At 49.3% G+C, this 240627-nt stretch overlaps 4 protein-coding genes, 1 non-coding gene and 3 pseudogenes across 35 annotated transcripts, besides 33 other annotated features; 2 read left to right on the top strand and 6 right to left on the bottom strand.

Moving 5' to 3' along the window:
• Positions 5164 to 5663: an enhancer, noted in NCBI's record as "H3K4me1 hESC enhancer chr17:18955069-18955568 (GRCh37/hg19 assembly coordinates)". NCBI's record gives its function as "activates a minimal SCP1, AML or CMV promoter by ChIP-STARR-seq in naive H9 embryonic stem cells {active_cell/tissue: H9 hESC(naive)}" and the evidence as "EXISTENCE:reporter gene assay evidence [ECO:0000049][PMID:30033119]".
• Positions 5664 to 6165: an enhancer, noted in NCBI's record as "H3K4me1 hESC enhancer chr17:18954567-18955068 (GRCh37/hg19 assembly coordinates)". NCBI's record gives its function as "activates a minimal SCP1, AML or CMV promoter by ChIP-STARR-seq in naive H9 embryonic stem cells {active_cell/tissue: H9 hESC(naive)}" and the evidence as "EXISTENCE:reporter gene assay evidence [ECO:0000049][PMID:30033119]".
• On the top strand, positions 6046 to 36763 carry GRAP (GRB2 related adaptor protein). 5 transcript variants are annotated; one of them, XM_047435154.1, is made up of 6 exons: positions 6046 to 6166; positions 10361 to 10570; positions 15515 to 15612; positions 21339 to 21461; positions 33036 to 33204; positions 35275 to 36763. In XM_047435154.1, exons 2-6 carry the CDS (start codon positions 10493 to 10495, stop codon positions 35458 to 35460), a joined length of 654 nt encoding a protein of 217 aa, XP_047291110.1. In that variant the 5' UTR covers positions 6046 to 6166; positions 10361 to 10492; the 3' UTR covers positions 35461 to 36763. The 5 variants fall into 5 exon arrangements, with proteins under 5 accessions (XP_047291110.1, XP_047291111.1, XP_047291112.1 ...); XM_047435155.1 differs by lacking the exon at positions 33036 to 33204 and having other exon boundaries at positions 6047 to 6166; XM_047435156.1 differs by lacking the exons at positions 33036 to 33204; positions 35275 to 36763 and adding an exon at positions 32926 to 33029 and having other exon boundaries at positions 6047 to 6166.
• Positions 23514 to 24263: an enhancer, noted in NCBI's record as "H3K4me1 hESC enhancer chr17:18936469-18937218 (GRCh37/hg19 assembly coordinates)". NCBI's record gives its function as "activates a minimal SCP1, AML or CMV promoter by ChIP-STARR-seq in naive H9 embryonic stem cells {active_cell/tissue: H9 hESC(naive)}" and the evidence as "EXISTENCE:reporter gene assay evidence [ECO:0000049][PMID:30033119]".
• Positions 24264 to 25014: an enhancer, noted in NCBI's record as "H3K4me1 hESC enhancer chr17:18935718-18936468 (GRCh37/hg19 assembly coordinates)". NCBI's record gives its function as "activates a minimal SCP1, AML or CMV promoter by ChIP-STARR-seq in naive H9 embryonic stem cells {active_cell/tissue: H9 hESC(naive)}" and the evidence as "EXISTENCE:reporter gene assay evidence [ECO:0000049][PMID:30033119]".
• Positions 25849 to 26646: an enhancer, noted in NCBI's record as "H3K27ac-H3K4me1 hESC enhancer chr17:18934086-18934883 (GRCh37/hg19 assembly coordinates)". NCBI's record gives its function as "activates a minimal SCP1, AML or CMV promoter by ChIP-STARR-seq in primed H9 embryonic stem cells {active_cell/tissue: H9 hESC(primed)}" and the evidence as "EXISTENCE:reporter gene assay evidence [ECO:0000049][PMID:30033119]".
• On the bottom strand, positions 34854 to 106743 carry SLC5A10 (solute carrier family 5 member 10). Of its 6 annotated transcripts, XM_017024191.3 has the most exons (16): positions 105103 to 105254; positions 98666 to 98737; positions 98180 to 98284; positions 97756 to 97815; positions 96767 to 96871; positions 88262 to 88367; positions 87997 to 88077; positions 86201 to 86406; positions 80430 to 80565; positions 43902 to 44057; positions 42220 to 42370; positions 40025 to 40135; positions 37828 to 37996; positions 37491 to 37706; positions 37207 to 37264; positions 34854 to 37094 (listed from the first exon to the last, which is right to left on the bottom strand). In XM_017024191.3, exons 1-16 carry the CDS (start codon positions 105211 to 105213, stop codon positions 36988 to 36990), a joined length of 1950 nt encoding a protein of 649 aa, XP_016879680.2. In that variant the 5' UTR covers positions 105214 to 105254; the 3' UTR covers positions 34854 to 36987. The 6 variants fall into 6 exon arrangements, with proteins under 6 accessions (XP_016879680.2, NP_689564.3, NP_001035915.1 ...); NM_152351.6 differs by lacking the exon at positions 40025 to 40135; NM_001042450.4 differs by lacking the exon at positions 40025 to 40135 and having other exon boundaries at positions 43902 to 44009.
• Positions 35789 to 35938: an enhancer, noted in NCBI's record as "active region_11848". NCBI's record gives its function as "activates an Ori minimal core promoter by ATAC-STARR-seq in GM12878 lymphoblastoid cells {active_cell/tissue: GM12878}" and the evidence as "EXISTENCE:reporter gene assay evidence [ECO:0000049][PMID:35858748]".
• Positions 42346 to 43335: an enhancer, noted in NCBI's record as "H3K4me1 hESC enhancer chr17:18917397-18918386 (GRCh37/hg19 assembly coordinates)". NCBI's record gives its function as "activates a minimal SCP1, AML or CMV promoter by ChIP-STARR-seq in primed H9 embryonic stem cells {active_cell/tissue: H9 hESC(primed)}" and the evidence as "EXISTENCE:reporter gene assay evidence [ECO:0000049][PMID:30033119]".
• Positions 45870 to 46039: an enhancer, noted in NCBI's record as "experimental_47104 CRE fragment used in MPRA reporter constructs". NCBI's record gives its function as "activates a minimal promoter by MPRAs in K562 erythroleukemia cells, with activity observed for both the introgressed and non-introgressed 17:18914778 variant alleles {active_cell/tissue: K562}" and the evidence as "EXISTENCE:reporter gene assay evidence [ECO:0000049][PMID:34662402]".
• Positions 50669 to 50963: a silencer, noted in NCBI's record as "tiled region #2479; K562 Repressive non-DNase unmatched - State 23:Low". NCBI's record gives its function as "represses a minimal TATA promoter and a strong SV40 promoter by Sharpr-MPRA in K562 cells {active_cell/tissue: K562}" and the evidence as "EXISTENCE:reporter gene assay evidence [ECO:0000049][PMID:27701403]".
• FAM83G (family with sequence similarity 83 member G) lies at positions 51303 to 88630 on the top strand. 2 transcript variants are annotated; one of them, XM_017024953.3, is made up of 6 exons: positions 51303 to 51397; positions 53250 to 53899; positions 69005 to 69172; positions 77746 to 77870; positions 78569 to 79835; positions 85671 to 88630. In XM_017024953.3, the coding sequence occupies exons 2-6, from the start codon at positions 53378 to 53380 to the stop codon at positions 86058 to 86060; spliced, it is 2472 nt and encodes an 823-aa protein (XP_016880442.1). In that variant the 5' UTR covers positions 51303 to 51397; positions 53250 to 53377; the 3' UTR covers positions 86061 to 88630. The 2 variants fall into 2 exon arrangements, with proteins under 2 accessions (XP_016880442.1, NP_001035088.2); NM_001039999.3 differs by lacking the exon at positions 51303 to 51397 and adding an exon at positions 52655 to 52710.
• Positions 52484 to 52783: a silencer, noted in NCBI's record as "silent region_8282". NCBI's record gives its function as "represses an Ori minimal core promoter by ATAC-STARR-seq in GM12878 lymphoblastoid cells {active_cell/tissue: GM12878}" and the evidence as "EXISTENCE:reporter gene assay evidence [ECO:0000049][PMID:35858748]".
• Positions 74023 to 74977: an enhancer, noted in NCBI's record as "H3K4me1 hESC enhancer chr17:18885755-18886709 (GRCh37/hg19 assembly coordinates)". NCBI's record gives its function as "activates a minimal SCP1, AML or CMV promoter by ChIP-STARR-seq in naive and primed H9 embryonic stem cells {active_cell/tissue: H9 hESC(naive and primed)}" and the evidence as "EXISTENCE:reporter gene assay evidence [ECO:0000049][PMID:30033119]".
• Positions 74978 to 75932: an enhancer, noted in NCBI's record as "H3K4me1 hESC enhancer chr17:18884800-18885754 (GRCh37/hg19 assembly coordinates)". NCBI's record gives its function as "activates a minimal SCP1, AML or CMV promoter by ChIP-STARR-seq in primed H9 embryonic stem cells {active_cell/tissue: H9 hESC(primed)}" and the evidence as "EXISTENCE:reporter gene assay evidence [ECO:0000049][PMID:30033119]".
• Positions 75933 to 76888: an enhancer, noted in NCBI's record as "H3K4me1 hESC enhancer chr17:18883844-18884799 (GRCh37/hg19 assembly coordinates)". NCBI's record gives its function as "activates a minimal SCP1, AML or CMV promoter by ChIP-STARR-seq in primed H9 embryonic stem cells {active_cell/tissue: H9 hESC(primed)}" and the evidence as "EXISTENCE:reporter gene assay evidence [ECO:0000049][PMID:30033119]".
• Positions 85714 to 86655: an enhancer, noted in NCBI's record as "H3K4me1 hESC enhancer chr17:18874077-18875018 (GRCh37/hg19 assembly coordinates)". NCBI's record gives its function as "activates a minimal SCP1, AML or CMV promoter by ChIP-STARR-seq in naive H9 embryonic stem cells {active_cell/tissue: H9 hESC(naive)}" and the evidence as "EXISTENCE:reporter gene assay evidence [ECO:0000049][PMID:30033119]".
• Positions 88542 to 89485: an enhancer, noted in NCBI's record as "H3K27ac-H3K4me1 hESC enhancer chr17:18871247-18872190 (GRCh37/hg19 assembly coordinates)". NCBI's record gives its function as "activates a minimal SCP1, AML or CMV promoter by ChIP-STARR-seq in primed H9 embryonic stem cells {active_cell/tissue: H9 hESC(primed)}" and the evidence as "EXISTENCE:reporter gene assay evidence [ECO:0000049][PMID:30033119]".
• Positions 93225 to 93758: an enhancer, noted in NCBI's record as "H3K4me1 hESC enhancer chr17:18866974-18867507 (GRCh37/hg19 assembly coordinates)". NCBI's record gives its function as "activates a minimal SCP1, AML or CMV promoter by ChIP-STARR-seq in naive H9 embryonic stem cells {active_cell/tissue: H9 hESC(naive)}" and the evidence as "EXISTENCE:reporter gene assay evidence [ECO:0000049][PMID:30033119]".
• Positions 93759 to 94293: an enhancer, noted in NCBI's record as "H3K4me1 hESC enhancer chr17:18866439-18866973 (GRCh37/hg19 assembly coordinates)". NCBI's record gives its function as "activates a minimal SCP1, AML or CMV promoter by ChIP-STARR-seq in naive H9 embryonic stem cells {active_cell/tissue: H9 hESC(naive)}" and the evidence as "EXISTENCE:reporter gene assay evidence [ECO:0000049][PMID:30033119]".
• Positions 95342 to 96339: an enhancer, noted in NCBI's record as "H3K4me1 hESC enhancer chr17:18864393-18865390 (GRCh37/hg19 assembly coordinates)". NCBI's record gives its function as "activates a minimal SCP1, AML or CMV promoter by ChIP-STARR-seq in naive H9 embryonic stem cells {active_cell/tissue: H9 hESC(naive)}" and the evidence as "EXISTENCE:reporter gene assay evidence [ECO:0000049][PMID:30033119]".
• Positions 95406 to 95625: an enhancer, noted in NCBI's record as "active region_11847". NCBI's record gives its function as "activates an Ori minimal core promoter by ATAC-STARR-seq in GM12878 lymphoblastoid cells {active_cell/tissue: GM12878}" and the evidence as "EXISTENCE:reporter gene assay evidence [ECO:0000049][PMID:35858748]".
• Positions 96339 to 96498: a silencer, noted in NCBI's record as "silent region_8281". NCBI's record gives its function as "represses an Ori minimal core promoter by ATAC-STARR-seq in GM12878 lymphoblastoid cells {active_cell/tissue: GM12878}" and the evidence as "EXISTENCE:reporter gene assay evidence [ECO:0000049][PMID:35858748]".
• Positions 108944 to 109557: an enhancer, noted in NCBI's record as "H3K4me1 hESC enhancer chr17:18851175-18851788 (GRCh37/hg19 assembly coordinates)". NCBI's record gives its function as "activates a minimal SCP1, AML or CMV promoter by ChIP-STARR-seq in primed H9 embryonic stem cells {active_cell/tissue: H9 hESC(primed)}" and the evidence as "EXISTENCE:reporter gene assay evidence [ECO:0000049][PMID:30033119]".
• Positions 109558 to 110171: an enhancer, noted in NCBI's record as "H3K27ac-H3K4me1 hESC enhancer chr17:18850561-18851174 (GRCh37/hg19 assembly coordinates)". NCBI's record gives its function as "activates a minimal SCP1, AML or CMV promoter by ChIP-STARR-seq in primed H9 embryonic stem cells {active_cell/tissue: H9 hESC(primed)}" and the evidence as "EXISTENCE:reporter gene assay evidence [ECO:0000049][PMID:30033119]".
• LOC124904114 (small nucleolar RNA MBII-202) lies at positions 113346 to 113420 on the bottom strand. The gene has a single exon (XR_007065990.1). It is a non-coding gene; the product is annotated as a small nucleolar RNA MBII-202 (small nucleolar RNA).
• Positions 123655 to 123854: an enhancer, noted in NCBI's record as "active region_11846". NCBI's record gives its function as "activates an Ori minimal core promoter by ATAC-STARR-seq in GM12878 lymphoblastoid cells {active_cell/tissue: GM12878}" and the evidence as "EXISTENCE:reporter gene assay evidence [ECO:0000049][PMID:35858748]".
• PRPSAP2 (phosphoribosyl pyrophosphate synthetase associated protein 2) lies at positions 126132 to 201120 on the bottom strand. Of its 20 annotated transcripts, none has more exons than XM_047436415.1 (12): positions 200943 to 201078; positions 199566 to 199635; positions 191467 to 191617; positions 190085 to 190137; positions 184770 to 184836; positions 179549 to 179721; positions 174736 to 174851; positions 167542 to 167597; positions 146168 to 146316; positions 133435 to 133505; positions 128462 to 128608; positions 126132 to 126879 (listed from the first exon to the last, which is right to left on the bottom strand). In XM_047436415.1, the coding sequence occupies exons 1-12, from the start codon at positions 200985 to 200987 to the stop codon at positions 126721 to 126723; spliced, it is 1257 nt and encodes a 418-aa protein (XP_047292371.1). In that variant the 5' UTR covers positions 200988 to 201078; the 3' UTR covers positions 126132 to 126720. The 20 variants fall into 20 exon arrangements, with proteins under 20 accessions (XP_047292371.1, NP_001340035.1, NP_001340027.1 ...); NM_001353106.2 differs by lacking the exon at positions 199566 to 199635 and adding an exon at positions 191855 to 191950; NM_001353098.2 differs by having other exon boundaries at positions 200990 to 201078.
• Positions 128413 to 128562: an enhancer, noted in NCBI's record as "active region_11845". NCBI's record gives its function as "activates an Ori minimal core promoter by ATAC-STARR-seq in GM12878 lymphoblastoid cells {active_cell/tissue: GM12878}" and the evidence as "EXISTENCE:reporter gene assay evidence [ECO:0000049][PMID:35858748]".
• Positions 135144 to 135223: an enhancer, noted in NCBI's record as "active region_11844". NCBI's record gives its function as "activates an Ori minimal core promoter by ATAC-STARR-seq in GM12878 lymphoblastoid cells {active_cell/tissue: GM12878}" and the evidence as "EXISTENCE:reporter gene assay evidence [ECO:0000049][PMID:35858748]".
• On the bottom strand, positions 148420 to 149246 carry LOC100419620 (RAN binding protein 1 pseudogene; annotated as a pseudogene).
• Positions 156687 to 156736: an enhancer, noted in NCBI's record as "active region_11843". NCBI's record gives its function as "activates an Ori minimal core promoter by ATAC-STARR-seq in GM12878 lymphoblastoid cells {active_cell/tissue: GM12878}" and the evidence as "EXISTENCE:reporter gene assay evidence [ECO:0000049][PMID:35858748]".
• Positions 198831 to 199190: a silencer, noted in NCBI's record as "silent region_8280". NCBI's record gives its function as "represses an Ori minimal core promoter by ATAC-STARR-seq in GM12878 lymphoblastoid cells {active_cell/tissue: GM12878}" and the evidence as "EXISTENCE:reporter gene assay evidence [ECO:0000049][PMID:35858748]".
• Positions 198831 to 199509: a biological region, named in NCBI's record as "NANOG-H3K27ac-H3K4me1 hESC enhancer GRCh37_chr17:18761223-18761795".
• Positions 198937 to 199509: an enhancer, noted in NCBI's record as "NANOG-H3K27ac-H3K4me1 hESC enhancer chr17:18761223-18761795 (GRCh37/hg19 assembly coordinates)". NCBI's record gives its function as "activates a minimal SCP1, AML or CMV promoter by ChIP-STARR-seq in primed H9 embryonic stem cells {active_cell/tissue: H9 hESC(primed)}" and the evidence as "EXISTENCE:reporter gene assay evidence [ECO:0000049][PMID:30033119]".
• Positions 200937 to 201437: an enhancer, noted in NCBI's record as "H3K27ac hESC enhancer chr17:18759295-18759795 (GRCh37/hg19 assembly coordinates)". NCBI's record gives its function as "activates a minimal SCP1, AML or CMV promoter by ChIP-STARR-seq in naive H9 embryonic stem cells {active_cell/tissue: H9 hESC(naive)}" and the evidence as "EXISTENCE:reporter gene assay evidence [ECO:0000049][PMID:30033119]".
• Positions 201289 to 201348: an enhancer, noted in NCBI's record as "active region_11842". NCBI's record gives its function as "activates an Ori minimal core promoter by ATAC-STARR-seq in GM12878 lymphoblastoid cells {active_cell/tissue: GM12878}" and the evidence as "EXISTENCE:reporter gene assay evidence [ECO:0000049][PMID:35858748]".
• Positions 201369 to 201418: an enhancer, noted in NCBI's record as "active region_11841". NCBI's record gives its function as "activates an Ori minimal core promoter by ATAC-STARR-seq in GM12878 lymphoblastoid cells {active_cell/tissue: GM12878}" and the evidence as "EXISTENCE:reporter gene assay evidence [ECO:0000049][PMID:35858748]".
• Positions 207213 to 207272: an enhancer, noted in NCBI's record as "active region_11840". NCBI's record gives its function as "activates an Ori minimal core promoter by ATAC-STARR-seq in GM12878 lymphoblastoid cells {active_cell/tissue: GM12878}" and the evidence as "EXISTENCE:reporter gene assay evidence [ECO:0000049][PMID:35858748]".
• On the bottom strand, positions 215051 to 221755 carry LOC101929141 (coiled-coil domain-containing protein 144A-like; annotated as a pseudogene). Its single transcript, NR_164151.1, has 4 exons — positions 221464 to 221755; positions 219314 to 219387; positions 217225 to 218064; positions 215051 to 215191 (listed from the first exon to the last, which is right to left on the bottom strand). The product of NR_164151.1 is annotated as a coiled-coil domain-containing protein 144A-like (transcript).
• Positions 216499 to 216797, bottom strand: RN7SL627P (RNA, 7SL, cytoplasmic 627, pseudogene; annotated as a pseudogene).
• Positions 221756 to 240627: the final 18872 nt, after the last annotated feature.

Below are 240627 nucleotides of genomic sequence, written 5' to 3'. Positions count from 1 at the left end.
ATCCCTGCACTCCAGCCTGGTTCGCAGAGACCTTGTCTGAAAAACAAAAAGAAAAGAAAAGAGAGTCATCCGGGATAAGGACAGGGCATTACATAATGATTAAGGAGTCAATGCTCAAAGAAGACATAACAGTCCTTAACATGTATGATCCTAACAAGAGAACATCAAAATATGTGAGGGAAAAAGCGACAGCACCGCAAGGAGAAACTATTATAGTTGGCGACTTCAATGTCCCTCTATCAGAAACGGACAGATCCAGCAGGCAGAAAATCCGTAACTCAGTAACACCCTCTATAACTGGATATAATGGAAACCTATGGACTATTTCATACAATGACAGCAGAAAAAAAAGAAAAGAAAAACGCTTTGGTTTTTCCCGTATCTTAGGCTGGAGAGCAGTGGCACGATCACAGCTCACTGCAGCCTTGAACTCCTGGGCTCAGGAGATCCTCCCGCCTCAGCATCCTGTCTAGTTGGGACTACAGGTGTGCACTAACACACGTGGCCAATTTTCTTTCTTTCTTTCTTTCTTTCTTTCTTTCTTTTTTTTTTTTTTGTGACGGAGTCTTGCTCTGTCGCCCAGGCTGGAGTACAATGGCACAATCTCGGCTCACTGCAAGCTCCGAGAATGGAGAATGGTTCACGCCATTCTCCTGCCTCAGCCTCCTGAGTAGCTGGGACTGCAGGCACCCACCAGCATGCCCAGCTAATTTTTTGTATTTTTAGTAGAGATGGGGTTTCACCGCGTTAGCCAGGATGGTCTTGATCTCCTGACCTCATGATCCGCCCACCTCGACCTCCCAAAGTGCTGGGATTACAGGCGTGAGCCACCGCGCCCGGCCCTTCTTTCTTTCTTTTTAAATTTTTTTCATCATGCAGCTCAAAATGTCATAATTTTTAAAAATTTACTTTTCTGTAGAGATGGGATCTTGCTATGTTGCCCAGGCTAGTCTTGAACTCCTGGCCTCAAGCAATCCTCCTACCTCGGCCTCCCAAAGTTCTAGGATTACAGGTGTAAGCCTGAGTCACCATGCCTAACCACAAATATATATTTTTATTTTTTGAGACGGAGTTTCACTCTTCTTGCTCAGGCTGGAGTGTAATGGCATGATCTCAGCTCACCGCAACCTCCACCTCCCGGGTTCAAGCAATTCTCCTGCCTCAGCCTCCCGAGTAGCTGGGATTACAGGCATGTGCCACCATGCCTGGCTAATTTTGTATTTTTAGTAGAGATGGGGTTTCTCCATGTTGGTGAGGCTGGTCTCCAACTCCCGACCTCAGGTGATCCGCCCGCCTTGGCCTCCCAAAGTGCTGGGATTACAGGCGTGAGCCACCAAGCCTGGCCCAAATAAAATGTGGTGTTTTGTTTGTTTTTTTAGATGGAGTCTTGCTACGTAGCCCAGGCTGGAGTGCAGTGGCACGATCTCGGTTCACTGCAACCTCCGCCTCCTGGGTTCAAGCGATTCTCCTGCCTCAGCCTCCCAAGTAGCTGGGACCACAGGTGCGTGCCAACATGCCCGGCTAACTTTTTGTATTTTTAGTAGAGACGGGGTTTTACCATGTTAGCCAGGATAGTCTCGATCTCCTGACCTCGTGATCTGCCCACCTTGGCCTCCCAAAGTGCGGGGATTACAGGCGTGAGCCACCATGCCCAGCCTATAGATACTTTAAAAAAACATTTTATTTGTCACGGGTGCCGGGTGAGCGACCACGCCCGGCAATGATGAGTTTTATCTGGGCTGTTATACATCTGAGAAACGTCCAGGGGATGGCGCCCAAGAGGCATTTGGAGCTCAGAGAAGAGGTCAAAGGTGGACTTGGTGGGGTTAGGGAGGCTCTTGGGGCTGTGGGAGTGGTTCCTGAACTGTGATCCGCACTGTCCCCCAACTTACATACCCAGAACAGCCAGGCTTGGGTAATAGTGGGATCTCTCACCCTCAAAGGGCCAAACTGGGTAGAACTCAGGGCTTCCTTTTTTTTTTTTTTTTTGAGATGGAGTCTTGCTCTGTCGCCCAGGCTGGAGTGCAGTGGCACAGTCTCGGCTCACCGCAACCTCCGCCTCCCGGGTTCAAGTGAGTCTCCCGCCTCAGCCTCCCAAGTAGCTGAGATTACAGGTTCATGCCACCATGCCTGGCTAATTTTTTGTATTTTTTTTTAGTAGAAATGGGATTTCATCATGTTAGCCAGGCTGGTCTCAAACTCCTGACCTCAGGTGATCCTCCTGCCTCGGCCTCCCAAAGTGCTGGGATTACAGGCGTGAGCCACCACGCCCAGCCAGGGCTTCCTTTTTAGGATCCAAAGTTAGGGAGAAGCTGAGGCCACCCTGGCTGGTCTCTTAGCCCTGGAAGGATCTGACTGACCGTGATTAATGAGTCTTTTCACTCTAGCGGCACCAAGATATTCCAGGTCCCAGCTTGGTAGTGCCGGGAGCCAGCAATGAGTCCGCTCCAATGGAGCTCAGGCACCAGCAAGGACAGGGGGGCAGACAGGGGCAGGGGTCATCAAGACAGCAGGCATGGCTTAATAGCCATCCTAGGGATGTGAAGGGTGTGTCATTGTGGGTTCGACTTGCATTTCCCTAATGACAAATGAGGTTGAGCATCTTTCAGGAGCTGTGAGCCATTTGTATACCTTATTTGAGGAAAAGTCTTTTAGGATCCTTTGCCCATTTTTAAATTGTGTTTTAAATTGTTGTTTGTGTTCTAGTATTGAATTCTATGAGTTCTTGTGTATTCTGGATATGAAACTTTCACCAGATTTGTTATTTACAAATATTTTCTTCCATTCTGTAGGTTATCTTTTCACTTTCTTGAAAGTGTCCTTTGATGAGCAAAAGTTTTAATTTTGATAAAATACAATTTATCATTTCATTGCTTGTATTTTGAGTATCATATCAAAGGTTCCATTGACAAATACAAGGCATGAAAACGTACCCCTGCGTTTTTTATTTTTATTTAATTATTGTTATTTGTTTGTTGGTTGTTTCTGGTTTTTATTCTTTGAGACAAGGTCTTGCTCTGTGGCCCAGCCTGGAGTGTAGTGATGCGATCTCTGCTCACTGCAGACTTGACTTCTTGGGCTCCAGTGATTCTCCTGCCTGGGCTTTCCAAAGTGCTGGGATTACAGGCGCGAGCCGCCACACTCAGCCATTTTTTTTTTTCTTTATCAAGATTTTTTTGGCCGTTGTAGATCATTTGCAATTCCATATGAATTTCAAAATTAGCTGGTGAATCCCTTTAATGAATGTTTTATTTCAGTTACTATACTTTTCTTTTCTTTCTTTTCTTTTTTTTTATTTTTTTGAGACAGAGTTTCACTCTTGTCGCCCAGGCTGGAGTGCAGTGGCGTGATCTTGGCTCACTGTAACCTCTGCCTCCCGGGTTCAAGCGATTCTCCTGCCTCAGCCTCCCGAGTAGCTGGGATTACAGGTGCCCGCCACCATGCCTGGCTAATTTTGTATTTTTAGTAGAGATGGGGTTTCACCATCTCTGGCCTCCAAAAGTGCTGGGATTACAGGGGTGAGCCACTGCACCCGGCTATTTTAGTTACTATACTTTTCAACTTCATAATTTCCATTTGTTTTTTTTTTTTATAATTTTCGATTTTTTTTTTTTTAATTCGGAGTCTTGCCCTGTCACCCAGGTTGGAGTGCAATGGTGCAATCTCAGCTCACCGCAACCTCTACCTCCCAGGTTCAAGGGATTCTCCTGTCTCAGCCTCCCGAGTAGCTGGGATTATAGGTATGCACCACCATACCCAGTTAATTTTTTTTTTTTTTAATCTTTAGTAGAGACAGGGTTTCACCATGTTGGCCAGGCTGGTCTCAAACTCCTGACCTCGTGATCCACCCGCCTCGGCCTCCCAAAGTGCTGGGATTACAGGCGTGAACCACCGTGCCTGGCAATTTCTATCTTTTTATCGGTATTCTCTATTTGATGAAACGCCATCATCATACATTCCTTTATTTATTTAGTCACAGTTTCCTTTGGTTTTATGAACGTGTGTATAATGGCTACTTTAAAGTCTTTTTCTGATAAATCAACATGTGCCCTCTCACAGGCAGTTTCCTTTGCCTGCATTTCCCCCTATCTATGGGTCATGCTTTCCTGTTTATTAAATTTTTTGCAGGCTTCATATTTTTTTTTTTTTTTTTTGGAAACAGGACATTTAAATAATACATTGTAGCAATTCTGGGTATGAGTCTCCCCTGACCTGGGCTTGTTATTATTTTCTTGTTTATTTGTTTAGTGACTGGCTGGATTGTTTTAGTGAAGTCTATTTCTTCCGTACGATGTTCAGCTTCTATGGTCGTTCTCAGGGGGCCCAGCTTTGAGTATGCCTGCAGTTACTCTGGGATGACAGTGGTTTTGGAAGGCTCTCTTCCTCTTTCCCTGACCATATCCAGCTGTTAAGCTATGCAAATTTTCTTTTCTTTTTTCTTTCTTTCTTTCTTCTCTTTTTTTTTTTTTTTTTGAGATGGAGTCTCGCTCTGTCGCCCAGGCTGGAGTGCAGTGGCACAATCTCGGCTCACTGCAACCTCCGCCTCCCGGGTTCAAGCAATCCTCTGACTCAGCCTCCCAAGTAGTTGGGATTACAGGCACCTGCCACCACGCCCGGCTAATTATTGTATTTTTTGTTTTTTAGTAGAGACGGGGTTTGACCGTCTTGGCCAGGCTGGTCTTGAACTCCTGACCTAGTGATCCACCCACCTCAGCCTCCCAAAGTGTTGGGATTTTAGGCATGAGCCACTGCACCCAGCCCTTCTTTTTCTAATCCTTGCTTGGTTGAAATAAGCTCTGCAAGTTGCCAATGGATTGCTTTATAATTTCCTATAATGCCCTGCACTACACACTGATCCTATCAAGTTTGGCTCCTTGGAAGAAATAGTGTGTGAGGTCAATGTCTGCTATTTGTTCTGACCTCAGGAGGGCTCCCTCTACTGGTGCTATTCCCTGTTCTCTCCTGTAAACGAGCAGCCTAGAGTTCAGCTTGTGTCTTGAATCTTCTCCTAATTATCTCTCACCATAATCTCTACTATTCTCAAAAGCACCTTTTGGGCCGGGTGCGGTGGCTCACGCCTGTAATCCCAGCACTTTGGGAGGCTGAGGTGGGCGGATCACCTGAGGTCGGGAGTTCGAGACCAGCCTGGTCAACATGGTGCAAACCCCGTCTCTACTTAAAAAAAAAAAATTAGCTGGGTGTGGTGGTAGGCACCTGTAATCCCAGCTACTCGGGAGGCCGAGGCAGGAGAATCGCTTGAACCCAGGAGGCGGAGGTTGCAGTGAGCGGAGATCGCATCACTGCACTCTCAAACAAACCTAACCAAAATCAAAACAAAAGCAACTTTTGCCTTGAATTCCTTCGTTCTCTGTAGCAAATGAGGTCAGTTGCTTTGGGAAGAGATTAGGAAGTCTCTTTTTTATGGCCTGTTTCTTCATTAGACAAAAATCTCTCTGAGCCAGGGCCCTGGAGCTGGGGGTGGAGACTTTGGAAAGCTTCTCTCTGAGTGACACCCTGCGCTAGGGGCTGAGGACTTGGTGGGAGTGGGGACAATGGCCGAGGTCCTCAAAGTTTGCCTCTCCTGTTGTCGAGCTACTTCCACATGAGCCAGGGCCGGAGTGATCAGGACCCCAGCACTCGCAGCACACTGCACCCAAGGCAGAGCCTCTGTTCCTTGAGTGGGGCTGGGTGCAAGAAGGGGGCCCCCAACTCTTGGCTACACTCATCCAGGACTTAGTCTCAGCAACAGGTGGCTGGGGGTAGAATAGGAAATGGATGTCCTGTTCTTCGTGGGAGGCAAGCCCTCCCACTGGGAGCTGGGGGCAGAGGGAGCCCTGTTTCCCTGGTCTGGAGGCAGCAGGGGACCCCATGTTCTTGGCTGCAGCTGTCCAGAGTGGAGTCTCAGCCTCACTGAGCTGAGAGGAAGGGCAAGAGGGGCCATGATCTCAGTGCAAACACCATGGCCTCACCTTTTTAAACCAAATATTCATAGATGTTCATGAATCCATGTTTCTTCATTTGCATTTTCTTTTTTTTTTTCCAGACAAAGTCTCGCTCTGTCCTCAGAGGCAGGAGTACAATGGTGTGATCATAGCTCACTATCACCTTGAAATCCAGGACCGAAACGATCCTCCCACCTCAGCCTCCTGAGTAGCTGGGATTACAGGTGAGAGCCACCATGCCTGGCCTATTTTTGTTGTTGTTTATTTTTGTAGAGATGGGTTCTCACTATGTTGTCCAGGCTGGTCTTGAACTCCTGGGTTCAAGCATTCCTCCTGCTCCAGCTTCCCAAAGTGCTGGGATTACAGGTGTGAGCCACCATGCCTGGCCTGTTTCTTCATTTTCTTTTCTTTCTTTCTTTCTTTTTTTTTTTTTTTTCTGAGACAGAGTCTCCCTCTGTCACCCAGGCTGGAGTGCAGTGGCACGATCTCTGCTCACTGCAATCTCCACCTCCCAGGTTCAAGTGATTCTATTTCCAAGTAGCTGGGACTACAGGCGTGCGCCACCATGCCTGGCCAATTTTTGTATTTCAAGTAGACACAGGGAGGCGGAGGTTGCAGTGAGCTGAGATCATGCCACTGCACTCTAGTTCAGGCAACAAAAGCAAAACTCTGTCTCAAAAAAATTTTTTTTCAGGGAGTTCTCTCAGGTGTTTCAGCCAATCTCTGATGATAAAAAGTTCCCCAATCAGCCTGTTTGGAGTGTTCCAGGGTCCAGTAGTCTAGCCCAGTCTACTAATTACAGAACTCAAACTGCATTGAAATTGCAGTTTCCATCCAATCTCACGACCCTTAACATAATCGCACCGGCAAAGTCCCTCTTGTCATATAAGGGAACGTTCCAAGTTCTTGAGATCAGGACCTGGATGTCTTCGGGGCTGTTACTCAGCTGATCACAGGGGGTTAGGGTTTCAGCACTGAGACAGTGGCTGGGTCTGCCCTGGCCTGGTGTGGCCTGTGGCCAGTGATGAGTTTTCCTCCTGTGAGCAGCTTTTGAGGGACCTCCATAAACCAAAACCAAAATCCTAAGCCCCTTAACCATCCAAATGGACTCCTTCTCTCGGCAAGGGCATTCCAAAGTTAACCTGAAAATGAGTTCAGGATATGATGGGAAGGGGGAGCTGGACATGCCTTGTTATAACCTCCTCGCTTTTGGAATTACTGTTAGAACGGACTCTTTCAGTCTGATAAGAAACATTTACACTATATTCTCTCTGAAGCCAGCTACCTGGAGGCTTCATCTGCATAATAAAACCTTGGTTTCCAAAACTCCTTATTTTGTTGTTTTTTTGTTTTTTTTTTTTTTTGAGATAGGGTTTCTCTTTTGTTGCCCAGGCTGGAGTATAATGGGGTGATCTCGGCTCACTGCAACCTCCGCCTCCTGGGTTCAAGCAATTCTCCTGCCTCAGCTTCCCAAGTAGCTGGGATTACAGGCGTGCGCCACCACTCCCGGCTAATTTTGTATATACATTTTTTGAGATGGAGTTTCACTCTTGTCGCCCAGGCTGGAGTGCAGTGGCATGATCTTGGCTCACTGCAACTTCCGTCTCCTGGGTTCAAGTGATTCTCCTGCCTCAGCCTCCCAAATAGCTGGGATTATAGGCACTCGCCACCACGCCTAGCTAATTTTTTATTTTTAGTAGAGACGGGGTTTCACTATGTTGGCCAGGCTGGTCTCAAACTCCTAACCTCAGGTGATCCACCTGCCTCGGCCTCCCAAAGTGCTGGGATTGCAGATGTGAGCCACCGTGCCCAGCCTAATTTTGTATTTTTGGTAGAGACAGGGTTTCACCATGTTGGTCAGGCTGGTCTCGAACTCCTGGCCTCAAGTGATCTGCCTGCCTTGACCTCCCAAAGTGCTGGGATTACAGGCATGAGCCACCGCGCCTGGCCCAAGCCTCCAGTTTCCGATGGCCCCTCGTTCCAGGCCCCAGCGTCTGCCTCATTTGGGGTGCTGCATTCTTCAAGGGTCCTCTCAGTCAAGTCCCATTTGTGGGGTCCTCTCTGGTCTCCCGGAATCAGGGCAGATTTACCCTCCAACAAAGCTTTGCTGCTTACCTCACTGCACTCCTTGAGCTCACTGTACAGTAGGCAGCCCAGGCTCCCAGCTCTGGCCCGAGCCACCTTGGGCAGGAATCCTTCGGGTTGAGGCCATGCGGCGAAGGAGTTGTAGGCATGGTTTGGCCCTCAGGCCTGCCTGGGTTTGAACCCCAGCCCTGCCACCTACCAACTATTGGTCACTTACCTCTTTGTAAAGGACTTGGCAGAGAATAAATACTTCTAAAACACATAAAAATAAACCCGGCATCTGTCCCACCGCCCCAGGGGACACCCATTCAGCTTCATAAGGGGAAGTCCTCCTCCCCTCATATGGCTAGAAGCACCTCAGAACTGAGGCGGGGGCCGATCCCAACCCCTCCATTGCATCATTCTGAGGCTTTGAAACCTCAGCTGCAACAGAGCCGGAAAGAGGGGCCTTATAACATCCTGTCACCCTTGGGGTCGGGGGCAGCCAGAAGGCAGGGGTCTTTGAGTAGAGGGCAGCGTGGAGAAGCCCTGGAATGGAGCTGGGTGAGGCCAGGGCCAGCTCCATCCTGCCTGGTTGGCTCAGGGACTCCAGAGTGGGCGGCGGGCAGCTGTCATCTTCTCTTCTTCCCTCTCAACTATTTTTTTTTTTTTTTTTGAGATGGAGTCTTGATGTGTCACCCAGGCTAGAGTGCAATGGTGCGATCTCGGCTCACTGCAACTTCCATCTCCCAGGTTCAAGCGATTCTTCTATTATTGGCCAGAAGGTCAGGGTGTGTTCATAGAATGATGGGTCCATGTCAAAAGGATAAGGAGACAGCTTGAAGGAGACCCCACTGGCCTAATCAGGGGCATTTTAAGCATCAAAATAAATGTAATAGTAATGGATTATAATCCACTGGCTAAAATATGAAACCATGAGCCTATATTAATATAAATGAAGGAAGAAAAACTTCTTTACAGAAAAAAAACAATGTGACTTCACACTGATTCATCCAGTGTCCATGCAACACCACAGGGCTCTGCCTGGTTTTCCTTCCACGTCTGTGTCTCCCTTCTTTCCCAGGGAGAACCCTGGTTCCAAACAATACAGCTGTGCTTGTCCATTTGTGCGCTATCCTGCAACACTTGCAAAACAGTTTCAGAATTGCTACACCGATAACACTGCTCATAACAAACCCACTAAGGAAAGGTAGAGATTTATTTACAATTCTCTTTTTTTTTTTTTTTTTTTTGAGAAGGAGACTCGCTCTGTCACCCAGGCTGGAGTGCAATGGCGCAATCTCAGGCAGGAGGATCGCTTGAGTCCAGGAATTCAAGACCAGCCTTGGTAACATGGTGAAAACCCATCTCTACTAAAAATACAAATAATTAGCCAGACATGGTGGTGGGCACCTGTAGTCCGAGCTACTCTGGAGGCTGAGGTGGGAGGATTGCTTGGAGCCTGGATGGATCCTTGGCTCACTGCAGCCTCTGCCTCCCGGGTTCAAGCGATTCTTGTGCCTCAGCCTTCCCAGTAGCTGGGATTACAGGCACATGCCACCATGCCAGGCTAATTTTTTGTATTTTTATTAGAGATGAGGCTTCACCATGTTGGCCAGGCTGATCTCGAACTCCTGACCTCCAGTGATCCGCCCATCTTGGCCTCTCAAAGTGCTGGGATTATAGGCATGAGCCATCGCGCCCGACCTACAAGTCTTGTTGACCTTAGGATTTAAGTCCCACCTAAGGTGCCCAGTGTCTAAACCAGAAGAGGTACCTTCTGAGCTGGTCTTTGATGGATGAATAGGAGTCTCCTGGGAGCAGAAAGAGGAGAACACCAGGCAGAGGAACCACGTGTGCAAAAGTCTGGGGTTGAAATGAGAGTTTGGTGTGGCCCCTTGCTGTGGCTGAAGCCCTGGGTTTGTTTAGAGTGAAGGGGATGACAAAGGATGAGAATGGGGGCTGTTTGTAGGGGCAGGTGGAGGTGGTGGATTGCAAGGGCCTTGAATGCCAGGTGAGGAGCTTGGGATTGAAGGAGCAGGAGGCAGGGCATCACAAGAGGCATCAGGGTTTAGGAAAAGATGGAGAGTCATTGGCAGATTGGTGAAGGGAGGCCAGCATCTGGTGCCATGAGACTCAGTGCCTGAGCCAGCAGGACAGCTTTGGCACTTCTCCTCCAGGCACCTCACTTTTACGGATGATAAAACATGGGCACAAGGGGGCCCCACTCCCAGAGCTTCAGGGAGACTCCCCAAGGGCCATTCCTGGCACCTGGGGTCTGAGGTAGGGACAGAGCTGGCTCACAAGCCCTCCCTGCTCTGTGACATGTCTGTTTCCTGTTTCTCCCCCATCAGGAGCAGTTTCAGTCTCAACTTCAAAAGAACAAACGCGCACTCAAAACAAAGGAAGACCGTCCTCGACTGCAGAGGAAGCAGGAAGCTGTCGGCCCAGCTCTGAGCCCAGCTGCTGGAGCCCCGAGCAGCGGCATGGAGTCCGTGGCCCTGTACAGCTTTCAGGCTACAGAGAGCGACGAGCTGGCCTTCAACAAGGGAGACACACTCAAGGTAGGGGGGCTGGAGCCTGCTGAGTTGGCCCCACACGGGGTGGGGGTGGATTTAGGAACCAGGGACCTGGGACTGTCCCAAGCAGACTGTGGCCCCTGGAAGACAGGCCCAGCCTCTCCAGTTATTGGCTGTGTGACTCTGGACAAGCCACCTTTTCCCTCGGAGCCTCAGATTCTCCATCTAGGAAATGGGGAGATAACTAATGACCCTCCTTTGGGGCTGTTGTGAGGATTCGATGAGATATTACCACAGTGTCTGGCAGGAGTTAGTTCAACCCCCAGTTTTCCAGGAAAAAGTTTGAAAAGAAAATTGTTGAGAGAGGGAGAGAATGAGAGCTAGAGAGAGAGACAGAGTATGGGAATGGAGAACAGAGCGAGAAAGAGGGAGAGAGAGAAGGTCTTAGGAAAGAAATAAGTACACATGCTAACCTAGTAGGGCTAAAATAGCTAAGATGAAAGTGTCAAGGATGAGCTTCCCAGTAGTGTGGAGAAAAGGGAAAATAGAGTCATACCACCGTTCATTTCTCCTTGTCTGGGCCGCTTTTGACAGATGTTGCAGCCTTCCAAGACGGTCTAGACAGTTGGGCCTGTGGAATGTGTCTCTGGAAATGTCCTTGCTTAAAAGTTTGCATATGAAAGCCATGCCCAGGATTCTGGGAGTGGCCATGCCAAGACGTGTGCACTGGAACTGCCAGTAAACCACACTAGGGAAGTGACTGCCCTTCCCTGGGCCTCAGTTTCCCCACTGGAGCAATGGGTGTTAGACTGGATGCTCCTCTGCGCTGAGCCCTGGGCGCTGCCCTTGGCCACAAGCTTCAAGCACAAGACGGGAGAGCTCCCTGTGCCATCACCCTGCTATAGCCAGGCCCCGAACTCAGCAGCACACCTCATGTACCATTTAAGCAATGGGGACTGGCACCCCCATTTCACAGGTGACTAAACTGAGGCACAGGGAGGCAACATGACCTGCTCGGTATGGAGTCAGTTTTGAACCCGTGTCCCTTTGGCTGTGGAACTTGCGCTTGGTCTGAACAGGCTGGGCTGGGGGTTGGGGTCCAGAGGAGGAGGAGCAATTCCTTCTTCTCTATGCTGGGGTGCTGGTGCTGGCACCTGGGGTCACTGCAGTGCTGGCTGTCGGCCTCGTGGACATGTGGCCAGATGGGGACAGGGCCAGGCTGAGCACTGGGGCTGTGAGCCCAAGGCATGACCCTCTGCGGGGATCCAAGTCTTGGTTTCTCATCTGAGAGCACTTCGAGGTCTCTAGACCCAAGTGTGGTGTTGGGAGGGAGTGGGGCAGTGATGAAATAGGAATGGGGTGCGCGGGAGGCGTTGAGCCAGGCTTGGAGGGATCAAGTGGCTGGGGTGGAAGCTGAGCTCCGCGACCATCCTGTCCTCTCGTCTAGCAAGTATTTTCCAGTGCTCCCTGTGGGCCAGCCCCTGCCATGGCACTGCCTGCCTACAGATTGAGTCCAGCCTGGGAGAGTGGGCGATGAAGCCCGTTCTTGAAATCTGAACTTTGGTCTTGGATGAAAACTCTGGCTCATGGACTCACCCTGGACAAATGGCCCCAAACATCACCTCCCTGGGACAAAGCCTCCCTCCCTGATAGGCCAGGCGTTTCTGGGTGCACGCACCCCCATGCTGTTGCCAGCTGGAGGGGCATGTGGTTAGTGGCTTCACTCCCATCTCTGCACGAGCAGCCTGGATGATGAGACCCAGACTCAGGAAGCCCATGTCACCTTGACATCTCCATGGGAAAGGGCGACGGTCCAGACCCAACACAGCCAGCCCTGGGCTCCCTGAACCTACTTTCTGCTGCCTGTCATTGTCTTGTCGGCAACTCTGGCAAAACCTACCCGAAGCCCCTCCTCCAGCCCAGGCCTCCATTGTCACTTACCTGGGCTTGCGTGGTGGCTCCCAAGGCCTCCCCGCAACAATCCCTGCTCCCCAGCCCAGTCTCCATGCAGTGGCCATGACTCAGAGCCTGGTCCTCCCCCGTACATCTTATGACATCTGCTCCTCCCTCCCTCAGCTCCAGACACCCTGGCCTCCTTTCTGTTTCAGGGACAGAGCTTGGCCCCACCTCAGAGCCTTGGCACTGGCTGTTCCGTCCGTCTTGGACACTGTTCCCCACATTTTCTTACCGCTGGTTCCTTCTTGTAATTCGGGTCTCAGCTTCCATGTCACTTCTTCAGAGAGGCCTTTCTGGACCACCCCACCTGTCCCGTGTTGACAATCTCCCTGCTCCCACCCAACCAGACATTCTCCATCTGTCACCTGATGTCCATTTTTCACAGCGCTTACTGCTCCATTAAACTACCTTGCTTATTTGTTTCTTCCCTTGTTTATGGTCTGTCTCTGCCTACTAGAATGTGAGCTTCTTGTTCCCTGCTCTGTCGTGGGGTGCCTGGCACACAGTAGGTGCTCAGTAAACAACTATCAAGCAGCAACTGCATCGGGCTGGGATGGTAAAGTGGGGCGGCAGCCTGGGTGGAGGGCACCATGTGGGCAAAGGCTCAGGGGCAGGCCAAGTTCTGCCTCTCACCTTGAGCAGTGATACTCCTCCAGGGAGGAGTTGGCCTCTCTCCCTTGTGAGAATTCCCGGGTCTCAGAGGGTCTGGGGCTTTCAAACAATGTTCACAGTAAGAAATCAGTTAACGTGAGGTCAAGAGATCGAGACCAGCCTGGCCAACATGGTGAAACCCCATCTCTACTAAAAATACAAAAATTTAGCTGGGCGTGGTGGCACACACCTGTAGTCCCAGCTACTCGGGAGGCTGAGGCAGGAGAATCGCTTGAACCCAGGAGGCAGAGGTTGCAGTGAGCTGAGATTGCGCCACTGCACTCCAGCCTGGTGACAGAGTGAGACTCCATCTCAAAAAGAAAAAAAAAAAGAAAAAAGAAAAAGAAATTAGCTAATGTAACCAATGGGACATTCCTGAGTCCTCTGAGTGCAGATGACAAGGAGACAAAACGAAGCAGGGACTGCATGAGACGTATTCCACCCAGTGTCCGCACTGCTGCATGCAGGGCAGGCCATAAATGCACCCATTGGACAGACGAGGGAGGACACTGAGGCCAAGGCCACAGAGAGAGTCAGAAGCAGACAGAATGTTCTGGAGCCCCAGGCTTCAGGGCATCCTCCTGGAATCCATGGCTGTGGTATGTGGCCTACAGGCCCTCATTTTCTCCTTAGGTTGGGGGAGTTGTTTTGTTTTTTTGAGACGGAGTCTCACTCTGTTGCCCAGGCTGGAGTGCAATGGCGCGATCTCGGCTCACTGCAGCCTCCAGCTCCCGGGTTCAAGTGATTCTCCTGCCTCAGCCTCCTGAGAAAGTTGGGGATTATGAGAGTGTGCCACCATACTTGGCTAATTTTTTTGTATTTTTAGTAGAGACGGGGTTTCGCCATGTTGGCCAGGCTAGTCTTGAACTCCTGACCTCAGGTGGTCCACCCTCTTCAGCCTCCCAAAGTGCTGGGATTACAGGCGTGAACCACTGCGCCCGGCCTGTTTTGTTTTGTGTTGAGCGAAAGTTTTCCTGAGTCAGCCACCTGCTTCCGTTCACCCCTGGGTCTGCTGACCTGGCCCAGGCTGCAGGGGCAGGAAGGAAGAGGCTCAGCCAGCCTGGCCTGGTGGACAAAGCGGGGGTGGAGATGGGGGTGCAGAGGCCACCTGTGAGGGTGGGGCCTCAGGCCTGGGCCCTAGGAGGCCAATCCCAGCTACTCTTGGCAAAATATCACTGCTGGAGTTGATGCCCCTGTATTGGCCCGCCCTGGGCCTTTGGTACCCCGTGCCCAATTTTTTCTCTCAAGTACCCCTGAAGGATTGAGCTGACATTGGAACCTGCTCCAGGACTGACAGGAGAGATGTCCCCTCACAGGAGAGATGTCCCCTCAAGCTGGAGTCCAGTGACAAAGAGGACTGGAGGCAAAAATTGGTGGGCCAGGACCCCCTTGACCAGTGAGCCAAAAACTCCAGGCCTCAGAGTCCTGACTGACCAAACAGGCTCTGCCTCTCCCCTGCTGCGTGGCCTTGGCCAAGTCACTTCCCCTGTGGGCCTCAGTTTTGTTATTTGTAAAATAGCATTTGGTGATGTTGACCTTGGGGGCTATATGAGAATCAGGGGGACAGACGGAAGGCGTGCCCAGGGAATGGAGGCAGGACCCCCGGCCTCATGCTGTGCCCCTCCCAGGCCCGGCCCCGCCCCCCGCCTTGGTCGCTTGGTTGCTCCCCCTCAGGGACTCCCACCCCGGCTCTGGCTATTTCAGTTCCTCCGGGCCCACCTGTGGTGTGATGGGGGCCTCACAGGCTCGGAAGAGGAGCCCGTGTGACCGAGCAGGCCATGCCAGGGCTGAGAACCAGTCTGTCTCAGACCAAAGGCCCCCTTATCTGCTCCCCAGAGCCTGACGTCCCCCCACTGAATTGTCACCCCTGAGCTGTCTAAATGCGAGGGACCCTAGGTGACCACTGGTGGCTGTGCTCAGGCCGGGTCCCCCGACCTTCACCCCAAGGCTCAGTGCGTGGCATGTAAGTGCTGTGGGCCCCCCAAACTCGGGGGCACAACCCAGGAAGGAACTCAGGTCCCCAGTTCTGCTCCTGCAAACCCCATGGTCCGCAGGGCTCCTGGTGTCGGAGCCTGAGAATCCAGCTCCAGCCACCCCAAGCCTCCTACGAGTCCCCGACTGTGCCTCCCTTGGAGTCTGTGAATCACCTGAGGATGGGCTGTCCTGGGGCCAGGGGATGGGCAGCACTGAGGAACGAGGGCTTCTAATTCAGCCCTTGGGACCGTGGGCAAGTCCTGTCCCAGGCCCCCAGCCCTGCTCTGTGAGTAGGCACAGAAGCTGGTGCAGGCGAGGCCCACCTGGGGCCTGGCGTGCAGTGGGGCCTCCGGGGGTGACAGTTGTTCCTTCTCGGTGACTGAGTGGCTTTGTGTCTCCTGCCCACAGATCCTGAACATGGAGGATGACCAGAACTGGTACAAGGCCGAGCTCCGGGGTGTCGAGGGATTTATTCCCAAGAACTACATCCGCGTCAAGCCCCATCCGTGAGTGGACAGCCCCATCCCATCCCCGTGGCTCTATCTCTCCTGGCCATGGGACCCCCTCACTCCTGGGCCTCTGTCCATCTGTCTGGGGCCCCCAGGCTCCACAGAGGCCACCAGCCTGGGCAGGCATAGGAGACTGAGTTCTGAGGACTTCCCCAGAGTGGGGACAGAGTCAGGGCAAGCCCAGGCTTCCACACTGAGGACGTGAGCCACTGGAGAATGTCCAGGAGGTCCCCGAGAGAGGACAAGGCCCTGGGCTTTCAGCTGGCTGCGCCACTGGCTGCTGTGTGGCCTCAGGCAGGTCCCTGCCCTCTGTTCCTCAGTTTTCCTATCTATAACTCAAGGAGGGCAGATGCTCCAATCTGTTCAGGGTGGAGGGTTCTAGAGCTCTTGCTGAGAGCTGGCCCGGCCCTGGGTGGTGGCTGGGAGAGGGCTGGGCGGGAAGCAGACCCTGTAGGCCCTGCCTTTGGAGTCTGGGGGGGAGTTGGACATTGGCAGAGCAGAGTCTGGTACCAGGGTGGAGCAAGAACTGGGCCTGGGGCCCAGCTATCCTGGGGCCTGGGACCTACCAGCCTAGGGATGTCCCAGGTTGGGCTCTGGGCAGGTGGCAGCCAACACTGCTGCCCTGAGAATGACTGGGGCAGGGCCCAGCCTCAGAACAGGCATGGGGCCCAAGAAATCTATGCAAACCAACTGGATATGCTTTAAATGGCAGCTGAGGCAGCCCCAAGATACAGCCACTTAGTCATTCACTAAACACTGGCCACAATTCCAGGGGGTCCAGCCCGGGTGATGCTGGAGACACAAGGGGTCAGAGCAGCTGTGTTCTGGGGGAGAAAGAGGACATGAAGGACATACTACATGGGAAGACAGTGAGCATTAAGGTGATTTCTCAGGGAAGGCTTCTCAGAAGAGGTGGCAATGAGTGAGATTTTGAAGGATGTGTAGGAGTTGGTTAAGTAGAAAAAGAGAAAGGCATCCCTGGGAGAGGGTCAGGATGAGCAAAGGGAGAGCAATGAGAGAGAACTTGTGGCATGTGGGACTGGCAGGAGGCCCCCAAATGCCAAGCCATGTGGGGAGCCATGGAGGTGTTATGGTAGGACTCAGTCAGATATGGAGACAGGTGACAGGGCCAAGCAGGCTGGCGGGACAGTTTGGGAGCTGAGATGTGTGTGTGGCTGTGCGGTGGGAAGGGAAGGAGGTGCAGGGCCAGGGTGGGGCATGAGAGGTATTTCCTCTTTATCTCTCTTTAAGTTAGTTCCAAAGCTGCCACCACCTCCAGCTTCCTGTGCTGGGCGAGGCCCCCTCCGACCCAGGTCCTCAGCCACCTGCCCGGGCTGCAGGCACTCCCAGCCTCCCCCACAGAGGCTGCAGCTTCCAGTCGGCATCTGGGGCGGCAGCCTGGGTTCCAGGCCCCACTATGTCCCGCGTGGTTGTGTGACATTGGGCAGGTTTCTGTGATCTTTCTGTCAATTAAGGGGGAGAGGGAGGGGGGTGTGCGAAGAGGGAGAGAGACGAGAGAATCCGACCCAGGGCCACAAGCTGGAGCCAGTGCCCCAGGCCCCTGTAAGCCAATGGGACCATCCAGACATGCCAGAGGGCATGAACGGGAGCAATCCCCCTGGGCCAAGCTGTCAGGGAGGGGCCTTCAGGTGGAGGAAATGGCCTGGCAATGGCTGGAAGGCTGGCTGGCCTACAGCTGCTGAGAGGGTCGCATTTGCTCAGGCAGGGGAGAAAAGATGACAAAAGACCGCAGTGCCGGGCCAGGCCTGTCGAGGGGATGCCAGTGGTCGAGGCAAGACTCTAGCAGGGCAGTTGGGAGCCATGGAGGGTTTCAGCCTCCCATGCCTCTGGGGTCATCTCTGGCCATTTGTGTCTGGGACACAGCAGGGATGGGGTCAAGCCCCCGAGTAACCTGCCTGAAGTGATGCCCAGGTGTGTCCTCGACTAACCTCAGCACCTGCCTTGCTCCCCAAAATAACTATGGGGAAACTCCAGCTCCATACCTGACTTAGCCCATAAAGGCCTCAGGTGTGGGGTCAGAGGGAGGGCTGGGGCCTCAGAAATTCAGAGGTAGGCCTCGTGCCTATGCCAGGCCCACTCCTTCCCTGGGCACCCCCTCTCACCCCTGCCAACCCCAGGAGCCCCCGGGGGAGGCACAATGTACGCCAAGTGCTCCAGAGCCAGCCCCATCAGCAGGGGCCACAGCGGCAAGTGACCCAGCCTCACGGCCCATGGGAGTCAGGGATGGCTTCCTAGAGGAAGGGTGTGGCCCGCTGGGCCTGGAAGTTCAAGTAGATGTCTGCCAGGGAAGGCAGAGACAAGCCTGGCAGGGGGATGTGTGGGGGGAGCAGCAAACACCCGCGTACGAGCAGCTCATGCATCCTCCCAAGGCCCTGAGAGCTGAGCACCACCATCGCCATCTTTGAGATTAGCAGACAGAGGCACAGAGAGGTTGAGTGCCCCCCCAGGATCTCACAGCTGGCACGAGGTGGAGCGGGACTGCAGCCGTGTGGCATGGCCCTGGGCTGGGACACCCTGGAGGACAGCGGGGAAGCTCATAAGAACAGCTGTGGGACTGGGAGAGTCCCAGGCCATGCACTTGCTATGCAATCTGGTGGGGTGTGGGGGCGTCTCTGCCCCTATCTGGGCCTCGGTTTCCACATCAGTAAAACAGGAATGATGCGAGATGGCCACAAATGGAGTGACACTGGTGTGGGGGAAGGAGCCGGGCCCTGGAGTTTCAGGAAGTGCTTTCTTCTTGCCTCCATCCGTCAAGCCATGGTGGGGGCAGGGCTGGCAGGGGACGTGGGAACTCCTGGGAGGGTGTGATTGCGATGCTCTCTGAGGGCAACAGCCACCCACACACTGATGCCGCCTGAGGAGTTTTGTGGGTTCTTCGAAGAAACCTGCCCCCTCAGGAAACTCCCGCCCTGGGCCACGCTGGGCACTGTTGCGGGACGGAGCTGGGGGCTTCCTGGTGGAGAAGCTCTCTGCAGCTCCCCTGCCTGGTAACCCCAACCCTGGGCCCCCTACGCTCCCCTCCTGCTGCAGCCTGTGGCATTCACCTCTGGCCTTGAGACACCCAGGCTGGCTGGGCACCTGCCTTCAGGTCTCCAAACCCCAGAAGACCCAGGCTGAGCTCTCCGGATGGTTGCCCTGAGCCCTATACCCAGCGGCTACCTTCCCCACGTCCCCTCCCAGAAGGAAACTCGCTGGGACAGGGGCCGAGGGGCCCCCATTCGTTTGGGGGCAGCAGTGGTCTAGAATCTCATGTCTAGGAGTTCGGGTTTCTCCGGAAGCCGTCCCTGAGACACGAGCCTGATAACAAGGAATTTATATAACAGTGGAGAAGAGGACAGGGAAGTGGGGGAGCCAGTGGGGCAAACTGTTGGCGTCATCGCTGCTGGGGGTAACCGGAGCTCCATCTGGCTGGGGACCAGGGCCAGCTGGAGACAGTACAGAATGCGCACCTAGGAGTCATGCCTCCGGAAGGCCAGGCGCTGGGGCGTCTACCCCTCTGCTCCATCAGTCACCACTGGGAGTCAGACTGTTCCTGGGAGCCTCAGCCTGCCCTGAACCCAGGCCAAATATGTCAATCACCAGAAAAAAGGCCCCGAGGTCTGTACTGAGCAGCCTTCATCCTGCCAAGGCCGGCGCCGGGACATGGCCAGGACACTAGCGGCATGTGCAGCACCGCACGCCTTCTGCACTCAGCCCCGAGGGCTCATCAACATCCGAAACAACAGGAAAAGCCCCGCCTGGCTTCCACCACCTGTGCCGAGCTCAGTCTGACTCAGGGAGAGGAGCATTTATGGAAGGAGTGAAGGGGAACATTCTGTCATGGTGCCACCACGAGACCTGTGGCTGCTCTGGGCCTCAGTTTCCCCATCCGAACAATAAAGGGGTCAGAGCCAAAGCTGGGCTAAAACACTGGAGTTAGGAAAGCCAGTCAGAGACCACACAGCCCCTCCGATGGTGGGTGTTCTAGTCCTGCAGGCTGCTGTCACGGAATGCCATCCACTGGGTAGCTTATGAACAACAGACATTTGTTGCTCACTGTTCTGGAGTCTGAAGTTCAAGATCAAGGTGCCGGCAAATTCACGTCTGATGAGGCTACTTCCTGGTTCACAGACGGCTGTGTCTTTTAGCTGTGTCCTCACATGGCAGAGAGACAAGTGAGCTCTCTGGGGTCTCTTTCATAAGGGCACCAATCCCATTCAGGGGGACTGCTAATCACCTCCCAATGACCCCACCTTTTACTGCTGTCACATGGGGGATTAGGTTTCAATATTTGAATTTTGGGGGACAGAAAGTCAGCCTATAGCAGTGGCAAATTCCTGAAGAGGCCGGGGGCTACCAGGAGCTACCAGGAGCCACACAGCAAGATAAGCAGGACTGGAAAAGGAGTTTCACTCCCAGACCCTGGGGATCTTGCAAGAGTCTAAGCATTTACCAGGCAACTTCTGCATACCCAGTTCTGTTTGGTCAGCAGCAAAAGGAACTTGTGCCTGTGAAAAAAATTCAGGTGGCCTGAGACTGTGGAATGGATATTTCCTCACCATATCAAAGCTACTATTATTTTTGTCATGTTTTTATATTTTCGACTTAAGAAGTTTTTTTTTTTTTGCCGGGTGCGGTGGCTCACGCCTGTAATCCCAGTACTTTGGGAGGCTGCGGTGGGCGGATCACGAGGTCAGGAGATCAAAACCATCCTGGCTAACATGGTGAAACCCTGTCTCTACTAAAAATACAAAAAAATATGTATATATGTATATTAGCCGGGGCGGTGGCACACACCTGTAGTCCCAGCTACTCGGGAGGCTGAGACAGGAGAATCACTTGAACCCAGGAGGCGGAGGTTGCAGTGAGCTGAGATCATGCCACCGCACTCCAACCTGGACGGCAGAACAAGACTCTATTTTTTAAAAAAAGTGTTTGTTTGTTTGTTTTTGAGACGGAGTCTTGCTCTGTCACCCAGGCTGGAGGACAGTGGTGCGATCTCGGCTCACTGCAAGCACCGCCTCCTGGGTTCATGCCATTCTCCTGCCTCAGCCTCCCCAGCAGCTGGGACTACAGGTGCATGCCGCCACGCTCGGCTAATTTTTTTGTATTTTTAGTAGAGATGGGGTTTCACCGTGTTAGCCAGGATGGTCTTGATCTTCTGACCTCGTGATCCTCCCGCCTCGGCCTCCTAAAGTGCTGGGATTACAGGCGGGAGCCACCGCACCCGGCCAGAAGTATTTTTTTAAGGAATGGGGGTGGGAGGTTCTCTATTCCCCAGGCTGGTCTCAAAGTCTTGGCCTCAAGTGATCCTCCCATCTCAGCCTCCCGAGTAGCTGAACTACGGTCACGCACCACCGAGCCTGATTTATTTTTTGACTTTAAAGAATCTACCATCTCAAAGGGAAAGTTAGACTGAGGTTGGCTGGGGTGTGGCTCACTGGAGTGTGACTTTTCTGTTTCCATAAGGGTATGTGTTTGCTGGCATGGTAGGAGAGGCTGGCCTCAGGAGCTAAAATGCTGGGATTGTGTTCCAGCTCCTGCCTGCCTCTGCTGTGTGATTGTGGGTGTATTGCTTCACCTCTCTGTGCCTCAGTTTTCCCATCTGTAAAATGGGTGCAATCACATCTCCCTTGTCTCAGACCTTGAACACCTGGCACGGGGTGGGAGGCTGGCTGAGAGCCTGGTCTCACACTGCCTTCACCGGCTCCCTCTCTCCGCAGGTGGTACTCGGGCAGGATTTCCCGGCAGCTGGCCGAAGAGATTCTGATGAAGCGGAACCATCTGGGAGCCTTCCTGATCCGGGAGAGTGAGAGCTCCCCAGGGGAGTTCTCTGTGTCTGTGAAGTGAGCTCTGGCCCTTGGGGGTGTGTGCAGAGGAGGGTGGGCGGGGTTGGGCAGCATTTGAGCTGAGCCTTGGGGCCCGGGACGGGCTCACGGAGTGAGGGTGGAGGAATGGCATCCCTGCAGAGGGAGCAGTCCGGGCAGAGGCCTTCCGGACACAGGCGGTGGTCTGGGCACCCCAGGGTGCAGCCCAGAGCAGTGGGGTGTGTTGGGAAAGCAGGATCAGGCCAGCTGTGCAAGGCCTCAATGCCAGGCTGAAGGTCCAGGCTTCTACGAGTATAGGAGCCATCATAGGTTCTTCATCAGGAGAGGGCGATGTCCAGGGTGGTGATGTGGCAAGAGATTGAGGGCAGGAGAGTGCTGAAACGCCCAGGGCGGGTGTCCAGGATGTGCTCCGCACAGGGTCCCACTCTATGTGATATAGTTGGGAAGATGCACCCTGAGGCCAGGCTGCCTGGGCTCAAATGCTAGTTCTGCCACTTCCTGGCTGTGTGAGCTTGGGCAAGTCACTTACCTTCTCTGTGCCTGTTTCTTCACATGTAAAATAGGCTATTGCACGGAAGAAACAAGTTGGTATATTTAAAGCAATTAGAATAGTCCCTGGCATGGAGGCAGGGTGGCCGTGCTGGGGAACATCTGGCATTGTATTAGGGCGGCCCTCAGCTGTGGTGTGGCAGCCTCTGGGCAGCACAGAATCCAATCCTAAAGGGCCACCCTGGAGTGATTGAGGAATCCAGGCTGGAAAGTAGCAGCAGGAATGGGGGTGGGGGTAGACAGGGTCAGGCTCCTAGTTAGTCTCTGTCCTTCCTACTCTTAGGCCTTGGTAGAATCTAGATGCATTAATTCAAGGAATATTTATTGATTAGGTGCCATGTGCCAGGATGCTCTAGGGGCTGGGGAAACCAAATGGGAAAAAAAACAAAGTTGCTGCTGTCGTGGGTTTCAGTCTTTGTGAGTGAACAAGAAAACATGTTAATACAGAATGAACCAAGGTGGTCAGGAAAGGGCTCTCTGAGGAGGTGGCCTTGCAGCAAAGATCTGAACTAGGAGGTGGAGGCTTCCCAGGTGCCCAGGAATGAGGAGGACCTGGGAAGAGAGGCTTCTAGGCAGAGGGAATAGCATTTGCAAAGACCCTGAGGTGGGAATGTGATTGGGGCATGTAGGAGCCCGGAGGAGGTGACGTGGCTGGAGCAGAGTGAGCGAAGGGCAGGGGCTGGAGTTCCACCCACATCCAGTGATCACAGAGGGCCTGAAAGGAGGTCGGGTTTTCTCTCAGAGCAATAGGGAGCCATGGAGGGTCTTGAGCAGGGGAGAGATGTAATTGGACTCCATTTTTAGCAGATGACTCTGAGTGCTGTGAGGAGAAAGAACTGTTGGGGGAGAGCGTGGTGGCAGGGAGGCCCGTGGGGAGTCAGGAGGGAGATGATGGCCTCTGGGACTGTACGGGTAGGGGCTGATGAGGGGACACAGAGAAATGGTTGGGCCCAGGCATGGAGGTGTGCGGGGGGACCACCAGCAGTACCAGCTCTCAGGGCTGCTGTGGGCACAGAGCCCGGAATGGAGGAGGCGCTTACCATGCCAGCTCTTACTGCCACCAGCGGAGCTAGCACTGGGGTGGTAAAGAGTCCAGCCGGGAGGAAGGGATGAAGGAAGGGGTGGCCCCAGAGGAGGGCAGAGTGGCCTCTCATGATCTCCTAAAGGATGAAGGCCAGGTGTGGTGGCTCACGCCTGTAATCCCAGCAGTTCGGGAGGCCAAGGCGGGTGGATCACTTGAGGTCAGGAGTTTGAGACCAGCCTGGCCAACATGCTGAAACCCCGTCTCTACTAAAAATACAAAAATCAGCCAGGCATGGTGGCGCACGCCTGTAATCTCAGCTACTCGGGAGGTTGAGACATGAGAATCATTTGAACCCGGGAGGCAGAGGCTGCAGTGAGCCGAGATTGTGCCACTGCACTCCAGCCTGGGTGATGGAGTAAGACTCTGTCTCAAAAAATAAAAATAAAAATAAAAATAAAGGACAAAGAAATACAGGCCTGGGTCGATAGCTAACACTGGGGCTGGGTGTGGAGATGCAAGCTTGATGGGGCTTGGAGTCAGGGGGTCCCAAAGAAGCAGACAAAGGCAGACTCAGACAGGCTGGGCCAGGAGCCCATGAGGGCTCCTGCTGGGGGAAAAGCATTCCCACCCACCTGATGCCTTCCAGGCTCTGCCGGGTCCCTGTGACTCCCATGTGTTCAGCCGGCCTGTTTTGAAACAAGCTCAAGCTGTTCACTGTGTGGGATCAGCACGTCTGCTGCTAGCCCTGCAGGGTGGCGAGCTCCCCTGAGCCTGGAGGCACCCGCAAGGAATAGGAGCCTATGGTCAGGAAGGCGGCTCTAGGGGTGTGTTCGTCCATTTAGTGTTGTGATAAAGGAACACGTGAGGCTGGGTAATTTATAAAGAAAAGGCGTTTATTTGACTTGGTGTTCTACAGGCTGTGTAGGAAGCATGGCACCGGCATGTGCCTCTGGTGAGGCCTCAGGAAGCTTTTACGCATGGTAAACGGGGAAGGGGATCCGGCGCATCACATGGCGAGACGGGGGCAAGTCGGGGAGGGAGGTGCCAGGCTCTTTTCAACAACCAGACCTCAGTCATTACTGCAAAGAGCCACTGATGAGGGTCTGTCCCATGACCCAAACACCCCCCACCAGGCCCCACTTCTAACACTGGGAGTCACGTTTCAGTGAGAGATTCGGAGAGGACAAACATCCAAACCATACCAGGGAGGCAGATCCAACGTCTCAGGGGTCACAGCCCCCCACATTCACCCTGAGCCCGGGCGCCCAGTTGGTGGAACCAGCCATCAGCCTTGTTCCCTTCCCTTTTCTCCTGGGGGCAGGCTGGTGATCCTGAGGGGCAGGAACGCGCATGCCCCCTCTGAGCCTCTATTTCCCCATCTTAAAAATGCGAGTGCTGTCAGCATGTGCGTGTGTGCGCTTGTGTGTACTGGGGGTTTACTGTGCGTTCTTGGCCCTGACTGCCCACCCCCGGGATGGTGTGGGCACCTGGAGCCTGGAGTCCCCGCGGGCTCACCCCCCACCCCCCCAGCCCAGCCACCACTTCCCTGCAGCCCCGGGGAGCTGCGGCTCCTGCGGAGGCAGGACGTGGCAGTCTTCCAAGTGTCGGCTGTCCAGGGCCTGGTCATCTCCTGGGAATGGCGTCCGCCAGGCGGGCTGGCCTGGCTGAGTGGCTCCTGGAACCAACCCCAAAGCCCAAGGTCACCCAGCAAAGTGGGGGCACAGGGGACTCAAACTACGTCTGGAGCCCGAGTTGAGGGGGAGGGGCTGGCCCTCCCTCCGCCCTCCGGCTTCCTCCTCTAACAAATCACGCGGCCTCACTCTCCAAGTTAGCGCCCCAGTGTGCTGCCCTCTTCAGGCGTCTCTCTGTAAGTGCAGCCACCTGCGCACACGCACATGATCAGACCTGAACACCCCAGCCTTGTGAGTTTGCTCAGCACGCATTTATTGAGCATCAGCTGTGTGAAAACCACAAGGCAGGACTGAAACAGGAGACAAACCAGAGGCATGTGAAGGGGAAATGGTCACAGCCTGGCCCAGGGGTCTCTATGATGAGCAAATGAATAAATGAAATTCAATGACAGTGGATACATTCCACATAGTGAAGGCACCAGGGAGGAAGTGACATCTGAGTTGGGCTCTAAAGCATGAGTAGGATTTTGGCGCACAAGGAGAGTAGATGATATGCCAGGCACAGGAAACAGCATGAGTAGAGATCTAGAGGTGGGGAAGCGAGGGGTGTGTTTGGATAACAACGTGTTTTCTGACCAGGAGGGAAGATGGACAGTCTTAGGGAGCAGTTCTTGAGCAGGCGAGCCAGCACCGGTGTTTCCTGGGAAGGGATCTGGAAGCGACCCTCAGAGAAATCCTGGCCTGTGCCCCCGAACCTTTTGTCCAAGGCATACTGGCCAAGTGTGCCCAGGTCAAAACTGTCAGGAGCTTCCTGGGCTTGGCTGGCTGTGGGTTGTACACAGCACCAGCAGGTGGAGCCCTTGACCCTTGGCTTCTTCCTGCCTGGGCCCAGGCTCCTGGGTCCTGCTCCCATTCTGTCCATCATCTGTCATGGGGCCTCTCAGTGGTCCTTGGACAACCACCAAGCAGGGGTCAGAGTTGGAAGCTGAGACTCAAATGGGGCATGTGGCTAAGAGCATGGTATTTTGAGCAACAGTCAGCTCTGACACCTGCTAGCTGCTCGCTGTATAATCCTGGGCAAGTTACCCCTCTGAGCCTCAGTTTCCTCATTTATAAAATGGACAGCTATGTAACGTGTTTTTTATGATGACTGGCACATGATAAGTGCCAGTTATCATAATTATATTAAGGCTCCAAGGACTGCACACCAAGCTGGGGAGGAATTAGGGAGCCCCTCCTGGCCTGGAAGGCTGCCCCCCACCCCCGGCCCATGAATCCAACACTCTTAGAGAAGAGGCAGCAGCACAGGGAGTCAGGGAACCCAGATGCTGGGAAGCCGGGTGACCTGATGGCCACCTCGGAAAATGACAGCCTGGCAGATTTGTGTGTAAGAGCTCTTCCACCCTTGCTGGTTGGTACTTGGGAACTCTGATGGCACTATGCATGGCATCTCTGGCATACTCACACCAAGCCCTGTAAAGCTGTCAGAGGTGGGGTTTATGGGCCTCATGCTGCCTCCTAGAGCAACTGTGGCCATAGCTAGCTGCCCTTTATGAGTTTACAAAGGGCTGTCCCCCTCCTCCTCCAGGGAGCATGTCTGAGCTGGCGGGCAGCGGGCCAGGGGCCAAGGCTGGCGTGCAATGTCTGGGCTGCCTAACTTTTGCCCCACACTCCTATCCAAGCTACTGTGGACTCTTCTGCCATAAATGACAGTTTGTCTCCAAGTGACATATTTGCCTCCTTTCTAGCCAGAGGTACCCTGGAGTCAATGCACATGTGTTTGCCCTGCCCATCTGGTCACTGAACCCCTGCTGTGTGCCAGCCCTGTCCCAGGGCCTGGGGATTCAGCCAGCAACAAAATAGGGCAAAGCTCTCTGTCCCTCAAGTGCCCATGTGCTACTGGGTGACAGACAATAAGTGATTAGGAAATTGTATAAAATCTTACACAATGACCAAGGCTTTGGAGAAAATGAAGCAGGGAAGTGGTGGAGGGGGGGTGCAATTTTAGGAGGAAGGGACTGGCTGCAGGCAAGGACAGGGAGGAAGTGAGGAGACCTGCCTGATCCCCAGAAGCCCAGCTTGCAGGTAAGGAAACTGAAGCCTGGAGAGGTGCAGCAACTTCCCCAAGGTCACACAGCGAGGAACTTAGAGCTGGTGCCCACCGACCTCTGTGCCCTGACAGACCTGGTCTGTCCTCCACCCACCCTCCCTGAGCTCCAAAGACCCAGCAGGAGTCTGTCTGCACCAGTGTCCTGCCCCTCCCAAGCTCAGCTTGACTCTGGTTCCTGTCTGCTGCCGAACAGGTTGTTCCACCCCTCCTTTTCACAGATGGGCAAACTGAGGCCAGAGAGGGGCCATGCCTGATGGAGATCGCCCAGCGGGCAGTTAGCACCCAGGTGGGTCCACACGTCCACAAGCCCTGGTTGGGGTGGTGGAGGGGGTGTCCTAGGGCTCCTGCCCCCACCCCAGCCTTGTTTTTCCTCTCTGGGCTGACACTGTTACCTTTGCTGCTGCTGCTGCTGCTGCTGCTGCTGCTGCTGCCGCCACCAGGCCAGAAAAACTCGCTGGGCAGGACTGGCTGCTGCCAGCATTAGGCCTGACTTGGTCCTTGGGGCTTTTCTGACAGCCCAGGGGTCAGCCTAGCCCCTTGTTCCCCTGGGTAGGTGGATGTAGGGGTCACACAGAGAGACAAAGATACTCATGATTGCTCAGTGAGAGACTCACACATAACAGTCACTCCACACAGTGGGAGACACACACAGACACACACACACAAGCATCCCAGGAATGCACACTCAGACACAATGGAGACGCTCTCACACCCCCGGCACTGCCCACTGAAGTGAATGGCTCCAGCAGCCTCTCCTCTCACCAACTCAGGCCCACAATCCCAGTGCCCCCTCCCTCCTCTGGCTCTGGGAGGCTCATGCAGCAGAGCCGGCTGCACTGGATCCAGCCCTCCCGGTTCCGGGGCCATCTGGACTCAGATTCAGTTCCTCCTGCAAGCCCTGAAGTTCCCACAGGCCTTGGGAAGGGGAGTGGAGATGAGGTCTGGAGAGGCCCCAGAGGGTAGCCCCAGTCTGGGGGATTCTCAAATGCTTTGAGGCTCCACCTGGGCCTTGAAGGATGGCTAAGGTCAAGACTAGACAGAGAAAAGGGAAAAGGCATTATTTCTGGTGAGGGCCATGAGCAAGAGCCCAGCCAGGCTAGGGAAAAGGGCCAGGCTGGGAGAGGGAGTGACAGCTGGGATGCTGGGCTGTGAGATGACAGAGACAGCACCGCTTGGCCTCAGGCAGGGGCTGGCTCAGCAGGAGGGGCTGCACCCAAGCCTCACTGTCCTCTGCTGTAAAGCAGGACATTTGGACCAGGTGGGAGAAGGGGCAAGATTTGCCATTTACTGAGCACCTAGTATGTGCCACACACAGACTAGGTAGGGGCTGGCACATGCACGTTTCCCAGATTTGAGAATTCTCCAGTTCCCAGGTTGGAAAGCCCTAGAATCCCTGGGTCCCTGGCTCCCTTTCCCTTATCTCCTGTTCTCCACTCCCTGACTCTACTATATGATCAAAGAACTGCTCCAGATAACGTTCTATCTGCTCTAGATAACTTTCCAAGTATCTAAAGATGAACTTCAAATACCATAAAATTCAAAGTTGTGGTCGTTTGGGTTTGAAATCATTTTCAAACCCACCACACCCTTTCTGTCCCCTCACCCAGAGGAGTGGGGCCACCTGTATGCAGGCCCCTCCTCGGGGCCAACAGGGAGTCAGGGCCTTCTGCCTGGGTACCCGGTGCCCCAGAGGTGGAGCCACTGGGATCCCTGTCTCCAGGCTTCTCGCCTGCCCAGCTGTGGGTCACCGTCACTCCACTGCTTGAAGCAGTGCTCCTCCCCAGGCACCACGGCCAAAGTTCAGTAAACCCTGGGCTGGTTAGCACGTGGCACTAGGGAGTCATGGGGCTCAGAGGCTGCCTCTCGGAAGCCTCTGGGAGGCTTCGGAAGGCCAGACAGGGCAGGAGACACACATCTGCCTGCACACCCACCTCCGCGTCACGAGCACATGAACTAGCTCTCTTTCTGGCTGTGTGACCCTGAGGGCTGGATGCATCTTAGAGCAATGGGTTGGCCACCGGAGCCTGGGTTCAGGGTCAGAACACCTGGTGGGCTGCAATCCCAGTTCAGAACCAACAGAAGTGGGTTTCAAGAACAAAGCATCGCAATGAGGACCTAAGACCTGGAAAGTGATGCTCTGTTTGCTGAGTCCCAGCTAGACTGGACCTTCAGGGCCCACTCCTGCCTCCCTGCCTTTTTAGTGTCTCATATGCAAGTCATTTTGAGTAGCAAGTTACAAGAAGGCTATGAGAGGGGCTGAGGGATCCAAGAAGGCCCTGACTGCGTGATGGGGTCTGATGCAGCTCTCACAGGATGCGCCATTTTACCTGGGCCTTGAGGCATGAGTAGGAGTTCAAGAAAAATTCCTTCCAGTTGGAGGAAATACTGTGTGCAAATGCCTGGAGGTGTATTTAGAAGTGGTTTGGGGCTGGGCGCCGTTGCTCACACCTGTAATCCCAGCACTTTGGGAGGCCGAGGTGGGCAGATCACCCAAGGTCAGGAGTTTGAGACCAGCCAGGCCAACATGGTGAAACCCTGTCTCTACTAAAAATACAAAAATTAGCTAGGCGTTGTGGCAGGTGCCTGTAATCCCAGCTACTAAAAATACAAAAATTAGCTAGGCGTTGTGGCAGGTGCCTGTAATCCCAGCTACTCGGAAGGCTTAGATGAGATAATCGCTTGAACCCAGGAGGCGGAGGCTGCAGTGAACCGAGATCGCACCATTGCACTCCAGCCTGGGTGACAGGGCGAGACTCCGTCTCAAAAAAAAAAAAAAGGGAGAAGTGGTTTGGACCCCTTGACTGTAATGGAGTAGGGGGAATCCCATTTTGCCCTACGCCTCATACAGACCAGAGGGTGGGAAACTTGAACACATCTTTATCTTAAATCTTTCATCTTAAAACATCAATAAGGAAGGAAGCCACCCCAGGGATGACTGGTGGAGAAACTCAACCACAGGCAGGGATAGGACAGATGGAGCAGCAGATCTGGGCAGCTGGGGTGACAGACACCACCCTCTTGTTCAGGAGAACCATAGACCTGAAGGAACTCAGGCTGTGGGTGAACCCAAGCTTGCAAATGTATTGCGACCAAATTGTTTAACCAGATTTCAATTTACAACCCAGGAGAGGTAGGGGTGTGTGTGTGTGTGTGTGTGTGTGTGTGTGTGTGTGTGTGCGCGCGCGCGCGCGCATGTGTCCCATCAAGGCATCAAGTGCTTTGGACTGGTGGTTGGATCTCATTTAGCCCAAATGTGAACAAAAAGATCCCTAGCCTGTGGCTCAGGAGGCTGAGGGGCTATCTACCTCCCAGTGGCCATCCTGTGCCCCTACCCTGCCTCACCCGGCTCACAGGGCCCCAGGCTTTCCCAGCTATTAGCTCCGCCAGCCACCTGAACAGGTGCCCTCCCTCGGGGTCCTAAACTGTCTTCTTTCTGGTTGGGAGCTGGGACTGTTCTGTGTTCTCCCCACAGCCCCTAGCCCAGCCAGGTGGGCCTAGGGTGGCTCTGTTGGCAGCACCCACACAGCCCCCAGGGTCCCAGGCCTCTCAGCTCCCTTGCAAGGAGTGCACTATCGCCCACATTTGGCAGGCCAGGACGCAGAGGCCCAGAGAGGTGGGCTGGGGTCTAAGTCCAGGCAGGCTGGCTATAGAGCTGGGAAGGGTAGCTAAGGTTTGGCCAGGCAGAGAGGATGAGGCAGGGAGGGAGGGCCTCCTGGGGGGCACAGCCCAGGTAGCAACATGGCAAAGTAGAAATGGACTTGGAATGATGAGCTCTGGAACAATAGTAATAGCATAATTGGAATAATTATTATTGCTATTGTTATGTGATAATAACCAATCAGGAGGGCATTAGGCAACGTTTTACATGTATGAGCTCAAATGTGGCCCCAGCTCTGACCTTTCTTGCTGTTGTGGCTCTGGGCAGGTCGCGGCTGCACTCGGGGCCTCAGTTTCCCCACTGGGGCATGAGGATTTCAAGAAAAATTCCCTCTAGCTGGAGGACACTCTGTGTGCAAATGCCTGGAGGTGTGTTTAGAAGTGGTTTGGACCCCTTGACTGGAATGGAGTAGGGGGAATCCTGTTTTGCCCTATGCCTCATACAGATCAGAGGGTGGGAACCTTGAACACATCTTTTTTTTTTTTTTAGAGACAGAGTCTTGCTCTGTCGCCCAGGCTGGAGTGCAGTGGCGCGATTTTGGCTCACTGCAACCTCCACCTCCTGGGTTCATGCCATTCTCCCGCCTCAGCCTCTGGAGTAGCTGGGACTACAGGCACCCGCCACCACGTCTGGCTAATTTTTTTTTGTTTTTTAGTAGAGATGGGGTTTAGCCAGGATGGTCTCGATCTCCTGACCTCTTGATCCGCCCGCCTCGGCCTCCCAAAGTGCTGGAATTACAGGCATGAGCCACCGCGCCCGGCCTTGAACACATCTTTATCTGAAATCTTTCATCTTAAAACATCAATAAAGCAGCAAGCTGCCCCAGGGATGACTGGTGGAGAAACTGAAACATAGGGCCCAATTTGCTCCTCCTGGGCCGTGAGGCAGGCCAGCCACCCCCGAAGCACAGCGGGGCAGCGCTGCAGTCATGTCTGCCATGATCTTGACCCACAGCTGCACCGCCTCCAGTCCCAGCCCCACAAGGCCTGTCCTGGGTGGACACGCCGAGTGTGAGAGGTTCCAGTTAGTTCCTCTGCCCAGTCCCAGCCAGGACAGGCTCTGCCTCTGGCCAGTTTGAAAGAGCAGGCTCGGCTGGGTGCGGTGGCTCACGCCTGTAATCCCAGCACTTTGGGAGGCTGAGGCGGGTGGATCACGAGGTCAGGAGTTCGAGACCATCCTGGCTAACACGGTGAAACCCCGTCTCTACTAAAAATACAAAAAAAATTAGCCGGGCGCGGTGGTGGGCGCCTGTAGTCCCAGCTACTCGGGAGGCTGAGGCAGGAGAATGGCGTGAACCTGGGAGGCGGAGCTTGCAGTGAGCCGAGATAGCGCCATTGCACTCTAGCCTGGGTGACAGAGCGAGACTACGCCTCAAAAAAAAAAAAAAAAGAAAAGAAAAAAGAAAGAGCAGGCTCTCTCCTCCGCTGGGCTAGAAGGTACTTGGGGCGATTTGGCGATAGTGGGCTGGCTGGAAGGCTGGGCACAGACGGGAAATGAGAGAGAAAAATCCGTGGCTGGGCGCAGTGGCTCACGCCTATAATCCCAGCACTTTGGGAGGCCGAGGAGGGTGGATCACAAGGTCAGGAGTTTGAGACCATCCTGGCCAAGATGGTGAAACCCCGTCTCTACTAAAAATACCAAAAAATTAGCCGGGCGTGGTGGCGGGCACCTGTAATCCCAGCTACTCAGGAGGCTGAGGCAGGAGAATGGCATGAACCTGGGAGGCGGAGCTTGCAGTGAGCCGAGATAGCGCCATTGCACTCTAGCCTGGGTGACAGAGCGAGACTCCGCCTCAAAAAAAAAAAAAAAGAAAAGAAAAGAAAAAAGAAAGAGCAGGCTCTCTCCTCCGCTGGGCTAGAAGGTACTCGGGGCGATTTGGCGGTAGTGGGCTGGCTGGAAGGCAGGGCACAGACGGGAAATGAGAGAAAGGGGCCTGCTTGCTTCATCGGAGAGGATATAAAGTAAATGAAGCTGGACATGTAAGTGGAGCCAGATCTTGAGTCTGAAGTGTTAAGAGTTTACCCTGAGGCCAAGGGAGAAGCCACGGAAGGTTCATGGGAGGGGGAGGACGTGAGACATTCAACAGGTCTGAGCTCCTCTCATAGCAGTAGGCTTTGGTCTGAGTCAGGATGAGTCTAGGACTTGCTCCCCAAGGGACTCTGGGGCATGGGAGGAGCAGGGGAGCAGGGAGTAGGTCCAAGCTGAGGGGAACAACAAAGAGATGTGAAGGAGATGCTCTCTGATCACGACACACTCAGAGGTACCCATTTCACGTTGCCAATATGCCAGTCACTGTGCACTTATCCATAACGGAGATGTTATCATTATGAGAAAACTGAGGTTCAGAGAAGTTGAGAGACTTGCATGAGGTCACACAGTGAGAAAGTGGCCTGGTTCAGAGCCCACACCCTTAAATTAACCCCATATTCCACTGCCAGATGGGACTCCCCAGACCCCATGTGGAGCTGGGTCAGTGGGGCCTCTCCCACTTGCACCTTATCTGACTCCAGGTCCCACCGTGAGACAGGCTGGTTCCAGGTGGTAGTGAGACGGGAGCCCCTGGGACCATGCCAGGCTGGGACGGCCACCACCTGAGGTGGCCCCGGGTCCTTTCCCCTAGCTATGGAGACCAGGTGCAGCACTTCAAGGTGCTGCGTGAGGCCTCGGGGAAGTACTTCCTGTGGGAGGAGAAGTTCAACTCCCTCAACGAGCTGGTCGACTTCTACCGCACCACCACCATCGCCAAGAAGCGGCAGATCTTCCTGCGCGACGAGGAGCCCTTGCTCAAGGTAGGGGCGGGTGGGGGCTGGCCTGTGGGAGCCTCTCTGCACCTCCTGCCATCTGCAGCAGGGGAGATGCTGACACTGAGGCCAAGCACGGGCCTGGTCTCACTTCCCCAGCAGCCTGGTATTGCAAGAGGCGTCCAGCCCAGGCTTCGAAGTTATATCCTGGTGGCGGCTATGGTGAGACTTGCAAGGGTGGGAAAGGAGAAGAGGGAAAGAAAAGCAAAGGACAGAAGGAAAATCCCATGGGGACAAACTGTCTAGCTTGTTCTCAGCTCCTAGAATAGCATGTGGCACACAGTAGGTGCTCAATAAATGTTCATTGAGTGAAGGAAGGTACAGACCCCCACTGAGCATACTGGGTACCATGCACTGAACTGGTCTCTGTACTCTGGGAGCCTCATCATGCCCATTATACAGATGAGGAAACCGAGGCTCAGAGAGTGCAGTGACTCATCCAAGGACACTTACCTGGTAGGCTCAGTCCTGGTTTCTGCTCGCGGAAGAGTTGACCTTGGGTGTGGGGCAGCATGAGTGCTGGTGGGCGAGATCCTGGCAAGCCGCGGGGTGGGGGGTGGGGGGTGGGGGGTCGGGGTCATCCACCCCTTGACCTTGCAATAACAGCAATTTGCCAGCCAGCCCTTTCATCAAGGAGCCCCAAGGGCCAGCTCTGAAGCTGATTGGGATGCCAACAATAGCCACTGGGGTTATTAGCCCCAACAGGCTGTTTTCTTCAGGAGCGGGGATGCTGGCAAGGCCTGGGGCTGGAGGTCAAGACCCTGGGACACTTGAGCTTGGGCTCTGCAGAGGAGATGGGGAGTGTGGCCAAGGCCTGGGGAGAGGCTGATAACCGCTGAAGAGAAGCTCCAGCCAAATCTTGTTCCTAGCACCTCCCCACCACCTTTCCATGTGATCAGAGGCCAGTTCATCCCCTCAGTGTTCCCTCTGTTCAGTAGGATGAGCCCTGGGGTCTGATATGCCAGGGGAGTCAAACAGTGCCTTGAGAGACCCCCACTAGTTTCTCCTCTGTTGGCCTTCCCTGCCTGACCCTGAGTGCCCAGGTCACTGTGAGCTCCCAGCCTCAGGGCACTTTTCTCTCCAGCTGGGCTCCTGTCTGCCAGATCTCCATCCTCCTCCCTGTTCACCACCTGGGCCAGCTCTGCCTTGGAAGAGTGTGAGGAAGCCAGGATGGAGCTAGGGCAGGGGCAACTGAGAGCTCCCCTACACCCAACACCTCGCTCTGGCCCGGGCCGTGGGGTCACCCACCCTGTGGCTCGACTCCAGAGCTGCCTCAGTCCCCTGGGACCTATGACGCCTCCTCCTTCCTGGGCAGAGAGCTGCTAATTACAGCTTCTCTGCTGATCCTATCACCCATCCTGGATGAGATTCTGCAGATTCAGAGCTGAGATCTTGGTGGGCAGGCAGGGCCAGGGTGCTGGGTGCAATAGTCACGGTGCCAGGCAGATGTGCTGCAGAGAGCTCCTGTCCTGCTGCCATTCACAGGTGGGGAAACTGAGTTCCACAAAGGGCAGGGACCTACCCAACATCACACATGGGGCATAGATAGGAGTGGAGCCCAGGCCTGAGAGCTCAAAGTGACAATTCTCTCCCTCAACGGCTGACCAAGGGCAAGAGCAATAAACACGACTCTTAGCTGCACGTCACTTTACAGTTTATAAGGCCCATTCTCATGGCTTTGTGGCCTGGAGTCAAAAGCTACCATGGCTGCTGCAGAGTCGGGTAAATAAGATCCCAAGAGAAGCAGGGACCTAACCAAAATCCCACCCTAAGGACCAGGACTCAGGTCCCCTGACCCACCAGCCCTATTGTCCCAGCTGGGCGGCTGGGAAAGCCGTGTTCTATGTAGATGCAGCATCTGCACAGCAGACAGGCAGGGGTGTGGGCAGCAGGAGGCCCAGTGGTGGCACTACCATTGATCTGGACTTAAAGTTCAACTCCGGTGCTGCCCGAGACCCCTCCTCACCTGTGGCAAATCACTTCTCTTGGGTGCCTCTGAGGGAGGGTGGGTTGCAGGGCTTCTGAAGGCACCCTACTAACCACCTCCTCTTCTTGCAGTCACCTGGGGCCTGCTTTGCCCAGGCCCAGTTTGACTTCTCAGCCCAGGACCCCTCGCAGCTCAGCTTCCGCCGTGGCGACATCATTGAGGTCCTGGAGCGCCCAGACCCCCACTGGTGGCGGGGCCGGTCCTGCGGGCGCGTTGGCTTCTTCCCACGGAGTTACGTGCAGCCCGTGCACCTGTGAGCAGCCCGGCGGCCGATCTGGCCAACGGGCCTTTTTACAGGAACTGAGGTCCAGAGAGGACATGGACACCCCCAGCTCTGTCAGAGTCACACGGGGCTCAGTGGACGGCCTTGGACTGAACGTGGGCTCCTAACTGCCTCCGGCCGCTCTGCACAAACTGGGATGGCCCAGGTCCCCCAGCAAGGGTACCCAGCAAGGGTAGCTCCGGGGCTTCCTGGCTGGTTGCTTTCCATTGGCTGCCAGCTGTGTGACACCACAGGGCGGAGTCTGTGGAGGCCCCGCCCACCTCCTCTTGTCAATGGCCCCATCTGCCAGGAAGGTTGAGGACTCCCAGGTTTCACCCACTGGAGGCTCAACCTAAGGAACCCTGGCCATGGTGGGTGGGTTCACCTTGGGCTGACCACCCACTGGGCCTGCCTGCCCCTCCCTCAAAAGGCCCCTGGAGTTGTTCAGGCTGTTGGGAGGTGGCTCAGCCTCGAAGGACAGACTGCACACCTGTTGACCTAAACTCACTGGACAGACTCCAGGTGGACACCAACTCCTCAACAGCCCCATGACTTCAGCTCCACCTGGGGCACCCAGCACCCCACCACAGGGCTAGAGGCCCTAAGACCCTGAAAAAGGGGCGGGCAGTAGGGAAGGTGGAGGCACACTCCTCTTCTGTTGGACAGGTGAGCTCTGAGGGCAAGCCCTGGGCCCAGCCACGCAGAGACCCTGGCTGCCCTGGCTCTTGTTTGTTTAGGCCCAGGTTCTGCCCAGACCGGGGCCCAGCAGAGCTCTCAGGAGGCTGAGAAACCTCCAGGGCAGACAGAAAGTTGGGGCCAGAGCTAGGTTTTAGAGATCCTACAGGATCCCACATGGGACGGCTACCTAGGTGGGGCACGGCCCCTACCCGAGAACAGGAGGGTCCTCCAGAGAATGTGCCATGATCAGGGATATGAGCAGGGCCTGCCCAGAGCCTGGGCACCTTTGGGAGAGGGAAAAGTGAGGTGGGACTTGGAAAGGCTTTGAACGCCAGGCTGATGGTTGAGGGATGGTGGGCAGGGAGGGAGGGCGAAGAGGCTCCCTCTGGCATTTGGGAGCCGGTGGGTGGAGGGAGGAGCCCTTGGAGGTGGCTGCAGTCCCTTAATGGGGGGCCTTGCTCTGGGCATGTGGGGCTCTTCCTCCATCCAGAGCTGGCCCAAGACCCTTAGAACCCTGAGTGCTGGCAAATCTCACTGCTCCTGACCCAGCCTGTGTATTCAAAACGAAAACAGTAAAACCAACATCAGGATGTCCGTCAGAAATCTAATTTTCCTTCCAATGCTGACTGCTTTGGTGCTGTTTTTGAAATGTCACATTATTTTCTCCCATTTCCCCCCTAATTTTTCAGGGCTCCCGCTTTGCTGGCTTGGCCAGTTCTTGGGCACCGAGCTGCTGTGCAGCTGTGAGGGGAATCTGCCCCTCTTGGGGCCTCGGGATCCCCATGAGGGAAATGGGTGGACCTGAGGACTCAGAGCTCCTGCCTTTCTGTCCAGGATGGCAGTGTCAGGCGAAGTAGGCATAAAAGAATATGTTGACACACATGAGGAGGATGGCATTGAAGCCACAGACACGGGCCCAGAAGGCGTGTTTCTGGGGTGTTTGGCCATCACCTGGAGGGGGTTGCAGAAGGAGAGGGACAGATGAAGGACACAAGGTTACACCTGGTGCCCTTGCCTCCAGGCCAGGGTCAAGGTGGAGGAGTGCCTAGGGTCATCCACTTACCTGCTTTAGTTCCCAAGGGCACATCCTGAGCCAGGGTCCACCAGGTAAGGTTCTCAATCTGTAAGAAATGAGTGAGGATAGGGTTGGGGGTGGGGGATGGCAGGGTGGGGGTGACCCAGACAGGATCAAAGGTTGGGGATGGCAAGATGGCAGCTGAGTTCAAAAAGGGACGGGGCTAGGTAGTCCAGGGCTAGAAAATTCTGAGTCAGAGTGGGTCGGGGATGAGAATGGGACCAGAGTAAGAAATTGTTAGGGGTCAGGGTCAGGGGTCAGGGCTGGCTCACCTGGACACTCTGTGGGGGTGGGGTCAGCAGGCTTCCAGCCACCACAACAGCACCACTGAGTGCAAAGAGGGCGACAGCGAAGTGCAGGTAGTGGATGCTCCCCAGGACGGCTGGCCGCGTGTCTGGCTCTCCGCACGGTGGGGCTGGGTTCAGGAATTCCAGGACCAGCCTCGTGGCCCCCACCACCAGCCCTGCTATCAGGCCCCAGAAGGCCCCCTGGGGAGGAGGGAGGCAGGGCATGTGGGGCTACGGGAGGAGGACCAAGGCTCCCCCCACAGGCAGCAGGGAAGAGCAAATTGTGGCACGTCCCCAGGGAGAGCAGACCGCCGACGCCCACCTGCTCGTTGGCACGTCGCCAGAAGACGCCCAGGACAAAGACTGCAGTCACTGGTGGGGCCAGGGAGCTGGTCACTGACTGCATGTAGATGAAGAGTTGCCCGCTGTTGGAGTCCTGCAGGACGGGGATCCAGGCCACACTCACGCCGATGAGTGCCACTATGACCAGCCTGCAGGCGAGTGGAAGGCAGGCAGCGGTCGTCGTGGGAGGCTCTTCAGCTCTCTCCCACCTCCCCTGGTCACTAAGACTTGCTCTCTAATCTTTCCCCTGCTACCCCAGCTCCAGCCTCCTCCCTGGACTCTGGTCCACACCACCAGTGACCTGGCCAGTCCTGCCCTGCTCCAAACCCTTTGGTGGCTCCCTGGATCCTGCAGGTGCAGCTCCTGACTCTAAGTGCTGTCTGCTCCTTCCCTGCCCTGGGGTCTCTGCGGAGCCAGCCCTTGGAGCTCCGCCATGGAGCTCCCTCTTGTCTCTCCTTCAAAGCACCTGTCCCAGTCACTACATGCACATTTACCTGGGTGTCTACTTGTTTACTGCCTGTCTTCCCCTCCCAATGGAAGCACCAGGAGAGCAGGAGCCTCATCTCTTTAGTTCATTGCTGTGTCTCCCAGCATATAGTAGGTGCTTACTAAGCATTTGGTGAGTGCATGAATGACCACTGCCCCCCGATCTGGGCCAGACTGACTTCCTGGTGGTTATTTGAAGACACTAGGATTTTTCACACTGGCCGGCATTTGTGGGAGCTGGGACCTCTGGCTGGCACATCCCCACCCCGACAGCCCTGTGCTGCACATCCTTCACAGGGCAACCTGCTTACTAAGGATGCAAAGTTTGGAGCCAGAGGTGTGGGTTGGGGTTAGAGCCCATACTCCCCAGCTGTGAAGCCGGAGCCCTGCTGGGCCAGCATGAGCCCGTCCCCTCCTGTCCCCTGCGTGTCAGCTCCTGCCTGCCTCTCCCTTAGGCCAAGAGCCCCTCTACAACAGGCACATGCTACACTTGTTCATCCAACAAACCACTGGTGAGGTGCTCACCTGCGTAGGACACTACCCTAGGATCCCCAACTCGGCGATGAGTGGGACCTGGTGCCTGCCCAGCACTCAGAGTCCAGCAAAGAAAACAGATGAGCCTCTTACCTACACTCGGACTGGGCTGGAGCAGCTCAGAGGAAACATCAATCTAGGAGGGCTTTCAGGAGGAGGCACCCCCTCCCCGAGCCTTGAGGGGCATGGGACCCAGCTAAGGGGATGAAGCTGGGGCATGGCATCCATCCGCTCCTCCCTGGCTGAGCACCTCACCCCTGTGTCCTGGGTCAGTTGGCATTCCTCACCCCCAAGGTGGGTGGTGGGTGACCCGCTGGAACCCTGGCTGTGGTGGCAGGGGTGACAGAGGCTATGTGTTCAGCTAGGGTGGGTCCTCTCAGCGCCTGTCCGCCTTCCTCCCTCCCTTTCTTCCCTTCTAGGCCTGAGGGAGAGGGTGGAGGAAGGAGGTGCCACCTTGATTAAGGCTAATTAACCCCTAGCCAGGCAGGCAGGCGGGCGCTGCCCTCATCAAAGGCCCAGGCGGGCCTCCATTAACGCCTGCCCACCCCGCCCTCTGCACACAGCTCTCCCGCCCAACACCAGACTCTGCATCTCTGTGCCAGGGCTGGGGCCACTCCAGCCAGGCCCTCGCTTTCTTACCCAGCCTTCTTACCTGGCTGCCAGAGGACCCCCAAACCCAGAGGCTGCTCCTTCTGCCTGGAATGCCACTCCCTCCCATGCCACCATCAGGGTGGATAGTGCCCTCCAGCATCTCCCTGGGCTGCAGCCACAGTTACTGTGGAACATCTCAAGGAGGGGTGTCTGAGATCTCTCCGAGTCCTGCACAGGGTTTCCAGGAGGCTGTGGGCCCCATTTACGGACTGAACAGCCGGGAACACAGACAGGGGAGAGTGGGGCAGGGGGGCAGTGGCGGAACAGTGGACTGAGGTGTGGGGGCTTGGGGCAGGCATACGGGAGTGGGGGCGGGTCATCGCTCTCCCCCAGCCTGTGACGGCTCCTCCAGCCTCTGCTCAGCTGGACAGAGCCATCAGGGTCACCGGCATGGTACTGCACCCGGCCCTGCGATGGCCTCCTCTCCAGGCCTCTGGGCTGTTGGTCTTCTCTCTGTAAGCCTCGCCTCTCCCTGACAGAGACTGTTGTCAGGCCATTCACCCTACCAGAGATCCATGACCACGAGGCCTAGGAGATACCGCTCCAATGGTGGTGTTTCGGGCAGGAGGAAGCTGAGACGGCTTTGAGGGGCTGGGGGTGTTGAGGGTATCCCAGTGCTGTAAGAGGGACGGGAAGTTGAGCTGGCCAGCCTGACACCTGGCACGGGGCCCTTTCTGCTCTATCCAGCTGGCAGCTGAGAGAACTGGGGCCCAGAGAGGGTGAGCAACCTGCCCTGCACCACGCAGCCTTGTGCCTTGCTCCTCAGGGAGGCCGACTGCCAGGCTTGCAGGGCTAGGGGCGGGGGTTGACTTGGCAGAAGAGGTGGGAAGGAGGGTCAAGGGCACGGGCAGCTGGGTGAGCTGGCGCAGCAGGAGGCCAGGTCAAGACTTTTGGTTGCAGGTGGGAGTCTGGGTGAGGAGGCCAGGAAGTAGTGGGCAGGGGACATGAGGGCCACTGGGCAGGTACAGGGGCTACCAGTGTCACACACTGGGTGGCAGGAGGGCATCCAGTTCCCAGGGCCCAGGATGCTGGAGCATGGAGGGGCTTAGAGCAAGGTCTGGCCTCAGAGGAGACACATGGTCAGAGAGGGGCAGGGTCTTCCCCAGGCCACACAGCTTCTGAGGAGAGGCAGGGGAGCCAGAGGGGGAGAAGTGGTCAAGGGGCCAAGTGCCCAGGACACAGGGACATGGAAGTGTCCTGCCCAGTGAGAGGTGGGAGGCTCCTTGTTTTGGAGAATCCTGTGAGCCCGTGGATGAGCTCACTCGCACCCGCCTCTGGCGTGTCCCAACAGGGCCCTTCCAACAGAAGCCTGACTATTTTGCATCCCTGGGACAGCTGCCTGGAGCTCTGGAGGAGACCCCACCCCCAGGATGGGTGCCCTGGGCTCCTGGCCAGGGGGTGCTCTGTTGTGCCAGAAGGCTGGACCCCCGAGCAGCAGAGTGTGAGCCACACTGCTCAGAGGACAACAAGAGGGTGGGACTGGAGGGCCAGGGAGGGCGCAAATAGACACGTGCACATGGGAGCTAACCTCTGAGGATGTAAAGGCATAAGAGTGATAGGATGGGCTGGGCACACTGGCTCATACCTGTAATCCCAGCCCGCTGAGGTGGATGAATAACCTGAGGTCAGGAGTTCGAGACCAGCCTGGCCAACATGGTGAGACCCTGTCTCTACTAAAAATACAAAAAGTAGCCAGGCGTGGTGGTGCGCTCCTGCAATCCCAGCTACTCAAGAGGCTGAGACACGAGAATCTCTTGAACCCGGGAGGTGGAGGTCGCAGGGAGCCAAGATCATACCACTGCACTCCAGCCTGGGTGACAAAACGAGACTGTCTCAAAAAAAAAAAAAAGAATGATACAATGGACTTTGAGGACTCAGGGGAAACGCTGGGAGGGTGTGAGGGATAAAAGACTACACATTGGGTACAGTGTATACCACTCGGGTGATGGATACACCAAAATCTGAGAAATCGCCACTAAAGAACTTATTCATGTAACCAAACACCACCTGTTCTCCAGACACAGCCCCGGTCCTCATGAAGCGCCCAGATATTTGGAGAAGGGTGTCGGGGAGGTCTCTTGGCCTGTAATGGCCACATGTGCTGTGGGAAGAATCTGGCAAGCGTCCCTGGGGTATGAAGGGGAGAGAGGCTCATTCCTTGGTTGAGGGTCTCAGGGAGGACTGCACGGAGGAGGGGACACAGGCAGAGTCCAGAAAGATCAGCATGAGTCATCGAGGTGAAAAAGGAGGGGACAAGCTGGGCTGGGAGGAAACAAGCTGGAGCTCAGTAGGGCCAGGGCCATGGAGGCTGAGGGACGTGGCAGCCCAAGTGTGGCCAGTCCTGAGTGCTGGCCCGGGGGCCCTCTGTGGCGCAGCTGGGAACCATCAGGAGGAATGGGGGCCCAGGTTTTCGGGGAGATAGAGAGATCTGTGGCATGGTTGGGGAGGGAGGGCTGGCCCCTGCAGAAGGAATCCAGCTCAAGGGTGGAGATGCATCCCAGATGAGGGCTGTGATCACACAGAGGTGGACAGGAGAGCAATGTGAGAGGTGGTATGGATGGGGTACACTGGCCCTTCTCTTCCCTCCTTCCTGGCATCCACCTTTCTCTAAGTGGCAAACTCCGGCTCATCCCTCAAAGTCAGTGCGGGCGCCCACCCTTGTAGTGTTCCCCCACCCCCGTACTGGCCCCCACCCCCGTACCGTCCCACCAGCAGGAGCTCCCGCTCGCCGGAGCGGGGACGCAGCCGCCTCCAGATGTCCATAGTGAAGAGGGTGCTGCTGCTGTTGAAGATGGAGGTCAGCGACGACATGAGCGCCGCCAGCATCACTGCGATCATCAGCCCCCGCAGACCTGGGGTGGGACGGGGGATGTGTGACCCTGTCCGGCCTTGAGACAGCCCCGGGAACCCCTCCCGCCTGGGCTCTAATGCCTGAGGCCCGCCCGCCATTTGCATGCTCCTCCAAGGCAGAGGGCGGGGAGGGAGAGAAGCTGAGGAGGTTTGAGGTGAGCAAGACCCAGAATGAGGAGACTGGGGAGGCCAAGGACAAACCGTGGGGACTTCGGAGCTGGCTGCTTGAGCCCTAGGCTTGCTGGCAACCCTAGGCCCGACCATAATTACTCATAATGCTGAGGCTGCGATCAGGCCTGTCCTTTCTGCAGAGCCTGGCGTTGACAAAGCACTTTCACACCCATGCCTTCGTCCGAGGAAAGCATGATTAACCCGCTTGACAGATGAGGAAATGGAAGCTCAGAGAAGTGAAGAGATTGCCCAGGGATTCACAGCAGGCCAGCGGCAGGACTTTGGGGTGCGGTGGGGTTGGTGAGGAAGGCTTGGGCGGGGCCTCTGCTTGAAGGCCACACCCTGGGCAAGATGCACACCTCACCCCAGCATGCAGTGCCCCAGTCTCTGGAATTTTCCGCCACTTCCTGTGCATGGCAGGACCCAGCAGGCATAGTGGATCCCCTCTCTCCTTGGCTCTGTGGTTTTCCAGAGTGGGAGTGAGGGCTCCCCTAGGAGGTGCGGGTAGCATTGCTGTGAAAGGCCTTCTGGGAGTTGTGGGCTCAAGAGGGCCTGAGGGTGAGGAGCCCTAAGGAAGGTGGAAGGATGCTCAACTGCCCACTCTGTGCTGTGTGGCTTCAGGCTGGTCGCCTCCCCTCTCTGGGGATGAGTTCAAGTCTGTCTACAAGAACTCCTGCAATTTTAAGCACCTCCTTTACCTCTACAAACTCTTGCCCGTCTGTCCTAGGATAAGCCTGACATAGGCCCCCCTGCCCGGAAGGCACAGCCATTTATTGCCTGGCTGGGTTGTCTGGCCTCGGTTCTGTGTCTGATTGGCTGTGTGACTTCCAGGTGTCTCTGGGCTCTCTGTTCACTTGTCAGAAGCTGGTTGGGATGGAGCCCAAAGGAAAGTGAGTCAAATCACAGTTTTCCCCAAAACATTTCTCCACCCACTCCCTTGTCTTGCTCATGGAGATGGATGAACTTGGAGCTTATTCCATCCATTTCTTAGAGAGGGAACTCAAGACCTAGAGAGGGACTGTGGCCCAACAATGGCTCGGTGTCAGCCCTGGAGGGCTTAGCGAGTCCCCTTGCCCAGAACAGAAGAGAAAAGCGAAGGCCCAAGGTGGGAACTACAGCATGGCCAAGCCTGCACCCAGCATTTTCCCTGTGTCATTATGTTTAATCCCAGCAACAACGCTGAGGGGTGGGTAGATGCCATTATCTCCAATTTACAAATGAGGACACCCAGGCTCCAAGCAGGGAAGTGACATGCCCCAAATTTCTTGGCCAGTGAGTGGCAGCCTCCACAGTCCCCATACTCATTGGGCCCCAAGTCCAACCCCACGCCCTCCACCCAGACCCCCACCCACACAGCCTCACCGATGGGCATCAGTTCCATGACCAGCTTGGGGTAGGCGATGTTGGAGCAGCCGACCTCGGCCCCGCAGGCCCGCAGGCACTCGGACGGCACCACGCAGCCCACATCATCTGTTCGAGAGACGGACACTTGGTGTCTCTCCTCATAGACATGAGCACCTGGGGTGGGCAAGATAGGGCTGGGGGCAGGAGCCTGGCCCAGACCTGCTCCATCAATGCCTCTGACCTGTTACCATTTGGCCTTGGGCCTCAGTTTCACAATCTGAGCCACAGGGAGGGCATGGCCTCTGAAAATCCTTTTCCCTGCTGTTCTCCATCATAACTCTTCTTCCTGATCCTACTTCTTGGCCAGGGGGCTCACCTGCCGTTGGCTCTGCTGTGTGAGGTCCGCCATTAGAGTCTACCTGGGGCCTGAGCCTCCCTTGCCCCCCTCGTCCCCAGCCATTCTCCCCAAAGGGGGAAATGGAGGCTAGAGAAGAGAGAGGCCTGCAGGATGGGCCCTGCCCCAGGCCCTCAACCTGTTCCCTGGGCTTTGTGTTCACTCAGCGACAAGTCAACAAGTCGCGTCTGTCCATGGGCAGCCGGCTTGAGTGTGCTGTCACACAGCTGCAGCTCATGCAGCAGGGCTGTGGTGAAAGCTCAGGGGCTGGCGAGGCCTGCCTGCTCCAACTTCCTGGCTTAGGACGTGGGGTCAGAGCCCATCCACACCCCTGTCTCCAACCCTGGGGTCCAAGCTTTACGCCAGGCTATTTCCTGCTGCAGAGAGCTGAGCTGATGCCCAGGACTCTCCAGCCACTCAGCCTCTCAACAGTCTACAAGACCCTGGGTGATCCAGACCCTTGGCCCCTCCCCACAAGTCCCTCCTCGCTCCCACCTGAGGCCTGCCCCAGGCCTCGCCTGAGGACTGCCTCCTTCCCGAATTCCGGTCTGTCCTTCCCACCCCATTCTCCGTCTGTCCCCTTGCCCCACATCGCTTTCCCTCATCCCTTGTCATCCCTGGGAGGACTTGGACATGTTTATTTGGTTCTTGCCACTTCCCTGTGGCAGGTGAGTCCTGAGAGGACGGGGTTTGCCTCGTGCTATCTCCCCCATGGCTGGGGTGGTACACACGGCTCATCTGTTGAATGAAAGGACTCACGAATTTCCCAGGCTCAGGCCAGATCCCGACTGAACCCTAAATCCAGGCATCCCTCGGCCTCCTGCCCTGTGTGGGGGCAGAACCCCGGCCTACCTCCATAGCCCTGAGGTGTGGGGCTCTCCTCACTGCTCTGCTCAGTGAGATTTGCTGGTGTTAGCAGTCGTGGGGCTGACTTTGGCCTAGTGATACGTAGGGATGAAGAGAGTTGACCCACATTCTCTTTTTCCTCCCATAAAAGACTTTCTAGAAAGCTTTGGCCCCTGCTTCTGGGGTTTTCAGGAGGGCCCAGAGTGCAGAGCTAACCAGAAGATGATGATTACGGGGGAGTTCAGAAACAAGCTGACTGACAGCACTGCAGTGGCTGGTTAGGGGCAGGCAGAGTTGCAACACAGCAGCAGCAGGGGCGGCTGGCATTGACACTTCTGTGACTTGGTGCTCCCTCTGTAGACTGCCCCCTCCAAAGCCCCCTTCTGATACGTCCCTTCTTAGATGCCCAGCCCATGGGGAAGGGCGGGTCTCACACCCCTTCCCCCAGGCCAGCTGGCCTGGGGCAGTGTCCCCTACCCTGGCAGTCCCCCCTACCCTGGCAGTGTCCCCTACCCTGGCACCCTTGAACATGTCCCAGTCTCCAGCCCAGCCTGTTTGAGCTCCAGGCTTCCCGGACGCCAGGTTCCTGTCATCCCCCAGGCACCTCCCTGGCTCCTCCCATTAGCCCCCCAGGCTCATAGCTTCTTCCCCCTCCCGTCTGGGGCCCACCCTGCCCAATCCCATGCTCCTCCCCAGCCTCCTGTCCATCCTCTCCACACTTTGGAGTCACAGCTCTCAGCCTATTACTTATTTCTCAGGACCCTCCTCCCTACCCCCACCTCTCAGCCCATGGCATCCTGGGGGAAAAAAGTATCCTTTCTATGGCATTCGAGGCCCTTGACAGTTGGTCCCAGAACCTCCCATCCCAGCACCGTGCACGAGCCACCCTGACCTGCTTGTATTTTCTCACACACACCCAGCACTTGGACGCCTCCATGCCTTTGCAGACGTAGTCCCTCCTCCCAGGGCACCACTGTCCGTCTAACACCCACCCACACCCTTGTTTACCTCCTGCTTCAAGGCCCATTGCAAAGGGCTTGTGCTCTGAGGCCTTCCCTGACTCTCCCAACCCCCAAGGCAGTAGCAGCTTCCTCCCAAGGGCTCCTAAGGCCAAAGATTGAATCACAGTTGTTTGTTTACATAGTCTACCTTCCCCACCAGGACGGAGGCTCCCCAAGGGCAGACACTGGGTTTGAATCATCTCCAAGTCCCAGGTATCGCCTGGTCCAGGGCCGGGCCCAGAAGAGACTTTCTGGGAACACTGATTGAATGAATGAATAAGTGACTGCATGGTGGGGAGGAGGGAGGAAAGGCACAGGAGGAGAGGAGGAGTGGGAGAAGGGATCCCAGAAAGAGCCATGAGGAGTTCAGGCACTGTTTGATCCAGCTGCCCTACCCTACCACCTCTACCCCCATTAGTTTTTCAGGACCAGAAAGGACATAACTTGCCTGGGGGACACAGTCGGATCCAAGACAGAGCCGGGGGCCCCATGGCAGAACTCTGAGGACACTGGGGTCCAGGATTCAGAGGACAGGTGATGAGCCACTGCTGATGGGCTCTGAACCTAGGCAGGCTGACTGGCACTCGGAGGACCCAGCCCTCCTGGGAGGGACAGGTGAGGCGTTGCAGCCATATATGTTTCAGAAAGCCCGAGTCAGGAGATTCTTTGTGAGTTTCTTCAGCCCATTCCAGGCTCTCGGCATGGGAAACCGCCCCGAGTCCCACTGGTTTGACCAAGTGTTTGTGCTGAGCAGCAAGAAAGAACTTCTTTATGAGAACCGTGGCAGTGGTGTCACCATTGAAACACAGTCCCCCAGGACTCCAGAGTAAGCAGCCCCGGGGAGGCAGAGCTGGGGGCAGTGAGAACTGGGGAGCTGGCAGGGGTCTATGGGTTTGCCAGGGTACTGGCTTCTGCAGGCCTAGGAGCTCCCCACTGGGCCCCACTTTTGCATCAGCTCCCCGTCCAGCCAAGGCCCACACCAGAAGCCAGGGGTTGCCCCTCCTCGTCCCCTTGTCTTCCCTCCCCATGGCCAATGCCCAGTCCTGTTTGATTATTAGGCGAACTGCACTACCTCCTTGCTGTGCCTCCTAATCCACTCCCCCTGCAAGCAAGCAAAGGGAACTTCGAAACCCACCAATCCGCCCACGCTCTTCCCTGCTCAAACCCGCTCCGTGCCTCTCCAGCCGCTGCCGGGGTATCACAGGCTCCAATTAAGGCCCTCCCACACCCCTTGCTATGGCCACCTCGCTCGGCCACCCTCTCCTTGACTAATTTCACCCAGACTTCTGGCACCCCAGGCTCTCCTGGACACCTCTAGGTCTCTGTGTTTGCTGTTCCTTCTCCCTGGAACACCCTTCCCACCTTCTGCCCTTCCCTGGATTTATCCCAGGGAACTTATACTCATTCCTCTCAATTCATTATGGACATCTGAGCCCTTCAGGCTTTGGGGCTATATCCTCCACAGCACCAATAACTCTATGACCTCTGACTGTCCTGTCTCCCACCCAGACTATGACTATGGGGCCTCAGGGAAAAGTCTGGGTCTCAACAGTGCTTAGCACAAGCAACCATATGGTAGCTTCTGCCAGTGTCTGTTGACTGAGTGAATGATTCCCTCCCAAGGAGGTCACTGGACACAGTCCCTTGAGGAGTAATCAAGGTGCTCTCTACTCCCTAACCAGGCCCGGCACATTCTCGGGAGCCAGTCCAGACACTGCCATTGCAGGAGGGAGCAGGAGAAAGGCTCCCAGACCTGAGTACAAATCCAGTTCTCAGTCAGGCAGAGTGGCTTACATCTGTAATCCCAACACTTTGGGAGGCCGAGGCAGGAGGATTGTTTGAGGCCAGGAGTTCAAGACCAACCTGACCAATATAGGGAGACCCCATCTCAATTAAACAACAAAGCCTGGCGAAAGCATGTCTCTACCAAAAACATTAAAATTAGCGTGGTGGTTCGTGCCTGTAGTCTCAGCTATTCGGGAGGCTGAGGTGGGAGGATTGTTTGAGTATGGGAGGTGCAGGCTGCAGTGAACCGTGATTGCACCGCTGCACTCCAGCCTTGAGGTGACAGAGCAAGACCCTGTCTCAAACAAACAAACAAACAACAACAACAACAAAACAAACTCAGCTCTCCCAATCCCTTGCTGTAAGATCTTGAGTGATTATTAAGATCTCTGAGACTGGCCAGGAACGGTGGCTCATGCCTGTAATCCTAGCACTTTGGGAGGCTGAGGTGGATGAATCACTTGAGGCCAGGAGTTTGAGACCAGCCTGGGCAAGATGGTGAAGCCCTGTCTCTACCAAAAAATACAAATATTAGCAAGGTGCAGTGGCACGCACCTGTAGTCCCAGCTACTTGGGAGGCTACGGCACGAGAATCGCTGAACCTGGGAGATGGAGGTTGCAGTGAGCCGAGATCAGGCCATTGCACTCCAGCCTGGGAGACACAGCAAGACGCTATCTCAAAAAAAAAAAAAAAAATAATAATAATAATAATGCCAGGCACGGTGGCTCACGCCTGTAATCCCAGCACTTTGGGAGGCTGAGGCGGGCAGATCACGAGGTCAGGAGATCGATACCATCCTGGCTAACACGGTGAAACCCCGTCTCTATTAAAACTACAAAAAATTAGCAGGGCGTGGTGGCAGGCGCCTGTAGTCCCAGCTACTCCGGAGGCTGAGGCAGGAGAATGGTGTGAACCCAGGAGGCGGAGCTTGCAGTGAGCTGAGATCGTGACACTGCACGCCAGCCTGGGCAACAGTGCAAGACCCCGTATCAAAAAAAAAAAAAAAATCTGTGAGGCTGTCTCCTCCTCTGTAAAAACTCAGAATTCTGAGAACATCTATAGGCCAAAAACCTACCCTCAATCTAAACTTCACACCTTATACAAAAATTAACTCAAAATAGATCACAGATTTAAATGTAAAATGTTAAAAAAAACTATCAAACTTTTGGGGAAAATAATAGGAGAAAATCTTTAGGACCTAAGGCTAGGCTGTAAAAGTTGATCATACACATTGGATCATTCTTGTCTACAAAACTAAAATAGAGTTAAGAGGACAGTGGGGGAAAGCACCCAGGGTACATAACATTATTCCAAAAATGCAATTCCCTATGAGCCTGGCTGGTGAAAGAAACTCCCTTTTACAACCTGCAACCAGTTTTATCTATAGCTGCTGAGATAACTTGCTACAGATCTAGGACTAATTTTGCTTACCACCATCACTTACCAGTCAGAACTCTTCAGCTCCCCAAACCCTTACCAGTGCCAAGGAACTTTCTCAAAGAGCACTAAGTAACATTTCTGCTTTCAAGAAAACCTCTAACCTTCTTTGTGTTCTCCAGACACATCAAAGACCACCCAGTCTTTGTGCATGCCCTGAATTGCAATTTTTCTTCCCAAATAAAACGTTAAATATAGAGATTCATCTCTACATTTTCATTTTGACTTCAACAAAGTGAATAGTTCTTAGACTTGATGCCAAAAGCATGATGCATAAAAGGAAAAATTGATAAACTGGACCTCATCAACATTTAAAACTTTAGCTCTGTGTAAGACACCTCGAAGAGGATGAAAAAGCAAGCTACTGACTGGGAGAAAATATTTGCAGAGCACACACCCAACAAAGGTCCTGTAGCTAGAATATATAAAGAACTTTTGAAATTCAACAGTATAAGCCTGGGCAACATAGCAAGACCATGATTCTACTAAAAATAAAAAACAATTAGCCAGGCATGGTGGTGCACATCTGTAGTCCCAGCTACTCAGGAGGCTGAAGTGGGAGGACGGCTTGAGTCCAGGAATTTGAGGTTGCAGTGAGCTATCATTAAGCCACTGCACTTCAGCCTGGATAACAGAGCAAGAGCCTATCTCTAATAAAACAAAAAAGTAAAAAAGTTAAAACTCAAGAGTTAAAAAATAGACAATCCATTTAGAAAATGGGCAAAAGACATGAACAAATGTTTCAAAGGAAAAGACAAACAGATGGCATATAAGCCCATGAAAAGAGATTCAATGACATTAGCCATCAGGAAAGCACAAATTTAAGCCACAATAAGATATGATCTACCTATCAGAATGGCCAAAAAAAAAAAAAAAAATAGCGGTAACACCACATGTTGGCAAGGATGTGGAGAAACTGGATCACTCATACATTGTTGGTGAGAATGTGAAATGGTACAGCCACTCTGGAAAAAGTTTGGCAGTGTTTGAACATGCAACTACCAGGACCCAGGAATAACACTCTTGGGCACTTATGCCAGAGAAATGAAACCTGATGTTTATATACATATGTGTATGAATGCTCATAACAAGGTTATTTGTAATAATCAAAAGCTGGAAACCCCACATATCCTTCAATCACTGAAATGGTTAAGCAAACTGTGGTATATCCATACCATGGAATACTAGTCAGCAATGAAAAGCACAAACCATTGATCCATGAAACAACCTGGATGACTTGCTGGAGAATTATGCTAAGTGGGAAAAAAGGCCAATCCCAAAAGTTTATATACTATATCTTCCATTTATATAGCATTCTTGAAACAGCAAAATTGTTGAATTGTAGAATAGATTAGTGGTTGCCAGAAGTTAGGAATGGTGGTCGGGGGAGGTGTGGGGATGGCTACAGAGAAGGAGATCTTTGTAGTGACAGAACAGTTCTGTATCTTGACTGTAATGGTGGTTACACAAATCTATACACATAATAAGGTTGTATAACACACATAAATGAGTGCATGTAAAACTGGTGAAATCTGGCCAGTGCAGTGGCTCACGCCTATAATCCCAGAACTTCGGGAGGCCAAGGTGGGAGAATCACTTGAGGCCAGGAGTTTGAGACCAGTCTGAGCAACATAGTGAGGCCTTGTCTCTACAAAAAAAAAAAAAAAAGAAAAAAGAAAAAAGAAAAAAAATTAGCTGGGCATGGTGTCTCTGGTCCCAGCTACTCAGGAGGCTGAGGCTTGAGCCCAGGAGTTCAAGGCTGCATTGAGCAATGATTGTACATACCACTGCACTCCAGCCTAGGTGACAGAGCAAGACCCTGTCCCAAAACAAACAAAAAACTGGTGAAATCTAAATAAGCTTTGTGGATTGCACCAGTGTCAATTTTCTGGCTGTGATATTATTGTATTATAGTTATGCAAAACGTCGCTACTGGGGAAAACTGGGTGCATACAACCTTCCTGCTCATCAACTGCAGAAGTGTTGGGGTGGTGGAGGTGGGAGTGAGGCCTTGGACTCCCTTCCTGAACTCTCCAGCCTCTGTGCATTGGTAAGAACACAGGGAGAAGCTGAGGCGGCTCAGAGAAGGTCTTACAGGGGATCCACAGTAGCAGAGGGGCTATAAATGGGTCTTCAGGACCCTCAAGGCAGGGCTCCCCCGCTGGGATCACCTCCCCTCTCTGGCCCTGGGGCAGGAGGAGGATGCAAATATGTGTGCCTGTTCCCCAGGGGCCACTATGTTCAGTAGCATAAAGCCCTTGGGGGGCTATATGGCAGAGTGTAGGACTTCATGCTTGAGGGGTCAGTGATGGGGACCACAAGGATGCTGGGCCTAGGAGGCTAGTCATTGCCCAGGGCAGTGGACTCAGAGGCAAGGAGTCCTGATGGGCCATGAATGGTGGAGAAGGCCTTGGAGGGGGGGGGTTTGAGGGCACAAGGCCTAGAGATGTCACCAGCCTACGGAAGCAGCATCCTTACGGGACCCAAACCAGCCCCATCCAGATCCAGAGCAAGTATGGGGGATGGGAGGAAGGGCTGGGCCTGGTGCCGGGCAGACTGGCTGCGGCACGCGATGGGGTGGGGGCTGTTTGTTGGGCCAGATTTAATGGGCTTTGCTGTCCCACCCTCAAAGCCTGCCTTCAGATGTGGTCTCCACGCTCCCCATAACCAGGGTCCCAACCCCAGGGGACGCTCAGCAGAGAGCTGGGCCTGACCCCAGCCCACAGCGGCCCTCTTGGCCCCTCCCTGCCCTAGGGTTCAGGTCGGGTGCTGCCCGCCACGCAGAAGCAGTCCGGGGACCCCTCCCAGAGGGGATCAGGGCTTAGGACTGAGAACTGGGTATCTGCTCAGGAAAGCCCTGAGTTTGGGTCAGTCAGTGCCCTATCCCTGCCTGGGGGCTCCCAGCCCAGTACCCTAGACCTGTTTCCACAACTGGACAGCTGGGTATCTATACAGCCGCACGGACTTCCCGCCACGCCGGCGAAACTGGGCACAGCCAGGGTTGATCCAGGATCACCAACAGACCCTGGGGGCACAGGGGGGTGCCAAGGCTGTTGACCCGCTGTGTGACCTCAGGGAGAACACTGTCCCTCTCTGGGATGGGTGTTCCAGGAGCTCTTGGGCTTAGGCCTCTGATATTTTCGGAATTCGGGCACCAGGGGACCGTGGGCAGTGCGTCCGCCCCAGGTCTGTCTGTCTGTCGAGGGGTGAATCAGCTTCCGGCCCCGCCCCGGGCGGCACGTGACCGCAGGTGGCGGCGGCGGGGTAAGCGGGGCGGCCCTGAGTCACCGGCGCGCCCCCGCCCAGCCTCGCGCCGCCGCCGCAGCCGCCGCGTGTGCGCCCCGCTCCGCCAGCGCCCGCTCGGTAAGCAAGTCCCGGCCGCGCCCCCCGGATCCCGGGTCTCGCGGGGCGTCGCCGCCCCGCAACCGCGTTTCTGGGTCTCCTGGACCCCTCCCAGAGCCCCAGCCTCCTCCGGGCAGGCCTCCTGGGTTGCCGGCACCCGGAAATTTTAAGACCCCTCCCTTACCCGGAAGCCCTCGGTTTGCGGGGCGCCTCTGTGCCGGGGCCGCCTCCCACTCTAAGAAGCTACTGGGAAGTTCCCCGGCTGCCCTAGTTTCCCTCAGAAGTTGCGAGGACTTCAGGCAGCTCCGGAAATCTGGGATATGGGTTCCCTGCACGTAGAGGCACGCTGAGCCCTGGGACGTGGCCCACCGCTCCCTCACCGCTGTTCCGATCCCTTACTTTCTTCCCATCCCAGTCCAGTGCCCCCACCTCATCTTCCCAGCCCCAGCCCCAGCCCCGTCCTTCCCACGCCCACCTGAGTTCCCGGCCCCGCCCCCGCCGCCCCTCCCCGCGCGGCCCGCCCTCCCCGCCGAGCCGGGCTCATCAGGTCTTTCCCGCAGATTGCTCATGGGCAGAGAAGCAGAGGCCGCGGAGAGGCCCCCGAGCGCGCGGTGCCCCAGCTGGGCCGGAGCTAGGAGCTGGACCTTGCCCACCCACCCCCGGCAGCAGTGCCCGGGCAGGCGGCGCCATGGCCTTCTCTCAGGTGCAGTGTCTGGACGACAACCATGTGAACTGGCGCTCCAGCGAGTCCAAGCCTGAGTTCTTCTACAGCGAGGAGCAGCGGCTGGCGCTGGAGGCCCTGGTGGCCCGCGGCCGGGACGCCTTCTACGAGGTGCTCAAGCGGGAGAACATCCGAGACTTCCTCTCGGAGCTGGAGCTCAAGCGCATCCTGGAGACCATCGAGGTGTACGACCCGGGCTCTGAGGACCCTCGGGGCACGGGCCCCTCTCAGGGGCCCGAGGACAATGGGGTCGGCGACGGCGAGGAAGCCAGCGGGGCGGATGGGGTCCCCATCGAGGCCGAGCCGCTGCCCTCCCTGGAGTACTGGCCCCAGAAGTCGGACCGCTCCATCCCGCAGCTGGACCTGGGCTGGCCCGACACCATCGCCTACCGCGGCGTGACCCGGGCTAGCGTCTACATGCAGCCCCCCATAGACGGGCAGGCCCACATCAAAGAGGTGGTGCGGAAGATGATCAGCCAGGCACAGAAGGTGAGGCAGCGCGGGGACTCCTGGAGCCATGGCCCAACCAGCCACCGGACCCCTCTCAATACAGGCTCACTCAGAGCCCAAAACGGGAGCCCAACATGGGCTTCTAGGGATCTCTGCTGTTTTCCCTGGCTGCCTCTTGGGTGGAGGTTTCCTCCCCACCTTCGTGGGGATCCGCAGTTTCTTTGCAGGGTAGGGTTCCCAGGTCCTAGCAGGTGACAGTGGGCTGCCCCGTCTCAAAGGGCCTCTTTATTGTTGGAGGGTGTTTCTGGTTCCCCAGAAGAAGGCACCGAGATAGGGTGGAGTGGGGAGGGGAGGAACCCCAGGGCTTCCTCTCACTCTCCCTTAGAGTGGCTCTGATTCACTGTAAAGGCGCGCACACACCATGAGCTCTCTGGTGGGGAGAGCTTTTGTTGTGGGGTGAGGGAATAGGCATGGTCCAAGTCCATCTGAGACTGGCCTGGAGGTCCTTGTTCAACACTGCCTGTTTCCTAGCTGTGCTGAGCAACTGGGAGCAGATTGCACACCCTCTCTGAGCCTCTTTGTGAGCTTTGCAATGGTGGAAACTTTCCAGGCCAGGATGCTTGGGTGAGGGAGGTGTGGTCCTCATCTGTGGAAGTGGAGTGAGTCCACCTGAGCATTGTCCACCTGAATTTTGCCACCGGAAGGGACCTCAAGCCTTCTCTGGCCCTCCCCTTCTCCACCCCTGTTGGGCTATGCAGTGCCCTAGCTGTGGGGGGCCATTCTTGGCTGACACACCGTCACACATTCTGAGAAGGGGTGCTTGCCATTTGCAGAGACAGCTAGGCCACTGCTGGACAGTTGTGACCATGAGCAGGTGCTAATGCCTGCTGCACGTAAGTACCTTCTCATCGTTTCCAAGCACATCTTAATTTGATAGATAAAGCTTACCTAGTGAGCTGTGTTGAGAAGGATTCTGAAGCCAGGTCTGGGCCTCAGGTTGTGGGATGAGGTGTTCCTAGCTGGGTCTAATCCCTTTATACTTCCAGTCCCAGAGCAGGGCAGCCAATTGCAGAAGACCAGAATGCTGGCTTCGGGGACCATCCTGGCTAACTGACAGGGCCTTGGGGAAGTTCGTGGGCAGAGAAACCAGACGTGGGTCAAGAACTGGTGAGGTGGCCCCTGGCCCTGGCCCCAGTTTCCAGGAAGGTGGAGTCCCTGCCCAACAAGGGGACCAGTTGGGTCAGCTAGCTGGGTGGGGGCGCCTGGCCCCTGGCCTGGCTGCTCTCAATTCACTGACTGACCCTGGGCAGCTTTGAGGCTTCGGGTTTCTGATCTATAAGATGGAGGTGGTGTGGATAAAAGCTGCATCTTTGGCTATTGTGAAGATGGAATATCGGGTGACAAAAGTAAGGAAGGAGTTAGAGGAAGAGGAGGAGGAGGGGGAGGAGGAAGGGACCTTCATAGTTTGCAGACTGAGAGACCCGCCCCACACCTGCTGTGGTGTGGAGGAAGTGCTGCTGATGTCTGTGCCTGATGGGGATGACTGGCTGGAGGCTAGAGAACCCAGTCCCCACAGAGAGCCTGCTGGGATCCCATTACCCAGCCTCCACTTCCATCTTGAAAATAGGGAAACTGAGGCCATGGGTAGGGGGACCTGCTGTGCCAAGGTTCCCACTCCTCTGTGCCTCCCCTCCTTGTCAGCGACAGGAAGGAGGCAGATGGGAACAGCCAGAGGGTCTGCAGACAGACAGATCCCCCGCCCAGCGATGGGCCAGATAGGGGCTCCCAGGGCCAGGACTTCACCTGCTGACCCCAGGTTCCTCCCTGAGTCTCTGGCTACAGCTGTGACCCAGCCACTCCGTACAGTCCCATGAGCCACCTGGAGCTTCCTTTGCTTCCCACAAAAGTCCCACAAGGTTATTAGTGTCACCTAAGGTGACATTGCCTTCCTTTGCTTCCCACAAGGTGATTGCTGTCACCTGTCTAAGGTGACATAGCCAGGAAGAAGCTGGTCTCCAGTTTGGGTGCCAGTCTGTCTACATGGCCCCATAGTGAGTGATGTCCTCCAGCCTCGGACAGGTGGGCCCTGCTTTCTGCTTTTCCAGCCCTCAGGATGGGGCACTCACTGCTGAAACTGCTCCCTACTCTCAGACCTCAGGGAGTCCTCAAGGGTCCCACAGTGGGGGCCTCAGAGGCAGTAGAGACTAAGCTCCTCATCTGACAGACAAGGATACTGAGGCACAGAGAAGGACAGGGATTTGTTCATGACTCCACAGCATTGTGGTGAGCCAAGCCCCTGCTTTCTGCCCTGGGCACTTCCTTCCCTGCCACATCTGTCCTGGGACCTGTGGCCCAGGCTTGTGTGGCATGTGTGGGCAGGGATAATAACAATAGCAAGTGTTGACTGAGTGCGAGGCGCTTTATAATCTCAGCTAGTGTTATCTGTCTCATTTTTCAGATGTAGAAACTGGTTAGTCGCTGCCCAAGGTCACCTAGCTAGTTCTCGGGTAGAGGGGTGGGGACCAGGCCTGTGTTTCCCTCAAACTCTAGGCTATCCCTTGTGCCCTGGCCCTGGCAGGACAGAGTGACAGGCAGGGGCTGGGAGGGGCAGCTCATCCAGGCCACTGCAGTCCTCCAGCTGTCCTGCCCCAGCTGCTTCCCAGGCTCACAGGGGCAGGGCCCGGACACTGACGGATGCTGACGGGGCGCTTTGTCTGCCTGCTTCCTGGGAGCGCTCCCTGCCTTATCTCTCCCCATGAATCACCTCTCGTGCCCATGCTTCCACCTCCCCTTCTCACTCTGGTATTGTGTAGGGAGAACTCTGCCTGCCCCCTGCCTAGGATGGGGATCCCTCTGCCTGGGCCGCCTTGCCGCACACTGGCCCCTTCCCACCGGGGGCTTTAGGCTGGGGCTGCTGGGGCTGAGTCAGGACAGCCCAGCCTTCCGCCTCCTCACTCACCTTACCTGTCGTCAGCACAACAGGCAGACCCTGGGGCAGGGAAGTGACGCAGCACTTAGGGGAGCGGCTGTGTTCCTGTCAGGACTGCTGTCAGTCCCCCCTGTTCCCAAATGACTAGAATGGAACTAGTGGACAGCAGGACCAGGAGCCAAGAGTCCGTGCTCTGCCTCTGCCTGACTGTGGGACCTGGAACAAGCCCCAGCTCCTCTCCAAGCCCCGGTCATCCCATCTGTAAAATGGGAACAGGTATTGAAGACTGTTAGGGGCCCCTTCAGCCCTGACACCTTGCTGCCCTGTGATCCTAGACTCCCCTGGGACAAGAGGCGGGTGGGTCCCAGGTCTCACTCTCAGCAGCTTGTGCCCTCCAGCCTCCCTCCAGCCCTAGTGGGCTCCTACTCCAAGATGGAAGGTCAACTGCCTGCCCCTCCCCTAGCCCCAGGAGCCATGATTTATCTGGGAAAAAACCTGCTGTGGGGTTCCAACTACATACCAGAGGACGGGCTTGTAAGATCACGCCTGGGAGGGGCGAGCCCCGGCCTCACTTGGCTGCAGCCTGAGAAGGCGTGAGGCTGGGCTGGGTTGGGGCTTCCTCAGCCAGAGCTGGATGTAGATGTTCTAGCTGGTTGCTCCTCCAGCAGATGCTGAGCCCCCCTCAACAGGACACAGCAGGGGGGCCTTAGCAGGATCCCTCACCAGCCCCAGGGTGAGGCCCCAGGGCAGGGACAGATCACACCTTCCTTATTTCACAGTTGAGGAAACTGAGGGCAGGTGAGGCGCCGGTGGCCAGGGCCAGAACACTGATCTCTGCATGCCAGGCCAGGGCTTGGGAACAGACCCAGAGAAATAAAGTCGAACCCAGGTTTCACGAAGCCTGATTCACCCCACATTTTTTCTGTCAGGCCCCCGCCTTCACACACTGAAGTCCTGGCCCACAGCTTGGCTCTGAGAGAATAGAAGCAGCTTAATGAGGTGCTTACTAAATGCCAGCCCCGCGCCAGGTGCTGAGCGGGCACTTTACCATGCTGTGTAATCCTCCCCACAACTCTGGAAAGTAGGTGTTGTCTCCATTGTGCAGATGAGGAAACTGAGGCTTGGTGGGGCTCGGAGATGGCAAATAACTGGCCTGAGGTCACAGAACTGATATCTGGAGGGACTGGGCCGAGACCCCCAGTCTGCAGGCCCTGAGCACCCTCCCATTCCCTGGAGAAGCAGTGGCACTGTTCCTTCTGAGCCCTACCCCTGCATGGGAGCACCAGAGCCTCACTGCTGGATCCTGTTGACTCAGGACAGTAAAAGCATTTTCTTTTTTTTTTTTTCTTCTTGAGACAAAGTCTTGCTCTGTCGCCCAGGCTGGAGTGCAGTGGCACGATCTCTGCTCACCGCAACCTCCGCCTCCAGGGTTCAAGCGATTCTCCTGCCTCAGCCTCCTGAGTAGCTGGAATTACAGGTGTGCGCCACCACGCCCAGCTAATTTTTGTATTTTTAATAGAAACGGGGTTTCACCGTATTGGTCAGGTGGGTCTCGAACTCCTGACCTTGTGATCCACCCGCCTCTGCCTCCCAAAGTGCTGGGATTACAGGCATGAGCCACCGTGCCTGGCAGTAAAAGCGTTTTCATGAGGCTCCTTGGCAGCTAAATACTGGGCTCTCTGGAGGAGGGCTGGGACGGGGACTCACAAGAACAGGGTGAGCTCTGTGGCCTGGGGACCAGGAGGAAGGCCACTCATTGCATCCTTTAGCTGGGCAGTGCCAGGACAGCTCCCCACACTGCCAGAGGCCACAGGTGGCCCAGTTGACACCTTGTGGGGCGCACAGCTGGCCCAGGCTCCCACCACAGGTCAGAGAGTGGGTGGGGAACCATCTGATAAAGTAATCCCAGGTGTTAACTCCTGTGCGCTCCAAAGGCTCCCTTCCCTTAATTAAGAGTTTCGAGGAGAGCCGGGAGCAGCCCTTCGAGGAAGGAGCTCTAAGGAGAGAGTGCCTGCCCGTCTGGGCACTCCAGTGGGACAGGCAGCTGCTCAGCCACTGGGCTGGCCTCCTTCCCACAACCCCAAGAGCCAGGGCCTGCCGTCATGTTCATATCACAGCTGGGGAAACTGAGGCTCAGAGTCGGCTGGGGCCTTCATAAGGTTACACCAAGGGTCTTAGGTGTGGCTGGACCTGGATTGGGTCTCCCTGGCTGGAGAGGGTCTCCCTGCAGCTGAGGGTCCTGGCCCCTGGGCCAGCAGAGAGTGCTGGTCCCACTTAGCCACTTGCATGCTGCAGGACCCTCGGCCTCAGTTTCTTCACTTGTAAAATGGGGATCAGGCCTTGTCTTGACGCAGTGATAGACAGGAGCATCCAAAAGCACTGAGCTACCCTCTGCCTTGAGAGCAGCTGGGGAGGAAGATGGGGTCCCACCCTGTGCCCTGGCCCACGTTGGCCCCAGCCTGGCAGGCCCTGGCCTGGTTGGGCTGTCCTAGTCCCCTTTAAGGGTCTGAATGACCCCTGGGCTCGAGTACCTTGCCAGGTTAAATGCCATGTGGGGTGGTGGGAAGACAGGCTTCCGTATCACTGGGACCCAGGCATGAGCCCCAGCTCTGGTGTTATCTTTAGTGGCTGCTTGGAGATAGTTGCTTGGCCTCTCTGACCTTCTGTTCCTTCCTCCTCAGTGTCATGGTAGTGCTAACAGCTAACACCTGCCTCATAAAGTCAGTGAGATTTAAATGGGAAAAAGTGTGGTGTGTAAAACACTCTGTGTCTGGCATGGAGCTGGCATCGGTAGATGCCAGATCTCTCCCCTCGCCTCCTCCACCTTCACTCCTCACTCCTGTCCTGAGAGCTTCTCTCTGTGAGTAGTCTGGGGTGGAAGTGGTGAGCTCCCTGTCCTGGGAGAAGTTCAAGCAGGGGCTCACTGGAACGCAGCAGAGAGCATGTGGGCACCAGGTGGCCTAGAAGCCTCAGCCCTGCCCTGGTGTGCTTTGTGACCTTGGGCAAGTCCTTTCCAAGCCAGGCTTTCTGGGGCATTAGGATGCTTGATGGCCCCAATGTCTGTCGCTCTTGGACCCTGGAGAAGCTGAGGTTTTAAAGGCTTTTGAATCTATAGTTTTGAGATTTTCCTGTTTGAAAATTCTCAGCTGGTGCCGTTTGCTGCCCACATGGGATGGTCTGGTTGGCTGGATCCTGCGCCTGCAAGCCTGGAAGCTCTGAGGATTCTGAAGCTCCTTGCGGCCAGCGGGAAAGGATCTTGCCCTCTTGCCTCATCCACAGGGAACAGCCTTGGTCACCTCATGGCCTTTCCCCAAGCTCTGCCAGCCCCTTGTCTTTGCAGTATTCCTGAGCCATGACCAGGAAGCTGATGTCCGTCTGGGGGAGGTAGGAGACTCAGGGTAGTGCCTTCATGCCACTGGGCTAGGCTGAGCCTCCTGGTCAGAGCGCTCTGGGCATGATTAGCCTGGGCTTCTTGACCCCAACCCACTGCAGCCATTTGGTGCTCAGAAGGCCTGATCTTCCTTTAATTGGCCTTAATGAGGCTTCAGCCTTAATAGTCAGAGGGTGGGGAAGGTGTTCACAGAGCTGATGAATGTCAAGGGGAACGGGACCTCAGAGTTCATCCAGTTTCACTCCCCATGTTACCAAGAAGAGAAGCTGAGGCTTAGAGTGGGAAGTGACCCGCCATGGGCCACCCAGGGAAGGCATGGCAGAGCCAGGGAGGCCCAGGCATTAACCTTCCAGACAGTGCTGATGGTCAGGTATTTCTTTCAAGAGCTGAGGTGGCCTCTGGGAGGCTGTGGGTGGGTTCAGAGGTTGGAATGGACACAGGGTCCCCCATTAGGAGAAAAGCCTAGGAACAGGAGACCTCTGCCACTAGTTGACAGGGTGGCCCTGGGACAGTGACACCCCCTCTGGAAAATGGGAGTGGCCATCACCACCCCTCCCTGTCTCCAGAAAAGGGACACCTGTATGCGTGCCAGCTGGTTGGCCTAATTATCCTTGCTCTGGCTGGGGTCAGCATTTGTTACCAAGTACACAGACTCCCTTTACCCTGGGAGGCAAGATGAGACTGTTAGCTAAACTAGTCCTCTCGGTGACAGACTTTCAGAGACATTATATGGGCAAACTGGTTTGGAGATTGCCAGGAGGTGGCAGGGAGCACCACCCAGGGATCCTAGGAGAACTTCCTAACCCAGAGAACCTTCTTGGGCCTCTTCAGATGGCATGTCACTAATTCTGCCAGCCCCCTGGAGGGGAGGAGGAGGGGAGGGGGAGTGGGACCATGTCATGATAGAAAAACTGAGGTGCTGCAGCCACGTCTGTCCCAACCGTGCTGCTGGAGGAGGGGGTTGCAGCTGGAGGAGGGAGTGCGGGTCTGCTGGTAATGAATTCTCTCAGCTTTTTTATATTTGAAAAAGTCTTTAGTTTGCCTTTTGTTTTGAAATGTATTTTTACTGGGTATAAAATTCTAAGTTGATTTTTTTTTTTTTCCATTTAGTACTTTAAAGATATTGCCTGTTGTCTTGTGGCTTGCAGTGATTCTGATGAGAAGTCCACTTACTTTGTTCCTTGACATGCAGTTGTCTTTTCTCTTCTGGTTGTTTTTAACGCTCTCTTTGTTACTGACTTTAAGTGATTTGTTTATGATGTGCGTTGGTATAGTTTTTTCATGTCTCTTCTGAGACCTGTGGATTTAGTCTTTTTTTTTTTTTTTTAATTGAGACAGAGTCTTACTCTGTTGCCCAGGCTGGAGTGCAGTGGCGCAATCTTGGCTCACTGCAAACTCCACCTCCTGGGTTCAAGCAATTCTCCTGCCTCAGCCTCCCAAGTAGCTGGGATTATAGGCACATGCCACTATGCCCTGCTAATTTTTGTATTTTTAGTAGAGACAGGGTTTTGCCATGTTGGCCAGGCTGGTCTCCAACTTCTGACCTCAAGTGATCCACCCGCCTCTGCCTCCCAAAGTGCTGGGATTATAGGCATGAGCCACTGCACCTTGCCTTGGATTTAGTCTTTAATCAAATGGTAGAAGTGTTTTGGCCATTTTTTTCTTATTTATTTATTTTTTTAGTCTCTCGCTCACTCCCAACCCTTCCACCTTCTGAGACTGCAATTACACATATATTGGATGGCTTGAAGTTGACCCACAGTTTGCTGATGCTGTGTTCATGTTCTTTCAGTCTTTCTGTGTGTCATTTTGGACAGTTTCTACTTACATGTCTTCAAGTTCACTAATTTTCTCTTCTATAGTGTTTAATCTGTTAATTCCACCTAGTATATTTTTCGTCTTAAATGTTGCATTTTCACCTCTTGAATTTCGATTTGTTGGCTAAAAAAAAGCTTCCACATCTCTACCTAACTTTTTGAACACATGGAACACAGTTATAACTGTTTTTATGTCTTTATCTGCCAGTTCTAACATCTGTGTCGGTTTTTGGTTGATTTTGATGGATTTTTTTTTCTCATGTGCATCATGTTTTCTTGTTTCTTTGTGTGTCTGGTAATTTTTAATTGGATACCGGGCATGTTGGATTTTAGTTTGTAGTTTTTGTTTGTTTTGTTTTCTCCTTTAAATATTTTGGAGCCTTGTTCTGGGATGCAGTTAGGTTACTTGGAAACGATTTAATGCTTTTGTGGCTTCCTGTCAAGCTTTATTAGGCAGGACCAGAGCAGACTTCACTCCAGGGTAGGAGTTGCAAATTATGGACCCCAGGCCAAAGGAAGCCTCTTGCCAGCTTTTATAAACAATAGAACATAGATATTTATTTATATACTTTGTTTGGCTGCTTTTGTGTTACACCAGCAGATTTGAGTAGTTGTGACAGAGAACATATGGCCCTTAAAGCCTCACATGTCTACACTCTGGTTCTTCAGGAAGTTTGCTTATGCCTGGTCTAGGACTTATTTGTCAACTGCTGAGGCAGTATCCTTCTGAGGACACCCCCTGCAGGACCTGTGTGTTAGGAGGGGTTTCTGTTCTGGCTGGGGGCACATACACTATTCCCGGTCCTGCGTGAGCACCAGCAATTGTTCCAGCCACCCCTTTCCGGTGGTTCTCTGCTCAGCCTCCCCTTTCCAGTGGTTCCCTGCTCAGCCTCAGTAGTTTCCTCACGTTCGTGTGCTGCTCGGCTATCAGCTGAAGACTCCAGGGGACCCTCTGCAGGTCTCTGGAGTTCACTCTGTGCAGCTCTCTCCCCTGCGGCACTCCGTCCTGCAAATCCTAGCTGCTACACTCAGAGTGAACCCTGTCTCCTCAACTCAGGGAGACCACAAGACTCCACGGGGGCGCCCCTCCCTGTGCTGCAGCCTGGAAATAGTGGGGTGATCCTAGGGCTCAGCTGGTTTGTTCCTCTTCTCTCAGGAATCGCTGTGCTGATTGAAGCCTGTTGTCCATGGCTTCATAGATTTTATCCGGGTTTTTTATTGCTAAGGCAGGGGGTGAATTCCGTCTCTGTTATTCCATCATGGCTGTAAGTGGAAGTTGAATCCAAGGTCATGATGGCCACTGCCTCAACCTTTAAGACAGTCTGCAGCATTCCTGTGAGCAGCCCTGATGCGTCACTTACAGCCTTCCAGCTGGCCCGGAGGGTAGTGAGACGCTGCTGGCCTGTTCACCCCAGAGGGAGCTGTGGGTCTGGTGGGATGGGACTTGGGTTGGTGGGAGGACGAGGAGGGTCCGTGCAGCTGCCGTTTGTGGATCCCCTGCTAGGGCTTCACCTGCATGAATTCATTTTAATTTCCAACAACCTTGTGGGTGGGGATTGTTATTATCCCCATGAGGAAATGAAGGTACTTGCCCAAGGTCATGCAGCTTCCCAGGAGGAGCTGAGATCGGAGCCAGCGGGTGCAGAGCCCACACTGCCACTGTCTGGGCATCTGCCATCAGACCTGGAGAATAACGAACCCCAAGATGAGAGACTCTGTCCACCCCCGGCACTTCTCAGGTGGGAAAGTGAGGCCCAGAGAGGCCTAGGGACTTGTCTGCAGTGTGTGCAGTGTCTGTGGCTGCTTCAGGGCTCCAGGTTCTGGGGCAGGCTTGAGGGTATCTGTCCTCCACCTGCCTGGAGCATAGTGAGGAGAGAGAATATGGCCGCCTCTCTCCTCTCTCTGAGCCGCCTCTAGGGATCTCTGAGGCCTAGGAGGGTGAGGTGAGTGTAAGGCTTGTCACGTGCAGGTTGGAAACTGTCCCCTCTTACCCGAGTCTTGCGACTCAGTCCTTGGGAGACTCCATTGCTGTGCCTGAGAAGAAATACGCAAGTGATACACGCTCAACCCAGACAGGCCAGAGTGACGACAGGGGAGGCTGGGGCTGCACTGGAGTTGGGATTTGAAAAAAGGTAGTTGTCCGAGCAGATGCAAAATGGGCAGGTGGCAAGGAGAACAACATGTAGGAGACACAGTGGCTTGAGGCAGGACGCGTCGGGGAGAGGGATCAGGAAGCGTCGGGGAGAGGGGTCAGGATGCGTTGGTTTAGGGCCCCCCTGAAGAGGTGCTGCTGCAGAGGCTGGGCCTGTGCACCCGTGGTTTCCCACCATGCTCGGAACCAGGCCAGCCCGTCTCGCCCCACCCCTCCTCCCCAGGCACCTCTGTGGAGACCTGTTCTACCTACTCGTCCTGCGAGGGCACTTCTGCTTCAAGAGTGGTTCTGTGGTCACAGGAAGGCTAGGAAACAGCTGTTGTGGGTGTCAGGAGCCACAGGCTGTTGTTGGCACCTGTGAGGCAGGAGCTGTGTGGGGAGGCAGGGAGAGGGCGGCCACCAGCACTTCCTCTCCCAGACCTGTGGGCGCAATGAGATGTGTTAGCCGCCCAGACAGGCCCTGCCCGGCACCAGGCAGGGAACAGGAGTTGGGGTCCCTCGGCAGGGACATCAGAGACGAAGGGCCTTGGACATCTTGTCCACCTTCTCCTTTGACAGGTGAAGAAACTGAGACCTGGAACGCAGGTGTGGCTCACCCAAAGCCCAGCCTAGAGCTTGGGCGCCGGTGCTGGACCGACTCCGCCCGCTCCACCCTTGCTCAGGGGGCTCTGGCTGGGGCTGAGGGAGATTGAGGAGGCCCACGCCTGTGCTCCCTGCCTCTGTGACCTAAAGCCCTGTCCCACCCCCAACGCCAGCAGCCAGTGTTACGTGGCTTCAGGCCGTGTCTGCTGGGGGGCAGTGGCCACAGGTGGGGTTCTCCTTTGTGTGAGATGCTGTCACCCCTGCATCCCAGCTCAAGCTGCTCCGGTCACTGCCCAGGTGTTGGAGGTGCTCCTGGCAGGGCACTGGGGATCCCCATGCAGCACCACCTTGGACCAGTGCCCTCCCCTCTCCCAGCTGCAGTTTCTGCATCTCTCACATGGAGGCGGATGTCCCCCTGTCCCAAGGACACAGAGGGAGGTGGGGGATTCGAGACACAGGCAGAAGGCAGGGTGGAGAAGGCCGGCGGATCCACTGGGCAGGGAGGGTACAGCATGGGAGGAGGTGCTCATCGGGCGGGGCGCTGGAGGGCTTGTGCATATGGACACCCCTGGACAGACATGCCGGAGGTGTTTGGGCACCAGGAGCCCCCAGGGAGAGGCCTGGGCTGGGGCAGGCGCAGGCTCGCTGTTGGCTCACTGGAGGAGTGCCCACATCCCTGCTGGTGTTTCCCTCCAGTGCAGCCTGCCTGCCTCTGCCCCCCAGGCATGGCCATCCTCCCACACCCTGCCATCTTGGGCCATCCTCCCACACCCTGGCAGGAGTCAGATGGTTGTCTTGGGCATTGGGCCTCCTGGGTTCTGCAGCTGCATCTTCGAGGCCTCAAGGCCGCCCAGCAGAGGCCTGTCCATCAGTAAGATGCACAGGGACCACTGGGCTCCCTCCTTCACTTGGGAGCTGGGCTGTGTGGCCTGCGCAGATTCCAGGCTGCTGGGCTGGGAGCTGCCCGTCGGCTTTGACAACGGTACCTGGGGTGCAGGACACACACGTGCCCGCCTGCCATGCCTGCCCCTGTGCCAGCTGCTCACATGGACATGGCTGGTTCCTGCCTCAGGAGCGGAACAAGCTCAGTGATGGGACCCAGGCCACCCGCCTCCTGCCCAGTGTGGCCCCTGACATAACAGCAGGTAGAGCTGGTCTTTGGAGTCAGCCTCCCCTCTCATTTCCACAGCCCTTGCCCTGCCCAGGACCTCTGAGAGGACGTGTGGGCTTGGGGCTACGTGAAGCATCTGGTACTTTTCTTGACTTGGGCCAGCTCTGACAATGTGTGAACTGGATAGAACCACAGGGGCAAGCCAGGCCCACACCCCCATTTGACAGATGGGGAAGCCAAGGGCCCAGGAGGGGCTGTGGTCCCAGATGCCCTGATTCCTGCAGTCATTCCCAGACCAAGCCAGTTGGTCTTGTTCTCAGTTGATAAAAGCTCCCCAGGACCTTCCTTAAACCAGGCCCCGTCCTGGGCTCAGACAAGGGCTCTGCTCTTGCTGAGCTCATGGTGTCACAAGTGAGCTGGGCCTCCCAACAGAATTAGGCAAGGTGGCGAATGCCTCTGTGCTTCAGTTTCTTTATCTGCAAAATGGGAAAAAGAACCACTGCCTCCCGGTGTGCTTGTGAGGCCTGAACAAGGTAACAGCTGTAAAGGCTCCTTATAAACCATCAAGCAGCTCAAGGGCCCAGGACTGATGCCCAGTCTCTTGTGCAGAAGGTGCTCTGGGTGGGACAGGGCCCTGGGTTCTAGCCTCAGTCATGGACTGTGATCCCAGCTTTCCTGTCTATAAAATGGGAAAGGGCATGACAGGACTCAAGGGCCCCCAAGAAACCTTTGTGGCTCCATGGACAGGCCAGGCTGTTGGGGGTTGCCTGGGGGAGCACCAGGCTCCCCCTCCCCATCCCCAGCATAAGCTCGTGCCTGTTACAAACCCATCTCTGACCACCCTAGGCACTGAACCCAATGCCTGGGGAGAGCCAGGACTGTGGGGGGATCCATTTTGGAGTGCAGGCTCCAACATATCCAACCTGACAGCAGATGGTCCCTGGATCAGGCACCCTGCCTGGCTGAGGGCAATGTGGGGAGTGGCGCACATGGTGCGGGTCCTGCTGGGGCACGTCCCCCAGCCCAAGCCCAGGGCAAGTCCCCATCTGCCACGGTAGGCAGGGCCTGGTGCCCTCCAGGGAGAAGCATGCCTACTGCGCCCTCATTAGGCTCCTTTCCAGGGTGGCACGTGAGGCTGTTTGCCTGCTCAGAAGTGGCTTAACTAAGGAGATTCTGGGGCTGGAGAGGCTTTGGGTCTGGGAGATCCCAGGCAGGGAGGACCCTGCTACCACCACACACCCCTGCCCAGTGTCTCAACACCACTGCCTCCAGGGTCATGGTGACCTGCCTGCATCGTGTCTTCTCTGCCCTATCATCTACCCCCGCTCCAAGCAGTCTCTGGCCTTCCTTGAACATCTCCTAGGTCAGGGAGTGAGCTCCCTCTTAAGATCCCTGTTTAACCTTGGGCAGCCCTGGGGGCAGCAAGTGCTTCCCCATCTGGTGCCAACATCTGCCTCCCCTGCGAGTCGTAGACCCTGCATCAACCAGCTACTCCCTCTGCCCCAAAACAGCCCTTCAGAAACAGAGAGATAGGGAGCAGTCATCTCCCCAGAGAACAGAGAGAACCCTAGGCCTTGGAGTTCTGGGAGTCCCAGCTGGTCCCACACCTCCGCTGTCCGCTCTGGGGGGACCACTCTCTCCCAGGCTCTCCGAGACTAAACGTCCAAGAGAAGGTACTGGAGACCAACCCTGACCTGACTCGGAGGTAGGTCCAGGCCCTGGCCCAACTTGCTTTGCGACATCCAACAAGCCTTACAACCTCATTGAGCCTCAGTTTACCTGGCTGCATGCTGGGCTGTCACCACCATGGTGCCTGTGAGAGGCTGCAGGAGTCAGGCTGACAAGACCCCCTGTAAATGGGAACGTGCGGGGTGACTGTGGGAGAAAGGCAGCAAACGGGCATCACCGAGCCCCCGCCCCAGCCCCCCGTCGGGCTCTTTGCAGGTGCTGCGGTATTCAGGTGTGCTCCATTCTCCTGAGAGATGGAGCATGCTATACTGATGAGAAAACTGGGTCCAGAGAAGCCAGGTGTTTTGCTCAGGGTCACACAGTGAGTTTGAGGCAGGGCAGGTATGGAGCCCTCCCCTCTGCTGGAGTTTGGGCTTTGGTGCCAGGTGAACGATGGGGGCCTGAGGCCCAGGAGGAGCCCAGATGGGCCTGCAGGGGCCAGCCTGGTGAGCTCACTTTGGGGCGTGCAGACACATCCCCAGCAGGCTCCAGGCCGCCTCCACCACCCTGAATCTCCGCATCCCAGCAAGGCTGGGGTGCTCTCTGACAAGTCAGGGTAGTCTGTAGCCTGACTCTGTCCCCAGCTTGCTGTGTGGCCTAGGGCAGGTCCCTGGCCTCTTCTCCAGGTGGTCCTCAGACCTGGGACAGGGATGGTGGTGCCAGGCTCGGAGGGTGGGAGGGGTGGGGCTGCCCAAAAGTGGGACATGTGTCTGCATCAGCAGTGTAGGCGGCTGTGCCCAGGCACAGGCCCTGTCCTGACTCCCTCCCCTTGCTGCCAAGGGACAGGGAGGGGACTAGGTGTGAGAGAAGCCTGACAGTCACTGAGCCCCACTGGGGCCGGGCCCATACCACCTCATCCTGTCCTTCTGCATGTTCCACCTTGCACCTTCACTCAGCCAGGCCCCCTGCCCTGTTGGTGGTGCTTGGCTGGGCTGGGGGAAGGCCCTGACCACTGGGGCCCCACCCTGAGCCAGGTCCAGCAGGAGGTCACCTGCTATGGGGACAGATGTTGTCAGCTGACAGGAAGAGATCTGGGTTTAGACACTGGCCAAAGTCCACACCAGCCCAGGAATGTAGGGGATGCCCCAGCGAGCCGCCACGCCAGCTGCTGCCCTTCCGGTCATTGACACATCAGGTTCATCTCAGCATTCCCAGGTGTTACAAGGAGGGCAGAGCGTAGCCGGCCCTGGCCTGGGAATGCACCAACACAGGGCCCCTGGGCTGAGCCCAGAGCTGGGACTGCAACTAGAACTTCAGGGCAAGAGAGGCCCCTGGCCCCTCACTTCCTGGTCCCGGGCCTGAGGCTCCAGGAGTAGGGCCAGAGTGGGCACCTGTGAGAGGCTGGTGGCATGGGAGGGCTGTGCGCTCTGCCAGGGCACCCTGTCCCCACTGCTGCACTGTCTGACAGGCCCTAGTCTCTCTTCTTGCTCCCAGGTGATAGCTGTGGTCATGGACATGTTCACCGACGTGGACATCTTCAAGGACCTGCTGGACGCCGGCTTCAAGAGGAAAGTGGCCGTGTACATCATCGTGGATGAGAGTAACGTCAAGTACTTCCTGCACATGTGTGAGCGGGCCTGCATGCACCTGGGGCACCTCAAGGTGAGCAGGCTCCTCACTTGCCTGGGTGGCTGGAGGGCAGGGGTCATTCAGTCTGTCAACAAACACTTCGAGTACCTGCCTGCTCTGGACGGAGTCCTGTGCCAGGCACTCAGAGTCCAGTAATCCTAGAGCCTCCTGCCAAGCAGTCACATAGCCACTGCTTGAATTCCCTGAGGGGCAGGATACTCACTACCTCCAACGTGGCAGAGATAAAATAAACACTGATTAGGTGCTTGCTGACCAGGTGCTGGAGCTCATGCCAAGTGCTGCATCATGTTATTTCAGAGCAGCCCATGCCACATCGGTTATCTGTTTGCTTGCATACCTCTGGTGATAGTGTGCTCACTGCCTCCTCAGGTAGCTCGTGGCCTTTCTGGAGAGCTTCAACTCCCAGGAAGTCCTTTCTTGGGTTAAGCCCAAATCTGTCTCCTTAGAATTCCATTTACTGGTTTTAGATTCTGGCTCAGACAGAGGAAGCTCCCTCAGGCTGGGGCCAGGGAAGGCTTCTGCGATGGCTGCACAGTTGAAGTGAATTTAAGGCACAAGAGCAGAGGAGAAAGAACCTTTGGGGTGGGGGAAACCATGGAACAGAAGTGGATCAGAGAAGGCTGCCGATGGGGTCAGGGTGGGCTGTGGTTCTCAGCACTGTTTTGCTGTGTGTCCTTGGGCATGTCACCTCCCTTCTCTGGGCTACAGGATCTCATTGGTCCAACGCTCTTCTGCCCAGACACCCTGGCATTTGGTGTCTGGAGCCCTCCTTCTGCCAGCCATCGCTTGGCACCTGCTGCGTGCAGAGCATTTCCCTGAGAGCAGATGAGCGTGCGTGATGACGGCGAATACTTCTCTTGCATTGGCCGTGCGCCAGGCCCTGTCACAGGCACTTTGCATTGGTTAATTTAATCCTCACAACAGCCTAGTGGGATAGGGAGTTGTTCCCATTTTGCAGATGAGGGAATGGAGCCACATACCCCATGTCACTGCTAGCAAGTTAAAGATAGTGGGGTAGAGGCCTGCTCCAGACCCTTGGGCTCAGCACCAGTGTCTGACAGGTCAAAATTCTGCAGGTTTCAGGCTTGTGGTCCTAGGAGAAGGGGCACCGCCAGTCTGGTTAACAAGGGGCCGGGCTCCACGCCTGTAATTTGTCAGCATTTGTCAGGCGCGCCCACCCCCTCCAACCCCAACGCCTCCGGTTGAGTCCTTTCAAGTGGTTGTGAGCACTCCGTGGTGAGTCTCTAGCTCTTGGGACATTTTTAATGTGGTCTCCCTGGTGGGTTGGCCCCAAGCCCCACACCCACCTCACTCCCCGCCGCGTAATTAGTGCTGGGAATCGATTCCAGTGGCAGATAGCTCATGCCTGAGAGAGCCAGTGTGGAAAGGCCACTTTGGAAACCTGACTGCAGAAGGCCTGGCCCTGCCCGATGCCCAGGAAGAGACCCCAGTGGGGCCCCACCAGCACCGTACCCCTGCCCCAGGCCCAGCGAGTGCTTTGCACTTCCCCCAGCGTGCAGACGCAAGCAGGGAGCAAGCCTGTCGGTTTGGAGCAGGGACCCTAACCTGGGGCCAGCCACTCCAGAGGCCTCGCCTTCCACCCAGGCCCCTTCTCAGCAGAGAAGCCCTGGCTGCTCCGCTGCTTGCAGAGTTCTGAGTTTCCAGGAAGCCGGAGGCAATGGGGCAGGTGGGGGGCCTGGAGTGCCTGGGCCTGAAGGGGCCTTGAGGTCATTCAGATGAGGCTCCCACAAGACAGATGGAGAAACTGAGATCCGAGGGAGGCCATGCCTTGCCCAAAGCAATTCCGACCAATTTAGGGGTGGCGCCTAAAAGCCAATAGTGACAAATCAGCTCTGACAAGGAGGCTGCAGATCCCTGGTACTCAAGCAGCAAATAATAAACAACTACAAATAATAACACAGAGCATCAAAGGATGAACTTGATCCCTTATATTAATTTCTCTTATCCTTTTTATTGGCTCAACCAATCTTCTAGCACTCCCACCCTACTCATTCACACCAACTACTCAACTATCAATAAACCTAGGAATGGCCATCCCACTATGGGCAGGGGAAGTAGTCACTGGCTTCCATTATAAAACCAAAACCAAAGCCAACCTGCCAGCACAGGCTGCCCTGGTGCTGCCCACACGGCTCACTGGCCGCTGACCTGCTGTGGGTCCTGGGTGTGTGGTTCCACCTCTCTGGGCCTCGAGTGCCCCATGGCCATAGTGATGCCTCACGGGGTTGTGTGAAGGTGAAATTAAAGGAGACGGTGGTTGTAAAGTGCTGTGTGTGCTGAGGAAAGTTATACAGCTACTGGCAAGAACCACACATTCTAAATCCCAGGCCCTGGGCTGGGGTAGGGGCTTGGGTATGAGGCCTGCCCTGTTCCACCCCCAGCCCTTCCACTGGCTGTGACCAGCTGGAAGGCAGCTGGCACTGCAGGTCCCTGGCCCCGCCTGCCCTGCTCAGCCGCCTCGCTTCCCCAGGGAAGGTGGCAGAGTCTGTAGGGTGACATATCCAGGAGCTAGACGCCTCCATGGGAAAGTGTGACCTGGCTTCCTCATTCTCGCCTCTGAGCTTGCCCTTCTACAGCCCTGGGCGGGTGGCCAGAGGCCCTGAGAGCCCAGCCCCAGCCAAGTGTCACCCCCTGTCGAGGGCCTGCCTTCCCTGCCTACCTCCCTCACCTTGAGCTAGCTGGGCCCAGACCTGTCCCGGGAGCACTTCCTTTGCCGATAATCCCTGGGCCTGCCCTCAGCCACTGCCACCCCTGCCCAGCTCTGCACCAACCTGCCCCAGCTCCTTTGGGCCCAGGCAGGGTACAGGTTTTCTGGTAGGGTCATCCTTTTGACCTTGGGGTGTCAGGTGCCAGTTTGGGGGTGATACCAGGAGCCAGTCCTGAGCCCCAGCTGTGCCACCTGCATGGTAACCTTGGGCAGAGTCACTGAATCCTTCTAGGCCTCCATTGTCTTGTCTACAAAATGGGGACATGGTCATTTATCTGTCAGGGGTGCTGTGAAGAGTGAAGGAGGCCGTTTGTGCGGTGGGCCTTCGGTCACGAGCTCCCTTCCCATCCTGGCTTTGGCTAGGGACAGGCACAGCCCCGCCATGAGACGCAGCTCTGGTCTGAGTGCTGAGCGGCTTTCTTTCCCTCTGCGCCAGGGTCTGGCTGTGGTTCACCCTCACTCGGCTCCTTCCTCCTGAGCTTGGAGCCCACACCAACACACTCTCGAAACGCTGCCCTGTTGCTTGGGCCAAGCCCACTCCTGGTCCCCAGGTGAGGTGGGAGCAGCGTGCACCAGTGTCTCCCCAAATGTGGGGCTCCCAGCCATTCCTAAGCACCTCAGCCGGTTGCCCTGGCCGGCCCCAGTGGCCCTCCATGTGGGAGTATGGGAATGACCACCCCAAATGACAAATAGGGAGCAGGCCTTGGGAAGAGGGCCAGAACTTTCACTGACACCCTCTAGGGTCACAGGGCCAGGCCGCATGACTTGGCTGCTTTTGGGGGTGATACTGGGTGTGGAGGGATGCTCCCAGGCCAACCAGAGACAGGCTGGGCCTGAGGCTTCCAGCTTAGGACAGACAAGAGCCATGAGATGCCTGGGCCATCTGAAAAGCCAGTTGACTTCGTGCAGCCAAACTGGAAATACCAGCAGCCCCTGGGCAAAGGCCAGACCCGTTTCCCGTTTCTGATGAACAAAGAAGCATCAGCTGGGATGGCCATGGGAAGGCACACGGTGAGGAAGTGAGGATCGCTGCCGCTCAGGCCTCACGCTGGACAGGCACGACCCAGCCCTTCCGCTGCCCAGGTTCCCCCGTTCCCCGGGGATGCCTGGGTGTTGCTTGCTGTCTCTACCTGGGCCTGGGTCTGTGGTGGATTCAGGGTATAAGGCAGGGTTCTCTTTTTTTTTTTTTTTTTTTTTTGAGAGGGAGTCTTGCTCTGTCGCCCAGGCTGGACTGCAGTGGCGTGAACTGCAAGCTCTGCCTCCCGGGTTCGTGCCATTATCCTGCTTCAGCCTCCCCAGTAGCTGGGACTACAGGGGCCCGCCACCACGCCCGGCTAATTTTTTGTATTTTTAGTAGAGATGGGGTTTCACCGTGTTAGCCAGGATGGTCTCGATCTGCTGACCTCGTGATCCGCCCGCCTCGGCCTCCCAAAGTGCGGGGATTACAGGCGTGAGCCACCGCGCCCGGCCAAGGCAGGGGTTCTCAAACGGGGGGGATTCACTCTGCTGAGGGACATTTGGCATTGTTAACTGTCCACCTTGGGGGTACTACCAGCATTGAGTGGCCAAGGATGTTGTTAAACATCCTACACTGCCGGGGACAGGTCCCACACAAAAGGGGACATGTATCAGTTGTGCAGAGGCTGAGCAGCCTTGGCCTAGGGGAGAGAGGAGCCCCTCAGACCAGGGCCTTGGAGCTAGGCTGGCCCTGCCCCTACATGCCGTCACATACTTTGGGCCAAATGTGGTTCACAAAGGGCCCACCACCCCAACTTCACAACAGCCTGGAGAAGTCCAGGGTGAGTGTTGACCACCCCTCTCCACCCTCCACAGAGAGCGAGACAGGCCCTGTAGAGGAGAGTAGAGGCTGCTGGAGGCCTGCACCTCAGGCAGCCAGGCTCCTGCTGCTATGTTGGGCTCTGTTCCTTGCATTCCTCACACTAGGCCTGGCCTCACTGTTCCCAGCTCAGACCTGGTCAAGGATGCATCTCTGGACCTCCCCACTGCTCTACCGGGCCTCTACTCATTCACACTAACTACTCAACTATCAATAAACCTAGGAATGGCCATCCCACTATGGGCAGGGGAAGTAATCACTGGCTTCCATTATAAAACCAAAACCAAAGCTAACCTGCCAGCACAGGCTGTCCTGGTGCTGCCTACATGGCTCACTGGCTGTTGACCTGCTGTGGGACCTGGGCGTGTGGTTCCACCTCTCTGGGCCTCGAGCGCCCCATGGCCATAGTGATGCCTCACGGGGTTGTGTGAGGGTGAAATTAAAGGAGACGGTGTTTGGCCAGCAGGGCCCTGAGGAGGTGGGTGATGAAAGAGCCCTGTCCTCAGTCCCGGCCCAGCCCAGGGCTACTGGGAGACAGTGGGCAGGTCACTTTCCCTACCTGAGCCCACCAACCACCCACCCAGTACGGCTGACAGTCCTGGCCTCCCTGGGCAGTCCATCCCTCCTGGATGTTTTGTGGTCCTCTGTGTTGGTCCCCCACAGCCCACTGCGCCACTTCCAGTTCATGGGGCACCCACTGGGAGCTGGACACCTTCCCTGGGAGGGCCCCACCTGTACTGTGGCTCTATTCAGTCCTCACAGCAGCCTTGCAGCACAAGGATGAGTAGACCCTTTCATAGATGAGAAAACTGAGGCGTGGAAAGAAAGGCCTTGGTTGGCGTCCATTTGGTGCTAGGATTGGAGCCTGTTTGACTGGAGCTCAGGAATGCCTAGACCCTAGACCCACTCCAGGGGCTCCTGGGCTCAGCCCCCTCTGCCTCGCACCAGCGGGCTTGGCACAGTTGGATCACATGTCCTTTAAGCACATGTGGCCTGGAGGCCTGGGGGGATTGGGGGCAGGTTGCTGTAGTTTGCCCCAGCCCTGGAGCCCCCACCTTGCCTTGCCACCCGCTGAGAGCAGATGAAGCACCACCCGGCCGTCCTCCCCTGCCCTGACTCGCCCTTGACGTCCTCTCTTACTTATGAGGAAACTGAGGTCCCAGAGGGTCCAAAGACTTTTCCAGGGCACCCCTCTTGGGCCAGCCCCGGCATCCCTCCACCCATCTGCTGTCCTGTGCCGGGGGTGTCCCAGGAGCTCAGAGACAATGCAGCTTTGTGGGATCCTCCACCTCTGCGCACACGAGCCCAGAGTCTTGAGACGTTACCTCATCCAGGCCAGGCCCCGTGGGGTGGGGCCCATCCAGGCACAAGCTGGGGAGCAGGCCATGAGGCAAGAGGTGGGGGGCCCTGCTGCAGGCCCCCACCTGCTGCTGAGCCCCAGGTAGAACAGGCCTAAGAGTTGGAGGCCCGCCCTGCTGTGTGCTAAGGGAGACTAAGGCCCAGCAAGGGCCCGGGACTTGCTTCGAGTCACAGCGAGTCAGCGGCCCAGCCGAGGCCTGCGGCTCACACGGAGGCTGAGTCACTCTGAGATGGAAGTGGTGACTTTCCGAGCCCTCATCAGGACAAGGTTTGGGATGGGTGGGGACAGACACTGTCCAGAAGGGTCCTGATGCTGGCGGCCGATTTTCCAGGCTAAGGAGGGGTCTGTGGCCGGGCCAGGAGCCTGCAGGAGGCGGTGGAGCTGGGCTCGGTTGGGCTCAGTGACAGGGAAGGCCTCGTACCACCTCCAGGATCTTTGTCCGACTTCTCAACCCCGAGCGTGCTCCATGTTGGGTACAAAGTCACGAGCGCTAATTGTCCTGGGCCGTGGCCAGCTTCCTGCTGAGCTGGCTGTGTGCAAACCTGCAGCCTGCGGGGTGGGGGGCCGGCGAGGGCGGCCCTGGGAGCAGAGGCTTATCTGCCTTCTGCACTGGGCCCTATGAAAAGGCTATGGTTTATCCCACAGGTGGGCATCAGATGGGGACTCACCCACGGCCCACACCTGCCTGCCTCTGTGGTTGCTTGCCTGGGGCCACCCCAGCCACAGGGGTCTGGGACACGGAAAGGACTGGCAGGGCAGGAGGCTGGATGGCATGGCGGGCAGCTCTGCTCTCTCAGGCTCCCCTCCTCTCCCATAGCATTCACCTCACACACCCACTGCCTGATGCCAGCACTGCTCCTGAGATACACACCCAACCCCATCGCTCTTGCTGTAAATCCTCCCATGGCTCCCTACTGGCCCCAGGGCCAAGCTCAGGCTCTTAAGCCGGTGCAGGGTCTTTTACCAGGAGCCCGCCCCTGCTCGCTCTGCAGGCTCCATCACCCACCCCTCCTCCCCTGAGGTGCTCTTGTACAAAGGCCTCTCATGCCTGGTCTTTGAGTCCCTTCCCTGGAATGCTTCCCCACCTCCCCCTGTGACCTATGTCATCCTCTCCCGGGAGCCTCCCGGCCAGCCCTTCACACTTCAGGCTACTCCTCTGCGATCCTGGGCATTCAGCTTGTTTTCGTTTACCCCCTCAGCCTCCCCTTCACCTCCCAGGTGGGATCCTCATCACAGGCATCTCTGCAGCTGGAGGCCTCGGCAGGGGTTGATGACTATGTGAATGAGTGGGGTGAATAAGCTGGGGCCAGTGAGTGGGTGAGGGGACAGACCAGTACGTCACAGCTCAGCCTGACTAAGAACACGTCATAGCCGAGAGCCAGAAGCCGGCACAGAGCCCCTCGGGAGGGAGTGAGACTCCCATCACAGGAGGCATGCAGGCAGACCAGTCAGGAATCCCTGGAGTGGGTGTTAAAACTGAGATTCCCTGCCTGACCTCAGGCCTCCTGAGTCAGACCCTCAGGGCACCCAGGAGCATTTCTTACACACTGCCCTAGACAGGGGCCAGATGAGCCCCAGGTCCCCTTTACACCTGTGATTCTACTTCGGGATGCCCTTGGCCATCCTCGACACTTGGGTTCCAGCCAGGCTCGCCCTGTCCTTCCTGGGGTCTGCCGTGCCCAGCACCAGCCTTTACCATCTGCTCCTCCCTCACAGCAGGTCCTGCTACCTGGGGGAGGGAAGTCAGCACCTGGAGCTCATAACACACAGGCCCTTGGCAGCTCCAGAGACTCCACACTGGGACAGAGGGCCCTTATGTGTTCAGGGTCCAGGAAAAGGCCGGTGACGACCTGGCCTTGGAGCTGAGGCAGTTGAGGGGCCCGCTGTGCTCCTCATGCCCAAGGAGCCCTCTTCTCCTTGGGTCTCAGCTCCCTTGGCCACAGTCTCTGAGGGCCTTCCTGGCCTGCTCCTGGGCCAAACAGTGTAAGCCGGCACAGAATTGAATCTCTGACCATTTACAGGACCTGGCCTGGGTGCTGGGTGGTGTCCTGGCCATGGGGAAGGAGAAAGGTTTGCTGTGAGTCCTGTCCTCGGAGCAGAGCCCAGCAGAGACAGGGGTGTTGAGAAGCACAGGGGAGAGGCCGGGTAGGGCCACGCACCCTGGAGGGCCACAGACTTATCGGAGTATAAGGCACAGATTCTGCAGGGCAGGCCCCCTTCCTGCCCTCCTCTGGCTGCATCACCCCCTAGCCATCCACGAGACACTTCTAAAACGTGTGCACATCACCCTCCCGCTCAGGACCCCACCATAGCATCCACCACCCACGGCAGCATTTCCCAAGCTGGCTGGCTGTGTAAGCCTTTTCCTGCCTGATGCTGCTCTTCAGACACCTTTAGGGCCAAAGCCCAGACCATCTTATGCCAACCCCTTTGTACCAGTGCCTGCCCGCTCTGTAGCTTCACGGCTCAGCAGCTCCCTCCTTACCCTGAGCCCTGCAGTCCCAGACACACCAGCCCCTTTCTCCAGGCCTTACAGCCTCTTTCTTCCCCTCCTGACTACTCCAGAGTCCCCTCTGAGCCCTGGGCAGCTGCCGTCCTCCCCTCGCCCTGTGTGGTCAGGGTTGCAGTCGTGTAATTCTGTCTCTTGGTTCCCAAAACAGAATCTCAGAGTGCGGAGCAGCGGGGGAACTGAGTTCTTCACGCGGTCGGCAACCAAGTTCAAGGGTGCCCTGGCCCAGAAGTTCATGTTTGTGGATGGAGACCGGGCTGTGTGCGGCTCCTACAGGTGACTCTCCAGCTTTCAGGGAAGTTGTGCGAGAGGTACCTCTGGCTCCCAACTGGCTTCTGCCCTTAATCCTAACCCTGGTTATTCCGGTTCATTGGTCCCAAGGCTGCTGAGGTGTGCGCAGGGCTGGAGCACATCTGCCCGCCTGTCTGTCTCTGGAGGCAGGCAGAGAAGGGCTTTGTCTGAGGACGCTGTTGTTCCAGCTTGGAGATGTCACCGGCCTGGAGGTGGGGTGTGGCCAGGCCGTGCCTTCGCAAGCCTATGGGGGTCACTCTGAGAGCCGTCCTTAGGGATGGGGCCAGCTCTGTGGGCACCACCACATGGGGCATGGGGTGGGCGCTGCCCATGGTTACATGGGGGTTGGTGGCAGCATAGACGCATGGCAGCAGCGGCCACCACATGCAGAACCCCCCACAGTGTCCAGGGCCTTCCTGAGCTGCTTAGTGAATCCTGTACCAGCCTGAGAGGAGCACAGTGCCCTGTCATTTGCAGAGGTGGGAATGGGCTTGGTGCAACCAACTTGCTTGACATCCGACTCAGTCTGACCCCACAGTATGCACCTGCTCTCTGCCCCCATTCACTTCTTGATCCCAGGGCCCTGTGGCCACAGTCTGAGGCCCAGCGGCTATGGGTGCACGGGGGCTGGGCGGAGGAAGCAGGGTCATGTGCCTGACCAGCGCCCCCTCCCTCTGTTGCAGCTTCACGTGGTCGGCCGCGCGGACGGACCGGAATGTGATCTCTGTGCTGTCTGGCCAGGTGGTGGAGATGTTTGACCGGCAGTTCCAGGAGCTGTACCTCATGTCACACAGTGTGAGCCTCAAGGGCATCCCTATGGAGAAGGAACCGGAGCCGGAGCCTATTGTGCTGCCCTCTGTGGTCCCCCTGGTGCCCGCGGGCACTGTGGCCAAGAAGCTCGTCAACCCCAAGTACGCACTTGTCAAGGCCAAGAGCGTCGACGAGATTGCCAAGATCTCCTCTGAGAAGCAGGAGGCCAAGAAGCCCCTGGGGCTGAAAGGCCCAGCGCTGGCTGAGCATCCAGGGGAACTCCCCGAGCTGCTGCCACCCATCCACCCAGGACTGCTTCACCTGGAGAGGGCCAACATGTTTGAGTACCTGCCCACGTGGGTGGAGCCAGACCCGGAGCCTGGCAGCGACATCCTGGGCTACATCAATATCATCGACCCCAACATCTGGAACCCCCAGCCCAGCCAGATGAACCGCATCAAGATCCGTGACACCTCCCAGGCCAGCGCCCAGCACCAGCTGTGGAAGCAGAGCCAGGACAGCAGGCCCCGTCCAGAGCCTTGCCCTCCCCCAGAGCCCAGTGCCCCCCAGGACGGTGTCCCAGCTGAGAACGGCCTCCCCCAGGGGGACCCTGAGCCATTGCCCCCCGTGCCCAAGCCCCGGACAGTCCCTGTGGCAGATGTACTAGCCCGGGACAGCAGTGATATTGGCTGGGTCCTGGAGCTCCCCAAAGAGGAAGCTCCCCAGAATGGGACAGACCATAGGCTACCCAGGATGGCAGGCCCAGGCCACGCCCCACTCCAGCGGCAGCTATCTGTGACCCAGGATGACCCCGAGAGCCTCGGGGTGGGGCTCCCCAATGGGCTGGATGGGGTGGAAGAAGAAGATGATGACGACTACGTAACCCTCAGTGACCAGGACAGCCACTCAGGCAGCTCCGGCCGTGGCCCTGGCCCCCGACGGCCCTCAGTGGCTTCCTCTGTGTCAGAGGAGTACTTCGAGGTGAGAGAGCACTCAGTCCCTCTCCGGAGGCGCCACTCAGAGCAAGTGGCCAACGGGCCAACCCCACCACCGCGCCGGCAGCTGAGTGCCCCCCATATAACCCGAGGGACCTTTGTTGGACCCCAGGGTGGCTCCCCATGGGCCCAGAGTCGGGGAAGAGAAGAAGCAGATGCGTTGAAGAGGATGCAGGCCCAGCGCTCCACAGACAAGGAGGCACAGGTGGGTCAGGGTCCCTGCACACCAGGGGTCACGAGTCCCTCCCTGCCAGCCACCCAAGAGCTCGAGCTGTTGTCTTCTGGGCTACCATGTCCCTGACTCTGATGACTTCAATTCCCTTGTTACAGATGGGGAAACTTGATGAACAGGCAGGGGTGGGAACCGGCCAGGGCCATATGGAAGGCCATCATTAATGCTGGGGACTCTTGGTCCCAGCATCCTGAAAAGGCAACCTAAGAAAATGCACGTTTCCCCACCTAGAGGTCTCCAAAGCCTGTGGTTAGAGGATCTTGATGGCACCTGCCAGATGGGTGGCACAGTCCCTAGTTTGCAGATGAGGAAAAGGCGGGGCACAGGGACGTTCATTTACAGCCTTGAGGTCACACAGCAGTAAGTGATACCTGTCCAGACCTTGTGCCAAGCCACATCCATGTTAATCCCTTTGATTGTGGCCCTGAGGACCACTCTCCCCACTCCCCAGGTTGGGGAACAGTTCACATCTATCCTTTGCCTCTTCTTCTGGTGACGTTTGCAGGACAAGGTCCCAGAACCCTGGGTGCCCTGCAGCCTGGGTTCAGTGCCCGGAGCCCGTCCTACCTGGGAACAATGCGCGGCTGATCATGCCCGGCATGATGATCAGGCCCATGGGGAGCATCTTGAGGTAGCTGGCCAGGATGGAGCCCGCCTTGGCATGGTTCAGGTCCCGGGCTGACAGTGATCGCTGCACGATGACCTGGGGGTGGAGTGCGAGACGGGGTGAGTCCAAGCCTGAGGGACACTTGTGTCAGGATTGGTCCTTGGTGGGCCTCAGGGAATGGGCATGAGGCACGATGATGTCCCATTAGCCTCTGACCTGCCCAAAACAGCCACACTCAAAGCCCCAATACTGTCAGGGTCCCACCAGGAGAGCTCACTTCAGCAGGCCAAGCAGCGAGAGCCGAGGTACACTCATTCCCAGGGACTCAGTCCCCTGACCTGTCAATAGGGGAGGTGTGGATCCTGCCCAGCCCACCACCCCTGGCAATTGTCAGGGCTGGAGGAGACCCTGGGTGGGGTGGTATGGGGACATACACCCCTACCCTCATCTCCTGGACCCTCATGACAGCAGCTGGCACATTTATAGTGCCAGGAGCAGACACTGGCGCCAACTGTGTTTGCATGGCTGGCAGAGTTCAGGTGCTTTAAGACCTGGGGTTTTGAAAGCTTGCAGTTCAGTAGCAGAGGGAGGCTAGAAGCTATCTGAGGACACCGGCCCTTCTGGGAGCCTTCAGCAAATCCTAACCAGGCCTTTCCAGATTTGCAGAATGGGAGGAGGGAGCGGTAATTTGGACCCATAATGTCTGAGATCTCTCCCAGCACTGATATTACGATTCTACTTCAAAAGAGTTACTTTTTTTTTGAGTCGGAGTCTTGCTCTGTCGCCCAGGCTGGAGTGCAGTGGTGCGATCTCGGCTCACTGCAAGCTCCGCCTCCGGGTTCACGCCATTCTCCTGCCTCAGCCTCCCAAGTAGCTGGGACAACAGGCGCCTGCCACCACGCCCGGCTAATTTTTTGTATTTTTAAAATAGAGACGAGGTTTCACCTTGTTAGCCAGGATGGTCTTGATCTCCTGACCTCGTGATCGCCCGCCTCGACCTCCCAAAGTGCTGGGATTACAAGCGTGAGCCACCGTGCCCAGCCCAAAAGAGTTACTTTTTAAACAGCTTTATTGAGATATTCACAGACCATATAATTCACCCAAAGTGTACACTGTTCCCATGGTTTTTAGTACGTTCACAAAGTTGTACGACCTATGACTCTGAAACGTAACTAGTTTTCCTTTGCGGTTCCACAGTTTAAGTCACCAGCTGCAACTCAGGAGCAGGAAGCCTCTATGATTTTTTTTTTCTTTGAGATGGAGTTTCACTCTTGTTGCCCAGGCTGGAGTGCAATGGCGCAATCTCGGGTCACCGCAACCTCTGCCTTCCAGGGTTCAAGGGATTCTCCTGCCTCAGCCTCCCAAGTAGCTGGGATTACAGGCATGAGCCACCACGCCCGGCTAATTTTTTTTTGTATTTTTAGTAGAGATGGGGTTTTACCATGTTGGTCAGGCTGGTCTTGAACTCCCGACTTCAGGTGATCTGCCCGCCTCGGCCTCCCAAAGTGCTGGGATTACAGGTGTGAGCCACCGCATCCGGCTGCCTCCGTGATTTTAACTTACTTTCCAAGCTTGCTAGTTTAACGGACGGCTCCCAGCATTTACCCCTAAGCTGTGGATGTCACGGAAACATTAATTACAGAGGCTAGGAATGCCTGCGGGCTGCAGCCTCCGAACGCAGGGCAAGCTGCTGTCCTTCCTGCTTCTCTGCCAGCTTGCTGTGACTTGGGAGAAGCCCTTGCCTCAGTTTGGGCCTCAGTTGCCCCATCTGGACAATGAGAGAGTTAGACGGTGGTTCTGTCTAGGTGCTTGGGAGAGAAGCATTTCCCTAAGACCCTGAATGTCTTTTTGCCATTGGTGGGATATTTGCCTCTATATTCCAATCTGTGCTCATGTCAGCTGGCCCTGGGACAGGTGCTGTCACCCCAAGTAGAGAAGCTGAGGCTCAGAGTTTCCATGAGCTGTGAGGCCTGCCAGTCCCCCTGAATAGGGCAGGGGCTTTCCCCACCCCTGACTGTCAGATAGCAAGGCTGGGCCCCCAACTCAGATGTCAGCAGGCCACTGCTCACCCCCACCTCCCAGCACTGGTGTCTAGTCCCAGCCAGGCGCTCTTCCCTGAGGAAGCCGGCACTCACTCCCTGAGTGGCCATTTCACCTTGGGCTCCTCATCTGCAAAATGAGGAGAGTTGTTGCAACGACTTAAGTGAGGCTGCTAGTGTAGCCGGCCAAGCCTGTCCCTGGCTCCTCAAGGGCCTCCGGTGAATGTGAGTTCTCTTTCTCAGGGAAGATGATGAGTGAGTTTTGGGGTGTGGCCATTGGAGTCAGCACGCTGCCCACGAAAGCTGTGGTTGCTGTTATGACTGAGGTGGCTGCTACTGACTAAGGGAGGGCACCCGGCCTGGAGCTGCGGCATCAGCAGGTGACAGAGCTGGCAGGACCCTGGGAGGCCTTCTGGTCTGTGCACTGCCCTGTTTCACAGACAGGGACACCAAGGCCCAGGGAGGGGCAGGGGCATAGCCCAGACGGGAGCCCAGACCAGGGCTCTGTCCACTGGACCCTTTGCCTCTTTGTTACTGGTTTTGTTTCTGGTTAGAAAAATGCCACCTACTTGTCATGGATGAGCCAGAAGATAGTGAACGGTCCATGCCTGTATCCCAGCACTTTGGGAGGCCAAGATGGGTGGATTACTTGAGGTCAGGAGTTCAAGACCAGCCTGGCCAACATGGTGAAACCCCATTTCTACTAAAAATACAAAAATTGGCTGGGCATGGTGGCTCATGCCTGTAATCCCAGCACTTTGGGAGGCCTAGGTGGGCGGATCACGAGGTCAGGAGTTCGAGACCAGCCTTGCCAACATGGTGAAACCCCGTCTCTATTAAAAATACAAAAATTAGCCGGGCATGATGGTACACGCTTGTAATCCCAACTACTTAGGAGGCTGAGGCAGGAGAATTGCTCAAACCCAGGAGGCGGAGGTTGCAGTGAGCTGAGATCACACCACTGCACTCCAGCCTGGGTGACAGAACAAGACTATGTCTCTGGGAAAAAAAAAAAAAAAAAAAAAACTTAAAAAAAAATACAAAAATTAGCCGAGTGTGGTGGCACATGCCTGTAGTCCCAGCTACCTGGGTGGCTGAGACAGGAGAATCACTTGAACCCAGGAGGCGGAGGTTGCAGTGAGCCGAGATGGTGCCACTGCACTCCAGCCTGAGCAACAGAGCAAGACTCCATCTTAAAAAAAAGCAAAACACCCCTATGGTCTCAACACACAGAACTGCTACCTCCCTTCTGACTAGACTGTGGCTATCTTTGAGGGCTACCCTGGCCACAGAGCAAAGTGGAGTCAGACCTCTAGGTGCCCCTAAAAGTCCCCAGTGTCAGTGAGAGCCACACAGAGACCAGGAACCTCAAGTAGGACTAGTGCCTGGGTTTCTGGACCGAGGCCCCGCATCCACCAGGCAGACCCAGCCCAAGGGGTAGAGGATGGGGAGGTAGGGCAGAGGCCAGGCTACAGCTCCAATGCTGGTTGGTGTCCTGAACCACCTGGGGTCAGCAGTGTTCCTCCTCCACCTCCCTGTGTGATCCTCTCTGGGCCTCGGGCTCCTTATCTGTGCAGTGGGGCCTGCCCAACCCTGACCCCAAGGCCAGGACATGTGCAGATTCGTTTGGCCTTGATGGGAAAATCTCCTGACTGATGTTCCACCCAGAGAAGACCGTGCCATGCCAAGCCCATGCTGCATTGGGAGGAGGTGGGAGGTGGCGGGTGTAAAGGGGCTCAGCCTGGCAGGGTACCACTTGCCTACTGTGCCCTCCACGGCCAACCTTTCACCAGCCCCTTGCCCACTGGGGCTGGCCCTCAGCCCTCCCAGGAGAACTGGGCAGACGCCTGCTGTGAGCCCACATGTTCCCTGGAAAGCCCTCCCATGAGGCATGGCGGATGTGGGCAGCTTGTGAGCACAGCATGCCGGAGCATGAGGGGCCCTGCTTGAGGACCACGTGTTACAGATGGGGAAACTGAGGCCCAGCCTTCCAGAGCTTCTGATAGCTCCTAGTTGGGGTCTGTTCTTTTTTTTTTTTTTTTTAGACGGAGTCTCGCTCTGTCCCCCAGGCTGGAGTGCAGTGGCACAATCTCGGCTCACTGCTCACTGTCAACTCCACCTCCTGGGCTCACGCCATTCTCCTGCCTCAGCCTCCCGAGTAGCTGGGACTACAGGCGCCTGCCACCGTGCCCAGCTAATTTTTTGTATTTTTAGTAGAGACGGGGTTTCACTGTGTTAGCCAGGATGGTCTCGATCTCCTGACCTCGTGATCCGCCCATGTCAGCCTCCCAAAGTGCTGGGATTACAGGCTTGAGCCACCGCCCCCGGCCAGGTCCGTTCTTACTGTTGGAACCCAGGGAGGGTCTCTGGGCAGATACTGATGGAGCCCGTGCTGCTTGGGAGAGGAAGAGCAGAGTCGGGAACCACGGAAAAGTCACTCCACTCTGGGTTCGGATCCAGCTCTGTCTCTGGCCTCAGTGCTCTGGCCTATGAATGGAGCTGGTCGGGCCTACTCCCAGGGTAGGCCACGTGGGAAAGGCTTGTGTGAGCGCTGTGATCGTTCATTCCACAGAGGCTGGCTGTGGCTGCCTTGTCCTATGGTGGACCCCTGGGGCTGGGTCCAGAGGCATGGACAATTGTGGGGCCTGTGCCCACTGCTTCACAGGCCTTTTCCCACCCCCATGCTCCCTGGAGCTGCCCACGGCCTTTGGGACAAGCAAAGCAAGGGCACCATCTGCTTCTGCCCAGAGACAGGAAGCAGCTCATCTGAGGTCACCTGGAGGGCTGGTGACAGGGTCTTGAGGGCAGGGCCAGAGTCACCCCCTGCACTCAACAGAAACTCCTGCATTGCCTCCAACAACCCCATTCAGCCCATTTCCAACCACGTCCCAGGCCTGTGTCGGAATAGAGGAGGCTGCGGGGGTGAGCTGGGAGGAAGCTGCCTTGCTACACCCACAAAGGGCAGGATTATTCCCATATTACAGACAGGGGAACTGAGGCATCGAGTGACTAAACCAACTGGTCTAGGCCCACTCCCTGGTGAATGGCAGAGCCAGGAGGCGAACCCGGGCCTGCCGGCTCCTGTGTGCCTGAGCAGGGTCCTGTGCTGGGGCGGGGTTGGCCCTTCTTGCTCAGCCTCACTCTCTGCTCTCTCTCTCCCAGGGCCAGCAGTTTCATCATCACAGGGTCCCTGCCTCAGGGACTAGGGATAAAGACGGCTTCCCAGGACCCCCTAGGTACCGCTCTGCTGCTGACAGCGTCCAGAGCTCTACCAGAAACGCTGGCCCAGCCATGGCTGGCCCCCACCACTGGCAGGCCAAGGGAGGTCAGGTACCCCGCCTGCTTCCGGATCCCGGCAGCCCAAGACTGGCCCAAAATGCCCGCCCCATGACCGATGGCAGGGCCACCGAGGAGCATCCGAGTCCCTTCGGAATCCCATACTCCAAACTGTCTCAGTCGAAGCACCTAAAGGCCAGGACGGGCGGTAGCCAGTGGGCCTCATCGGATTCTAAACGGAGGGCTCAAGCCCCCCGGGACCGCAAAGACCCCTAGCAGCATGTCCCAGCCTGGAGCCACACCTTCTGAGGCCCCAGCCCAGACTCATGACGCGGAGGGCAGACAGGCCGCCTGGGCCTACCAGAGCCCACTGGGACGGCAGGAAGGTGGGATGGGCGGGAGACGTTGGCACTCACCTGGTCGGTGCACCAGTACCAGGTGGCCATGATGGTCAGGCCAAAGGTCATCCCGGTCCACGGCAGGTCCCCTGTGTGGGGGTCTCGAAACATGTGCATGGCGTCTGTACGTGGCAGGTGGCAGGTGGTGTTGGCAATGGTCCTGGAGGGAATGGCCTGGGCGTAGGCTGCCTCCAGCTGCCCGTAACCACCGATCTGGTCAAAAGCTGGAGGGGTCAGGGTGGAACAGGGACAGTTTGGTGGTTGCGGGGCCCTGACTCCCTGGGCTCCCCCCTGCCTTCATCTCACAAGAAACTTCCTGATGCATCAAACTTGAGTTTTTTCCACCTCATCTTTCCCAGTGTTTGGAAAGGTGTGAGGGTAGAGGGTTGTTTTTTTTTTTAAGGTGTATTTGAATGACTATTTTATTCGTATTTAAAATAATACTATTAAGTAAGCATTTTGCACATGGGCACCCCAGTGTCCCGCTGGCCCAGCAGGAGTCACTGTTGGCCTCTGGACACTCATCGGCCTTGGGCAAGTGGTTCTCAGCCAGGTTTCCGATTGTCGATTCAAGGAAGCAAAAGTAATTTTTCTTGACATTTGAGGACCTTCCTGAGGCTTCTAAAGTGTTCATCCTGATCACCTGAAGGGTGTGATTTTAGCAGAGCTGAGAGTGGCTGGTGGTGATGTGGCCCCACCCCCTGAGGCACAGAGAAGAGGGAGACAGGTCCAGAGAGGGATGGGGCCTCCACCAAGACCATATAGACCATCTGGCGGGCTCAAGCCGGGGCTTTTTCCTCTCCAGTCCAAAACACCTCACTGTTCCTGTCTACCTCGGGGTCAGGGCCCGGCATGGCCAAGCCCTGGCCCATCTGTGTCTGTGTCACTCCCCTCCCTTCCAGACTGGGCCTGGCTGCTGGGATCCCTCTCATGCGGTGGGTCCCAGGGACACTAGAGCCCCTGGTCTGAGAGGGAGAAGCCTGGATGTAGGAAAACCCGTTTCCACCCCAGGCCCTACTCCCTAGCCTTTTCCAAGTGGGACATGGAAGAGGCAGCCTGCTGCCTGGATGCTGGTCTCCCCAGCATCACTGTTCCCATGGAGCTCAGGTCAGGCTCTGTATTCAGACCGAGGGTTTGTGTGAGGCTCAGAGCAAATGAACAAGTGCCATTCAAGGGTTAGAAACTGCTCAGCCACAGGGTCCCAGTGTCTGAGTCTGGAAGAGTCTTTAGAGATTTGTTCACTCTCTGAGGGATCCTCCTGGCTCTGCTTACATACTTCCAGGGACGGTGAGCTCACGCTCTCTCCGGGCAGCCCTGTGAGTTTCCTATCTGTTCCAGACTAGTATCGCCAATCTCTCCCAGCTCTCTTCTTTCCTCCCTGGCCTTTGTCCTGCAGGAGGTAGCATCACCTCTTGGCATTTTGTACATGCTTTTAAACAATTGGAGGAGCTGCCCAGGCAGTTTTATGGCCTCCTGGTTGTGTGCCTTCACACCCGCCTACAGCCCCACCTCACCATCAAGCGCTGAGCCAATGCGGGTGTGGCTGGCCCTGAGTTCCTGAGTCAGCTCCTTGCCAGGGCCAGAGCTGGTAACAGCGGGGCAGCAGGGTGGGTAGCCTCTACCAGCCAGGGCAGTCCCTGAGGGGCCAGCAGGGGGGCTGACTGCCTAGTGGCTCAACCTCCTGAACCCACCCACTCCCAGCGATGCTACCCAGAACCCCAACGGCATGAATCCTGCACAGTGCCGGGCAGTGCCAGACTCCAAAGGGCTCGCTGTGGGGACAGCCCCGCCATGGCCACAGACTCTGTCCTCACCTTTGATTGTCAGGATGACAGCCCCCACCACCATGATGAGCGTCTGCAGGGCGTCCGTGTAGATTACAGCAGCCAGGCCCCCTGCCAGTGGAAGCAAGGTTGCTGGAGGGGGCCCTGGCCCCAGGGAGGAGGGACACGGGGAGGAACTTCTGGGGCTCCTGCTGGGGCCACTTCCTGGGCTGCTCCCTCGGGCCTGTAGGGGGAGGTGGCCTTCTGACCCCTTTACACGTCCCCTGGGTGGACCTCCCTGCTGCAGGCACCATACCTGCGATGGTGTACAGGGCTGTGATGCCGAGCGTGAGGATGGTGGAGAGGTAGAAGTTCCAGCCCAGGCAGATGTGCACAAACAGAGCCCCCGCGTACAGGTCCAGCTGCGGAGGGAGAGAGCCTTGTGTGGGACTGTTATTCCCAGGGCTCCAGCAAGCCACTCCCTGGGTGACCTCGGGCAAGGCCCTCTCTGGGCCTCGGTGGCCTGTGGATAAGGAGGGGAGACCCCCACTCGCCTGCCTGCCTGCATCACGGGGCCATTGTGAGGTTGGGGGAAGACCTGGCCGTGGAGCTACAAGCTTGTGCGGATGTCAGGGGACATTACTGTTGCTAATAAAGTCCAAAGTGGCCAATGCCTTTCCCAAAAGCAGTGTTGTTATTGAATCTGGCCCCTTCCCGAGGGGATAAAAGGCAGAGCCCTGTCCCCTCGGTTCCCAGGGGCACCTTGATGAGTTTGTGAGGAGTCTGTGAAGACCAGTAGGCCTCAGGAAAAGTGTGTGCTGGGCGGACCAGTAGGCCTCAGGAAAAGTGTGTGCTGGGCGGACCAGGAAACAGAGGGGCAGCCTTGCTTCCTGCCCCCACCCCCCAGTGGGTTTGGAACTGAAGCCAATAGTGGCTCAGAGGCTGGGTCTCAGGCTGAAGCTGGTCTCCACACTGACTGGACACAGCCCCTGCCCTCCCAGAACCTGTGGCTGCTCCTCCTAAAGGCAGGAGCGCTAGCCTGGAGGCCAACCTCTGCCTGGCATGGGCCTCAAAGACCAGAATCCCACCCTCCACCTGGCAGTAGGGGCCCAGTGAGAGGAAGGGCAGGACCCTGTTCTCTGGGACATGGGCTAGTAACAGGCTTCACCTTGCCCCACCCCTGAGTTCCTAAACCTACCATTCTGCTTTGACTCAGGAGATGCGAGATGACCCAACACACAGCCTCAGGGGCCAGGAGCTTCCTGAGAAGGCTGGGGCCCTGTGCTTCCTAGTGTGGGGACACATCTGCACGAGGCCCAGGAAGTGCAGGCCCCAGGCCCCTTTGAGCTCCCCCAGGCAGGGATCCCTGCCTCCTGGGGTCTGACACAGGGCCCAGGCAGGATGGGATCTGGCTCCAAAGCCTGTGCTTCCTGTACCTCTCCCTCCAGGCGCCTCTCTCAACCTGTCTTAGAGAGACCAGCCAGTTTGGAAACTAGCCAGGGGCTTTCAGGAGAACCCCGGCTCTGGTCCTTATCTTTGGCTGTGTGTGTGTGTGTATAGGAAGGGCAGGTAGTTCAGGGGAAGGTGTGGTGGGGGGTGGGGGCGGGATCTGCCTCCAGCCCAAGTAGAGAAGCGCAGAGGTGCTGAATATCAGAGCAGGATGGACTCTTCAAGTCCTGCCCCATCAGACTAGAGGATAAACTGAGGCCCCAGGAAGGGAAAGGACTTCCCCAAAGTCAGCCCCTGGTAGGTATCAGAGATTGGAGTTACCAGGAGAGGGAAGGCCGAGAGGGAGCAGGAGGCTTCTAGAAGGCCCACCACAGGCAGCCTGCAAGCTTCTGTCCTACAGTCACTGCTCCAGACTCCTGCTGGACCCTGGCTGTCTCTGGACAGAACCTGGGTCTGTGTGCCCGGTCTTTGGCTCTGGCCACGCCAGACACATGGCCCTTCATCCCATGCCCAGCACTTAGCTGCCTCTGAGTCTTTGCTCACCGGCTCACCAGATTCCCTCTGCCCTGGAACATCCCAGCCTCTGCTTCTCATGTTTCAAAACACAGCCGTGCCAGCCCCTCTGCTCCTCGAGTACATTGTTCATTCGCCCTCCCTCCTGCCTCCCTCCTTCCTGCCCTTCCTTCCACGGTGGCAGGCCCCAAAGACTGAATAGAAGTCCCGCAGGTGCAGGAACGGCAGGAGCAAGGGTGTGGGGTGGGCCTTTCACTGCTGTCTCCCCTATAGACTGGACACTACATGGCATCCAGTGAACGTTTGCTGCTGTTGCTAGAGGCCCAGTAGGTGTGCGGTTGCCTGCAACTCCCGAGCAGCCCCCGGGTGAGGAATTCAGACATCACTTAGCCCTATCCGACCCTTCCTGCAGCCCGAGCACTCCTCTGTGGGCCGGGGCAGCTTCAGCCTGACAGATGCCAAGAGCCACACAGCCCTGGCTCTGTGCCCCTGGTCTGCCATGTCCCAGCCACATGGCTTTGAGCAGGCCACTTCATCCCCTGAACCTCAGTGCCCCTGATCTGTGCCATGGGGAAGTGGGTGTGGAGCACACAAAGCCAGCCACCCAGCCCCTCCACCCTGCCGGCACCCTGCAGCCCCTCTACCCCCTCACCCTGGCACGGGATGCTCCGTGGGACTGTCTGAGATAGCCAGCTCTCCTCTGTGCCTCCCTCCCCAGTGACCCAGGAGCAACCGCAGAGTGTTGTTTTTTTTTTTTTTTTTGAGACGGAGTCTTGCTCTGTCACCCAGGCTGGAGTGCAGTGGTGCGATCTCGGCTCACTGCAACTTCCACCTCCCGGGTTCAAGTGATTCTCCTGCCTCAGCCTCCTGAGTAGCTGGGATTACAGGTGTGTGCCATCAAGCCCGGCTAATTTTGTACATGGTTTCACCATGTTGGCCAGGCTGGTCTCAAACTCCTGACCTCAGGTGATCCACCCACCTCGGCCTCCCAAAGTGTTGGGATTACAGGCGTGAGCCACCGCACCCGGCCCAGAGTCTATTCCAACTCCTAGAAGGCACAGATGGGGAGGTCAAGGCCCAAATTGCAGAGGAACTTGCCCATGGAGGCAAAACTCTGGGAACAAAATCAACAAGACTGCACCAGGGAACAGCATCCCCGAGGAAGGGCCACTCCCAGGGCACAGGCTGAACCAGGACCTCACTCCAGGCTGCCACCCATGGGGCCGGAGCAACTGGTCCACCCCCAGCTCAGCAGCCTGATCCAGGCTGCTGTCCAGAGGTGCCTGCCTGCTCCTGTGATGTGGCCCCACATTCACCCTGCACAAACTGTCCTTTCCACTACCCTGCTCCTTCCTCCCCATGCAGGACCCCCACGATTCCTCCCTTCATCTTGTACCCAGAAACCCTGCCAGTGCTTCACGGCCCTGGTTGTCCTCCAGGACTCCCTGCTGACTTGCCACTTTTGACAGGTGACAAATGTGCGTGTGTGCCACACGGCGCCCTGATGTCTTTCAGGTCTCCCCCAGTGCTGCTCATAGCATCCTACCAGGTGGGTGTGGTAATCCACTCCACTCCACAGTGGGGGGCACCTGGGCATGGAGAAGTGAAATGACTTTGTCAAAGTCCCACCGTCCTAAGAGGTGGGCCCCAAGGACGTGCCCTTCCTGCTGGCTGACCCTGGGGCCTGTGAGGTCCTGGGGAGGAAACTCATGGCAGGGGACCTCCCAGAGAGCACACACTGTTGGCAGCAAGCCACTCCTCTCCTGGCACCATGTAGCCACCACTGGGGGCTTGCAAGGGCGGGAGCCCAGTACACAGGGAGGGAGCAAGGCTGAGAGAGGACGTGTGGGCCCTGTGGTGCAGCGTGGGACTGATCTGGCGGGCTCTGCACAGCTTAGACCCCCAAGCTCCCCACGTATATGAAGGAGCCTCACTCCATCTCCCAGCCGATGGAAACCATTCACTCCAGGGCGTGTCTGAGGCTGAAGGAGGCTGGGAACCGGCCCTGGTACTCTGGCTGCCCGGCCTGGGCCCTTGCCCTGCCCGCTCTCAGCCACCTTCCCACATGGAACTTATATCTCCCATCCTTCGTGGGACAGCAGAGAAGCTGGGTGGGCTCTGCACTGACACTAGGAGTTGACTGTGATTTCTCCCAAATCTTTTTGGTGTCCTCTGCCCCTGAGCCTTGCCCATTTCCATGGAGGCCATCACCGTCCTCCGGGGCTCCCCTTTGCCACACTCCCCGCCTCTGACCCACCGGCCACTGCTATGGATTCCGTCTCCAAAACACACACCCACTCCCCAAAACCTCTGCTGCCCCCACCCTGGGCCCGATCCCCTTGCAAGCCCCTCACTGGTCCCTCCTGCATTTGGCTTGTGCAAGGAAGATCTGGGGCTCTGCATTTCCTCTTTTTTTTTTTTTTTAAAAAAACCTCTGCCTCCTGGGTTCAAGCGATTTTCCTGCCTCAGCCTTCCGAGTAGCTGGGATTACAGGTGTGTGTCACCACGCCTGGCTAATTTTTTGTATTTTTAGTAGAAACAGGGTTTAACCATGTTGGCCAGGCTGGTCTCGAACTCCTGACCTCAGGTGATCCACCCGCCTCGGCCTCCCAAATTGCTGGGATTACAGGTGTGAGCCACTGCACCCGGTCAGGTTCTGCATTTCTACCATTCCAGGAATAAGGTGCACCCCCGCCCGGCAGAGGCCCTGCCCAGAGGCTCTGCGTGGTCCCCACTGCCTCTCCGCTCTTGGTCATTGCTGCCCCTCCATATCCCTAGACACCCCCAGCCCCATGAGCTTCCCACTCCTGGACTTGCCAAGCTCTTGCCCTGTGGCTGCAAGGCTGGCATTTCCACCCCAGACTGCCCTGTCTCCAGTGAGCCCACTCCCTGCTCCTGTCTCCCCATTTCTGTCCCCCCTTCACCGTGTTTGCTTCTTTTGTCACACTTTTACCATTTCTTATGATTTCCTTGGTCTGTTTCCTTACCCCCTGTCTAGAAAGCATCTATGGGTGTGGGGGGCTCACCCAGGGCCTGGCACACAGTAGGTGCACAGTAAGTAGGTGATTTCCATAGGGCAGGGAGTGGCAGCCCAGAACCCACAGGCCAGGCCCAGTCATGCCTTATGGTATTGTCTGCAGGCACTTTCGGGCCCCAGGGGCAGAGTTGAGGAGTGAGGACAGAGACTGGGTGGCCTGTGAAGCTGAAAATATTTACTCTCAGGCCTTTCGCAGAAAAAACGAGCTGACCCCTGGCATAGATTCTCTCACCTAGACCCACGAGGCATGTGGGCAGCCCTGGGGATGCGGCCAGTGAGCAAGGGAACCAACGGAGCACACAGCCAGCAGGCGTTCCGAGTCCATGGGGGTAGAGAGAGGAAGGGGGCTGGCCTGCGGGGATGGGGGTGAAGATGGAGAGAGTGGAAAGGCTTGAGGGACATGAGGGAGCCACGTGGATATCCAGGCAGAAGGTTCCAGGCAGAGGCCACAGCAAATGCAAAGGCCCTGAGGCAGGACCATGCCTGGTGTGTTCATGGAAGCGCAGAGGCCAGTGTGGCTGGAGCGGGTGGGGGCAACAGGGCGAGGGAGGGGTGAGGTCAGTGAGGGCGCAAAGCGACCCCCGTGGAGGACCTTTACTGCAAGTGGCATGGGGCATCGTGCCCAGTTCCAGAGGTTAAATGACTGGCTAGAGCCCCACAATGATGGAGCTGGGCTTGGGCCCATTCGTCTGAGGGTCAGGGTGGTGATTCTCCAGGCCCTGCCATCGCCGGTCCTCCTGTGGGCCAGTGCCCCTGCCTGAGGGATGGCAGCAGGCACCCTAAGATCTCTGTCCACACGGGCAGTGGCTGGGACGGGTGCTGGATGCGCAGACATGTGAGGCATTCCCGGGGCACAGCCCAGTGAGGTCAGGGCCTCTGGGGACCGCCTGGGCGCGTGCACTTCAAACAGCCAGGGTAGCCCCAGTCCTCTCGCAGCCAAGCCCAGCAATTAGCATTCCTCAAGCTTCGCCCTCTGCTTCATCCAGGCAGCCCCAGCGTTGGTTCTGAAGCCCAGCCTTGATGTGAGTGGGTGCTCCCTGTTTTATAGTTGGGTAAACTGAATCACCCCCATCACAAAGTGGAGTTTGAAAGGCCACGTCCTGGCTGCTTCAGGGCAGCAGGGCTGAGGTTGGGCCTCTTGTGGTGGGAGGCACAGACCTGGGTTCTAACAGTAGTCCCTGCCTGACTCGCTGTGACCTGGACCTCAGTGTGTCATCTGTAAACTCGGAGAGCTGGACAAGATTGTTTCTAAGGTCCTCCCACTTCACTGAACTCTTCCCTCTGCCTTTTGTTCTTTTTATTTTTGGAGAGTCAGCTCACTGTAACCTCCATCTCCCCAGTTCAAGTAATTCTCCTGCCTCAGCCTCCTGAGTAGCTACAGGCGCATGCCACCACATTTGGCTAATTTTTTTGTATTTTAGTAGAGATGGAGTTTCACCGTGTTGCCTAGGCTGGTTTTGAACTCCTGAGCTCAGGCAATCCGCCTGCCTCAGCCTCCCAAATTGCTAGGATTATAGGCGTGAGCCACCACGCCGGCCCCCTCTGCCTTTCTAGAAGTTCCGCCCAAGCCATCCACTTTCAGGACTCTCCGAGTGTGAGGTATAAGCTCTACTGCAGAGAAGCCAGCAGGGTGAAACAGGGGGCAGAGAACCCTGTGCCCATGGCTCAGTCTCCCTCCCTCACCAGACCTACCTGGGGCCTCCTCACAAGCCTGGCCTCCTCTTGTCTCTCTCACCTCCAGTCCACCCTCTGGAAGATTCCAGAGAGCACAAAGTACAAACACGACCATGTCACTCTCCCACTTAAACACCACCCCGGCTCCTAAACACCACCCCCGCTCCACCTGGGCACCTTGGGCACTTCAACCTCTTACAATCAGACCTCCCTTGCCTCATCTCTCACTGCAGGCCAGACCCTGAAAACTGGCAGCCGAGAGGCAAATGTGGCACACGGGCCTGTTGTGTGTCAATCCTGGGGCACGTTCTCTGGTTTGCCTTTGTCCCCACCACTGCCTATTACTCACTCCCAGCTTCTCTCCACGCTGTTCTTTATCTGGCCCCAGAAGTGTCTGACTTAGTGACTCCTAGAGTCTAAGCCTCCAGCCCCGACCACCCCCAGACACATCCTGCCTCTTCCCACCTCTCTCTTTGTCATTTGCTCCCATCCCCCATCAGTATCCCTGTCTCCATCAGAGCCCAACTCAAATGCCACCCCCAGCAAGCCCCGCTGTGTCCTCTTCTGAGTTTCATGCCTGTCCCATGCATCCATCTATTTCTCACCACAGTGCGAGCCCCTGGCAGACCAGGGCCAGGTCTTGTTTATTTCTGTATCCCTGGTTTCCAGGGAGGTGGCTGGCATGGGGGTGGCTGGCATGGGGGTGGGGTGGAGATCAAGAAATGTGGGAGAGGAAGGAAGAGTATGAGTGGAAAGCTCTAAACTCAGCCTTAAGGGCAGGCCAAGGCCAAGTCCCTCCGGACTCTAAAGGGCTCCCAGAGAAAGCAAACCTCCTACAGTACGCCAAGGGCATCTGGCGAAGACTGCGGTACGGGGTTTGCTGCTGGCCACTCCTGAGACCTGCCCACACGAAGGATGAGACACTCTGGGAATCCCCTCAGAGTCACCTAGCAACACCAGTGCAGATAGAGGCCAGGCTGAGGCTGCCGAGGGGATGCCCCAGGAGAGGAGAGGGCGGGTCAGATGCTGCATGAGACCCCCACCGGGGCCCCGTGGGGGCTCTGGATGGACCCTTTAGGGCCCTCTTCCCAGGTAGCCCTGCCCACAGCTCCTGGCTGACCAGCGAGGCCTCTACCTCTCCGGCCTCTGCACCTCCATTCCCTTCACTAAATCGACGCCTCTTCTGGGCTTTCCTAGTCCCAGGACTGAATGAAGAGGGCCCAGGAGGCCATTTGCCTCTGAGGGAAAGCTGGGCCTCACAGAGCACTTCCCGCAGACACAGCAGCCCTCACACGGTGGTCCTGCCCATTGCTACCACCAACTCACAGGAGCCCTAGGAGACAAGGTCTGCCGCCCCTCCTTACAAGGGAGGAGCCCCAGGCACAGGGAGGCTCGGAGGTCGCAGGGGCTAGTGTCAGCTCTCTCAGCCAGAATCAGGCAGCCCCAGGACTCAAGCCCCTTCAGAAGCCTGGGGCTGGATGAAGCTAGCTGCCCCCAGGGACTTGGAGTGAGAGCAGAAGGCCTAGTGTTGCCATGAGGTCACCGGGAGGGTTAGGACAAGCTCTTTCCCTTCTCTGGGCCTTAGTTTCCCTCTCTGTAAAGTCAGGGGCTTGGACAAGATGAGCTCTATGCTTCTCCTGACCCTGACATTCGAGGTGTGCTCCTGCTCTTAATATGCCCGTGGGGGCAGGGCCAGGCCCCCAAGGATGGGTGTCAGTGATGGAGCCCACCAGCCTTGGGGTGAGAGGCAGGTCAGCTCAGTGCAGACCAGATGTGGCTAAGACCACGTGGGCTTTTGGCGCCCCCTAGTGGGAGATCGTGGCTCACCCCGGTGCCGGCCCCAGAACTGACCTCAGACCGAGAACCGTCCTAACACCCTGTGTCTAGAACCTGAGGCAAAGCAGAGGTCACCAGGTTGTGTTCTGTCCCTGACTAGGGCTGGCTGCTGAGCCTACACCCCGGGGGCCCTGGACTACCTGTCCAGACTCGCTGCGTGACCCTGGGCAAGTCATTGCCCCTCTCTGGGCCTCAATTTGCCCAGCTGTTAAACAAGGCAGAGATGAATGAGAAGATGTCAGGTCCTCTTGAGGGGCCCACAGATTGGCGATGTTTCCAGGCTATGCCAGCAGGGAGCCGGGGGCAGCTCACCGATATCTTGGTGAAGACAGACAGTAGCAGGGACAGGACAGACAGGTACATGCGGATCCGCTGGCCCCCGTAGCGCTTCTGAATGTACTCAGGTAAGGTGACGATCTGGGAAGGCACATGGGTAGGGGCTAAGCATCCTCCAGATGATGCCCAGGGCTCCAGGCAGGGCCTGTCTCAATCACTCTGCCTCTCCCCCCGCCACAAAGCAGCTGCGAGCCTCTCAAGGGCAAGGCCCAGGCACTGACCCCTTACAGCCCCAGCACCCGGCCTGGAATCCCGGGCTGCTCCGGCTGCGCCCCGAGGGTGTCAGGCAGGGGAGTGGCAGGCTGAGATCCCTAGACTGGCTCTTTAGGGCTGAGACGAGGAATGGATTGGAGGGGCCGTGGCTGGGACAGAGGGACAAGTTTAGAGGCTGTTATGACAAATCCAGGTGCACTATGATGAGGCTGGATGAGGGAGGTGGCTGTGAGGGGCAGAGCTGGGGACAGGCTGAGAGACATCCAGGAAGTGGAGTTGACTGGACTTAGTGGCTGCATGGCTGGGGCTGAAGGAGTGGGCAGAGTCGACGATGGTGCAGCCAATTGTGCGGCCCAGGTGTGCCATTCAGGTACGCAGCCCAGGGGTACAGCCCAGGTATGCTACCCAGGTGTGTGGGCCAGGTGTGCAAACCAGGTGCATGGCCCAGTTGTACAGCCTATGTGCCCAGCTGGATGGGACATTATTCCTGAGATGCAGCACTCAGGGCAGTGGAAACCAGCCAACACGGCACCCAGGCTGAGGTCTGAGGGGATCCACCTTAGCAGGTTGATAGAAATATTAGTCGGGATCCACCTTAGCAGGTTGATAGAAATATTAGTCGGGCTAATAGCAAACCCAGCCCTAAGAGTTTACCAACTCCTGATGTGAGGCCACGGTGGTCCTGCCCATTACTACCACCAACTTGGACCAAGGCCCAGCCCCCCAGCTGGAGGCCCCATGAGTAGACTCACCTCTGAGGAGATGTAGATGGGCACGAACACCCATGCCAGTGCCAGCAGCACGTACGTGGCCTATGGGGACAGAGACAGGTGAGGACTGCAGGTGCAGCTCCCACAGCTCTGCTCCAGAGACAAAGCAGACATGGCTGGGATGAGCCATCCGGAGGCCTGGCTTCCCCCAGCCCCTCCTGACTTGCCATGAGATCCTGGGTGGCTCCTTCCCCTCTCTAGGTCTGGGCAAGGCCCACAGCTCCCTGCCAGTCGTGCCATCCAGCACCTTGGTATTCTGAAGACACGATTTGGCCCAGGAACAGCACTGCACAGAGCCCACCTGGACATCGGCTGACACCAGCCACTGGGAGCTGTCCCCCTCCAGTGCTGCGACCACATCCTGTGCCCTGGCCCTCCCACAGGCCGCCAGTCCTCCAGGACTCACATTCCACTCGAAGCCTGCCACGGCCAGACCTCCTGCCGCGCCTGAGCCCGCCAGTCCAATGAAGAGGCCAGAGCCCTCGCTGCTGGCGAAGAGGGAGGCTCCAATCTGGAGGAGAGAAAGGGAAACGCATCAGCAGCAGGCTCCCTGCGCCGGCCCCATCCTGGGCCTAATAGCTTCTCCCTCATCCTCACAAACCTAAGCGGGGTCCTAGCCCCACCTCACGGATGAGGAGCCCAGGGTGTGTGTTCTACCCATGACTAGCTGCACAGCTAAGGAGCGGATGTAAGTTTCAGACTCCATAGCCCCTGCCCCTTACACAATTTCTAGCAGCTCAGCCCTATGCCCCTCACTTGGGGACCTCCTGCCAGCCTCCGGCCTGCTCCACTGAATTGGACTGGCTCAAAGATACAGATGCCAGGTGACCTAGAGATCAGACACAGCCCCACGGACAAAGTGGGGGTGTGTGAGAAGTCAGGGTGCACTCACCGGCCACCACGTCATGTCCCGGCCTGCCAGGAAGTAGCCATTCACCGTGTTCCTACTGGCCCGACAAGAGGACTGCAAGAGGAGAAAAGGGACAGGAGTTGGAAGCCCGCACACTGCTGCTGGGAAGTCGAATGGGAAACGGCTTGGCAGCTCCTCAAAAGGTTACGCATAGAATCACCATATGACCCAGAAGTTCCACTCCTAGGTATATGTCCAAAAGAATTGAAAACACACATCCACTCAGAAACTTGTACACGAATGTTCATAGCAGCATTATTCATAATAGCCAAAAGTGAAAACAACCCACATTTCTGTCGACTGATGAGTAAATAAACAAAATGTGGTATATCCTATATAAAGAAATATTATTCAGTCTTCAAAAGGAATGAAGTTCTATTGGGTGCAGTAGCTCATGCCTGTAATCCCAGCACATTGGGAGGCGGAGGTAAGCGGATCACTTGAGCCTAGCAGTTTGAGACCAGACTGGCAACATAGTGAGACCCCAGGTCTACAAAAAATGCAGGGTTTGGTGGCACACACCTGTGGCCCCCGCTACTTAGGACACTGAGGTGGGAGCATCTCTTGAGCCCAGGAGGTGGATGCTGCAGTGAGCGGTGATTGTGCCACTGCACTGCAGCCTGGGCAACAGAGTGAAATCCTGTCTGGAAAAAAACAACAAATATCTTGGGAATGAAGCTCTGATGCATGCCCAACTTGGATGGACCTTGACAACATGATGCTTCATGAACACAGACAGACACAAAAGGCCACGAATTGTATGATTCCATTTATATGAAAAGTCCAGAACAGGCAAATTTATAGAGACAGAAAGCAGATGAGTTGTTGCCAGGGGCTGGGAGGCAGGAAGAACGGTGCTTGACTTTGATGGGGACAGGATGAAAATGTTTTGGAGCTAGCTACAGGTAATGGTTGCGCAGCATTGCAAATGTACTAAATGCCATGAATTGCACACTTTAAAATGGTTAAAATGGGCTGGCGCGGTGGCTCACGCCTGTAATCCCAGCACTTTGGGAGGCCGAGGTGGGTGGATCACGAGGTCAAGAGAACGAGTCCATCCTGGCCAACATGGTGAAACCCTGTCTCTACTAAAAATACAAAAATTAGCTGGGCGTGGTGGCAGGCGCCTGTAGTCCCAGCTACTCGGGAGGCTGAGGCAGAATTGCTTGAACCCGGGAGGTGGAGGTTGCAGTGAGCCGAGATCGTGCCACTGCACTCCAGCCTGGTGACAGAGCAAGGCTCCGTCTCAAAATAAATAAATAAAATAAAATAAAATAAAATGGTTAAAATGATGAATTGTATATTATGTAAATTTTATCTCAACTTTTATAAAAAGAACAGAAGCAGTCAGCTCCTTACCTACGTATTCCCACATGCCTTTGGTTTACGGGGAGTATAGAATTTTGTCCTCCATGTAAGTGGAATAAAAATTCTGGAGTCGGAACGTCTGAGAGTAAAATCCTGTCTTCCCTGCTTCCTGGCCGTGTTACCTGGGGCAAGTTACTGAACGCGTATGCCTTGGTTTCTTCCTCTGTAATGTGGTCCTAAGAAGTTCTTCCTTCATGAATTTTGTTTTGTTTTGTTTTTTGAGACAGAATCTCACTCCGTCACCCTGGCTGGAATGCAGTGACAGATCTTGGCTCACGGCAACCTTCACCTCCCGGGTTCGAGCGGTTCTCCTGCCTCAGCCTCCCGAGTAGCTGGGATTACAGGTGCGCACCACCACACCTGGCTAATTTTTTGTGTTTTTAGTAGGAGGGGGTTTCACTATGTTGGCCAGGCTGGTCTCAAATTCCTGACCTCATGTGATCTGCCTGCCTTGGCTTCCTAACCCTCACAGGGTTTTTATGAGCTTTAGTGGGTTAGTACACGTAGCATGCTGAGATAAGGGTCAGTGAGTACATGGATTTTTCAAGCCTGTCTTTAGTGCTATTTGGATGGGAGAAATTTAAGTTAAATCATCCAGGCGTGGTGGCTCATGCCTGTAATCCCAACACTTTGGGAGGCCAAGGAAGGAGGGTTACTCAAGCCAGGGATTCAAGACCAGCCTGGGCAACATAGTGGAACTCTGTCTCTATAAAAAGTTTTAAAATTAGCTGGGCGTGGTGGTGCATGCTTGTAATCCCAGCTACTCTAGAGTCTGAGGTGGGAGGATCACTTGAGACCAGGAAGTCAAGGCTGCAGTGAGCCAAGATGGCGCCACTGCCCTCCAGCCTGGGCTGCAGAGCAAGACTCTGTCTCAAAACAGAAAAAAAAAAAAAAAAAAAAAACAGAAAGAAAAAAGAAAAAACAGAAGAATTTGAAAAGAGGGACACAGGACAGGTATTTAGATACAAATTTTGTATTTCTTTTCAGAACATACATAAGGCTGGATCACAAAATATATCCATCAATATGCAGGTCTCTTTCTTCCTGACTTTAATTGCCCTGCCCTATACTCAGGATGATTAGGCTTCATTGTATGTACTCACCATTCAAAGCTTTATCTATTTGTTATTTATTTATTTATTTATTTATTTATTTATTTATTTATTTATTTTTGAGACAGAGTTTCGCTCTTGTTGCCCAGGATGGAGTGCAATGGCACGATCTTGGCTCACCGCAACCTCTGCCTCCCGGGTTCAAGCGATTCTCCTGCCTCAGCCTCCCTAGTAGCTGGGATTACAGGCATGTGCCACCATGCCCGGCTAATTTTGTATTTTTAGTAGAGATGGGGTTCCTCCATGTTGGTCAGGCTGGTCTTGGACTCCCGACCTCAGGTGATCTGCCCACCTCGGCCTCCCAAAGTGCTGGGATTACAGGCATGAGCCACCGCGCCCGGCCTATTTATTTTTATTTTTAAGACAGGGTCTCATTATGTTGCCCAGGCAGGTCTTGAACTCCTGGGCTCACGTGATCTCCCCATCTCAGCTTCCTGAGTAGCAGGAACCACGTGGACACCACCACACCCAGTTCAGAACTTTTGATGTGGCTCCTGCCTCTCTCCAGCTCCAACTCCCACCACTTTCTCTTTGTGTGCCGTGATCTTGCTGTACTAAAGGCAGCATAGTCTGAAGGCTCACAGTCTTGGCCAGGATGGCCATATCCAGATGTGTACGCTGTGCACTGCACAACTCCAAAGCATCTATGTTTACAGCCCATGCTTTTTCCTAACCCTTCTCATCTTTCAAGCCTATAGTGGGCATTGCCAGTTGCCTTCTTATATCTGGGGCTCTGGGGGCTGCTGGCAGTTGCTGGGGGCCACATGTACCCATTTAAGGTTCCCCGAAGGCCCCCATGCCAGAGTTGGCTTCAACTTCTTGATCTGTGTGGAGTTCTTAGTCCTCGCAACAGCTCTATGAAGCAGGTGCCATGTTACCAATGAGGAAACTGATGGTCTCAGAGATGAAAACACACCCATCTAGCAAGTGGTGCAGCCTGGATTTCAACTCAGGCTCAATCGCAGGGCTGGTCATTTCACATCAGGACACGAGGGGAGCTGGGCTTAGGACAGAGCTACACATGGATGGAGGCTGAGAGAACCAAAGTGAGGTGTAGCTGTATCCTTAATAATGCTGTGAATCCCTGGATCATACTGCACCTGAAGCCCTTTCTATTGCTGGACACAATTACATTTCCTGAATTCTTTTTTTTTTTTTTTTTTTTTTTTTGATACAGTGTTTCACTCTTTTGCCCATGCTGGAGTGCAGTGGCGTGATCTCAGCTCATTGCGACCTCCGCCTTCCGGTTTCAAGCAATTCTCCTGCCTCAGCCTCCTGAGTAGCTGGGATTACAGGCGCCTGGCACCACGCCTGGCTAATTTTTGTATTATCACAAAATAATACAAAAGTAGAGACGGGCTTTCACCATGCTGGCCAGGCTGGTCTCAAACTCCTGACCTCGTGATCCACCCGCCTAGGCCTCCCAAAGTGCTGGGATTACAGGCATGAGCCACTGCGCCCGGCCTACATTTCCTATATTCTTAGAGCTCATTTGAAAGCAGTTTTCAGTCACTTGTTAACAGATACTTTAATGAATGCAAAGGCTCAGCTCAAAGTCCCCTCCTCCAGGAACATCTCTTCCTTAAAGGCCTCCCCCCGGCCCCCGCCAGACTCTCCCAGGCCCACCATCTAAACATCTTTGCAGGGCTGCACCTGCCTGGCTTGCTCTGTCTGCTTCTCCCTGTGGGATGCATCTCCAGCATCCTCCCTGTCTGGTTCTGATCTTTTCTGGATGTGCTCACTGCTCTCTTGCCAGCCGCTCCCAGCTGGGCCAGCCTAGCCTGCTAGGAGGGACAGGGCAGAACTCCTACAGCCCTACTTCCAGGGGCACCAGCCTGCAAACAGCAAGCTGACTCACTAGGAGAGGTGGGTCATGGGCAACAAGGGCTGGTGGCCCAAGTCACTGGGCTACAAAGGGTCTGGCCTCAGGTGCCCAGAACATCTTTCTTAGACGTGCTAGCCAGGACAGCCTTGTCTCCCCTCCTCTTTCCCTCTTCAGATCTTGCCTGGCCCTTACCTCCCCTCATCCAGAAACCCTCCACTGTCTGTTCTGCCCCACGTGGGCACCTCCTCCTCTGAATTCTAGCCACCAACTGTCACAGGAATATAGCACGTTACAGTTTGCAACAGATTTTCACTTCCATTGGACCCTTGCTCCTTGGAACAGCCCTGAGATGTGGGCTGCACAGAAACCCGCATTGCGTGTTTGAGGAAACTGAAGCCCACAGAGATTAAGTGACTTAAGTACACAGAGCAGAGCCGAGACTTGAACTCGGCTTTGCCGATGGCCAGCACTGGGCTACTTGTGAGTTAATATTTAATCACATACAGGTTGAGGAGCCGTTATCCGAAATATTTGAAACCAGAAAAGTTTTGGATTTCGGACTCTTTCAGATTTGGAGATACTTACAGAATACCTGCCAGTTGAACATCCCCAACCCAAAACTCTAAAATCTGAGATGCTCCAATGAGCATTTGCTTTGAGCATCATGTTGGTGTTCAAAATGTTCCAGATTTTGGGTTTCAGATTTTTGAAATCCAACCTGTGATAATTAATTTTAATGACTGCGGCTGCTACTCTTATAATCACCACTGCTACAACTGCCACCACCACCACCACTGCTACCACTGTAGAACCAATGGCAGCAGCAAGGTCTGGTCCTGTGTGGGCCCCTTGATAGCAGACCTCACCCCAGGTAGGTGGTGTCTCCATATAACAGATCAGAACACTGAGGCCCAGGAAGCTGAGGGGACGTGACCAGTCTCCTGTTTGCCAGGCCTTCGTGCTTAGGCCAGGGGTTATGGAAGATAAGAACGGGTACTCGGCCGGGCGCGGTGGCTCACGCCTGTAATTCTAGCACTTTGGGAGGCCGAGGCGGGCAAATCATGAGGTCAGGAGTTCGAGACTAGCCTGGCCAACACGGTAAAACTCTGTCTCTACTAAAAATACAAAACATTACCTGGGTGTGGTAGTGGACGCCTGTAATCCCAGCTACTCAGGAGGCTGAGGCAGAATTGTTTGAACCCAGGAGGTGGAGGTTGCAGTGAGCCGAGATAGTGCCACTGCACTCCAGCCCAGGTGACAGTGCTAGACTCCGTCTCAGTTAAAAAAAAAAAAAAAAAAAAAGAAGGGGTACTCATTCTCCCCAGGAGACTGTCAGGGCTCAGGGATGCCAGGCTGGGGACCTCTGGGGCTTAAGAAGTGGAGCCCAACATCCCCAGGCGCTAAGCGTGGAGCAGGTGACCTGAACCAGGCTGTGTCCACCTTCCCTCAGGAAGGCCTCCACGATAGACCAGAGGAGCCCTTCCCTTGCTGCAGGGCCAGAGCCTCGGTTTCTCCATCTGCACATGAAACAGCCTGTCCCCAGGGGCCCCGCTGCCCCTGGAATCTGTGTGTGGGGTCAGATCTCTGCTCATTTCTCACTGTTATGAAGGGAGAAAGAACCGGCTTATGATCTAGGGCTAGGCCACAGGACATAAATCCCCAGGGAGCTTGTTCAAAATAAAGACCCCCAGTTCCCAGGGCCCTCCCTGCCTCCGGATTCTGATCCAGCAGCTCTGGGGTGCAGCCAGGGAATCCCGGGGAGCCTGTTGTTCAAGCAGACAGGAGTCACTGACACCATGGAGACTGGGACCAGGAGGCTGATGGGCCACACCCAAGGACTCCAGCTGGGCAGCAGCACAAAAGCCCAGTTACCTGTTAGAGAGAATTTCCTCCTCCTCACTTTGCAGATGGAGACGCCATTACCCAAAGAGAGAAACGGGCTTGGTCAAGGTCTCCAAGCAAGTCTACCCCAGGCTGGGAGGAGGACCACAAGGATCACTAGGCCACCAGCTGGGACCAATGCTGACACCACAGGGACATGCTGGACCCCGGTTCCCACCCCAAGCACCAACCCTGAGAGCCCACTTGGCCAACACCACCACAGGTCCCCTTACCCATATGCCCACGGCCACATTCAGAGCAAAATACACAGTGATGACGATGATGTCAGCCACGCTCAGCTGCGTCCCGGGAGTGTGGAGGTCGCTGGTGGAGTTGGCGGCCATGGCTGTCCTGCCGCAGGCACTAGGTATGAGCCCGAGGGACTGAGGGGCAAACCAGGTCAGAAAGGGTTTCCTGGCAGGGAGCTCATTGATCATTAAACCAAGCGGACAGTGGCATCTCCAGCCCATGATGTGGCTGCATGCAGGGCAGCTGCCTCACCATGCAGTTCAGCTTCCTCACCCCATGGTGGGGTGCAGATCCCAGAGCGCAGGAGTCAGGGAGCCTGGGAGAAGCAAGTGGGAGGAGGAAAGGAAGGAGCCTCCTTGAACTCGGAGGGGGCTTGGGGAAAATGAACCGCATTTAGTGGACCCGGAGGCAGCCCAAATAGTCCCAGAAAGGCTGGGTTGCTTAATGGGTGGCTTCACCTATATCTAATTTGTATAAGAAGCATAGAGCGTAGGGACAACCGCCTCACCTCTGAAGATACTGCCGTGGCGGGCAGCCATGTCCTCCCTTGGCCATCGGGCTGTGAGTGGACTGAGCAGGGCTTGGGAGGGGGACACCTGCATTATGGCTCACGTCCAGCCAACACAGCCCAGGCTCAGAGGCAGCCCCATGTCGGACAATAAAGTCCTGCTTCCAGCGTTTCTGCTTTCTTTTTCTAGACCCGTGAAACAGTCCCAGGCCCCTCAACTTGACCATGCATTCGGCCCCCACCCCGGGCAATGTCTGCCTGGGACCACAGAGGGACCCAATATCTGTCACACACCAAGGACCATGCGTGGCTGTTCTGCACATGATCCCATTTCACGGACCATGCGTGGCTGTTCCGCACATGATCCCATTTCACGCTCACAGCAGCCACGCAGAGTAGGCAATGTCTCATCCTAGTCAAGGAAATGGCCATCCGCCATTACGCAGCCATTGAAGGCGCAGAGTAGGATTCAGTGCAGATGTGGCCCCACCGTCTCCACCGCAGTGACAGTGACGAGTTCCATCTGGATTCCATCAGAGTGGGACGCTCGCTCACTAATTCTATCAGTGTACACAGCAGGGCTGGCCGGCAGTCTCACGCCTCTGCTCAGTGACATGACTCGTGACTTTGCAAAGCATTTGCAGTTTAACCAGACATGCAGCACTTCCAGAAGTGTTAATGAGTGAGCGGCTGCCACCAGGAACACGCTGGCCTGCAAACCCAGCCAGCCTGTTACTCAATAACCCTGAGGTGCGGGTAAAAATTAATCCCCTCGGCCAGGAGCAGTGGCTCATGCCCTTGGGAGGCTCATGCCTTTGGGAGGCCAAGGCGGGTGGATCACCTGAGATCAGGAGTTTGAGACCAGCCTGGCCAACATGGCAAAACCTCGTCTCTACTAAAAATACAAAAATTAGCCAGACATGGTGGTACGCACCTGTAATCCCAGCTACTTGGGAGGCTGAGGCAGGAGAATTGCTTGAACTCAGGAGGTAGAGATTGCAGTGAGCCAAGACTGCGCCATTGCAGTCCAGCCTGGGCAACAGAGGGAGACTCCATCTCACAAAACAAACAACAACAACAACAAAAAACAATTAATAGTCCTCACATACAGGACTAGGCAGAAGAAGGAAGGGAAAAAGGAAGTCACTGCTGAGAGAACCCTCAGGCAGGCTCAACTGCCTGCCGTCTCCCCTTGCCTCTGGCCAGCGAGCCTCAGATGGTGTTTACTTCCCAAGCCATTGCTTGCAATGTGTTTTAAAACAAAAGGCTGCTTTGCACTGATCAGGAGGACCCAGCTGGGAGGATCCAGACTTACCAAAACTATCCCATTAATAGAGTAGTTGTACCAGCAGCATTGGCTCTGAGACCGTTGGCTAGGTCTTAGAAGGAAATAAACCACTTAGTGATAACTGCCGCCTTTGGATCAAAAGTCCTTGGGATTTTTGCCACTGAGTTTAAATGGAAAAAAATGAAAAAAGAGAAAAAAAATCCTAGGGAAAGAAAGCACCAGTAAAGGTGCTCTTAAGGGGCTGAGACTGATTTGCTGGTTCTGTCCTGAAGGACGGGGACAGGAGGAGGGTGGCAGCGGAGGACATGGAGGGAGAAGTACCAAACAAGCCCAGCCATGTCTGCGGGAGAAGAAACGCCACCCGAAGCCCAGTCACACCCACATTCCCACCCCACCTGACCCAACGGGATCACCTATTCACTCACCCCAAGAAACATGAAGACCGTCCTAGCTGAGAAGTCATCCGTACCACACCCCTTGAAGCCTCTTCCATCCCCGGAAGAAGTCCCTCAGACTCATGAGAACCAGGAACGGGATGTGGAGGGGTCAGCAGAGCCTAAGCAGGACGACTGGAGCCATTTGTATCTTGTGTGTGGGGCATCTATGAGCTTATGAGTTTCTTTCTTAAGTGCTTCAGAATTGTGACCAAGGCATGACCAACCATGTGATGAGCTGGGCAGCACTGGAACGGACTGCACATGAGTGAAGGGAGCCCATGAAGGGAGCCCACGGTCATCTGCGGCAGCTTGCAGCGAATCCCTCCAGGGCCTCTCTCTGCCTGCCTGCCAAGTCTAGTTCCAGCTTATCTGTTGCTCCTGCTTTTGCAATAAGCACAAGACTGATCATTTATTCCTGCTAAGTATTGTCTGCTTGTCTGTCCTGATGGAGAAACTCCCCAAGAGTCCTAAGCTACAAGGGCAAGCGTGCTCAGGGCAGCCAAAAAGTTTAGAAATTTCCTACATAACCACCCAGAGAAGGTGGTGAGTGAATTATGAGACCTCCAAACCATGGAACACCATGACCATTAAAAAGATGAGGTGGCTTTATATAATGGCATGGAAGGATGATACACTTGTAAGTGAAAAAAGCAAGCTAGAGAATATAGACCCATATCCATGTTTATCCTCTCATTATATATAATGTAAGGGGCTGAACAGCCACAGTGTTTTGAAGGACACACACCAAACTGCTAAGGAGAGGAGAAAGGAGAATTATCACTTTATTTTATTTTATTTTTTTGAGACAATGTCTGGCTCTATTGCCCAGGCTGGAGTGCAGTGGTACAATCACAGCTCACTGCAGTCTCAGCCTCCTGGGCTCAAGGGATCCTCCTACCTCAGCCTCCTGAGTAGCTGGGACTACAGGCATGCACCACCATAGCCAGCAAAGTTTTGTGGGTATTTTTTTATAGCGACAGGGTCTCACCATGTTGCCCAGGCTGTTGTCAAACTCCTGGGCTCAAGCAGCCTTCCAAAGTGCTGGGATTACAGGCGTAAGCCACTGTGTCCGGCCCAAGTTATCACTTTTTATGCTTTGGTGTGGGCTGGGCTTTTTTGTAAGACCTCTGGCCTTGGCCTTGGTTTAGACCAGCAAGCTGGCCCCTAGGGGTGCCCCCGACCCTGCCTGGGCTCCCCTCACCAGCCAGGTCAAGCAGTTTCCTTCCACTGATACAGAGGCTCAAGGAGAGTGTTGCCAGGTGCTTTGTGAAGGGTGGTGGGTCCCAGACAACCATTTCCTGAATGCTCACCTGCCCACCTGTGCTGGGTACCTGCATCTGCATTGGTTGGTCACCTCCCCGCAGCCCTTCCAGGCGGCCTTCACTTCCCTCCACTCCGCTGCTCTGCTGGCCGAGCGCTGCATTCTCTCATCCAGGTACCCTCTTGACCACTCCCCTTGAGGGCTTCAGGTTTGAGAGTCCACCCTCCATCACTCCCCACCCAAACCCACCCTCCCCAAAGCTCAGTGGGCTCGGCTGGGACCCCAGGGGCCAGCCCACAGCTTCATCTTTACCATGGTTACAGACACCTACCGAGCAGTCACCATGTGCCCACGCATCGTCCACCCTCAACTCTCCCAACTCCTTGAGGGATGGAAAATCCGAGGCACAGAGAAACAGAGGAACTTGCTCAAAGTCACACAGCAACTAAGAGACAGAGGAGGACTTTGAACCCAAATTGTCCAGCTCTCGAATCTGCCCTTTTAACATTAAACTCCACCACCCAGCATGGCTCGTGACAGGTATTCAGTGGGAAGGAATGACCCCCCTCCTCCCCTGGGGTCCCAGCCAAGCCCACTGAGCTTTGGGTGAGGTTGGGTTTGTGCAGGGAGTGATGGAGGTTGGACTGTTAAGCCTCAGGCCCTCGAAGGGAGTGGTTGAGTGGGCACCTGGATGGGAGGACCCTGAGCTCAGCCGGCAGAGCAGCAGAGTGGAAGGGAAGTGAAGGCAGCCGGGAAGGGCTGCTGGGAGGTAATGGAACCGATGCAGACCAGGCGTCCAGCACAGGTGGGGAGGGACTGATCCCTGGCCTCCAGTCTTATCCTTTTGAATCTACTCACCACGCACAGTATGTCAGAACACCCTAAAAGCCTAACCCTGGACATGACACTCCTGTTTCAAACTTACCTTCAACAGCCTTTACTGCTCCAGAGATCAAGTGCAAGGCCTTGGGCTCGGCACCAGGGGCCCTGGAACCTGGCCCTCCCCCGACCCAGCTCCATCTTCTGCTGCCCTCAGTTCCTCCCTGGGTGTCCTCAAGTCCCCCTACCTCTCAGTCTGCTTGGTGAACTGCTACTCATCCTTCAAGACGGTACTGAGACATCACTGCCTCTCTGAAGCCTTCCTTGGCTCCTCCCTCTTCTGTGCATCCCTGGCCCTGCTGGGCTAGTGGCTGTGCTGCCACACGACACAGTAGTATCTGCCCCCACCCACCCGTCACCCCGCTCCTCCAGTGACCGGCACAGGGTCTACCCTTGCCACATCACTGCAAGAGGTCCAAGGAGCCCAGGCAACTGAGGAATCTTCAGATGCTGAGGCCCCTGAGGCCCTTCAATCCCAGAAACCTATTCTTTTTTTATCATTATTGAGGGAGAATGCATTTAACATAAAATCCATCATTTTAACCCCTTAAAGTACACCAGTCTGTGGTTTCCACCACCTTCACAACACTATGCACCCATCGCCATTACCTATTCCAACATTTTTCTTTTCTTTTTTTTTTTTCTGAGACAGAGTTTTGCTTTGTCACCCAGACTGGAGTGCAGTGGCGCAATCTCGACTCACTGCAACATTTGCCTCCTGGGTTCAAGCAATTCTCCTGCCTCAGCCTCCCGAGTAGCTGGAATAACAGGCACGCACCACCACGCCTGGCTAATTTTTGTATTTTTAATAGAGACGGGGTTTCACCGTGTTGGTCAGGCTGGTCTTGAACTCCTGACCTCAGGTGATCCACCAACCTCAGCCTCCCAGAGTGCTGGGATTACAGGCATGAGCCACTGCGCCCAGCCTATTCCAGCATTTTTCATCCTCTCCAATGAAACCTTGTACAAATTAAGCATCATCTTCATTCCCCCTCCCCAAGCCTCTGGCAGCCACCAATCTACTTTCCCTCTTTGTGGATTTGCCTTCTCTGGTGTTGTGGTATCATAGGTATGTAGGAGTTGCCTTCTCTGGTGTCGTGGTGTTATGTATACACACAGGTTTCCACCCTGGGTTCCTGACTCAACTCCACAGCCCTTGCTGCATTCTGTTGTTATCACATCTGGCATGTCAGGCCTCAGGAAACAGAATCTCTCTGACCTTCTCCTGCCTCCTCTCACCTGCCCCAAGGCGGCCTCTAATCTTCCCCTGTCTTTCTAATTGTGGGTCACATCATCCTCATTCCAGAGAGGGTCCTGCCCCACACCCTGGGGGAAGGAATGCTGATCTCAAGAAGCTTTCATAAAACCCAGGAGGACTAGGTCCAGAGAGCTGCCAGATGGCTGAACACGTGGAGGCAGGCAGGAAGGTGAAAAAGAACTCATCCCTGTCCTGGGAGGGTGGCAGGAAGGTGAAAAAGAACTCATCCCTGTCCTGGGAGGGTGGCAGGAAGGTGAAAAAGAACTCATCCCTGTCCTGGGAGGGTGGCACTCCCCAACTGCAGGAACAGAAGCTCCTGTGCTCAGGACCCTTCCAGATGTCACCCTGTGTCTCTCTTCATCTGGCTGTTTCTTTGTATCCTTTAAAATGCCCTTCACAATAAACCAGTAAGCCTCCTAAGTAAGTGTTTCCCTGAGTTCTGTGAGCCGCTCTAGCAAATTAATTGAATCCAAAGGGGGTCGATCGTGGGAACCCAACTTGAAGCTTGTGGGTCAGAAGTTCCAGAGGTCTGGACTGGTGGGAAAGGAAGAGTCAGCCTTGGGAACTGAGCCCTCACCCTGGGTAGATAGTGTTGGAATTGAATTGGAGGGCACCTTGCTGGTGTCTACTGCAGAACTGATTGCTTGTCTATTGATGGGGAGATGTCCCCACATTTGGTCACAGAAATCTTCTGCGTTTGTTGCAGTGTGAGAGCAAAGGTAAAACCCGGTTGGGAAATTTTTCCAAAACAGGTGTATTATGTAAGTGGCATCACACGATACATGGTCTTTTGTGTCTGAGTGCTTTCGCTGAGGATGTTTTCACGGTTCATCCATGTTGTAGTGCATGTCGGCGCTTCGCTCTGTCTTCTCACTGAATAATTGTCAACTGTATGTGTATGCCATAGTTCGTTTATCCATTCGTCGGTTGGATGGACATCTGAGTTTTTTCTACCTTTTGTCTATTGTGAATAAAGTTGCTATGAACATTGAGGTGAAAGTATCTCTTTGAGACCCTGCTTCCTTTTTAAAATTTTTTAAAATTAAAAACATTTGTTTTTGTTTTGTTTTGTTTTTGAGACAGAATCTCACTCTGTCACCTAGGCTGGAGTGCAGGAGCGCAGTCTAGGCTCACAGCAACCAACCTCCACCTCCCGGGCTCAGGTGATTCTCATGCCTCAGACTCCCAAGTGGCTGGGATTACAGGCTAAATTCTGTATTTTGAGTAGAGACAGGGTTTTGTCAGGTTGGCCAGGCTGGTCTCAAACTCCTATCCCCAAGTGCTCCACCACCCCAGCCTCCCACAGTGCTGGAATTACGGATGTGAGCCACCTCACCCAGCCAATTTTTTTCTTTTTTTACTTCTAATAGTACTTTGAAAGAAGCCCTACTTTCAATTCCTTTGGGCATATATTTATGAGTGGAATTGCTGGGTGGTATTCTATGTTAAACTTTGAGGATTGGCCAAACTGTCTTCCAGAAGAGCTGCACCATTTTACATTCCCACCAGCAACGCACTAGACCCCCAGTTTCTCCACATTCTCATGAACACTTGTTATTGTCCATTTTTACATTTTTTTTTTCAGTCAGAGTTTTACTTTACAGCCCAGGCTGGAGTGCAGTGGCACGATCTGGACTCACTGCAACTTCTGCCTCCTGGGCTCAAGGGATCCTCTTGCCTCAGCCCACCAAGTAGCTGGGACCACACGTGCATGTCACACACGCAGCTAATTTTTGTATTTCTGGTAGAGATGGAGTTTCACTGTGTTGCCCAGGCTGCATTTTGACATTATTATGATAGCCGTCCTAGTAGGCGTGAAGTAGCATTTCATTGTGGTTTTGATTTGCATTTCCCTAAGGACTAGTAATGTTGAACATCTTTTCATGTAATTGTTGGCTGTTGAAGGTATGTCTACCTTCCTTGGTAGAGAAATATCCTGACCCACACATGCATAGCCACTGCCATTATCAAAATCCCCAACCAAAAGTTGTTATGCTTGTTACAACTGATGAGCCTGCATTGATACATCTCCCAAAGCACATACATTACATTAGGGTTCACGCTTGGTGTTGTATTCTATGTGTTTGGATAAACATATACTGACATGCATCCACCACTATAATGTCATACAGAGTAGTTTCACTGCCCTAAAAGTCGCCTGCATTCTCCCTATCCTTCCCTCTCTCCTCCCTAACCCTTGGCAACCACTGATCATTTTCTGTTCCCACGGTTTTGCCTTTTCCAAAATGTCATATAGCTGTAATCAAACACTTTGTAGCCTTTTCAAAAGGCTTCTTTGACTTAGTCATCTGTATTTCTGTTTCCTCCATGTGTTCATGGCTTGGTAGCTCATTTCTTTTTAGCACTGAATAATATTCCATTATCTAGATACTATGATTTATTTATTCATTCACCTACTTAAGGACATCTACCAAAGTTTTGGTAATTATGAATAAAGCTGAATTCATAATGAGTAAACATCCATGCACAGGTTTTTGTGTGGACGTAAGTTTTCAACTCCTTTGAATAAATACTCAAGAGTAACTGCTGAATCATATGGTAAGTGTAAGCTTAGTTTTTATGCTTTTTAAAAAATTATTATTTTGCTCAGTTATCAGATGGAAAGGGATTCAAATATACTTGCATCAAAGCACATTTAGATTTGTAAGAAACTTCCAAACTGTCTTCCAAAGTAGCTATACCGGCCAGGCGCGGTGGCTCACGCCTGTAATCCCAGCACTTTGGGAGGCTGAAGTGGGAGGATCACCTGAGGTCAGGAGTTTAAGACCGGCCTGATCAACATGGAGAAACCCTGTCTCTACTAAAAATACAAAAATTAGCTGGGCCTGGGGCACGAGCCTGTAGTCGTAGTTACTCAGGAGACTGAGGCACAAGAATCATTTGAATCCAGAAGGTGGAGGTTGCAGTGAGCTGAGATTGCGCCACTGCATTCCAGCCTGGGCGACAGAGCAAGACTCCGTCTCAAAAAACAAACAAACAAACAAAAAACAACAGGCCGGTGCGGTGGCTCACTCCTGTAATCCCAGCACTTTGGGAGGCCAAGGCAGGTGGATCACCTGAGGTCGGGAGTTGGAGACCAGCCTGGCCAAGATGGTGAAACCTCTTCTCTACTAAAAATACAAAAATTAGCTGGGCATGGTGGCACATGCCTGTAATCCCAGCTACTCAGGACGCTGAGGCAGAATTGCTTGAACCAGGACCCGGGAGGCAGAGGTAGCAATGAGCAAGATCGTGCCACTGCACTTCAGCCTGGGCTACAGAGTGAGACTCTGTCTCAAAACAACAACAACAACAACAACAACAACAAAGTAGCTATACCATTTTGCATTCCCACCAGCAATGAATGAGAGTTCCTGTTGCTCCACATCCTCCCCAGCATTTGGCGTTGTCAGTGTTCTGGATTTTGGCCACTCTAATGGGCTTGCGGTGGTGTCTCTCTGTTGTTTGAATTTGCAATTCCATGATGACATATAATGTTGAGCATCTCACATGCTTATCTGCCATCTTTATATTTTATTCGATGATATGTCTGATCAGATCTTTCACACATTTTAAAATTGTTTTCTTATTTAATTTTTTTTCTTTTGCTTTGTTATTGTTGTTTTGGTTTTTTGACAGGGTCCTGCTCTGTTGCCCAGGCTGGAGTGCAGTGATGTGATCTCAGCTCACTGCAACCTGCACCTCCTGGGCTCAAGCAATCCTTCTACCTCAGCCTCCCAAGTAGCTGGGACTACAGGCGCCTGCCACCACGCCCAGCTAATTTTTTATATTTTCAGTAGAGATGGGGTTTCACCGTGTTAGCCAGGATGGTCTCGATCTCCTGACCTCGTGATCTGCCTGCCTCGGCCTCCCAAAGTGCTGGGATTACAGGCATGAGCCGCAGCACGTGGCCAGTTCTTTCTATATTTTGAACAACACTTCTTTATCAGATATGTCTTTGGGAACTATTTTCTCCCAGTCTGTGTCTTTTCATTCTCTTGACACTGTCTTTTGCAGAGCAGAATTTTTTTTTTTTTTTTTTTGAGATGGGGTCTCACTCTGTCACCAGGGTTGAAGTGCAGTGGCTCAATCTCGGCTCACTGTAACCTCTTCCTCCCTAGCTGAAGCCATCCTCCCACATCAGCACCCCTAGGTAGCTGGGACCACAGGCATGCACCACCATGCCCAGCTAATTTTTTTTTTTCATATCTTTGGTAGAGACAGTGTTTTTCCTTGTTGCCCAGGCTGATCTCAAACTCCTGAGCTCAGGTGATCCACCCACCTCAGCCTCCCAAAGTGCTGGGATTACAGGCATCAGCCACCATGCCCGGCTGCGGATCGGAAATGTTTAAATTTATGAGGTCCAGCTTATCAATTCTTTCCTTTATCAGTTGTGGCTTTGATGTTGTATCTGAAAAGCATCACCAAATCCAAATTCATCTAGATTTTCTCCTATGTTGTCTTCCAAAAGTTTTACAATTTGTGTTTTACATTTAGGTCCATTTTGAGTTAACTTTTGTGAAAAGTGTAAGGTCTATGGTTCATCTTTTTTTTTTGTATGTGGATGTCCAGTTGTTCCAGCACCATTTGTTAGAAACACTTTTCTCCATTGTACTACCTTTTCTCTTTTGTAGAAGATCAATTGACTATATTTATGTGGGTATATTTCTAGGCTCTCTATTGTGTTTTATTTTGTTGTTGTTTTGTTTTGTTTTTGATTTTGATTTTGTTTTTTTTTGGGGACGAAGTTTCGTTCTTGTTCCCCAGGCTAGAGTGCAATGGTGCAGTCTCAGCTCACTGCAACCTCTGCCTCCCAGGTTCACGCGATTCTCCTAGGCTGTCATTTTCAAGTATAAAAATTTAGTGTTCCATCGGCCGAGGTGGGCAGATCACAAGGTCAGGAGATCGAGACCATCCTGGCTAACATGGTGAAACCCTGTCTCTACTAAAAATACAAAAAAATTAGCTGGGGGTGGTGGCAGGTGCCTGTTGTCCCAGCTACTCGGGAGGCTGAGGCAGGAGAATGGCGTGAACCCAGGAAACGGAGCTTGCAGTCAGCCGAGATTGCGCCACTGCACTCCAGCCTGGGGGGACAGAGCCAGACTCCGTCCCCCCTCAAAAAAAAATTTAGTGTTCCATTACCCAATCTGTGCAGAAGACATAGCTACAAGCTCAAGTCATGTGAACTTATTCCTTCTTTCATGTTCTTTCTTTCTTTATGTAGATCCAAATTTCTGATCTGTATTGTTTTCCTCCTTTCCTTAAAAAAATTGATGGCCAGGCACGGTGGTTTACACCTATAATCCCAGCACTTTGGGAGGCCAAGACGGGTGGATTGCTTGAGCACAGGAGTTTGAGACCAACCTGGGCAACACGGAGAAACCCTGTCTCCACAAAAAATACAAAAAAAATTAGCCAGGCGCCGTGGCAAGTGCCTGTAGTCTCAGCTATTCAGGAGGCTGAGGTGGAAGGATCCTTGAGCCCAGGAGGCGGAAGCTGCAGTGAGCCAAGATCGTGCCACTGCACTCTAGCCTGGGCAACAGAGTAGTGTGACCCTGTCTCAAAAAAAAGAAAAAGAAAAAAAAGAATTTATTTATTACAAGACAGGTCTACTGGCAATAAATTCTCTCAATTTTTGTTTGTCCGAGAAAGTATTTCTCCTTCAAATTTGAAGGATATTTTCACAGCGTACAGAATTCTAGGTTGGTAGTGTTTTTCTCTCAACACTCAAATATTTCACTCCACTCTTCCTTCTTGCATGATTTCTGAGGAGACACATGTAATTTTTATCTTTGCGTCTCTATAGGTAACATGATTTTTTCCTCTGACTTCTTTCAGATTTCTTTCTTTTCCTCTGACTTCTTTCAGGATTTTTCCTTTATCTTTGATTTCCTGTAGTTTGAAAATGTCACACTTATGTGCAGAGTTTTTGTTTCGTTTCATTTGTCATTTATCCTGCTCAGTGTTCTTTGACCTTCTTGGATCTGTGGTTTGGTGTCTGACACTGATTTGAGGAAACTTGCAGTCCAATATTTCTTCTCTTCCTGTCTCTCTTTTCCTTCTGCTATTCCCATTTACATGTATGTTACACCTTTTGTAATTGCTCCACATATTCTGGTGTTTTTTTTTTTTTTTTTTTTTTTGTCTTTGTTCTCTTTGCTTCTCAGTTTTGGAGGTTTCTATTAAGATATCCTAAAGCAAGGCCAGGCGCTGTGGCTCACACCTGTAATTCCAGCACTTTGGGAGGCTGAGGTGGGCGGATCACCTGAGGTCGGGAGTTCGAGACCAGCCTGACCAACATGGAGAAACCCTGTCTCTACTAAAAATACAAAAATCAGCTGGGCGTGATAGCGCGCGTCTGTAATCCCAGCTACTTGGGAAGCTGAGGTGCGAGAATTGCTTGAGCCTGGGAGGCGGAGATTGCAGCGAGCCGAGATCGTGCCGCTGCACTCCAGCCTGGGTGACAGAGTGAGACTCCATCTCAAAAGAAAAAAAAGAAGATATTCTAAATCTCAGAGATTCTCTGCTTAGTCATGTTCAGACTACTCATACGTCTATCAAAGGCATTCTTCATTTCTGTTACAGTGTTTTTATCTGTAGCATTTTTTTTATTGTTCTTAAGATTTCCACCTTTCTGCTTTCATTGCCCGTCTGTTCTTGCATGCTGTCTGCTTAACGAGAACCCTTGGCATTTTAATCATAGTTAGTTGTTTTAAATTCCTTGGCCGGGCATGGTGGCTCAGGCCTGTAATCCCAACACTTTGGGATGCTGAGTCGGGCAGAAGATCACCTGAGGTCAGGCATTCGAGACCAGCTTGGCCAACATGGTGAAACCTGTCTCTACTAAAAATACAAAAATTAGCCCGGCATGGTGTCGCACACTTATAATCCCGGCTACTCAGGAAGCTAAGGCAGGAGAATCACTTGAACCTGGGAGGCGGATGCTGCGGTGAGCCGAGATCATGCCACTGCACTTCAGCCTGGGTGACAGAGCAAGACCCTGTCTAAAAAAAAAAAAAAAAAAATTCCATGTCTGGCCAGACACAGTGACTCACACCTGTAATCCCAGCACTTTGGGTGGCAGAGGTGGGCAGATCACATGAGGCCAGGAGTTCAAGATCAGCCTGGGCAACTTGGTGAAACCCCATCTCTACTAAAAATACAAAAATTAACTGGGCATAGTGGTACACGCCTGCAATCCCAGCTATTCGGGAGGCTGAGGCACAAGAATCATTTGAACCCAGGAGGCAGAGGTTGCAGTGAGCCGAGATCACGCCACTGCACTCCAACCTGGGTGACAGAGTGAGACTCTGTCTCAAAAAAAAAAAAAAAAAAAATTCCCTATCTGATAATTTCAGCATCCCTTGTGCCAGGTCTGGTTCTAATGCTTGCTCTGTCTCTTTGAACTGTTCTTTGCTTTTTAACATGCCCTGTAATTTTTTTCTTGATAGCTGGAAGTAATGTACTGGGTAAAAGGAACTGCTACGTAAATAGGCCTTTAGTGATGTGGTGGTGAGGTGTAGGGGGAGGTCCTACAATTAGGTCTTTTCTGATGACCCTGTGCCACTGGACTGTGAATGTCACCGAGCTTTTCTCAGATTTTCTTCTCTACCCTTAGGTAGGAAAGGATGGCGAGAGTAGGCTGGGATTGGGTACTATCCTTCTCCCACATGGTTGGCTAGGGTGAGCTTTAGTTGAGTATTTCTCTTCTCCCACGTGGAAAGTTAGAGCTGACTAGAATTAGGTTTTACCCTTCTCCTAGTTCAGTTAGGCTCTGATAAAACCCCAGAATGTTAGGCTCTGGTTAACTAGCTTCTCCTGAGGGCAGAGTTTGTCAAGAGGAGCACAGTGCTCTGAAGCTTTCAGAATGATTCCTATTTCCGTCTCCCTGCTGGAAGCTCAAGGGGATTCTTCTTGAGAAGGTAAAATTCACAAAAGTATGGGGTCCTCATATGAGGGAGTCCCCCTGAAGTTTTTAACTCTCAGACTTGTTCTCACCTAGCCTCTAACAATTTGTTGATTACAGTTCAGGTTTCCTAACTCTGGCACCGGTTCCTATAAAGACTTCTGTACATTGTTCTCAATGTTTGCATTTCTGTCTCTGATTATGGGAGCAGTGGTTTGCCCTGTGACCTCACTTCTCATATGGCTCTAACAAAGTAGAGTTGATTTTTCAGTTTGTTGAGCTTTTTACTTGTTGTAGGATGGAGTTTCAACTCCCAAGCTTTTTACATGTGGAACTGAAATTTACTAAGAAGAAATTCACAAAACATAAAATTAACATTTTAAAGTGAATAATTTAGTCAGGCGCTGTGGCTGACACCTATAATCCCAGCACTTTGGGAAGCTGAGGCGGGAGGATCACTTGAGCCCAGGAATTTGAGACCAGGCCGGACAATATGACAAAACCCTGTCTCTACTAAAAATACAAAACTTAGCTGGGCGTGGTGGCACATGCCTGTGGTCCCAGCTACTCGGGAGGCTGAGGAGGGAGGATCGCTTGAGCCTGGGAGGTGGAGGCTGCAGCGAGCTGTGATTGCATCACTGCACTCCAACCTGGGTGACAGTGAGACCCTGTCTCAAAAACTAAATAATAAAATAAAAAGTGAGTAATTTAGTGGCATTTAGTGCATTCACAATGTTGTGCACTCACCACCTCTATCTAGTTCCAAAACATTTCTGTCACTCCAAGAGAAAATCCTGTGCCTATTAAGAAGTTTCTCCCTGGCTAGGTGCGGTGACTCACACCTGTAATCCCAGCACTTTGGGAGCCTGAGGTGGGCAGATCACGAGGTCAGGAGTTTGAGACCAGCCTGGCCACTATGGTGAAACCCTGTCTCTACTAAAAATATAAAAAATTAGCCAGTTGTGGTAGCATGCTCCTGTCATCCCAGTTACTTGGGAGGCTGAGGCAGGAGAATTGCTTGAACCCAGGAGGCAGAGGTTGCAGTGAGCCTAGACTGTACCACTGCACTCCAGCCTGGGCAACAGAGCAAAACTCTATCTCAAAAAAAAAAAAGAAAAGAAGTTTCTCCCTATAACCCACTCTATCCCCTGGATCAGGGGTCCCCAACCCCCAGGACCACGGGCCGCACAGCAGGAGGTGAGCGGCAGGCAAGCCATCATTACTGCCTGAGCTCCACCTCCTGTCAGATCAGTGGCAGCATTAGATTCTCATAGGAGCAAGAACCCTATTGTGAACTGTGCATGCGAGGGATCCAGGTTGCACACTCCTTATGAGAATCTAATGCCTGATACCTGAGGTGGAGCAGTTTCATCCCCAAACCATCCCCAACCCCTTGCCCCAATCTGTGGAAAAGTCGTCTTCCATAAAACCAGCCTCTGGTGCCAAAAAGACTGGGGACCACTGCCCTGGATAACTACACATCAGCTACATATCTATCTACTCATCCCCTGATAACTACATATATGCTTTCTGTTTTTATGGATTTGGCTATTCTGGATATTTTATATAAATGGAATCACACAATATGTGACCTTCTGTGTCAGGTTAATTTCACTTAGCATAATGTTTTAGAAGCTTGTGCACGTTGTAACTCATACAGTAATCTATTCCTTTTTATTCTATGTAAATACTGTTTTTTGTTTTGTTTTGTTTTGTTTTTTTGAGACAGGGTCTCACTCTGTTGCTCAGGCTGGAGTGCAGTGGTGCTATCTTGGCTCACTGCAACCTCCGCCTCCCAGGTTCAAGTGATTCTCCCATTTCAGCCTCCCAAGTAGCTGGAACTACAGGTTGGTGCCACCACACCTGGCTAATTTTTTTTTTTTTTTTTTGGTAGAGATGAGGTTTCAACCATGTTGTCTAGGCTGGTTTCAAACTCCTGACCTCAAGTGATCTGCCCGTGTTGGCCTCTCAAAGTACTAGGATTACAGGCATTAAATACTAAGATTTGTTTATTCATCCATTGATGGACATTTGAGATTCCACAATTTGGTGATTGTGAATAGTGCATCTGAACATGTATGTCCATGTACTTATTTGGGTATCTGTTTGTAATTTTTTTTGGAATATACCCAGGAGCAGAATTGCTGGGTCATCTGGTAATTTTATGTTTAACTTTTTGAGGAACCGCCAGACTGTTTTCCACAGCAGCTGCATCATTTTACCTTTCCACCAGCAGTGTATGTACGAAGGCTCCAATTTTTCCATATTCTTGCCAATACTTGTTTTTGTTTGTTTGTTTGTTTTACAAGGCAGGGTCTCACTATGTTGCCCAGGCTGGTCTCAGACTCCTGGGCTCAAGTAATCCTCCCACCTCAGCCTCCTGAGTAGTTGGGACTACAGGTGTGCAACACTGCAAGTGGTGCCAACACTTGTTATTTCTGGTTTTGTTTGTTTTGTAGCATAACCATTCAAATGGGTATGAAGTTGTAACTCATTGTGGTTTTTGTTTGTACTATCTATAATGACTAATGATGTTGAGCATCTTTCCATTTAGATATATTTTTTGTATGAATGCCTGTATATCTTTTTGTTCTTTTTTTTTTTTTTTTTTTTTTGAGACTGAGTCTCACTCTGTTGTCGTGTCTTGGCATAATCTCAGCTCACTACAACCTCTGCCTCCTGGGTTCAAGCGATTCTTGTGTCTCAGCCATTGAGTAGCTTGAATTACAGGCGTGCACCACCATGCTTGGCTAATTTTTGTATTTTTAGTAGAGACCGGGCTTTTCCACGTTGGCCAGGTTGGTCTCGAATTCTGGGCATCAAGTGATTCACCCATAGCCTCTCAAAATGCTGGGATTACAGGCATGAGCCACCATGCCAAGCCTGTATATCTTTTTGTATATCTTTCTTTGTGGGAATGCCTATTCAAATCCCATTTAAAACATGTTTTTGGGCCAGGCGCGGTGGCTCACTCCTGTAATCCCAGCACTTTGGGAGGCCGAGGCAGGCAGATCACAAGGTCAGGAGTTCGAGACCAGCCTGACCAACATGGTGAAACCCCGTCTCTACTAAAAATACAAAAATTGGCTGGGCGTGGTAGTGCATGCCTGTAATCCTAGCTACTCAGGGGGCTGAGGCAGCAGAATCGCTTGAACCCAGGAGGCAGAGGTTGCAGTGAGCCAAGATCACGCCAATGCACTCCAGCCTGGGCAACAGAGCGAGACTCTGTCTCAAAAAAAAAACAAACATATATATATATATGTATTTTTTTTTTGGCCAGGTGCAGTGGCTTACACCTGTAATCCCAGCACTTTGGGAAGCTGAAGTGGGCAGATTGCTTGAGCTCATGAGTTCAAGACCAGCCTGGGCAACATGGTGAAACCCCATTACTACAAAAAATACAAAAAATTAGCTGGGCATGGTGGCACATGCCTGTAGTCCCAGCTCCTCAGGACGCTGAGGTAAGAGGATTGCTTGAACCCAGGAGGTCGAGACTGCAGTGAACTTAGATCATGCCACTGCACTCCAGCCTGGGTGACAGAGCCAAAACTTGTCTCAAAAAATAAATTGGTTTTTTATCTGTTTGTTGTAGAATTGTACATTTATATATCCTGAATAAGACCTTTATCAGATATATAATTTGAAAATATTTTCTTCTACTTTTAGATTGTCTTTACACTATCTTGATAGTGTCCTTTGGTGCCCAAAAGTTTTAATTTGATGAAATCCAGTTATCTATTATTTATTTTGTTGCTTGTGCTTTTGGTGTCATATCTAAGAATCCTTTGCCAACCCGAAGGTCATGAAGATTTATCCCTGTGTTTTATTCTAAAAGTTTTATAGTTTTAGCCCTTCATTCTTTGTGTATGGATTTTTAGTTGTCCTAGTACCATTTGTTAAAAACACCATTCTTGGCTGGATGCAGTGGCTCACACCTGTAATTCCTGCACTTTGGGAGGCTGAGCGGGGTGGATCACTTGAGGTCAGGATTTCGAGACCAGCCTGGCCAACATGGCAAAACCCCGTCTTTACTAAAAATACAAAAATTAGCCAGGCGTGGTGGTGCATGCCTGTAGTCCCAGCTACTCGGAAGGCTGAGGTACAAGAATTGCTTGAACCCGGGAGGCAGAGGTTGCAGTGAGCCGAGATAGTGCCAGTGAGTCAAGATCGCGCCACTGCACTACAGCCTGGGCAACAGAGTGAGACTCTGTCTCAAAACAAAACAAAAAATGAAAAAGAACCCCCCAAAATCACCGTTCTTTTTCCTGCTGAGATCTTGGCACCTTTGTTGAAAATCAATTGACTATAGTATTTATTTCTGAACTCTTGATTCTACTTCATTGGCTTATATGCCTCTCCTTATGCCAGAACTACACTGTTTTTGATTGGTATAGCTTTGTAGTTAAGTTCTGAAATCAAGAAGTGCAAGTCCTCAAACTTTGTTCTTTTTCAAGACTGATTTGGCTATTTGAGGCCCTTGGTGATTGCATATGAATTTTAGGATGGGCTTTTCTATAGCTGCTAAAAAATGCCATTGGGATTTTGATAGATATTCACACTGAATCTGTAGGTTGCTTTGGAGTATTGCATCTTAACGATATTAAGACTTCCAACCTGTGATCGTGGGATGTCTTCCTATTTAGCTCTTCTTTAATTTCTTCCAACAATGTTTTATAAAGTACACAATACATACAACATAAAATTTAGCATTTCAGACTTTTTTTTCTTGAGATAGAGTCTCACTCTGTCACCAGCATGGAGTACAGCGGTGTGATCTCTTTCCTTATTGATCTTTTGTCTGGTTGATCTGTTAAAAGTAGGTGTTGAATTCTACAACTTTTTTTTGAGATGGGGTCTTGCTCTGTTGCCCAGGTTGGAGTGCAGTGGCACGATCTCGGCTCACTGCAACCTCCATCTCCCAGGTTCAAGCGATCCTCCCTCCTCAGCCTTAGAGGTAATAAACAGTGAGAGCCAAAAGATTAATGTCCCTGGCACACAGTGTGGTGGAACTGGTATGTGTCCATCCACTCATGCCCTTTAGTGGCATCCTGTGTTCTTGATGCCTCGAGAGCATTGCTTTAACCACGAGTCTGTCAAGTGATGACGTCACAGTCAGAACTGGAAACGATCAGCCTGTTTTCTGTCATAGAATTTCTGGGTTCACTTCCCCATTATCTCTGGCCACAGAGATTGTCTCTGTCTCTAGCAAAGACAGTAGTCTAGAGGGTAAATGGCTTCTCTGGCCAAAGAAAAGCCTACAACACACGGAGAAACTGTATCTGGGGCCTCCTCTAGACAGGGAAGAGGATGGCTGAGGGGTTTGGGTGTCCTTACTGGGCACTCCTGAAGCCCTGAGAGTCCCCCAGCACTCCCCACCACACCACAGAACCTGACTTGCCCCTTGAAGGCTTCCATCCTCCTGCCCCAGCCCGGCGGGCCAGGACGTGGCACTCCACTCTCCTCCACCATCATCTGCCAGTTGTCTTTCCTGGGCCTCAGCCCTGTCAGCCATCCCCTGGCACATGCCCCACCCGTGGCTCCTCCCAGCACTCATCTTCATGTTCTTCCAGAGCCAACTCAGGGCAGACCTTCGAGTCTCTGTGGGTGTGAAGGATCCTAGCTTTAGCCAAGTTCATTACCCAGAGGAAAACACTCCCATAAAACATGTTTCCATTCACTTCTGTAAATATGACTTTTCTTCATGAAGGATGACATGCCAAGAAAAACCAGAGGTCAAAGCTCACTGGACACAGTGGCAGGAGGAAACCTCCCACTGAAGGAGCTTGAGAGCCCACTGCATCTCCAAGGAACCCAGAGCAGAACCTGTCCTCCGTGCTAGTGCAGCACCACCATTCCCAAACCATGGGAGGGCCACTGTGCCAGCACAGCCACCCCAGGGGATGCCCCATGGCTGTTCAGGAAGTGCCTGTCACTTGTTATAAAGCCAAACCACATGGCAACTTCAACCGTCATCTATAGTAGCAAATGGTTAGGCAGCATCCAAACGGCAGAAGGTAAGAAAAAACCCAAACCCATCAGAGGCTGGAGCTGTGAGATTTACTGAAGCCTCTTCAGCTCATTTCACAGCAACAGTGGGAGGTCCTGGCACCACAGGCAGGCTCCACTCTCATGGGTGGTGACACCTTGCTCCCAAAGCTCTTCTTCCAAATGTGGAAACTGGGTGGTCTCCAGCCTGCAACTGACAGAGCTGCACTGGCAAAGAAGCCACCAGCTACCATCCCATGCCCTAAGCCAATTCATTCCGAAGATCGAGAGGCCCCATTTCTAGGGACAGGTTCACAGAAAGCAAGGACACTTCTTCAAAGTAAATAGCTCTATCATTAACTGGATTTGGAAACTTGGGGAGAGAATGAACACCTTTCCCTCAAAGCTGTTTCCTCAAGTAAACTAGGTGTGAGGGGTGGCACTGCTGAGTGTGCAAGAGCCCACGGAACACTTGGGCAGCTTCCAGAAGCAGAGCCCTTGGTGCTTCTGCACAAACAAGGCCCTGGCCTACTGGGGCAAGCCCTCGGGCCACGCTGCTCTCTGTGGAGCACAGAGAAGGCCAGCGTGGCTGGTGACTGATCCTAATTTTGTGCTAAATAAACTATTTTATTCCAGATTCTAACACAGACAAGCAGAAAGCAAAGGTTTAAGGTGTTTGGGGAGGAAGAAAAATTAGTTTTTATGAGCAAGTCTACATATTCCTCCATAAGTCAGGCTGAGTGGGAGGACAGGGGTGTGTAAACCCCAGTGCCAGTGCTCCAGGGGAGGCCACTCCAATGGACTCTGGGGAAGCTCAGGGTCCTAAACTCTAAAGACAGATGAGGCCGGGCGCAGTGGCTCACGCCTGTAATCCCAGCACTTTGGGAGGCCGAGGCGGGCGGATCACGAGGTCAGGAGATTGAGACCATCCCGGCTAAAACGGTGAAACCCCGTCTCTACTAAAAATACAAAAAATTAGCCGGGCGTAGTGGCGGGCGCCTGTAGTCCCAGCTACTTGGGAGGCTGAGGCAGGAGAATGGCGTGAACCCGGGAGGCGGAGCTTGCAGTGAGCCGAGATCCTGCCACTGCACTCCAGCCTGGGCGACAGAGCGAGACTCCGTCTCAAAAAAAAAAAAAAAAAAAAAAAAAAGACAGATGATATTAGACCCTTGACAGCAACAAGGGTCATGTCACTTGCCCTTTGGGATGCATCCCCCAGCATCTCATCTCCCTAGAGCATGATGGAGAACAGCCAGCCACGGAAGAGAGGCAAAGCCACACCAAGACCAATGGCAGATGGTGACCACTGGCTTCTCTGCTGCCTGTGGCCTTGCATGCTGAGATTCCAGCTCCTCCCCCTCCTCAATCAAATGACTACACATCGGGAACTTTCAGGGCCTTGGACAAATTGTCAGAACAGAGGATATCACATCTCTGAGAGGCTACTGCATCCCCCACAAAGCTGCAGAAGAGAAAACAAGCTGATGAACATTTCAACATTCACAGCGTGTAGATTTAGCTTTCATTTTATTTTAGTTATAAAACGATTGCCAAAACACAAAGTTTTAGAAAAACACACAAACACAAGTTTTTATTCCTTTTTTAGTTGCAGAAAATAAATACAATCACATATTCCATATGCTTGTCTACAAAAGCATCTCTAAAAATGTCATTTACTGGACTTGACAGTATAATCTTTTCGGCTTTTCAATTGCAGGTATCATACAGATCATTTTATTTTATTAACTTTTTAAGCACTTGGCTCAAGCAACTTTGGAAGAAGGCTTTGTGAGCTTACAAATCTTATTCCAAGTGTTATTTTTTAAACAGTTACAACTAAAACGAGGTCTTACCTTTTCAAAAGAGGAGAATAAAGTTTTTCTTTTATAAAAATTGCTCCCCAAACTCACAAACACCCAAACCGACATAAAAAGTTGGTCTATCTTCTTAGGAATCAATAAGAAGTGAGGTTACAGGGGAGAGGGAGGAACAAGCATGACGGTTCCTGTGAAATCCATCCCACCGAGCAGTCACTCTTATGTTTCCAGTTTGGCCCTCGGGAGTTTTCCTAAAGGAAAACTCAGTCATCTAAGCCTATGTTTCTGAAAAGGTAGGACATGGACTCCCCATTGTGGATCCGACGGATCGCCTCTGAAAGGATCATGCTGATATCCACAGTTTTAATCTTGGGGCACTGGAGCTTCTGGACTTCATGTGGAATTGTATTGGTGACCACCACCTGTGAAGCAAAAGAAAAAAAACCACAGCATCAGAAAGCCAAGTAGCTTCATGGTTTGATCTGGAAATGTGACAGCTTCTCAAATCTGAGGCTTGCCACGACAGGAAAACACAGTGGATCTATGTCTCAAGTCAATGTTTCAATTATTTATTTATTTATTTATTTTTAGACGGAGTCTTGCTCTGTCGCTCAGCCTGGAGTGCAGTGATGCCATCTCAGCTCACTGCAAGCTCTGCCTCCTGGGTTCATGCCATTCTCCTGCTTCAGCCTCCCAAGTAAGCTGGGACGACAGGCGCCCGCCACCACGCTCAAGTAATTTTTTTGTATTTTTAGTAGAGACGGGGTTTCACCGCGTTAGCCAGGATGGTCTCGACCTCCTGACCTCATGATCCACCGGCCTCGGCCTCCCAAAGTGCTGGGATTACAGGCGTGAGCCACCGCGCCCAGCCTGTGTTTCTTAGGTTAAGATTTGATAACCTCACACCCACTAGGATAGGTATGGCAAAAAAGATAATAACAAGTACTGGAGGGATGCAGAGAAACTGGAGCCCCCCCCCAACTCACGGCTGTGGGAATGTAAAATGGCGCAGCTGCTTTGAAAAACAGTCTGGCAGCTCCTTGAAAGTTTAAACATGAAGTTACTGTATGACCTGGCAGTTCTAAACCTAGGTACGTATCCAAGAGAAGAGAAAACACATGTCCACACAAAAACTTGTACACAAATGTTTACTGCAGCACCATTCATAAGTTAAAAAGTAGAAAAAAAATTTTTTCTATCAACATGAAATACGAAGAGAGAGACAAAATGTGGACTATCCATGTAACACAGCATTATTTGATCATAAAATGAAGTATTGATTCATGCTCCAACATGGATGAACCTTGAAAATATTATGTTGAGTGAAGACAGCCAGACACAAAAGACCACACATTGTATAATCTCATTTATATGAAATGTCCAGAACAGGCAAATCTAGAGAGACAGAAAGCAGATTAGTGGTTCCCAGGGACTAATGGCAGTGAGAGAAAATGTGAAGTGACAGCTAATGGGTATGGGGTTCCTTTCTAGGAAGAAGAAAATGTTCTAAAACCAACTATGGTAATGACTGCACAACTCTGAACATTCTAAAAACCAATGAGTTGTACACATTATTATTATTATTATTATTATTATTATTATTTGAGACAAGAGTCTCATTCTGTCACCCAGGCTGGAATGCAGTGGCACAATCTCGGCTCACTGCAGCCACTGCCCTCTGGGTTCCAGTGATTCTCTTGCCTCAGCCTCCCAAGTAGCTGGGATTACAGGTGTGTGCCACCACGCCCGGCTAATTTTTGTATTTTTAGTAGAGACGGGGTTTCACCCTGTTGGCCAGGCTGGTCTCCAACTCCTGACCTCAGGTAATCCACCTGCCTCGGCCTCCCAAAGTGCTGGGATTACAGGCGTGAACCACTGCACCCAGCCCTTGAATCGTTTCTCAGCCACAAAAGATCTCAGTCTTGTCCTGACTCTCTGTAACTAAAGATCAAGATGTGCCAAAAGCCCAGGCAGCTGTACCCACACACACCCAGACCCTGTTACCTCATCAATGGCAGACTCTTCAATCCGCCGGGGGGCGTCAGAAGACAACAAGCCATGAGTTGCCATCACAAAGATCTTATATGCACCTCTTTCCTTCAGGGTCTCTGCTGCAGCAAGAAAGCTGTCAACATCATCAATGATGTCATCCTGCCAAAGCACAGATGGAAAAGAATGTATATGAGCACTTCTACAATAATAGGTTAGACAACCAGGAAAAAAAAAGGGTCTGCCTACATTTACCGTGAAAAATCTGCTCTTCCACTTGGCCTTGTGCAGACGGCATGGCCCCATGTCCCCATCACCGTGCCCCATGGCAGCCCTCCAGTACTTTCACACGAGCCTCTTCCTGCACAGCACCTGCCACTATTGGAGCTATCTCCCACCACACTCCAGGCTCCCAGGGGTAGCACTGTTTTCTGCACCATAACTGGCCAACATTGTGCTGTCACAATGCAGGTCACACCAGAAATGATGGAGGTATAATTTTCTTTTTTTGTTTTTAATGCACAGAAAAAGTGTTAAAAGATGTTTTTGACTCTGGGTAATAGAATTATGGGTGCCTCTTTCCCCCCACTTCTTCTTGCTACTTTCCTTATTTCCAAATTTTCTCCACTGAGCATATGGGAAATATGTTTTTTTACATGTTATTACAATGGAAAAAATAATAATGATTATTGTTTTTAATAATAAAATACCCAGTTCAGTGGTTTCCAATCTAGAGACTAGATTCCCAGGCTCCCAGAGTTATTTTAAACCCATTATGGCATCAAACGTTGTCTAGAGTTGAATAAATATTCGTGTCTTTATTTTACATACATATTATTACTCTTTAATTGCATACTGATGTTACTATGATCAAAAATATACATATAAAGGCCAGGCGTGGTGGCTCATGCCTGTAGTCCCAGCACTTTGGGAGGCTGAGGTGGGAGGATTGCTTGAGCTCAGGGGTTCAAGACCAGCCTGAGCAACATGACGAAACCCAGTCTCTACAAAAACAGAAAAGCAAAAATTAGCCATGCATGGAGGTACGCACCTGTAGTCCTAGCTACTTGGGAGGCTGAGGCAGGAGGATTGCTTTAGCCAGGAGGTAGAAGTTGCAGTGATCTGTGATCAAGCCACTGCACTCCAACCTGGGCAGCAGACCCAGACCATACCTCAAAAAAAATACATACACACACACACACGCTACTTTAAAAGTCCTACTAGTAAAATGGTACAGCCACTTTGGAAAACAGTTTGACAGTCTCTTATAAGAGTATATCTGCAACTACCATGCAAACCAACAACTGCATTTGTAAGTGCAATTATCCCAGAGAAATTAAAACTCTGTTCACACAAAAACCTATACATGAATGTACATAGCGAGTTTTATGTATAATAGCCCCAACCTGGAAATCATCCAAATGTCCTTCAACAAATAAACTCTGGTACCTCTATACCATGGGATACTGCCCAGCAATAAAAAGGAATAACATATTAATATACAAAACAACCTGGATGGATCTCAGGGGAATCATGGTAGGTTAAACAAAACTCAAAAGGTTATATACCATAGATTCCATTTATATGACATTCTTGAAATAATAATTAGAAAGACAGGGGACAGATCAGTGGTTGCCAGTGCTGTGGCTTGAATGTTTTTGTCCCTCCAAAATTCATGTGTTGGAAACTTATTCCCCAGTGCAACAGTGTTGGGTGGTGGGGTCTTTGGGAAAGTGTTTAGGTTGTGAGGGATCCACCATCAGGAATGAATTCATGTCGCTATAAAAAGGCTTGTGGGAGTGGGTTAACCTCTTTCCTGGCCTTCTGAAGGAAAGTTCATTCCTTTTTGTCCTTCTGCCTTATGCCATGTGAGGACACAGCAAGAAGGCCCTCACCAGACCAAATGCTGGTGCCATGATTTGGACTTACAGCCTCTAGAGCTGTTAGAGAATAAATTTCTTCTATTCTTTATAAACAACCTAGTCTCAGGTGTTACAGCAGCACAAAGTGGACAAAGACACAAGGGGTTGCAGATTGGGTGGGAAGGATGTCAGTGTAGCTATGAAAGGAAGCATGAGGGTGCCTTGCAGTGAAGGAGCAATTCTGTGTCCTGACTGTGGTGGTGGTTCCACAAAGCTACCCATGGTAAGACTGCATTCACAAACACAAACACACACACACACACACACACACACTCACACTCACTACATGCACAACTGGTGCTGTCTGAAGGACCTCTGTGGCTGTGGCACCGAGAATTTTCAGTCTGTGTTATTGTACTATAGTTAAGCAAGATGGAGGATGCTGGGTAATGAATACACAGGATGTCCCTGTGTATTGCCCCCTACTTCCTGTGGATCTATAATTACTTCAAAATAAAAACGTTTTTTTAAAAAATGCACTGGCGGCTGGGTGCAGTGGCTTGCGCCTGTAATCCCAGCACTTTGGGAGGCCAAGGCGGGCAGATCACGAGGTCAGGAGTTCGAAACCAGCCTGGTGAATATGGTGAAACCCCGTCTCTACAAAAAAAATACAAAAATTAGCCGGACGTGGTGGCGTGCACCTGTAGTCCCAGCTACTTGGGAGGCTGAGGCAGGAGAATTGCTGGAACCCAGGAGGTGGAGGTTGCAGTGAGCTGAGATCACGCCACTGCACTCCAGCCTGGGTGACAGAGCGAGACTTTGTCTCAAAAAAAAAAATAGAAATAAATAAATAAATAAATAAATAAATAAATAATGCAGTGGCACTAGAACGGGGGGAAAGGTGCTACTGAATCCACAGCACCTTGTTACTATAGACTTTGCCAACTAAGGAATAAGTAATGGACAGCTATTACCCTGGAGGGTGACGTGAGAGATTTTCTTATTTTTTTTTTGAGACAGAGTCTTGCTCAGTCGCCTGGGCTGGAGTGCAGTGGCACGATCTCGGCTCACTGCAAGCTCCGCCTCTCATGCCATCTCCTGCCTCAGCCTCCCGAGTAGCTGGGACTACAGGAGCCCACCACTACGCCCGGCTAATTTTTTGTATTTTTAGTAGAGACAAGGTTTCACCGTGTTAGCCAGGATGGTCTCGATCTCCTGACCTACACCCGTCTCGGCCTCCCAAAGTGCTGGGATTACAGAAGTGAGCCACCGTGCCCGGCCCCAGAGAGATTTTCTAACCTGAAAAGGGTGCGTACAAAATTATCAAGCACTGGGGATAATGTGGGGCACCCACTATGGAACTTGGGAAATGGGTGTGACCACTTTGGAAACAATTTGGCAGCACCTTGTAAAGTTAAAAATGTGCATACCTTCAGACCCAACAACCCCACTCCCAGGCACCTTGAAACTCTCACACTTTTGCACCAGAAAATAGGCACGAGGATGTTCAAAGCAGTACCATTGCCTCAATCAGTTGTGTAGCAGTTATACCAAAGACACAACACATAGCAGTGAAAAAGAATGAAGTACAACTTCCTGCCACTACACAGGTAAATTTCAATAACAGTGTTGAGCAAGAAAGTCCCAAAGTACACAAAGACATCATTTACATAAACATCAAAGACAAGAAAAAAAGGCAGCATTTAAGGCCACAAGCCCTCATGGCTGACTACAGGATCAAGATGGGCAGCTTTCACATCAGTGACAACCTCTGAGGCAAAGAGACCAGGGTAAGCCCAGAGGAGGCCTCTAGGTACCTGGTGATGATCTATGCCTCAAGTGAGCTAGCGGGTACCCAGTGTTCATTCTATTCTTTAAAATATACAGGCATGAAGTGCACTCTTTTTGTGCACTGGTCTTATGATGTGTGAAAGGATGCATGTTTCAAACAGTTATAATCAACTTTGTAGTTTACTTTTTTTTTTTCTTTTGAGATGGAATCTCACTCTTTCGCCCAGGCTAGAGTGCAGTGGCACAATCTTGGCTCACTGCAACCTCCGCCTCCCAGATTCAAGCGATTCTCCAAGATCAGCCTCCCAAGTAGCTGGGATTACAGGTGTGCGCCAACATGTCCAGCTAATTTTTGTATTTTCAGTAGAGATGGGGTTTCACCATGTTGGCCAGGCTGGTCTTCAACTCCTGACCTCAGGTGATCTGCCTGCCTTGGCCTCCCAAAGTGCTGGGATTATAGGCATGAGCCACTGTGCCCAGCTTGTACTTTACTTTGATCACAGAACAATATCTCATGTTATGACAGGATGACTTTTTTTTTTTTTTTTTTTGAGACACAGCCTCACCCTGTCACCCAGGCTGGAGTGCAGTGGCATGATCTCGGCTCACTGCAACCTCTGAGCCCCAGGCTCAAGTGATCCTCCCGCCTCAGCCTCTCAAGTAGCTGGGACTGCAGGTATGTGCCACCAAGTTCAGCTAATTTTTGTATTTTTTGTAGAGACAGGGTTTCACCATGTTGTCCAAGCTGGTCTTGAACTCCTGAGCCCAAGCGATTGGCCTGCCTTGGCGTCCCAAAGTGCTGGGATTACAGGCATGAGCCAACGCGCCCAGCCAGTAGTGAGCAATTTTAAAATAAACAATAGCATTTTCCAATTTCTGGGCCAAAGCAAACATTTAGCACAAGGCACAAATTTAATAAGAATTATCTGGCCATACTACTATCCTTAGGCCTTTATATGCCCAGAATTAACAAATAAATTGGCCAGGTGCAGTGGCTCACGCCTGTAATCCCAACACTTTGGGAGGCCGAGGCAGGTGGATCACTTAAGTTCAGGAGCTTGAGACCAGCCTGGCCAACATGGTGAAACCCCATCTCTACTAAAAATACAAAAATTAGCCAGGCGTGGTAGCAGGCACCTGTAATTCCAGCTACTTGGGAGGCTGAGGCAGGAGAATCGTTTGAACCTGGGAGGCAGAAGTTGCAGTGAGCCGAGATTGTGCCACTGCACTCCAGCCTGGGCGACAGTGAGTCTCTGTAATAAAATCAATCAATCAATCAATCAACAGAATAACAATGGCAAATACTAGAATTAATAATAAAAGAGGTCTACATACCACGATGATGGCAATCCTTCCTCCAACATCACCCACAACCGTGATTGGGGGCTTTTCTTTAGGAATCAGCACTGGTTGGAATAAAACACACACACCAAAATTTTTATATTAAAAAGTAAAACAAAACTTTAAAGAAGTTAATATCTCAAGATAAAAACATTCAACCAACTAGGAATACAAGGGAATTTCCTCAATCTGATTAAGGGCAACTACAAAAACCCACAGCTAACTTGATACTTTATGGCCGAAGGCCAAAAGCTTTCCCCTAAGATCAGCAACAAGACAAGGATGCCCACTGCACCACTGCCATTCACCATCATACTGGATACTCTAGCAAGGGTAATTAGACAAGAAAACGAAATGAAAGGCATCCAGATCAGAAAGGAAAAGTAAAACTATCTCTATTAGCAGATGACATGTTCCTACATATTGAAAATACCCAAGAATCCACAAATCCACCTACCAAAGCTAATAATATATGAATTCAGCCAAGTTGCCAAGTACAAAATCAACACACAAAATCAGCTGCTACACAGCAGCACTGAACAATCAAAAGAGGGAATTGAGAAAGCAATTCCACGCCAGGCGTGGTGGCTCACGCCTGTAATCCCAGCCCTTTGGGAGGCTGAGGCGGGCGGATCACGAGGTCAGGAGATCGGGACCTTCCTGGCTAACATGGTGAAACCCTGTCTCTACTAAAAATACAAAAAAAAAAAAAAAAAAAAAAATTAGCCAAGTGTGCTAGTGGGCGCCTGTAGTCCCAGCTACTTGGGAGGCTGAGGCAGGAGAATGGCGTGAACCTGAGATGTGGAGCTTGCAGTGAGCCGAGATCATGCCACTGCACTCTAGCCTGGGTGACAGAGCGAGACTCTGTCTCAAAAAATAAATAAATAAAAATAAATAAATAGATAAAAATAAAAAAGTAAAAAAAACCCCTACAGAATGGCAGAAAATATTTGCATATCATGTATCTGGTAAGAGTCTAGTATCCAAAATATATAAAGTAGGCTGGGCATGGTGGCTCATGCCTGTAATCCCAGTACTTTGGGAGGCCGAGGTGGACAGATTGCCTGCCTGAGTTCAGGAGTTTGAGACCAGCCTGAGCAACATGGCGAAACCCTGTCTCTATAAAAAAATACAAAAATTAGCAGGGCGTGGTGGTGCATGACAGTAGTCACAGCTACTTAGGGGGCTGAGGTGAGAGGATCACTTGGGCCCGGGAGGTCAAGGCTCCAGTGAGCCACGATTGCACCACTGCACTCCAGCCTGGGTGAGAGAGTGAGGCCCTGTCGCAAAAAAAAAAAAAAAAAAAAAAATTATATATATATATATGCGCCATATGCCAAAATATATAAAGAACTTTTATAATTCAACAAAAAAAGACAAACCTAGTTCAAAAATGGGCAAAGGATTTCAACAGATATTTCTCCAAAGAAGATATACAAATGAAGTCATTAGCCATTAGGGAAATGTTTATCAAAATCACAATGAGATGCCACTTTATGCCCACTGGGCTGGCTACAATAAAAAGTAGAAAATAAGTGTTGATGAGGATGTGGAGAAACTGAAATCTTTGTACATTACTGGTAGGAATATAAAATGGTGCAGCTGCTGTGAAAAAAGAGTCTGGCAGTTCCTCAAAAAGTTAAACATACACCAAGTGACGCAGCAATTCCGATACCAGGTATAGACCATGAGAAATGAATCATCTATCCACACAGAAAACTCATACATGAATATACAGAGCAGCATAGCCAAAAGTGGAAACAACCCAAATTCCTTTCAAATGCTGACAATGAAATATTATCCAGCCACCAAAAGCAATGAAGTACTGACAAGTGCTATCACATGGATGAACCTCAAAAACATGCTCAAAGAAAGAAGCCAGATACAAAAGCCCACATATTATATGATTCCGTTTATATGAAGTGTCCAGATTAGGCAAACATCCACAGAAACAGAAAAGAGGTAAGTGGTTGCCAGGGGCTGGGGGATGGGGGCATGGTGAAACTACTTAATGGGTGCAGGGTGTTCTTCCGGGGTAATGAGAAGTTTTGAAACTAGAAAGAAATGGTAACTGCACAAAACTGTGAATATACTGAAAGCCAGTAAATTTTATACTTTAAAATGGTTAATTCTATGTTATGTGACTTTGACTTCAATTTTCTTTTAAGGCAATGTCACAAAAAGAAAAAGTTAAAATACTGTTCTAGATTGGGACTTTTCAACTGCTGAGATCTTGGGCCAGACACGTTTATGCTGCAAGGGACCACCCTACGTACTGTGAGAAGTTTAGCAGCATGTTTGGCCTCTACTCACTAGATGCCAGTAGCCACCCCCTTGATTCTGACAATCAAAACTATCTCCAGACATTTCCAAATGACCTCTAGGAGACAATATCCACTCCCTAATTGAGAACCACTGCTCTAGATTGAAAGAGATGAAAGACATATGACAACCAGAGGCAATGTGTGACCCCAGGTGAGCATCAGGAGAGGGCAAAAAAGTGTAACAAAACAAAGCAAAGCAAGATAAATTCCAGAACTGAAGTGACTTTTTACATTTTCAACAGTCCTACTCCCAGGACACTTGACCTCAATGCCGGTGAAAAAGTATAATGAATCACCCTCTAGGAAATCAATTTGACAAAAAGCCTTATATTCATACCTTCTGACTCATTAATCTCACTTTTAGAAGCTTGAAATGAAATAAGCCAAAGTATGGGAAAAGTGTTTTATCCACATATATTTCCTGCCACATTATAAGGGCAAAGAACAGAAGAAAACATAAAAACCCCAAATTAGGCTGTGGTTGGGCAGTCTAAGCCACATTCATACGATGGGTTATTAGCCATAAAAATGCTGTTTACAAGAGGCTGAGGTGGACAAATCGCTTGAGCCTGGGAGGTCAAGGTTGCAGTGAGCCGTGATTGTCACTGCACTCCAGCCTGGGTGACAAAGTGAGACCCAGTCTCAAAGAAAAAAAAAAGAAATTGCTGTTTCCTGTCAAAGTTTCTGGTGACCTGAGATGACACGTCGGGCAGCTGGGAGAAGGAGGCAGCAACATGCACAATTATGTATGAAGCATGCATCGCAGCTTTATGAAAATAAGGGTGAAAAACCAAAAAGAGGCTCACCAAATTAAAGTGGTGTGTCTTTGAATAGTGGCATCAAGCACTAATTATTATTTTCTTCTAACTTTTATGGATAATATTTTCAAATATTATATATAGTGCTTATATTCTGAAAAAGTATTTTCATTGTTTTTTAGTAGGCATATTTTCATCTATAAGAAATCAGAGGATACAAAATAATTTTTAAAATCTAATACTAAATAACAAAATCTTTATATTCGAGATGCTACAGGAAGAATGCTTTCTTTTCCCTTCATATATTATTTGCTAGTACCTTAAAAAAGTATTCTATGTAGGGTGTCCAATCATCAAATGTATAAAAACAATCAAATATTTAGGATCTATGAAACTAAAATTCTACTGCATTCCCAAAGACGGCCTGTAGTGATCACTACTTGAGTCAAAACATAAACATAGAAACATTATAATTAAAATTATGAATGAAACATAAAGATCCCACGAGTAAAGAAATATTAGAAAGAACATAGAGATCATCCAGTCCTATGAACTCATTTCCAGATGGGAAACCTGTAGTTCAGTGTCTGCAGTCCAGAGTCCACTCCCAAAGGCCACACCAAAAGCTAACACCCAGCAAGTTCCAAAGAAGCAGCGTTCATCTAAAGACTGCCAACGCGTTCCTCATCACAGCCCATGTGCTTACAGGACTGAAGAGGAACATATATTCTTCCATGCTCCCGGGCATGGCTCATCTCACCAATGGTCCCAGCCAGCCCTTGCAGGGTTCTGCTGAGGTTCCTAGACACAAGCCCCTCTGAGGCCAGGCAAGGATTCTGAAAGGGAGCGGCAGCCCCAGGCCTACCCCCCAGCACCAACAGCCTGGGCACGTGAGGCTGTGAGAAATGCACACACAAGCAAAAGGCTTTGAGGTCCTGAGCCAAACGCTTTATTAACACCCTCCCAGCCCCAAATCCTGAACCCTGGCTCTATCTCACTGCCTTCCTCCTCCTTAAATCCCCATTACTAAGTCCAAGAGACCCAAGAACACAGTGGAAAAAGCACAGGTTTTAGTCAGACATGTCCAGCTTGTCACTATGTGACTGCAGGGAAGTCGCTTTCTCTTTCTGATCCTGTTTATCTATAAAGTGGAAAATCATCACTCAATTAAAAGGGCTGTACTGGAGACTAATACACTAAAAATGTTCATTCCCTCCTGCTATCTTTTTTAGAGACAGGGTCTCACTCTGTCACACAGGCTGGAGTGCAGTGGCACCATCATGGCTCACTGCAGCCTCGACTTCCTGGGTTCAAGTGATCCTTTCACCTCACTCTCAAGTAGCTGGGATTACAGGCACACCACCATGCCTGGCTAATTTTTTTTTTTTTGAGAGGTAGTCTCACTGTGTTGCCCAGGCTGGAGTGCAGTGGCACAATCTCAGCTCACTGCAACCTCTGCCTCCTGGGTTCAAGTGATTCTCCTGCCTCAGCCTCCTGAGTAGCTGCGATTACAGGCACGAACCACCACACCTGGCTAATTTTTATATTTTTTAGTAGAGACAGCGTTTCGCCATCTTGGTCAGTTTGATCTTGAACTCCTGACCTCATGATCCACCCACCTCGGCCTCCCAAAGTGCTGGGATTACAGGTGTGAGCCACTGCGCCCAGCCGCCTGGCTAATTTTTAAACTTTTTGTAGAAACGGGGTTGTGCTATGTTGCCCAGGCTGGTCTCAAACTCCTGGGCTCAAGCAAACCTTCCACCTTAGCCTTCCACAGTGCTGGGATTAAAGGAGTGCGCCAAAGTACCTGGCCTCCCTCCCATCGTCTTTTTAACATTTCTCAATGTGCTCTGTCACTTTCATTCCCATTGTTACCAACCCCTAGAGCAATAACGCACAACAGAAATGAAAGCCACATATGCAATTTCAGATTTTCTAGTAGCCACATTACAAAAGCACAAAAAAAGGTAAAATTAATTTTAATAACATGTTTGATTTGATTCAACATATCAAAATATTACCATTTTAACACAGAGTCAATAAAACTTCACTAATGAGATACTTACATTAAAGTTTTCAGATTAGGGGTGTGTCCTTCACACTCCCACTGCTCCCCACCCCGTTCCCAGTGTGCAGGAGCCACATGTAGCCAGTGGCCACCCGACTGGACAGCATAGCCCAAGAGATCAAGCTCTCCTCCCATGTGCCTGCTCAACTTCATCAGCCTCCCGGATCTGGCCTCTGCACTTGCAGCCCTATCCCAAACACAGATGCAGGCCTGGCCTGCTGAACACTAAATGGCCCGGATCGAGAGCCTTTGTGGGCTGCCTTCTAGGACACGAGTGTATTTACTGGTATTCAAAGTCCTCCTTGGTTGGCTCCCCGCAGATACTGCTATCTTAGTCCATCTCTTCCCTCCAGGGGCCTCCTGGTAGTCAGGCTAGTGTCTTCCTGGCCACACCATGGCCCATCACTGAACGTCTCACCACTGCAGTCCTATCTCACTCACATAAGGCAGGCAGTGCTGGGTCCTGAGGGCTCGTCCTGGGCTTTCCACCATCTTGGCCTATCATGGGTCCACTCTGAGGATGGCCTCTTGCTGTCGCTCTTTTTCAGAAAAACAACAGGCCCAAGAACACACAGCTGATAAGTGATGGAGCCAGATGCAAACTCAAGCTCAGTCCCCCACCCCTTAGGAGATTTAACCCCTGCCCAGATGGCCTTCCCTTTCCACCTCAGTTGGGATCTACAAAGTATAGCTGGAATCCCAGCTGCGTGCATGGCTATCCCAACCACACTAGTTCCTTCTCTGGTTTTTTTTTCCCTCTATTTATAAATGAGCAAACTCCTGGGCAAGGCAAAAACCTAACAGTCCAGAATATACCTCTGTGACCTAAAAATTATTTTGAGCTGAAAGCATTTGAGTTCCTGAAGTCCCTTATATGCTGAAAAGCAGAGCCTCACAAAATAACTCCAAAGAACTCAACTGTGATAAATCTCCTCCCTGGGAACACCAGGGAAGACTGACTCTTATCGCTTAAGACCAGAAGAAGTCCAGACCACACCTAAACAGACGCTGTCAAAAACTAGCCTCTCTCCCATCTTTTCTCCTCAGCGCCCACTTCCCATCAGTCCCCTCCCTCCTCCTCTTCCCCTATTAAGGAGTCATCTTGGCCGGGCGCCTGTAATCCCAGCACATTGGGAGGCCGAGGCGGGCGAATCACTTGCAGTCAGTTCGAGGCCAGCCTGGCCAACATGGCGAAACCCTGTCTCTACTAAAAAAAAAAAAAAAAAAAAAAAAAAAAAAAAAAATAATAATAATAATAATAATAATAATAATAATAATAATACCAAAATTACCTGGGCATGGTGGCATGTACCGGTAGTCCCAGCTACCCAGGAGAATCGCCTGAACCTGGGAGGCCGAGGTTGCAGTGTGCCATGATTGCACCACTGCACTCCAGGCTGGGCAAAAGAGCGTTTCAAAAAAAAAAAAAAAGAAGTCATCTGTTTTCCCACAGGGGCCTTTTCTGCCCCTCCTGTTCCCCTATTAAGATGCTATATAAGCCCCAAATTGTAACCACTTCGAGTCACATTTTTGTGACTCACAAAAGAGTTTAATCACACACATCTGTATGTATGTGATTAAACTGCCTTTCCTCTTCCTCATCTGTCTTTTGCCAGTTTAGTCCATATGCCACCAAACACTGAATCTATGAGGGCAGGGGGTTAGGGTTCTTCCCCAACAACTCGAAGGTGGCATTTTTTTTTTTAATTAAGAAGATGTTATTAAGGCATGGGGAAGTTTCTTAAACACAAAAACAAATTCATGCATAACTCTACCACCCCAACCCAACTACATTCATTCTTCCTATTTCCTCCTGGTCTTTGCATAGACAAAGAGAGTGCTGTGGTCTGAAGATGGTGTCCTCTCAAAATGCTATGTTGGAACTTAATACCCAATGTGATAGTATTAACAGTGGGGCCTTTGGGAAATGATTAAGGCTCAAGGCCTCTGCCTTCATGAACAGGATTAGTGCCCTTACAGAGAGCTGCCTTGCTCCTTCCACCATCTGAGGACACAGTAACAAGGTGCCACCTCAGGAGCAGAGTGAGCCCTCATCAGACACCAATCTGCTGGTGCCTTGATCCAGGACTTCCCAGTCTCCAGAACTGTGAGCAATGAATTTCTGTTGTTTATAAATTACCCAGTCTGGCCGGGTGCAGTGGCTCATGCCTGTAATTCCAGTACTTTGGGAGGCTGAGGTGGACGGATCACCTGAAGTCAGGGGTTCGCGACCAGCCTGACCATCATGGAGAAACTCTGTCTCTACTAAAAATACAAAAATTAGCCAGTCGTGGTGGTGCGCGCCTGTAATCCCAGCTACTCAGGAGGCTGAGGCAGGAGAATCGCTTGAACCCGGGAGGTGGAGGTGGAAGTTGCGGTGAGCCAAGATCGTGTCATTGCACTCCAGCCTGGGCAACAAGAGCGAAATTCCGTCTCAAAAAAAAAAAAAAAATACCAAGTCTAAGGTATTTTGTTATAGTAGCCTTAACAAACTAAGACAGAAATTGGTACTGAGAAGTGAGTTGCTGCTGTATTAAATACCCACCAATGCAGGAGTGGCTTTGGAACTGGGTAATGGGCAGAGGCTGGAAGAGGAAAAGGCTAGAAAAAGACTGTATTGCTATGTACAGACCGTAAAGGGGAGCTCTGGTGAGAGTTCTGCTTTGGTTTGGATGTAGTTTGTCTCCACTAAAACTTATGTTAAAAATTTGGGCCAGGCGCAGTGGCTCACGCCTGTAATCCCAGCACTTTGGGAGGCCGAGGTAGGCAGATTGCCTGAGCTCAGGAGTTCAACCAGCCTGGGCAACAAGGTGAAACCCCATCTCTACTAAAATACAAAAAATTAGCCGGGTGTGGTGGCATGCACCTGTAGTCCCAGCTACTCGGGAGGCTGAGGCAGGAGAACTGCTTGAACCCAGGAGGTGGAGCTTGCAGTGAGCCAAAATCGTACCACTGCACTCCAGCCTGGGCGACAGAGCAAGACTCCGTCTCAAAAAAAAAAAAAAATTGATCCCCAGTGTGCGCTATTGAGAGGTGGGGCCTAGTGGGAGATGTTTGGGTCACAGAGGCAGATCCTTCATGAATGGATTAATGCCTTCCTATGGGGGTGAGTGAGTTCTTGCTCTCAGGGCACTTAGTTCCCATGAGAACAGGTTGTTATAAAAATGAGTTTGGCTTCCCAGGCTCTCTCGTTTCCTCTCTTGCCATGTGATTTCTCTGCACCCGCCTGCTCACTTTTCTTCTCCACCATGTTTCAACCTAGTGTGTGGCCCTCACCAGAAACTGCCAGATGTGATGCTATGCTCTTTAACTTACCAGCCCGAAGAACTGTGAGCTAAATAAAGTGTCTTCTTTATAGAATACCCAGTCTTATATAGTCTGTTATAGCAACACAAAACAGACTAAGACAGGCTCAGAAGAAAACAGCTGTAAAGAAAGCCTCAATCTTCTTAGAAATGATCTAAGTGGTCATGATCACAATGCTAGTAGAAAAACAGACAGTAGGCTGGTCATGGTGGCTCACACCTGTAATTTCAGCACTTTGGGAGGCTGAGGTGGAAGGATCGCTTTGAGCCCAAGAGTTCAAAACCAACCTGGGCAACATGGCAAAACTCCATCTCTACATAAAATACAAAAATTAGCCAGACATGGTGGCACATGCCTGCAGTCCCAGCTATTTGGGAGGCTGAGGTGGGAGGATCGATTGAGCCCAGGAGGTCAAGGCTGCTGTGAGCTGTGATCACACCACTGCACTCCAGCCTGAGCAAGAGAGTAAAACACTGTCTCAAAAAAAAAAAAAAAAAGGTCGGGTGCAGTGGTTCATGTCTGTAACCCCAGCACTTTGGGAGGCTGAGGCAGGCGGACCACTTGAGTTCAGGAGTTTTGAGACCAACCTGGCCAACATGGTGGAATGCCATCTCTATTAAAAATACAAAAATGAGCCAGGTGTGGTGGTGTGCACCTGTAGTGCTAGCTACTCAGGAGGCCGAGGCATGAGAATTGCTTGAACCCGGGAGCTGGAGGTTGCAGTGAGCCGAGATTGCACCACTGCATTCCAGCCTGGGTGACAGAGTGAGACTCCATCTCAAAAAAAAAAAAAGGGCAGTGAAATAGAATCTTTGGCAAAAGAGGGTGCATGGCTGCTCTTGACTGCTTATACTAAAATCCAAGAAGATGAATTAAAGATGAGATTTATCATCAAAGGGGAGGTAGAACTTAAATATTTGGAAAATTATCAGCCTGGCCATCTTGTAAAGAATGTAAAAGCAAGGCTGGATGCAATGGCTCAGGCCTATAAGCCCAAGAGTTTGGGAGGCCAAGGAGGGAGGATTGCTTGAGCCCAAGAGTTTGTGACCAACCTAGGCAACAAAGCAAGACCCCGTCTCTACCAAAAAAAAAAAAAAAATTAGCCAGGCCTGGTGCACACATCTATAGTCCCAGCTACTTGGGAGGCTGAGGTAGGAGAATGGCTTGGGCCCGGGAGGTGGAGGCTGCAGTGAGATCTGATCGCACCACTGTACTCCAGCCTGGAAGACAGATCAAGACTCTGTCTCAAAAAAAAAAAAAAAAAAAAAAAAAAGCAAAAACATGTTCAGGACAGAACTCCAAGTGTGTAGCCAAGCAAACTTTTCTTTTTTCTTTTTTTTTTTGAGATGGTGTCTCACTCTGTTGCCATGCTGGAGTACGGTGGCACAGTCTTGGATCTCAGCTCACTGCAACCTCCAACTCCCTGGTTCAAGTGATTCTCCTGCCTTAGCCTCCCGAGTAGTTGGGATTTAAGGCACGCACCACCATGCCCAGCTAATTTTTGTATTTTTTGTAGAGACGGGGTTTCATCATGTTGGCCAGGCTGGTCTTGATCTCCTGACCTCGTGATCCACCTGCCTCGGCCTCCCAAAGTGCTGGGATTATAGGTGTGAGCCGCCGCGCCCAGCCACCAAGCAAACATTTGATAAGGAGATTAGTATGGATAGAAAGAAGCCAGACGGCCAGGAGTGGTGGCTCACACCTGTAAGCACTTTGGGAGGTTAAGGCGGGTGGATCACTTGAGCTCAGGAGTTCAAGACCAGCCTGGGCAACATGGTAAAACTTTGTCTCTACAAAAAATACAAAAATTAGCCAGGTGCGGTGGCAAGTGCTTGTAGTTCCATCTACTCATGAGGCTGAAGTGGGAGGACTGCTTGGGCCCAGGAGGTGAGACTGCAATGAGCCATGATCGCACAACTGCACTCCAGCCTGGGTGACAGAGTGAGACCTTGTCTCAAAAAAAAAAAAAAAAAAAAAAAAAGAACCAGACGCTATTCATCAAGACAGTGACTCAATGACCCCAAAGGCATTTCTGAGATCTTTGTGACTGCCCATCTCATCATAAGCCTAGAATGCCAGGGTCTTGGGGGCAGAACGATTTCAAGGCTCCACTTCCCACATTCCAGAATACTCCTTACCCACTCCAGCTATAGCTCAAGCAGGTCCAACTATAGCTCGGGCCACCCCTCTGGAAGGCACAGGCAACAAACCACAGTGGTGTCCGTGCAGGGCCATCTCCACAGTGCACAGAGTGAATGAGCTGTGGGGGCACATCTACCTCTACCCAGACTTCAAAGGATGCCCCAAAGAGTGCCAGGGCCCAAGCAGAGAACTGTCACAAGGGCAGGGCCACCAGAGAGACCCCACTAGGGCAATGCCCAGTGGAGTTGTGGGGCAAGACCACCCCAAGACCCAAGACTGGTAGAACCACTAGAGTGCAACTCCAGCCTGAGAGATGCAGGCATGAGAATCCAGTGACTGAGAGCTGCTGCATGGGCTGCTCCCAGCAAAGCTGTGGGAGTGGGGCCATCCAGAGCTTTGCAAGACCAACCCCTGCCCCAGTTTTTGTGGAAGGCGGGGCTTTGAGTCAACTTAAGCCTTAAGATTTAATGTTGTTTGTCTGGTTGGGTTTTAGACTTGGTCAGGACCTGTCACTCCTTTCTTTCTTCCTACTTCTCCCTTTTGGTCTCGAACTCCTGGCCTCAAGCAACCCTCCCACCTTGGCTACCCAAAACGCTGGGACTACAAGCGTGAACCACCACACTGGGCCTCACTTCTCCTTTTTGGAATGGGAATGTCTATCCAATGTCTGTCCCACCATTGCATTTTGGAAGCATACAACCTGTTTGATTTCACAGGCTCACAGCCGGAGAGAAACGTGCGTCAGAGTGAATCCCAGAGCTGGAGTCTTACCCATATTTGATTTAGATGATATTTAGATGGGACTTTGGACTTCAGACTTTTGAGGTGATGCTGAAATTAAGTTAAGACTTACCCGGAGTTAACATTTTGGGGGCTATTAGGATAGAATGAATGTATTTTGCACGTAAGATGAACATGAATTTTGAGGGGCCGGGGCAAAATGCTATGGTCTGAATTTTTGTGTCCTTCCAAATTCATGCTGGAACCCACTGTGGTGGTATTAAGAGGTAGGGCTTTTAGGTGACTAGTTTGTTAGGACTCTGCTCTACGAAGGGGGTCAGTGCCCTTGTCAGAGAGGCTTGAGGGAGTCTTCCACCTTTCTCCACCACATGAGGATGCAGCAAGAAGGTACCATCTACGAGGAACAGGCCCTCGACAGACACCAAATCTGCTGGCGCCTTTATCTTTTTTTTTTTCTGAGAAGGAGTTTCACTCTTGTTGCCCAGGCTGGAGTGCAATGGCGCGATCTCGGCTCACCACAACCTCTGTCTCCCGGGTTCAAGCGATTCTCCTGCCTCAGCCTCCCAAGGAGCTGGGATTACAGGCATACGCCACCACACTTGGCTAATTTTGTATTTTTAGTAGAGAGGGGGTTTCTCCATGTGGATCAGGCTGGTCTCGAACTCCTGACCTCAGGTGATTCACCCGCCTCGGCCTCCCAAAGTGTTGGGATTACAGGCGTGAGCCACCGTGCCCGGCCCATCACGGGGTCAGTGCTGGCGCCTTTATCTTGACCTTCACAGCCTCTAGAACTGTGAGCAATAAATTTGTTGTTTATATTACCCAGTCTAAGGTATTTCATCACAGCAGCCTGAACTAAGACAAATAGGTATACAATCTTATATTCTGCCTTGTTCATATATATTCCATATATTTTTCTCGTTTCCAGATAGTCTTGATTATTTCAAAGGGCTGCATAATTAGCTGTACTGACACAGTATAATTTACCAAGCCCTACACTCTGGTAAACCATTTAAACCTTTCTAATATTTTGCATTAAAAACAACATCACAGTCAATAACTTTGTATATAAAAAGCTTTTTGCTTATGTTAAACTACACTCTAGTATATACTGCTGAATGAATGAATGGACTTCCCTGAAGCATTGCAACTGTCTCAATAGTCCAAACATTTTCACAGGTCTTGCAAAGAAGGACAGACTGCTTCTAAACGGCCTTACAATTTACAAGGTAATCAGAAATGCATTCGCTACTATCTGGCCAAGAAAGGTGTTAATGAGTTTTTGCCAACTAAAAAAAAACGAAGAATGAGGAAAAAAACCACACAGACAACAGTGTAGTCAGCCTTAAAATCAGAGGAAAGTGGGAAAGAGGCAGCAGCACACTTACTGGGGATCTCCAGGCTGGGGTGGATGGCAGCCACACTTCTGACCATGGGTGGGGAATGCCGTCCATCCACCAAGTCCGACTCGGCATCCTGCGCCTCTCCATGAATCACTGCAATTCCCAGGCGCAGGCGCTCAGCAAAAGACTGTGCCCTGAGGGAAAACACCAGACACAAGCTCAAAACTCATGCAGCCCTTGGTTCTGCTAATGCCTAGGGGACAAAACATTAAGAGAACATAAGTAGAATGTTGTCTCCCAAAGGACTAAAGAAAAGAGAGAATAAAACAGCCTTAGACTCTTAGAAACCAGGACTAACTGTAGAGACCCCACATGCCAAACACTTCCCTCTGCAGCAGCACCAAAGAAGGGCAGCAGCCTGGCCTGGTCTGCAAGCCACTGGCCGGGAGAGCCTGACTGAGTGAAGGAACCTCCGCTCAGCTCTGTCTCACCTAAAGCTGCTAATTCTACCTGCCTGCCTACCTACCAGTGAGAACCAACTACATGGGGCAAAGGGCATAAAATGCTCACCAAAGTATTAAGCACAAATTTCTTAATAGTTTTAGGGAGGTAAAACTGAGATATGAGAAACTGTGCATATCTAAAGTATATAATTTCATGAGCTCTGAAGGCTGTATGTGCCCATATAAGCATTAGCACAATCAAGATAAGGAACGTCATCACCACAAGCATCTCCTTATGCCCCTTAGTGATTTTTCACTAAGTGTTGCCCCAGGCAACAGCTGATCTGCTTTCTGTCACTATAGTTTCACCTATCTAGAATTTCACGTAAGTGAAATCATAAAGTTGCCTTTTTTTGTCTGATTTTTTTTTGAGATGGAGTCTTGCTCTGTCGCCCAGACTGAAGTGTGGTGGCAGGATTTCTCAGTTCACTGCAACCTCTGCCTCCCGGGTTCAAGCGATTCTCCTGCCTCAGCCTCTCAAATAGCCAGAACTACAGTCATGCACCACCACATCTGGCTAACTTTTTTGTATTTTTAGTACAGATGGGGTTTTACCATGTTAGCCAGACTGGTCTCGAACTCCTGACCTGAAATGATCCACCCACCTCGACCTCCCAAAGTGCTGGGATTACAGGTGTGAGCCACTTGCGCCTGGCCATTTTGTCTTATTTTACGCAGCACATGTTTTGGAGATTCATCCATGGAATAACATATCAATAGTTCATTCCCTTTCATTGCTGAGTAATATTCTGCTGGGTGAATATATCACAGTGTATCCATTTATGTATTGCTGAGCTTTCCGGTTGTTTCTAGTTTTTGGCTGTCACAAAGCTGCTGTGAACATTCATACACAGATCTCTGTATGGGCACATGCTTTCTTTCCTTCTTTCTTTCTTTTTCTTTTGAGACAGAGTCTCACTCTGTTGCTCAGGCTGGAGTGCAGTGGTGTGAACCTCCACCTCCCAGATTCAAGCTATTCTCCTGCCTCAACCTCCCAAGTAGCTGGGATTATAGGCACGTGCCACCACGCCTGGCTAATTTTTGTATTTTTTGTAGAGACGGGGTTTTGTCATGTTGGCCAGGCTGGTCTTCAACTCCTGACCTCAGATGATCTGCCCACCGTGGCCTCCCAAAGTGCTGGAATTACGTGTCCAGCCACATGCTTTCTTATCTCCTGATAAATTCCTAAGAGTGGAATGGCTGGATCATATAGTAGGTGTATATTTAACTCTTTATAAAAAGGCCACATAGGCCGGGCGCAGTGGCTCACGCCTGTAATCCCAGCACTTTGGGAGGCCAAGGTGGGCGGATCATGAGGTCAGGAGATCAAGACCATCCTGGCTAACACGGTGAAACCCCGTCTCTACTAAAAAAATACAAAAAAATTAGCCGGACTGGGTGGCAGGCACCTGTAATCCCAGCTACTCAGGAGGCTGAGGCAGGAGAATGGCGTGAACCTGGAAGGCGGAGCTCGCAGTGAGTGGAGATAGTGCCAATGCACTCCAGCCTGGGCGACAGAGCGAGACTCCATCTCAAAAAAAAAAAAAAAAAAAGGCCACACTGTTTTCCAAAGTGGTTATACCATATTACAGTCCCATGAGCAGAACATGAGAGATCCAGTTCCTCCACATCTTCACCAACACTTGGTACGGTAGGTAATTTGTGTCTTGTTTTCTCCTAACCAGTCTGGATAAAGGTTTATCAATTGCATTGATTTTCTCAAAGAATCAGCTTTTTAGCTTTTTTCTGGTTTTTGTTTTCTATTTCATTGATTTATGCTTTAATCTTTTTTTTTGAATGTTGAATTCAGTTCTTTATATAACATCCCTTGTAAAAACAAAACAGAATAAAAACAAACCGAAAAGGAGGGGCAGGGTAAAATTTGAAAAGGAAAGGAAAGGGAGGAAAAGGAAATAAAATAAGATGATTTATTGCTTCTCCTCAGCATCCTCCTTGGTTTCCTCCTCCACCAAAAGAGCTTCTAGCTTTTCCGCCACTTTTTTTGGCATGATCGTTTTTGCCCGATCCTTTCTTTTCTCTCCGATCTCTTTCTTGCATTCTTCAAACTTTGTTTTGAATTTCTGTGCATTCTCAATATTCAGGAAGTGGATGGCCAGCAGCTCTGGCTTGGGGCACTCGTTGGCGAAGTCGGCGTGGGTGTTCCAGACCCAGGCATGGTCACTACCCATGTTGGGCTTCAGCTCCATTATCAGCGTGAAGAGTGGTTAGCACAGATCTTCAGGGTCTTGTCCCTCCGCATGAGGAGGCAGATGGTCCCTTTCTCCTTGTGTTTCAGGAGCTTGACGTTGCCGGTGCCTCACTCCTTCCATTCTGGGAGATCCTTCTCTGAGGCAAATCAGAACAGTTTCGTCTGCATTTTTAAAAGTTCTTCATCTTCCTCCAGTGTTTTAATTTCTTGCTCAGGAAGAGAAACTATTGGCTCAAACTGAGGGTCATGGTTGGACTCATCTGCATTCTCAGTGGAAGTATCATGGTCCTCATGAGTGTCCTTGGCGTGCTGCGAAAGCGGCAGCTCGGCTGAGTGGGTCGTCACTGGCTTCAAGGCCTCCCGTCGCTGGCTCCGTGGCCTCTTGCAGGAGCTTCTTCCCACCGCATCTGGCTTTTTTTTGTTGTTGAGATGGAGTCTTGCTCTGTCGCCCAGGCTGGAGTGCAGTGGCGTGATCTTGGCTAGTGCGGTCACATGATCTCGGCTCACTGCAGCCTCCACCTCTGGATCAAGTGATTCTCCTGTCTCAGCCTCCCGAGTAGCTGGGATTACAGGGTGTGCCACCACGCTCGGCTAATTTTGTATTTTTTGTAGAGATGGGGTTTCATCATCATATTGGCCAGGCTGGTCTTGAACTCCTGACCTTAGGTAATCTGCCGGCCTTGGCATCCCAAAGTGTTGGGAATACAGGCATGAGCCACCGCGCCTGGCCTGTGTCTTCATTTTCATTTGGTTCTAAATACTTTTTAATTTCACTTTTGACTTCTTCTTTGACCTATGGGTTATCTAAAAGTATGTTATTTAGTTACTAAATATTCAGGACATTTCCAAAGATACTTCTGTTATTAGAATTATTCTTAATTCCACTGTGGTCAGAGAATATATTTTGTATGGCTTGCATAATTATCAATTTGGGGCTTATTTTATGGCTCACAAGAATATGATCTATCTTTGTGTTTATACTAAAAAAGAACTACATTCTGCTCTCTCTGGATGGTGTGCTATGACTGTCAGTCAGATCCAGCAGGCTGAAGGGGTTGTTCAAGTCTCCCGCATCCTTAATGATTTTCAGTCTCCTTATTCTATCAATTACTAAGAGAAGAATAATGGAATCACTATCATTATGGATATATCTATTTCTCCTTGCAGTTATCAGTGTTTGCTTCATATACTTTGAAACACTGTCATTTAGTTTATAAATGTTTAGAACTGTTTTGTCCTCTTGAAGAACTGACCCCTTTATCATTAGGAAAAGACCTTCTTCAACCATGGCAAAATTATTTGCCTTGATTTGTCTGATATTAATACAGCCACTCCTGATTCCTGGGGGCCATGCTGAGTCTTACTCTTTTTTCCATCCTCAGCACCTAATGCATGGTAAATGTTCAAGTGTTTAAGAATCCAACAAGTTCTCGCAGTCTTGGCTTACCAGCACCAAAAATTCAAAACAAGTTCTTAACTAACTGCTTACAAGAATTACTAAAAACAAACAAAAAATTAAGGATTATACTGAATCCCACTAGTACTATCTATACTAGATACAGCCAAGGCATTTACATGACATATGAAGAGCAGGGCACTAGAAAGTACTAAATACTATTAGTATGTAGACTCTTATGAGCTGTTAGAAATTTCACATCAACCTGGTTTCCTATATGCACTACACAACAAAGGAAAGCTTTGCTACAGTGTTAGCAATTATTTCAAGAAATTTAAATTTGGCTGGGCACGGCAGCTCACGCCTGTAATCCCAGCACTTTGGGAGGCTAAGGCGGGCAGATCACTTGGGACAAGGAGTTCAAGACCAGCCTGGCCAACATGGTGAAACTCCATCTCTACTGAAAAACGAACAAACAAACAAACAAACACACAAAAAACTCATGCTTAAATCATCCTATTTTCAATATACTTTTTAAAGCTGGGTGATGGCTCACACCTGTAATCCCAGCACTTTGAGACGAAGGCAGGAGAATGGCTTGAGCCCAGGGGTTTGAGACCAGCCTGGGCAACACAGGGAGACCTCGTCTCTACAAAAATAAAAAAAAATTAGCTGGCCCAGGCACAGTGACTCACGCCTGTAATCCCAGCACTTTGGGAGGCTGAGGCGGGTGGATCGCAAGGTCAAGAGATCGAAACTATCCTGGCCAACATGGTGAAACCCTGTCTCTACTAAAAATACAAAAATTAGCTGGGCGTGGTAGCACGCGCCTGTAGTCCCAGCTACTTGGGAGGCTGAGGTGGGAGAATCACTTGAGCCCAGAAGGTCAAGGCTGCACTGAGCTATAATTGCACCACTGCACTCCTGCCTGGGCAACAGAGAAAGACCCTGTCTCAAATAAACAAACAAACAAACAAACAAACAATCTCAGACACACGTAAGTAAACATTTATTGGTCTGGTCCTATCTATGAGGAATGTAATTTATATTTCCAAGGAAAAGATGATAAACCTTCACAGGAGCAAGACTGTTCAGGTCAAAAACAGTGAAGTCAGTAAAATATATTTATCTATGTGTGTGTAAGACAGAATATTTGTCCTAAGGGAAAAGAGGGAGCATCATAAACACAGAATATTTTAATAACATTTGATAAATATCCCAAGATGTAAGATTTAGTATTCATATAACTTTGAATTCATCCTTACAAAAAAAATCAAAATAGTTTTTAAAAAATTATCAAGAGAGTGGCCAGGAGCAGTGGCTCACGCCTGTAATCCCAGCACTTTGGGAGGCCGAGGCGGGCAGATCACCTGAGGCTGGGAGTTTGGGGCCAGCCTGACCAACATGGAGAAACCCTGTCTTTACTAAAAACACAAACAAATTAGCCGGGTGTGGTGGCACATGCCTGTAATCCCCAGCTACTTGGGAGGCTGAGGTGGGAGAATCACTTGAACCCGGGAGGCGGAGATTGCGGTGAGCCGAGATCGCACCATTGCACTCTAGCCTGGGCAACAAGAGCGAAACTCCGTCTCAAAAAAAAAAAAAATTCTCAAGAGAAAAAAATTTCAGACAGAACAATGGGGCAGAGTCTTCAAAAGAGTTGGCATCACATAGATTATTAGTTCCTCCTTGAAATTCAAGATTGGCTTTGCAAACAAAATTGGCCAAATGACTGACCTGTTAGTTATCCTCTAAGGAAGTCTTTTCCATCTGGGATCTGTGGAGGTTTGCCAATTCCTAGAATAATATTTCAATTATACCAACCTCTACAAAGCACAATGCTCTTAAGATAAATAAAATCATGGCCGGGTGCGGTGGCTCACACTTGTAATCCCAGCACTTTGGGAGGCCAAGGCAGGTGGATCACCTGAGGTCAGGAGTTTGAGACCAGCCTGGCCAACGTGGTGAAACCCCGTCTCTACTAAAAATACAAAAAAATTACCCAGGCATGGTGGCAGGCACCTGTAATCTCAGCTAATCGGGAGGCTAAGGCAGGAGAATTGCTAAAATCCGGGAGGCGAAGGTTGCAGTGAGCCGAGATCGTGCCATTGCATGCCAGCCCAGGCGACAACAGCAAGACTCTGTCTCAAAAAAATAAATAAGTAAAATAATAAATAAATAAAATTATTACCTGCACAGCAATGGGAGTTTCTGGATACTCCATATAACTTAATCAGATACTTTGCATTCCCATCTAATTCCAAAATCAATCAGGATGGTTTCTCTGTGTCATTTTGTTTCATGCACTGACAGAGAGGAATTCTAAAGCAACTTGATCCTGATTGTACGATAATGAGTTAATTTACATCATGGGTGAGAAAGAACAAGACACAGGGCCTCAGCTATCCTTTTGTTTCCTATTCACTCAGTTATTCAGAGAAAACAATTTCAAACAACTCATTCAAGCAAGTTCTGTTCCTTACAAAAGCAACACTTTCTCTGATGATCCCTTTTAGTCAAAACAACTGCTCATTGTCAAACAACTCCAAAACAATAGCTCTGGACTTCGACCTATTCATCAATAACTTCAGGATTCTAAAGGCACTAACCACTAAACACAGTGGCTCACGCCTGTTATCCCAACAGTGGCTCACGTCTGTTATCCCAACACTTTGGGAGGCCGAGGCAGGCAGATCACTTGAGGTCAGGAGTTCGAGAAGAGCCTTACCAGCATGGTGAAACCCCATGTCTACCAAAAATACAAAAATTAGCTGGGCATGGTGGCGCACGTCTGTAATCCCAGCTACTTAGGAGGCTGAGGCAAGAGAATCGCTTGAATCCAGGAGGTGGAGGTTGTAGTGAGCCGAGATCACACCACTGCACTCCAGACTGGGCGACAGAGGGAGACCCTGTCTCAAAAAATAAATAAATAAAGGCACTAACCACCACCATTCTACATAATGGTATTTAATTTATAAAGTCCTTCAGTAAGTTCTTTGATGCTTATTAACTCTGTAAGATAAGCCAAGCAGGTGTTATCCCCAGGAAACTGAGGCTTGGAGAGACAGCCTTGACCAAGGTTCTCACAAAGACTGGCTAAGGCACAAGTGGAAGCCCAAGTCTTGGACTGCTAATTTAATACCTTCCTGACTGATAAAAGTCAGCCCCAGTCTGACTTCTACATTGATTACAGCTATTTTCTAAGGTTGGCTGCCAAATGAAAAACTTGGAGGAGGGAACTAGAAATAATAGGATCAGAATTTGCATGTGGCTGAGCCAGAAAGTGCCATCTCCTGCTCGAAGTCTGGGTGAATGTGTTTATCAGGACATTAGAACACAAGAAAATCACCACCACATAGCTACGGGATATAAGACAACCAGAACTGACTTTACTGTGTTGATGCCATGTCGACAGAGCTCTTGCTCACAATACCTTTTTATTTTACTTTGTTTTTTTGAGACAGGGTCTGGCTGTCACCCAGGCTGGAGTGCAGTGGTGTGATCTCACCTCACTGCAACCTCCACCTACTGGGCTGAAGTGATCCTCCCACCTCAGCCTCCTGAGTAGCTGGGACTAGAGGCACACGCCACCACACCCGGCTAATTTTTGTATTTTTGGTAGAGATGGGGTTTCAACATGTTGCCCAGGCTGTTCTTGAACTCCTGGACTCAAATGATCTTCCAACCTCAGCCTCCCAAAGTGCTGGGATTACAGGTGTGAGCCATCGAGCCTAGCCCACTCACAATACCTTAAACTCACAGACCAAACTCCTAAGCCTTGACTGTGTTATTTTACTACCTGTTCCATATAAAACTGAACCTTTTGTAGCACTCATCTCCATACTAAAACACACGTTCATTCATTCATTTATTTATTTGATGGAGTTTTGCTCTTGTTGCCTAGGCTGGAGTGCAATGGCACGATCTGGGCTCACCGCAACCTCCGCCTCCCGGGTTCAAGCAATTCTCCTGACCTCAGGAGATCCACCCATCTCGGCCTCCCAAAGTGCTGGGATTACAGGGGTGAGCCAATGCGCCCAGCCTCTAAAACATTCATTTAATGTAGTATGATCTATGTGGATTCAATTACTGAAACTGGGAGAAAAAGAGACTGGGTCTTTCGTTCCAATCTACCCAACTGACCTACCAGTCAAAGAGCACATGAGGGCAGTCTGCAAGTGCCATGGGAACACAGCCCTGCCTGCACTGGTCACCACCACATCCACGATGGCTGGCACAGCAGCACTCAAATATGTACTCGGTAAAGACTGAGTGGAGGGGGGCAAGTCAATTTCTTTTTTTTTTTTTTTTTTTTTTTTGAGATGGAGTTTTGCTCTTGTCACCCAGGCTGGAGTACAATGGCGCAATCCTGACTAACTGCAACCTCTGCCTCCCAGGTTCAAGCAATTCTCCTGCCTCAGCCTCCCAAGTAGCTGGGATTACAGGCGTGCGCCACCATGCCCCGCTAATTTTGTATTTTTAGTAGAGACAGGGCTTCACTAAGTTGGTCAGGGTGGTCTCAAACTCCTGACCTCAAGTGATCCACCCCCCTCGGCCTCCCAAAGTGCTGGGATTACAGGTGTGACACCGCACCTGGCCCAATTTCAATCATATTTGGCCAACACTCAAGTCCCCTAATCACTGGTATAGAAAACATTCTTGGAAGTAAATAGTTGCCCCACTACCTTCAAGGAAACAACATTTGGTGGAACTACCTTGGTTCCTTCATCTCTGTGGGTCTGTTTCCTCATCTATGAGAGATTATAACTGCTGACTTCCAAAGTTGCAAAGATCAAATAACATAACATAGATAAAAAACATCTGACGCTACACATGCATTCCTACAGGGCATCTTCCTAGGCCTCATCAGCCCCAGCAAAATAGGTTCTCAATAAACATTTGAACAGATGAATGACAAACATCACTGACAAAAGCCAAAGAAACTGAGCAAAAGGCTACTACATCCATCCCTCTGTGAACAGGTGGGTGACAGAAGTAAACTGAGGACTCTAGAGGTTACTAAAAGTCCACCCAGATGGGAAAGTCAACAGAAAATTCATCATGTTCTTCTGGTATTTAGTGGGAAAGAAAAAAAAATGTATCAAGGCCAGATGCAGTGGCTCATGCCTGTAATCCCGGAACTTTAGGAGGCCAAGGCAGGAGGATTACTTGTACCCTAGAGTTAGAGACCAGACCTGGCAACATAGGGAGATCCCGTTGCTACAAAAATAAGGAAAAAACCAGCTGGGCATGGTGGCACATGCCTGCAGTCCCAGCTACTCAGGAGACTAAGGCAGGAGGATCTCTTGAGCCCAGGAGATGGAGGCTACAGTGAGCCGTGGTTGTACCACTGCACTCCAGCCTGGATGACAGAGCAAGAACCTGTCTCAAGGAAAAAAAAGTATCAAAACATTGTCACTTCTGCTTCCACTAGGAAGGATTATTAATACTCCTTCTGCCACCCACAACTAAAACCCCTGGATGTTACATACAAACAAAAATGAGAAGACTCTGGCCAGGCGCAGTGGCTCATGCCTGTAATCCTAGCACTCTGGGAGGCTGAGGCAGGCAGATCACGAGGTCAGGAGATAGAGACCATCCTTGCTAACATGGTGAAACTGTCTCCACTAAAAATACAAAAATTAGCCAGGCATAGTGGCAGACGCCTGTAGTCCCAGCTACTCGGGAGGCTGAGGCAGGAGAATGGCATGAACCCGGGAGGCGGAGTTTGCAGTGAGCCAAGATCGTGCCACTGCACTCCAGCCTGGGTGACAGAGCGAGATTCCGTCTCAAAAAAAAATGAGAAGACACTAAAAGGTAGAGAGAAGGCAGACTAGCAAGGGACCTCAGGACCTGAGCAACGTCACGGTGGTGGCTTCCTTGGGCATTCCTTTTGCCTTATTATCCCAGATTTGTAGCTGGAGAAGAAGCGACCCAAAAATGCCAGTGGGCAAAGACAAGAAAAGCTCCAACAAAGGTCGGCTCTCCCTAGTCAAAGGACTAAGAAAAGGGCAACCTAGTGAGTGAGAAAATATTTAGACAATAACTGCCTTACTCTAGCCACACAGGCAGGAAAGCCACAGCCCACGTTTCCGCCACATTTCCGCCGCATGAGTAAAGGTTGAGGGGTGAGCCTGTACTTCCTGGCTTGTCAGGCTATAATGAGGCACCCCAAACCCAATGGGGTGGTTTCACAGAAGGCCAAACAGGGAGCTGGGACTTTCACCCTCACTCAGCAGTAAGGAGCAACTGCCAGAGTCAGTGGAGAGTGAAATCTGGACTTCTACCCCCAACTCAGCAGTAAAGAGGTGCCCCTCCCCTCTCCATTGCAGTGGTATCAGAGGCAGCCTGGTGGAGTCAGGAATTCCACCACCACCCAATGAGAATGATGCTACTTTTCCTTGGCGTCAGCGGAGGACATGGAGGGAGCATTTCCACCCATGAGTAACAAGGACCACCTTAGGTGGTCCACACAAGGCCTGGTGGTGAATCTCGACTTCTACCCTTACCTAGCAGAAACGAGCCCCAACACCACCACTTTCCCTGCCAGAGTCCTGAGAAGCCAGCAAAATCAGAAGGCCTAAATGAGACCCAGAGTCTCACACACAATATCTAAAAGTCCAGATTCCAATCAGAAGCCACTCGCCACACTAAAGGCCAGTGAAATCTCAATATGAATGAAAAAAGACAATTAACAGATGCCAACACCAAGATGACAGACATGCTGAAACTGTATAACAAAGATTTTAGAGCAGCCATCAGAAAAGTGCTACAAGCAGCAATTATGAGCATGTGTGAAATAAAAAACAAGAAGTCTAAACAAAGAAAGTATTGACAAAAAAATAGAAGGTATAAAAAAAGACCCAAGGCCAGGCGTAGTGTCTCATGACTGTAATTCCAGTACTTTGGGAGGCCGAGGCAGGCAGATCACTTGAGGCCAGGAGTTTGAAACCAGCCTGGCCAACATGGCAAAACCCCGTCTCTACTAAAAATACAAAATTAGCAGCCAGGCACGGTGGCTCACGCCTGTAATCCCAGCAGTCTGGGAGGCTGAGGCGGGCAGATCACGAGGTCAGAAGTTCAAGACCAGCCTGACCAACATGGTGAAACCCCATCTCTACTAAAAATACAAAAATTAGCCGGGCGTGGTGGCAGATGCCTGTAATCCCAGCTCCTCAGGAGGCTGAGGCATAAGGATCACTTGAACCCAGGGAGCGGAGGTTGCAGTGAGCTGTGATAACACCACTGTACTCCAGCCTGGGCAACAGAGCGAGACTCAGTCTCAAAAAAAGAGAACCAAAAACTTATTTTAGAACTTAAAAAATACAATAACCAAATTAAAAAGCTCAGTTGGGCTGGGGGTGGTGGCTCACACCTGTAATCCCAGCACTTTAGAGAAGCTGAGGTGGGCAGATCACTTGAGCTCAGGAGTTCAAGACCAGCCTGGGCAATATGGTAAAATCCCCGTCTCTACCAAAAATACCAAAAATAAATTCGCAAGACACGGTGGCATGCACCTGTAGTCCCAGCTTCTTGGGAGGCGGATGTGGGAGGATTGCTTGAGCCTAGGAGGCAGAGGTTGCAGTGAGCTGTGATCATACCACTACACTCCAGCCTGGGCAACAGAGGTGAGACCCTGTCTCAAAAAAAAAAAAAAAAAAAAAAAAAACTCAGTTGGATATACTCAACAGCAGAATGGAAGTTACAGTGAAAATAATAATGGAGGTCAAGGAAAGAATCAGTGAACTGGAAGACAGACAACAGAAATTAGCCAATTTGGACAACAGAGAGAACAATGGCTGTGGCAGGGCATGGTGGCATGTGCTTGTAGTTTCAGCTACTCTGGAGGCTAAGATGGGAGAATCACTTGAGCCCAGGGGTTCAAGACCAGCCTGAGTAACATAGTGAGACCCACTAAAAAATAAAAATATAAAAGACTAGAAAATAAAAATAAACAGAATCCCATGGACCTGTAACAAAAGATCAGCTGGGCACGGTGGCTCACACCTGTAATCCCAGCACTTTGGGAGGCCAAGGTGGGTGGATCACCTGAGGTCGGAAGTTCAAGACCAGCCTGACCAACATGGAGAAACCCCGTCTCTACTAAATATACAAAAGTAGCTGGGCGTGGTGGTGCATGCCTGTAATCCCAGCTACTTGGGAGGCTGAGGCAGGAGAATCGCTTGAACCCAAGAGGCAGAGGTTGCAACGGTGAGCCAAGATCACGCCATTGCACTCCAGCCTGGGCAACAAGAATGAAACTCCATCTCAAACAAACAAACAAACAAACAAACAAACAAACACCTGACATTTATGTCATAAGAGTCCCAGAAAAAGAGGAGAAAGACGGTAGGACTAAAAAAGTACTCAAAAAGACAATGGCTGAAAGCTTCCCAAATTGGTCAGAGACATAAACCCACAGCTTCAAGAAGTCCAGCAAACACCAAACAGGATAAACCCAAAGCAATCTCAAGATATATCATAATTAAACTTTTGAAAACTAAAGACAAAGAAATAATCTTGAAAAATAATTCATGATAACCAACTTCTCATCAGAAACCACAGTGACCAAAAGAAAGTGACACAAAAACTTTTCAGGTGCTGAGAGAAAAGAACCGTTACTCCAGAATCCTATACCCAGCAACGATGTCCTTCAAGAATGAAAAGGAACTCTAGACATTCTCAAATGAAGGAAAACCAGCAAAATGTGTTACCAACAGAACTATTATTTAAAAGCGGCAAAAGGAGGTACTCTAAACAGAAAGGAAACAATAAACTAAACTTTGGAATATCAGCAAGGAAGAAGGAAACAAAAATACCTGTAAATATAATAAGCTTTTCTTCATTTCTGACTTTTCTAAATTATGTTTGATGTTTAAAAGCAAAAATTCTGGCTGGGTGTGGTGGCTCAAGCCTGTAATCCCAGCACTTTGGGAGGCCGCGGTGGGCAGATTGCGAGGTCAAGAGATGGAGACCACCCTGGCCAACACAGTGAAACCCCATCTCTACTAAAAATACAAAAATTAGCTGGGCGTGGTGGCGCTCGCCTATAGTCCCAGCTACTTGGGAGGCTGAGACAGGAGAATCACTTGAACCCGGGAGGCGGAGGTTACCAAGAGCTAAGATTGCACCACTGCACTCCAACCTGGTGACAGAGCGAGACACTGCCTCAAAAAAAAAAAAAAAAAAAAAAAAAAGCAAAAATTCTAACAGCCTGATACTGCTATAAATGTATGTATAGAAATATTTAAGACAAATATATTAAAAACAGGGGGAGTAAAGAGACACAGAGAGGTATGACTTCTATATTTCACTCAGGCTGATAAAATGACATCAGTATATTGTAATATGTTTTGTATATGTAATAAAATACTTAGAACAACTATTAAAACAGCTATATAAGGTGATATTCAAAACACTATAGAGGGCCGGGCGTGGTGGCTCACGCCTGTAATCCCAGCATTTTGGGAGGCCAAGGCAGGCAGATTACCTGAGGTCAGGAATTCCAGACCAGCCTGGCCAACATAGTGAAAACTCCATCTCTACTAAGAATACAAAAATTAGCTGGGTGTGAAGATGGGAGCCTGTAATCCCAGCTACTCAGGAGGCTGAGACAGGAGAATCGCTTGAACCTGGGAGGTGGAGGCTGCAGTGAGCCAAGATGGCACCATTGCACTCCAGCCTAAGTGACAAGTATAAAAATCCGTCTAAACAACAACAACAACAACAACAACACCACTATAGAGAAGCACCACTCTAGAATGGCAGAATAAGGACCCTAAAAAATCTGCTCCTCCATGAAAGAAAGAAAAACTCTAAAAAATTTTGCAAAAATTAACTTTTACATAACTGTGGAAGTTAACCAACAGCTTGCAACAATCTGAGGAGTGTTTAAGAAAAACAGCTGAATCTTGTTAAAGAGCAAACTTTGGGCTGGGCATGCTGGTTCACGACTATCATCCCAACACTTTGGGAGGCTGAGATGGGCAGATCACTTGAGGCCACGAGTTGGAGACCAGCCTGGGCAATATAGTGAGACCCCATCTCTACAAAAAAAACATGAGAATTAGCCAGGCATGGTGCTGCATGCCTGTGGTCTCAGCTACTTGGGAGGCTGAGGTGGATCACCTGAGCCCAGGAAGTCCAGGCTGCAGTAAACCATAATGATGCCACTGCACTCCAGCCTGGGCATCAGAGTGAGACCCTGTCTCAAAAAAAAGAAACTGTGTGTGTTTTAACTTGCCCCATTCCCATTATTCCATTATTCCCATGCCTCTCTCTCCAGTTCTGCAAAAGACAAAAATTGGAAACCTCATAATCATGGTGGCCATGAGAAACAGAAGACTAGCAACCACTGGTGGGAAAAGAACAGGTTTGGAGCTTCTCAAGAAGCCCATTCTCAGGTAACCATCACTATTATGCCTATCTGGCAGCTTGCTGAGACTCAGGGCTGGAGAATATGATCAAACTTAGAGTCACTCTGTGTGAATAGTCCCATCCCCAGAGTAGATGAGCAATCAACAGCAACTGTTTAACACTGCAGCCGCCTGAAGTGACAATACCAGTTGAGTAAAACAAGGGGCTAGACAAAAAAAAAAAAAAAAAAAAGGAAAATCTGGGGAATGAGATGGCCACATGGGCCTTGAAAAGCTTATTCCTGCATGTAAAGAACATGCGCTTACCCAGGAAGGACCTGAAAAGCCCCTAACCTTGAACCTTGGCTGACCTTAAGGCTCTGTGCAACCAAGAAGTAAAGGCTAAGGCAGAGTTGTAAGCTGCTGGGAGAATTGAAGACATGCACAAACACACACACACAGACCTTGAAGAGAGTGGGAGATTTATTGCTTCAAGGCATTTCAGGAAATCTCTGTCCAATCATTAGCTGGCCAGTAAGCTAACCAACCAGAGACTTCAGTGGCTGAATGCTACAAAGAATACAGACTTTACAGAATTGGCACAGGGTGGCCACTAAACAAACATATCACAGAAACAACAGCAACAACAAACACTGGGAATTGGTGGAGGTAGAATCTGATGCTCAGATTTTTCACATTACATAATTTAAAATGTTGTTTTTAACTAAAATGTACAAGGCATGCAAACAAAAAGGAAAATATGGGCCGGGCATGGTGGCTCACACTTTTAATTCTAGAACTTCAGGAGGCCCAAGGCAGGAAGATTGCTTGAGGCCAGGAGTTTGAGACCAGTCCAGAAACACAGCAAGATCTTGTTTCTGTATTCTTTTTTAAAGTAAGAAGTTTTGGCCAGGCATGGTGGCTCACACCTGTAATCCCAGCATTTTGGGAGGCCAAGATGGGTGGATCACCTGAGGTCAGGAGTTTTGAGACCAGCCCAGCCAACATGGTGAAATCCCGTCTCTACTAAAAATACAAAAATTAGCTGGGTTTGGTGGCACACACCTGTAATCCCAGCTGCTCAGGAGGCTAAGGCAGGAGAATCGCTGGAACCCAGGAGGCAGAGGTCACAGTGAGCTGAGATCATGCCACTGCACTCCAGCCTGGGCAACAGAGCAAGACTCTGTCATAAAATAAAAATAAAAATTAAATTAAATTAAAATAATAAAGTAATAAGTTTTTTTAAACATTAAAAAAAAGAAAAACATGGCCCATACACAGTAAAAAAGCAGTCAACAGAAACGATCTCTGAAAAAGCCCAATGTCAGAATAACTAGACACAATAAATTAGCTATCATAAATATGTTCACAGAACTAAAGAAAACAATGTCTAAAAAATTAAGGGATACCCAAAGAAATGAAATATTTATTTAGGCATAAATATAACAAAATATGGGCTGGAAGTGATGGCTCATGCCTGCAATCCCAACACTGGGAGGCTGAGCCTAGGAGTTAGAGACCAGCCTAGGCAACACAGTCAGACCCCCGTCTCTAACAAAAAATATATATATATTTTTTTAATTAGCCAGGCATGGTGGTGCACACCTATAGTCCTAGCTACTTAGGAGGCTGAAATGAAAGGATTGCCATGAGCCCAAAAATTCAAGGCTGTAGTGAGCTGTGATGGCACCAGTGCACTCCAGTCTGGGTAAACAGAGCAAGACTTTCTCTTTAAAAAAAAAAAAAAAAAAAGTACACATCTATATGGGGAAAACTACAAAACTCTGATGACAGAAATCAAAGATGAATTTTTAAAAAATGATATCCCATGTTCATGGATAGGAAGACTCAATATTGTCAAGATGCCAGTTCTCCCCAATCTGATCTACAGATTTAATGCAAATCCCAATCTAAATCCCAACAAGTTATTTTGTGTATTTCAAAAAACTGATTCTGAAGTTTATATGGAGAGGCAAAAGACCCAAAATAGCCAACACAATATTGAAGAACAAAGTTGGAGGTGTGACAATACCCAACTTGAAGACTATTAAGGCTGGGCGTGGTGACTCACGCCTGTAATCCCAGCACTTTGGGAGACTGAGGTGGGTGGATCACGAGGTCAGGAGTTCAAGACTGGCCTGGCCAAGATGGTGAAACCCCATCTCTACTAAAAATACAAAAATTAAAAATTAGCTGGGCATGGTGGCAGGTGCCTGCAATCCCAGCTACTCAGGAGGTGAGGCAGAGAATTGCTTAAACCCAGGAGGCGGAGGGTGCAGTGAGCCAAGATTGCACCACTGCACTCCAGCCTGGGCAACAGAGCAAGACTCTGTCTCAAAAAAAAAAAAAAAAAAGACTATTGAAAAGCTACAGAGGGCCGGGCATGGTGGATCATGCCAATAATCCCAACACTTTGGGATGCCGAGGCAGGCAGATCACCTGAGGTCTGGAGTTCAAGACCAGCCTGACCAACATGGAGAAACCCCATCTCTACTAAAAATACAAAATTAGATAGGCGTGGTGGCGCATGCCTGTAATCCCAGCTAGTCAGAAGACTGAGGCAGGAGAATCACTTGAACCCGAGAGGTGGAGGTTGCAGGGTGAGCTGAGATCGTGCCATTGTACCCCAGCCTGGGCAACAAGAGCGAAACTCCGTCTCAAAAGAAAAAAAAAAGCTATAGAGGCCTGCATGGTGGCTCACGTCTGTAATCCCAGCACTTTGGGAGTCAGAGGTGGGTGGATCACCTGAGGTCAGGAGATCAGGTTGGTCACCAGCCTGACCAACATAGTGAAACCCCATCTCTACTAATTAGCCAGGTGAAGTGGTGCACACCTGTAATCCCAGCTACTTGGGAGGCTGAGGCAATAGAATTGCTTGAGCCTGGGAGGCAGAGGTTGCAGTGAGCCAAGATTGTGCAGCCCGGGCAACAAGAGTGAAACTCCATCTCAAAAAAATTAAAAAGCTATGGTGGCTGGGTGCGGTGGCTCATGCCTGTAATCCCAATACTTTGGGATGATCATTTGAGGTCAAGATCACTTGAGGTCAGGAGTTGGAGACCAGTCTGGCCAACATGGCGAAACCCCGTCTCTACTAAAAACACAAAAATTAGCCAGGCAGTGGTGCAATCACGGCTCACTGTAGCCTTGACCTCTTGGGCTCAAGCAATCCTCCCACCTCAGCCACCCAAGTAGCTAGAACCACAGACAAATGCCACCACATCCAGTTAATGTTTTTTTTTTTCTTAAAAACGAGGTCTCACTATATTGCCCTGGCTGGTCTCAAATTCCTGGGCTCAAGTGATCCTTCTGCCTCAGCCTCCCGAAGTGCTGAGATTACAGAAGTGAGCCACTGCACCTGGCCAATGGATTCTTAGACATGACATCAGAAGCAGAGGCAATAACAAACAAAAAAGATAAATTGATTGGGGAGGCCAAGGCAGGCGGATCACGAGGTCAAGAGTTCGAGACCAGCCTGGCCAACATGGTGAAACTCCATCTCTACTAAAAAATACAAAAAATTAGCCGGGTGTGGTGGCGGGCACCTGTAATCCCAGCTACTCAGGAGGCTGAGGCAGGAGACTCGCTTGTACCCGGGAGGCAGAGGTTGCAGTGAGCTGAGACACTGCACTCAAGCCTGGGCAACAGACTGAGACTCCGTCTCAAAAAAAAAAAAAAAAAAAGATAAATTGAACTTTATCAGCATTGAAACCTTTTTGTGTGAAAGAACACCATCAAGACAGTGAAAAGACAATCTGCAGAAAGAGAGAAAATATCTGCAAATCATGTATCTAACAAGGTTTAGTATGTAGAATATATAAAGAGTGCTTATAACTCAACAAAAAGACAACCCAATTATTAAATGGGCAAAGGGTGTGAACAGGCATTTCTCCAAATATATACAAATGGCCAAAAAGCACATAAAAATATACTCAACAGCTAGGCATGGTGGCGCATGCCTGTAATCCCAGCTACTCAGGAGGCTGAGGCAGGAGAATCGCTTAAACCTGGGAGGCGGAGGTTGCAGTGAGCCGAGATCGCGCCACTGCACTCCAGCCTGGGTGACAGAGCGAGACTCTGTCTCAAAAAAATAAATAAATAAATAAATACACACACACACACACACACACACACACACACACACACACTCAACAGGCTGAGGCAGAAGGATTGATTGAGCCCAAGAGTTTGAGCCCAGCCTGAGCAACATACTGAGACCCTGTCTCATTAAAAAAAAAAAAAAGATACTCAACATCATCAATCATTAGGGAAATGCAAATGAAAACCACGATAAGGTAGAATTTCACACCCACTAGGATGATTATAATGAAAAAACTCAGAGAATTAAGTGTTGGTGAAGATGTGGAGAAGTTGGAACCCTCATACTCTGCTGGTGGGAATGTAAAATGGGCAGCTGCAGTGGAAAAGAGACTGATAGTTCCTCAAAACATAAACGAAACTGCCATATGACCCAGCAATTCCAATCCTAATATATATCCACAAGAAAGGAAAAATGAAAACTTATGCCAACACAAAAACTAATCCATGACTGACCATAGGAGTCCTATTCATAATAGCCAAACGGTAAAAAAAAAAAGTGTCCATCAACAGATGAATGGATAAACAAACTAGTATACACATACAATGCAATATTACTCAGCCATCAAAAGGACTGAGGTACTGGCCAAGTGCGGTGGCTCACGCCTGTAATCCCAGCACTTTGGGAGGCCGAGGCAGGCAGATCACAAGGTCAGGAGTTTAAGACCAGCCTGACCAACATGGTGAAACCTCATCTCTACCAGAAATACAAAAATTACCCAGGTGTGGTAGCATGCACCTGTAATTCCAGCTACCTGGGAGGATGAGGCAGGAGAATTGCTTGAACCCAGGAGGCGGAGGTTGCAGTGAGCTGAGATCGTGCCACTGCACTCCAGCCTCGGCAACAGAGTAAGATTTTGTCTCGAACAATAACAGCGACAACAAAACACTGAGATACTACATGCTACACCATAGATGAACCTTGAAAACTGCTAAGTGAAAGAAACCAGACACAGAGGGCCACATACTGTGTGGCTGCCGAGGGACAGAAGGTGAAGGGATAAGGAATGATTGCTGAATGGGTACTAGATGTTCTTCTGGGAAGACGAAAATGTTCTGAAAACAGAGACAGGTGGTGGTTACACAACATTGTGAATGCACTAAATGCCAGTGAATTCTATACTTTAAAATTATTGTATATTATGTGATTTTTCACCTACATTTTTTTAAAGCATGTATATCAGAGAAAAATTATTAAGTAAAATTAATTCAGCCTTTGAAGAAATGTTTGGAAAAGCTATTTGAAATGTTTACATTCTAAAATTCAGTCTGTTTCTTACAATTTAATCAAATGGACAAGAGGAGATCAGGTGATACAACTTCTTGAAGGACACATGGGTGAACACAGGCCCGGCTGGGTTGGGAAAGTCAGCCACAAGAACACAGCCATGTAATGGTTTTATCTCAAATGCCAATTTATTTTATTTAATATACTAAGTCTACATATTAAAGTGCTATTCTTAATTCATAACGTCAATGACTTATGTGAAATACTTTTGAAATCAATGGCTTACTGTGTGCAAGTTCTCCTCCATCCTTCAATACTGCCAGCCCACGAGCCCAGGGTGGAGGCACCCTACACTTTCTTTCATTCCACAGGACTCAACAACAATCCAGTGATCAAAGGTATTCAACTGGAAAATAACTTTAAAAGGGCTTTTTTAGGAAAAAGGCTTTATTCCTACAAGTGATTTTGTTCTTTCCCTCTCCAGTGGAGTGGCTTCTCCACAAAACACTGGTAGTATAAGAAATCCTCTCAACCGACATATAATTTTAAGTATGCAATAGTGACACATCAGTTACTCCAGGTTACATGTAACTCACTCTACTGACTCTCAAGGCTCCCCCTTTGGTACACCTCAGGTTGTGTCAATTTTGTAAAATGTCACCTTTAACATATACAAATAACTGGCCTCTCAGCTGGATAAAATTCTGTTAATCAATTTCTGAGTTCCTCAAATAAGGGGCAGTAAACAACTATGAAGTTGTCTGCTAGTACTGTAAATATTCGCCAGTACTGTAAACGCCAGACTCAAAGACTGACATGTGATTGTCAATCTGGGTCTGGGGAAAACACTAGATCGTATTCCCCAGAACTGGATTGCTTTGGTCAAGAAATATGATTGAGGTCAGGCGCAGTGGCTCATGCCTGTAATCCCAGCACTTTGGGAGGGTAAGGCGGGTGGGTGGATCGTTTGAGCCTCAGTAGTTCAAGACCTGCCTGGACAACATGGCAAAACTCTGTTTCTACTATTAAAAATAAAAATAAGGCCCAGTGTGGTGGCTCACGCCTGTAATCCCAGCACCTTGGGAGGCCAAGGCAGGTGGATCACCTGAAGTCAGGAGTTTGAGACCAGCCTGACCAACATGGTGAAACTTCATCTCTACTAAAAATACAAAAATTAGCCAGGCATGGTGGTGCACGCCTGTAATCCCAGCTACTTGGGAGGCTGAGGCAGGAGAATCGCTTGAACCCAGGAGGTGGAGGTTGTGGTGAGCCGAGATCGCGCCACTGCACTCCAGCTTGGGCAACAAGAGCGAAACTCCATCTCAAAAAATAAAGAAATAAAATAAAATAAATAATAATAATAATAAAAATAAAAGAAAGTGTAAGTGGAAGATAACTTAAAAAAGGAAGTATGTCTGGCAATCATAGAGTGGGATTGGAAAAAAAAGAGAGGAAATTAAAATGTTTACTTAATAAATGGAGTTGACAGAACAATCTTAAAATACCAGTCCATGGAAGAAAAATAAGAGATATCGCTGGGAACCACTGAAGTTCAAATTAGAATGCCTGGAACTCATCACGGATACAATCCTTAGAAGTAGATCCAGAAAGAGGTTGTGAGATTCCCACCTACCTCTTCGCCGAGGCTGGAGACTTGGCCACGATTACTGCATTCCTGTAATCTGGGATCTGTGACAGACAAGAAGTCAGGTATTACTGCATGTCAACAAAAAGGAAAATTCCAACAGACCCAAAAATGCTTGGCTAGTTGAAAGTTTTCCAAAAAAAGAAAAAGTTCAAAGTAAAATTCTCCTTTGGAAAATGAAGAAAGGAACCTGCCTATGAAAAAATATTACTAACTTGTGAGCCACACAGACTTCTTTTAGGAAAAAAGTAGGGATAATTGGTGATTAGCTCTTATCTCTGCCAGCAAATACTAATGATGCAGTGTAAAGATGTTTCTATATATCTCGTCAACAAGAATCCTAATTACATGTAATTTCAAAGTACAAGGATATCCAATTCAATCTGAATACAAGCTGACTGTCAAATTCCAAATTACTGCAGTCCAAACAAATGGCTATTTAACATATCGCAGTCATAACATGTTGAAGCAACCAATTTGTTAAAGGATAATCGGCCCAGCACTATTTTAAAAAAATATATTAACTATATTCTCATTGCTTTTTTCTCACAATTACACCAATGAATTTTAATATGAGCAGTTAATAACACCTAGCAACATGTATAAAACAATGCCTACCATACAACAAGCACTAAATAATAACTACTTAGCAAATGAACAAAAAATGATTAATTTGAATAATTTAGTACAGTTGCCTCCGGCATAATCACATGGCTCAGCTGTATCTACAGGAAAGCCTAATTTATCCAACACTCTCAGGAAGTAAGGCAGTAAAATATATTTCCATTTGGGCACTTTCATTATTTTTGCTGGCAGTCTTTCTAAACTTTTTCATGTATTTCCTTGTCTCATCAAACATCATCAAACATTACCAAACCCAGCCAAGAAAAGACAGAACCAAGAAAACAGTTAATAACAATTAAAGGACCTAAAAGAAAGGACTCTAACAAAAACAAGTCTATTGTCTCTACGGAGGTTAAAATGGGAAATTATATACAACAAGAAAGAACAAGTTGAGGTGAGGGGCGCCTCTGCCCGGCCACCCCTACTGGGAAGTGAGGAGCCCCTCTGCCCGGCCAGCCGCCCCGTCCGCGAGGGAGGTGGGGGGGTCAGCCCCCCGCCCGGCCAGCCGCCCCGTCCGGGAGGGAGGTGGGGGGGGTCAGCCCCCCTGCCCGGCCAGCCGCCCCGTCCGGGAGGGAGGTGGGGGGGGTCAGCCCCCCTGCCCGGCCAGCCGCCCCGTCCGGGAGGTGAGGGGCGCCTCTGCCCGGCCGCCCCTACTGGGAAGTGAGGAGCCCCTCTGCCTGGCCAGCCGCCCCGTCCGGGAGGGAGGTGGGGGGTCAGCCCCCCGACCGGCCAGCCGCCCCGTCCGGGAGGGAGGTGGGGGGGTCAGCCCCCCGCCCGGCCAGCCGCCCCGCCCAGGAGGTGAGGGGCGCCTCTGCCCGGCCGCCCCTACTGGGAAGTGAGGAGCCCCTCTGCCCGGCCACCACCCCGTCTGGGAGGTGTGCCCAACAGCTCATTGAGAACGGGCCAGGATGACAATGGCGGCTTTGTGGAATAGAAAGGCGGGAAAGGTGGGGAAAAGATTGAGAAATCGGATGGTTGCCGTGTCTGTGTAGAAAGAAGTAGACATGGGAGACTTTTCATTTTGTTCTGCACTAAGAAAAATTCCTCTGCCTTGGGATCCTGTTGATCTGTGACCTTACCCCCAACCCTGTGCTCTCTGAAACATGTGCTGTGTCCACTCAGGGTTAAATGGATTAAGGGCGGTGCAAGATGTGCTTTGTTAAACAGATACTTGAAGGCAGCATGCTCGTTAAGAGTCATCACCAATCCCTAATCTCAAGTAATCAGGGACACAAACACTGCGGAAGGCCGCAGGGTCCTCTGCCTAGGAAAACCAGAGACCTTTGTTCACTTGTTTATCTGCTGACCTTCCCTCCACTATTGTCCCATGACCCTGCCAAATCCCCCTCTGTGAGAAACACCCAAGAATTATCAATAAAAAAATAAATTAAAAAAAAAAAAAAGAAAGAACAAGTTATTATGAAAAAGAACCAAAAATAAATCTAGGGGGAAGAAGTTATTATGGTCTAAAGAAACCCAGTAGCTGGCTGGCTTAACAGCAGAATAAACACAACTTTAAGAACAAACCAGGGAAGATCAAGACAAGGAATTTCCCCAGAATGCTATATATAAGTATGCAAAAAGTAAAATAAGTTTTTAAAAGTTATAGAGACTAGATCCAAAATTTTCAGGACCTAATAGTTCCCAAAGGAAAATAATAAAAGAAATAGAAGGGATGAAATACTTAACAGATTAAAAAAAATTCCCAAAGATGGCCAGGCACGGTGGCTCATGCCCATAATCCCAGCACTTTGGGAGGCCAAGGTGGGCAGAACATCTGAGCCAAGACCAGCCTGGCCAGCATGGTGAAACCCCCTCGCTGCTAAAAATGCAAAACAAAATTAGCCAGGCGTGGTGGTGCACACCTGTAATCCAGTTACTCAGGAGGTTGAGGCCGGAGAATTGTTTGAACCCAGGAGAATTGTTTGAACCCATTTAAAATGTCTCCAGAAAGAATTACTATGATTCTTTTCATTAAAATTTTTCATTAAAATGAAAAATTATCAAGCCGGGCACGGTGGCTTCACGCTTGTAATCCCAGTACTCTGGGAGGTTGAGGCGGGTGGATAACCTGAGTTTGGGAGTTCAAGACCAGCCTGACCAACATGGAAAACCCCCTTTCTACTAAAAATACAAAATTAGCCAGGTATGGGGGCCCATGCCTGTAATCCCAGCTACTCGGGAGGCTGAGGCAGGAGAATCGCTTGAACCTGGGAGGCGGAGGTTGTGATGAGCTGAGATTGCGCCACTGCACTCCAGCCTGGGCAACAAGAGCAAAACTCCGTCTCAAAAAAAAAAAAAAAAAAAAAAAAGAAGAAAAGAAAAATTATCATGTATGCAGAAAGACACAGGAAGAGACCATCAGAGTATAATTTGATATTCATGAATCAAATATTCATCACTGGAAAAATGATACAATTCCACATTTTCTTGCAAGGCAACAATCAAATGCTTTATGAAACTTAAGAAAGGAAGATCCCTACCAGTAGGTCAAACTGTGAAAAGGACTGCCTGACACATCCCCAGCAGTGCAGCGGAAGGCAACAGACACTGTCAGACGCCCTCAGAAGAGATGGCAAAAGTTGGCTGGGCGCGGTGGCTCACACCTGTAATCCCAGCACTTTGGGAGGCTGAGGCGGGCAGATCATTAGGTCAGGAGATTGAGACCATCCTGGTTAACACGGTGAAACCCCATCTCTACTAAAACTACAAAAAAATTAGCCAGGCGTGGTGGTAGGTGCCTGTAGTCCCAGCTACTGGGGAGGCTGAGGCCTAGGAGAATGGCGTGAACCCGGGAGGCGGAGCTTGCAGTAAGCTGAGATTGCGCCACTGCACTCCAGCCTGGGCGACAGAGTGAGACTCCGTCTCAAAAAAAAAAAAAAGTATAGATGGCAAAAATTTCAAGGCAACGAGCATCCTAGTACCAGAATGTTCCTTCTGACTCTGGCAGAAGGTGCTTAAATTCCAGTGACAAACACAAGAGATGGAGAAAGCGTCAGCATCAAAACCTGCAGAATAGGATCACTAAGTGACAAGAAGGCACAGTGCCACAGTATAATTAGCAGTGTTTTCTTCTTTCTTGGTGACGTAAAATAATGTAAGCCTGGACTGACAGCACCTTAGATTCAGTGAAACATGAATATCTATCCCCTGCTTTAAGAGGCTCTAACACACGAAAACAAAAGAGACAAGATACGTATACTATAAAAAGGCAATACAGGCCAGGTGTAGTAGCTCATGCCTGTAATACCAGGACTTTGGGAAGCTGAGGCAGGCAGATCACTGGAGTTCAGAAGTTCAAGACCAGCCTGGCCAACACGGTGAAACCCTATCTCTACTAAAAACACAAAAATTAGGCCAAGTGCGGTGGTTCACACCTGTAATCCCAGCACTTTGGGAGGCCAAGGTGGGCAGATCACCTGAGGTCAGGAGTTCGAGACCAGCCTGACCAACAAGGAGAAACCCTGTCTCTACTAAAAATACAAAATTAGCCGGGTGTGGTGGCACATGCCTGTAACCCCAGCTACTCGGGAGGCTGAGGCAGGACAATCACTTGAACCTGGGAGGGGGAGGTTGCTGTGAGCCGAGATCATGCCATTGCACTCCAGCCTGGGCAACAAGAGCGAAACTCCATCTCAAAAAAAAACAAAAAACAAAAATTAGCCAGATATGCTTGCTTGAACCCAGGAGGCGGAGGCTGCAGTAAGCCAAAATCGCACTCCAGCCTGAGTGACAGAGAGAGACTGTCTCCAAAAAAAAGAAAAAAGCAATACACAAAAATTCCTTTTTAACACTGAGTTCCCACATATTAATTTTTTTTTTTTTTTTTTTTTTTTTTGTGAGAAGGAATCTCACTCTGTCGCCCAGATCACGGCTTGATGCAGCCTCGACCACCTGGGCAACTTCAACCTCCCAGGCTCAAGCAATCCTCCCACTTCTCATCCTCTTGAGTAGGGGGGACCACAGGAATGCACCACCACACCTGGTTAATTTTTATATTTTTTGTAGAGACAGGGTTTTGCCATATTGCCGAGGATGGTCTTAAACTCCTGGACTCAACTGATCCAACCTCCTCAGCCTCTCAAAGTGCTGGGATTATAGGTGTGGGCCACCACACTCAGCCCTGACTTCTTCTCAACAATGAAACTAAAATGGGGATTTTTTCAAGTAGAAGGCAGTGTCATCCTCAGGTAGAAGCCTGCACTACAGGCAATGACTAGCGTTAGGCTTCCAGCCTGACCTTGCAACCAGCACAAGGGTGCCCCAGCCTTCGTTCTTTAGGCTCACCCACCGGGCATCCCTTAAGAGGTGCAATTGCCATTTGTGCCTTGAGACATTGGCACACAACATGCCTGTGTCCTGAATGGAAACATCCCCTAAAACAACAAGATGTCGACAGCAACCCACATAAGTCTATAGCGACTGCTCTATTTCTTCCAAAATGACAGGTTTCTCCATGCGGCTGGTTGCTAACTGAACCACGTTCAATGCTCACCCTCTCACTCTCTCTCTGCCTAAACCTCTTCATCCTTCCCTATCAAGACATTTGCCAATTTTATCTCACCTTCTCTCTCAACTAAGAATAATATTCAGGTAAAATTAGGCCAGGCACAGTGGCTCACACCTGTAATCACACTGTTTTGGGAGGCTGAGGCAGGAGGATCGCTTGAGGCCAGGAGTTTGAGACCAGCCTGGGTAACACAGCAAGATTCTGACTCTGGAAATATTTTTTAAAAATTAGCTAGGTGTGGTGGCACACCTCTAGTCTCAGCTACTCAGAAGGCTGAGGTGGGAGAAATCTCTTGAGCCCAGGAGTTCAAGGTTGCAGTGAGCTATCATGGCACTACAGCACTCCAACCTGGGTGACAGAGAAAGACCCTGTCTCAAAAAAAAAACATAAAATTTTTCAGGTAAAATTAAAGTCTCTATTATTTTTTTAATTTGTTAGAGTATTTTTGTTTTCTTTTTTGTTTTTTTGAGATAGTCTCGCTCTGTCACCCAGGCAGGAGTGCCGTGGCACAATCCTGGCTCACTGTAACCTCCACCTCCCAGGTTCAAGCAATTCTCCTGCCTCAGCCTCCCAAGTAACTGGGATTACAGGCACGCGCCACCACATCCAGCTAATTATGTATTTTTAGTAGAGATGGGGTTTCACCATGTTGGCTAGGCTGGTCTGAACTCCTGACCTCAAGTGATCCACCCGCCTCAGACTCCCAAAGTGCTGGGATTATAGGCGTGAGCCACTGCGCCTGGCGTAGAGTTTTTATGTTTCTTGTGTGTAACTTTAAAGAAAAAAAAAAAGCAGAATATTTTACATTTTTCTCTTTCAAAAATACTTAAATTCATTTTCTCTATAAGGACTTATAACAATTGCTGGAGAATGGGGAAGCCCTGTATTCTTACCAGAAAGAAGTTCCTCAGAAACCTATAAACTGCCATCTTTTAAATACAGTACTGTAAAAAGAAGTTATCTTCTTTTAAATACAGTACTGTAAAAAGAAGTTATCTAGAAAAGTTATTAAAGAGAGAAATAATTTATATAAGAAAAACCGCTAAGGCCAGGTGCGGTGGCTCATGCCTGTAATCCCAGCACTTTGGGAGGCCGAGGCAGGCAGATCACGAGGTCAGCGTTCGAGATCAGCCTGGCCAACATGGTGAAACCCCATCTCTACTAAAGATACAAAAAATTAGCCAGCTGTGTTGGCGCATGCCTGTAATCCCAGCTACTCGAGAATTGCTTGAACCCGGGAGGTGGAGGTTTCAGTGGGCTGAGATTGCGCCATTACACTCCAGCCTGGGAGTGACTCCATCACACCCCCCACCAAAAAAAAAAAAAAAGAAAGAAAAACAGCTAAAAGCAAAATAGCTAAGTACAGTATAAATTAACATTTTAAAAGCTTTCTTAAATAGTAAGTCACAAAAATGCTAACTCATATCAAAGAAAAACAAATGTAGCTATATTAAAATTAAACATCTGATTTATCCCAGGATTCAAGGGTGGTAATAAACCACATTAACAGAATGAAGGAAAAAAAATGATCATCTCCACTGATACAGAAAAAGCATCTGACAGATTCAGCACCGCTTCAGGACAGTGGTTCCCTAGGGTGGAAGGAGGCAGGGGGATAGGACAGAGAAGGAGCCCATGAGCAGCTCTAAGTTATGATGATGACTCTAGTTTTCTTGCTGGGAGGTGGGATCATGGATGCTGGCTATTATAACTGGATGGACAGAGAGACAGGATGGATAGATGGATACATAAAACAGAACCAGGATCAAGCATAGACTAGTAATGAGAGTAAATTACTCATTACAATCATATCTAGTCCAATTCTAGGTACTTGAGGTCCAAAAGAAAAAGCAATTTTAAGAGCTTATCTAAAGAAACAAACTGCAGATTCAGAATTCTAAAATGCGTTGGATTATAGCTATAAAGTATAATGGTACTTTAAGTACAATACATCAAGTTTTAATCCTTTAGGGGTATCCTAAGGAAATGGAAATACATCTTTCAACCTTAATCAGAATGTTAAAATAAAAAAGTTTGAGCTAGCTCACCTCTTCTTGAATATACTGTAATAAGAAGGGAGATGCTCTTAAATTGTCAACAGGAATATTGAAGAAGCCCTGAATTTCCTTCTGGTGTAAATCCATAGTAATAAGATGAGTTAGACCTTTGAAAATAAAGCAGACACAAGCAATAAATAGTTTTGTTTTTGTTTTTTTTTTTTAAGATGGGATCCCATTCTGTCACCCAGGCTGGAGTGCAGTGGCATGACCATAGCTAACTGCAGCCTTGAACTCCTAGGCTGAAGCAATCCTCTCACCTCAGCCTTGAAAGTAGCTGGGAATACAGGTGCATGCCACCACGCCCAGATAATTCTGTATTTTTAGTAGAGAAGGGGTTTCATCATATTGGCCAGGTTGGTCTCGAACTCCTGACCTCAAGTAATCCTCCTGCCTCAGCCTCCCAAAGTGCTGGGAATACAGGCATGAGCCACTGCACCCAGCCTATAAACAGTTTAAAAACAAGTTGCACTGTATAAAATAGGTACTACATAAAATACTATATACAATAAGTTACTATTAAAAAATTGCTCTCCAGCCGGGCACTGTGGCTCACGCCTGTAATCCCAGCACTTTGGGAGGGCGAGGTGGGTGGATCACAAGGTCAGGAGTTCAACGCCAGCCTGACCAATATGATGAAACCCCATCTTTACTAAAAATACAAAAATTAGCTGGGCGTGGTGGCGTGTGCCTGTAGTCCCAGCTACTTGGGAGGCTGAGGCAGAAGAATAGCTTGAATCCGGGAGGCAGAGGTTGCAGTGAGCCAAGATCATGCCACTGCACTCCAGCCTGGGTGACAGAGCAAGACTCCGTCTCAAAAAAAAAAAAAAAATTGCTCTCATGGCCGGGCACAGTGGCTCACGCCTGTAATCCTAGCACTTTGAAGGCCAAGGCTGACAAACTGCTTGAGCTCAGGAGTTTGAGATCAGCCTGGGGAACATGGCAAAACCCCGCCTCTACAAAACAAAAATTAGCCAGGCATGGTGGCGCACATCTGTAGTCCCAGATACTCAGGAGGCTAAGGTGGGAGAATCGCTTCAGTGCAGAAGGTCAAGGCTGCAAGTGAGCTGAGATTGAGCCACTGCATTCCAGTCTGGGTGACAGAGTGAGATCTTGCCTCAAAAAAATAAAAAATAAGGCCGGACACGGTGGCTCACGCCTGTAATCCCAGCACTTTGGGAGGCCGAGGCGGGTGGATCACCTGAGGTCAGGAGTTGGAGACCAGCCTGGCCAACATGGCGAAACCTCATCTCTACTAAAAACACAAAAATTAGCCAGGCATGGTGGCACGTGCCCATAATCCCAGCTACTCGGGAGGCTGAGGCAGGAGAATTCGCTTGAACCTGGGGGGGCGGAGGTTGCAGTGAGCCGAGATCGCACCACTTCACTCCGACCTGGGTGAAAGGGGGAGACTTGGTCTCAAAAAAAAAAAGACAAAATTGTTCTACCATCAAAAAAACTCAGCACTTGTATTTTTCAAAAAAAATTTTTTTTTTTTTAGTACTGTGAGATGCCTGATTTTCACATCAATTTAAAGTCTTGGTCAGGTGCGATGGCTCACAGCTGTAATCCCAGCACTTTGGAAGGCTGAGGCAGGCGGATCACCTGAGGTCAGGAGTTCAAGACCAGCCTGGCCAACACGGTGAAACCCCGTCTCTACTAAAAATACAAAAATTAGCCAAGTGTGGTGGCATGTGCCTGTAATCTCAGCTTCTAGGGAGGCTGAGGCAGGAGAATCACTTGAATCCAGGAGGTGGAGGTTGCAGTGAGCTGAGATCATGCCACTGCACTCCAGCCTGGGCGACAGAGCGAGACTCCATCTCGAAAAAATAAATAAATAAAAAATAGTCATAATATAGCAAAGATAACAGTAATACAGAAGAGTCTTTAAAAATTATATTAGAGCAGATCAAATCTTCTTGAAGTTTAACAGGCATGGCAAAGTCCAGTCTTAAGATAACAAGTCAGCCGGGTGTGGTGGCTCATGCCTGTAAACCCAGCACTTTGGGAGGCCGAGGCAGGAGTATCACTTGAGCCCAGGTGTTTGAAAATGGCCTGGGCCACATGGTGAGACTCCATTTCTACTAAAAATACAAAAAACTAGTCAGGTATGGTGATGCATGCCTGTAGTCCCTAGTTACTCTGGAAGCTAAGGTCGGAGGATCACTTGAACCCAGGAGGTCAAGGCTACCTCCTGGTAGTGAGCAGTGATCACACCACTGCACCCCAGCCCGGGCAAGAGGACTGAGACCCATGGGGAAAAAAAAAGATATCAAGACAAACTGCACCAGCCTGGAAATTGGAGAAAACAGAAAACCTTCACCACCTTTGTAACGATCACCAGAAAAGTGTAAGGAAAATTCAGTATGAAAAATTGTTTAAAGCATTACTTGCCCAAAAGAACAGGAAAGTAAGTCTGGAGGCCCATCAAGCAAGGCTGGTAGAGAAGATGGGCCCTTTCCTGAAGATTCAGCAGGCAAGCCTGCTCTCCTCACCAGCTGCCTGTCATAGTGTTTACAATGGGGTAGGCTCCTGAGGTTGCTTCGGGTTGAGTTTTTAATTTTATTTTTATTTTTTTGAGACGGAGTTTTGCTCTTGTTGCCCAGGCTGGAGTGCAACGGCATGATCTTGGTTCACCACAACCTCCACCTCCCGGGTTCAAGCAATTCTCCTGCCTCAGACTCCCGAGTAGCTGGGATTACAGGCATGTGTCACCACACCCGGCTAATTTTGTATTGTTAGTAGAGACGGGGTTTTTCCATGTTGGTTAGGCTGCTCTGAACTCCCAACCTCAGGTGATCGCCCCCTGGTTCTCCCAAAGTGCTGGGATTACAGGCGTGAGCCACCACACCCTGCCTAGTTTTTAAATGTTTGTTTTACGTTTGCCTTTACTGAAAAACTATCTTAGAAAGTTTATTCTGGGCTGGGCGTGGTGGCTCACGCCTGTAATCCCAACACTTTGGGAGGCTGAGGAAGGTGGATCACCTGAGGTCAAGAGTTCGAGACAAGCATGGCCAACATGGTGAAACCTCGTCTCTACTAAAAATACAAAAATTAGCCAGGCGTGGTGGTGGGCGCCAGTAATCCCAGCTACTCAGGAGGCTGAGGCAGGTGAATCGCTTAAACCCAGGAAGTGGAGGTTGCGGTGAGCCGAGATCACGCTACTGCACTCCAGCCTGGATGACAGGTGAGACTCAAAAATAAAAAATAAAAATAATAATAATTAGTTGGGCATGTTGGTGTGTGCCTGCAATCCCAGCTACTCTGGGGGCTGAGGCAGGAGAATTGCTTGAACCCGGGTGGTGGAGGTTGCAGTGAGCCAAGATCACGTCATTGCACTCCAGACTGGGCAACAGAGCAAGACTCCGTCTCAAAAAACAAACAAAAAAAAAGGTTTATTCTACAGTAAGTACCTGTCTTAAAATGCAGTGATATGGGGACTTTTATTCTATTCACTCTGTGCAAATGCTCCGTGATACATACCTTCTAAAATCATATACATTCAGGCTGGCTATGGTGGCTTGTGTCTGTAATCCCAGAATTTTAGGAGCCCAAAGCAGGTGGATCACTTGAGGTCAGGAGTTCGAGACCAGCCTGGCCAACATGGCAAAACCCCATCTCTACTAAAAATACAAAAATTAGCTGAGTGTGGTGGCAGGCACCTGTAGTCCCAGCTACTAGAGAAGCTAAGGTACAAAAATCGCTTGAACCCAGGAGACAGTGGTTGCAGTGAGCCGAGGTGCCACCACTGCACTCCAGCCTGGGCAACGGAGCAAGACTCCGTCTCAAAAAATAAATAAACAGAATAAAAATTAAAATAAAAAAATCATAGGCCGGGTGCAGTGGCTTACGCCTGTAATCCCAGCACTTTGGGAGTCTGAGGCGGGGTCGGGAGTTTGAGACCAGCCTGACCAACATGGAGAAACCCTGTCTCTACTAAAAATACAAAATTAGCCGGGCGTGGTGGCGCATGCCTGTAATCCCAGCTACTTGGGAGGCTGAGGCAGGAGAATCGCTTGAACCGGGGAGGTGGAGGTTGTGGTGAGCGAAGATCATGCCATTGCACTCCAGCCTGGGCAACAGGAGCGAAACTCCATCTCAAAATAAATAAATAAATAAATAAAATCATATACACTTATACAAGCGCGCACACACACAAACACAAATATATTGACACAAATACCCAATAACAACTATGAAGGTTATTTAGAAACACAGGAAAAATACTTAGGTTGTTACCTGAAAATGCCTGACACAGAATAATATGTATCTTTTCCAATATATGCCTATCTAGGCAGGCACGGTGGTATATGTCCATAGTTCCAACTACTCAGGGGGATCACTTGAGCCCAGGAGTTCAAAGATCATCCCACATAGCTTCCCAAAGCATTGGGATTGCAGGCGTGAGCTGCTGTGCCCAGCCATTACTTTGATATTTCTAAGGTAAAAATAAAACTCCAGCAGGGTATGGTGGTTCATGACTATAATCTCAGCACCCTGGGAGGCTGGAGCAGAAACATCCCTTGAGGCCAGCAGTTCAAAACCAGCCTGAACAACATAGTAAGACCCAGTATCTACAAAAAATTTAAAAATTAGCAGGCAGGGTGGTATGTGCCTATAGTCCTAGCTACTTGGGAGGCTCTGGTGGACTGCTTGACTGTAGGAGTTCAAGTTGCAGTGAGCTATGATCACGCCACTACACTCCAGCCTAGGTGACAGGGCAAGACCCTGTCTTAAAAAAGAGAGAATAAATAAATAAAACTCCCAGGCCCCCAATTAATTGTGAAACATCTGCCATTCTTACCAGCTTTGCACATCATGGAAGCCAGCAATTTAGAGACAATGGAGCCTCTTTTTCTCATCTTGCACTGCTTGCTGTAAGGAAAGTAGGGTATCACGCCAATGATGCTCTTGGCACAAGAGGTCTTACATGCATACACCATGATCAGGAGCTCCATGATGGTGGTGTTCACGTCCCTGTAACAAAGACACAGCAAATCTCATCAAGGGATCTACAACACAGTATTCCCTGTTCCAAAAAGTGTCAGCAGTGTGTTACTCATGCCTTTATACAACCTAAGGTGCAAGGCAGAAAAAAACCAACCAATAAATTCCTCTTTTCTCAGGCCTCCATAAGATCCCCCATCATCTGCTCTCAACTGACCACCCTACTTAAGTACTCTCAGAGGAGCGTGTCCACAAGCTCCCACTATGTGCATCTGTGCCCCAGGAGTCGGCCTGCCCTCAGTCATCAGTCAGAGGAAATTTCCATGCCAGTGGCCCTAAAATTAATCCCTCCAAATGGCACACCTATGTAAGGAATTCTCTCTCCTCTCCTGCCTCCACCACTGATAACCCATCGGCCACAAACATTCTGTTACTTCCATTAACACGACTCATAACCACTCTCCCCTCTGCTCCCCTTTGCTGTACATCTTACACTATCTCCAATTTATCTACTCTCAGTCTCTCCCAAATAGTCCAGTGAAGCTTTGTTTTCATAAAGGTCATCAGTGGCCTCCATGCGGCCATGTCCACGGTCACTTGGCTTCCAGAATGCCCCTCTCTGGTGTCCTCCTTCCACCCTTGGTTTCTTTTGCTGGTTCCTCTTCTCCCCAGCCTCACGTCCCAGGACTTGCTCATGTGTCCTCTCTTTCTGTTCCCTCTCGTCCTTTGGGCTTCTCATCTAATTTCACAGCTTCATAGATGGTGGCAACTCTCAAATTTACAACTCCAGTCCAAACTTGAGGATCTGCCCCTCCCCTCCTGCCTGGCCACACCTGACCCTGTTCAGTCCTCCCACAGCAGCTCACACCGCTAAGGGGCTTGCTCTAGGCGTTCCCACTGCCTGCAATGCTTTTCTCCCCACCTAGTCACCTGACTCTCCCTCACCTTCTCTAGTCTCTGTTCAAATGTCACCTCCACAATGAGGCCTACCCTGTCTGCCTCTCTCTGCCCTCTCACCACTATCATCTCACCATGCTGTCTTATTTTTTTCCAAACCATTCATCACCTTCTAGATAATCTATGTCTTTATTATGCTCACTTTATGTCTTCCTCCACTGGAATATAAACTCCACAAGGACAAGGACTTTCTCTGTTTTAATCATGGAGGCATCCTGCATACGTGTAACTAACTGTAATTCACATATTGTAGACATTCAAAATAAGTATTTGTTAATGAAAGAAGGAGTGAATGGAAACACAGAACATTCAGGTGAGTAGGTTCTCTGTCACTATACAACAAGTCTGACATCTGATGAGTTAAAAGAGACTTTCACCCTGTTAATTAACTTAGGAAAAAAAAAGATTTTCAGAAAAGTATTCTATGGGAAGGATAAGAGTGGAGGAACAAGGCTTTCCATTACTGAACTCAGATAAGGACAGTCTTGTTTGAAATACAGGAAAACTTCAGTTAATGGATGGAATTTTCTTAATTTTAAATTTCTCTTTTATTTTTAGTGCTAGCACTAATCTGTAGTAAAATGAAGTATAAGATGTATCTGACAACACTAAATCATTTTTTTGTTTGTTTGTTTTTGAGACGGAGTTCTGCTCTTGTTGCCCAGGCTGGAGTGCAATGGCATGATCTCGGCTCACCGCAACCTCCGCCTCCCAGGATCAAGCAATTCTCCTGTCTCAGCCTCCCGAGTAGCTGAGATCACAGGCATGCGCCACCATGCCCGGCTAATTTTGCATTTTTAGCAGAGAGAGCGTTTCTCCATGTTGGTCAGGCTGGTCTTGAACTCCCGACCTCAGGTGATCTGCACGCCTGGGGCCTCCCAAAGTGGTGGGATTACAGGCTTTTTTTTTTTTTTTTTGAGACAGAGTCTCACTCTATCACCCAGCCTGGAGTATAGTGGCGCCATCTTGGCTCACTGCACCCTCTGTCTCCTGGGTTCAAGCGATTCTCATGCCTCAGCCTCCCAAGTAGCTGGAATTAGAAGCGCATATCACCACGCCCAGCTAATTTTTGTATTTTCAGTAGAGACAGGGTTTCACCATGTTGGCCAGGCTGGTCTTGAACTCCTGATCTGCCCGCCTCGGCCTCCCAAAGCTCTGGGATTATAGGTGTAAGCCACCTCGCCCAGCCTTTTTTTTTTTTACTTCGAGATGGAGCCTTGTTCTTTTACCCAGGCTGGAATCCAGTGGCGTGATCTCAGCTCACTACAACCTCTGCCTCCTGCGTTCAAGCAATTCTCGTGCCTCAGCCACCTGAGTAGCTGGGACTACAGGCGCTCATGACCATGCCCAGCTAATTTTTTGTATTTTTAGTAAAGACAGGGTTTCACCGTGTTGGCCTGGCTGGTCTCAAACTCCTGGCCTCAACTGATATGCCCACCTCGACCTCCCAAAGTGCTAGGATTACAGGCATGAGCCACCACATCTGGCCCTCAACACTAAATGTTATTTCATGGTATTTCACAAAGAAGACCATGACGTCCAGACTCTGCAACATGGACAAGACTGAGAACCCGAGTTAACACAAGCTTATGTCAGGTATGGAACAATGCAAAATGAGACACGGAGAGAAAATGAAAGGGGTGCTGAGTGATTCTGATTAGAGGAATATGAAACTGACAAAAGACAGGGGCACAGGATAAGTATTGAAATGTACAAAAATAAACAACCAGAAGGACTTGAAAATGAGAAGGATCAGCAGTCACCCTTCTGAAGTCCTAAATTCTAAGTCCAGGGGTGCCCTCAATGCCTACCCATCCCCTTGGGTAATCCACACAACCTCTGTGCATTTATCCAATGGAATCACACTTGTCTGTAAGGACATAAAAGTACCACAGACACAGAAACCAAGGAGCCAGAAGCCGTTTAAGTTGTTCTGTGCCCGCCCCTTCCCTACCCCGATGCTGGAGGTAAAGGGTTAAGATGTGGGCACAGGTGAGTCCTCCACTTCCACCCTGGTTTGGTGGCAGACGTGGGAAAGGGGAAAGAGGACAGCAGCAGCAGGGGCAGTTGGCGCTCCGTGCCCCCACCTCCAGCTCTGCTGAGAATCCTGGGTGTCACAGCAGAAGGTGAAGCTAGGGCACCGTGGCAAAGGCCCTCCACACCCTTCCTCCTTCAGAGCACACCCGTTTGCCAGGGCTATAGGATGCAAGGACAGGTCTCCCCTGCCACTCCTCTTCCCAGGAGAGATGGGGGTTTTGTGACTTCATCCCAATAAACCAAAGACCAGGAGAGAAAATGTTCAAAATTTAGGTGAAAAAAATGTGTGTTCCAAGACTAAAGTCTCCCGAAATGGCCTTCTTTTTCCCTTTCGTTGGTTTTATATATGTATATACACAAATTAAGCATGCAGCAACTTTCAGACTCTCTAAGCTAAAAAATAATGCACTAGACAAACTGATTTCTAGACATTAAAAATTGTTCTGAGCGAAGAACTTCATACACAGAAGCATTTAGGGACATTTGTGGACAAACACACAATGGAAAGTGGGGCTTTAAGGCCAGGTGTGATAGGCTCACCTTCTATATTGCTGGAATCTCAGCAATATAGGAGGTCAAGGCAGGAGGATCACTTGAGGCCAAAAGTTTGAGACCAGCTGGGCAATACAGTGAGACCTCCATCTCTACAAAAAATGAAAAAACGAGGTGAGCATGCTGGTGCATGCCTGTAGTCCCAGCTACTTGGGAGGCTGAGGGAGGAGGATAGTTTGAGCCCAGGAGTTTGAAGTTGTAGTGAGTTATGATCTCACCACTGCACTCCAGACTGGACAACAGAGCAAGACTCTACCTCTTAGAAAAAAGAAAAAGAAAAAAAAAAAGTAGGGCTCCAGGTGATCACCCTCCCTTCCAGAGTGCCAGAGACAGCCTTGCTGCATTGAATCTTCTATACCTAGCTTAAACATATGTGACCAAACAATTTCCAGAACACAGGTGTGTCAAAGGTCACACCAGACAGGAATACACATTCCTTCAGTACAGTTTTTTATCCTCTCAGCTAATTTATGTAATAAAACAGTAAATAATGATCACTTTTATATGCAATAAAAGCTTAAAGAACCCCAACTAAGAAAGGTCTCCTCCCCTAGCCTCTGTTTCTTTTGGGGAGAGGAGGGAACTAGAAATGCTTCCTTGCAAGTTTTACAAAATTCTGGCTGTTAATTGTTAGGAAACTTAATGTATACTATTATCATTAACAGCCTCTACTCCAGGCTGGGCGCAGTGGCTCACGCCTGTAATCCCAGCACTTTGGGAGGCTGAGGCAGGTGGATCACCTGAGGTCGGGAGTTCAAGACCAGCCTGACCAACATGGAGAAACCCTGTCTCTACTAGAAACACAAAATTAACCGGGCGTGGTGACACATGCCTATAATCCCAGCTGCTCAGGAGGCTGAGGCAGAATTGCTTGAACCTGGGAAGCAGAGGTTGCGGTAAGCTGAGGTTGCGGTAAGCCGAGATCGCGTCATTGCACTCCAGCCTGGGCAACAAGAGTGAAATTCTGTCTCAAAAAAAAAAAAAAAAAAAGAGCCTCTACTCCAATACTTGGTTATTTCCACCCGTTAAGAACACTGAGTGGCTGGACACGGTGGCTCATACCTGTAATCCCACCACTTTGGTAGGCCGAGGCGGGCAGATTGCGTGAGGTCAGGAGTTCAAGACCAGTCTGGCCAACATGGTGAAACCCCGTCTCTACTAAAAATACAAAAATTAGCCAGGCGTGGTGGCGCCAACTGTAGTACCAGCTACTCGGGAGGCTGAGGCAAGAGAATCACTAGAACCTGGGAGGAGGTGGTTACAGTGAGCTGAGATTGCACCACTGCACTCCAGCCTGGGTGAAGGAGTGGGACTTTGTCTCAAAAAAAAAAAGAAAGAAAGAAGGAAAAACACTGAAAGAACATGTAAAAGTCAGCAGTTATGTCAGAAAACTTAGTTTTCTAAATTCTAAATTGGTAAGATATACTAATTTTAAGACTATTATAACTCTTCCTGGCTAGCCATCTATCATTATTTTAAACACTCATGCCTAAACTGAAACCCAGAAAGCAACACTTTTGCTGGATACTCACTTCGAAACAGTTTGGATGATGAAAACATCTTTTCCCCTCACAGACTCTTGAATTTGTACTCTTGTTTCTGGCAGGAAAAGGAAAAAGAAGAGAGGGAAAGGCATATAGTTCAAATTTTTCAAAATACACAAAAAAATCTGTATTATTCCCTAATGTAATAGAATATGGCAACTCAAACTGTTATAAGACTCAGTAGGCTTTAGATGTTACAAGGGATAATACACATACTGCCATTAATCACTTTTTAAAACACAGCTTTAAGAGAGAATTACATTTCTGACTTGAAATAAGTAAATGTATAATTCTCACCCCTTATATATACAAACAGTTGAGTGCTGTACCACTCCGAGCATGGTAACTTTTTTTTTTTTTTTTTTGAGACGGAGTCTTGCTCTGTCGCCCACGCTGGAATGCAGTGGTGCGATCTTGGCTCACTGCAAGCTCTGCCTCCTGGGTTCATGCCATTCTCCTGCCTCAGCCTCCCGAGTGGCTGGAACTACAGGCGCCCGCCACCACATCCAGCTAACTGTTTTGTATTTTTTTAGTAGAGACAGGGTTTCACCATGTTAGCCAGGATGGTCTCGATCTCCTGACCTCGCGATCTGCCTGCCTCAGCCTCCCAAAGTACTGGGATTACAGGTGTGAGCTACCGTGCCCAGCCTGAGCACAGTATCTTTATAGACAATCATAGGCCAGGCACAGTGGCTCATGCCTGTAATCCCAGCACTTTGGGAGGCCAAGGCGGGCAAATCACCTGAGGTTAGGAGTTCGAGACCAGCCTGACCAACATAGAGAAACCCCGTCTCTACTAAAAATACAAAATTAGCCAGGCGTGGTGGTGCATGCCTATAATCCTAGCTACTCGGGAGGCTGAGGCAGGAGAATCGCTTGAACCCAGGAGGCGGAGGTTGCGGTGAGCCGAGATTGTGCCATTGCACTCCAGCCTGGGCAACAAGAGCGAAACTCCGTCTCAAAAAAAAAAAAAAAAAAAAAAAAGAAAATTATATACTCATTCAATCAGCATCAATTATCAATTCAGAATGTATTAGGTACAAAACATTGTATGTTGTGAGAAACAAAGATAAATAAGACCTAATATCCCTACTCTCAAAATATGTGTGATCAGTCATAAAGAAACAATTAGACAAATCCATAATGGGACATTCTACAAGACAACCTCTTCACTGTCACAGGAAGAAAACGGAAGAGGTGAGGGGATTGTTCTAAAATAGAAGAGACTAAAGAGATATTTTTTAAAAAAAATCCCTTGAACTAAGAATCCTGGTTTGGGGTGGAGGTGTTGGAAAAAACAACTATAAAAGACCCTTTAGGCTGGGCACGGTGGCTCACACATGTAATACCAGAACTTTGGGAGGCCCAGGCAGGCGGATAATCTGAGGTTAGGTGTTTAAGGCTAGCCTGGCCAACATGGTGAAACCTCGTCTCTACTAAAAATACAAACATTAGCTGGGCTTGGTGGCACACACCTATAATCCCAGCTACTCAGGAGGCTGAGGCAGGAGAACTGCTTGAACCTGGGAGGCAGAGGTTGCAGTAAGCCAAGATCGCACCACTGCACTCCAGCCTGGGTGACAAAGCCAGATTCCATCTCAAAAAAATAAAAAATAAAAGACCCTTTAGGACAATTAGGGAAATGTGAATATAGGCCATATATTAGATGATTAAAGAATTGTTGTTGGGCTGGGTGCGGTGTCTCACACCTGTAATCCCAGCACTTTGGGAGGCCAAGGCGGGCAGATCACTTGAGGCCACAGAAAAAAAAAGAATTGTCCTTAATTGTTAAGTTAATTTTCTTTTCCTTTTCTTTTTTTTTTTTTTTTGAGACAAGGTCTTGCTCTGTTGCCCGGGCTGGAGTGCAGCGGCGTGATCCCAGCTCACTGCAACCTCCACCTCCCGGACTCAAGTGATCTTCCTGCCTCAGCCTCCCAAGTAGCTAGGATTACAGCTGTGTGCCACCAACCCTGGCTAATTTCTTTATCTTTGGTAAAGATGGGGTTTTGCCATGTTGCCCAGGTTGGTCTCAAACTTCTGGTCTCAAGTGATCCACCCACCTTGACCCCCACAAAGTGCTGGGATTACAGGTGTGAGCCACCATGCCCTGCCTGTAGTTAATTTCTTTAAATGTGATAATGGTATCATATTTATTTAGGTGAAAGTAATTATTCCTAGAGGATGCATGGTCAAGTATTCAAGGATTAACTGTCTGCAACTTACATTTTTTTTCTTTTTTTGGGACACATCTCGCCCTGTTGCCTAGGCTGTGGTACAGTGGTGCAAATATGGCTCACTGCAGTCTTGACCTCCCAGGCTGAAGAGATTCACCCAGCTCAGCATCCCAACGTGCTGGGATTACAGGAGTGAGCCACCGCACCCGGCCTGCACTTAATTTCAAATGGTTCGCCACATACATATTCATATGGCAAAATGTTAACTGTTCAAGCTAGGCGGTAGTTCACTGTACTATTCTTTCAACTTTTTTATATGTTTGAACATTTTCATTAAAAATGTAGGAAAATAGTTTGGGAGGCTGAGGTGGATGATCATTTGAGGTCAGAAGTTTGAGACCAACCTGGCCAACATGGTGAAAGCCCGTCTCCACCAACAACACAAAAAATTAGCCGGGCGTGCTGGCACACACCTGTAAGCCCACCTATTTGGGAGGCTGAGGCAGGAGTATCGCTTGAACCTGAGAGGCGGATGTTGCAGTGAGCCAAGATTGCGCCACTGTACTCCAGCCTGGGCAATGGAGCAAGACTCTGTCTCACACACACACACACACACACACAAAAAAAAAGTAGCAAAATGGGAACAGATTGTGAGGATAAGAGAAAAAAAAAAATGTTGGAAAAAACAGAATACAAGTTTACAAAAGAAATGTGGTATGATGTTAAGAAAATGAGCTTTACCAGCCTGAGCAAGATGGCAAAGCCCCGTATCAAAAAAAAAAAAAAATTATGGCTGGGTGTGTGTGTGTAGCTCACACCTGTAATCCCAGCACTTTGGGAGGCTGAGGCACGAGAATCACTCGAACCTGGGAGGCGGAGGTGGCAGTGAGCCGAGGTTGCCCCACTGCACTCCAGCCTGGGTGACAGAGCAAGACTCCATATTTAAAAAAAAAAAAAAAATAGCCTGGCAGCATGGTGCCCACCTGTAGTACCAGCTACTGGGGAGGCTAAGGTGGGAGAAGCACATGAGCCCAGGAGGCAGAGGCTGCAGTGAGCCCTGATCATGCCACTACACCCCAGCCTGAGTGACACAGAAAGACCCTGTCTCAAAAAAAAAAAAAAGAAAAGAAAAGAAAAGAAAATGAGCTTTAGAGTCAGGGAGATCTGGATTCAAACTGGACCTCGTACCTAACATCAATCCCTGAACTCCTGAACTCAGTTTTTCAGTATCTGGTAACAGTAAGAAATTCACAAATATTACTTCCTTCCTTCCCAATAAACACCAAGTATTTTCTCTCCCTTTATTCAGAAACTTGGAGAGTGGACCAGTCTCCTGGAGTCTTATGCCACTGCTTCTCCCTTTCACCTTCCCTCCTAGACTCCAGACAAAGAACATCATTCAATCCCCTCTAGAGGAAGAATCTTCTCCAAACTCTCCTTGCAGAGTTTAATTATACTTTTTCCCTACTGACGCCACATAGGGATCTTGGGAGACAGAAAAGAGGCAGGAACGGAGATAAACATGGGAACAGCAAAACTTGTGCCTTTTTATCAAAGCCTCCTGTAGGCTTTATAATATGTAAATATTTGATAAAATCCTGTAGAGGGGCCAGGCCTGGTGGCTCACACCTGTAATCCTAGCACTTTGGGGGGCTGAAATAGGAGAACTGCTTTTGCCCAGAGTTTGAGATAAGCCTGGGCAACATAATGAGACCCTTGTTCTACCAAAAAAAAAAAAAATGTTTTTTTAAATCTTCTAGTGGAAAAGGAACAGGAATAAGTATATATTGAGCACCTACTGTGTGCCAAAAACTGGTAGGCACACAAGTTATCCCACTTAATCCTCAAAACAGCCCTAATTTACAGTTTATTTATAGTTTAGAAAGGTTAAATAACTTGTCAAGGATAAGGTGTGTAACTCTCAAGCCCATGCAAGCTGTCCATCGCTCCTGCTAAAATAATTTCTTTTTTTTTTTTTTTCCCCTGAGACAAAGTCTCGCTCTTGTTCCCCCCCAGGCTGGAGTGCAATGGCACAATCTTGGCTCACTGCAACCTCCACCGCCCGGGTTCAAGCGATTCTCCTGCCTCAGCCTTCCCAGGAGCTGGGATTATAGGCGCCTGCCACCAAGCCCAGCAAATTTTTGTATTTTTAGTAGAGACAGGGTTTCATCATGTTGGCCAGGCTGGTCTACGAACTCCTGACCTCAGGTGATCCGCCCACCTCGGCCTCCCAAAGTGCTGGGATTACAGGCGTGAGCCACCACGCCTGGCCTAAAATAATTTCAAATATCCACCATTGCTAAAGAAATTACAAAGATCACTTTCTATTTATTTATTTATTTATTTTTGAGACAGGGTCTCACTCTGTGGTATGATCACACTTCACTGCAGCCTCCACCTCCTGGGCTCAAGCGATCCTTCCACCTCAGCCTCCCTAGTAGCTGGGACTACAAGTGCAAACCACCACTCCTGGCTAATTTTTGTATTTTTAGTAGAGACAGGGTTTTGCCGTGTTGCCCAGGCTGGTCTCAACTCCTGAGCTCAAGGAATCTGCCTGCCTCAGCCTCCCAAAGTGCTGGCATTAGATGCATGAGCCAGCACACCTGGACCTACAAAGGTTAAATAACACTTCTTTTTACAACTTGGGAGAATTATGTAATGACATGTATCAATTAGCAAAAAGTATTTCTTAACAATATTTTATGAAGTCTAACCCAAGGCAGCTTAGGTGCAAATAAAGACTAACTAAAACTGCGGTCACACAGGATTTAGTCATCCTGTCTAAGGTGACAGGATTTACTCATCCTTCCTAAGGTGACATAAATTTAAGCAACAGTTGAGCTCATGTTCATTCAGTTGACCAGCTGGTTCAAATATGTCTGCAGCTTTTACTGAATGAAGTCTCAGAACTGCAGTTCAAGCCCCAGAAATGACTTGCACCAGGGTTAGATATCTAGCTGGTATTAGTGAGAGCTAAAAAACCACTCTGTTCTACCTTGCCTGCCTGACTTCTTGCTAATGGAAATGTACAACTGAATCAAATCGTTTCAATAGTAAAGGATGAAGGACGGAGCCAATATGCCACATTTCACAAAAAGGTCAATGTTCCACATGCCCAAGATAGCTCACCTCTGTTAGGTTCCTGGTAAACCTGCACTTTGCCCATCTCCACCCCTAGCCGCCTAGAGAAGAGAAAGGGGGAAAAAGCTGAAAAAGTAATAGAAGAAACCCAGTATCTTTACTATTTAAGGAGACTCGTAAATCGATAAGAGTAAAATAAAATAAAGTTATTCTTCTTATAAAATTTAAAGTCAACATTAAATTGTTACATCAATCCATTACCTAGCCCCTCACCCCAACCCCATGTCTCCCCAGGAAGGACTATGCAGTCCCGCTCTGCCTGCCTCACTAGCCATCTTCCTTGGACACTCTGTACTCCAGCCCACGTTCCTGAGACACACCAAGAACTCCTCCTGCATGCTGCAGAGGCTTGGAATCTGCTGTCCCCTCTGCTTGGGGGGGTTCTGCCTCCAGACCTTCACTTGGTGGCTCATTCAGGTTTCTCAACTCACACACCATCCCTTCAGTTTAAAAGCACTTCAGCACACATGCTAAAGCAGAACAACCTGCCCCATCATTACTTTCACACAGTTTTCTTCATAGCATTGACATCATCTGAAATTACCTTGTTTGTTTTGTTGACTTGATTTCTGTTTGGCTCCCATACTAAAATGTAAATTTCATAAAAAGGATGGATCTTGACTCACTGATAATCCCCAACATCTAGATCAAGGTCTAGTACACAGTAGTAGGGGTACAATATTTGTTTAATAAATATCTAAAATTATACTAAACTATAAGCTATAAGTTATTTCATATAATATACATGTTAATGTTCTTTTTTTGAGACAGAGTCTCGTTCTGTTGCCCAGGCTGGAGTGCAGTGGTGCAATCTCAGCTCACTGCAACCCTCCTGCGTTCAAGCGATTCTCCTGCCTCAGCCTCCCAAGTAGCTGGGACTACAGGTGCCCGCCACCACGCCCAACTAATTTTTTGTATTTTTAGTAGACGCGGGGTTTCACCTTGTTAACTAGGATGGTCTCAATCTCCTGACCTCGTGATACACCCGCCTTGGCCTCCCAAAGTGCTGGGATTACAGGCGTGAGCCACCGCGCCTGGCCCCAGTGTGCTTTATACTCAAATAATTATATATATATATAGCATCTAACACAATCCCTGGCACTTATAAGGCACTCAATAAATGTCTGCTGAAAGAATATGTAGGGAGATGGGATAGTTTACAAAAAGAATAGCCCTTAATATATACAGATGAGACATACTACATGAACATCTTGCATGATGAAAAAAAAGATACATGATGAAAAAAAGATATAATTATTTTATAATTATAAAATATCTGCTTTCAAATTTAACAATAACTGCTAATCTGATTATCAAATTTAAAGCATCACATAATGAATATAGATTTTAATGGTACAATTATAACTCACTCTGCAATTTTCTTTGATAGCTCCATACATGATGAATTCGAGTTTGCTGAAAACAACACCAGACCACCTTTGGTTATGTTCATCTTGGTTTCTAATTCAGGTGGCGTCACACAAAACATCAAAACCTTCTTGGTTTTCCAATTTTCAGAGCCTAGAAGGATATAATACTTATTAAAAACTGCCATATGATATGAAATATACCTGAATGAATTTTTTTTAAAGGAAATGACTTCAGCTGAAGGAAATTAGTTTCCATCCTAATAGTATTTTTTAAATATTAGATATATATGGACAAACAGAAAGTTCAGTTGGATTTCAGGGTCCTAAATTTATGGAAATACATTATCACATGATGTTCACAACCACTAAGAAGAAATGATAAACTTACAAGAAAGGCGGAGCTGAAGAGCTCAATGTTTTACTGATTGCTGCTTAAAGTCAATTATGGACAACCTCCTTTTATTCTCTGACAACAAAATTCCTCCTGGATTAACACACAGAAAAATGGCAGAGCCATTAGCGAGAACAAGGACTGATTAATCCTTAGACAAAGAATAAATGACCCATCTACACCCAGCTTTTCCTGTAATCCTTGTTTACCATAAAACCTTTCCCGGCCTTTCAGCTGCCCTGTGTCATGTCTAAAACTGACCTCTCATCTTCATTTTCCTCAAGTGGAACACGGGCTGACTAGATAATCACCTTGAAGGACACTTAAGCGACCACCCAAATGACAGTTTTGGTCACACCCAAATTTTGGCAGTGGGCCAAAAATAAAAAGGTCCCTGGCTTATAAATCATCAGTGCTGGTCAGATGTGGTGGCTCACGCCTGTAATCCTAGCACTTTGGGAAGCCAAGGCAGGCAGATCACGAGATCAAGAGATCAAGACCACCCTGGCCAACATGGTGAAACCCTGTCTCTACTAAAAATACAAAAAATAGCTGGGCATGGTGGCGCGTGCCTGTAGTCCCACCTACTCGGGAGGCTGAGGTAGGAGAATGACGTGAACCTGGGAGGCAGAGGTTGCAGTGAGCTGAGATCGTGCCACTGCACTTCCAGCCTGGCGACACAGCAAGACTCCATCTCAAAAAAAAAAAGTCGTCATCATTGCTGAGTGTCCTCATCACATAATGGAGATGCTAGATGGGAGGAACAGCAACAATCCAGCAGGCTGTGGGCAGGGGGGCCCTTTCTCAGCAAGCCCACTGCATTTCCACAGTTGTATGTTCACCTGGGACCTCTGGGAAGGCTGGTGTAGATCATCAATGAGCTGAAACTAAGCTAATCTTTTTCATTATTCTCAAATTTTAATTATACAAGTAAAACACAAACACATCCTCCCTATAAAAACCTGAAACATGGCTGGGCGCGGTGGCTCAGACCTGTAATCCCAGCACTTTGGGAGGCCAAGGCAGGCGGATCACAAGGTCAGGAGTTCAAGACCAGCCTGGCCAAAAGGGTGAAATCTGTCTCTACTAAAAATACAAAAATGAGCTGGGCGTGGTGGTGGCTGCCTATAGTCCCAGCTACTCTAGAGGCTGAGGCTTGAGAATCGCTTGAACTCAGGAGGCAGAGGTTGCAGTGAGCCAAGATTGCACCACTGTACTCCAGCCTGGGCAACAGAGCGAGACTCCGTCTCAGAAAAAAAAAAAAACCTGAAACATGATAGTTAAGGATAAAGTCACCAGCCTCGATCCCAGGTCCTCCCCAGAAGTGAGGGTTCTTATCAGTTTGGTAGGGACAACATAAGACTTTTTCTATGCATTTATACATGTGACCTCCATAAAAATTATATACGGCCAGGCACAGTGGCTCACGCCTGTAATCCTAGCACTTTGGGAGGCTGAGGTGGGCAGATCACTTGAGGCCAGGAGTTCGAGACCAGCCTGACCAACATGGTGAAACCCCATCTCTACTAAAAATACAAAAAAATAAAAATAAAAATAAGCCAGGCATGGTGGTACATGCCTGTAATCCCAGCTACTCATGAGGCTGAGGCAGGAGAATCGCTTAAACCCAGGAGGCAGAAGTTGCAGTGAGCTGAGATCCACTGCACTCCAACCTGGGCAATGAGAACAAAACTCCATCTAAAAAATTAAAAAAAAAAAAAAAAAAAAAAGGCCACGCAGTGGCTTACGCCTGTAATCCCAGCACTTTGGGAGGCCGAGGTGGGTGGATCACCTGAGGTCAGGGGTTCGAGACCAGCCTGGACAACATGGCGAAACGCTGTCTCCACTAAAAATACAAAAGATTAGCCGGGCGTGGTGGCAGGTGCCTGTAGTCCCAGCTAATCGGGAGGCTGAGGCAGAAGAATGGCATGAACCCAGGAGGCAGAGCTTGCAGTGAGCCAAGATCGCGCCACTGCACTCCAGCCTGGGCGACAGAGCGAGACTCCGTTTCAAATAAAGAAAAGAAAAGAAAAGAGAAGAAGAAAGAAAGGGAAGAAAGAAAGAAAAGAAAGAAAGAATACGTTTAATCATCAACATTCTGGAAGGGATCTTAAATACTTCTAAAGCCATCTCTCAACCAATAAACATGTGTGTTTAAGAACAAAAGGTATGGCCAGGCACAGCAACTCACACCGCTAATCCCAGCACCTTGTGAGGCCAAGGTGGGCTGACTGCTTGAGCCCAAGAGTTTGAGACCAGCCTCGGCTACATAGTGAGACCTAGTCTCTACAAAAAAATCAAAAAATGAGGTGGGAGGATCACTTGAGCCCAGATGGTCAGGGCTGCAATGAGCCATGATTGCACCACTTCACTGCACTCCTGCCTGGACGATGGGAATGCGACCTCGTCTCAAAAAAATAAAAAAATAAATAAATAAAAAATTGCCGGGCACGGTGGCTCATGCCTGTAATCCCAGCACTTTGGGAGGCCGAGGCAGGTGGATCACGAGGTCAGGAGATCAAGACCATCCTGGCTAACACAGTGAAGCCCCGTCTCTACTAAAAATACAAAAAATTAGGTGGGCGTGGTGGTGGGCGCCTACAGTCCCAGCTACTCGGGAGGCTGAGGCAGGAAAATGGCGTGAACCTGGGAGGCGAAGTGGGCAGTGAGCTGAGATCATGCCACTGCACTCCAGCCTGGGAGACAGAGCGAGACTCTGTCTCAGAAAAATAAATAAATAAATAAATAAATAAATAAATAAATAAATAAAAGGGTGTTACAGGTCCAGGAAAATAAATAAAAACAAACTAATTTTCCTGTAGTTGTAAATACAGGATTTGGAGTCAAACTCATGTTTGCATCTTGAAATACTTCCCCTAAACTCACAGTGAGGACTTGCATAAGTTATCTAATACTCAAAATCTCTTAGCCTCAGTTCTGCCATCCATACAACTGTGAAAACTGACCCCACAGGTGACTGTAAAATTTCTGCAAGGCACTTAACACAGTGCCCTGCATATCGGACATGCTACCTATGAACTGACTTCTAACATCTTGATTATCTACCATATAAGTACAGTAACAGCCATGGGGGGAGGGGCATTTTTTTTACACCCCCTAACCTTCAAATAAGAAGCTCCTTAAAGTACAGCAGGATTCCTGATAGGAGTTGGAACACTTAGAATGAAAGTATTTTAGAGGTAGGAAGAGATCTTAGAGGTAGTTCAGCCCATCCCTCCTAAATCTTTTGTTCAAAGCCCATCTGTAGGAATCCTGCCAAGGAACCACTCAACAGAAGCTTGAACAGCCCCAGGGTCTGATGCCCACATCCGCTGAGGGCCCATCATTCCAAATTCTTCCTTAGAACATGCTGTGGCCAGGCGCCGTGGCTCATGCCTATAATCCCAGCAAATTGGGAGAGCGAGGCAGGCGGATTACCTGAGGTCAGAAGTTCAAGACCAGTCTGGCCAACATGGTGAAACCTCATTTCTACTAAAAATGCAAAAATTAGCTAGGCCTGGTGGCACACACCTGTAGTCCCAGCTACTCACGAGGCTGAGGCAGGTGAATCGCTTGAACCTGGGAGGCGGAGGTTGCAGTGAGTAGAGACTGCACCACTGCACGCCAGCCTGGGTGACAGAGCAAGACTGTCTCAAAACAAACAAACAAACAAACAAAAGAACATGCTGAGATTCCTCTTCCTGCAGCTTCTGCCCACTGGTTCTTGTACTCTCCTTAGAGATTTATGGGAAACATCAAATTCCTTTTCCACAGGATGGCCTCCAAACTATTTCAAGATAGCTCTCCTGCCTTTGTATATTTTTTCCAGGATATTTCCTGAAGTCTTTCCTTATCTCTCATGGTTTAAAATGGCCTGCAACACCCTGCATGTGGTCTCTGACGTTCTAGACTTCAGATATAGGCTTCTATATAGAATCCTAACCTAAGACCACCCTCAAAATGACATGGTGGAGTGGACTGGGGAGCATCCACTTGGAAATGACTATCAACATAGTCATGTTTTGTGACTATTCACTTCACAAGTTATTCAAACATAAGGGCTGTTTATTTTTCTTTTTTTTCTTTTTTTTTTTTTTAAGATGGAGTTTCACTCTTGTTGCCCAGGCTGGAGAGCAATGGCGCGATTGCGGCTCACTATAACCTCCGCCTCCCCGGTTCAAGCGATTCTCCTGCCTCAGCCTCCTGAGTAGCTGGGATTACAGGCATGCGCCACCACACCCGTCTAATTTTGTATTTTTAGTAGAGACAGGGTTTCTCCATGTTGGTCAGGCTGGTCTCAAACTCCCAAGCTCAGGTAATCCACCCGCCTCAGCCTCCTAAAGTGCTGGGATTACAGGCATGAGCCACTGCGCCCGGCCATAATGCCTGCTTGTAGTTTTAGTTCTCCTTTCTCCTGTTGGTAATTAAGGCTGTGTTCTTTACCAAGCTTCAAGAAAAGAGTTATAAAGACTATCCTCAAAAACATAATAATCATCGAGATGGGGCTGGCAGGAGGCTTGTTAGCACAAGGTTTTAGTGTGAAATGAGAACACTCCCTTATTTTCCCCATGAGCTATAACTGCTTTATGTTTATTCTAAATTTACTCTAGAATGTGTGAGAATTATTTATAACATGTATGAAAACACACCGTTTTCAGAGAATCTTAGCACCTTTTAAAGAGCAAATCATACTCCTCTTTTGAATAAGATTTTAGAATGTTAAGTCTCATGAATGAAGAAACCACACTGAGAGATCATTTCCTTTGGACAGACTAGCAGTCATTTCAAAACCACTCACCCACATTTCAGATGGGGAAGACTCACATTGAAGTGTGTTGTCTTCCCTCTAAAGCATCTACTGTGTAAATACCTTCTACTTAAAGATGGCTGAAGTAGGAGTGTGAAGAGTTGGGTTTGCCTTCCAGCTACTAGGCCATGTGGACATCACTTGTCCTTGCTGGGCCTCAGCCTTTACCTTCCAGACAAGAGATATAACCTTGGTAAAAAGATTTCCCCATCAGAATTTAAGGTCCAGGCAGCAGAGACTATTTTTTACCATGATATTCTCTGCTGTATACCCTGTGCAGCTGCCACACGGTAGAGGCTAAACAAATGATTGCTGAATAATGCCTGACTTCAATGAGTCACAATGATTAACAAATGAAATTGAAAGATGAACTAAAAGGCATCATAAAGTATAAAAACCGGCCAGGCGCAGTGCCTCAGGCCTGTAATCCCAGCACTTTGGGAGGCCAAGGTGGACGGATCACCTGAGGTCAGGAGTTCGAGACCAGCCTGGTCAACAAGGCGAAACCCCTACTAAAAAATACAAAAATGAGCCAGGTGTGGTGGCATGCACCTGTAACCCCAGCTACTTGCGCAGCTGAGGCAGGAGAATCGCTTGAACTTGGGAGGCAGAGGTTGCAGTGAGCTGAGATCGCGCCACTACACTCCAACCTGGGCAACAGAGCAAGACTCTGTGTCAAAAAATTAAAAAGTATAAAAATTTATGTTTATTGGATGGGCATGGTGGCTCACGCTTGTAATCCCAGCACTTTGGGAGGCCAAGGCAGGCAGATCACAAGGTCAGGAGTTTGAGACCAACCTGACAAACGTGGTGACACCCTGTCTCTACTAAAAATACAAAAAATTAGCCGGGCGTGGTGGCGCATGCCTGTAATCCCAGCTACTCAGGAGGCTGAGGCAGGAGAATCGCTTGAACCCGGGAGGCAGAGGTTGCAGTGAGCTGAGATCGCGCCACTGCTCTCCAGCCCGGGAGACAGAGCAAGACTCTGCAAAAAAAATAAAAATAAAAAAACTTATTATGTATGTTTATTAGTGATGTGCCTCACTCCAAGGAAATCTGTTTTTAATATCAATATTGATGAGAATTTGAAGGGCAAATTCTAAACCGAATTACTCTTCCACTCCTGTATGATCCCAGGCTCTGCTTATCTCTCCAACACAATGTTAACTCATGCCTAACATCTGAGTGTTCACAATGCTTATGACAACCCAGTGAAGCAAGCACTAGAATGAGACCCATTTTAGACAGGGAAGCTAGGTTTCCAGATGAAGAAACTTACTCAAGGCTGCAAAGCCTCTAAGCAGCAAAAATAGCTCGGTCTCAGCATGATTTGTAGTAGTTAGTCCTATGCAACAGTGGGCTGCACAGCCTGTCTCTCAACCCACACAGAAAACGACTTGGCACCCCGCTGAATTCTGCATACAGAGAGCAAAATAGGACAAATACCCAGATTTTGAAAAATGTCTATTGTAAACATGCCTTGTTTGGAAAACAATTTATATAATAGTGCCAAAGAAAGAAAACAGAAGTTTGATTCGGTATTTCCACTTCGGGTAATTATCCCAAGGAAATAAGGAAAAAGCTATATGCTCAGTGATGGTGGTCAACATAAGACTTTTCAAAGAACAAGTACACCAGACCTGTGTAAAGGTTCCATAATAAAGTAATTAAGTAAAACACAGAATAGAAATTCAATAAATATTCAACACGACGCAAAAGTATCTATGAATGACTTTAAGTGGAACGAGCTCAAATCACAACTGAGTAATAATGGTACACACGAGGGCAGCAGGAAAGGAATATGGACAAAAAGGATATGCTTTAGTGGGGTTCAATAATGTGGGTGAATTATTTCTATTTGTGCAATTAAATTTTTTAAACACTAGAGATCACACCTCAAGCCCCAAAGCCCCATTCCGCATTTTCATACTCCTTTCAAAAGCTAAACACCCAAACGGAGCCAACATTAACATAAGAGAAAAATTATTATCATCAAGCAGAATACTTAAAAATTTCATCACGGTTCCCCCTCAATCTCTGCTGGGGTGAGTTCTGAGTTGGATAAAATCATCCTTTAGGAGGTGAGAGATATATTCGTAACTAGCAAAGCCAGGTAAATTAAAATCAGGGGCTCCGTGTCAGCTTAGGGACGGAGAATGGCTGGGTCTGGGCTTGCTTTCAGGGCTGCTCACCACAGGTCCCATCATCAGGGTTCGACTCCCCAGCGGCGCCTCAGGGAGAGGAGAGAGCCCAGGCACCGGACGCCCGTCCCCCGCCCCCGCCGACCCCTGGCGGGAGAGGAAGAAGGGAGGGAAAAATGGAAGGGCCGCGGGCGCGAGATCGCCCCAGTGAGCCCCCAAGCAGCCACCACCCAGGGACCCCGACCCGTCCGCCTGCCGGCGCCGCGGGCTCCCCGCCCCTTGCACCTGCGCCCCGCAATGCCGGAGCCAGCCAGCCCTCGCTGCCGCTCGCCACTGGCTCCCGCCCGCCTACCTGGCCCCGACCCCAGCCCCGGCCCCGCCGCAGCCTCAGCTGCAGAAGGAAGAAAGCGCCGGGTCTCCTGGCGGCCTCTCTAGGAGCAAAATGGCGACTCCATGCACAAGATTGGCGTCCGCGGTGACTGCGAGGCCGGTGGGCGGGGAGGGGCGAGGGCGGGACTAGAGCCCGGACAGCGGAGGCACCTAGCTGGGGGCTGTGGGCGTGGCCCACCAGTGGGTAAGGCGCGGGGCAGTGGGTGTAGCCACAGGGGTGGAGTCGGGCTGGCACGATGGGCGGGGCGGTGGGCGGGGATGCGCCTGTTTTGGTCCCTGGGGAGCTGCTAGCCCCACACCAACTGTGACAGCCCAGGCAGGTTACAAGGAATGAATGTGGACAGAGTATGACATTTGGAATTACAAATACCTGGGTTCAAGCCTCCACTGGCCTGTAACCTTGGACAAGTCATTTCAACCCTCTGAGCTTGTTTCCTCATCTGAAAAACAAAGATAGCAGCACCCATTCCATAAGACTGTTGTGAGGATTAAATGAGACAATACGGCCAGACGCGGTGGTTCACGCCTGTAATTCCAGCACTTTGCGAGGCTGAGGCGGGCGGATCACGAGGTCAGGAGTTCGAGACCAGCCTGACCAACATGGTGAAACCCCCATCTCTACTAAAAATACAAAAAAAAAAAATTAGCCAGGCGTGGTGGTGCGCGCCTGTAATCCCAGCTACTCAGGAGGCTGAGGCAGGAGAATCGCTTGAACCCGGGAGGCAGAGGTTGCAGTGAGCCGAGATCGCGCCACTGCTCTCCAGCCTGGGTGACAGAGCAAGAGTCCATCTCAAAAACAAAACAAAACAAAACAAAACTGTGCTAAAAGCACAGTTCTGGGTGTATAATAAATGATCAGTTTTTTGTTCGTTTGTTAGTTTTTTGTTTTGAGACGGAGTTTCGCTCTGTTGTCCAGGCTAGAGTGCATCGGCGCGATCTCAGCTCACTGCAAACTTCGTCTCCCGGGTTCAAGCGATTCTCCTGTCTCAGCCTCCCGAGTAGCTGGGATTACAGGTGTGCGCCACCACGCCCGACTAATTTTTTGTATTTTTAGTAGAGACAGGGTTTCACCATGTTGGCCAGGCTGTTCTCAAACTCCTGACCTCAAGTGATCCGCCCGCCTCCGCCTCCTAAAGTCCTGGGGTTACAGGCGTGAGCCATCGCGCCCAGCCATTATCAGTTATTATCGTTATTTGCCTTGTCGCCTTTTTTTCTTTTATTATAAAGGAATTAGTACTTTTGGTATCCATTGCCTAAGTTCTTTATAACTTAGGTAATGTTTACTCTTTATTGTATGTATAACATAATAATAGCAAACACATGGTCCTCTTTTAAGTGCTTTACATATATTAACGGTAACTTATTTAATCCTCACAAGAGCATAAGGTAGGTGTTGTTATCCTCTCCATTTTAATAGTTGTGGGAACTGAGACGACGACGTTAAATAACTTTTCCAATGACAAAGCAGTGGACAGAATTTCGACCCAGGAGGCTTTGCACCAGTCTTCACTTACCTAATCCCTATACCACATCTTCTCTCCAATTCTGCTTTGGATTTTTCACAATAATGAGGCATGAAATATTCATCAGAGGTTGCAGAGCTAGCTAGAGTCTTTATGGTTCAACGTCTTATTTTAGAAACGAAGAATACAAGCATCTCAACTAACGAATTGTAAATTAGGTGAGACTTCGTGAAATGGAGTCGTTTGAAACATTTCCTTTGCCTGACAACTTTACAGGGACATACCTCTTTGTAAAGAGCAAGACCCATGAGCCCAGTGATTATCTGCATACCAAAATTGATTCCTCTTCAGCGGTACCTCGGCTGGGCTCACGTCCCTTCTGCGCTGGCATCTAACTCCGGTCACAACCCCCACCTCTCTGCTGTGGCTGGCGTAGATTCCACGCGTCACATGTTGGCATGTGACTGGATCTGGCCAGTCAGAGAAGTTCATCCCTCTCCGCTCGCTGATTCGCTCCAAAGATAGGCTACTGAGCCAATCGGAGCCCACGAAACACCGTCTCCATCCCTGCGCCGGGACTGGAGAGGCTTACTCTCTCCTGCTGATGCTGCAGCTGCTGGGATGCCAGGAGGGGAACCGCCTGAGGAAAGTGCTGAGAGAAAAGAGAGGGAGGGATACAGACCGGGCCCAGATGAGTTTGCGCTGAATCTGAAGTCGGTAGGTCCCTGGACATTTCTATTATGGAAGCCAAGAAGAACCTCCCCTCCACCCTCTGAAGCCAGTGTGGATCGGGTTTCTGGCACTTGCAGTGTCTGCACGGTCTCCTCTCCTTCCTTCTCCATTGCCCTTTCTCACCCGCCTGGGCCCGCCACCCTGAACTACCGGGACACATGCTGTTCCTGCCTCCAGGCGTGCACTTCTTCCTGCAGCCTCCTCCCCTACTAACTCCTTCTTGAACTTGATAGCTCCATTGTCACTTTCGAGTCTTCCCTAAACCACTCCCTTCCCAAATAAAACTGTTTCATGTATTTTTCTTTCATTGGGCTTATCACGATTTCTAATTAAGTGTTTGGGTGGTTATTTGACAAATATCACCACCTCAGCCCCTGTACACTGTAAGCCCCATGAGGGTGGGCTCTTCGTCCCTCCTGCTGATCACTGTTTCCCAGGGCCTGGCACAAGTATGGTACTCAAGAAATGTCTGGAAAATTGAGTGCCTTATCCTTTCTGGAAAGAAAATGGGCAGTAGCGCAGCATTATATAGTGTTTGCACCATACAAGAATAATATTACTGGAAAAAAAAAAACTTTTCTAAGAGACAGAGTCTTGCTCTGTTGCCCAGGCTGGAGTGCAGTGGTGCAATCATAGCTCACTGCCGCCTCGAACTGGGCTCAAGTGATCCTCCCGCCTCGACCTCCAAAACGCTGGGATTGCAGTCATGAGCCACCACACCTGGCCTTGAATTTTTTAAAAAATCCACTCTCATTAACCAGAATGAGCTAGCTCCAGTGTATCACCGCGTCCAGGGTTCTGCAGTGGGGTGGCTTGCTCCTCAATAGTTTCCCGCACTGCAGGCACTTAGTTTGTAGTTTCATTTGTTCTGTTATAGCAATACCACTCTTCCATCCGCCATCCATTCTCCAAGGACTATTGAAATCCCTTGTAGGCTGATGTCAAAACTCTCATTCTCTTTATCCTTGGGGTTTAGGCCATAGGAGTGTGCCATGGTAGGTGTTCAGCCAAGCTGACCCACCAGGTGACTGCAGCCCCAGCCACCACCTGACTGCAACTTTATGAAAGACCCTAAGCAAGAGCCACCTAGCTAAGACCAATCAAACCACAAAAAATTGAGAGCTAAGAAATTTTTTATTAAAGCCCAAGTCTGGGCATATTTTGTTATACAATGGGTAATGAGCAAGAAAGGAGCAAAAGCATAATGTAAAGCTTGTGGTCAGTTCCACACGAATGCAGTTTTTGGTTAGTCCATTGCTAAACTTGATAATCCCTTGCCCACTTGGATGTTTGCAGTCAGAGTCTTTGCATGTAATAGAAGTGCTCAGCTTGCTGCAACACGTCATTGGCCATATTCAAGGGCTAAACTGCTGTATATCGACTATAAATCAAGATACTCAAGTCTAAGACATTTCCCTTCAACATTTTTTAAAGGAAGGAAAGGAATCTTTGCTATAGTTTGATAGAAATTTTTGAGCAGTATGGTGTAACAAAAAACACAGGATTCTCCTTCAAATGGTTGTGCAAATGAAAAAACAGGGACTTAGGTGTCCATCACTAGGATGGAGCCTGCTTCCTGCCTCCTGTCCTCATTGTGGAAATGACCCTGGACAGATCCACCTCTCTAAGTTTCTGTTTCCTCAGTGGAAAAATGAGCACTAATATTAGCAGCCATATGATGGTTGGGGGTGAGGAGTTACTTTTAGATGGAGTCCATGAGTATGAGGCACCGAGGAAGCTTTTGCAGCTGCCTCTCTGCTCTCGCCTGTCTGGCTATCAGGGAAGAAAAACAAGGCACCCCTTTTTCCCCAGTGGAAGAGGATGGCAGCTTGCCTGGCTGTAGGAGGCAGCGGAGGCCAAAGCCAGGTCACCAGCCAAGGAGGCCTTGGAAGTTCCTATAGAGTCCTTTCCTGCATCCTCCAGCTTTTTTCCTTTTTCTTTTCTTTTTTCTTTTTTTGAGATGGAGCCTTGCTCTGTTGTCCAGACTGGAGTACAGTGGCGCAATCTTGACTCACTGCAACCTCCACCCTCCCGGGTTCAAGCTATTCTCCTGCCTCAGCCTCCCAAGTAGCTAGGACTACAGGTGCATGCCACCACACCCGGCTAATTTTTGTAATTTTACTAGAGATGGAGTTTTGCCATGTTGGCCAGGCTGGTCTCGAACTCCTGACCTCAAGTGATCCACCCATCTCGGCCTCCCAGAGTGCTGGGAATACAGGCATGAGCCACTGTGCCCGTCCTCTTTTCTCCTTTTTCTATTTTCCCCCAAAATGAAAGGAACTTCATTGTCTTTTTTTTTTTTCCCGAGGCTGAGTCTCACTCTGTCATCCAGGCTTGAGTGCCGTGGCGCGATCTTGGATCACTGCAACCTCTGCCTCCTGGGTTCAAGCGGTTCTCCTGCCTCAGCTCCCCAGCAGCTGGGACTAAGAACTTCATTGTCTTTTGTAAGCATAATAATATTTACACATTGTAAGAAAAATTCAAATGAGAAAGAAGAAAAAATTAAAAAGATATTTGCCATTATCCCATGTGGAGAGGTAGCCACTCTTGGAATTTTCCAATATGCCTTTTCCCTGTAACAATTTATTGCAGGCATGATTCCATGTTGATGAATTCAGGTCGACATCATCATGATATGAGCTGTGAATGAAAGACTGTAGTCTTGGGAACCAGCGCCTAGATCCAAATTCCTTCTCTCCTCACCAGCTGTGTGACCTCAACAAGTTTCTTAACCTCTCTATACCTGTTTCCTCATCTACAAAATAGGAATAATAACAGCATCTATGTCATAGGGGAATCTTGATGACCACTTGAGTTATCTGGCACACAGTTGACTACCACTTTCTATTAACCGCAGCGATTATGAGCTATTGTGATATGGATGAACCATTATTTTCTCTTAACTAATCCCTCATTCTGGGCACTTTTTACTATTAATACATAACCTGTCTTTCTACCTTTGCCCAAGTATTTCCTCACGTTAAATTTCTAGAGGTAAGCTTGTTTGGTCAAAGGATATGCCCTTTTAAAATTTTGTTCCCTGAAATTTTGTACCAATTTACAGTCTCACCAGGAAGGTGGAAGAGCATCCATGTCTCTTCATCTTCACCAACACCAGGCACCATCCATTATTTTTAGCTTGTCCAAGTGAATAGTCAATGTTTTCTGGGCTTTTAAAATTACTTGTCCACGGGCCAGGTGTGGTGGCTCACACCTGTAATCCCAGCACTTTGGGAGGCCGAGGCAGGCAGATCACCTGGGGTCAGGAGTTCAAGACCAGCCTGGCTGACATGGGGAAACCCCATCTCTACTAAAAATACAAGAAAATTAGCCAGGCGTTGTGGCAGGCACCTGTAATCCCAGCTACTGAGGAGGCTGAGGCAGGAGAATCGCTTGAACCCAAGAGGCAGAGGTTGCAGTGAGCCAAGATCACACCATTGCACTCCAGCCTGGGCGACAAAAGTGAAACTCTTTCAGAGATTCAAAATAAATAAATAAATTAAAAATAAAATAAAATTACTTGTCCAAATCAGGCTGCCTGTAGCTACCCTGGCTGCCTTGCTAGCTGACTTTTACCTCCATTCATTTACTCAACAAATATCAATAAAGTACTTAACTCATGCCAGGCCCAGTGCTGAGGGTTGGGGCTACAGCTGGGAATGGCAAAGCACCCACCTCATACAGTGACCATAGTAGATGATCCACTGCATGCTAAGAGTTTAACAAAGTCCTGCTTTAGTATCCAATAAGCTATACTAGGTAGGTTAAATATTTATAATATATATGCTCTCTGGATATATAAGGAGTTTTGGGCCGGGCACGGTGGCTCATGCCTGTAATCCCAGCAGTTTGGGAGGCCGAGGAGGGTGGATCACCTCAGGTCAGGAGTTCGAGACCAGCCTGACCAACATGGAGAAACCTCGTCTCTACTAAAAATACAGAATTAGCCGGTCGTGGTGGCACATGCCTGTAATCCCAGCTACTCAGGAGGCTGAGGCAGGAGAATTGCTTGAACCCGGGAGGCGGAGGTTGTGGTGAGCCAAGATCACGCCATTGCACTCCAGCCTGGGCAACAAGAGTGAAACTTGGTCTGAAAAAGAAAAAAAAAAAAACAGAAGGAGTTTTGTAGACCCGGCACAGTGGCTTACGCCTATAATCCTAGCATTTTGGGAGGCTGAGGCAGGCAGATCACCTGAGGTCAGGAGTTCAAGACCACCCTGGCCAACATGGTGAAACCCTGTTTCTACTAAAAATACAAAAATTAGGCGGGCGTGGTGGTGCATGCCTATAATCTCAGCTACCCAGGAGGCCGAGGCAGGAGAATCACTGGAACCAGGGAGGCAGAGGCTGCAGTGAGCTAAGCTGAGATCCTGCCACTCCAGCCTGGGCAACAGAGCGAGACTCCGTCTAAAAATATATATATATATTAGCATTAGCATTACCATTTTAGCTGTACAACCTTAGAAGTCATTTCTCTCTGTTAGTTTCCTCATCTGTAAATGGGCTAATGCCACCTACTTCATGTCACTATTGAGGTGGATGGAGTAGAATAACATATTTATGGTAATGTCAATAAACCAAAGCCACAGCAAGGTTGGCACGGCCCACACACAGGCCCCCGTGGCAGCCTCCTCCTCCTGGTGGCAGCACCTAGCCAAGATCTGGGCTTTGAGCCCTTTGCCCACACCCTACTCTCAACAGCTTTCTCCTGGGCACTACTGGTGACACTGTGCTGGCTCACAGCAGCACCCCACCCACCAGGACTTTTTTTTCATTTCCATAATTGGAAAGTGCAGAATCAGGGACTGATGATCCCCCGGTAAATTACCCCCCAACTCAACTTTATCGGGTCTCTCCCTGCCAAAGACAGGCATCGCCAAGGCCTCTAGCCCGAATCATAACAAACACTCTCCAAACCTTGTATCTCTGGCTCAGCCTCTCTAAATCCCTCCCTTAAGCTGGAGGGAGGAGCACCCTAAGCCAAACTTCGGGCCCACTGATCTCCTCCCCTACCTACACTGCCCTGCCCCAGCTGGAGAGCCCCTATGCCACTGTCCTGCAAGCAGTTTTTCCTTCCCCCTTCACTGGAAGCACCTCCTAGGGAGGCCTAAGGACTGGGGCCTGGTGGTGCTGAGGCCTGCCTTGGTGGCTTTGCTTCCTGGGGCCTCCAGGGGGTAAGGCTGGTGTACCTCCTTCTGAAGCATTCAAATCTTGCATTTGCTTGAAATCTTAGTAAATGGAAGGCTTTCCCCATTCACATTCTATCATAAGTATTTGTATTAGTCAGGACTTTTGCAATAAAACTCAGCTTGAACCAGCTAAATGTAAAGGGAAAGGGGCTAACTGAGGAGGGGTGAGGCTGACTTCCACAGCTAAAAAGCCCAGGGGACAGCTTCGTATGGCTAGATCCAGTGCTCCACTATCTCCAGGGTTTTGTCTTTCTTTGGTGATTTTATTCTCAGGCAAGCTCTGCCCAGTAATGCCAACAGGGCCACCAGCACTTGGAGGCCCCTATGGCACTTCATTCTGTGAACTCAGTAAGAAAGAGGCCCTACCCCACCAGCGTCCTTTGCAATGTCCAGTGAAGGACTCTGATGTCATATGTACACACAGGTATCTCACACATACATGAAGACATCACTCACACTCAAATGTTCCCCATGTGGATGACACATACATTCACAAATCACACACACTCATACATCACACACACATCCAGCTGTCTCTCACACAGGTGTGACTCAATATTCACACATGGCTGGGCATGGTGGCTCATGCCTGTAATCCCAGCACTTTGGGAGGCTGAGTCAGGCAGATCTCTTGAGCTCACGAGTTCAAGACTAGCCTGGGCAACGTGGTGAAACCCCATCTCTACAAAAAATACAAAAAATTAGTCAGGCGTGGTGGCACACGCCTGTAGTTCCAGCTACTCATCTGCCCCTGATTCTGCACTTTCCAATTATGGAAATGAAAAACAAGTCCTGGCGGGTGGAGTGCTGCTGTGACTCAGCAAGTATCACCAGTAGTGCCCAGGAGGATGGCTCGGGAGGATGGCTTGAGCCTGAGAAGTGGAGCTTGCAGTGAGCTGAGATTGCACCACTGCACTCCAGCCTGGGCGGCAGAGCCAGACCTTGTCTCAAAAAAAATAAAAAAATAAATAAAAAATAAATAAATAAATAAATAAAAATCTCTCCCCCTTAGATGTTACAGACCTGCAAACGGCCACCCTCAGAGGCCTAACTCACCCAGATTTAGTTGATATGCCACTTTTTTAAGGAACACACCTACCTCTTACCTAACACATCGCTTCTTTTTTTGTTTTGTTTTGTTTTTTGAGACAGAGTCTCGCTCTGTCACCCAGGCTGGAGTGTAGTGGCGTAATCTTAGCTCACCGGAACCTCTACCTCCCGGGTTCAAGCTATTTCTCCTACCTCAGCCTCCCGAATAGCGGAGATTACAGGCATGCGCCACCACGCCCAGCTAATTTTATATTTTTAGTAGAGACAGAGTTTCTCCATGTTGGTCAGGCTGCTCTTGAACTCCCGACCTCAGATGATCCGCCCACTTCGGCCTCTCAAAATGCTGGGATTACAGGCATGAGCCACCACGCCCAGCATCACATTGCTTCTTACCTAGATGTAATTCTGTGACATATCACTCTAAGTCTGTGTGTAACAGATTGAAGCCCTCTCATTCTCCCAAAATAGTGTAGAGCCTTTGAAAGGATTAAATACATTCATTTTTTTTTAACTGCCTATATCGAAAGACACAGATTGGGAGAAAATATTCACACTACATATATCTGAAGACAAAGGACCTATATCCGATGACAAAGGACATATATCCAGATGATATAAGTAACTCATTTTTAATTTTTTTTTTTTTTTGAGACGGAGTCTTACTCTGTCGCCCAGGCTGGAGTACAGTGGTGTGATCATAGCTCACTGCAGCCCCAGCCTCCTGGATTCCAGTGATCCTGCTGCCTCAGCTTCCCAAGTAGTTAGGACTACAGACATGTGCCCCTGCACCTGGCTTAAAGTTTATTTTTTAAAATCTGCCGGCCTGAAGGACAGGTCTTCTGCCCTGCTTGCAGTCCCTGTGGACTGTCTGTCTTGACTTCCCTCCCACTCCCTCTGGGCACCTGCCCTCAGTGCAGCTGCCCTCCAGCCCCTCCGCTACCTCTGCAGCTCTGCCTGTGCTGTTGTTCCCTTCTTTGCTTGCGGAAATCCTGTCTCCACTGAGGCCCTGCTCTGGGAAGCTTCCACCTCCCACAGGCTTTCCCGGTGTGTGATTTCACTCCTTTGCTGGCATTTAGAGGTAGAAGCTGAGAGGCCTGGGGAAACTAACTCAAACAGTTGGTGACAGCTGAGGAGAGTCTGGAAGGTGAGGGACTCAGAGCTGGGGACATGGATGGACAATGCTGTAACCGCCCTCGCAGCCCACCATCCAGGAGGAAGCCGAGGAGACAGGCCTGGGCCCAAGCTCCAGGGCTCAGAACAGTTAGATCAGATTCCTGTTGATTCTGCCTTTGAATCTAAGAGGGTGGCCCAGATCATATATCAGGAGATGGCTGCATATAACAGAAAACAAAATAACAATTACTTACAGGCCGGGTGCAGTGGCTCACACCTGTAATCCCAGCACTTTGGGAGGCTGAGGCAGGTGGATCACCTGAGTTCAGGAGTTCGAGACCAGCCTGGCCTCGAACATGGTGAAACCTCGTCTCTACCAAAAATACAAAAAATTAGCTAGGTGTGGTCGTGGGCACCTGTAATCCCAGCTACTCGGGAGGCTGAGGCAGGAGAATTGCTTGAAGCCGGGAGGCGGAGGTTGCAGTGAGCTGAAATCGTACCACTGCACTCCAGCCTGGGCAACAAGAGCGAAACTCCGTCCTCAAAAATAAAAAAATAAAAATAAAATACAGGCCGGGCACGGTGGCTCACGCCTGTAATCCCAACTCTTTGGGAGGCCAAGGTGGGAGGATCACCTGAGGTCAGGAGTTCAAGACCAGCCTGGCCAACTTGGTGAAACCCATCTCTACTAAAAATACAAAAATTAGCTGGGCATGGTGGCGCACCTGTAGTCCCAGCTATTCGGGAGGCTGAGGCAGAAGAATCGCTTGAACCCAGGAGCTGGAGGTTGCAGTGAGCTGAGATTGCCACTGCACTCCAGCCTGGTGACAGAGTGAGACTCTGTCACAAAGAAAAAAGAAAAGAAAAAAAAACAGCTGGCCGGGCGTGGTGGCTCACGCCTGTAATCCCAGCACTTTGGGAGGCCGAGGCGGGCGGATCATGAGGTCAGGAGATTGAGACCACGGTGAAACCCCGTCTCTACTAAAAATACAAAAAATTAGCTGGGTGCGGTGGCGGGTGCCTGTAGTCCCAGCTACTCGGGAGGCTGAGGCAGGAGAATGGCGGGAACCCAGGAGGCGGAGCTTGCAGTGAGCTGAGATGGCGCCACTGCACTCCAGCCTGGGCGACAGAGCGAGACTGCGTCTCAAAAAAAAAAAAAAAAACAGCTGGAGTCCACTGCACACAGGCAATGACTCTCACACATGAAACTCATATTTAGATCTGTGCTATGTTTTGGGTTTTGTTTTTAAATACAATAATGTTTAAACAGATTAAACCAAGTTTTAAAAATAACAGGCACATATTACATGAAAGAAATCAAGGAAATGTCTCGGGAAGAAAAAAATCTTAGTGTTAAAATTCCTAAATATCAGTATAGTCATTATATATTGTTCAAAAATAGCAATATTCTGATTAGTTATATGTTTGTTTGAAAATAAAATAATTTGGTAAATTTCCCACATATTTAGTCTAGTACTTAGTCTTAATATAAAAAGCTGGATTTGCCAGCAGAAAATTGTAATTACTTTTTTATGAAGTAAACACACATTATATCACTATCATTGCATGGAAGAGAAAGTGAACAAAAAAAGATTAAGGAATAAAAAAAAGAATATCACTATCATATAACTACATACATTAACAAAGAGACAAACATATCCCACTGGAGATTAGGAGTTTAGCAGAAGTCTCTGAAAATACTAAAAACCGAAACAAAATTAATAATTGCTTTTTGTTTGTTTGTTTGTTTGTTTGTTTTTTAACTATGTAGCGAATTCTTCTGGTTAAGACTAAGCATCAAAAAAAGAGATCTTCCTGAGAGCAATTATTAAACAATTCCTCTTGACCCACACTTCCAAATTAAGTCTATAGTTCTGGAATATGAAATCATTTTCATTTTAAACATAGTTGATGGAAGGCAACTTTTAAACAGAAAACTGCAGTTTAAAGTTGTCTCAAACTTAGTAGCTATATTTGTAACAAGCAACCACCCACAGCCAGTTGTAAATACAGTCAATCATCAGTGACCATTGGCCTCTCTCACCAACCAATATCAATGTGGGCCACTTGCTTTGGAAAGACAGCCAATTAAACACAAACTCGCTCCAATCCACAAGCCTGGGAGTGTTAACCAACCCACAGCAGCCTCACTCAGATAGCCATGTTTCTCCAGATGATGTTAACCCTCTTATGCCGCTGAGAGTCTGCCAATGCTTCAAGTCCGCTCCTCCCGCAACCCTATGTAAGATCAACAGCTGCTCTATCAGAATACAGAGTGCCTGATGAGCATAGCTCTCTTATAGAAAGCAACACATTCCAACTTGGTCTTTTAACTTCAAATACTGAAGGTTCATAATCAATTGGAAACAATTTTAAGTCCATTAAATTTACCACCCTTATATTTTAATTTTCTTTATAAATTACCAATGAACTATGTAATTCCTTTGATCCATTTTATCATAAGTAAAACTATCATGATTATTAGTAAAAGAATAAATAGTGAGTAACGACAATATTGAGCTTTTCTCTCTAAATGGAAAACTATTAATACAAAGAATGTAGCTTATTACAAAGAGCCAAAAAATCCAAAAACACATATAATTTCCAGGCAAAAGTGTTAGAATGAACCCATGTGAAACCTTTCTTTTTCTTTTTTTTTTTTTTTTTTTTTACCTGAGAATCAATCTAATGTTTAAAACAATACACCGAAGGGTAAACTTCAGTTGCTCATTTAATAAATATTTATTGAGTAGCTACTTATTGCAAGCTAGGCCCTTTTCTAGGCACACAAACATCCTACTCATGGGAGTGAAATAAACACAATAACCATAGATAGATTAGGCAAAATATACAGTGTTAAAGGAGAAAAACTAAAGCAGGAAAATGAAATGTTTACAGGTTTGAGAGGAGGGATAGTGGGAATTCTAGGATGGCCAGAAAAGTCCTTATTGAGAAAGGGGCTTTTAAGTAAAGAACTGAAGGAATGGAAAAAGAAAGCCAGGAGGCTATCTGAGGAAAAGGCATCCCAAACACAGGGAACTGCCCAGTACAGAGGTGTGCCTGGGGTGTTTAAGCAACTGTGATAGATAATGAAGAGCAAGAAGTTTAGTGTAGCTGAAGCACAGCAAAGGGAATAAGAAACAGAAGTTTAAGTGAGAGAGAGAACAGGTCATATTGTGTGTTGCCTTCCAACTGTGATAGATAACGAAGAGCAAGAAGTTTAGTGTAGCTGAAGCACAGCAAAGGGAATAAGAAACAGAAGTTTAAGTGACAGAGAGAACAGGGCATATTGTGTGTTGCCTTCTAGGTATGAGGAGGAACCCTGACACATACTCAGAGTGAAATGGGAGGCAATCAGATGGATCTGAGCAGAAGAATGACATCATCTGACTTATGTTTTAAGTATGGCCACTGAGTTAAGGATTAATGAAAAGAGGTTTCTTTAAAAAAAAAAACAGACCAATTAACAGTCTATTACATGCATCTAGAGAGCAGATGGTGGTGGCTTGGAAATGGAAGATATGACTGGCTTCTGGATATATTCTTCAGGTACTCCTGACAAGATCTGCTGACAGATTAGATGTGAGGTGTCAGAGAGAGAGGGGAGTCAATGACGACACCTTAGTTTCTAGCAGAGCAACTGCAAGAGTTGCCATTAATGCAAGTAGGAAAGACCATGTGAGGGGTAGGTATGAGAAAGAATATCGGTACCCCAATCTTGGACCTGGTAAGTTTGTGATACCCAACAGTTTGTGACCAATCAAACAGAGATGTCAAGTAGGCAGGTTGGTATGGAAGTCTGGAATTAAGGAGAGAGATCTAGGCTGGAGACACGCATTTGGAAATCATTAGCACACACAAGGTAGTAAAAGTCATGAGAAAGAAGATTGAGGACTGAGTCCTGGGACATATCAGTCCTGGGACATATCAATGTGTAAAAGGTGGGATATGAGAAGAAAGCAAAACAGACTATGACAGATGGACTGGAAAGGCAGGAAGAAAAGCCAGGTGAGTGAGTGAGATCCTGAAAGCCAAGTGAAGACACTGTTATGGAGGAGAGAGTTTTCCATTGGGTCCAATATTGCTGACAGGTTAAATAAAATAAGGTCTAAGAAACAATGTCTAGATTTACAAATCAATGGTAAACTTGAGAACAACAATCTTGGAAGAGTGGTGGGAGTGAAAATTACTCGTATCAGCTCAAGAGAGAATGGACAAGAAATCTGAATCCATGAGTATAAACCATTCTTTCAAGGCCAGCATACCTAGGGGCATGACTGTAGACGATCTAATTTTCTTCTTGTTTAGCTGTATTTTTCAATTCTTATATAACTATATACTATATTTTTACCCTTTAAAAGTTTTTTTAAAATGATATATATGGCATTTTTGAAATGCCAGATGAAGGTATTAAATAAAAATTCATTAACTTATAAAACCAAAAGACCTCTTGAACATTTCTAGATTATATAAGCTGATTATCATTTTGCTCATGCTTATACATAAAGACCAAAGAAGACTAAAAGTTTCAGGAGAAGTATTTCTTGCTTGATAAAAACCATCTAACTCTAGAATATTTTATACTCATCAAATATACAAAGTAATAGTCAAAATATGGAATTCTATGACAAGAATAAAAGGGGACAAGGGCAGAAAATAATCTTATTTTGTAAATCAAATTTGTCTAAATTATATGAAGCTACTGTTGAAAAATATGGTGTGTTTCCTACTGAAATACATTATCTTTTAAAAGAAAGGATAATGGCATGCATGTAGGGTACCTTTAAAAAGAGGATTCACTGCATAACAGCACCTTGGTTTTAGCACAAGGATAAACAAATCGGTGCTTGTGGAGCAAATCCAGCCCACTGCCTGTTTTCATAAGGAAAGTTCCTTAAAATGCAGCCACACTTATGCCCTTTGTAATTCACAAGGCCTAAAATGTTTACTAACTGGCTCTTTACAAAAAGAGCTGTCCAATTCTTGGTTCAGTAGAGCTAAGATCCTCTGTTGTATTTTAGTAAGTTTTACCCAGTATATTGAAAAGCTGACACGGAACATGAATCCCCATGTGCAATCCCTTGGCAATATTCAGATTAATTTGAGGATCTGGTATTTCAGCACTCACACATGGACAGCAAAAAACAAAAATTTAATAACTAGAATTCTGTTGCTAACAAGGTACAGTGTCAATGTAGCATGTAGCTAGCTTCCTTTTGTAACTCAGCAGATATTACGAGAATTCCAACAAAACTGGCTTAAGATGTGTCATCAAACTAAAGGCTTTAAATAGACTTTAATTGTGAAATAATCAGTACACTCCTGGTCTAACAACTTCTTTTATTAAAATGAGTGCATGCTACATTATTTTCTGGGTATGACAATTGTACTATTTCCTTATTGCTAAGGATTTAGACTATCTCCAACTTCTTTATATTACAATGCTATAATAAATATCCTTATACATAAATATATATGTAACACATATAAATATCCTTGACATAAATATATCATATATACTTAACATTATATATATTTAACCTATTAGCCTATTGTATGTTACATACTACATGTAATAAATGTCCTTAACACATATGTGTATGTGTTTACACAAGTCATATTTTCCTGTAGGATCTTGTCCCAAAAGTGAAGTTGTTAGGTTAAAGAAGTGACATATTTGAAATTTTGATACATGCTACTAAATTACCCTGCAAAAAGGATTCATCAATTTCATTTAACAAGTGTATGAATTTACGCCTTTTTCTTCACATTTGCCAATACTTCCTATTTTTTAAATAAAATATCAATATGATTGGAAAACATGGTGTCTCATTGTTAGTTTGCATTTTTCTGATAACCAAGGAAGGCTGAATATCCTAGTAAAAGTATAAAATCTGTTCATCATGAATATTAGCCCAAATTAGGATTCATTTCATAGCACATAATTGTCTCCTGTTTTTTGTTTTTGTTTCTGTTTTTGCTTTTTTTTTTTTTTTTTGAAATGGAGTTTTACTCTTGTTGCCCAGGCTCGAGTGCAATGGCATGATCACGGCTCACCACAACCCCGCCTCCCAGGTTCAAACGATTCTCTTGCCTCAGCCTCCTGAGTAACTGGGATTACAAGCATGCACCACTACACCTGGCTAATTTTGTATTTTTAGTAGAGATGGGGTTTATCCATGTTGGTCAGGCTGGTCTTGAACTCCTGACCTCAGGTGATTCACCCGCCTTGGCCTCCCAAATTGCTGGATTACAGGCGTGAGCCACCACGCTTGACCAATTGTCTCCTGTTAAACGCTGCTATAGGCTTACCTGTCATGCTCTTCATTTTCCTTCCTAGGAATCTGCTGATTTAGTCCATCATCATCATTGCCAACAGTAGTACCATCAGTTAGGGTTCCTGATAATTCTGTGCTATTACTTCTGTGCTTCTCCATTTCTTCTTCAACCTTGAGTGAGAGTTTGATGTTCAGGATGATTCTTATTGCTTTATTCAATACAAAGAACTTTTTTCTGTTTGCATTGATTTCATCATCACTTGACTCAGTTTAATTATAATTTTAGTCATTAAAATATTTGGTGCTTACTTTAATTTTATCACATCTGGAACTATCATCATATAATTATAATTATTATAATTTTATCATCAACATTTTTGTAAAGTCAGCTTCATTTCTGTTTCAATGAATGAGACAGAATTTTCCAAAATTTCAACCAGGGCCCTTCTTAATTTTGTGCTTTTATTCCCAACCACCCTTCACTATGTATTATGAATTTTTACCTCATTTGACTGGCACAAACATGGAAACAAGAAGATAAAGACACAAAGCGTGTCTTCTTCTATCTTTGCCACTTGACTTTCATATTAAACAGCCAGATTGAGAGGATACAACACTGTGGGGTTTCAGGAAAAGAAAGGAAGCTTTCCCTTTTCTGCACTAAGCTATTCTTTTCCCCCACTAACTTTTGTCTTTTTTTTTTTTTTCATTTGAATCCTGGGATATCAAAAAGGTGAAGGTGCTTACTGAAATACAAGTCTGCCACAACACAAAAAGCAGAGTGAAACTGCTGAGCTAGGGTGGAATTCTGGAAATGAGATGCTTCCCAAATTTCACATTCAATAGCCATAAAAGTTTATAGCTGGAGGATATACAGTATAAGAATCTACTTTAGCTCACTCTCTATTGATAACTGGGCTAAAGCCAAAAAAGATTAAAATGATTGATCCAAAGCCCCTAAAGTGCCATTACCTAGCATTTTGTGGCACCAAAAGAGACAGTACAATTCCATAATGCTGAATCAGACAAATTCGGCAAATTAATCAGATAGGTTAAAAGTGTGACTTGGGTAAAATAATTTAATGCCTTAGCGGAGGGTGGGAGGCCTGCCCTAATCAATGTAGAAGACTCAGCTTTCTACTTTGGCATCATATACTAAGTGTTTGGCTGAGCATTTATGCTACTTACATGGAAAAAATATATATGCCAAAACTTACTGTACTTTATTAAGCAACATAACATAAAGGTCTGATTCAACAGAAACAGTGGAGAGTAGTTATATTAACAAATATATTAAAGTGTATATACTTGTTGAAAAATATTTAAAGTGGTCATGATGCAATTCTAAGTTCCAACAGTTTGAGTTAAACAGATAAACCTGAAAAGCACAATAAACAGATTCATTGGCCAGGAATATTTGCTGCAGCTCTCAGGGCTGGATACTTCTTTTTTCTTTTCTTTTTTTTTTTTTTTTAGTAAGAGATGAGGTCTCACTATGTTGCCCAGGCTGGAATGCAGCAGCTATTCACAGGCACGATCCCACTACTGATCAGCACAGGAGTTACTTATGACCTGCTCCATTTCCGACCTGGGCTGGTTCACCCTTCCTTAGCAAATCTGGTGGTGCCCCGCTCCCAGGAGGTCACCATATTGATGCCGAACTTAGTGTGAACACCTGATCGGCATAGCACACTACGGCCCAGAATGCCTGGCCTCAAACGATCCTCCTGCCTTAGGCTCCCTAGTAGCTGAGACTACAGGTGTTTGCCACCACGCCTGCTAGATACATTTTTATATCTCTACTTAGTCATTGCTTCCTTTCTACTGTATTCCCATCTTATTGTTAGACACAACTCATCTTTAAGTCGGTAAAAGGAAAAAGCCCTCAAGCTCATCACATTTCCTTTAGCGATTTTCTTGATGCCTCTCCTGGTTCTGAAGGTCACATGATATATGGCTACATGAGTTTCACAATCCATACGCCACTTGGAAGACTGACAGAGAGACTTAGGTCAATTAAGAAACAACGATTATGAGAAAGTTTTCCTAAACTCCTATTACTTAGAAATCCTCTGTTTCTACACACAATTACAGATTTAGACAACCAAACTGTATGCTTTTCATATGCTTTTCCTAAGTGGAAAATCAGAATGGACCAGATAATTGAGAGAAAAAACAAAGAGTGGCAGCAAGTAAAACCCTACCTCTTTATGAAGTTGAACATTTTCTTTCTTCAAAGCCAGGAACTCTTCTTCTAATGTGTTGACCTCATTCTTAAACTTTTGCATGTCTTGCTGTAATTCTTCATGTAGATATACTTCTGATGTTCTGTCAGAATCTGGTGGTAAAGAACTCAGATTTTCTAATTTAGGTTTCAGGCTTTTATAGTTATTTGTACTGCCACTGTCACTATTTTGGTTCATATTTTTTGTCATTTGCAAATCAAACTCTTGGTCTTCTTTCATTTCAACCGTAACCACTTCTGGGTTCCTTGCTTTCTTAGTGCTTGCATCATTATGAAAGTTGTTATCTGTACTAAAAATATGTCCAATGCCTAGTTTGTTATCATTGTCGCAGTCTAATTTATTTTCATGTAAATGAAGCTTAGAAGATGACTGGCAAACATGTTCCTGGGACCCAGAGTACGGATGATAGTATGGATGGATGATATTTTTGAGACTGGGTTCTTTTTGTTCAGGAAATGTCTCGAATACCACTGAGACAGATATTTCAGATGCATCTTCTTCCTCACAACCAGGTATGTTATTTGTCAAATTAAAGGGAATATCCTTCACATCTGTTCCTCTTGTAGAGTTATCAAGTAGTGGCTCTTCCTCAGGACAAGCCGGAATTTTGTATTTTTCATAAATTTCACCAAACCTCTGCTTTAACTCATTTATGACGAGTTTTAATTGGTTTTTCCACTCTAATTTGCCTTGTTCAATCCACATTTCCTCAGATTTTTGCACATGAGGAAGTACTGGATATATAGGTATATCCTCTCTATCACAATCCTTAGCCATTTCTGGTTCTTGAGACGTTTTCTGCAGGTGCAAAAGTGGAAGATTAATTTGCTTGTTTTGTTTCTTGCGTGTCTTCTCTGTTGGGCTACATGTTTTAAAAATAGCTTTGTCCTTAAATAACAGGTATGAACAAAGAAAAATTCACAAATAATTAAAATGAAAATTTAACTGTTAAACTTCTTCATCTAGGTTTAGCTACTCCCAAATCACTGGCTTGTAACTAAGAAGTTAAAAACAATTGTCTTAGCTGAAAGGAGGAGAAAAATATGAACCAGCAAACTTAACTTTGTCACTGTTTGTTTGGAATAAACTTAATTCATTATGTGTTAAATCTACCAAAAATGAATTAGCAGATGATTTCTAGTGTTACAAAGGCCTCCTCACTTGGAAAGTGAGCCCCTACAGTACATGTAAGTACTACATATTACTACATGTAAGTACTATATATTACTACATGTAAGTTCTACAGATTACTAACTGGAGGGTAGGCAATCTTCAAATTATTAGGAGCCCGAATCAACACCAATCAGAAAGAAAAGCAAATTCTTAAGTTTTAATTCAAATTATATACTGTAACATCATAGGGTTATATATCTAGACTATCTTCTTCAGTTCAGTTCTAATATATACTACGGTCCCCTAATAACACTAACTAAAACTTTAAAGATAATTCTTACTAAGTTTCTGCATCTAAAAAGTTAGAAATTTATTGTTTGTACCCTAACACCAAAGATCCCATTCTGCAAGGTATGATTCCCTTAATAGGCAGTTGGGTTGATTTCATAACCCCATTCTCACTGAATGTAGACCATGAAGTCAATGAAAGGCCACATCTTTAACCTAGGCATTAGTAACTGGCAATATAAAACTGAAAAATTTGAGCCACTGGCCATGATTACTCCTATACCATGAATCCAACTCAGTGGCCATCACTGTTAAATTGTTCATAATTTCTGTTGCTTAATAATATAAGTCAATAATTGACATTACCTTCTTTATCCCGTAAGGATATTGTAAGAATGGAAGAGCAAACAAAATTCTGGAATGTTTGCCTCTACTCCAAGGGTAAAGATTAACTATAAGTTATGATAGATTCTAACAATATTGTGTTTTATAACTAGTTTAAATGTATTTAAAATTAAATATTAAGTAAGGATCTATTGATTCTCAAAGGCTAGTCTGAGAGGTAATTTCATTTGGGCTAGCATATTAAAGCAAAGAAAAGAGTATTAAACCAGACATTTAGATTTTAGTTTGAATGTTTCCACACCTGTGGCTGCTTATTTTCGCATCCTTTAAGTCTTTCTTGCTCTTCCTCTGATGTCAGCTCCAAGTCTTGTTCTGCTGCAAAATCCAAACGTTCAGTTAAACTACTTAGAACAGTTAGATAAAAGACATAGTCTTTATAAAAATAGATTTTAAATTACATTTCATTTTATTTCATAAATTGAGAGTTTAAATGAAGCTTGATCTTTAGTGGAATACTTACTTCTTTAAGAAATACTTCTAATTCTCCAAAACTTCAACAAACCACTTTCTGGGAGACACTAGATGCCACCAGGTTAAAGAAATACAATCATGTTGAAGATTCACTCACAGATTCATCCACCCAACATCAATGAACAAAGCCATCACAAACAAAACAAAATTTTGGAATGCAGTAGCAATATTATCAGGCAATACTGCATACTGTTCTCCACTTCATAATAGTACCTCATTAATGACTTCCAAAATGACTGTGGACACCTTTATTGGTGTACAACCTCTTCCTAACATCTGAAATGGTTCCCTGTATTATTCTGACAAATGTATTAATATTTTCATCTTTTAAAACAGACTGCTAAAAATAAATAAATAAAATACATAAAATAAAAAACAGACTGCTAGGTGAAGTTGACCCTCATCCTCATCTTTCCCCAGGTAAACAGGTATCTAGGTATCTCCTTCCTTAGGGCTGCCCTAGAACTTTACTGATTTTTCTACTGCATCTCCACCACCCGAACTGTCAATTATTGCTTTACATGTCTATTCCCTCTGCTCCTTGACTGTAGGGAACAATCTTGAAAATCATCTTTGTACAAAGAGTCATTATCTATTTTACTCAGCAATTATGTATTGAGTCTTGCTATGTGCTAGGCACTAGGATTTAAAGAGTGAAAAGAAAGCATGTCAGAGATGACTTTTCTAGAGATCCTGCCCGAGCTGAGGCTTAAAGAGTGAGGCTAGCCTAATTAGAAGGGGTAGGGGACAGGAAAGAGTGAGAGCATGACAGGCAGCAACAAAAGGCAGAAAGAGGCCTGAAAGAGTGTATGTGTTTGCCTGCAGTCGAAGGATGGGTCAGCAGGACAGGACCAGCAGTTCAGTAAGGCCAGAGAAGGGGCACACGGGGGAAAGGGCTAAAGATGGAGAGCTGAGCAGAAGTCACATTATGAAAGCCTTACGTATAACTTTAAGATGCTTGGACATTAATGTTCTCAAGAGTGGTCCCTGGTCTTATTTGCATTGGTGATAGAACACTGTCAATGCCAAAACCAACATCCCTAGCGAACACATTTATTAACGCAAGGTGGTAGCTCATGTGGACACAGCCAAGGAGATACTATGCAGCAAATTCTCAATAAGTCTCATTAATTACTGACTTGGAAAGTCAATTCTATAATACATAAAGTCATAGAAACGATAGGAAGTCACTTAATATTTGCTTTTGGAAGGTGTTTTTTCGTTTTTGTTTTTGTTTTTTGAGACGGAGTCTTCCTCTATTGCCCAGGTTGGAGTGCAGTGGCGCAATCTCGGCTCACTGCAACCTCCACCTTCTGGGTTCCAGCGATTCTCCTGCTTCAGCCTCCTAAGTAGCTGGGACTACAAGCATTCACCACCACGCCCGGCTAGTTTTTTTTGTATTTTTAGTAGAGATGGGGTTTCACCATATTGGCCAGGCTGGTCTCGAACTACTGACCTTGTGATCCACCCACCTCGGCCTCCTAAAGTGCTGAGATTACAGGTGTGGGAAGGTGTCTTTTAAATTATAGTGCATATAGTTATAACTAACAGCTGTGAATTCAGAGCTGTAAAAATAAAGCAAAGAAACCACATTGTGTTTGAGTCAGCAATCTTTAGGTCTCTACTAAATTATCCTAAATATAATCCTATGTTAGTCCCTAAACATACTTAGTCCCTATATTCTAAATATAATCCTACTTCCTAAAGAAAATCATGCTTTCCCTAATTCTCTGTTATCTAGATGTTGCTTTGGTTAAAGGAAGAACACAAATATCCTGCCAAAAGGTATTCTGTTCAGTGCAAAAGGTGAGTAAACACAAAGCACATTTTACCAGAAAAAGTTTTTTTAAGTCAGAACTATAGCTCTATGCAGCCAAGCAGAGGCACTCTAGGACTGAATTCTCTATGCTTCTTTGTTACCTTCTTTGCTCTCTTTGTTTTCTGGTAGCTGTGATTGGCACAGGTCATGGAGAGTATCATTCCCTGAGAGAAGTACAACTCCAGTGTCCATCTTTTCTCGTTCTGTTAAGTTCATCTGTCCCAGTTCTTTGGTTGCTGACTGATTTTCAGGCATTGATGGTGATACAGATGGACATTTATCATCAACTTTCAGATTCTTGGATCTCTGACAAGTCTCATCACTAAGGGTCAAATTAGTAGGATGCCAATCTGAAAAATACGAAAATGAAGTTTTCATTTTTAGGATGTAAATAACACAATAATTTGACTAACTTGTATACATGCTTTCTTCACAGAAACAGTCCCACATCCTGCTCTCTCCCACAACACACTATGCATTCAGGCTTATTATATTTTACATGCCCTATGCTTACAATTCATTCAGGTAAGTTTAATTAACTATCATCTCTCACTTTTCTACATTTTTACTGGTTACTATTACTTACTTTTATTCACTCAGCAGTCTCTATTACATATTTTGCTTTCCATTAAGATTCTTCGTGGATATAAATTTTTTAAAACATAATTTATGTCTAACCATTTTAAGCTTAAATATACATGACAGCATTGTATGTATGTATTGTAGAGACACAGGATTTACAAAAACTCATAATAAATATACTTTTAAAACTATTTTAATTATAATGAGATGGTGTTTCCTCAATGCACCACTATCTTCAGAATTTCCTTTCAAATACTTGGATAAACTTCATACATTTATTTGCAAAATAAGAGCTGTAAGGGCTCTAACTGTTCCCATGTGAGAACAGGATTAGTCTAGGACCACACTAGATCCAAATAGCACACAGTGCCACGAGACAGGAAAGGAATACATAACAAAAATATTTTCCTTTTTACTATATAAACAAAATTGTTGGGATTTAAATTTTTTTTTTATTTTTTGAGACGGAGTCTCGCTCTGTCACCCAGGCTGGAGTGCAATGGCGCAATCTCGGCTCACTGCAAGCTCCGCCTCCCGGGTTCACGCCATTCTCCTGCCTCAGCCTCCTGAGTAGCTGGGGCTACAGGCGCCTGCCACTATGCCCAGATAATTTTTTTTATTTTTAGTAGAGACGGGGTTTCACCGCGTTAGCCAGGATGGTCTCGATCTCCTGACCTCATGATCCGCCTGCCTTGGCCTCCCAAAGTGCTGGGATTACAGGCGTGAGCCACCGCGCCCGGCCTGAGATTTAAATTTTTTAAGACAAGTGAAAGAAAAAAGCCAAAAACACATACGTGAAACTTTAAAGTCCATTTCATCATAAAGGGTGCATTTATCCACAACCACATATGTGGTTTAAAATGTTGACTCTCAATTATGATCTGAGAATCCCTGGAGTTCAAGATCCAGATGAGGGGCCAAGACGTCAAATAACACAAAATGTTATTTGCCATTTTCACTCTCATTCTGTTTCACGTGTACAGTGGAGCTTTTCATAGACATGGTGTGTCATAACATCATAGCTCTAATGGTGAATGGGTCATAGTTCTAAAGGCTATTGGAATGTATGGCTGTGCGTGCTTGTTTTTTTTTGTTCGTTTGTTTGTTTTTTCAGATGGAGTCTCTCTCTGTCACCCAGCCTGGAGTGCAGTGGCGCGATCTCGGCTCACTGCAAGCTCCGCCTGCCGGGTTCACACCATTCTCTGCCTCAGCCTCCCCAGTAGCTGGGACTACCGGCGCCCTCCACCATGCCCAGCTAATTTTTTGTATTTTTAGTAGAGACGGGGTTTCACCGTGTTAGCCAGGATGGTCTCGATCTCCTGACCTCGTGATCCGCCCGCCTCGGCCTCCCAAAGTGCTGGCATTACAGGCGTGAGCCACCACGCCCGGCCGCATGCTTGTTTTTAAAATATTTTAGTTTTTATTTCTAAAATAGTAAATATCAAAAGACACAACCGACTTAAATAAAAGCTCTTTGGAATTTGCAATAATTTTTCTTTATTTTAATTATTTATTTATCATTATGAAGAGACTTTGAGATCCAGTCATTTGATAGAAAACCAGAGCTTCCTGTGTCAATAAGGACTGACCTCAAAAATGTAATGTGACCAGACAAAAGAAAGTTGCAAAATATGTAGAGTGTAAAACAATTTATATACAATTTTAGGACATGAAAACAAATTCTACATATTATTTATGACCATACACATATGTAATAAAATGTTTTAAAAGGGAATGGACATAATAAATTCTTAATTCAGGGTGTTGGTTACCTCTAGGCAATAATATTTAATCATATAAAATGAACCCCAGGCCAAAAAGTTTCAGAATCAATGTTTTAAAAGACTGTGTCCACCATATAGTTATTAAGGGTAATTATTGCTTTCTTCGTTTTTGATAATCAAAACACACACACACATGATTTGCTGACCAGAATATCTGACTGGCTTAAAATCATCAGTATAGCCACACTATGATGAAATAATTAAACTTAAAGCACAACTAACATATTGGCAAGTAAAGTTTGTCTTATCTGATAAGTTTTGGTGCTGCACGTTCACCTTATATTCTTTCCACCTTTCTAATACCCCACTCTTCTTTTGAAGTATTATCTCATTTTACCACCCTCCATCATATCCACTTGCTTCTTTTCCCTTCATTTACTCTCTGTACTCTCTGCCTTCCACATTCTTTATTCCCCCTTTTACTCTTATCCTCTTCCTTCTATCCTGACACTGCCTATCTAGGGTTCAGTACTATCCACAGTTCCAGGCATTCACTGGGGGTCTTGGAACATAACCCCCATGGATAAGGGGGAAAAACTGTACATTTTGTTGTGTAGGTCTATGGGTGCTGTGCTGTGTTATGTGGCAAAACATAGGGAAGAGACCAGGGACAAGGACCTTTGCAAAGACTTTTCAGCTGCCAGTGGAGAAGAGCTCAAGGGAGATCAATGTACTCACTCTCACTAATCCTCTTCTGGGGCAGATGCTGGCAATGTTTACTGAGTTCTAGCTATTTTCCCTAGCACAAACAAGGCTCAAATTCACCTCCCATTTTACCTCCTATGGACAGAACCACTGGAAAGATCACTCCCTTAAAGAGCTTATTCACTCTGAGCCACACCATTCATTCAGTGAGAAGCTTAAGAAGAAACACGGCCACAGTGGTGGCAGGTTGCCAGGGAGTACTACCTGGTATGAAAAATATATATGAACAGAACTATCAGCTCACTCAAGCTGCCAGAATGTGCCAACAGTTGTTACTCTCTCTGGTGAAAACAAAATTATTTTTCACTTATTGTAAAGAAAAACACTGGCATTTCCTATGACAGAGCATTTAGTTGTAGATGAGCCATATTCTAATAATATAGACTGTTTTCAAGCTCATCCCTAAAAGGAAGAGAACCAGAGAGGAACATATTTATTCACCTGTAGTGTTCACTGCCTGATCTTCTTTTTAAGTGCAAGGTAAGTATGCAAGACTTTGTGATTCCAGTTTTATAAAGTCCAGCTCTTGAGATTATCCCGTCCCATCGCTAGACTCTATCTGGACCCATCTCCTAGAGCACGATGGTCCAGTTAGTGCTGTGGAATACTGCATGATGCCATTTTTCCCCACCCTCCCCGTTACGTGGCAAACGTCTACAGAAATCACGCTTTCTCAGCACGTCAAATCATATGCCATCAGATCCTGTTCTGATGAACACAACATGAGGAAAACAAACGCAAGGACAAAGAACATCTAAAATGACAGAATCAAATTACCATGGAACTTTATTGTTTAAATATTCAAAAAGATATCCGCCACTGTTTTATTCCAACTATATGACTAGTCTGGAAAAAGCAAAACTACTGAGACACCAAAAAGACCAATGGTTGCCAGAAACCAGTGGAGAGGAAGAGACGAAACAGTGGAGGACAGAGGATATTTAGGGCAGTGAAACTATTTTGTCTGTGATACTACAAGGGTATATACATGCCATCACACATTTGTCCAACACCATAGAATGTACAACACCAAGAGTGAACCCTAACGTAGACTGTGGACCTTGGGGGTGATGTGTCTGTCAAGGTAGATTCCTCAACTGTAACTCTGATGAACTCTGATGGGGGGTACTGATAATGAGGGAGGCTATTCATATGTCAGGGGTCATGGGGAATATGGAAAATCTCTGTACCTTCTCAATTTTGCTGTGAATCTAAAACTGCTCAGAAAATAATATTATTAATTTTAAAGCACATACTCACTGAACTTGCTATTACCCTAAATTATAAAAAGACAGAGTCACCTTGAAAATTGCAAATCACTAAAGATCAAGGTAACAGAATATAAGTACTATCTCCCAAATTAAAGCATATAAAAACACATAAAGCAATTAATTTTAATCGTATACTTAGGCAAAAAAATTCACAAAAATGATTGAATATCTGATCTTATTTCATAACTGTAAACAGGGATTTAGTACAATATGAATCAAAACTGGTCCATCCATGAAAATAAAATGAAAGACAATTTTTATTCTAATTTTAAATCAGAACTTATTATGCCTACTTTATCCCACAATTTTACTGAAAGGTTAATCAGATAAGAAGGACAGATTATAATTACTTAATATTGCCATAGTAACTTATGTACCAATACCTGTTAAGTATTCACCAAATGTCAAAACTGTAAGCAGCCTTGCTATTTAATATGAATGATGCAACTGAAACCAGTACCATGTTATGGTCTATCATATTATTTGCTATTATATTATATAAAATTTTAAGATAACACCAACAATTTACTCAGGGGCGTAGCTGCTGGGCAGCAAAGATTTCATATAGCAGGCATGAGACACCCATCCTTAGAAAGGCTTGCTTGCAAGGCTAGTCCTTGGCTGGTGTTTGGTACCTTGAATTTGGGAGGGTTCCCAGCATTCCCTAACTTAGAAGAAGGGAGTGGCTCACTGTGCCTAAAGTGTTTGTGCAAATGTGGTTTACTATGAACAATTAATTTCCTCCTGGGAGTCTAGAGTTTTGTTACATGTGAGGGAGAGGAGAGGTGGCCTATGTGACTAGCCTCCATCGAAAACATGGGTGCTGAGCCTCTAATGAAACTCTGGTAAGGTAGACAACATTGCACATGTGTCGTCAAAATTTGAGGCTGGGGGAATTAAGCATATCCTGCTAGCTACACAGATGACGACTCCTGTAGCTTGTGCCTGGCTTCCTCCAGACTTTGACACATGCACCTTTTCCTTTCTCGAATGTTGCTTTGTGTCTTTTTGCTGTATTAAATGTAATAAATCAAAGCCCCAAGTATGACTATCTGCTGAGTCCTGTGAGTCCTTCTCAGTGAATTACCAAACCTCAGTGAAGGGGGTCTTGGGAACCCCTGATACGATTGCATTAAACAATTTTTTATTGTTTAAGTTGATGTGTTACACGTGACTACAATCAGAAGGTAATTTCACAGAATACCTTTCCCTAATCTGCTTATTTTTTATTTTTTGACATTTGCCTTGGAGATTCCTGTACTTCTATATCCACTAGACTAAAGGCATTAAAAATGCATGAAACAATGTCAGAAAGTAATTTTAAAAAGCAACAATCCTATTTTAACTCAATTAAAAATAGAAAATCTTAATGACTGACAATATATTCTACAGTATAAAAGTTTCTGGAACAAAAAATTATAAGATCACAGTCAATTTTCTCCCACTAGGTAGGATTTAATTCATTTTTATAATAATTGTGCAGCAGGCCAGGTGCAGTAGCACACATCTGTTGTTCCACCTACTCAGGAGGCTGAGGCAGAACAATTGCTTGAGGCTAGGAACTAAAGCTGCAGTGTGCTATAATCACACCCGTTCAAAAAAAAAGTCCAGGCCGGGCGCGGCGGCTCACGCCTGTAATCCCAGCACTCTGGGAGGCCGAGGCGGGTGGATCACGAGGTCAGGAGATCGAGACCATCCTGGCTAACACGGTGAAACCTCGTCCCTACTAAAAATACAAAAATTTAGCCAGGCGCGGTGGCGGGCACCTGTAGTCCCAGCTACTCAGGAGGCTGAGGCAGGAGAATGGCGTGAACCCGGGAGGCGGAGCTTGCAGTGAGCCGAGATAGCGCCACTGCAGTCCCGCCTGGGTGGAAGAGCGAGACTCCGTCTCAACAACAACAACAACAAAAGTCCAAAAAAGCCCTGCAAATAGTGGAACTGATCAGTAAGGATCAACAGGACTTTTAACTTATCTGGCCGGGAGAAGAGACATCTTATGTATAGATGGTTAAAAGTGTGGTAATCCAATTGACCACATATTCTAGTTAAATCACAGATTACCAATTTCTGAAGAAATGTAATACCACAAAAGCACTTCACATTTAAACTATGTCAGATAAAACAATTTGTATTTGACAACCCAGAAGACACTTAAAATCTTGGCAGACCATCATCATTGTGTCATTGTGGTGCAGATATAAAGAAGTGCATTTGAAATGTGTTCTAATAGTATTTTCTTTAGGAATGGAATTCAAAAGGAAGCAGTAAGAGCAGAAATATCACAAGAGGGTAAATGAAAAGGGAACTGCACTAACAAAAGGAGTCAGGCACTGACTTTTCTCCTGATGTCACCAAAACCCCAAGTACTGAGAACTGCTATATTCAGCATTTCACTTTATATTTTTCTCCAGCACATTATATTAGTTTCCTGCAATAAAATATTTTTAAAATGTCAGTTTGTCTAAACTGCTGGCCTGTAAACTATTTCTAATCAAAACCTGAAATTGTGTCACAACATGGCTGTATTATGATTCCATGTCAGAGGAACGATATATACGTGCATCTGGTGGTGGCTTCCAGTTGTTGCTGTTAGATGTTTGTTTGGGAATTCAGAAGAGCCTATCAAGGACTTGAGTACCAAACAAGCATTTCCACAAAAAAGCAGGTAAGAAAGACTACACTTTTCCTCACATATGACCTTAGGTTTAGACAATTCTAGGAAAATGGTGGTACATTAACTCACCAGTCTTGACCATTTTCCCTGATCCTGTACAGGGAGCTGCTGCAGTTACAAAAGTTAGGTAGGATCTTGGTAGGTGTATTCTTCCCCATTTGAACATCAGAAGTACTGATCACATAAACAGCGAACCCCACAACTCTATGATTGTTCTTTAGAAGACAGTGCCACTGAAGGCTTTTAAAAGGTTAACTCACTTTACTTTTTAGTAATCTTACTGGTTAGAATTGATACTCCCTCCTTGAAATTCTCACCTTTGTAAATTTTTGCAACATCACTTTATGATTCCTCTCCTCTTTTTCTTTAGCCGCGGCTCAGGCTTCTTTCCTAATTCCTCTGGGAAATGCTGATATTCCCAGGGTTCTGTCACTGGCCCTCTGCTCATTCTATACCTTTCCCATCATGGACAAGCTCACTCAGATCTACAACTTTGCCTCAGTTATTCCAAGTCTGCAACTCCAACCTCAGAGTTCCATCTCCAGCCATAAAAATTTTTCCAATTACCTACTGAAAATATCCCACATGGACATTTCAGTAAACTCAGCAATGCAGAGAAAACTGTTAGTCGTGACTGCTGACCTGCTGCTCTCCTCTATACACCTGAAAACTGCCTACTCCCTCGTGTCCAGGTTAAATGTTAGGGCACAAGCCAGAAACCTGAGAATCATCTGAGATTTCTCCCTATCCCCTATCTTTTTACATTCAACAATCACTAAATCATATTAACTGTACCTCTTTTCTGCATCTGCTTTATATTTCCACTGTGACACGTTTATTTTATGTTTATATTTCCTAGTTAAACATGGGCTCTTAAGTACTGGCTTTTATAGGGAAAAAACAACTATTAATGTTATTTCTTAAATGAAAAAAAAGTTTAAGTAAAATAAATGAAAAAGGCATCATGCCAAGAAAAAGACCGACATTTTTAAATGAATAACTGAGCTCCTTAACCTTACTGATTTCACCATGGATGGGTGAGAACCTCACAACAGACTGACACTAGTCTGAGGACAGCACAAGGAAACTATAGCTCTGATAAATGCAAATGTTTCTTTTGTTTCCCTGTCTCTTTATGTGGTTATCTTCCAGCTGCTCTCCATATGAGGGGTCAGCAAACTACAGGCCATGGAGCAAATCCAGTCTGCCTTATAGTTTTGTAAATAAAGTTTTACCGGAGCTCAGTCATGTATATTTGCTTGCCTTTTTATGACTGTTTTCATACTTCAATGGTAGGGTTGAGTAGGAATGACAGACCACATGAAAAAGCCCTGTACAGAAAATGCTTGCCAATCCCTGTTTTATACCATAACCAGATTGCCCTAATACTCAAATCTAATCATGTGACTCCCCACTCCAATGAGTCCCTACAGTAAACATTGCTGTCTCCCTACCCAATAGCGATTCCCTGTTTCTCAATAGAGAAACACGCATCTATTTGGATATTTATCATGCCAATAGCCCTCCCCACTCCAAAAGAAGAAATGATTATTCTAAGCTCATCATAGTAATTACATTTGCTTCCCCAGTGCCTGGTTTAGGAATGAGCATGTGGTAGGACCCAGCCAATAAAATGTTACAGGAAGTCAACTGCACCCTTCTGAGTCTTCTCCCTAACTAAAAGAAACATGTAAAGATATTGTCGGTGAGACCACGATGTTTGGAGCTGTTGCTAATTAGTCAGCCATGAAAACAGACATGAACAAAACACCGTGTTATCACTGAACCATCAAAACAACTCTGGTCCCTACTGTTTTAGCCACTGTTAGTTAGGTCATCTAGTATTTACAGCCCAAAGCATTCCACCTGGTAAATTTCCCATGGCCTACAGGAAAAGTTCTACTCATTTCTTTCTTTTTTCTTTTTTTCTTTTTTTTTTTTTTTTGAGACAGAGTCTTGCTCTGTCACCCAGGCTGGAGTGCAGTGGTGCGATCTTGGCTCACTGCAGCCTCTGCCTCCAAGGTTCAAGTGATTCTCCTGCCTCAGCCTCCTGAGTAGCTGGGACCATAGGCATGCTCCACCACGTCTGGCTAATTTTTCATGTGTATTCTTAGTAGAGACAGGTTTCACCATGTTGGCCAGGATGGTCTCGATCTCCTGACCTTGTGATCTGCCCTCCTTGGCCTCCCAAAATGCTGGGATTATAGGCATAAGCCACCATGCCCGGCCCGAGATCTACTCATTTCTATAGTATTAAAAAGTCTGGGCAGGGAGTGGTGGCTCACGTCTGTAATCCCAGCACTTGAGAGGCCGAGGTGGGTGGATCGCTTGAGGTCAGGAGTTTGAGACCAGCCCGTCAAACATGCCGAAACCCTGTCTCTACTGAAAATACAAAAATCAGCTGGGCATGGTGGCTCGCGCCTGTAATCCCAGCTACCTGGGAGGCTGAGGCACGAGAATCACTTGAACTCGGGAGGCGGAGGTTGCAGTGAGCCAAGCGAACGCCACTGCACTCCAGCCTGGGTGACAGAGTGAGACTTTGTCTCAAAAAAAAGTCTGTCATGAGCTTGCCTTAGGTATTCACTTCATTCCCAACCATTCACATCTCATATGTTTTGCACTGGCAAAACTGAACTGCTCATAAACCCTGCAAAGTTCACTCAAGCATCTTACTTTTGCACTCGCTGCTCCTTCTGCCACACACACAATCTTCTGCCCACATCATCCTTCTGCCTCTTTACCTAGAAAAGTTCTACTCACTCTTCATGCTTACCTTAAATCTTACCCACTTTTTTACAGCTTTCATTCCTCACCACATAAAGTGTCTGGCACATATTTAACATAATAAATGATCACTATACGGTTCCAGAGGGCATCTAACACAGTAGTAGGCACTGAATAAATAATTCATCAAATAATTAAAGTGACAATGATAATAACAAGCTCCTGGGTTTTGTTGGTTTGTTTTTTTTCTTTTTTGAGACAGGGTCTCACTCTGTTACCCAGACACGAGTGCAGTGGCATGATCATAGCTCACTGTAGCCTCAAACACCCAGGCTCAAGCAATCCTCCCACCTCAGCCTCCCAAGTAGCTGGAAGTACAGGCACCTGGCACCATGCCCAGCTAATGTTTTATTGTTTTTTAAAAAATTTAGTAGAGATGAGGTCTTGTCATGTTGCCCGGGCTGGTCTCGAACTTCTGGGCTCAAGTGATCCTCCCATCTCAGCCTCCCAAAGTGGTGAGATTACAGGCATGCACCACTGTGCTGGCCCCAACAGTATTTTTAAATGTCTGTATTCTGTAACATTAGAAAAAAAAAGCTTAGTACTAAAAGACATTTGATAATTATTTGTTAAGTGGACAAATGAATAAATGATTTCCTTGAAAATTCTGTTGGAAAAAACACAGAAATTAAATAGAGAAAGCTCTATTCTATTATGAGCACCTCAAAGACCAAAACTATGTCTATTTCATGTTTGTCTCCCATAACGTGCAAAACCTAACTTAGAGAAGTTCTTTGATTAATATGTACTAAATTAAAGGTGTCCTCTTACAGTTCAGATTGTCCAATGCATTAGGCATCACATCTTGGAAGCACAGAAGCATTTTTTGTTATTGTGAAACATTTTTATACTTCCATTATAATTTGTTGAGCCTAGAGTTGGGCTATTTGAATATTTATTATGATAATCTTTTGGCTAATGGTAACAGCATATCTTGTTCTAACAAAATTACTGTTAACATAGCAATTAACCAGCAGGTAGAAAAACACATCTTGTTCTAATGAAGTAAATATACCTCATTCGATTTCAAATTGGGGGAAAGTCAATAATAGTGACACCTTGTTGGTTTATAAGTATGTAACATGACCTGTTCTTCTCAACAAGGAATTGCTTTTCTGACTTCTGCACTCAGAAGGTCTCTTTAAAAAATAATTTCCCATTAGTATTAGTGCACATTGGGTATGTTTGGCAGGGTTTTGTTTGTGTTTTTGTTTTTGTTTTTTTCTGAGACAGGGTCTCACTCTGTCATCCAGGTTGTGATCATGATCACAGCTCACTATAGCCTTGACTCCCAGGCTCAAGCGATCCTCCCATCTCAGTCTCCCAAGTAGCTGGGATTACAGGTGTGCACCAAAACACCCAGCTAATTTTGTATTTGTTTTTGTAGAGATGTGGTCTCACTCTGTCACCCAGGCTGGTCTGGAACTTCTGGACACAAGCGATCCTCCCACCTAGGCCTCCCAACTTGCTGGGACTACAGGTCTGGGCAGCACACCTGGCCATTTCACGGTTCTTATTGCCATTTGTTTATGGTGCCAGAAAGGTATTGCTGAGTTTCCAGTTTTGAAACTAATTTCTTTTTTTTAGTGACACAAATCACTATGTAATATAGTTAGCCTTTGAACAACACGGATTTGAACTGCAGGGGTCTACTTATGAGCAGATTTTCTCCCACCTCTACCACCTGAGACAGCGAAGACTAATCTTCCTCTTCCTCCTTCTCCTTAGCCTGCTCAACTTGAAGACTATGATGAAGAGTTATAGAATGATCCACTTGCATTTAATGAACAGTAAGCGTATTTTTTCTGCCTTATGATTTTCTTAACAGTTTATTTCCCTAGCTTCCTTTATTGTAAGAATACAGCATATTAATACATATACCATACCAAACATATCTTAATTGACTGTTTATGTTATCAATAAGGCTGCTGGTCAACAGTTAGCTATTAGTAGTTACGTTCTTGGGGGAGTCAAAATTTATACACAGATGTTTGACTGCAGAGGGAATCAAGCATCCCTAAATTCCACATTGTTAAGGGTCAATTGTGATTGATATTCATTTACTAAACATAAGTCATTTATTTTAAAAATTAAATAGAAGTTCCAATTTCATAACAAGTCTAATTCATTATAATGTGACTATAAAGAAAACATACAACTTACTAACTCAAAAATATCTTTTTCTTGGCCGGGCACAGTGGCTCACGTCTGTAATCCCAGCACTTTGGGAGGCCGAGGCGGACGGATCACGAGGTCAGGAGATCGAGACCATCCTGGCTAACACGGTGAAACCCCGTCTCTACTAAAAATACAAAAAATTAGCCGGGCTGGGTGGCGGGCGCCTGTAGTCCCAGCTACTCTGGAGGCTGAGGCAAGAGAATGGCATGAACCCCAGGGGGTGGAGCCTGCAGTGAGCCAAGATCGCACCACTGCACTCCAGCCTGGGCGACAGCGAGACTCTGTCTCAAACAAACAAACAAAAAGCACTGTCATTTGGTAACAGCTGCCTTTTATGGAGGCCAAGCTATGCAAACCAAACTATGAAAAACTTTAAGAGTAAAAGGGACCCTGGATGCCATTTAGCTTGGTCACTTGCCACTACAGAAGCTCCTTCAGCAACAACCCAGCATGCTTGCTCAGTGCCTTCATCCGCCAGCTGAGGAAGGCTGCCCACTCCAGCCTGATCAACCATGATTGCTAGAAAGTGTTTCCTTGGATTTCACCAAAATCCTCTTTCTCTCATTTCCATCCAGCTGTCCTAAACTCTGTCTTTCAGGGCCATACAGAACACAAACAACCCCTGTTCAACATGACAGTTTTTCTAATCTCTAAAGACAGTTTTCATATTGCCCCTCAGTCTTCCCTACTGCCAGTTAAACAGCCCAGGACTTCTAACTATTTTCCAGATGACATGGTTTCAGATCACCTAACGTCCTCTGGGTTCCCTTTTTTGGGTCATCTTTGATCTTCTCAACTCAGAGAGGATTTCAGGCTCTATTTAGATTCCTCCTCCCTTATCCTATTGTCAGAAATTGCCTCCAGGTAGAAAGCCAAGGCAATTATAGGGTTCTTTTCACTTATGTCCATTTTCCCAGGGATCACAATCATGTACTTCCTGAAATAAGTTATTTTATGTATCTTGTCCACTTTCTAGTTACTCACAGTGGGAGGATAAGTCTGGTTCTTGTTATCACATTATGGCTGAAAGTGGACATCCACGCATGTTCAAACAAAGCTTTCAACATTTTACCGTTAACTGTGATATTATAAATGTTCCCCTTAATATTGTGGGCAAGCAAGGGTGCTTGATACCACCATGTCCTTACAAAATTATACTGGAGTTCCTAGTGAAAGCAGTAACGCATAAAAAAATATGAAGATTGGAAATGAAGGAAAAAAAATCTGTCATCATTTGCAGTTTGCATGTTTGTCTAGATAAAAATCCCAAAATATCTACACAAAAATCCTAAAGTATATACATTTAAAATGAACCTTTAAAAAAATGTGATGGCATAAAATACTACTAATGATAGCAACAGAAAATGTAAAGTACCCAAAAATAAAGCTAACCACAAATAGAAAAGACCTCTATAGAGAAAATTATAAAAACTTTACTTAAAGAAATCAAGGACTTAAGAGACATACAATGTTCATGGATCAGAAGATTCAATATTGCAAAGATGAGAATTCCCCCCACTTGATACACGGTTTCAATGGAGTTATGATCAAAATTCTAGCAGAGCTTTTTTGGTACTTAACAAGTTGATTATAAAATTATTATAATCTGGCCAGGTGCGGTAGCTTACACCTGTAATCCCAGCACTTTGGGAGGTCGAGGCAGGCAGATCACAAGGTCAGGAGATCAGGACCATCCTGCTAACATGGTGAAACCCCATCTCTACTAAACATACAAAAAAATTGGCCAGGAGTGGTGGTGGGCGCCTGTAGTTCCAGCTACTTGGGAGGCTGAGGCAGGAGAATGGCATGAGCCCAGGAGGCGGAGCTTGCAGTGAGCTGAGATTATGCCACTGCACTCCAGCCTGGGCGACAGAGCGAGACTCCATCTCAAAAAAAAAAAAAATTATTATAATCTCTACTAATTAAGTTAGTGGGTATTGGTATAGGGATATTCAAATAGAGAAATGTAACTGAAAAGAGAGGCATGAAAGAGAACCACATATATAGAGAAGCTTAGTTTATGATGGAGTTGGTATTGGAGATTAATGTGAAAAGGACAGATATTTCAGTAATTGGTTAGCCACATGGGAAATAAAAAGAAATGTGATTCTGTGTTAGCCATGTTGCTGCAATTATGCTGTGTAACAAACAACTTCCCAAATCTCAGTAGCATATAATGACAAACATATATTTGTCACACAGAGGTCTATAAGTCACACAGAGGTCAGATCAGGTCTACTCCACATGTCTCTCATTCTCTGACCCAAGCTGAAGGAGTGTGGCCACCCGGGGCATGCACTTCTCATGTTGCAGGTAAGGAATACACGAGAGTAAATCAAACCACACATTTAAAGTTTCTTATTGGGTGGGACATACATTATATCTGCTCACATTCTAATCACCAAAACAAGTCACGTGGTTAAGCTCAAAGACAGGGGGGAAGTGGAGTACATTCTACCCAAAATGAATCATGGCACAGGCAGGAAGGAAAGAAAGAATTCTGAGCAAATATTACAAATTACTACAGATTCTACCTCACACCATACCAAAAAAATCAATTTGAGGAGGCTTAAAGACATAACTTATGAAACATTTAAGAGACTATATAGGAAAATATCTTTATGTTCTTAGGGTAAGAAGGAAATTCACAAATATGAAGCATAAAACAGAAACTATAAAAGATTGATAATTTTAATTGAGCTGCTATTCATGAGAAATTCAAAGTGAGATAAGACATTCACAATATATATCAGTGGCAAAGAATTAGCATTCAGAAAACACAAAGTACCCCTATAAATAAATAAGGAAAAAATAGACCTATTCACACCAGGAACTTGGTATTTGACAGAATGGCATCACAAATCAGTGAGGAAAATCTGGATTATTCAATACAGGGTGCTGATACAATTGGCTGTCTACATGGGGAAAGATAAAATGAGATCCCTACTTCAGTCTATATGCCAAGATAAATTCTAGATAATTTTAAAAGCTAAATATGAAAAGCAGCATTTTATAACTTTAAAAGAAAATGTAGCATATCATTATTACATTGATAAAGAGGGTTTTCAATGAATATTGAAAAGAGAAGTCATAAAAGTTGGTAAGTTTGGCTACATTTTTTAAAAAACTTATAAAAGTCAAAACACTCCTGGCCAAGCATTGTGGCTCACACCTGTAATCCCAGCACAATGGGAGGCCAAGGTGGGCGGATCACCGGAGGTCAGGAGTTCCAGACCAGCCTGACCAACATGGTGAAACCCCATCTCTACAAATATACACAAATTATCCAGGCATGGTGGTGCACACCTGTGCACCACCAGAGCGAGATTCCCTCTAAAAAGAACAAACCAAACAAACAAAAACCTCCCTAAACAATGTTAAACGTGAAGTTATAGAGCAGAATTTTTTTTTTTTTTTGGAGACGTAGTCTCGCTCTGTCACCCAGGCTGGAGTACAGTGGCGCGATCTCGGCTCACTGCAACTTCTGCCTCCCGGGTTCAAGTGATTCTCCTGCCTCGGCCTCCCGAGTAGCTAGGACTACAGGTGCATGCCGCCCGGCTAATTTTTTGTATTTTAATAGAGATGGGGTTTCACTGTGTTGCCCAGACTGGTCTCGAATGCCTGAGCTCAGGCAGTCCACCCACCTCGGCCTCCCAAAGTTCTAGGATTACAGGCATGAGCCACCCCGCCAGGCCTTTTTTTTCTTTTTTTTTTCTTTTTGAGACAGAGTCTCGCTCTGTTGCCAGGCTGGAGTGCAGTGGCACGATCTCGGCTCACTGCAACCTCTGCCTCCCAGGTTCAAGCGATTCTCCCGCCTCAGCCTCCCAAGTAGCTGGGATTAAAGGCACCCACCACCATGCCCAGCTAATTTTTGTATTTTTGTAGAGATGGGTTTCACCATGTTGGCCAGGCTAGTCTTGAACTCTTGACCTCAGGTGATCCACCCCCTTTGGCCTCCCAAAGTGCTGAGATTACAGGCATGAGCACTGCACCTGGCTGGAAGATTTTTTTTTTCTTTTTTTTTTTTTTGAGACAGAGTCTCACTCTGTCGCCCAGGCTAGAGTGCAGTGGCGCAATCTCGGCTCACTGCCAGCTCCGCCTCCCAGGTTCACGCCATTCTCCTGCCTCAGTCTCCCAAGTAGCTGGGACTACAGGCGCCCGCCACCACGCCCGGCTAATTTTTTGTATTTTTAGTAGAGACAGGGTTTCACCGTGTTAGCCAGGATGGTCTTGATCTCCTGACCTCGTGATCCGCCCGCCTCGGCCTCCCAAAGTGCTGGGATTACAGGCGTGAGCCACCGTGCCCAGCCGCCAGAAGATATTTTTAACATGCCAAGAAGACAAAGATTAAATATCCAGAATATTTCAAAGATGTCCTATACGCACTACAAAACACTGCTGAAGAGAGCTTGGTGCATTTGAAGAACAACAAAGTGTTTCTTGTGGTTGTAGCAGAGTGGTGTGTGTGTGTGTGTGTGTGTGTGTGTGTTACTCCCGTCTTTACATGATAAATTCCTTTGACTTAGAATGCCCTTTCACCATTTTGTTCCTGGAGTTAGAAAATACCTCATGAAAATTAGCATGACCTTCCTTTATGCTTCTCTGGTTTGTTTTATACTCTCTATTAGACAAATTTTAAAATATTATAATTCATTGAGAGTACCATTTTGCCTCCCCCTACTCCCTACTCCAAATATGAGTTTTTCCTGTTTGATTAAACAGCCTTTGAATATGTGTCACAGATCCAGCTCTGTTCTAGGTACTTTAGAATAAAGATGAATGCTTGGTTGTTTCCAGGCTATGCTGTAAATTCTAAGGAAGGGGGTTAAGGACAGGATTCTTGGAGGCAGTATGATGTGATCCCAGAGACAGGAGATAGGAAAAGGTAAGCACATGTTCTAGATGTGTTTAAATTCTCATCAAATAGGAGGCGACGCCATTCTCTGATGAGGAAGGAGATATGAAATCAGACACCCAAAGAGGCTTTCTAGAGGACATCCTAACTTTTGATAGATGTTTCCACCATCTGGGTGGCGTCCTCTTCTCCATCCCTCTGTTTTCTCAGAAGCAGTTGCTGGGGTCCCAGAGGGATGCACACAGTGGCTATAGGTGCTCACAGATCCACAGTGAAACACTCTTATCTAACCCTGGAAGGTTTTGCTGCTTGAAAACCTTTATGCCTTCATCCTAAGATACAAGGTTGCAAATAGCACCAAGAGCTGGAAACAGATGCCAGCTGAAACCTAAGAACAGACACAGTGCATGAGCAGTGTCCTACCAGGACCACCACTCGGCTCTTGGCAGTGGCAGCCCTCCTCCTCCTGGCTCTGGCAATGACCATCAGTTGCTTCATCTTCTGAAAAGGAAAACTACCCAGTTGGCCAAGCCAGATCTCCAGGAAGGAGGTGTCTCTGTCTCCTGCTTTGAGATCAGTCCTTCCACTGCTCCATCCAGGGAGCCCCAGAGAAAGTAATGTGTGAGTTGAACACACTGAAAATCTGTAGCTAGCACAGGTCAGCAGTTGAAAACAGCATGTATACAATGGCTTTCACCTACACTGTTAAAAGGCGGGCACATGCCCAATAAATGTTTATTGAGTGCCATTAGGTGCCCGGCACTGGGTCATGCACTGACAATGGGAAGGCGAATGACAAAGATAGGCTTCCTGCTGTCATAGCGTTTACAGACAGCTGGAAGCGTGTGATGGTTAATTTTTTGTGTCAGCTTGGCTAGTACTGAGTTATTTAATCAAACACTAATGTAGGTGTTGTTTGCTTTGAAGCTATTTTATAGATGTGGCTAACATCTACAATCTGTTAACATTGAGTAAAACAGGTTGCTCTTTTACTGTGTGGGAATGTCTCAGCCAGTCAGTTAAAGGCCTTATGAACAAAACTAAGATTTTCCTGAGGAAGTAGAAAGTTGACCTCAAGATTGCAACATCAGCTCCTGCTTGAGAGTTCCAGCCTGCTGGCCTGCCCGACAGAATTTGGATTTGTCAGTTCCCACAACTGTGTAAGCCAACTCCTTGAAATAAATCTCTCTCCGTGTGTGTGTGTGTGTGTGTGTGTGTGTGTGTGTGTGCGTGCGCGCGCGCGCATGCGCGCATGTGCATGCGCCCACGTTCATCTCTGGCACGAGACCCACATACAAAGGTGGTGTCCTAAGGTGTATGATTGGGGAAACTGCATGTGGTGCTTAGCACTGTAAGCCTAAGGCAGACTGTCCAGATAGGAACCTTGGATCCATCATGTACTAGATGCACCCTGACCTTGGGTCAACTCCTACATTCTCTAACCCTCAGTTTTCATCTGTAAAATGGAGGTAGTATCTCCCTCACAGGGTTATTGCAAAGAGTCAAAGAGATTAAGTATCTCACGATATTTAAGAGGTTAAATGCCCATGACCAACACAGCAAGTAAATATGAAGCCAGGATTTAAACTCATGTTTGTCTGCACTGCGTATGCCCTTTACCCGCTGCCATATCACCTTGGTCTTTGGGAATTACACTTCAGTTATCAGCTCTTTAACAGACACAGTTGCTGTAGACCACTCCTACATTGTTACAGCTTCGACTCTGCTCTACAGAGATGCCTCTTAAATGTATACCTTTGGCCTAATCCTGAGGTTGAGTTCCAGGTTTCCACTGCACTTTGCTAATTTGATATGCTCCATTGGCTTCAAATCTGACATATCTTAAATTCAAGCTCATCATCGAAGCCTCACCATTGACAAGTCCTGGCTTCACCTCTCTCTAGTTATATGACCCCGGGAAAGCTACTGATCCCCCAATCCTCAGTTTCCTCACTTGTTAAATGGCAGGGTTTGCCAAGATCAGGAAGGTAGACACATAGCACTCATAGTTCTTCTTATGTCTGACTGTGTCTACGGTACCTGTCTTGCTTGATCTCTGTACATTGTGGGTATTATATTGTACTTATTTATTCAGCATCTATTCATTCCCTGGCACTGATTTTGACTAATTTCACAATAAGATGCATGGATTTAGTCCTAACTCACCACTTGTAGGAAAACCATCATTTCTTACTAAACCAAGTAAATTGGCTGCTCCAGGATGCGTTGGTTTCATTTACATCATATGTTAGTATATTGCCATCTAGAGGACCAAGTGCAAGCTACAAGCAAGAGGGAACTGGGGCTTGGGGAGAAAGGCAACATCCTAGAAGAAATGTTTAAAAAACATTAAGACTCATTCGTAGCTGTGTTGAATTTCAACGATTATGTGAAAAAAATAAATAACAGGATGTGTTTTAACTATAAATTAG

Source organism: Homo sapiens, chromosome 17 (genome assembly GCF_000001405.40).
Source record: "Homo sapiens chromosome 17, GRCh38.p14 Primary Assembly".
Taxonomy (NCBI): Eukaryota; Metazoa; Chordata; class Mammalia; order Primates; family Hominidae; genus Homo; species Homo sapiens.
Note: the sequence above shows the minus strand (reverse complement) of the source record. Positions and strands in the feature narration are given on the sequence as shown.

Bases quoted from the DNA above. Each gene is read 5' to 3' on its own strand.
- GRAP (XM_047435154.1), top strand. From the start codon at position 10,493: ATGGAGTCCGTGGCCCTGTACAGCTTTCAGGCTACAGAGAGCGACGAG. The intron at 15,613-21,338 runs GTGAGTGGACAG...CTCTCTCCGCAG, and splicing joins ATCCGCGTCAAGCCCCATCC to GTGGTACTCGGGCAGGATTT. The intron at 21,462-33,035 runs GTGAGCTCTGGC...CCTTTCCCCTAG, and splicing joins GAGTTCTCTGTGTCTGTGAA to CTATGGAGACCAGGTGCAGC.
- SLC5A10 (XM_017024191.3), bottom strand. From the start codon at position 105,213: ATGGCCGCCAACTCCACCAGCGACCTCCACACTCCCGGGACGCAGCTG. The intron at 96,872-97,755 runs GTGAGTCTACTC...GTGCCTTCCCAG, and splicing joins CCATCTACATCTCCTCAGAG to ATCGTCACCTTACCTGAGTA. The intron at 88,368-96,766 runs GTGAGCTGCCCC...CTCCCTCCGCAG, and splicing joins CTGTCTTCACCAAGATATCG to CTGGACCTGTACGCGGGGGC.
- FAM83G (XM_017024953.3), top strand. From the start codon at position 53,378: ATGGCCTTCTCTCAGGTGCAGTGTCTGGACGACAACCATGTGAACTGG. The intron at 53,900-69,004 runs GTGAGGCAGCGC...TCTTGCTCCCAG, and splicing joins TGATCAGCCAGGCACAGAAG to GTGATAGCTGTGGTCATGGA. The intron at 77,871-78,568 runs GTGACTCTCCAG...CCTCTGTTGCAG, and splicing joins GCTGTGTGCGGCTCCTACAG to CTTCACGTGGTCGGCCGCGC.
- PRPSAP2 (NM_001353098.2), bottom strand. From the start codon at position 201,049: ATGCCAGCGCAGAAGGGACGTGAGCCCAGCCGAGGTACCGCTGAAGAG. The intron at 167,598-174,735 runs GTGAGCTAGCTC...TGTCTGTCACAG, and splicing joins TACAGTATATTCAAGAAGAG to ATCCCAGATTACAGGAATGC. The intron at 146,317-167,541 runs GTAGGTGGGAAT...GTTTTCCCTCAG, and splicing joins TCTCCAGCCTCGGCGAAGAG to GGCACAGTCTTTTGCTGAGC.